The 288,358-nt window shown below is 44.1% G+C and overlaps 2 protein-coding genes, 2 long non-coding RNA genes and 2 other non-coding genes across 9 annotated transcripts in view; 2 read left to right on the forward strand and 4 right to left on the reverse strand.

Annotated features, from left to right (window-relative positions):
- Window positions 1-445: 445 nt before the first annotated feature.
- On the reverse strand, window positions 446-155,127 carry VAT1L (vesicle amine transport 1 like). 2 transcript variants are annotated; one of them, XM_007182601.3, is made up of 9 exons: window positions 154,779-155,126; window positions 124,930-125,059; window positions 120,340-120,555; window positions 86,619-86,761; window positions 78,758-78,861; window positions 76,549-76,604; window positions 72,714-72,908; window positions 4,935-5,018; window positions 446-3,011 (listed from the first exon to the last, which is right to left on the reverse strand). In XM_007182601.3, exons 1-9 carry the CDS (start codon window positions 155,003-155,005, stop codon window positions 2,913-2,915), a joined length of 1,254 nt encoding a protein of 417 aa, XP_007182663.1. In that variant the 5' UTR covers window positions 155,006-155,126; the 3' UTR covers window positions 446-2,912. The 2 variants fall into 2 exon arrangements, with proteins under 2 accessions (XP_007182663.1, XP_057389891.1); XM_057533908.1 differs by lacking the exons at window positions 446-3,011; window positions 4,935-5,018 and adding an exon at window positions 69,367-69,393 and having other exon boundaries at window positions 154,779-155,127.
- LOC114238000 (U6 spliceosomal RNA) lies at window positions 80,290-80,396 on the reverse strand. The gene has a single exon (XR_003623445.1). It is a non-coding gene; the product is annotated as a U6 spliceosomal RNA (small nuclear RNA).
- On the forward strand, window positions 121,559-121,709 carry LOC114238003 (small nucleolar RNA SNORA15). Its single transcript, XR_003623447.2, has one exon. It is a non-coding gene; the product is annotated as a small nucleolar RNA SNORA15 (small nucleolar RNA).
- Window positions 149,576-154,752, reverse strand: LOC130705707 (uncharacterized). The gene is made up of 3 exons (XR_009006061.1): window positions 153,699-154,752; window positions 150,141-150,285; window positions 149,576-149,844 (listed from the first exon to the last, which is right to left on the reverse strand). It is a non-coding gene; the product is annotated as an uncharacterized LOC130705707 (long non-coding RNA).
- A 39,189-nt stretch (window positions 155,128-194,316) lies between the features above and the next one.
- Window positions 194,317-205,867, reverse strand: NUDT7 (nudix hydrolase 7). The gene is made up of 4 exons (XM_007182602.2): window positions 205,790-205,867; window positions 203,135-203,288; window positions 200,361-200,519; window positions 194,317-195,688 (listed from the first exon to the last, which is right to left on the reverse strand). Exons 1-4 carry the CDS (start codon window positions 205,822-205,824, stop codon window positions 195,320-195,322), a joined length of 717 nt encoding a protein of 238 aa, XP_007182664.1. The 5' UTR covers window positions 205,825-205,867; the 3' UTR covers window positions 194,317-195,319.
- LOC130705753 (uncharacterized) overlaps window positions 205,042-288,358 on the forward strand; it is a 101,724-nt gene continuing 18,407 nt past the window's right edge. Inside the window, exons 1-5 of one of the 3 annotated variants that reach the window (XR_009006141.1) lie at window positions 205,042-205,631; window positions 210,889-210,975; window positions 213,829-213,956; window positions 233,287-233,368; window positions 233,597-233,737. This is a non-coding gene — a long non-coding RNA (uncharacterized LOC130705753). Of the gene's footprint in view, window positions 205,632-210,888; window positions 210,976-213,828; window positions 213,957-230,370; window positions 230,722-233,286; window positions 233,369-233,596; window positions 233,738-288,358 lie in introns of those variants that run through there. The other 2 variants (XR_009006142.1, XR_009006143.1) reach the window with 2 other exon arrangements.

Here is a 288,358-nt window from a genome sequence, read left to right on the forward strand (position 1 = left end):
CCTCTCAGGGCTGTTGGGAGGGTAAGAGAGTATACATATATATATATATATATATATATATATATATATATATATATATATACACACACACACATATATATAATATATATATACTCATATATATCTTTTAATAGCATATAGTAGGTATCATAAATACTATTATAATTGTTATTCTTGTTATCATTACTATTATTACATGATGCCTTTAATAGTTCTTTTATTTAGTGGTGTCTTATTTTCTTGCTTGAGGGAAGCTGAATGTATTTTTAAAGGCTTATTTCATCTTGACTCCTGTTTTCTGTATATAGCCTTTAGTTTCTCATCTGAAGATTCTTCTATGACATGTTTTTTATATTTTCTTCTTCATTCACCCATGCCTTGTGTTTTAATAGTGGGGCCGTTTTTGCAACAACTATGTATGTGGAGTAACACATGCCAGGCGAGGTTATGCTATGCTGAATACTTTATTTATATTTTTTTATGTAAACATAATTTGCTTTGTAGGCACAATATAACAGAAGCTCTAAAGCCACAAATACGTTAGACAATGTTTCAGTTCCCTCCGATCAAACATAAATTACTGAGAAGCCTTCACAGTTCCTTTAAGGCAACCTGAGACGTTCTGTACACTTCCTTCAGAAAAACAGTCAAGTGACAGCAAAGAAGATGCTTCGAACGAGAGTGTGTTAAACAGTTGATTTTGATACTTTAATTTTTTTCCCTATTCTTCATGGCATAAATTGGTCTTATTGGTCAAACACTAGTTTTCTCTTCTCATTCTGTATCCCAAGGAGACAAAAGGGTTTTATTTAACTAACCAGCATAATTTGTGATTATTGTCTAAACCTTATAGTTGAAAACACAGATCTGGGGAAGAATATCTTTTCATGCTAATCCTCTGGACATAACAAAGGCCATTTGGATTCTGAATGGAGAGTTCCGTCTCCCCTGGCAAATAAGAGGCCTGATATGGCCAGTGGGTCTCTGCTCCCCCAGCCCTAAAAAATACCATCTCTGGCCAGCTCACCAGGAATGTCAGTTGGGTAACGGTTCCTCTTAAGACCTCACTGAGGGCTTTGTTATGGGAAAAACATGACCAGTAGTACTGCATTTAGCAGACATGTTGGGGGGATACAACCTCTACGTTGTCTTTCTAAATGACCCGGAGAAGAGAAGTTGATGTCGGTGCATCTTCTGAGATGCTCTCATCCCTTTGCTCATCAGATGGCACCGCCCTTTCTCATCTTCATAGCTTACGTGTACATTCACAGTGAGGAGACACTTCCTTCAGGTAAATATTTGGCATAAATAAGTCATCGTCACAAGCTTAGGATAGGAAAAAAAGGACATGATTAATGAGGTGACATTTGTTACAAATGGACTTAGGGAATGAAACAGGTAGTTGCTGAAATGCATTCATTGCCATCACTCGGGGGAAGTGTGGGGTGTACCCTAAGGCTCGTTGATGGAGAGGTCGGGCAATGCAGGAGCCCTCGGAAGTCTTCCGGAACGCAAGTGAGTTGGGGTGCTAACCCTGTGGGCTCCTTGTGTCTCCGGTTTGGTCTGTGAGCGATGGAGTCCGCCCTCTGGGCCAACAGGACTGGGAGGAGGTGGGGAGGAGCACCCCCTCCCCGCCCCGTGGAGATACTGAGTCTCTTGTCCTCCCTCCAGAGGAACTGTTCACCTCAAGCCGCGTCAAGTGGGGTGGGGCGGGGGGTGGGCTTCTTAGGAGTCTGGGAGCTGGAAAATTAATCAAGGGTGTGCAATCAAGTAATTTGGTACCGGGTTTCCAAAAAGCAGGGCCTTGCAAAGAGTCTGCACCATAATTTTATATTTCAGAGGAGAGGAACACATATTTGGCATCAGGTACTAAACATCGACTTTTGTATCGCTAGAGTTTGTGACACGTTGGAACACGCTTTGGCAAGAAGAAAGATACTCATTGATTCTTTCCCCCCAAATATGGTCTACAAAGGAGATCTTTCTTGGGGGATCCAAGGTAAAGGCTGTTATTCAGTACCAGGAAATGAAAAGAGCAAAATCGGTAATGCCAATGGCAAGTGTGCAAACATAGGTGAGTCTCAGTAATGACTTTGAAATAGTCCCACCTGGTGAGTTTTCTTAAAATTAAATACATATGGCGGGGGGAGGATTTTGCTCGTGAGATGCGGTTTCAGAGGAGGGATCTCTGTGGCTGGTCCTCATACTGTGGCTGTTGACCCATCTTCTATCCTGAAAAATCCACATCTGTTTCCCTATGTGTATGGTTAAGAACCGGTGAAGGAATCAAGCATCAGAGGGTGAGGGGAGGTTGGTTTAACCTTTTGACTGTGAAACACCTGAATGAATGTAAGGAGGTTGCCTCTTCAATGGGAAGTAGGAAAGGGCAACTTGGAGAGATCCTAAACTTACAGGCTTGTGAAAACATCTCCTGGCCTACCCTCTTTCTGCCAGCCAAATTGGCAAGTGGTCTTGTCGGAAGCATGGGCGGCTGGCAGCAAAAAGTGTCATTGGCCTGAAGAATCCTAGGACAGTGCTCTGTGATATAACACCTTTCAATCCAAACTTGTCTTTGCCCATGTCTGGTCTCTTAAGCAATGGACCTGTGGGCTTGTATCAATTTGCAAGGCTGTTCTAGAACTGTCGAGAAGGACCCAAAGATGGATGGTTTTGAAACAGGGCAGTGGGGAGAGTGTAACACACGGATGGGGGAAGGACGTAATACTGCATGGAATGGGATTGGCACTTAATTTCAAAAACAACAGTGATCAACAGCTTTTTAGCTCAGCTGACAGCAGACAAACACAACACACACTGGACTACAGCATTTGTTCACTGGGGCACAGAAGGGTTTTCTCAGCCGGCTCCTCTTCTCCAGAACATCCCTCACGTCCTCCTGCCTGGGTCCCGGGCTACTGGATGAACGGCATCCTCTCCTTGTTCTCACCGTCACCCTCGTGGTCCTCCTCCTCTTCGCCCGCCTCGCTGGTCTCTGTGCTGTCATTGGCCATCTGTAATTCAACAGAGGACTTTTGAGAGGGTTCTGCAGTCTGTCTCCTGCCTTCTTCGAGCATCTGATGAAGGCCCTTGGGAAAGATTTCTCTGAGGGCTAGGGTCACCTGATTCCTCAGGAAGGCAGTGTGGTACCAGGTGACTCGTGTTGGGTGCCCTAAGAGGCAGACTCCGAGAAAGGATGTGACTGCAAGTATTTGGAATTGGGGAGATGATTCCAGGGCTTGGGAGATGATCCCAGGAAGCACAGTGGGTCAGAGTGAGGAAAGGAGACAGAAAAGGCAAGGAAGCTGGCACGGGATATGTTAATACTTAGGTCCTGCCATGGGCAACTGGGCTCGGTCCTGTTGGGGACCACTGGGGGGCAGTGGGGGACACATGAGCAGGGGAGAAGCCAGGGAGTCTGATTTTGTGCATAACCCAAGCCTCTGCCATGGCCAGAGGAGGCTGTCGGGCAGAGAGGGGCAGCGGCCAGCAGGAGGACAGCGCCGGCATGCAGGGCAATCATGAGTGCCAGGGGCATGGGTGGGCATTGACGCCATCCACTGCACCCACCGGCCAGGGTTCAAATCCTGATGCTGTCACTTCCTACGAGCCAGAAGAACACTGTTAACAAATGTGGGTTTATCCACTTTGTTGTCTATATTCCCCCGTGGGAACGTCCTTTCTGTGAAGATGTGGACTCTTTCTGGTCCTGTCCATCCATCCATCCATCCATCCATCCATCCATCTACCATCTATCTACCTACCCACCTACCTTCTTGTCTTCGCTAGTACCTGGCACACTTGTCACACCTCTCTGAGCCTCCATTTCCTCCATCGTTAGGACGAGGATAAACCCACCTGCCTTATAAAGTTGTCATGGGAGCCAAGTGAAACAAAGGAAAATGATGTATTTGAAGCATCTGGCAAATTGCTGAGCACATGACAGATGCTCAGAAACATCCTAGTCCTGTCCATCTACAGCCCCCTTCGTGAACGGTGCCTCAGATTTCTTTTCTTGTTCCTAGACCCTGAGCTAGGTAATTTCCCTTGAATCCCCTGAACCTCTGCCCTCCCCACTTATTCTTACAAGCAGGAATCATCTCCTGAATCTCAGCGCCACCCCCCCCGCCACCCGTACCACATGGCTGGTCTGGAGCTGGACTTCCCTCTCGGCCACAGCACATGCAGTGCCGTCCCTCCACCCTCCTGCCTACTCAATGCCTGCTTTTCCTTTCGTGCTCAGCCCGCTTCCTCAAGGAAGCCTTCCCAGACTTCCCTAACGGGAACAGACCCCTTACTGCAAGCCCTTCTTTGTGGCCCGGATCCATAGCTGCAGTGTCCCATTTCTATGTAGGGCTTGTTGACCGATGTCCACCTGCCCCACCTCTGGATCTGTGCAGTCTGGTGGCAGTCTGTGTGTCGACCGCCACACTGCAGAGCCCCTCAAGGGACCCTTGCAAGAGTGTCTGGGATGTGAGTGTGACATGCTTTACTCCTGGTGGGGTCCCTGCGTGTAAGGGTATTGTCCTGGTAAGAGAAAACAAAAGCCATGGGACCATCAGGAGGCATTTTGGAGGCAGTTGGCATCATTCTGTTGGGTATCTGAATGTGAATTTATTAAATTTTACCAGGAATTCTTCCCACTTGTGCAGCCAAGAGTGAGCAGGTGTAATAGACACGGGTGTGGTCTTGTCCTCTCCTGACTGCCCTCAGATTGCTCTTGAAACGTTTTCACCAAAGCGTTTTCCTTTCTTTATTAGCGTTCATCCCATTTGTGACTAATCCCTCACTTGCACATTCGTTTCATTTCCTCTGGTCTCCCCGCGCCAGCCCCTGCCCAGCAGAGGGCTTCCTGTACTTCCCTCCATCCCACCTGTGCCTGCACCGGATAAACCTTCTGGTGTTGAACTGAACGGATCCCTCTGCTTTTGACTCACCAGTGGAGTCGGGGTCTTTTCTACATCCAGAATTAACTTGCCGATGTTCCCTCGGTCGTGGATCCGCTGCATGGCCTCCTTCACCTGAGAGACAGGGAGAGAAAGCGCCAGTTAGATGAGATGTCGCTCAGGTGACAAGAGGGCCTGGAAAAGCCAAACCACCCGCTGTCCACCAGAGGGCGCTGCGGTTCAAGTTTAGCAGCTAAACTAGCAATGGTTTCCAAAAACGCGTGCAGATAAATTCTGGTTGTCACTCACACTCTCTGCTCTTATTGCAAGCGACTCGGTTTCCTGAGTCTGAAAAGTGAGAGTGATAGCTCCGGAAATAAAAAGATGAACATTTCTTAAAAAAAAAAAAAAAAAAAGGCTGGGGGAGGAGGGTCCTATAGAACTCCAAGAGTTACATGCTGCCGAGGGGCCAGGAACATTAGCGAGAGTAGATTTTGACCAAATAAATTATTTTTCAAGGGTCATTTGTGCCCTGCTTACCTAAATGTTATATAACTCTGATTCGTAGTTTGGCTAAAATGACCCATCACCGAGGCTGAACTACATTCAGGAAAATTCCCATGGTTCCTGGTTATTGAGTGGAAATTTTGTTTCCACCTAAGCAGAGGTTTCCCCAGAACTAGTATTCTCCCCAGTGAAGAGGACCTTCTGTTTCTTTTCAAGTGATGGGAGCTTGTCAGACAAATATCAATACATAGACGCCTCCTGGGACCCTCTGAAAAAAGCAGGTGTGTGATGTAATCCGATGGAGCCTTTGAGCATTTCATTGTGTTGTTGTATGGAAAATGAACTCTAGGGGGTGCTGTGAGGATAAAATAAAATAAGGAAAGGGCAACAGAATGCCAGGGCTTGGCGTGGGTAAGTCCTCCACATCTCTTAGTGAAATCTAAATGGAAATGCAACATCTCTTGATTTTAAAAAAAGCGATAGATCTAGTTGAAATATTTTTCCTTAAGTCTCAGATTTTTAAGTATTTTTGTTCATGCATTCATTCAGTGCACAAATATTCACTACATGTTGCTTATAGGCTAGATGCTATGGTTTATTTTAGGCATATCTTTTATTGATAGCATATGTTTTCATTTAGTTGTTTTTTTTTTATATAAATATATTTATTTACTTATGGCTGCATTGGGTCTTTGTTGCTGTGCGTGGGCTTTCTCTAGTTGCGGCGACCAGGGGCTACTCTTCATTGCGGTGCGCGGGCTTCTCACTGTGGTGGCTTCTCTTGTTGCGGAGCATGGGCTCTAGGTGTGCAGGCTTCAGTAGTTGTGGCACATGGGCTTAGCTGCTCCGCGGCATGTAGGATCTTCCCGGACCAGGGTTCAAACCCGTGTCCCCTGCATTGGCAGGCGGATTCTTAACCACTGCACCACCAGGGAAGTCCATTTAGTTTTTTTAAACTATATCGGAAAGTATTTTCTTTTAGTTGGCAAGTTTCTCCCATTCAATTATTGCTATGCAGATAGATTTAGTTGTGTCATCTTTTACAGAGTCAGATTGCTTTCTTTAAATTTATTTTTTATTGAAGTACAGTCGAATTATAGCTGCTATGGTTTAAAAAAAATTTTTTTTAAAGTAAGCTAGGGTGTCTACCTTTGAGGAACTCAGTCTGGGTCTGATGGAGCAGTGTTTGCTTACATAAAAACCAAAGCCATTTTCCCATTTGAATAAAAACTTGATGGAGCCATTAAAATGTGCATATTCGAATTGCTTTTCTGGGACTTTATCCTAAAGACACAATTCAAATTATGGGGAAAAAACTTACCACACAAAAGATACTCGATTGCTTTCAATGGCAAAACATTGAAGCAACTTATATGTCACAGAATAAGGGAATGGTTAAGTAAACCATGGCTCTGACATTTATCTACTGAATGGAAATGTTTTGTAGCTGTTAAAGTGCTAATTATAAAGAATGTACAGCAGGATTAAATGTCTTTATAATATTGTTAAATGAGAAAATCGAGGTGCATATTTTTCTTTACATCCCCATAAAAACATGGGCATTGTAAAATAACTAGAAAGGAATTTGGATATATGATAAAACATTATGTAGGGGGAATGGGTACTTTTTTTTTTTTTTTAATTTTTATTTATTTATTTATTTTTGGTTGTGTTGGGTCTTCATTTCTGTGCGAGGGCTTTCTCCAGTTGCGGCAAGCGGGGGCCACTCTTCATCGCGGTGCGCGGGCCTCTCACTATCGCGGCCTCTCTTGTTGTGGAGCACAGGCTCCAGACGCGCAGGCTCAGTAGTTGTGGCTCACGGGCCCAGTTGCTCCGCGGCATGTGGGATCTTCCCAGACCAGGGCTCGAACCCGTATCCCCTGCATTGGCAGGCAGATTCTCAACCACTGCACCACCAGGGAAGCCCGGAATGGGTACTTTTTAATTCTAATGTCCAAACATTGTTATCTGGTAACATATTATCAAACTGCTGTTTGATATAAATTAAATGTATCTTTATTTTTTTAATTTTTAAAAATACGTATTTATTATTTATTTGGTTGCGCTGGGTCTTAGTTGCGGCAGGCGGGCTCCTTAGTTGCAGCACGTGGGCTCCTTAGTTGCGGCATGCGAACTCTTAGTTGCTGCAAGCGTGTGGGATCTAGTTCCCCGACCAGGGAATGAACCCAGGCCCCCTGCATTGGGAACGCGGAGTCTTGACCACTGCACCACCAGGGAAGTCCCTAAATGTATCTTTAAATGCAGTCTTTGGATAAGTGAGCATTGGTTAGAATCAACCTCTTTTATAGACTGACAGTGTCATGTGATTGTTGAATTTCCTCACCCTAATACATAATCCAGGAGATTTCTCCTATTTCTGTGATGAACATTGCTTTCCAAGTGCTTTTGTATTCAGTCTTAACAACAGCTACTATTTACTGAGAATCTTTAAAAATCGTGACAGACAGCTTGTAAAACAGCTCCCAACCACCTCGCGGGACTCACAGTCCTGTGTAGCCCCTCCCCTTAAATGTGAGCTGGACCCAGCTACTTGCTTGTAACCAACCGTATACAGCAAAAGTGACAAAATGTCACTTCCAAGATGAAAAGACAACCCTCAGAATGGGAGAAAATATTTGCAAACGAAGTAACTGACAAAGGATTAATCTCCAAAATATACAAGCAGCTCATGCAGCTCAATATCAAAAAAACAAACAACCCAATCCAAAAATGGGCAGAAGACCTAAATAGACATTTCTCCAAAGAAGATAAACAGATTGTCAACAAACACATGAAAGGATGCTCAACATCACTAATCATTAGAGAAATGCAAATCAAAACTACAGTGAGGGGGCTTCCCTGGTGGCGCAGTGGTTAAGAATCCACCTGCCAGTGCAGGGGACACGGGTTCGAGCCCTGGTCCAGGAAGATCCCACATGCCACGGAGCAACTAAGCCCATGCGTGCACCACAACTACTGAGCCTGCGCTCTGGAGCCCACGAGCCACAACTACTGAGCCCACGTGTCACAGCTACTGAAGCCCATGCACCAAGAGCCCATGCTTCGCAACAAGAGAAGCCTCCGCAATGAGAAGCCCGCACACCGCAACAAAGAGCAGCCCACACTCGCCACAACTAGAGAAAGCCCGCATACAGAAACGAAGACCCAACGCAGCCAAAAATAAAAATAAATAAATAATTTAAAAAAAAACCAAACAAAACTAAACTACAATGAGGTATCACCTCACACCGGTCAGAATGGCCATCATCAAAAAATCAGTTTCTTACCAGTTTAAAAAAAAAAAAGACTGTGACTTCTGTCTTCCAGTCTCTCTCTTTCTCTGACTCTTCTTGCCCTTTTTTTTTTTTTAAAGTCTGACGTGTTTTTATTTATTTTATTTTTTTAACATCTTTATTGGAGTATAATTGCTTTACAATGGTGTGTTAGTTTCTGCTTTATATCAAAGTGAATCAGCTGTACATATACATATGTCCCCATATCCCCTCCCTCTTGCGTCTCCCTCACACCCTCCCTATCCCACCCCTCTAGGTGGTCACAAAGCACCAAGCTGATCTCCCTGTGCTATGGTTGCCGCCTTCTTCTGATGACAGAAATTGCCATGTTGTGTGCTGCCCTGTGGAGAAGCCCACATGGCAAGGAATGGGGAGAGAACTCCAGCCAACAGCCAGTGAGGAACTGACACCGTCAGTTCAAAAGCCTGTGAGGCCCTGGATCCTGCCAACAGCCAACGAGAGAGCTTGGAAGCAGATCCTTACCCAATTGAGCCTTGAAATGAGATCACAGCCTGGGCTGACACCTTGATTGCAGCCTTGGGAAAGACCCTGAGCCAAAGGACCCAGCTAAGCCCTACCCAGATTCCTCACACACAGAAACTGAGATCATAAGTTGGTTTCAGCCAATAAGTCTTAGGGACAATTTGTCAGGCAGTGATAGATAATTAATACATTGTTACCTTGAATGTATAATTCTTATCTTGCAAGATACATATTATACCCATTTTACAGATAAGTACCTTGGTTCTCAAAGACATAAGCAATTTGTCCAAAGACTACATGACTATTGACGACAGAAATGTGCTTCAAACTCAGATTTGGCAGACTTCAAAAACCAATGCTTTTTCCCAGTTCTGCCCAGATCATACTGCTTCCTTTGATTCTCACATAATGGTTTCCCAGAATTCAGTTTTTTATTACCCTGGCAAGTCATTAAGCACCTGGAAACTCCTTGGAGATTCAGAACAGTTTTTAAACTGCTTCTCCAACAAGGTAGAGCCCAGGGAAACAGAAAAGCTGTTTTCTTACCAGTTAAAGCTGACTATGATGCTAGAAAAAAGTTCCCAGCTGGGCTGTCTGTAATCTGCATATTTTGGGGACATTTCTTTCTGACAGGGACTGACTCCTTGAAGTTCCTTTTATGGGGGTTGGAGAAAGGATTAGGAGTCTGATCCCCAGTCTCATGCTGTTTGAGTTTACATCCTCTTGGGCTGCTCTTGGGGACATGAAGAGTCTTTTATGACAACTCTCAGAGGGAAAGAAACGACCATTTTTTGATCAATTCTTTATGAAGCACAGCGTGAGGCATTTTACATATCTTGCTTCATTTTATCTGCACCTCAAGCCTCTTAGGTGAGTATAGGCATCAGAGTTTCAACAGAGGAGAAACCCAAGGATGAAAAATCGCAAGGATCTGTCGCAGGTCGCCCTGTGAATAGTGTGGGAACCACGTAGGAATTGAGAGAGGGAAAGTTTGCCCTTTTCAGGACTCTGGAAAAGCCCAAGATTGGGCTCTGCTGCCTGCACCCCAAAACTTCCCTCCAATAACGTCATCAAAGGGTAAAGTCTGCAAAGAGAGATTTTGCTCCCAAGTTATCAGTTTATGAACTGAGGCGCCTGGGTAGGTGACAGGGTACAGAAGATGGTGGTGACAGCCTCCGGAAAGCTACTGGTCTCCCTTATGGCTGCCAGGGAGATTTGTCTAAGGCACTCTTCTGCTTAGAACCTCTCCCCGTTGCATTCAAGAGAAAAGTCTAGTGGACGTGGCATTGCCTAATACAGTCACCACTAGCCGCATGTGGCACTGAGCAGTTGAACTGTGGCTGGTCCAAACTGTGGTGTGCTGGGAGTGTGAAATACACAGCACACTTCAAAGACAATCATAATGAAAAAGAATGCAGACTCTCTCCTTGACATTGATTAAATATCGAAACGATAGCATTTTTAATATCCTGGGTTAAAGAAAACATATAATTAAAATTAATTTCACCTGTTCCTACTTTTCTGCCTGTGGCTACTACAAAATTTAAAACTTTGCGTGTGGCTCACGTTGTAATTCTGCCGGACAGCCCTGGACTCCGTTTCTGGGATCTGATGTCTTTTGCCCTTTCTGGCTTTGCTGCTTCCTCTTCCCCTTGTCTACCCCCCTCACTCCCATCACTGGAGACACATCTGGACTTCTCAGCTTTGTGCCGATATATAAACCCAGTTCCTTCCCACAGTGCCCTGGTCCTGGAATGAACTCAGATTTGTCTGTTGATTTAGATGTGAACTCTTCTAGGAAGCTGCTCTCACCGCCCACCCCCGCCCCTCACAGTCTGGGCTAAGTGTCCTTTGGGCTCCCTCGGCACCTGGACCAGCTAGCTAGTAACGTCACCCTCACCCCCAGCTTAGAACTTGCCCATCAGCCTCTCCTGTACGTTGCTGTCCAATAGAAATATGAAGTGAACCATGGATGAAACTAACATTTCTCTAATTAGTCACAGTAAGAAGTGTAAAAAGAAGCTGCTGAGATTCATTTTAAAAATGTTTTCTTTAACCAGATCTATCCCAAATATCATTTCAGTATATGCTCAATACAATAAAAAGTATGAATGAAATATTTTACATTCTTTTTTTGGTACTAAGGTTTTGGAATCGGTGATGTATTTTACACTTCGGGCGGGTCTCAGTTTAGACCAGCCACACTTCAAGTGCTCAGGTCGACCGTACTGGAGAGTGCAGCCGTAGAGGGCAGGAAAATGGTACCAAGCTCAGGGACCCCAGTGCACAGGCGTGTTTGGCGTATGACAGCCTCCGGAATGAATGCGTGAATGAACGAGAACGTTGATTTGAGGGGAGAGTGAGACTCACGTGGCTGAGCCATGCCCAGAGGTTGCTGCCAGGTCTGTCCCTGGTCCCAGTGCCCCTGGCCCAGGTAGCTGTATCTTGGTGGCCTGCTTGGTGCTGCCTGGATGGCCCGGTGGAGTCTGTTCGTCATCAGGGTCATAGTCCCCCACACCCAGTCTGAGACGCCAGTGCCAGCTGCGTGGCTGGCCAGGGGCTGGGTTTCCCGGGGCTAGGGATTCTGGCCACAGTCAGTCCATCTCTTCCGGAGCTGGTCTCCCATCCAGACAGCGGGAGGAAATTTGAGTCATGTCATTCAAACACTTCAGGAGGCCAAGCTCCTGAGCACAGAGGCCATCTCAGTGTTTTCTGACACTTCTTGTCCCTGGGAGGCACCTTGATAAACCGTCCCAAGCGGGTGGGGGCAAGAGGCAGTGGGAACGCCCCTGATTCCTAGGCTCTGCTTTGGCTCACTAATGCCATTCCAGCAAGCCACTTCACCTCTTTGCCCCTCATCTTCTTACTATCTTAAATGATGATAACTCTTCTATCCATCCATTCATTCTGTCTGTCCCTCATCCAACAGCGCCAAAGCCCTTTTCTAGGAGTTGTGTGCGGAGTAATGATTGAAACAGACATGCTCTCTCTGCCCTGAGGGAATCACAGTTTCGCTTATTAAATAGGCTAATCATCATAAAGAGTTTCACAGTCTAAAAAATGTGTTCCTGATTTGTTTATTTCACCCCAATGGACCGCAACCCATCAGAGTTGATCTTGTACCATTGGTTGGTGCTTCAGCCAAGTCCAGTAGCATTTAAGTTGGTGTTCAAGCATGACCCCTGGGGAAAATGTGACTGGCTCAGACCATGTTCACAGAGGAACACTAGTTGTGGTCATTCTTATTTCTTTCTGCAATGGATCTAGGAGAGGTGGTTTTCTGGAAGTCTGGGAAGATGATGGTGAGCAAACACCTACAAGATCCTCTGCGTTCATGAAACTTATGGTCTTACAGAGACACAGACTTAAACAATCAAAGTGACTCAAATGAATGTAAGATTGCCATTGGATAATTCCAAGATGGTGTTATGAGAACGTGGATAGGGCAATTGACCTGGTTGGGAAGATCAAGAAAAACTCCTCTAAAGAAGTGATAATTGAGCTGGATTTTAAAGGATGAGTAGAACATAACTAGGAAAAGAAGGGAGAGAGGACCATTCGAAGCAGAGGGAGCTGAGTATGAAAGCAGAGACTGCAAAGAGGCTAGAGGGCATGAGGACAGAGAACAAAAGTGAACCTGGGACAAGATGCTGGGAAGGTTGCCTGGGGCCAATGGTACTACATTCCAAAGAGTCTGCAAGGGTGTGGTTGCCCACAGCGGATCCTACAAATCTACGCTATCCAGTCACCTTCTGAGTGGTCAATTCCTTCACACTTGAGCAATGAGGGTTAACATTGCTCCGTCTTTGTTTGGGGTTTCATTTAACGTTTCACGATATTCCATTTCCTTTTCAATGGTGTGAAAGACGTAAATTCATTAGGGTACAAATGATACCACTTAATAACCAAAGCATTTGGCTTGTGCTATGAATAGTAATAAGCCTAGCCATCTAAAAGAGGAAAAAAATTAAGATGGATTATTCCACGGATCACTGTGCCTATTAGATGATAAATTAAAAGCTTTGAAAAAGAAGAAATGAGTAATACTCTAATTAAGAAACACATCTACCAAACTCTTCTCTGGAAGATGACTCATATTAATGACGTCCATCTTTGGGAGGGATTGATGATTGCTTAAAATCTAAAGTGGGTATTGAAAAGTAACACGTTCATTGCAGGTAGACTTGAAATCTGGAATTTGTGTTCTGTCAGGTAGCTGCGAGGGTCTAAGGAGAGTGAGCCCGGAGATTTTGACCTACGTGGAAGAGTGACTGAAAAAGTAAAATGTCAGAGACCATGGATTGATCCACTGGGAAGGCAGAGAGAAGATTCAAACACAACTTTTTGGATTAGTTGCAAGTGGGTCTTTGCAGTAATGCAGGACATGGAGAAGGGCGGGGCATTTAAGGAGACGCTCACTCCCAGGGTCATTCGAGTGGTGGTTCAGCACCTGAGAGTGAGCGCCTCCTTAAATTTTGCACCCTAGTCATCTCTCTTGCCCCATCCCAGTTCTGGCGCCACAGAATGGCCAAATGTGGATGATCCAAGAGGATTTTTTAAGGGGCCAGTGGTAGGAGTACCCGCTTAGAAGAGGTAAAGAATGCTCTGAGAATGAGGAAGAGGGAAGGCAAAAAAGCAAGACAATAGAATTGGGGTGAAGTAACTGGTCCTTTTTCCCTGGGAACTTGGACGGCCCTGACACTGAAGACCAAATATGTATCATGGTCATTAGGAGTTCAAATGAAATAAACATTGAGTTAAAAGCCAGAACTGTTGTGCAGAAATCTACAGTCCATAATCAAGCCAAACTATATATTCTTGTCCAGCTGTATTCCAAACTAAAGCAAAAGATGAAAAAAAATCTAGTGAATTGCCTCCAACGTTTGTTTGATCTTATTTAACAGTGTTCCCCAGTGTCGTATTTGGATGGTGGAGTAGAATTGAAGTGGACACTTGTGGATGCTTATTCCAACACGTAAGTGAGGTCTGGGGAGGAGGATAAAATATGCATGAGACGGCTCCTGTCCCCTGTGGAAAAATATCTGTTGTACAATCTGTAAGAGCGATGTTTGAAGTGTGATGGGCATAGAAGAGGAAGCAATTAGGGTTGGGAGAAGGATGAAAACCTGGGGGAAACTCTTGGCAGAAAGGAACTATTAGACTGAGACTTGAAGGTCAGGGAGAAGTTTGTCACTCAGCCAAAGAGAAAGACATAGAAATAGTCTAAGGAAATATTACTCTATGCAGAGAATGAGTCATTGATGGCCACCAGAGCACTGAGGGTGACGCTGGTGATTATGCTTTGAAAATCCTCTTGAATTACTGAAGATCCTCAAGTCTGCTGGAAACGGGTTACATCCTAACGAGCTCCTGCCACTCCTGAAATCCCACATGACAATGGCAGAACTTACAAGATATAGTTTCACCTGGTTCTTGCTTCAAATCCTTTAGCAAAATCCTCCAACCAGTTAGAGAAACTCTTATTTCTGCTTGGAGGACTCTAGTTCTTCACTAATGATGTAACCCCTTTGCTTCCAGATAGTACTGGTTTTATTCCTTCCCAGATGGATAACGATCCCATTCCACGGCACCTGAAAGTTTTCCCCTGGAACAGTCAAATGTGAGAGTTATGGAAAAGGGTTAGAACTGTAAGGAGGCCAAAGAGCCTTCAAAATCTTGAAAGGTCTCATCTTTTCAAAGCGATGACAGCCAGACCTGCTAACATTTCGGAAAGCACAGTTTAGAAGGCCCTTTCCTTAGGCTTTAAGAGAAAGGGCTTGTTTGCAGATGTTTGGGGGCATTTTAGTACCTAAGGGAATTGAGATAACATTGACGATGTCATCTAGTCATAGCCGTCATTTAGGTGAGTGCTGGGGTACCCAGGGTGCAAAATTAGAGGCGGCCAACAGAGGCAGGTATGCCTGGGACAAGTTGTTTGGGGACTGTGGGTTGCTCTAAAGTAACGAGTGAAATAAAAGAGTGATTGCGAAAGAGGCATCTACAAACAAAGAGCTCTTGTAGAAAGCTGGTTCTCCACCACTTGGAAGGGGGGTTTCTTATGGATCCCCCGACTTAGACAGGAAGGAAGGGGAGGGCTATAGGTTTTGGACTGTAGTGATTTAAGAGTCATCACCTGCCCGTAGGTTATATTAGGAGAAGATAAGAGTCTCAAGAAAAGAGCTGAATCTAAAAATCAGGTAAATGTAAAGGACGAGGCAGAGGTGGTACGTCCATGGGGCGGTGGGGACCATGCTAATCCTCATCACAGCAGCTGACTTATGACGAATGCTTAGCAGGTGCTGTCACCGAGCAAAGAACTTCTGTGCTTGATCTCCTTTCCTTGCACCAACCCTGTGAGGTGAATGGGAATTTGTCAGACTGTCAATCAGGGATACATACAAATATTCTCCCTTTTCTTCTTGAGTCCCTGTTGCTCACGGAGTTTCATCTGCTTATGGTTCGAGGGGAGGATCTCTGTGGAAGTGGGGTCACAGGATGTGTGTGCAGAAGTGCGAATCAACGTGTTACTCAGGCGACCCACGGCCCACAGTGCAATGAGCCTGATCTGATTGTGATGTGAGCAGAAAAAATTAGAAGCAGAGTTACATGCTGGAAATGCAGTGGAAGGCTGGTTTCATTTTGGCAAAGGAAACGTCAGGATGAAGTGTGACCCAGTGGCTGGTGGTGATGCGTATCCTTGAATTAAATTGCAAACCTGTCAGGTGAAGAGAAAGCCCAGAGATTAAACTGTATCTGGCTATCACTACAACCAAGTAAATAACAGTTTGCATATGGACAAGAACCTGGAAATCCTACCTTGAAAAATCACACCCGGTCTACAGCGAAACTAATCACTGTTTTCATTTTTTAAAAAATTATGAACGCATGGTAATGTTTGGGTATTGTATTGGTTTCCTAGGGCTGCAGTAACAAAGGACAACCAGCCAGGTGGCTTCAAATAATAGAAGTTTATTGCACAGTTCTGGAGGCTAAATGTCCAAAGTCAAGGTGTCAGAAGGATGGGTTCCTACCAAAGGCTCTGAGGAACAATCTTTTCCGTGCTTCTCTCCTAGCTTCTGCGGGTTGTTGGCAGTGCTTGGTATCCTTGGCTTGTAGTCACAGCACTCCAATCTCTGCCTCTGTCTTCACCTGCCATTCTTCCGTGTGTTTCTGTGTCTCTTCTTTTCTTATATGGACACCAGTCATTGGACTGAGGGCTTATCCTATTCCAGTATGCCCTCATAAGAATTTAACTCTCTGCAATGTTGTAATGTTGAAATACATCTGCAGTGACGCTATTTCCAAATACACTCACATTCCAAGGTTCGGGGAAGGACATGAATTGGGAGGGGCACTATTTAACCTGAGACAGGTAGTACACCTTTAACTTTTTTTTCTTTTTAAACTATTTTGATTGTGAAATAAAACACACACACAGCCACACAAAACAAATATATAGTTTGTAAGCACTCAGGTCAAGAAATAGAACTTCGTTGGACATCCCCAAAGCCTCCCCCCACCATGTATTCTGTGCCAACCTCAACTCCCTCCCCTCCTCCAACTATTACCACTTCTATCCCGACTTTCAGAGTGATCACTTCCTTGTGTTTCTTTTAGTTTTTCACCTGACTGTACTACCCTAGGCACCATAGTTTTGTGTTGCCCATTTAAAAAATGGACAAGTCCTTTTAAATCTATTTCTTCTGTTTTTTTGTTGCTTTTCCTTGCAAGTTGAAGAGTCCAGGTTGTTTGGTGGTGGTTTCCTTCCCACTGTCTGGATTCTGTGGATTGCAGATAGCTGGTGTTGTCCGTCACAGCCCCTGTGCTCTGTATTTCCTCCAAGTTGGTAGGAGGTTTGATCAGACTGAGACTGTAGGTACTGTTGTGTCCTCTGGGAGACACACAATGGCTGGTTGACCCTCTTTTCCTGATAATCAATGCCTAGACCCATTAATTTATTTGGGGTTGTGAAATGGTGATATTCTGATTCTAACACTCTGTGTTCATTTATTAGCTGCCATAATTTTTTAAAGAGACACGTCCCTTCATCTATTAGTTGATTAGGAGTGATAAACATCTCATATAAGAAAGGGAGAATAAATAATTGATTCTTTCCTTATTTTTATTGGTAGCAGCAGCCTTTTAAAAGGAGCAAAATTAAGGAAAGTGAATAAAGCTTTATGGGTAAACCATTCACTAATTGAATAGTTAATATTTCTTATTTGATATTTAAAAGGAAAAAGTTGGAACAAAACATATCCCTCAGGGTTTCCCTGGTGGCACAGGGGTTAAGAATCCGCCTGCCAATGCAGGGGACACAGGTTTGAGCCCTGGTCTGGGAAGATCCCACATGCCACGGAGCAACTAAGCCTGTGAGCCACAACTACTGAGCCTGCGCTCTAGAGCCCACGATCCACAACTACTGAAGCCCATGCGCCTAGAGCCCGTGCTCCACAACTACTGAGCCTGCGCTCTAGAGCCCATGAGCCACAACTACTGAAGCCCATGCACCTAGAGCCCGTGCTCCACGACAAGAGAAGCCACCGGAGTGAGAAGCCTGCGCACCGCAACAAAGAGTATCCTCCGCTCGCCGCAACTAGAGAGAAAGCCCGCACGCAGCAACAAAGACCCAACTCAGCCAAAAATAAATTAAAAAAGAAAAAAAATCTAAAACAAAAACAAAAACATGTCCATCAGGAGTAGGATGGTTGAGGGAATTGCAGGATATCCCTGAAAGGTCACCTCATCCCATTTCTTACCGATGTGATAAGGAGAAAAAGTAATCGTATATTCAGTGTGATCACACCTCTGCAGTATATATATTAATATAAAGAATAAACAAGAGCTTGTATCAACCCAACTACCCTGGGTATATCTGTGGTAAGGCTAGTTTTCATTTTCTCCATTATACTTTTTCTGTTTTTTCTGTTTATTTATTTTTAAAACCACTTTATTAAGGTGTAATTGGTATGTAAAAAGCTGTATGTAATTAATGGTTACAGCTGAATGAGTTTGGGGATAAGCGTACACCCATGAAACCATCACCACCATCAAGGCCATAAACATATCCATCACCTCCCAAAGTTTTCTCTCACCCTTTTTATTATAGTTACTATTTTGAGGTAAGAACACTTAACATAAGCTCTACCCTCTTAGCAAATGTTAAGTACATTATACAGTATTGTTAGCTATGGGTACTATGCTGTATAGCAGATCTCCAGAACTTACTTATCTTGCATAAAACTTTGTTCCCTTTGACTGTCACATCCCATTCCCCCTCCCCCCAGCCCCTGGTAACCACCCTTCTACTCTCTGCTTCTGTGAGTTTGACAGTTTAGATTCCACATATGTGACATCATATTGTCTGTGTTTTTTAAAATGTCCACAGTGAGCATGTGTTCATGCAGAGTAAGTTTTAAAAGCAATGGTGGGTAAAGCACCAACTCCGCTTTGATCATCACGCTAGTGAAGGGAGGTTACAGAGCAGGAGTAGGAGGAAGCTCCTCATGGCGGACGTCTGGAGCCTTTCACAGGGAGGTGTAAATAACTCCAGGGTAAAACGAACCACCAGCTATACAGGAGAAGCCATGTGCTGTCATAATCAGTGGGCTCCTGTGCCAAGTGTCTTTCCCAGGATGTCGCATCAGAGGAAGCCCCATCAGAGCTTGTCCCATCAGAGGAAGCCCCATCAGATGTTGCCCCATTAAAGGATGCCCCATCAGTACTGCAAGGACAAAGCCTCTTAAGAGGAAACTCATTATCTCACAGCTTCTCCTCTCCCTTAACTTACTCTCTCCAGGCCATCAAAATCTAAACTTGACCTTTAATTGCAGCAGGCACCTCCCCTGCCGCAGCTAGTCAGTCAGAGGTCTTTGTTCTCCTCTCCCTGTGTGTCCTATCTCCACTCTCCATCACTGTCTAGCTCAAGGCCCCATCACCTCCCTCCAGGATGATTTTTCCAGCCTCCTATTTGGTCTCTGAGGCTCCAGTTTCTCCAGTCTGCTCTCCTTCTACTGCCAGAGCTATGATTAGTGATCGATACAGCTGTATGTCTTTCATGTCCCAAATGCTTGGGACTGTGCTATAAATTCAGTAAGGATAATGATAATAATAGTGATTTTAATGGCTAACACCGACCACTTAGCACACAAGCTGGACAAATGCCGAGTGTCAAGTGTTCTTTGTAGAATAGTCCGTTTGCTCCTCGTTATAACCCTATGATGGATGTGCTGTAATTATTCTCATTTTAGCTATATAGAATGCAAGGATCAGGAGGGTTAATTAATCTGCCCAAGATCGCATAGTAGGTAGAAGAGCTAGGATTTTCACCTAGACTGCTTATGAAATATTAGCGGATGAAATGACATCATGTCTGGGATTTGCCTTAAAATACGCCAGAAAAATAGTGGAGGAGGGGAGGCACCAAAGGAAACAAATTGGCCAAATGTTCATCATTGTGGAGGCTGCCTTGATGGGTACATGGCTGGTGGGGGTGGGAGGTGGGTCAGTATTTGCTACTTTTGAATATGTTTGGAATTTCCCAAAAAGGTTATAAAATATGAACTTTGACTTTGTTCCCCCAAACAATAACTATAACAACAGTTTCAGTACCCAGATGCTCAACTGTATATGTTGGATACTGATGTTATAAATGAGGGGTTTGGGCTCCTTAGAAGCTTGGTGCTGGAGAAGGTCAAGGTCTTGCCCCATTTCCCCAGATAGAATAATGTATCCTTTTCAGCAAATCACCCAGCTTTGCAAGGGTAATAAATTCCAATACTGAACCCTCCCGCAGGCCAGGCGGCATTCAGGGAGAGGATCGCGCACGGCCCCTTCCCCAGACGAGCCCGCAGGCTGCCGAGGCGGGGGCGTCATCCGTGCACTCCGTCCAGGAGAGCCTGGGAAGAGCTACGTTCTAGGTGTGCATCAAGAGGCATGCGAGCCCAGGGGCGGGAAATGACTCAGCTTAGAGAAAAAAGGCATTTGCTCGGGGCTTTTAAGGGTGGGAGGCCTTTTCCAGGAAGGGAAAATGCATGTACAGAGTCCTGAAAGGGGAAGGATGGCTCACGCAGGGACCTTGAGAGTTAGTGAGGGGACACTGTGCCGAGCTGCACCGGCTGGGGGCTGGAGGTGGGGCTTGGAGACGTCTTCACTTGGACCTGATCGGAGGTGTGTCTTGAGAAGATGGCCTGAGAGGGATGCCGGCAGGTGGGGCAGGGGACGAGGAGAAATGGGAATTAGGGAGGCTGTGAGGTGGAATTGACAAATTTGATGGTAGGATATCTCAGTAGGCTGTCCATCCCACCTGGCCTTTGAGATCATTTCAGGCTGTTTGAAAGCCATGTAATTCCCCAAAGGGGAGAAAGAGCCTCTAAAAAGACCTATGTTTTGAAAAGATTCTCCATCAAGCAGAGAGGAGATCTGAGGTAATTTGATATATCTTCGTCCATTTTAATTAGCTTTGCAAACAGGTGACTTTGCTAGGTCTGGAACCTTCCTTCTGTCGGCGTCTGTGTGATTCTAAAGTCGAGTTCTTAATTATCTCTGCCCGTTTGCCGAGGCACAGAGGGACATGGGGGCTAACCTTTTCCTTCCTGCATCTTCCTCGCTTGTCTGTCAGCTGAGTTTTTCCCTCTAAGCACCAAGGAGTATCTATTAGCCTTGAGGTTGCGTTGCCACGGCGACGCAGGCTCAATACACAGGGTAAAAAAGTCAACGGCTGAGGGAGGTTTTGTCTTCCAGCCACTTTCCTTTCCTGCTCAGGGGCCCACTGCCTCAGCTGACAGGGCCACACATCCGGGACAGAGTGGACGGGCCACTCGGGTTCACAGGGTGGTCACACTCACTGATCCCCGAGGAACAGCTTTCGGATTACAGTCAGACCCCTCGAGTCATAGGGGAGGGTGGATCTGGGAAGGTCCCCATAGCAGACAGAGTTTGGTAGAAGTTGGGGAGGTGGGTGGCAATTCACCCACACTAACACAAAACTGAAGTCACATCCACACCAAGCAGTGTAGGAAATGCTTGCAGAGTCTTTACACGGTCTTTAAAACACCTTGTAATGTCTTTAAAATTCTCTGACCTAGCAATTCCACTTTTGAGAATATATCCTAAGGAAATAATGCTACATTTGGAATAATAAGAGAAAAAGCTTTATATCCAAAATATTCATGACAGCTATAACAATAAAAATAAAAAATAACCTAGAGTCCAGGAGCAGGGGAACAGTTGAGTAAACCCTGATCTACTCATTTGTTGGAATAATATGTGACCATGAGAGTTAAAAATGCTGAAAGAGTCTATCAGAGGGGAAGAGAAAGCAGTCTGCAAAATTCTTTACTGTGTGATTATAACTTCTAAAAAATGTCAAACCCCCGAACAAAAGAAAATCAAAACAAACCCCCAAATGCACAAAAAGAAAATTTTGGAAGGAAAAAACCCCACAAAATATATACAAAGGTTATTGTTGGGTGATGGGATATAGATGGTTTTTTCTGCCTTTATTCTTTTCTCTTTGAAGGGGGTATATTTTTAAATGTCTCCATTGAATATGACATTTTTCCTGTTGGAATAAAAATTTTTTAATGGTTTTAGTGCTTTTCTTTTTTTAAATTTATTTTTTATTGAAGTATAGTAGATTTACCACATTGTGTTAGTTTCCAGTGTACAGCAAAGTGATTCAGTTATATATATATGTGTGTGTATATATATATATACTTTTTCATATTCTTTTCCATTATGGTTTATTACAGGATATTGAATATAGTTCCCTGTGCTATACTGTAGGTCCTTGCTGTTTATCTATTTTATATATAGTAGGGTGTATCTGTTAATCCCAACCTTCTAATTTATCCCTCCCCTGCCCCACCCTTGGCAACCACAAGTCTGTTCTCAATGTCTGTGATTCTGTTTCTATTTCGTAGATAAGTTCATTTGTGTCATATTTTAGATTCCACATATAAAGGATATCATATGGTATTTATCTTTCTCTTTCTGACTTACTTTACTTAGTATGATAATCTCTAGGTCCGTCCATGTTGCTGTATATATATATATACCACATCTTCTTTATCCATTCATCTGTCAATGGACAACTGGATTGTTTCTGTGACTTGGCTATTGTACATAGTGCTGCAGTGAACATTGGGGTGCATGTATCTTTTCTAATTATAGTTTTGTCCAGATATATTCCTAGGGGTGGGCTTGCTGGATCATATGGTAACCCTATTTTTACTTTTTTAAGGAACCTCCATACTGTTCTCCATAGTGGATGCAGCAATTTACATTCCCACCAACAGTGTAGGAGGGTTCCCTTTTCTCCACACCCTCTCCAGCATTTGTTACTTGTAGACTTTTTAATGATGGCCATTCTGACTGGTGTGAGGTCATTGTAGTTTTGATTTGCACTTCTCTAATAACTAGTGATGTTGAGCATCTTTTCATCTGCCTATTGGCCATCTGTATGTGGAAGAAAATAATTTTTAAAAAAGTTCCACAATCTCGAATCAGCCATGTTTCCAAGTGAATGAGTCAATAGTCTCACCAAATACAGGTCCCAGAAGCCACTTATTACACTACTTTTTGGACTCTTCTATCATCAAAACAATTCTAGGCACTGCAGGAACTGCAAAACCAAATGATACAGCATCTTGGTCCCCATGGATTTGACAGACTAGGTCTGTTCGCCTCTGGATGATCCATAATTGAGCACTCTGAACAGACCTTGACTCAGCCCAGATCATCTGTATGAAACACAGCAGACAGGCCTCTGTACGATGTGGAGTCTGTAATTAGGCTCATCAGTTTTCATTGCTTGGGATTCCGCGCAGGTTTTCAAGAAATTATCACATGGATGAAGAAAGCTTGGGAGAGTGTTCAGTTTATCACTGCATGTGTACAGGTGGGATTATGAGAAACCTGCCCCCATGGAGGACCCATCTGCCTGCGTTGTTTTCCCCTCCTGCAGCTCATCAGTCTGCAGTCTTGGCACAAAGAAGAGGTGGGTATACATGCCTCTCAGCCACCCACAGCTATTTAAGAAACTGAAAGAGATCTAAGTAATAATGTGGATGAAAACAGCTATTTGAGCTCTGATTACTGTAGGCAATATAATAGTAATAGATAGTAATGATTATAATGGTTACGTCTATTGAGTACTTACGACATGCCAGCAGTAACCGGCTAACTGGTTTCCAGGCATCATCTCCCTTAATCTTCACATCGACTTTTACATGGTGGGTCATTATTTCTACTTTACAGAGGATGAAATTGAGAATCCTAGAACTTAATATGCTTAAGGTGACACAGCTAAAAAAAGTAGAAGAGCTAGGATATAAAGATGGAAACCAGGAGACTTAAAATCTGTTCTGTCATGACCATTTAGACATTTAGTGCTTCTAACAAGTCTGAGAATGAGGCATCAGTGCAGTTTTTAAGGATGAGAAAACTGAAGCTAAGAGAGGTTGAGTAGCTTTCCCAGCATCATGCAGCAAGAAGGCAGCGTAGCTGGGATTCGAGCCCAGCTAGCGTCTATGTGTCTCTAGAGCCTGCTTCCTTCCCAACTGTGACAGCACAGTTAAGCATGACAGAGAATGTTAGGCGAATATTTCATTTCTAACACTTAATATTGGACCCCATACCGAGCAGATTCTTAAAAAGATAAAGGGATGAGTACATGACATATAAATGCTGAGAAACTGTAAGCAAGACAAGGTGCCTCCGTCCATCCCAAACAAAACAATCAGCCAACCATCAATCATCCTGGAATCACTACTGAAGGAGTGTGTCCATCAGTGTGTCCGTCCACACCTAGGACTGCAGAGGTAAAGAGAAATACTTCATGCCCTGAGTGATTGGTTTTGCTCTTCCAGAAACTCGGTGCTGCTCCATGGGGCTGCCTTGCTGGGAGGTGTCCTTGAATGTCACATGGGAGGCAGTCACCAGGAGAAAGTGCAGTGGGAGCTATTGTGGGGAGATGAAGGGAGTGCCCTTGTGATCCCAGGAAGATGCTCTCCAACCCTGCCTGGGGAGCGTAAGATTTAGTTCCAATGCCCGGAGGCTAAGCCATTCCTTCTCAGGATGGGAACTGAAGGGATTTCTCTAGGATTCCAGTAGAATAAACAGAGCTTCCAGAGTGACACAGTTCCCTCGTGCCTTATAGAGGGGTTTTCGACCTCGGCACTAGTAGCATTCCGGGCCGGATGATTCTTTGTTGCGTGGGGCTGTCCTGTTTATTGTGGGATGTTTACTACCATTCCAGCCCTCTGCTCACTAGATGCCAGTAGTGCCCTCCCAGCTGTGAGGACCCAGAATGCCTCCAGCACTGCCAACAGTCCCCGGAGGACAAACTCTCTCCCAGCTGAGAACCACTGCCTTAGAGGTAGGCATTAGAAACGGGAGACTGGAGGGGAGCCTGTAAGTGATCCTGGGGCCCCCCTTAACTTGATCCTCCTAAGCTAGGAGGGTCACTAATTGGAGAAGGGGAGAAAGAGGGCTACTAATTGGAGAAGGGGAGAAAGAGGGCTGTGGATGCAAGACTTCTGTTCCCCCAAAGAATTATCCCCCCTTCAAAGATGTCACAGGTCACTGCTGCCATTGCCACTCTGACCTGCAGAGGGCGCTGATGTCCTTCACTGTCTGGCCCAAGCGTGACGATGTAATTTTTACTTAATTATTGAACGAGTTGAGAATTGGTTATAACACGTAAATAAGACTTAACGTAAGGCTCGGACATAATCTGCTCCAGTATTTACTCATCCTTCATGACTTCCTCTCTTAGTTTCATGGTAACGCTGCAGTGGTAGAGAATGAAGTACACCAAGCAGGAAATTAGCAGTGAGAGGTGAAGTGACTTGCCTAAGGTCACACAGCTAATAAGTGACAAAGTTTGGATTAAAATCCCAGTGTTTTTTTTGACTTGAAAAGGAGGCTTGTTCCACTGTTCTTGGAAGATTGAAGTCACGTGGAGGCTTCACATCCAGGCAGGATGACACAGTGACATAGAAGCCACTATGTACACCACCTCCTCCTGGCCTTAGGAGCTCACTGTTGGGGAGCAGAGAGGGCCAAATAGATAAACACACATGCAGAACAGCGGGGGCTATATCGGGTGGGGGGGGTGAAGCATGCACTGCTGGCGCCCCAAGAAGATGATCCATAACCTGCATGCAGAGTGTGAGGTTTGTTTACAACTCCCAGGGGCTATAGCACTCCTCCTCTGGATGGAAATCCAAGGAATCTCTCTAGTACTGCAGTACAATGAATAAATCCTGGGGTAGCTTTGTCAGTGGTCATCGTGGAGCCACTGCCCCAAAAGGCCCAGCCTTTATGAGGTCAGTGGCCTCCTCTGCTGCCCTCCTGCCCTGTGCCTTGACACAGAAGATTAATTCTGAATTCAGTGTGTCTGGGATTGTGCGGGGCCCTGGGGCAGAGCTAGTTTAATGGAGACGTAGTGGGCACTGGAGCTCCAATCCCAGTCTCATCACTTCCAAGCTGGGTGACCTTCCACAGGTCACTCAGCCTCTCAGGGCCTCAGTTTTCTCATCTGTAAAGTGGCATAAGTGCCCACCTCATGGAGTGGTTGTGAGGATAAAATGAGACAATGTGGTAAAGCCACCAGTACAAAGCCAGGCATATAGCAGGAATTCAATAGGGAAGAGGTTCCCCTCCTCCTCTTCACCCTACTGAAGCAGGATGTTCAATGTCATGGCCAACAGGGAGATGACTGGGGCTTTCTGAGGGCTGAATGAGGACCTTATGAAAGACGTGGTGGAGAAAATGTTTTTGTTTCTGTCTTTTTTTTTTTTTCCTTGAGTCCTACATGGATAGGCTTGGGGCAGAAGTTGTGTATCTAGAGAGATAAGATGCAATGGGCTAGACGGACAGAGTTTCAAGAGGCAGAGGAAAGGGGGCCGCACACCTTGTGCTGGGGGATGATGCCCTGGGGGGGTGGGGCCTGCTCCCGTGACGAGGGAGCGTGCCCGTGCGGAGAACCGGGTTCAGATCCCAACTCCATCCCTCACCAGCTGTATGACCTTGGGTGTATCCTGTCACCTTGCTGCCCCAAAGTTGCTTATCTGCAAAATGGTGATAATTGTTAGCAGCAGCTATAGCCTTGGGGGCTTGCATGAGCTGGCATGAGAAACTGCCTGGTCTGGTGCCTTGCACATAATCCAAAAGCAGCTGTAGGAGGGGGCTGAATCCAGTGTGTGCTGGAGCCAGCTTCTACTGGTCCAGGAAACCTGACTGTGTGCATTTCTTCCCCAGTCTCAGTTCACTGATGTCATGTAGGTTGCTTGAAATCAGCCACGGTGGGAATACTGCACATTTTCCCAGTCCCTAAACTTTCAATGACTTAGCATCTTCCTTCAGAAGACTATAGTTCTGTCTCACATCTTTGGGCGCATTTTCTTAGGTAATTGTCAGCTCTCTTTACACCTCCATCTTAACAGCCTCTTTTGAATCCTCACCTGGTAGGGGCTTTGACTTGTCTCTTCAGTTTGTGTAAATCTAGAGACCCAACTCGCCTGGTCCAAGAGGTCTTTCTCCAGGTCTCTGGACCTGGCTCCTTCCCTTTGCTGTTGGCTTTTACCTGAAGGTAGGGGGCAGGTACGATGTGGCAGAAAGAGCTGCTTGCGTGGTGATTTGGGAAGATTCAGGCTCCTCTTACTGGACTTTGCAATCCTGGGCAAATCATGAAGCCCCTCTGAGCCTTGGTTTCTTCATCTCTAACATGGGCTATATGTCGCTCCAGAGGTATAGAGGGAATTTGGCTACAGAAATACAAATGTTCTTTAACCTTAAGTCTCAGTATATTGCGATAACCAGGAAGGTCCAGAGCTTGGAAGCGCCCACTGTACCCAATAGGTCTTTCCCGCAGCAGGCCAGGGAGTTTGTAAGACAAGCCATCGGTGCTCTGATCTCCCTACAACCTTATCTCATCTCCCACTTTCTCCCTGCCTGCTTTCCCCTCACCCAGGCATATGTCACTGACCCTTGGAGGAGGAAGTCAGGAGGTGTCAGAAAGAGAGAGGGAGGCAGGCTGCTCTGGAGAATGAAATGAATATTTTCATTTCATAGTAGAGGCATCTACTATGCTTTAGACAGTGCCAGGCACTCTAGACACATCATCACATCACAAGTCTCAACAGCCCTGCAAACAGGTATTACTTCACTTTAACTTTACAACCAGTATTGATTTTACTGAGCAATTCTGTCTCCAGCAATAATGGCAGGAGACACGATCCAGTAAGTCTAACTCTCTTTCCCATGCTTCCTACTTAACCTTTCTTTTATTTAAAAAAGTTACTTTATTTATTTTAATTTAATTTAATTTATTTTTAACTTGGAGTAGAGTTGATTTACAATGTGTTAGTTTCAGGTGTACAGCACAGTGATTCACTTATTTATACACACACACACACACACACACACACACATTCTTTTTCAGATTCTCTTCCCTTATCAGTTATTACAAAATTTTGTGTGTAGTTCCCTGTGCTATATAGTAGGTCCTTGCTGTTTCTCTATTTTATATATAGTAGAATGTATATGTTAATCCCAAACTCCTAATTTATCCCTCCCTGCGCTCTGTTCCTCTTTGGTAACCATAAATTTGTTTTCTATGTCTGTGGGTCTATTTCTGTTTTGTAAGTAAGTTCATTTGTATCATTTCCCACTTCCCTTTCTGATCCTCATTCTCTCCCTCTCTCTCTGCCTCTCTCTCTCTCTCTCTCTCTGAGATTTGGGGTAAGGGTAGAGTTTTCTCTTAAACATTATTGAATGGACGGTGGAGGAAGGACTGGGTACAAGGTTCCTTCTGATTGGAAAGTGTTAAAAAAAATTCCTGATGCCTCGAAGAGGTGGCCTTCCCTTGATTTCCCAGACAGTTGTAATTCTATAGAATATCAGTTCTGTTACCTGCACTGCCAATTTATTTCATTATCTGTAATAAGCAGTGATGACATTTCTTAATAACATTCCATAAAAATCTCAGTTATCACTTTAGAATTACATCAGGTTAGATGAAGAGACATGTCCCACAACCAAAAAGAAATTTCACTCGTTGAATGAAACTTTGATTATTTTTTCAGAGATGCCCTACACTCTGTGAATCAGTTGGCTGGTTTCAACTGAAAGTAAGAACCAAGTGAAATAAACTACATTCGGTGAGGCGGAAGTAAGAGAGAAAAAAAATTTGCCTGAAGAAATGTTCCGTGGGACCATAAGGGAACAGAGCATCTTGATGCATTTTTCTCTCACTAAGATATGAAAACTAGATCGGAGTCGCTTTTGGAGGTAGCATAAGATGCGGGTCGTTAAGCTGCCATGAAACTGTTCCCCAGCCTGTGAGCTTTTCCATCAGACCTGGAGACCTGCCTCTTACTCATCCTTACACCTCCATCGTCTGATGCACGACCTGCCATAATTGGTACCTCCTGCTTGGCTTTGAAACTCTAAGGTACCACACAATCAAGTACTTTTCATATTACAGTTGAACCATAAACCCATCCTGTCTCCCTCTTTCCGCTCCGCTGTAATCCCTAACTTTTCGTGGTGGTTACTGTTTAGTGTTTTGGTTTTCAAAAGACTGTTCCACATACCACTGCATTCATTTCCTCTTGCTGCTTCTTAGGCAAACTACCACAAACTTAGTGGCTAAAACCAATACAGATGTATCATCTTACAGTTCTGGAGGTCGGAAGTCCAAAATGGCTTTCACTGCGCTAAAGTCAGGTGTCAGCAGGGCTGTCTTCCTTCTGGATGCTCTAGGGGAGAATCTGTTTCTTTGGCTTCCAGCTGCATTCCTTGGTTCGTGGCCCCTTCCTCCATCTTCAAAGCCAGCAGCATCTTCAGATCTCTCTGACTCTGACCCTCCTGCTGCCTCTTACAGGGACCCTTGTGATTACATTGGGCTACCTGGATGAATCGGGAAAATCTCCCCATCTCAAGATCTTTAACTTAGTCACCTCTGTAAAGTCCCTTTTGTCATATAAAATAACATAGTCACAGGTTTCAGGGATTAGGACGTGGACGTGTTTGGGCGCCATTATTTATCTATGACAACCACTATTCATCTGTTTTTCAGGCCAAAAATCTAGGAGTTTTTCTTGATTCTCTTCTCCCGCTCTTTACCTCCAACCTAGCAGAAAGTCTGGTGGATTCTACTCTTACTCCCCTTTTCTCAGAACCATCTCTTCTGCACAAAGGAGCCAGAAGGATTCTTCAGAACAAGGAGATCAGACCATGTCGGTCCATTGCTCAGAGGACCCCCGTGACTCCCTTCCCGTCAGAGGTAGGAAACCCCCAGGCTCCTCACGGCGCCTCCCACCCCGGACTGTGCGCCGCCCGCTGCTCCTCTGACCTCCTGTACTCTTCCCTCCCTGTCTTAGTCCTTCTGGGCTGTGACAACCACAACATCAGAGACTGGCTGGCTTATAAACAGCGGAATTCATTTCTCACAGTTCTGGAGGCTGCAAAGTCCAAGATCATGGTGCTGGCAGATTCGGTGTCTGGTGGGGGCCTGCTTCCTGGTTCAGAGACACTTTTTCATGTGCCCTCACATGGTAGAAGGGACAAGGGAGCTTTTTTTGACCACACCATGCAGCATGTGAGATCTTACTTCCCTAACCAGGGATTGAACTTGTGCCCCCCTGCAGTGGAAGCGTGGAGTCCTAACCACTGGACCACCAGGGAATTCCCACGGGAGCTTTTTTTAAAAAAAAAAATTTAATTTATTTATTTTTGGCTGTGTTGGGTCTTTGATGCTGCACGCAGGCTTTCTCTAGTTGCGGCGAGCGGGGGCTACTCTTTGTGGCAGTGCGCGGGCTTCTCACTGCGGTGGCTTCTCTTGTTGCCGCGCACAGGCTCTAGGGATGCGGGCTCATTAGTTGTGGCGTGTGGGCTCAGTAGTCGTGGCTCACAGACTCAGTAGTTGTGGCACACGGGCTTAGTTGCTCCGCGGAATGTGGGATCTTCCTGGACCAGGGCTTGAACCCGTGTCCCCTGCATTGGCAGGCTGATTCTTAACCACTGAACCACGAGGGAAGTCCCCCAAGGGAGCTTTTTAGGACTCCTTTTATAAGGGCTCAATTATGAGGACCTAATCACCTCCTAAGGCCATCATGACCTAATCACCTCCTAAGGCCATCACCTTGGGAGTTAGGTTTCAACATATGAATTCTAGGGGGACACAGACATTCAGACCACAGTGCTTCCTCTCTTAATCCCCTACACCAGCCATGTTTGCCTTATTGCTGTTTTTTCAAATGTGCCCAGGCTATTCCCACCTCAGGGCCTTTGCACTTGCTGTTTCTTCTTCCTCCAGCTCTGCATAAGACTGCTTTCTCTCTTCCTCAGATAGGTGTTTAATAAATATTTGAATGAATGAGTGGATATCTAATTTAATCAGTCCTCACAACAGCCCTGTAAGATACAGTTTTTAGATATGGGTTTGATTCTGGCTTTGTCATTTATGAGCTGAAGAACCTTGGGCAAGTTACTCCACCATTCTGAGCTACAGTTTCACCAATAAAAGAGGAACTAGGATATACTTCAAATTTACTGTAAGTTCAAATGAGACAGAACAATGAAACCGCAGGATGTGATACTTGAAGTATTCTATCACACGAGTTTCCTTTTCTTCTCTTGGCCACTGAAATTATCAAGAACTTAGGGGCTTGAGGTTGGGACACTTGTGCTACCCACATCTGGTTTTCCTCTCCTTCCTGGGCACTCAGGAAAACTACATTTCCCACTCTCCTTGCAGTTAGGTGGGACCGCGTGACCAGTTTTAGCCAATGAGATTTGTGTGGGAGACTATCCCCCAAGTCCTTGGAATCCCACTGCTTTGTCCCTCTGCGTGGAGTCCTAGCATGCTTCCCTCCTAACATTCATTCTCCTGTGTGCTAGCTCAGCACTCCTGGTTAAGAAAGACTCCCCCTTTGTTTTTCCCCTTTGGATTTCTGTGAATTCATGGAGGCAAACAAGAATGTAGGTTTGTGGGCAGAGCAAGAGAGGAGCCTGGGAGTTCACAAACAGTGTGAGCCGTGACATGTCAGCGATTGCTTCCGTGGTAGGAAGCGGCATTCTTCTCCCCGGACACTCTCTGTTTCTACTGTGGGTTCTAAATGATGAAGCACCATCCTGTTCTTCCCCTGAATTTGAACTATTGCATGGCTAAGATTTGACAATCTGGTGACAGAGACAGAGCTATATGTTTGTAAAGACGTTAGTTTCCCGAGCTGTGTTCCATGGAACAAGTGTGCCTCAGGAAATTGCATTAAGTGAGCTACAAAGAAAAACATTTCCATAGTCAAATAAGTAGGACAGTGCAGTATATTCTCTAAACAAGGAGTCCTGCAGGAAAGAAACCTGTTGAACTTTGTTTAACCTAGCGTTTCTTAAACTTTATTTCAAACTTACAGGATGCATTTCCTGATTTCTCCTCCCCATCTTGCAACAAAAGAATAAGGATCCCAAAATTGCCTTGCACTAAATGCCCAGGTATGGATGAATGAATGAATGAATGAATGAATGAAACCCAAGGCAAAATAATATATGGTAACTCCCTTATTGGTCAAACAAGCAGCCTAAAAACATCACTGTCAAGATACATTTTTTCCCCACATTCGATCAGAAGTTTTCTTATCAGAAGTAGCAAGTTAAAGTCCACATAGCTGCTAAGGTGTAGAACTTGGGTTTTCTCCCTAATTTCTTTCTCTTTTTTTTTTTGGCCGCATGGTGGTGCAGCTTTGGGGATCCCAGTTCCCTGACGCGGGATGGAACCTGGGTGCCCTCAGTGAAAGTGCGGCGTCACAACCGCTGCACTGCCAGGGAATTCCCTCCCTAATATTCTGAATTTAAATGTATTGCTACTAACCCTGCCAGGTGGCAGCATTCACATAGCTGGGTGATTTCCATGTCCCCTCAGCAGTCTGCCAGGTACTACTACATAGCCAGACTTTCCGATTTCCAACCAGGATTCCACTAGACAACATTCTGCATTTGCAGGTATAAAATGTTTCCCGCTATGAAGTCACTTTCCAAAAAGTATGGTGAAAATTACTATTTTGAACAAAATTTATGACATTGCATAGGTCTCATATAACTGGTGAATTTTGCACACCAGCAAGTACAGTATTTGACCCCAGGACCCTTCCCCTTCCTCCCCTTATCTACCTTTTAACATCTCCCAGGTCTGAGTCTTCCATAGAATGCATGTTGGAAAATCTGATGTAAAAGTTAATTCTGCATAGGCTACTGTCATTTGTTTCCCAGACAGAAGATGTGTGACCTTGGCCAAGTTACTTCCTCTCTCTGGGCCTCAGTTTCCTTCTCTTTAAAACAGGGAGCTACTGAAATAGTTAAAGCCCAGAACCTTTCACTTCTGACATCCCGTCATCCTGTGTGCGCGGATGTCATTTTGTACGAAGCTAAGCTGCTGAATGCCCAGTCCCGCCCTCCAACAGAAGAATGTTCTTACGAGACAATCATTCTGATCTGGGAGGCCATCTAATACGAGGATTAAGCCGCTGGCCTCTAGACTACAGTGACGTCAGTCTGAACTGCACTGGCTGTGGGTTCCCGAGCAAGTGACCAGTCTTTTTAGCCTCATCTGTAAAACGGCTAAAACCATTATCCACCCCCTGTGAGGCTGTGAGGTTGAAGTGAGATAGGACTGCAGACCCTTAGCACAGTGCTTGGCACGTCTAAGTACTCAACAAATTATGCTGAATCTTACGTCTTAGGCTGGGTCGTTACGCCAGATAGAACGAAGTGTCAGGAGACTAGCCCTGCTTTCTCCACCTGCTCCTTCTAGAAGGACAAACACGCTGGGGAGGAGAGAGACGAGCCCTCACCTGTAGGCTCCCTTGGACAACTCTGCGACACTGGGGAGGCCAAGACAAGATGTAGTTCTCCTGGGAGCAAGAGTGAAGGGTCGGCTTAACAGTACAGGCTTCTGATGCCCTGGCAATCACACCACTGAAGCACCAGAGTGAGCCAGGCCGTGTACATGGTATTACTGGGTGTTAGGGAACTCACCCTGAGATGCAAGTGAGGCCAGAGCCCTGGAGCCATTTAGAACACTGGGTCAGGATTAGGGGTGCATGGTTGAGTGTGATTCAGCAAAATGTCGTCTGTATGACACCTCCCCCCAACCCCGAACCTGTCTCCTGTGCTATGGCAAAGAGGCATTCGAAGGACAGGGTCAGGCTCAACTCCTGCTGGCCCCTCACTGTGCAGAGACACAGAACCAATGAATGGGGTAGAAGGAGGCGGCCCCCAAGAGCACCAGCAGGGGTTAACAGTGGGGAAAATCTAGTGGCTGCCACCGAGGCTACGCATGGCCCGGAAACAGCACGAATCTAGGCTGGGGGTAGAATTCGGTGGCTCGTTCCAAGAATGATGAGGAGTACGGGACTGGGGTTAGGGGAGTGATTCATTCCAGGAAGTATGAAAAATAGGAGCTCGGGGTATTCGTATTGGTGATCCGTTCCAAGGAAGATAAGGAATTTGGGCTTGGCAGGGAGGGAGGTGTCTCTGGCTCATGCCAAGAAGGATAAGAGATGTCGGTTGGAGGAGGGTCTATGTTGGTGGTTCATTCCAGAAAGGATAAAGAGCATGGGCTATGGGTGTGGGCTGGACGTTCATTGGGAAATATGGTGCTTTTTCTGGAAAGTCATGCAGGAAGCGGAGTGCATTGTGCTGGATAGGACAGTGGCTTGGAGGGAGGTTTTGGACTCATTCTGCTGACTTGAAGTCCCAGTTCTATCACTTACCAGCTGGGTCTTCTCAGATAATTTGCATAAGCTCTAAGGGCTTCCTGAACTATACAATGGGGGTAATTACACCCCTACCTCACGTCATCTTGTGAGTATGAAAGCGCTTGGTAGGGGTGAGGGTGGCCTTTGCTTCATTCTGTAAGGGGTCTCCATCTCCCCCAGAGTTCCCTTCTGATTCCCTATCTGCCGCCCTCCCCGTTCTGAAAATGTCAGTGGTTTGAGATATGCTGACTGCTTGGGAAAATGGGGCTCTTTTCTTCCATCTGAAATTTACTTTTATATTTTAAGTGTTCTCTGGAACACATCCATGATTTGCTAGAGCTGAGAATTGCTAAGGCCTTTATTTATGAAGTATTAAACACTGACAGAAATTCAGCATGTCTTGAAACTCCTTAGGGAATAATACAAATAGATGGCCTTAAAAACACATGCGCAGAGTGATCGTGTAACTCCGGTTTCTACCAAAGTAGAAAAAAAGTTGCTGTTGCTTCCCTCACTCATGATCCCAGTCTGGAAGAGAGTGCCCCATTGTCTAGGTGGCCCTGAGCCAAGCAACTCATTATTGAAGGAGAGGGAAGGGGATTTCTGGAGACAAAGAAGGATGTCATATTCCATCCATCCAGAGAATTTAGAGCTCAAATAAAAAGCATTCAAAGTAAGTCAGTACCATGCAGCTGAAAAGTAACAGAGTATCCTCGTGCAGCAACCTGGAAAGTTCCAAACACTCATTAAAAAAATAATTCTTACTTTTCTGACTCCTCTGCCAATCAGTATAAGACGTTTTGTGCAATTGGTTTTATAATTGATTTTGGTGAGTAATATCCAACGAGTCATTTAAGAGGGACTTGCTTTCAAATCTTATTCCCTTGATCATAACTATTTCTTCACACGTTGCCATGATGGGGAGAGTGAGGTACAAATGCTTTAACGGGAAAAGGTTGGATGTAATACCCAAGATTTTCCAGGTTTCCGAGATGTCAGTTATGGAACATTTGTACGTGACTTTTGCCTCACACATAATGTGGTGTTACGAAAAGTCTCAGCACTCGATGGATGAGCTTTTAGAAGCTGAGAGACAGCCTCTCTCCATCCCTGAGTCCTGTCTCATCCATGTTGGAATAATAATAAGAGAGAAGTACCAGCAGTGACAGCAGTGGGATGAGTGAACAGTGAGTTTTCATAAGTGCCGAGTACTGTGCTAGGCGATTATATAGCTTGTGTCACTGAGAATTATCTGACATTTATTCGTCAGAAGGGAGGCTGGTGACCAGAGACATGATGCTTTCCCTGGCATCCCAAGTGTAACGAATGGTCCAGAGTCAGGCCTCACTGTCCTCAAGCCTTCACAAAGGGAGGCCAGCTCTGGGGTCTCTGACTGGACTCAGCATTAAAATGGCTTTGCCAGTAAGTCCTGCTGTGACAGTGTTCCACTTGAGCCAAACAGACACCAGAGATACGAAATTTTACTCCATTATTCTGACAGTGCAAAGAAGAGGCATCTCACTGTAAAGGGAAGGACTGAACTAGAGGCCAAAGGACTTCTGATTTTCATGAACAAAGGGAGTCAGGACCACGGGTCAGAAATGCTAAGAATTTGAAAAGAATTTTGAAAACTTGATGGCTGGCAATTTTATCTTCTGAACTGCAGATCAGGACAGATGGCCTGATGTGAATTTGTGGGTGTATCTAGGGCAACCGCAGGGAGACAGCACAGATTTCTGGCAAAGAGTGCAGCCTCTGGAGATGGACTCACTGGTTTTGATCCTGGTTCTACCTCTTACTAGCTGTTCGACCTTCATCACGTTATTGAACCTTGCTGAGCCTCAGTTTCTCCATCTGTAAAATGGGAACAATAGCAAAACTCACTATATGCAAAACCCACCAAACCGTGTGATGGGTACTAAGTTCTCAATAAATAAATAAGACATTCCTAAGCAGACAGGTAGAATATGTAAATGTATAAAGGACTTCAAAACACTGGAGAGAGTGGTTGGTTGATCTCTAACTTCAGGGGCAGCCATGTTGGAGTGACCTACAGAGGCAGAGTCCCTTTCCAGGTCACACGTAGAGGTAGAGGTACCCCCACAGAGGAGACTGCAGGAAGAATGAGACAAGGCTGTGTCTCTGGGCTGAAAACAAAGGCTCAGCCTGAGCTATAGGCTGGGAAATTGCACAGTCAGAGAAGCCATTGGGCATGGGGGGAGGAGGGGCTGGGGAGGGCTGTGAAGCCAACTTTAGTTTTTATTCTGAGATACTTAAAAAAAAATCTGGCCACATTTCCATGCGCTTAATCAAACACCACATCTCTGAGTGTTCTATTTTTTTTTTCCATTATTTTTTTATGATGAATCATTGGCAGGAAAGGATCAAATGAACACATACCATTGATCATCAAAGGACCAAATAAAGCATCTAGTCAATTTCATGGTCAAGGACTTTCAAAGAAAGAGGTGGGTGAGGGAATTAAAGAAAGATGATGCTTCCGGCTTTTTATGTTGTTTTAAAGATTTCTCAGAGGGCACTGTCTTGTGATCCAGCAATGACTCCCTAAGTCCACAATCTATTTTATTCTTTCAATTTCCTTTAGTCTCTCCTCTAGACTTTACATCATTCGCAGTGATGGGGAAAAGGCAAAATTGATTTTAGGAAGGGAAATTGTGAAAAATGGTATGGGTTAGTCTCATCTCCTGCTGAGTTCATTTTATTAAATGAAGCAGAGAAAACACCAGAACCTGGGAAGCTGAAATGGTCCCTTTTTCTTAGATTAGTTCTGGGCAGAGAAGAGTAGCATTTACTGAATGAAGCGCTCTGCATATATGGACCCCTTTAATCCCCTCAACAAGCCTTTACATTAAGGGGTCTGAGCCTGACTTTCTCAAGAGCTCAAGCAACTTGGCCAAGTTCAAATAATAACTATTTAATAAAGCTGGGATCAAATTCACACTTGGCAGATTCAAATTAACATGTAAGAGGCAGACAATGCTGTAACCAGGGCTAGGACCAGGGTAAGTCAAGATTTAAAGAGGAACTCATGCTCAAGGCTGTATGTATGTGAACCCAAGACAGAGTGAACATCTCCTTAACTTTTGCACCCTGAGTGCCTCATTGGCCCCACCCTAGTCCATCCACCGAGTTGTCAGCATTGACTGGTGGTGGGGGGGACGCGTGAGGGCAAATGGGCTACTAAACTAAGGACCTCCTATGAACTGGACACTGTGCCAGGAGCTTTATGTGCATAAAGGACCACCCATCCTCTCACATGCCCTGGAATATTTACCTTCAGTGTAAATGATTAGATAGAAACAATTGTATGCACCAGAATTCCTCTTCCAGCAAGAGGCCAATATATTTGCAAAGAAATCCTTTAATAAAAGGAAAGGGACAGAGAACGAGTTGGCCTTCTCCCTGGTCCAGAGCTTAGGTGTTTGCTGATACCAAGTCCGAAGGGGAAAAAAGAAATTACTCTGCCAGCCAGAGGGAGAAGAATGTGACAGTCTCGGGAGGGAGGCTGAGGGGAGATGGAAAGAACGGGGAATCAGGTGGCGGCTTAGAGGCTGAGGGTTCTTGCCCTTTGATGTGATCCCTACTCCCATCCTCAGATGCCCTCGAGTCACAAGCAAATTTGCTAAAGTTCAAAATGCTTCACCTGTGTGTGATGGGGCAGTGCGGGGGATGGCGGGCGTATTATGGGACTCAGTGAAGGTGCTGAGTTGATGCCTGCGTGATCCCAGGTGAAACAGGGACCTGCCCACAGTCACAAGGAAGACCACCAGATCCTAAGCCCCAGGAAATAGCCAATATTGAAGGAAGAGTTTCAGACTTTGGCAGACCACAGGGTTGGCTGGGGGTCTGTGTCAATACAGCTGGTTAAGGGGAAGAGGGGCCCCCCGCGGACATGTGCCTTATGCACAAATGGAGACAGTGAGGTTGAGAGAGGTTGAGTCAGGTGCTCAATATCCCACAGCTGGTCAGAGGGTGGGCTGCAGCCTCTGGTGTGTCAGTTTCATAGCTGCATAGATGGACACCCTCACCCATGCTGAGAAAAGGGAAGGTGGGAGGGGGCCAGCCAGGAGGGAGACGTCAGGGCTGCTGGCGAGAGGGCCAGCTTGACAAACAAGCCCAGCACAGGCCAGCATGTGGCCGCTAAGCTCAGAGTAGCTGTCCTGAACGGTTTTCTCCGCAGTCGTCTTTTTTTTTTTTTTTCTCAGTGAAGGCAGTGTGTTTTCAGAAGCTGCGTCCCCAACTTGGGTAGAATCTTAGAGCAAAAAGGAGCCTTGGTGGGTGTCCTTGCCCATCCACCTCATTTTACACATCGGGACATTGAGGCCCAGAGGAGAAAGCCCTGTGACCAGGCAGGAAGCTGGCTTCTGAAAAATGCCAAAGGAATTCTACAGAACAGAGAGCAGAGAAGGCCTGGCAAGTGAGGAAGTCTGCTTGATTTTGATAAAATTAATCCTCCCAGGCACAAGGATTTGAAGACCTGATTCCGGGCCCCTGAGGTCGCTCCTTTTGGTGGATGCTCTCAGCCCCCCAGCCAGTCCCCGACGCCCTGCTGGCTGTGAAACTTCCAGCTGCCCCTTCACCACAGAACTGCCCTCTGGAAGCTGAGGTCCTGGGGGTCTTCAGGCCGTGCTGCTGGGGGAAGGCGTCGTGAGCTGGGGGAGCTTCCCAAAGCCCACATCTGTGACAAGACGGTGCTGGCTTTGAGAGGCCACCAGGTCTGGTGCGGCGTTCTCAAGATTGAGTGCATGTAGAAATCACTCAAGCTCCGAATTGATAGATCTGGGCTGGGGCCCGGGAATCTGCATTACAAAGCTCCCAGGAGTTCCAACTCAGGTGGTTCACAGACCACACTTTGAAGGGCACTGGTACCGCGCAAACTGGATGGGCTGGGAGGCCGGATAAAGCTACGCTGACATCCTGGCTCTGCCTCATAGTAGCTACATAGCTACGGGGCCGTGAGCAAGGGGCTTGGTCCCTCGGTGCTAAATTAAGCACCTACTGGCGGCTTAGAGGCTGCTGCTTCTTCCTCCTCCTTTTCCTCTTCCCCTCCTCCTCCTCCTTCATCTTTCTGATCCAACTGGAAATCCAAGTTTATTAAAAGAATTTCAACTACAAAAAGATGAAAGGCTGCTGACTGTGCTTAAGCTTCCTCACCCATCGCACGGGAAGTGTTTCTGGAAGTTGAATGAGAATTTCGAAAAAGTACCTAACAGTGCCTGGCGCACAGTAGGCACTTCGTAAACATGGACACCCTTCTCCCTCTTGGCCCCTATTTGAGAGGCTGAATCCCTTCCTGCTTCTCCCACGTAATGACGGTCCCTGCCGGCGGCCACGTCACCACTCTCTTGATGACACTCCCAGCTGTGACAAGCCTCCAGCAGCTGCCTGTCTTTTCATCCTAAGGAATGAATCGCCTCTCATTCTGAGGCCAAGGCGGAAGAATGTTCCCTTGCAGCCATTAAAAAGCAGCGGCATTTCTGACAATGGCCCGGGTTCTCTTTGTTCCGTTGAAACCTGTCTAGCTCTGCTGCCTTCATGGAACTGGCCTTGGTAATTACTATAATTCTGTGGCTCTGAGTAGCTCAGCTTGAAGCCTGTGCCTTTTAATTCCCAGACGTGATAAGAGCCATGTGTATTTCACACACACACACACACACACACACACACACACACACACACACAGTGTTATTCTTTTTAGCAAATAGTGTTCCACATGCTTGAATTTTCCAGATAGTCACGACTTGTATCAGTAGATGCTAATCTAAAAAAAAGGTTTCTCTAAAGTGTCCAAGATTCCCTAATTATTATTTATTCAGTTAGGATTTTAGGGGACTTAGAAAAATGCATATGCCTGAAAGTCTCAAAGTGATCAAATTAGGACAAAGGGAAAATATTAATAGAGAGATAAAATTAAGTCGGGGTAAGGTGAGCAGGTAAAAACAGAGAAAAGGCCCCGTACAGGTTTACAGGACAGCCCACATCCAGCTCCCACAGACACTGTAAGGCGGAAACATAATTCATTACAGGATTCGTGGTCCCCAGAAGATGAGAGCCAACCAGTTTCTTAAGAGAAACACAGGTCTGTCTCCCACTGGATGTATTTCTCCCATGTGTCCTCGTAAAGGGGAATCTGTAGAATGGATCAAGTTCTTCTAACACCCCTGTGAGATATACAGTGGAATTTCTTCTTATTGCGATATCTCTGGGTACAAGATAGGAAAATGTCAGCATAGTTGAGTGAAAGCAATTCCATGAGGACTTGGAGCAATAGGGTTTTGATTTACAGTGTTTTCGGGCTCTGACTTGCTCCAACCAGAAAAGAGTAGAAAGCCTGTCACTGCTTGCTTCCCTCCCAAGTCCCATGACACACATTATCACCTCTAAGTAATAGCCTTTCTTTTTTCTAAGATAAGATTTGGCCTCAGAATCCTTCCTAACACAGATTTTCAGGTAGCTACTGGCAACCCACTGAAATTGACATATGAGATAAAAATTTATTTGCCACTGCTGATCTAGAAGGATGGATATTTGTGTTAACTTCTGATGGATTCACTATGTGTGTGTATGTGTGTCTGTATGTGTGTATACACACTATATATACATATATTCATATATACACATATTATATACATGCAGTGCATACAAAGAAGATACTCAGCCTTCTGAGGGCCAAATACACACATTTGGATACAGTATTCAGTCATCTTAGAAGATACAATACAAGGTCATCATTATGATTATCAGGTAATGTGTTCAACTATAAGTCAGTGGGGATTTTGAAGCACTAACGAGGTATCTGGAGTTACTTTGTTCTTACTATAAATGGCAGCTGTGTTTGGGGGAGAACTTTGGACCGCTTTTTGCAGGTCTACTCTGCTCTTTCCTGCCCCATTGCTGGGCTACTGGCTATCACTCTGGCAGTTAAGAGGACCTGCCTCCATCAGTTTCCTCCAGCTTTTGAAACTTCAGATCCCACAATAGACCAAGATGTGTAGCGGTTAAAACTGTGTGAGAAGTAAAAGTCCCCAGGAGCTGAACTAGGTCTTGCCTGATGAGGCGTATGCTTTTGACACCTCTGTGTGGTCCCAACAGTGACCACTTTGCCCTTTCTTCTGGACTTACGGCTGTATCCAGATACGGTTGCTTTTTAGATAAATGACATATATTGAGCCTGCCTTAATAGTTCCAGGTATTTCTTGCTTTCTGAACTCTCGCTCTGCACACCCAAGAGCCAAGGAGATTTCGCTAGTAAGGGATATTTTATAATACCTTTCTCTTTCCCGGTCACAGTGGTCTTTCCTCTTTTTCACATAGAGGCTCACTTTAGCTCACGCGACCTAAGAGCTATCACTTGAAGAAATGGGATCTGAGAAGGCGGTTCACACCCCCCCAAGAACACTCACGTAGCCCCACATCCTGTTCCCCACATCCCAGCCTGTGAAGCAGGGAACGGGGGTGTTCTAGGGGACACATATCTGCACCTTGAATTAATTTTAAACTGCCTGCCTGGCAATGCCATTGCTGAACAATTCCCACCCCAGCTCCAGACTCTATTTCTGTTAATTAGAGAATGTTTTGTTTCAACTAATCAGCCCAGCATCCTTTCTAATCAAAACAACATTCTGGTCTAGGTACAACACCCATCGCCGAAGGGCCTGGTTAGGTTTGGAAATCGGGAAGCACAGGCAGCTTTCTGTTTCCCTCTGTATACCCCGGTTGCAGGCGAAGCATCCTGACACACAGCCACGGACACAGACACAGACACACACACATTCATTCATCTGGAAGCTCTAAGAGGACTTTTCGCTAGTGGCTGGTTGGTTTCAGTGCTCTTTCCCTTCCCCATTGGCACAGCCTGTCCTGTGAAAGGAGATATGGATGCCTCGGCATCGTTTATCTAGCCAAGTGTCTCTTAAATAAACAAGAAGGTAGATAGGAACTTAAATTTTAACTAATAGCCATGCTAGACACACACACACACATACACATATACACACACACACACACAGAGCAAGAGAGAGAGAGAGAGAGAGAGCACACACTTATTGCATTGAGCAAACATTTACTGGGAGCCTGTCCTGGGCCAGATATTCTGCTATAAATTCGAACCCAGAGATCCCTAAAGGAAGGTTCCTGCTCCAAGAAGCTCAAAGTTGGAGACAAGCAAAGTGGGAATTATGTAGAGTGTGGTGAGAGGTAAGACAGAGGAAACCCAGGGGGTCCTGGGAGCATGGCGGTGGGATGGTTGGCTCTTGTTGGGGAGCAAACAAGGAAGGCTCCCTGGAGGAGGTGATGTTTGGTTTGCGTCTGAAAGAATTCCTGGTAGAACAGGATTTTCTTTCTCTTCTTGTGCCCTTCCTCCTTACCCCTCCTCATCTACGGTGGTGTGTGTGTGTGTGTGTGTGTGTGTGTGTGTGTGTGTGTTGTGGGTGGCGTGGCCTCTGGATAAGAGAGTAGAAAGAAACAGGCACCTTATTAGAATAGTAACATGTTGAAGTTGTATTCTGGGGAGGGTGTCAATGTCAGTAAGAGGAAATGTGGATGACCCTTTTGTAGAGTGTGCAAGGCAACATGCCTCTTTGACAACTCAGCAGGGTGGAGACTGGGGTGATATGCAGGGGTGCTACTCCAGGATGGAGCCAGGGCCCTGTAGGGTATCAGGGGAGGATAATGACCCAGGAGACTGTGGGGTGGACAGAAGACAAGGAAGCACTGGAGGTCATACCAAGTAGACCATTTACGGAATGAAAGTTCAAGGCACCTTGTTCGCCGTCCTGTGGGAGGCACACTCACGGTCAGCTTGGGAGGGTGGACACACGTCCTCCCCATTTTAAGCCTATATTTTCAGGGATGGAGCTGGATGTTGAGAAACAATCGGAAGAGGAGGTTTTCCATCCTCCCCACAGCTCCGGTCGCCCAAGTGCACCATGGGTAGCACCTAAACTCCCAGCAGGCATCTGGCCCTGACATTCTCGTGTTGTCCACGGGAGAGCGGCGGTCAAGGGGACAGAGGCAGGGAGACAGGTGGCCAATGAAGGGGTCTATCTGAGGGAAAATGGCAGGTGGGATGATAGCAGTGGCAGTCGGAGTGAAGAGAAAGTACTAGATTCAAGAGAAGTGTAGCGGGAAGAATGGACCAAATACGTGTTTGCATAGGTGTCTGCAGAGGTGGAAAGACCTCCACCTTTGCATAGGTGTTTGCATAGGTGTCTGCGGAGGTGGAAAGATTTCCCCCATGTTTTGCATAGGTGTCTGCGGAGGTGGAAAGATTTCCCCCATGGCCACTTGTGTGGATGGTAGTACCATTAACTGGGATATAATGAGAAAAACATTTCCAAGTGTCTGAATCAGCAACAAGCTTCTTGGACTCACTGTATCACCTTTTCCTGGCCTCTGAGACAACGTAGAATAAACAGCTTGCTGGGCCAGCTGCTGTGGGGTCAGCGAGAGAACCTTCCAGCTTCTTCAGGCAATTAGCAAATTCCTTAATGCTTCCACTTTGCATCCCCGAAACTCCCCGTTCACATGCTTACTGGGCCATGAAATTCTTCAAAGTGTGTCTTTTTGATCGAAAAGATTCAGGCTTCTGTCTCTGCTCTTTATTTCCCTGCCTTGTTGGGTGGCAAATAATTGATCATCTCCTAGGATGATGGGAAGGGGCTGCCTGTCGATCTAGAACTTCAGGGTCTGGCTTCAGTTGATTTCCATTCCTGCGGCTTCCCCAAGTATGAAAATGGGATGTCTGGGAATTCAGAATCCTTGCAACCCACATGTCTCCCACTCAAAGGCAGAACAAATCACATACCTTCCTCATTACTCCTTTGTGTACTTCTGTAATAATGTCTCCTAAATTCCAAGAAATCCATTGGAACCAAAAAAGCAAGGCAGCAGAGTAGAAAGACCCTCAGATTAGAGAAAAAGGATCCAAATCCCCCTCCACCCTATAGCAATCTTTTTGAGCCTCAGTTTTCTCACATCTAGCCTTATAAACTGCCTATTAATGGAAACTACAAACAAAGCAAAACATAAAACATGGTTAAGTCTCTGAGCTGGATTGAAAAGTGCCTTCTTTGCAATGCAATGATTTCAAGTTGAACAGGGGTCTTTGGGACTGCCTTGGGATGAATTTCATTATCACTGTTAAATCTGCATTGGGACCCACCCGAGTTCCTTTAGCAATTTTTATTATCCAGTATTACAGGTGATACGGTTAAAGGAAATACTTTAATCAAAGGTAATATCTCTGAAATTATAAAGCACAGATATGCCTTTCCCCATAATAGCTGTATCTTAGTGCTCAAGATGGTTTACCCCTCCCTTTTTCATCTTATTCAATTTTTCTCCCCTTCTGATTCCACCTCCCATCTTAACACTTACTAGAAGATGAGCCTAGATTTCCTCTAACCCCTTCCTTTATTTCCCTCTCATCCTCCTTCCAAATTGGCCCTCAGTTAATGAAGTGAGGTTTCCAAGGCGACTCTTTGAGTGTAGGGTTATTTTTCCGAGGCTCCGTTAGGCCGAGGAGACAAATTACTCCAGAATATCTCTTATCTAAATCCTTCAAGTGCTGGTGGATGAATAATAAACTTTGGTTCACTGAAGTAATACACAGAGATGATTTTTTATCAAAACAGCGTCTGTTAGAACTGCTTCTGCCCTGCTGTTAACGGTGATGACTAATGTCACCAGAAATGCCATCACCACGAATCAGAGGGCGCTCTCTGCACAGGACGCCCACAACAAAGTGGAGAAATGGCAGGGGTCACTTTGAAGATACGCCTGCCTTTAAAAAAAGAACAAAATTCAATATGTCATAAGAAGCATCCCTGTAGGCATAGGTTAAAAAAAGGCAAACCTCTGCTTAAGGAGTTTTTCTTATTTCTTTCTTTGAAATTTCTACATGTGAAAACAATATTAAAATACCAATTTACAAACCTCCCTAACATGTATCTTTAATCCTCAGAACAACCTTATGGTGAACATAGGAATATACCCATTTCACAGATGCGGAGGAGACAAGACCCTTCTGAGTTTCATAGTCAGACAGCAACTAAGTGGCACCGAGTAAACTCTGATCCTCTGAACCCAAGCCCCTTGCGTTTTTCTCTGTACCATGTTGTAGGAGTCACAGGGACCCTAACATAAGGAGAGTTCTTGGGGAGGCAGCATTTCCAAAATGCATCTTTGCTCAGAGACCCACAGTGAATCCCTGTTGCTTGGTTCACCAAACCCAAACTGACTTCCGGGGGTAGCAGACGCTGTGGCTGTACTGCTCTCGGCCCCGCATCCTTACTGATCCCACAGTGACGCTGGCCCACTTCTCTGTCCGGAGGCTTTCTCTCGCTGATACTGCCCGCACAGAGGGCCAGAAGTGCCAGAGTATTAATGTCACCCACCCTCGGAACAGCTTCCAACTAACGACCGTTGGGAGTTGATGCTTAAATATTCCGATCCCCTCGTCCCTCGAGGGGAAGACTGAGGTGGGCGTTTCCTGTTACCTCTCAAAGTTCCCCCATGGGGTCAACCTCCGCTCACCCGCCGGTGTTGCTGGCTGGACACAGCACCATGCAGTGACTACCTTTCCTTTCTGATCGTGCTTTCCCACCTCTCCCACTGGCTGTTCTAGATCCCAAATAAATATCTTGCCCTTGATCCCCTGTCTCAGGGTCTGCTTACGGCTTACGAGACCCTCCAATGGCTGCATCTCATCTTTTCCACCCCCGTTGCTATTACTTCTCTGTCTGCTCATCCACTCCCAGGGGCTTGGTCTTGCAATTGACAAAGTGATGAAACACCACCAGCATGTTCTTCCGCCTCCAAGCCTCTGCTCACGCTGTTTTCACCCCTGCTCTGCACTCTCATCTTCTATACGTCCTTCAAGGTCTCGCTCAAGTCCAGCTCCTCTGAGACGTTGTCCCTGAGGACTCCTACACGGGTCCCTCCCATCTTCTTCCCAGGCCTTTTGAGACACTGCCCAACGTTAAACAGTGTACTCCTCTGTCATGTATTTTCTTGTCCCCTAATCCTTCTTTCATCCATGCCATTGTTCTAACCACTAAATAGACTTTAAGTCTCTATATAGGAACTTGCTCGCAGCTAGTGGTGTGCTGGTAAATGTTTAACAACCAACTCTGAAAAAAATGTATGCCTATATCTACATATATACGTTTATTTATAAACTTTACTGACATCAAGAATGCGTAGTCCCCAGTTTTTAAGTGATAATAAAATATGCAGTACTCTTTGTTTATGAAATCCATATAGTGAATTAAGTCCCATAGAACGCTTTCATTGATTTTTGCCCACCTGTGGTGGCCTATCTGTAGCCAACCTGTGGCCACAATTCAGTCATGATTTGACAAATTGAGTTGTACCTTAATCCAATTACTCGCTACCCAATAGATTTGTTATTGATCCTGATATGTGATTGATCTTTGATTAATCTCTAAACTATTTCTCACCCTCATACAAACTTGTACTCAATTGTCTGTAACCTCTTTCCGATTCAGCACTAGACATGACACATTTTAAAAGTTTAATCTGGATTATTCACATTTTCTCCATTCCTTTCTTAAGTTTGGACAATCAACAAAATGATAACTCAAGCTCTGATTTCTGTGGTGTCAGTACTCGAACCAGGGCTGATTTTCAAGCTGCACAAGTGATGTCGCTGCAGGCAGTTAGGAAGCAATGCACGCAGCACATCACTGTGCAGTGCTCTCCCTGTACAGATAAAATAAACGTAAATAACCCCGAGAGCACTGACAATCGAATGTAGTAAAATAATTAAGAAGTGATGAGTTTTAAGTATTTATTACCTTTGTCTACAATAGAATTTTTTAAATTGTAAGTTTATATACTTTAATATTTCATATAATAGTTTCGCTGATTGACCGGCTCACAGAATTCCTGAACATTTAACAATAGGCTCTTGTGAGCTGGTGGGAGCCGGCCCCAGCACACCACTGCAACTGTTTTGTAATTCAGATTGTTGAGTGTGGTCTGGGTGGCAGTCAAAGCTCTCTGAATACTTGCTGTGTGAGTGAGTGGCTTTAGCTTTCTAAAGGACAGATGACCAAAGAGCTTGAGAAAATGAGGCCACCATCAGACATCTCCTCAGTAAATGTTGCTGAACTGCTCAGGGCACCAAGCCAGAGGAGGGGAGGGTCTGGTCCCTGGGCTGATAGTGGGGAGAAGGGTCAAGTAGTGGAAGCTGCCCATCACCTCTTGGTTCCTTCCTTCTTATAACCAAGTATCTTGGCTGATTAGCAGTGGATTCCCCTATTTTCTTCTCAACAGAGACACCAGGCTAACCAGAGGTATTGTATGTCTGAGACTGAGGTTATGTTTCTCACTGTCAGTTAATAAACTGGCATTCTGGTTTGGACATCGGTCTTATTGGGTGGGTCAGGCTGGGTTAGACACTGGCTGGCCATTGCAAACCAGTTCTGGGGTCCTGTCCCATCGGATGATAGTAAACGTGCGCATGTAACAGTTACAAGCAAGGCTTGGAGTCAGACTGTTTGGGTTCAGATGCCAACGATTAGCGATATGCCCCCGAGAAAGTTACTCAATTTCTCTAAGACTCTTTCATCATCTATATCGTGGGGACAGTCATTGCACCTTATAATCTTGTAAGGATTCAATGTGAAATTGCACGTAAAGCTCTTTGCACAATGTCTTGCAGATAGTATGTACTCAAATAATGTAAAATGATGATAATAATAGCAGTAATAGCCTAACAACTTTGGGAAATAGAAGTTCAACTAGTATTAATGAGGTTTCTTTAATGCAGGACTCCTAAAAGTCCTTAGGATCTCAGAATGCTTAGGGTATTCCTAAGAAGTGATACTGCATGCTCAATTTCCAAAACCACGAGTATTTGCGTTTGTGAAACACTCCCTGAGATGCCCATGTTTAACTTTTTCTGGAAATCTTTGAAATGTCCCTTCAGGAGAAAAGAGCAGCTGCTGTCCCCAGCTTTTCATTTTCCCTTTCCTTGAAGCAGAATTCCTATTCATGCCTACATCTCAGGGAGATGCAGGGAGATGAGTGGAGATTTAGGGACCCTCATTTTTCCTATGGGAAGAATTCGTATGTTTGCGAAGAATATTCCAACTCAAACTGAATTTCACCTTAATGGTCCTTCTTGGTTTCCAAAAGACATCAGAAGAGGAATCTCCTAGGTCTGCCCTCTCCAGCAGTTGGATTGTTGACATATTCTTCATGTGGTTTCCAGTTGTATTCTTCCAAGAGCCTGAGGTGTTCCTGTAGGTGCCGCCCTCAGGAGGAGGGAGGGGAGGGTGAGCGGAGGCCTGGGCTGATGGGCAGAAGCAGCATGCAGGCACGGAAAGATGCAGAGTCCCAGTGATGTGGGTTCAAACCCATCTCCTCCACTGCACAAGCAGATGTGTAATCTTAGGCAAGACGCTGACTCTTTCTAAGCCTTTGTCTCCTGAACTGCCAAAGCTGGACTGAGTAGATTGCATGAGAAAATACAGGTAGAGTGCCCAATACTTAGTAGCTCAAGAAGTCTTTACAATTCTTTCTCGAAGAGAAGCGAGAAAAAGAAGCGCAGAAGGAGGTAAGGATTGGAGGTAATAGACAATTTCAGAATGAACTGTCATCACCTAATTTTTAAAAAAGACTCTCTAAAAAGAAGTGATTGTCTTAGTTTTCATGTCTTACTGTGTGACCTTGGGCAAGTTACTTTACTCCTCTGTCCCAGTTTGTAGTATAGGCTCAAAGTGTGTTCATCATCATCATCATCATCATTATTATATATTATTATTATTTTTTTAATGCTTATTTTATTTATTTTTTGGCTGCATTGGGTCTTGTGGCATGCAGGGTCTTCTTTGAGGTGTGCGGGATCTTTCACTGCAGCGTGGGCTCCTTGTTGTGGCACGCAGGCTTCTCTCTAGTTGTGGTGTGTGGATTTTCTCTCTCTAGTTGTGGTGCATGGGGTCCAGAGTGCGTGGCTCTGTAGTTTGTGGCAGGCGGGCTCTCTCATTGAGGTGTGCGAGCTCAGTAGCTGTGGCGCACGGGCTTAGTTGCCCTGCGGCATGTGGGATCTTAGTTCCCCGACCAGGGATCGAACCCACGTCCCCTGCATTGGAAGGCAGATTCTTTACCACTGGACCACCAGGGAAGTCCCTATTATTATTATTATTATTATTATTATTATTATTAGCATCCTTTGCCCAGCTCCTCCTGTTTGCCCTTTATTCTCTCTGAGCTCTACTTTCCTTTCCATCTTTTAAGCCATTAAACGAGCATCACTGTCAGAAGATGAACGCCCTTCCTCCTGCAGGTTCTGCAAGTGCTCTTGGCTTTTTCCGAGCTCCAACAGCTCCTATTATCTGGGCCTTCACTTGGAAATTAATCACGGAGAGACTTATGATGGCTCTTCTATAGTTGTCTGAGCTCTTATCCCAATCTTTCATTGCAGCTTTATGCTTTTATTACCATTCTCTCTACACAGGCACTAAGCAATGATTCAAGGCCCACACTCTAATCATTGATGGTGAGAATCACAGCTTTCCATAGACCTAAACTGCCCAGCTTGGGGCAAATACACTACTCAGCACTACTCAGCACTCTTCCTCAAGGGAGAGAAGAGAAGAGGGGTTAGGATTAATGAAGTTTCAGGCCCTGGGCTGGTAAATCCAATGCTAGGAATATCAGCTAAACACAATGTCTGCCCCTGCCTCTGGGAAGCTTAGGGTTTGGTGGGGAATCTGGACAATAAAAAGACAACGTAGGTTCACGTGGATGAATGGCCCAGGGTGAGGGACAGCGCCCCCACCTCTCCAGGGGACTGCAGGACCAGCAGCCGTGGGGCTGATAGGGTCTTGGTGCTCCGGCCAGGTGTCAGGCCTGAGCCTCTGAGGTGGGAGAGCCGAGTTCAGGACATTGGTCCACCAGAGACCTCCCATCAGCCCCACGTAATATCAAATGGCAAAAGCTCTCCCAGAGATCTCCATCTCAACGCTAAGACCCAGCTCCACTCAACGACCAGCAAGCTACAGTGCTGGACACCCTATGCCAAACAACTAGCAAGACAGGAACACAACCCCACCCATTAGCAGAGACGCTGCCTAAAATCATAATAAGGTCACAGACATCCAAAAACACACCACCAGACGTGGTCCTGCCCACCAGAAAGACACGATCCAGCCTCATCCACTAGAACACAGGCACCAGTCCCCTCCAGCAGGAAGCCTACACAAGCCACTGAACCAACCTTACCCACTGGGGCAGACACCAAAAACAATGGGAACTACGAACCTGCAGCCTGCGAAGAGGAGACTCCAAACACAGTAAGTTAAGGAAAATGAGAAGACAGAGAAATACACAGTAGATGAAGGAGCAAGGTAAAAAAACCCACCAGACCAAACAAATGAAGAGGAAATAGTCTGTCTACCTGAAAAAGAATTTAGAGTAATGATAGTAAAGATGATCCAAAATCTTGGAAATAGAATGGAGAAAATACAAGAAACATTTAACAGGTACCTAGAAGAACTAAAGAGCAAACAAACAATGATGAACAACACGGTAAATGAAATAAAAAATTCTCTAGAAGGAATCAATAGCAGAATAACTGAGGCAGAAGAACGGATAGGTGACCTGGAAGATAAAATAGTGGAAATAACTACTGCAGAGCAGAATAAAGATAAAAGAATGAAAAGAACTGAGGACAGTCTCAGAGACCTCTGGGACAACATTAAACGCACCAACATTCGAATTATAGGGGTCCCAGGAGAAGAAGAGAAAAAAAAAAAGGGACTGAGAAAATATTCGAAGAGATTATGGTTGAAAAATTCCCTAATATGAGAAAGAAAATAGTCAAGTCCAGGAAGCGCAGAGAGTCCCATACAGGATAATTCCAAGGAGAAACACACCAAGACACATATTAATCAGACTATCAAAAATTAGATACAAAGAAAAAATATTAAAAGCAGCAAGAGAAAAGCAACAAATAACATACAAGGGAATCCCCATAAGGTTAACAGCTGATCTTTCAGCAGAAACTCTGCAAGCCAGAAGGGAGTGGCAGGACATATTTAAAGTGATGAAGGAGAAAAACCTACAACCAAGATTACTCTACCCAGCAAGGATCTCATTCAGATTTGACAGAGGAATTAAAACATTTACAGACAAGCAAAAGCTAAGAGAATTCAGCACCACCAAACCAGCTTTACAACAAATGCTAAAGGAACTTCTCTAGGCAGGAAACACAAGAGAAGGAAAAGACCTACAATAACAAACCCGAAACACTTAAGAAAATGGTAATAGGAACATACATATCGATAATTACCTTAAATGTAAATGGATTAAATTCTCCAACCAAAAGACATAGACTGGCTGAATGGATACAAAAACAAGACCCGTATATATGCTGTCTACAAGAGACCCACTTCAGACCCAGGGACACACACAGACTGAAAGTGAGGGGATGGAAAAAGATATTCCATGCAAATGGAAATCAAAAGAAAGCTGGAGTAGCAATTCTCATATCAGACAAAATAGACTTTAAAATAAAGACTATCACAAGAGACAAAGAAGGACACTACATAATGATCAAGGGATCAATCCAAGAAGAAGATATAACAATTGTAAATATTTATGCACCCAACAAAGGAGCACCTCAATACATAAGGCAAATGCTAACAGCCATAAAAGGGGAAATCGACAGTAACACAATCATAGTAGGGGACTTTAGCACCCCACTTTCACCAATGGACAGATCATCCAAAATGAAAATAAATAAGGAAACACAAGCTTTAAATGATACATTAAACAGGATGGACTTAATTGATATTTATAGGACATTCCATCCAAAAACAACAGAATACACTTTCTTCTCAAGCACTCATGGAACATTCTCCAGGATTGATCATATCTTGGGTCACAAATCAAGCCTTGGTAAATTTAAGAAAATTGAAATCCTATCAAGTATCTTTTCCGACCATAACACTATGAGACTAGATATCAATTACAGGAAAAAAAATCTGTAAAAAATACAAACACATGGAGGCTAAACAATACACTACTAAATAACCAAGAGATCTCTGAAGAAATCAAAGAGGAAATAAAAAAATACCTGGAAACAAATGACAATGAAAACACGACGACGCAAAACCTATGGGATGCAGCAAAAGCAGTTCTAAGAGGGAAGTTTATAGCAATACAATCCTACCTCAAGAAACAAGAAACATCTCAAATAAACAATCTAACCTTACACCTAAAGCAATTAGAGAAAGAACAAAAACCCCCAAAGTTAGCAGAAGGAAAGAAATCATAAATATCAGATCAGAAATAAATGAAAAAAAATGAAGGAAACGATAGCAAAGATGAATAAAACTAAAAGCTGGTTCTTTGAGAAGATAAACAAAATTGATAAACCATTAGCCAGACTCATCAAGAAAAAAAGGGAGAAGACTCACATCAATAGAATTGGAAATGAAAACGGAGAAGTAATAACTGACACTGCAGAAATACAAAGGATCATGAGAGATTACTACAAGCAACTATATGCCAATAAAATGGACATGCCTGGAAGAAATGGACAAATTCTTAGAAAAGCACAACCTTCCGAGACTGAACCAGAAAGAAATAGAAAAATATAAACAGACCAATCACAAGAACTGAAATTGAAACTGTGATTAAAAATCTTCCAACAAACAAAAGCCCAGGACCAGACTGCTTCACAGGCGAATTCTGTCAAACATTTAGAGAAGAGCTAACACCTATCCTTCTCAAACTCTTCCAAAATATAGCAGAGGGAGGAACACTCCCAAACTCATTCTACAAGGCCACCATCACCCTGATACCAAACCAGACAAAGATGTCACAAAAAAAGAAAACTACAGGCCAATATCACTGATGAACACAATATCACAATATCACTGATGAACACATCACAGTATCACTGATGACTTTTGCATAGATGCAAATGTCCTCAACAAAATACTAGCAAACAGAATCCAAGAGCATATTAAAAGGATCATACACCATGATCAAGTGGCGTTTATCCCAGGAATGCAAGGATTCTTCAATATATGCAAATCAATCAATGTGATATACCATATTAAAATATTGAAGGATAAAAACCATATGATTATCTCAATAGATGCAGAAAAAACTTTCGACAATATTCAACACCCATTTATGATAAAAACCCTCCAGAAAGTAGGCATAGAGGGAACTTACCTCAACATAATAAAGGCCATATATGACAGTCACACAGCCAACACTGTTCTCAATGGTGAAAAGCTGAAACCATTTCCACTAAGATCAGGAACAAGACAAGGTTGCCCACTCTCTTTACTGTTATTCTACATAGTTTTGAAAGTTTTAGGCACAGCAATCAGAGAAGAAAAAGAAATAAAAGGAATCCAAATCAGAAAAGAAGAAGTAAAGCTGTCACTGTTTGCAGATGACATGATACTATACATAGAGAATCCTACAGGTGCTACCGGAAAACTACTAGAGCTAATCAATGAATTTGGTAAAGTAGCAGGATACAAAATTAATGCACAGAAATCTCTTGCATTTCTATACACTAATGATGAAAAATCTGAAAGAGAAATTAAGGAAACACTCCCATTTCCCACTGCAACAGAAAGAATAAAATACCTAGGAATAAACCTACCTAAGGAGACAAAATACCTGTATGCAGAAAACTATAAGACACTGATGAAAGAAATTGAAGATGATACAGACAGATGGAGAGATATACCACGTTCTTGGATTGGAAGAATCAACATTGTGAAAACGACTATACTACCCAAAGCAGCCTACAGATTCAATGTAATCCCTATCAAACTACCAATGGCATTTTTCACAGAACTAGAACAAAAAAATTTCACAATTTGTATGGAAACACAAAAGACCTGGAATAGCCAAAGCAATGTTGAGAAAGAAAAACGGAACTGGAGGAATCAGGCTCCCAGACTTCAGACTATACTACAAAGCTACAGTAATCAAGACAATATGGTACTGGCACAAAAACAGAGATGTACATCAATGGAACAGGATAGAAGGCCCAGAGATAAACCCACGCACAGATGGTCACCTTATTTTTGAGAAAGAAGGCAAGAATATACAATGGAGAAAAGACAGCCTCTTCAATAAGTGGTGCTGGGAAGACTGGACAGCTACATGTAAAAGAATGAAATTAGAACACTCCCTAACACCATACACAAAAATAAACTCCAAATGGATTAAAGACCTAAATGTAAGGCCAGACACTATCAAACTCTTAGAGGAAAACATAGGCAGAACACTCTATGACATAAATCACAGCAAGATCCTTTTTGAGCCACCTCCTAGAGAAATGGAAATAAAAACAAAAATAAACAAATGGGATCTAATGAAACTTAAAAGCTTTTGCACAGCAAAGGAAACCATAAACAAGATGAAAAGACAACCCTCAGAAAGGGAGAAAATATTTGCAAACGAAGCAACTGACAGAGGATTAATCTCCAATACTTACAAGCAGCTCATTCAGCTCAATATCAAAAAAAAAAAAAACAGGGGCTTCCCTGGTGGCGCAGTGGTTGAGAATCTGCCTGCCAATGCAGGGGACATGGGTTCGAGCCCTGGTCTGGGAAGATCCCACATGCCGCGGAGCAACTAGGCCCGTGAGCCACAACTACTGAGCCTGCGCGTCTAGAGCCTGTGCTCCGCAACAAGAGAGGCCGTGATAGTGAGAGGCCCGCGCACCGCGATGAAGAGTGGCCCCCACTCGCCGCAACTAGAGAAAGCCCTCGCACAGAAACGAAGACCCAACACAGCCAAAATAATAATAATAATAATAATAATAATAATAAATAAATAAAAAAAAAACCCAATCCAAAAATGGGCAGAAGAACTAAATAGACATTTCTCCAGAGAAGATATACAGATTGCCAACAAACACATGAAAGGATGCTCAACATCACTAATCTTTAGTGAAATGCAAATCAAAACTACAATGAGGCATCACCTCACAGCAGTCAGAATGGCCATCATCAAAAAATCTACAAACAGGGCTTCCCTGGTGGCGCAGTGGTTGAGAATCTGCCTGCTAATGCAGGGGACACGGGTTCGAGCCCTGGTCTGGGAAGATCCCACATGCCACGGAGCAGCTGGGCCCGTGAGCCACAATTGCTGAGCCTGCGCGTCTGGAGCCTGTGCCCCGTGACGGGAGGGGCCGCGATAGAGAAAGGCCCGCGCACCGCGATGAAGAGCGGTCCCCGCACCACGATGAAGAGTGGCCCCCGCTTGCCGCAACTGGAGAAAGCCCTCGCACGAACCGAAGACCCAACACAGCCAAAAATAAATAAATAAATAAATAAATAAATAAGAAAATCCTTTAAAAAAAAAAAAAAAAAAAAAAAATCTACAAACAATAAATGCTGGAGAGGATGTGGAGAAAAGGGAATCCTCCTGCACTGTTGGTGGGAATGTAAATTGTTACAGCCACTATGGAGAACAGTATGGAGGTTCCTTAAAAAACTAAAAATATAACTACTATATGACCCAGCAATCCCACTACTTGGCTGTACCCTGAGAAAACCATCATTCGAAAAGAGTTGTGTACCACAATGTTCATTGCAGCTGTATTTACAATAGCCAGGACATGGAAGCAACCTAAGTGTCCATCAACAGATGAACGGATGAAGAAGACGTGGTACATATATACAGTGGAATATTACTCAGCCATAAAAAGAAACAAAATTGAGTTATTTGTAATGAGGTGGATGGACCTAGAGTCTGTCATACAGAGTGAAGTAAGTCAGAAAGAGAAAAACAAATACCGTATGCTAACACATATATATGAAATCAAAAAAAAAAATGGTTCTGCAGAACCTAAGGGCAGGACAGGAATAAAGATGCAGATGTAGAGAATGGACTTGAGGACATGGGGAGGTGGAAGGGTAAGCTGGGATGAAGTGAGAGAGTGGCATGGACATATATACACTACCAAATGTAAAATCGATAGGTAGTGGGAAGCAGCTGCATAGCACAGGGAGATCAGCTCGGTGCTTTGTGACCACCTAGAAGGGTGGGATAGGGAGGATGGGAAGGAGACGCAAGAGGGAGGGGATATGGGGATATATGTATATGTATGGCTGATTCACTTTGTTATACAGCAGAAACTAACACAACATTGTAAAGCAATTATACTCCAAAAAAGATGTTAAAAACAAAAAACAAAACAAAAGACAATGTATCTCAGTGTTGGAAGCACAGGAGGGACGTGAGCTGGGGGTGGATGTCCAAGTAAGGAGAGCTTAACAGAGGCCTAAAGAACAAGGCAGAAATGGATCTAAGGCCTGGCGTTGCTGAGGGAGATTGCTGCTGCCTGGATATTGACTTTTTAAAAATATTTATGTATTTATTTATTTTTATTTTTTTAAATTGAAGCAGAGTTACTTTACAATGTTGTGTTAGTTTCAGGTGTACAGCACAGTGATTCAGTTATACTATACATATATATATATGTCTATATATCTTCTTTTTCAGATTCTTTTCCCTTGTAGGGTATTACAAAATATTGTGCATAGTTCCCTGCGCTATACAGTAGATCCTTGTTGGTTGGATGTTGATTTTTTTATACCGTCTCATAGTAAATATTCTGAAATGTTCTGAGATGGTTTCCCCCAGTTGTACTGCACGAGCTGGGCAAGCTGACACGGAGCCAGGGTTTCTCCACACAGGAGACCAGCAAAAATGAGCGCTCTGCCTGATGGTTCCTGAGGGATTCCACCCTCCAAGCAGTATCCTATTATTGGCCAACCCCGGGAACTTGGCCCCAGGAGACCTGTCCCAGAAAATGTATCTCTGACAGCTGATGGTGTGTGTCTCTTCCCAACTGTGCACTCATGATGGTAACTTGATACTGGTCCTGATGGAGAGTATTTACAACACAGAAATTGGCAAATGCTACCCATCAGGGCGTTCTTTGCCAAGGCCAGTTGTTAAACCTTTCCCAGCCCGCCGCTGTGTGTACCTCCACTTGGGGAGCTTTCTGTGCTACCTGTTGCAGGCCCTACCACTTTCCAGGTCTCTATATCTCATTTCGCTAAAGAAAATTTATACCCGTTGGATTGGCCCCCTCTTGCACAGCACTTGAAATCTTCTGGGTCCCCTTCATTCTCTAGCTACTGCTGCTGGGACCTGTACCATGCAGGCGTTGACTACCCCGCATGTGCCTTGGGCCCTGCCTGTACCTGGGCTTCACCCTGCGGTGTCCTTGATGCGTGAGTGGGGGAGCCCATCCTCGTGCATGCACAGCTTGATGCACTGGGGACTTGGTACCTGTGGGGCCACCTGGACGAATGGGGAGTGACAGTCACTGACAATGCGTCCTTCTTTGGTTTCCCAGGAAGACGGTTCTGAGATGCATTTCCCAAGTCTCCCCAAGAATCGAGCCTTCTACCTGTGTCTTCTCCTGCAGTCCATTGACAGCCAGTCTGACTAAGGCAGGTAAGGCGCTGAAGGCTCCGAGAGAGTCAGTGACTTGCCTAAGATCACGCATCTTGGTGGTGGAGGAGGTGGGATGTGAACGCACATCGCAGGGCCAGTGTGTCTTTCCGTGCCCGTGTGTTGCCTCTGCCTGTCAAGCCAGTCTTGCCAGCTCACCCTCCCTTTCCTCCTCCTAAGAGTGGTTCCCATGGGAACACCTCAGGTTCTTGGAATTAAACAGTTGGAAAGCACTCATCATAGCAATAGCTGCGTCTGATAACAATCCTTTCTTCATGTCCTGAGTGCTCTCCATCTCTTTTACTTTTCCTCCCTGGGATCATTTCTCACATAAATTCTTGCACCCAAGCCTATATCCCAGGCTCTGCTTTGAAGGGATCTCAGCCCAAGACATCCTCAGAGTCTGTTGACGTCTGTCCGTCACTCACATGACTCTCCTCTTCAGATAACAGTAACAAGCAGGAAGTGGCCTCGTGATGGGGAAGCAGGTTAAGTGTGACCGACCTCCTCTTTGAAGGAAGTCTTACCTGGTTCCCCTCAGACCTGGTCATGCTTTGCCCCTATGGGAACTGCACTGCACTGGAATTGATGGGTTTATACATTAGACCTCTCTCCCTCCCGACTCTGGAAAATGAGACAGTGGGACGTTATTTTCTTCATCTTACAACATCCTCTAGCACAGAGTAGGTATCAATAAACTTTTTTTTTTTTTTTTTTAAGAAATTCACGTTATTTATTTATTTATTTATTTATTTATGACTGTGTTGAGTCTTCGTTTCTGTGCGAGGGCTTTCTCTAGTTGCGGCAAGTGGGGACCACTCTTCATCGCGGTGCGCGGGCCTCTCACCATCGCGGCCTCTCTTGTTGCGGAGCACAGGCTCCAGACGCGCAGGCTCAGTAATTGTGGCTCACGGGCTTAGTTGCTCCGTGGCATGTGGGATCTTCCCAGACCAGGGCTCGAACCCGTGTCCCCCGCATTGGCAGGCAGATTCTCAACCACTGCGCCACCAGGGAAGCCCCTCAATAAACTTTTTGAAGAGTGAATGCAGAGAGCATTTTTTTCCAAAAGTTTACTGTTTAGCACAACTGGGAAAAATCATTCATTCAGTGCTCATTGTTGGTAGAAGATGGGGAAGGACCTTCCTGATGTGAGCCAAGGCCATCCAAAAACCACAGAGCAATGGCGAGAAGAAATTCAAACAACAGACAAGGAAAAGTAAAAAATTAAACCTGTAGCAAATAAGTAAATATTAAGCCTTAACCTCCTAAAGCAAATAAAATGCTCGGAATGTCAGTGAGAGAAGCAGAAGCCACTGCTTTTGACCAAATTTTATGACTATTTTTTAAAAGGCATGTTTCTTAACACTGCAGGTCTGTGATAAGTTTATAAACACTTTAGAGGAAGTACAAACATAGGTGATGAAAGTTACAGCGAGTGAGTCACGTTTGCAGCGCGTAGAGGTTGATCCTGTCACACAGCAAACCTAAACTGCAGCTAATGATATAAACAGAGGATAATGATGTGGGGAGGCCTGCCTGCCTGGAAACAAGAAGGAAGTCAACTTGTGGATAAATAATAAAGCAGCAGAGGACACTGAAAAATGGCAGCCAAGTGGAAGCCCGGAGCAGAAAAACAATACAAAAATGGATCCAGGCACAGACGTAGAGAATGGACTTGAGGACACGGGGAGGGGGAAGGGTAAGCTGGGATGAAGTGAGAGAGTGGCATGGACTTATATATACTACCAAATGTAAAACAGATAGCTAGTGGGAAGCAGCCGCATAGCACAGGGAGATCAGCTCGGTGCTTTGTGACCACCTAGAGGGGTAAGATAGGGAGGGTGAGAGGGAGGTGCAAGAGGGAGGGGATATGGGGATATATATATATGTATGGCTGATTCACTTTGTTATACAGCAGAAACTAACACACCATTGTAAAGCAATTGTACTCCAATAAAGATGTTTAAAAAAAAAAAAAAGGATCCAGGGACTTCCCTGGTGGGGCAGTGGTTAAGAATCCGCCTGCCAACGCAGGGGACACAGGTTCAATCCCTGGTCCGGGAAGATCCCACATGTCATAGAGAAACGAAGCCCGTGTGCCACAACTACTGAACCTGTGCTCTAGAGTCCACACACTGCAACTACTGAGCCCACGCACTGCAACTACTGAAGCCCGCATGCCTAGAGCCCATGCTCCACAATAAGAGAAGCCACCGCAATGAGAAGCCCGTGCACCGCAACGAAGAGTAGCCCCCTCTCGCTGCAAGTAGAGAAAGCCTGCGTGCAGCAACGAAGACCCAGAGCAGCCAAAGATAATAAAATTTAAAAAAATATGGATCCAAACAGAAAAATGATCGCAGTGGGTGTGGCAGGGACTATTCCATATTTGCTCTCAGAAGCATCCTCCAAGGGAGAGCTGAAGAAACCATGTCAAATTTTTAAACACAGAAAATGAAGTTAGAATCTTGGCCAAAACGAAGGACAGTGAGCAAAGCTTCAGGCGCCTCCTTTTAGCTCTTACTTCTTCTGTCCTGATCCTGCCTTAGGTTTTTTCTTCTCTAAAGTCAGTGAAGATCTGCCAACACATTGAACGCTCCCTTTCTTTTTTTAACCATCAGGAAATTATTGTACTTCAAAATTTAGAGCACCCAAGCATTCAGCTGTCTTACAAGTTGCTAACAAGAGGCGGACAAGTAAAGCCCACAGCTGTGACGGGGAGGGTGTGGTTTATAAGGGTCTTTCACAACCACAGGACCACTCGAGCAGAGTTGAATTCCCGCCATTTGCCATCAGTATTTCTTATGAACGTGCCGCCCATTACTGAGCTTGCAACACGATATTTTAATTGTCTGTTTACATGTCTACCAGCAGCTGGTGTGCTCCTTGAGAGTACTTTGCTTTTCTATCCCTCCAGGGCCTAGCTCTGGGCTTGGTAAATAGAAGGTGCTCAATAAATGCAAGCTGGTTTTGAAAAACTATTATGTGCAACTACATAGAAATTGAAAAAAAAAAGTTAAATAAAAAACAGGTCAAGGAAAGAATCCATAGGCAGCCCAAACACTATTGGAAGCACACTTCTTTACCCCCCGTTTTTATATTAGTTAGAAAGAAAAGAAAAGAAGGAATGAGCTAAGTCTCTCTAGGGGATTTAGGGAGTGTTATGAACTGAATGTTTGTGTAACTGCAAAATTCCTGTGTTGAAGCCCTAACCCCGCAATGTTCCAAAGCAAACACTTCCTCCATTTTCTTGTGGTTCCACATCCCTCCTTAAACAACCATCATAATATACTCCTAACGCGCTCACACAGGCTCAGGAGCCAATCTGGGCCACTTACAGCTGTCAGGGCTGGAGGGGGAGAAGATGTATAGGAATAAAGCCGGGAATGGGGTACCTTAAGACAATAACAGTAGTTCTGTTTAGGGTGGCACAATTATGGGTGATATTTATTTTTTTTTCTGTTTTCTAAATTTATATTGTGGTCATGTGATATTTATATCATTTAATCTTTTACTTGTAAGAAAAAATTATGCTGGGGAAATAGGCAAAACAAACACATAAGCACAGCAGACACACAAACACACACATGTATACAAACACACACACCTACTCATACATACACGCAAAGACACATATATTCACAAGCACACGTACAAACACACATACTCACAAACACACATGAGCTCCAGAATAAGAAACCTTGCTTGGATTCCTGGTTCTACCTCCTTGTACAAATTACCTTGCTCAGTCCCTCTTTTTAAAAATCTGTATAATGGGCATAACACCTGACCTGCCTGTCTCTGTGGGTTTACTGTGGGGCTCGATTCCTACAAGGCAAGTAAAATGCTGTGCCGATGGGGGGTGGGTGCAGCTCACCTCTACACTTCCCACCACAGCCTTGGATACAGTGACTTGGATGGTAAAGATGATCGTTTGGAACATGTTCACTTGCCAAGAATAAAAGTGCGATGAAAATAGCCCAACTAGCTCATAATTTGTAGCCACTGTGGCCGGCAGAGAGGGAGGAGGTGAGACTCAAGTACTGGCCTGGGAGTCGAGGGAATTTGTGCTGCCCTTTAAGTCCCATGTCTTGGAGAAGGATCAGCTCTCCTCACCTGAGGAAAACCCACCCCAGAGGGCTGAGGTGAGCATCTGACCGCTGAGGCTGTCAGCTGACTCACCACGGCCTCATCCTCACCCAAGTGCTGTTTGACGATGCGTGTGAGTGTGCCAGGGAGTGATGAAAGTGACACGCATTGGGGAAGAGACAGGGAAAGGAAGAAACAAACGAAAATTGTATTAAGTGCCCACTCTGAGACATTTGTACACAGCACACGGTTTATAGCTGACACGTGGTTGCCCCAGACTTTAACATGGAAGGAAGAGCAAGGGTCATCGCCCCATTTTACAGAGGCAGAAAACTAAGGCTTGTGATTCAGAGTCACCTGTCTGCACTCACAAAAGTTAGGGACAGATGCACCGGGGTTTCGAACACCAGTCTTCCGTCCTGACCCAGGATGCCTCCAATCAGGGTGGTGGGGCAAGCAGGGTGTAGGGCCTGGGACAGTCATCCCCGTTCCCGGAGGGGCTGAGACTTGGTTACGAGCTCAGCTTTAGGAGAGAGCCAGCCGGAGAGTCAAGGTTCGGCTCCACCACTTCTTGGCTATGTGACCTCGTCCACAAAGCCACTTGGCCCTCTCTCCAAGCCTCAGTCTCCCCATCTGTAAAATGGGGAAATAATGGCTCCTGACAGGACGGCTATGAATCTAGAGGAGCCAGTGCCCGTGAAGTGCTCAGGACAGCACCTGGCTCAGTGTAAACAGCAACCTTCAGCTGCCACTACTACTTTGTCACTTGTCCAGGACCTGCAGCTGCTCATTTAGAGTTTATTAAATGACTAACCAGAGCACGGCACTTTCCTGGCAGCGCCTCCCCAAACCAGCTGACAGTTTATAGAAATCCGAGATGAGATGGGCGGAGGCTCAGAGGATCCGAACAGCAGCATGTATTTATCATTTGTGCTGCTCTGAGCTTCTGTTCCATGAAGCAGCTCCTACTGACGCCTTCAGGAAGGAAGGAAAGCATAAGACCCCAGTTAGCCTGCCTGCCTGCATCACACAGCAGCAAATCAGGGAGGAAATGCGTCCTGGGGGCATCCACCTGCCAGAGGATAGAAAGACAGGGCCCACCCCTCCCGCCCCTCAGAGTGATGACAGAGGCTGACTTTTACTATGGGCCCGGTCGTGCCCGCCCCCCGCATTGCCCCTGACATTTTCACAACGACCCATAGAGGAGGCACTGCTGTTATCCCATCTCACAGATGGAGAAAGAAGAGAAGAAGCAAAGTACCTTTTCCAAGGACTCACAGCTATAACTGGAGGGCTTGAACAATTCCGGAGGCTGCCCTTTGAAGCCCTATGGGAAATCTTGTCTCTGCAGCCCCTTATAGCTCACAAAATATTTTCCCTTTTGATCTTATCTGACTCACCATTTGTTATGGACTGAATCGTGTCCTGTCCTCTCCCACCCCTTGCGAATTCATATATGGAAGTCCTAACCCCCAGAACCTCAGAATGTGACCTTGTTTGGAAATAGGGTCATTGAAGTTAGTTGAGTTCACACTGGAGCAGGGTGGGCCTTCATCCAATATGACTGATGCCCTTAGAGGAAGGGGAAATTTGGAGACAGACAGACAGACAGACACACACACACACAGAACACCATGTGAAAACGGAGGCAGAGAGAGACAGTGATGCTTCTGTGAGCCAAGGATTGCTGAAGACGGCCAGCAAACCACTGGAAGCTGGGGGAGAGGCCTCGAACAGATTCTCCCTAACAACCCTCAGAAGAAACTAACCCTGTTGACACCTTGATTTCTGACTTCTGGCCTCCGGAGCTGGGAGACAATAAATGTTTGTTGTTTAAAGCCATTCAGTTTGGGATAGTTTGTTATGCCAGCCCTAGGAACAAATATACAACTGTTCCGGGAAATAGGGTCAGTTGCTCCTATTTTATAGGCGAGGAAAAGGAGACTCAGAGAAATGAAGTGTTATAGCCCAAACAGCCAAGAAGTGGGAGGGTTAAGAAACCCAATGTGTTTGCTTCCTGTTCCAAAGCTTATCCCACCTGATTGGAGCTGCTCTAGCCTATTATCATACGCCTCATATTGGCAGAGAGCTTTACAGTTTGCAAGGGTTCAACACATATCGGCTCAAGTGGTGGCACAATAAACATAAAATGCTTTGCAATAACAGGGAACGTGGTAGTAGCTGCATTTTCAATGGATGAAAGGGGTGCTCCGGAAGGAGGATGGATTCCAGAAGGTGAAAGTGAAGGCAACATCCACAGTGTGTTTCCCTGCTGGGATATGACCTTTATTCATGTGTTCTCTGATTTAAATTATGTTCTCCTATTCAAATGATCTTGGCCTGCAGAAGAGTTATTTATCCCTCTTCTCTGGCCTAGCGAATAGGCCAGAATCTGTGATGAACACGTCAGGACAGATACCTCGGAAAATATTTGAAAACAGTCCTTCTGATGCCACCGTGCAAATAAGACATAAAAAGTGATTCCTCCAACACCTAGGAAGGCAAACAGAAGCAAACAGACATGTCCATTTCCAGCCTTTGGAAGCAGCAGAATCTCATCTGGGTCGTGTGAAAACACAGCCAAGAGCAGTCTGCACTGACCCTGTCCCTGGCTCACAAGGAAACCCAGTTCTGTGATGTGTTTTCAGCCAAATGACAGGTGTGAAAGCAAGAGTGATCATTTCCTTCGTAACGGATGTGTATTCAGAGTTGAGCTCCCAGACCTCTTAACAAGGAGCGGAAGTACCTGTCCTGAGGCCCCGGGGACCTTCTGCCCAGAGCATCCTGTGTCCTCCTTGCTTGGTACCTTGCCTAAGGGTCCCTGACCCCAAAGACCTCAACTCCGTGGCGGGCACATTTGCAATGCGCTGTAAGAGCCGCTTGCCAGTTCATACTATCCAGTCAGCTTTGGGTTCAGCACCTTTTAGTCCCTCCGAACTGATGGAAGGTACAATTATCTTCTCCATTTTCACAGGTAACTGTCAGTGAACATGTCAGTGAGGGCGGCAAACCCTTGGGACCTGAAAGCAGGGGTTCCTAACCAGGGGTGGGCGTCACGGCAAGACTGGGGGATGTCGGGGATGTTACGGCAGAAGAGTCAACACGGCAGAAGAGTCAACACCGTCCCTACGTCTCGGCAGGTGGGCAGGAATTTTGCAGGAGGACAAGGACGAGGGAAGGGCATGAGAGGTGGAAATAAGAGCACGGATAAAGGCGAGGAGGCAGCAGACTCAGGTTTGTGAAGAACCACATTGGTCCAGTGCGGCCAGAGGGATGGGGGCAGTGGGCAATGGGTGGGGGCTTCCACCTACCCCACCTCCTCCCAAGGCCGGCCTTCCTGGCCTCCCCATCACTCTGTGTTCAGCCTCATGCGTGTCTTTTGAGGCTTGGGTGCTCCAACCTCCATCTCTCTCCAGCTTCCAGGCCTTCCCCTGGGATGTGGCGCATGCGTGGGTGGGTCACACCCCCATCCAGCTACCCTCCTCCGGGGCTCACTTCCCACTGGTGTGATTGTCTGGTTGCTCCTTGTTGGATGGACGGCCTATTAATTTCCAATCGCTGCTCTGGCAAAGTACCACAGACTTAGTAGCTTAACACATCGCAGATGTGCTCTTACAGTCCTGCAGGTCAGAAGCTTGAAATGGGCCTATCTGGGTTAAAATCAAGGTGTCCACAGGACTGTTTCCTTCTGGAGGCTTCTGCTTCCTTGTCCTTTCTGGCTTCTAGAGACCACCTGCATTCCTTGGCTTGTGGTCCTGCATCACATCACCTTCCCTCTGCTTCCTTTGCCACATCTCCTCTGACCCTAACTCTCCTGACACTCTTGTAAGGACTCTTGTGATTACATCAGCCCCACCCACATAGTCCAGGGTAATCTCCCCCTCGTAAAACCCTTAATTTAATCACATTTGCAAGGTTCCTTTTGCTATATGAGGTAACATATTCGAAGACTTTGGGGATTAGGATGTGGACACCTTGAGGGGGCTGTTATTCAGCCTGCCGCAGATGAATATGCTGACGCAGAGCTGTGACTCAGTGTGCTTGATCTGTTGGATAGTTAGAGCATGGTGAGCGCTGGCGCATGGCAGGGTTGGGGGCATGACTGAATTGTGGAAAACACGTGAGCAGGGCATGCTGGGAGAATGTGCGTGGAAACTGGGAATGTGTGCGCGAGCCAGGGGTGATTATGTTGAAAGGGGGACATGCAGCAAAAAAAAAAAAAAAAAAAAGTGACATACAGCAAACATAGTGGTTACTTCTGCAGCCTCCGTTTCCTTATCTGAAAACTGGGAAGATGGACCAGGCTGAATGTGCGGCTTTATAAGGCCATGCAGCGAGAATATTAGTAAGGACTGAGGCCAGCAATCTGACTTCCCAAGCTGTACCTCTTTCCCATCTCCCATGTCCCCTTATCCCAACCTTAAATAGCCCTTCTCTCTCTCTCCGTCTCTCTGTGTGTGTATAATTTATTGAGATACAATTTGCACACCATACAATCCATTCATATAAAGTGCACAGCACAATGGTTTTTAGTGTATTCACAGAGTTATACAACTGTCATTAATTTTAGAACATTTTTATCTCTCTAAACAGAAATGCCCCCAGCCCTAGGCAACCCCTAACCTACTTTCTAAACAGCCCTTCTTTGGACCCAGCACCCCCTGGCTATTTGCCAGCCCTTTTTTCTGCTCAGTGCCAAATGGGAGGCTTATGCTGGCTGTCAGACTGTCCTACCAACGCATTCTCTTCCTGACCCTCTGCCTTCAGACTTCTGCCCTCATCATTCTACTGAAAGGCTTTCTGAAAGGTCAACAATGACCCCGGGGCCAAATTCAAAGGCTTTGCCGCTCTGTACTTACTGATTTGTCAGCGGTCCCTGACTTTAACGACCCGTCATGGTGGTCCCTTTACCACTGCCCTGCCCGGGACGCCTCACCTTTTGCCTGCTGTGTGAATGGTGGGGGATGCTAGGGCTCTGTCCTCACCCTCTGCCTTCTGCAGTAGAGAAGTTAATGCCCACGGTCTGAATGCCAGCTTCGCCGTGCACCGGCTGTGTGAGCTTGGGCAGCTGACTTCATCTAAGTCCGCTTTCCTTATTTGTATCTCAGGAAGAGTAACAGTACCCACCCCTCGGCGTTATTGTGGGGGCTAAATGAGTTAATTCATAGGAAGAGCTTGCTGGGAGAACTGCTTGGCACATATGAACAGGCCACGCTCAGTGTTTGCTGATATGATTACGTTGCTCCTCCTTTTGTTCAGTTGATTTTATTCATAGCCATGTTTTCTCAATAACGTCTATGCATCACACTTCCCTGGGGTTCAAATTTCCATTAAATTCAATTATAAGCAGGGGCTTTGGGCAAGTATAGCTTCCCCAAAGCCTCACTTTTGTGACCTGTAAGACGGGGGTAATAGTAGCTGGGTCTTAGGGTTGTTGGAGAGTTTAAGTAAGTTAATACATGCAAAACATTTAGAACAATGCCTGCCGTGTAGTAAATCCTCTAGAAATGTCAGTAGCAGCAGTAGTTGTAATTATCCAGCCTTCATCTCTCACCTCCATGTGATGGTGGGTTTGACTTGACCGTGGATATCACTTGCGTGTTCTACCATCATCTTAAACCAAAATCACATCTGAGCTCATCAGTTTTTTCACGGCAGCTTCTATCACAGCTAACTCAAATCACACTGTTGGCACCCCCAGTCCTGGTTTCCCAGGTCGAAAGACCATTGGTCATCTTGCATCTCCTTTGTCCTTTCTATCCAATTTTCATCCTTTCCAATGACTCACATTTGCTCATTCCCTCCCATTCACTTCCCCCACTTTTGTCTGGGGCTTGCCTACCCAGGTCTGAAAGTCTGCAGTGACCTCTTGCCTGCCCCCAGTCCATCCACCAAACCAAAGTACACATGATACAAAATACATCGCCCACTTCTGGGTGATGCTTCTAAGTACTCTCCCTACCCCCAACTCTGCCCCTGAAGGAGCTTCTAAATCTTTAAAAAGGGTCTCCGTGAGCCAGTCGCCAACTGCCATAATTACGTGGGACTTTCCATGGTTTCTCCTCGAGTCTTTGCCTCTTAGTTTTGGTTTGGGTATATGTTTCAGATGCTTGGCTTCATCCTTTCTTTTCAGTCTGGTGTTGGAGGTGAAGCCTGTGGCTTCTTTAAAACTGAAAATCACACCTCCACCCATCCTTCTCTCTTGAGTCATCCCACCCTCCCTGTTTCTATTTCAACATTAATCTGCCTTTTATCCAGTCAACCTCTTGCTCTGTGTCAGATAAGGGTCCCTATCAAGCTCAGTACCACATTATTTTTCCTTAATTTATTCTTTTAGGCAGACCCATTTCTGTATAGGTTTTGTGATGTCATAGAATGAAAGACACATTATAATTAAGCCACAATTATTAACATGAAAGGAAAAATGTGGGGGACACATAATGAGGGATTGGAGCACTTAAATAAGTGACTGCATTTGGTTAGTGAACTTCACTACAGCCAAGGCAAAGAGCAATATACAAGGAAGGGCATAATTAACGTAATTTACTAAAGGTAATCATGCCAGATTGCTGGGGAGACAAATTTACCTTCAAACAGAAGGATGGCATCATCTCATAGACCAGCTCTAGGATAATTTCTGCAGTGATGGGAACATTCTTCCATCTCTGCATGGTCCAATATGGCAGCCACTAGCCACATGCAGCTACTGACCACTTGAAATGTGGCTAGTATACCCAAGGAACTGAATTTTTGATTTGACTTAATCTTAATTAAATCTGAATAGCCACATGTGGCTAATGGTACCATAATTGGAGAGTGTAATCACAGACTTTTATGTAAATTATGTTGTAAAGTATCTTTAATAGAATATTTCAAAATTGCCAAGATCTCTCTGCAACCCTGTATCCATTTGCTAGGGCTGCCATAACGAAATACCACAGACTGGAAGACTTAAATAACAGAAATTTATTTTCTCACAGTCCTGGAGGCTAGACGTCCAAGATCAAGGTGTCAGTGAGGTTGGTTTCATTCTGGGGCTCTCTCCTGGGCTTGCAGATGGCCCTCTTTTCACTCTGTCCTCACATGGTCTTTATGCAAACATCCCCGGTGCCTCTTTTTGTCCTAGTCTCTCTTCTTATAAGGACACCAATCAGATTGGATAAGGGTTACCCAAAGGCGTCATTTTAACTTAATTACTTCTTTAAAGGCCCTATCTCTAAATATAGTCAGATTCTGTGGTATTGGGGGTTAGGGCTTCAACATATGAGTTTGAGAGGGGACACAATTCAGCTCATAACAGAGCCCTCTGTGCACTATTAAACAACAGACAGGTAAAGGCATTTTTGATCAGAGGCCACAACTGGATAGTTCAGGTGTGTATCTTTCTAGCGACATACTTGGGACTAGGATGGGCTTCTGGGAATTGGGAAATCAAAGGGTGTCATATTCCTTAGGCCACAGTCTCTAATAGCAATCCCCTCACCCAGAATGTGAACTCACACTCCTCTGCCTGGCAGTGAAGGCCCCCAAGATTTGACTCCATTGACTGAACCAGCCTTCTTTCCTCTCTTCCTTTATTCCTGTTCCTCTGCTTTGTTCAGACCTCTCTACCCCATGTACCTCATACTCACTCCTGCTTCTCTGATTTTGTTCACACTGTCCCTCCTGCTGATAATACCTTTTTAACTCCAGCATCATCCTAAGAATTTATATCCTGCTAATCTCAACCAAAACCCACCTCATTCTCAAAACCATCTCTGAACATCCAGTCTTCCTTAACATCATTCTCTCTTGTTTTCACATCCAGTCACACTTGAAAAAAACACCCCATGATTGAAAACGAAGTTCTTCTCTAATTTTTCCTAGGTCTTAGTGTTGTCTCTGAAACGAAATCATAAACGCAAGGGTCAGGGAACAAGTGACCAATCCCTTCTGTAGACTTGACATCCTAACATAGTACAAGCACATAGTAGGTGCTCAATAATGTGTCTGCTGCTTGGTTGACAGACGTAAGTATTTTTTGTCCCTTTTCCACCTCTGAACTGTTTTTCCAACTTTATGTACAGCTGCACATTTAGTATCTGGAGCAAACCTGAGGCTGCAGCATATCACTCATCCTGTGTATTACATTTACAATAAAGTCAAAGACAGATGGCTAAAAAGAAACTCTAATCATCTCTGATATTATTAAATCTTCTAGTCTGAGTTCTCAGAGAGCCCAAGAAAATTTTCTTTTAATCCCTATGGGCTTTCTATTCCATAGATGAAGTTATAGAGCTGGCCTGAGAAGCAATTTTGTGAAATCATTTACCAAAGGGGAGGGGGGAAAATCATTATAGTCCTCCTTTGGAGGTTTGCAAGTAATAAGCATGCTCTATTCTCTTCAAGCCCAGAAGAGCTGCATGGGCTTGATAAATAGCTAAGCTTGGCCCACCTGCAGCTCTAAAAAGATGTCTGTAAACATTACAGAAGAGAACCATCAGAAAGTTGGTGGGTGTTACTGATGAGTGGCTGTGGGTGCTTTTGTTGGCCAACATGGCAGCAGCCTTCTTTCTCTCCTCTGTGAATGACTAGTGACCTGTATAATTCCTTTGTTTTCCTGGTGACTGTCTTAACCGATATGGCTTCTTTTAAAGCAGTGGTTTTCAACTAGGGAAGGTTCTGCCTCTCTCCCCATCCCACCTGGGGGACATTTGACAATGTCTAGAAACATTTTATGTTGTCACAGCTGGCAGTAGGAGGTGCTGCAGGCATCTCCTGGGTAGAGACCAGAGATGCTGCTAAACATCTATCTTCCCTTGTCCCTTTGCTTTTGAGGGTCTCTCTGCCTTGCATACTCTTCTTCCAGTTTTTTCCTCTTTCGTGTCCCAGTTCAAACAACACCTAGCCTTCCTTATCGAAAGCCACTCTACAGCATGCATTCTCAGTGGGAGCAAGGCCACCCCCAAAAGGGTAAAAATGGATTCTTGGAGGATTTTTTAAAATCTTACTCTTTTAATGTATGTAAAGCACAAATACACATACAGGACATAAACAGATAGATGATAGGTAGGTAGGTAGATAGCTGGTGTATCTATGGTACTAAAATTTCATAGAGGTGGTTGATTAAGAAAAAAAAAGTCTAAAAAAGCTCCTTAGGGGGCAATAATGAAAAAAAGGTTGAAAAATATTGCTCTGTGGAAACTGTCTCCCCCCTCCACTTACTCGCCAACATATACCCTAATTTACCTCCTTCCAGAACTTACTGCAACTGGAGAATACCCTACTTATTTTTAGTTCACTTGAGTATTTTCTGCCCCTCCCCACCCCTCTGAAAGTGAGCTCCTTGAAACTCAGGGATCTTGGCCATCTATTTGCCACTGTACCCCCAACACCTGCACATTGTTGGGCATGTAACAGATATTCAATCCATATTTGGCGATTCACTTGCATTGTAACCAAGGAATGATTTCCAGTACTAAACCAAGGACCCACTGGGCCAACCAGACCCCTCTTCGATTTCAACCCTCACTTAAATGCTACCAGATTCGTTGGGTCCCTTTTGGGCAGTGAGCTTAAGTCCCCTTCTTTCCTCCATGGTCAAGTTAATCTCTTAGCCCTGGTCTCAAGTAGCTCAAATTTTCTCTCCTCCCTGACCTCTGAGACCCAGCCACTCTGCAGTCCAGCCCTTCTCTATTCCACTGACATACCACAGTGAACACCATATGGATGTTTGACCCATTGAATTAAAACATTTGATCCATTAAATTAAAACATTTTCAAGTATAACAATAGGTTAACCATCTTAGAAATGACACAACAGAAGGAATGTATGATTATCTGATTTGATTTAGTAACAAATTGAATTACAGTGAGCATATGCTGTAGAAAAAAGACTGGAAGGAAGCAAACCAAAATATTACCAATGTTATCTATCTCTGGAATGTGGACTTGCAGTTTATTTCCTCCTTATGTTTTTGGCTAATTTAGGAATTTCCTATAATAAGCATGTATTTCTTTTACCATAAGAAACAAAGGGTTTTGGTGGTCGAGTTTTTAAAGTATCATTCATGATATTGCTGTGTCAGAGAGGCATATATAGGCCTGATCCATGGATCCGGGACCAGGCCTCTCTGATTACATGGTGACTCTCACAAAGCTTTTTTGGGGGGGATTTCTGTGCTTAGGAAAGCCATTAGATTTTGGCCAACCTAGTCCATTAAGCAAATAACACCAGCTTTCTTGCCAGGATGACAGCTACTATCTGTTCCATGGAGTTTTATATTTGTTAAGTTTTTCAAAGGTGTCGGTGACTCCCCAAAGTACAAAAATCTACTTGTACTGTAAGACACTCACCCATGCAAAATGCAAAAACCAGCCAAACGAACAAAAAACACATGCCCACATCTTTCTCAGGGGCTTCATGGCTCCCTGAAGCCAAGGTCATGACATCCTGACCTAGGAAGATTTCTTAGTGGAATGCCTCTTGAAACCTGGACCACATTTCTTCATTTTCTCCTCACGGGCAGCTACCGTGACTGGCTTCCCAAATGTCCAAAACTTCCCTTGTCCTGAAGAATTTTCTAGATGCTGCCTCTTCCTAGCACATCTCCCCTGAACCAATATGGTCAGTTCACACTTCAGTATCCTTAAAGGTGACATGAGGGGCTCTTAATTTCTTTTTGTGATCAAGGAATGCTTTCAAATACTAGAACTTTTGGCAGATCAGTTAATAAAAAGACTCAGTCAAACACTAGATCCAACAATTCATTAATAATTACAGTGCCCAGGGTGACAGCTAACAACGTCTGGAAGGGGCTCCAAGCATCCGGGCTTGGCACACAAATCATTTCAACTCTGAACCATTGTCCGCCCTGACCTTGATCTCACATACCCACATGGTGAGGTTATAACTGACGTTGCACAATGTACACGCTCTCTTGTAACCAAGGTGAATCGTACACACCCATCAAGATTTGGTGACCTACCCGGGAAGGGTTCATGGCATGAATGGCATGTTGACACACGTGGTTTGAGAACCACTACGAAACTTGAAGTACTTCTTACATCCAAAGCACTCTATACTACAGGACAATGACTTTTAGGACCCTCATTTAAAGCAAACAAACCTGGAGAAAAATCACTTAATAAAAGATCGGATCTGGCTGCCCAAAGCTGAGTAAAAAGACAGAGATTATTTGCTGGAGAAACATCATCCTTACCTCCTCCAGGGCCCACAGGGAGTCCACCACGGGCTTGACCTTTTTCTGGTTGTAGAGCCCAATGAGCTTGTCCACCACTCCTCGAATGAGGCCAGCACGGCCCTGTTTGAAGAGCAGGTTTAGAAGGGAAAACCCAGCGATGACTTTGTTCTCTTCGTATAGCTTGATGGGGTTCACCTTCTCAACCTGCCACCACTGGAAAGAGAGAAGGTGTGGGTTACAAGCCATCAGTGCCAGGCCATGTTTGTAGCGTTGCAGGGAGACAATGGGCTGCACTTGGGTGGATTCCAGCTGCCCAGGTGGTGGCTCTTGCTGGTGTGTTTCTGCCAGCACCTCTTCGGCTGGGCACTGCTACAGGTGCACAGTGGTGCTTCCCAGAAGAGCTCGGGATGTAGGTGGGGCACAGCCCTTTACGAAAACAACTCCTAGACCACCTGTGATCGGAATGGTAAGTCACACGGCTGGGCCCATCAGATCTGGAGTTGAATCCTGGCTCTACAATTTGCTCCCTGTTATTCTCTGTGCTTCGTTTTTCTCAGCAACATACAGTGGCAGGATGCTGCCTCCGAGGTTTCCTGGGAGAATTCAGCGTGAAGCGCTTGGCTTAGTGGATGGCGGTGGTGGTGATGGGGCTGGTGAAGGCAGCGGGGCGGGGTGGGGGGACGTGGTGGGAGTGATGTCTCTGCCTGCGCGAGCAGCTTTCCTTGGGGGAGCAACAGCAAGGCTGGAGAGGTGGGTCAGAGGGCATCAGATAAAGAAGAGGAAGGAAGCATAATATGGGAAGAAGGAACGGCATAACGGAGCGATGGGAGCCACAGTGTTGGAACTACATCGATGGGTCTCAACTGGGGGCGGTTTTACCCGCCAGGGACATTTGGTAAATGTCTGGGGATGCTTTTTGTTATAACTCAAGGGGGGAATCAGCTGGCATCTAGTGGGAAGAAGCCAGGGATGCTGCTAACCTACAATACATAGGACAGGTCCTCGAAACAGAATTCTCCAGCCCCAGCTGTCACTAGCACTGAAGTCCTAAGCGGGATACCCACACCTGGCACATATGGCTCCCTTACTTCCTGTCTTTCATCTCCCACTCCAGACATGAAAATCAGTAGATAATCCATTAACAAACTACAGAAATGGTGATCCAAGTGCTTTGTTCTGAGTTAATTGTGTTTCTTCTGGGGCTGGTTAGAATTTAGAAATCCAAAAGGTCCAGCTTCTAGAGGGTGCTAAGAGATCAAAATGTTTAATAGTTTAATACAGAAGGCAAAGAGGAGTGTGATGGACCCTTAGGAACATTTATAATAGTTATGTTATCGGTGTGTTTCTTTTACATCCTGCCTCCTTCCAGGATTGAGGAAGCTCAAAAAAGTAAAATATCTTGTTTTTTTTAAGTGGGGAAATCAGATTGTTGGAAAATAAGTGTAAGAAAGACAGGTTGTAAACAGGGACAAGGTTCATGCACAACATTTTTTACCAAAATACGCTCCCCAAGGGCCTGGGGGCCAGCTCTAGGAGAGAGATGTATTTGGCGGTGGGCTGCTTGCCACAAAAGCAAAGGAAGAGAAATGATTAGTAACTTGATTCTCAGTGTATCTGCAGCGCTTCCACAAAGCATTTGTGAAATGAAATGCTTGCCGAAGCTGCAATTGCTGCCCAGTTGTGTTTGTGTTCTAGAGCTGAATGCCTGGTTTTGAATCGCAGTTCTGTCACTCGCTAGCTGTGCAACTTTAAGCAAATCACTTAACCTCTCTGTGTGCAGTTTCCCTACTGTACCTCATGGGGTCGTCATGGGGAATAAATGTGTTGATACATACAAAGTACTTAGCTCAGTGTCTGGTGCATAGTACGTGCTCTATAAATATGAAATATTTTTATCACCTTAAGTTGGAGAGAGATTTTGGATCGAGCGAGTAAGAGCTCTGGATTTGGAGTCAGACTGCTCTCGAAATGTTGACTTCATTTGCTATTATCGTCATCGTTAGGATCTAAAAGCAAATGGCATGTGAACACAAGCTCCGTAAGAGTTTTAAGGGGGAACATCATTAAGACAGCTGAGTGAGAAATTCCTGTATGATTCCAAATATGCCTTTAATTTCTAAGCCTTTCTCCAATGTATAGAAGAAAATGCCTTTCTACACCCTTCCAGAACAAAGTCATCATCCCACTCCTCAGCATGCCCTACCTTCAGTTTGCTTCCAACTGAACAACTAGTATTGAACCCGGCCTCTGAAAGGGAACAGCCTTCATTCTTGACCTCCAACTATAAAGGCTTCTGGTAGTCGGCACCCTTGCTTTGAGCAGGAGAATCGTACCCTCCATCTTGGCTGCTTTCACGAGTGCCTTCACTGAACGTGGGCACACTGCAATTATTTCATTAACGCTGTGTGTTGTGATTGTGCATGTAGGGGAGAAAGGGAAAACACTTCTTACAATTGTATGTAATTTGGGACCAATTTGGTTCCCTACAGCAGGCCGTCAGCATCGTGTTAATTACAGCCACAGCAACAAAACAGCTGGGAGTGACACAAAGCCTGTCTTCAGGGGACACGCTCCAGACAGCATCCTTCATTAGACTCCATTCTTGCTCCCCTGTTTATCCCGAAGTTGCAATAACCTTGACCTGAACTTCAAAGCTCAAATGCAAACCGAGGCCCTTTAATTCTAATCTCACAGGGCAGGGAGTACTAATCATTCCAGAATCAGGGAGTGTTTGGAGATGAAGCCTTTGGCAGCCAGTGTTGGCACTTTGGGGGCATATGGATATCCCACAGTGCCACAAAGAGTAAATTCTAAACCCCTTTCCCTGGCTTTGTCTGACCGCCCTATTCACAGTGCTTCCACCCCATTCTGCTGTCTTCTACTTCAGCACCCTGTTTTCATCCCTTTCTGAGATTTTATGACTATTCACAATCATCTTATTAACATGTGTTACTTATTTCCTCATCTCCTTCACTAGAACGCAAGAGTCCCGAGGGCCTCAAATGCACCTGTCTCATTCGCTGTGGTATCCTGGTGCCTGGCACACACAGCACCACAAATAGTAGGTGCTCAGAAGGTGCTTGCAAAGCGAGTGACTCCGTCAGTGCCTCACTGGCTGCTGAGGAGGCTGAGAGGAGAGAGGACGAAGGCAAGCTCTGATGAGACACGGCGACCCCCTGTGGCGGGGACAGGCGTCAGAATGGAAGTTCAAGCCCAGGTTAGTTTAATTCTCGTAAGTGTGGCTCCAGGTGGGAACGGAGACCTGAGGAGCTGCGTGGCGGGGTGAGCGCCCAGGGATGCAGCTTCTCAACTGCAGACACGGTAACCGCTGGGTTCAGAGCGTGAGCACGTAAGCTAGTGGTTCACACACTCGCCTGTGTCAAAAAGTCACCCCAGGAGCTTGCGAAAAGTGTCGAGTCCTATTGTCTCTCCCAGCCAGTAGGATGGGGCTACGGAGAAATCTCAAGTAGCCCTAGAGACCTGGTCAGAAAGTGGCCAAACTGAAAGGCTGGTCTCTCCATGGACCAAGTAAAGTGCACTAATGCTAAGTTTATTCTTGACCAGTGATTAAAAATACCAACACTTAAACAATCTCTGTTGAAATCAAAATGCAGTTTTCTGGAGTTTGTCGGGCACTCTCATTTCTCTGCTTCATTTGGACAAAAGTGGCCCAAGTCACAGTCCTGTCCATGTGTGGTGAGCAGGTTGAGAATGCAGGCTTTCTTGCAAATGAATGATGCAGATGAAGGACAAACAAGATTTAGGCTATTCGGTCCATGTCCTTGGATGGAAGAGCTTACAACATGCCAAGCACCACACCACCAGCGTACTTTAGACGTGCATGGATACTTACTGATTTTGCAAAGCTAAAGAAGCTCTTGGTCTCTCCGGTCACCATGTTGGATGAACCTGCAAATGGAAGATTCTCAAATCAAGCTAACGAAAATCAACATCTCTTGGTTTGCATGGAAGAATGGCAGTTGTCTGGCCCAGAACTGTCAAGAACTTGAAAAGAAATTTAGGTCAGCCTTGGAAAAATGAGGGAATTGGAGGGGGTGGGTGGCGTCGAGTTGACTTAATTTTAACTAAGTATCACTGGATCAGAGAGGAAGTAACATTTCTCAAGGTGACTATCATTACTTTGGACAACAGGTCACGTGGCAAAAATGTGATTTAAGCCAACATTCTAATAAAATGATGAGTTGCTGAAATGTCTTGTTGGTTCCATTCTCTGAGACCGAGAAATGAACTCCTTTGTGATATTACTTTATGGCTTGAATTTGATTCCTCGGCAAGTGAGGGGCTTGGGGAGCTGACCTTGGCTGGGCATTTAAGTAGTGGAGAGAGGCGGGGCTGAATTAGAATTTAGATGGATGGAAAGATGGGGTACAGAGGAGCAGATGAGGGTGAAAATAGGTTCACAAGCCAAGGAAATGGTGTGACCCATGTGTGAGTTCCAAAGAGGTCTGGGCAGAAAGGTGAAAACCACTTGAGACCAATGGTGTGGGGAACGGAGCCTTGCTGATGGGAACAAACAATATTCAGAGCTAAGACAGGAAGTCGAGTTAGGAAAGATTCCCTAACATGCTCTTACAGAAAGGAAAAACCCCTTTCTGCCGTTCTGGGTTGGGCGGGGGTTAAGAGATACTACACCTTAGTGGTGCCTTTTCGGCGACTTTCCTGCCTTCCCCCCACAGATTTGGGAGTAAGTTCCTCTCAGAGAACCGTTAAATGAAAAAACAATGTATGTCTTAAACTTAGTTCTTTGGCCTTGGTAAACTAGTAGCCGGTTAATCACTGCTTCTCCTTTTATGGGGTGACTTTTACGGGGTACAAGCTTCACAGCACTAGGCTTTGATTACTTAGTCAGGTAATTGATGTAATAAATTAGATACTCGTGATATGATCAAGTTGTGTACACCAAAATGACGTCATGGAACTGGGGCAAAAATAGAACCAGTAAATGAATAAGGATGGATAAAATGCTCATCTGTATTTGACTCACGTGTTAGTCATAGCCAATATCCCTACACTGACATTTATAGCTTCTCTTATCAATAGTAATAATTTTAAAACTGTGCATCCACCGCTAAAGACTTTCAAATACATGGCCACTACTCATAATGCCAGAATACTCCAGCAATGAAAGTTTCTTCCTTCTCTTTCTGTCACAATGATCTGATGATGAAAAAATGATGCTTGACTACTTATACCTCTCAGATATCTCTTTTATAAGCTTCTCAGCTAATAGTAGGGAAATGAGTATTTTTTTCTGAGTTATGCAGAACTAAGGCTCAATTTTCTACTCTACTTCCATGGGACAGAGTGCCAAAAATCTCAAGCATCGGAGAACTCCAAGATCATTTGGCTTTGGAATGTGACATCTGGCTTCAGATACGCTTTTTTCTTTGCAGAGACTAATGTTTAAATTGGTTTACCTGCCTATGACAAAGAGAAGAAGAAGAGGGGGGAGAGGAGTCTCTGGGGTCTCATTCTGCTGGAGAAAACCTGCTCCCAGATGTCTCTCATGAATCCTCCCAAACCCAAGAGCATATAAGTGAATGTAGAGGCAGACGTGGGCTCTATCCACCCGGGGCTTCTGTCTTGATTGGGACATACAGGAGTAGTTTAGAGGAAGGAGATTCTGTACCTTGTAACTTCATCTCCAATAGTGAAGTTCCTCCCTTTTAAAACCACCACATCCTAGCCACTCTTCTCCATCCTCTTATGGGTGTTTTATTGCTTCATTTTTGGAACTTCCTTTGAAGCTATTAGTATTTTCCACCTGTGCCACCTTCTGTGGGTCAAGTCCCATCTCGTCACTACCTTGGCTTGGCCTTGCTTTATTTCTTTTAGAATGAGAAATGCTCATGGGATAATAGGGCAGTAGGGACTTTATAATTGAAAACAGTAGCGATACTATAGAAAACATTAAAATATTAACACCACCCCCATCTCATTATGCCAACATATCAACACATCTCATTTTTCAGAGCCCTTGTAAGCACACGTGCGGTGCTGCCTGTCGCCGACCGTGTCCCCTGCTTCTGTTTAGTGCTCACCATATAAAATGTAGGTTCCCAGTGGTTTGAGAAGGCCGAGACCTTTTCCAGTGTTGTCCCCACAGAGGCAATCCAAAACAATGTCCACTCCTTCAGCAGAGATTCTAAATGGGGAGAAGACAAAGTAAAATATTGTAACCTGTCAGGGACTAAGCTGTCAATCCCTTTTCCTTCCTGTGTCATACTGTTTACTGCCAGAATCAGGAACAGAGAGAGCTCTGGGAGTAGAAATAAATAGGGCAGAAGCCCAGGAGGTGGATGTATCCTCCTGAGTCCAACTCTCAGAATTGCACAAAGCCGCGGACAGCTAAGAACCTGGCTGGCGGTGCCAGCAGAGCACATCACAGTCGGTCTAGCCGCCTCGCTCGACTTCTCTGAGCCTCAGCTTTCTCCTTTGTAAAGTGGAGCTAGCGGGACTTCCCTGGTGGTCCAGTAGGTAAGACTCCGCACTCCCAATGCAGGGGGCCCGGGTTCGATCCCTGGTCAGGGAACTAGATCCCACATGCCTGCCACAGCTAAGAAGTCCTCACGCTGCAACTAAGAAGTCTGCATGCCGCAACTAAAGATCCCGCATGCTGCAATGAAGATCCAGCATGTGCTTCAACTAAGACCTGGAGCAACCAAAAAATAATAAAAATAAATAAATTAAATAAATATTTTTTAAAAGTTAAAAAAAATAAAATAAAGTGGAGCTAGCATGTTTCTTTGTGCTAAGAATGAAGTGAGGTGGCAGATGTGGTGCTTGGCCCATTGCCAGCCACATAACAGTTGCTCCGTAAGTCAATCAACAGCTCATATTTGTGGAAATTGGGGTGTGTGCCAGGCTCTGTCCAAGGTGCTGAAGAGTGATAAAACCATCAAGCTCCCTGTCTTCATGGGGCTTCTGGTCTACCAGGGACTGGCTTTCTTCCCTCTCCACCTCTCTCCTCAGTGAAGCTATAAAGGCACGTTAATTTAACTTGCAAACTTCTATTTGTCCAATCTCCAGGTTCAACCTATAAACATACTCCTAGAGGAAAAGGGTTAAATAGAGAGGATTTTCCTACAGTGACGGAGGGCTCCAGAGGGAATCCACATTTGTACTCTATTAGGAAGAAGATCCCTTCTTCCATTCATTTATTTATACATTTATTAATTCACTCACTCATGTACTTAACAAACATCTACTGGGCTTCTTGGGTTAAAAGAGCTTATGCAGGAGGGGCGGTAGGACCCGAAGGCTCCGGGGATTGTAGGGGATATGTTCCTACCCGCAGAGTCCCCAACTCTGGCTGGGCCCTGCTCTGCTCAGACAAGAATGGCACTTCCTCAGGCTTGTGCCTTTGCAGGGTTACCTTGTCTTAGCACATCGCTCACTTTTTCTACCCCCACCCTCATCCCCCAACGAAGTTCAGGAACTGCCACTAACTGACGTCAACGGCTTTGTCCAGAGTGTCACCAACTAGGAAATTACACATGCGTCTCCCGGGTTCATACACTAAGTTGACTGCTCCATGCCCCCGAGAGCTGAGTCTTTTTTTTTTTTTTTTTTTTTTAATATGGAACGCTTCACGAATTTGCATATCATTCTTGCGCACGGGCCATGCTAATCTTCTCTGTATCATTCCAATTTTCGTATATGTGCTGCTGAAGGGAGCACCTGAGACTTGATATGAATGTGCCCTTCAAAAGCCCTCAGGTCTTAACCAAAATCCAGCCCATTACAAAGGCTCTTCCAAAGTGATCAGCTTAGCTTCCCACCCAATAGAGTGCTTATCTCATGGGTGTGTCCGTTCAAGTCCCACCTGTAAACTCATAACCAGGGAGTTAGGCCAGTGGCTCTCAAACCTACATGTGTGTCAGAATCTCCTGGAGGGCCCATGAAGATACAATTGCAGTTTGCCCTCCGTCTCCTTCTCCTCCTAGCTCTGCTGTACTTGGTCTGGGGTGGGGCCCAGGGAGCTGCATTTCTGAGAAGTTACCAGATGCTGATGCTGCTGATTCCAGCTGCACACTTGGGAAACCCCTCGTCTAAACCAGTTACTCAGAGGTCCAGGCAGCCTTTTTTTTTTTTTTTTCAGTAGTAGTTAATTTGTTCCTTGAATATTTAGCACTGGCACCACACTAGGCACAGGGGGTATCATGGTGAGCCCACACGGATTTGATTTCTCCCCTTTTAGAGGTTACATTAGGCAGACATCAATCAACAGTTAAACAAATAAAAATTAAATTGAGAGTGAATGGGGTCTAGTGCCACTAAGGTACTATGAAGCTGTTTAAATTGAGGGTTTGCCCAATCAGGGCTGCCAGAGAAGATGTCCCTGGGGAAGTGATGAGTGGCAGTTGGAGGAGGTAGGTAGGGAAGGAGTGGTGGGAACAGTGTTCCAGGCGGAGGGAACAGTATGTGCAAAAGCCCCATTCAGGAGGAGCCTGGTAGGCAGGAAGACTGGAGTAAAGAAGATGCGAGGGAGCTTGCTGCATGGTGAGGCTGGAGAGGCAGGCGGGAGGTCTAAGTACAGACTCTGTGGGGGGCTCTGGGCTGGGCCGCAGACCCACTGATCAGGTCCCCACCTTGCATCATGGACCGGGTAGCTATGCACCTGTTTTTCTCGCTTTGACCAGATCCATTTTTGCCAAGTTTGCTCCCTCATGTGGAAGTGAGATCCTGCTCTGCTTCTCCTAGACAGCGCTCCTGCGCCATCAAGTCCTCCCTGTGAACCTCAGTTCCCTAAGATCTCTCCCCCTGCCTGAAGGGTGCCGCCCGTGCTTAGGAGCAGCCTCCCAAACGCGAGGCTGTGCACACCTTCCAGGGAACCCCCGATGGACCTGCCCGTTCTCTGCTCCTCACTTCTTGCCTGATGCTCCTCATACCCGTATTCTGCTTGTGGGTCCACGTTCTCTCCTCTGCCAATCACATCTCCTTGCATTAGCTGCCCCGCCTCGGCCTCTTGCTCTCTCCTGTGGACTATGGTTCTGCAGAAATGCAGGGCAGGCCCACAGCAATGGGTGACCATAAGCTCTGCCCACTTCCCCATCCTCACCTCCCACTAACCACTCTGACCTTCTAGCTATTCCTAAAGTCCCACATTCAGGAGCACCTACTGTGTGCCAGGCACAGCGCTGAGCCTTCCTAAGTCTCATCTCATGACACGTCATGCCAACCCTGAGACTCAGGACCTTTGTTATACCCATTTGATGGATGAGGAAACTGAGGCTCAGTGGGGTCAGGTGACTGCAGGAAATGGGCGGACCCTGGTTTGATCCATCACATCCAGAAACCAAGTGAGGGCCCCAGAGATGGAGTAGGGTTTTATAGGGTGGGCTGTGGCCAGCCCAGGGGTGACCACCACTGCCACTTCTAGCTCCCAGCGAGGGCTGAGCAAAGCTGGGGGTTGCTCCACTGGGCTTTACACTGGAAGGAGACACTGCAGGTCTCCTGCATATCCAGGCCACCTGCTCCTCCCACATCTCTCGGCATTTCTATAGCTGAATCAGGCAAGACAGGGTTTGGCCATGCACAGGGGTCAAATAAGCCACAAATTCACTCCCCATTGCTGTCACTGCATCCTTTAGAAGGTCAGTGGTGAACTGGGGGCCAAGAGAGGTGGAGGAGATGGATTCTGTGGAAGAGGAGCTGGGTAGAGGCAGGTGTCACTCCCAGGGCCCTGAGGGTGAGGACACTTTGCTGTAGAAGTCAAACCTTTAAGCAGACATTGCTCCTTTAGAGGCTAGCAATGTCCCTTCAGGTGAGAGTTGCAAAATTGAAAAGCGCTCCATCCCCTGTTCAGTCCTTATAAGCTCTATCAGTGGATCAGACGGAACTGGATAGTGGGCCTGCTTAAATTGCTCCAGGCCCCGCAAGTAAGCTTGGGTCAGGTCCTCCCTTGGTCATCCTTACACTGAAAAGCACCTTAGCAGCATCTTTTAATGGAATAATCATGAATATCACAAGCAGAGCAGGTAGCCCATCAGAGGCACAGAGGCCATCCTCATTTCTTAGCTCACCCCCGCCCCCCAATTTCTGGGAGTGTCTGCCTCACCTGCATATATGTAATTGTAATTACATAAAAGCAGAGAGGGTAAGGGCAGAGGGTTAAAGGCAACAGTTCCTATTCTGCTTTCTCCCTCTCTCATAAATCTCTGCAGACTTAAACAGCAAACAGAAATAGCCCCAGCTCAGAGATTCTCTGGGCCAAATTCAGCAGCAAGATATTTTGGGATTGCTGATACGAGACTTTCCTGTCTGTCCTTCCTTGGTCCCCAACCCCTTGCTCCTTTATTGAGAATACCGCCTCTTTGCTTCCCATCCACTCAGATCAGTGGAGAATTTCTCTTGAGTGGTGGTAGTTGCAATAGAGCCGTTACTGGGTAAGCAGCCCTTCAACTTTGTCGAGAAATTAATTCCCCTTTACTGTAACTTTCATCTCCAATTGGGTCCTTGGCTCTCCACACACTTCCTCTCGTTCAGAATTCCTTTTTCTCTGAGAACTCATCTGTGCCTTAGCTTTAACCATCACCTCCAAGCTCGTGACAGAGGGATGAGGCGATGTCAGAGTGCCCAGCACTGTACCTGGCGCACAGTAGGCTGCTTAGTAAAAGTTTACTATTGACGGTTCCCACATGCATGTAGCAGTACCACTTCTAGGAATCCTTTCTTGATCGCTTTCTCTCTGTTCTCTCCTGGTGGCTAGACTCTTGTCAATTTCCACTAGGTCTCAGTTTCTTTATATAAGATAAGGAATTTTCATCTTGCAGGATGCACCTACAATGATCTCACTGAAATGCTCCGCAAAGTGGGAGGAGACAGACAAAGCCTGGTGCCCCCTCGCCTTGCCCGGGACTCACTCCCTACCTCTCTCTACCAACTAAAATAGTTCCCACTCTTCAAGCACGCGTTTGGGGCTGTCCCCCTTGGCGTGCTCTCTGGGCTTTCTTCCCTCTATGTTTAAAGCCCTTACAGTCAGATGCACACATTTCAAGGCCTCTAACTCTTCCACTTGGTTTCAAGCATCCTCTTCTCTCTCTCCCCGAACAGAGAAGGGGGAAGTGACATAAAGGTTATGTCTGTGTTATAAATATTTTTTCCCCCTATTCCCTTTATAATGCCTGGCTCTAGGCTGCAAACATATTCAAAAGAAGCTTACTGAGTGACTGGTGGATAAAAGAATTTTCATCCCAAGAAATTTTATGTTATTATTTTTTCTAGTTGATTACACACAGCACAGTGTAACAAACAATATCCATGATCAGAAAAGGAAGAAAAATCACTCAGCATTCCACTCCTATTGCATCTCAGTGGGTGGATTTTTTTTCCCCTTTCATTTTATGCCCTCACACGCCAAGAATTTATACAAAGCTGTGATCACAGTGTAGCTGGAATTTGGCATTCTGCTTTTTTTCACGCAATATGCTACCACAGGTATTTTTTTCATTTTCTGACAGAGTCTTCATAATTATCATTTTTTAAGGGGCTGCATAATACTCAAGTGTGTGGGTGTAGTGTAATCTACCGAACTGTTTCCCTTCTGTTGATAGTGGGGGCTGGTTCTGAATTTTAGCTTTTACAGACAATGCTGTAATTCACCCTGTCGTCACATCCTGAGCACCTACAATGAAGCAGAAGCAGTGCTTGGGTCTGCAGCAAGCAACGTGGACCTGTGGCTTTTATTTTCTTTCGGATTATATCCTGAGGGTAGGATTCGTGGGACAGAGAGTACAAACATATTTGCAGCTTCCCAGTCATTTTTAGGCTAATCCCAGAATCTACTTAAGAATGTAAGGAAGGAACTGTTGGAGGTCACGTTTGCAGGAAGGTGGTGGGCAGGTGGGTCTCAGATGCTGTTACCTTCTACTCTTCTGACATCAGAAGAAGTCACTGATTCTGGGGCTAAAGGCAGCAGGTCAAGGACACTGAGGGGATGAGGGGATGGTGTAGCTACCTGGGACATGGGGACTGCAGAGGCTCCCTGGTTATGGACTGTCACTTCTTCAGAAGAGCTGCCACCTCCTGATCCTCTTCTCCCGCTACCTCACACATCCTCTGACCACATCCTCCAGCTGCACTAGTCTCCTCTCAGATTCTTGAATTGACCAAGTCTTTCCTGACCCCGGGCCTTAGCACATGCCATTCTCCTTGGTCAGAAATGCTCTTCCTTTGGCCAAATTCTCAGCCCTCAATTCTTAGCCCAAATCTCACTCGTTGGTGGATGACATGTCTGATTTCCCCATCTGCCTATGTTTATTTCACTAGCACCTTGCATTTCTCCACCAAAGCACGTATCAAAAGTATAAATCAATGAATTTTAAAAATATCTCTTGTCCCTTCTTCCCCAACGAGACTCCAGGCTCCATGAAGACAGTGATTCTCAAGGTGGTTTCTGCTGGACCTCCTGCCCTAGCAGAGTACCTGCTAGGTACTCGGTATTTATTAAGCAGGTCAGTGCAGGAACAGAGGAAAGGATGCTTGAAGAAATATCTCTTCAGAGGGTGAAAGGAGAGATGGCTGAAGGGAAAGTGGTAGTTCATTTTCCAGACCACAGCTTGAAAGATGCAAGTTAAAGGAAGGTAGTTTATAAAAGTAGGCAAAGATATATTCTGGAAGTCTTTACAAACTACTATACATAAAATGGATAAGCAACAAGGATTTACTGTATAGCACAGGGAACTCTATTCAATATCTTGTAATAAGTTATAATGGAAAATAATCTGAAATATATATATATATATATATATATATATATATATATATATATATATATATATGTATGTATAACTGAATCACTTTGCTATATACCTGAAACTAACACACTATTGTAAATCAACTATACTTAACTTAAAAAAAAAAAATGCCTGCAATCTCTGGACATCTGAGAAACGGGTGGTAAGTTTCCAATATCTAGCTTTAAAGCTTTCTTTTCACATCACATGGGAAATACTGGGGCAACCTTAAATGACACGCAAATCTTGACACTCAAAATTTTTTTAAAAATTTGAGAATTCAGACTGTCAGAAGACTCTCCTCTCCAAAAAACTTCCCAAGTTTCACCTAATCTGGTCTAAATCTATCACTTCAAACAACCAGATCTCCCATCCTCCAACCCTTCAATTTTTCATCTTAATCAGTGATTTGGAGGAAATTGTTTCTTTGTTATGATGCTATGCTAACCGGACAACTTAATTCCTTTGTACCTTCCCATTTTGTGCTGGAGAATGAAAGTACAGAACCAGTGGCTCTGGGACATTGCTGAATCCCGCCAGGAGCTGTGAGTGGAGCAGAGCCTGGGAATCAGCAGGGGGTGAGACACACAAATCATCTGAAAGCATGGCGGCAGCTGGGTGTTCCATGTGATTTCCTGTGTTGACATGCACGGGGCCGTCAGGATCATACGTGGAATATGGATCATGTTATAAAGCAATGTGTCCCCCGGGGAGACCACAACAGCCAGCAGACGGATGTCCCCTCCCATTCATTCTCTGTGAAGCACCAGTGACTCTTCCAAACCCGAATCTGATCATGTCACCACCTTGGTCCTTTGGTGGCTCTCAGTCACACCCAGGTTGGAGTCCACATTCCCTGGGGCTGTTACATGAATGAATGAGAAGTAAACTTCTCTGTGTTAAGGTAGTGTTATAGCAGCTCTCACAATTTAGCTTTGCCACTTACTTAACTGCTCTGTTCCTCGGGTTTATCGTCTCCAAAATGGGGGTAATAATAAGGTTGTTGAGAGGATTAGGTGAGTGAATACGTGTGAAATAGCACAGAACTAGTAATATATATGTTTACAATTACGATTATTATTAGCCCTCCTCTAAATGAATGCTCCTGTTCTTTAAGAGAGAAGTGCAAGGACCATCCTGGTGCTCTCTATAGCAAACATCTTACCTTTTCACTTCCTGCACGTAGTCTGCATTTCTGTCAAAGAGATGAGTCACGGAGTCTTTGATGGCTTCATGCTTGAAAGTAGAAGCTGTTCCAAAGACAGTCACATTGGGGACAGTGGAGCACAGCTGAGCCACAGCTTGGCCCTGGGAGTGAAATACAACAGACAAGTCACACAAGAGAGCTACCATCCAACAGCTAGTCTTACTGGGTGTAGAGCAGGATTTCTCAGCCTTGCCGCTGTTGACCTTTTTTGGCTGGATTAGCCTTTGTTGCAGGGGGTTGAACTGTGCATTGTGAGATGTTTAGCAGGATCCCTGGCCTCTACCTACTAGGTACCAGCAGCAAACCCCCAGTTGTGACAGCCAACAATGTCTCCAGACATTTCAAAATGTCCCCTGGGGACGAAATTTCCCTGGTTGAGAACCACTGGTGCAGAGGAAGGCGAGCCAGCAAAACCCCAGTACCAAGACATAACAACTGTTATTTAACCACATTGACCCTCAGGCTCTCCATTTATAAATTAGCTCTAATACTACCTACTCCCTAGGATCTTGGAGGATGTCTTAGTTTGGATTTCCCAGAAGCAGATTCTGAGGCAAGGATTTGAGAGTAAGTCCTTTATCTGGAATAGGATCGCAGGAAATACCAGGGTAGAAGGCAGCCAATAAAGGGTGTGTTTATCAAGTCAGTATCCACCACGCTAACTGGAACTCAGTCCCTCTGAGGAACTGCATGAGCAAGTGTAGAATACGCCTCGGAGATATCCAAACCAAGTAGTGAGGAAGCTGGAGTATTTATCCACCAAATTTCTGTCTGATACCGGTTGAGGGTTGCTTCTGCAGCAGTGACTCTTAGGCACGTCTGACTTGTCCTCAGAGGCCAAACGTGCTTCCACAGCCAGCCAGGAGCCCTAAGTAAGCAACCTTCAGCACGCTGAGCGCAGAAAAGGTCTGGTGTGGCTGACAGCATCTGCTACAGGGGGTGTTAAATGAGGCAACAAGTAACACAGGTCCAGCACCTGGCACAAAACACGACACTTAATAGGTAATCAATCTTAATCATCTGTACCCCTTATTGGCTTATTACACCCAGGGCTGAGATGTCCAGGCGTATAAAGAAAATGCCAGTGCATGAGGTTTAAATCTCGAATGGTCCAAGAGAAATCACAGATGTAGTTAGGAATGGTTAATCTTCCCATATCCTTTTTCAATATCGTTGGAAGTTTAAGTCATTGGACAAAATACTGTGATCATGTGCATTCAGAAACCTTCCAGTAAAACCCAATTTGCTGCTAATTAAGATGCATCCTAAAACCAAGTACTGTCTCTTTCCAGTGTTCCATCTACCATCTTAAGAAGGCAGAAATTATTAAGGAGGGAAATTATTCTACCAAAGGCATCTGTGATATGAATTACAGCCTCTCACTTTATTTACATGTCTTCATGTTGGTGGACTCAATCAGGTTAGAAGGTCAATTTGTGGAAATGTGATTTTTTCCCAACATTTGCTATTAGAGGCAACATTGAGAGAATCAGAGAATGTCAGAGTTGGAAGATCATCCAATTACCCCCTCCTTATTGTTTTATAGACCAGGGAGAGGGGACTCTGAAAGGTTAAGGTAACCCAGTTCTTCAGAGGCAGACCTGAGATTCAAAGCAAGGTCTCTTGACTTCCAGCTACTGCCATTTTCTATTATGCCGTGCATGCTGTCTACGTATTTTGGCATTTAAAGCTAAGCAGACTTTTAAGTTGCTACCTAAAATAGACACATTACTGACACGCTCACTTGGAGGTCAATGTTTCAGAACACGGGCGTGAACCTGAGACTCCAGACAGGCTACAGTTCTCTATTCTAAGAAGAGCTTTGGTATCTGGTTAAATTTTTTATCCCCTGATTTTAAAGAACAAAAAAGGGACTCTCCTTCCTAGTGAGTGTAAATATCAGCAACCACCATGACGATACTCAAAAATTCGACAGGGCTTGAGCTAACCTTGTTAGTTCTGGCATGGGAGCTTAGAACTGGTTCTCATAGCCATGTGGCCCCTCCTCTGTCCTTAAGCAAGCCTGACATTTATCCACTCAACTCCTTTTCACATTCCTACTATGTGCTACCTCATCACACTGTGCTATAGATGCTGGAGCAGCAGAGATGCCTGATACACCTTAATCTCTATCTCCAGTCCCACCGAGTCCCAGACTTGTGTACTGAAGTACCATTTTGGCATCTGTCTTCACCTGGCTCTCCAGAAACCACACATAAAATTCAACTCATCCAAAACATAACTCATGGCTATCTCCAAATGAGTTACTCCTCATATTAGCTTGCTAGGGCTGCCAGAACAAAGTAACGCAAACTGGGCAGCTTAAAAAACAGAACTTTATTGTTTCACAGTTCTGGAGGCTAGAGGTCTGAAATCAAGGTATCAGCAGGGTTGGCTCCTTCTCATGGCTGTGAGGGAGGGACCTATCTGATCCAGGCATCCCTCCCTGGCTTGTAGGTGGTGGTCTTCTCCCTGGGTCTCTTCGCATTGGTCTTTCCTCTATGCCAATCTGTGTCCACATTTCCCATTCTTGTAAGGACACCAGTTATATTGGATTAGCGCTCACCCTCATGACCTCATTTAACTTGACCTCTGTGAAGACCCTACCTCCAAATAAGGGCCTATTTTGAGGTGCTGGGGTTTAGGATTTCAACTTATGAATTGGATGAGGGTGGGGGGACACAATTCAACCCATAACACTCCTCTCACGGCATTTGCTGCCTCAGTGGATGGAACTGCACCACTCACTCATCGCTAAAGCCAGGAATCTGGGGGTCATCCTGGACCCCTCTTCCTCCCTCGCCCCACATCCAGTTAGCACCTTTGTTGTTTCCACTCAACATCTCTTGGGACTGTCACTTCCTCCCCTGGATTATGACAACACCTTTCTAACCGGCCTGGCTGTTTCCACGTGCACTTCAGAGTGATTTTTCTCAAACACAACACTGAGCATTTCATTATATGTTTCAAAGCTTCCCAATGCCTGTCATGGCCTTCAGAATGAAATGCACACCCTTTCCTTGACCGCACAAGGCCAGCCCTCTGGGATCTGACCCAGTCTGCCGCACTAACATGATTGCCCTCCACTTTTCCAATATCCACTCCCTAACTACACACAGACGTGAGCCATCACTGACATTGGCCATGACCCTCATCCCATAGCATTCTCAGAATGAGCCTTCAACCTTATTTTACTGAGGAAGGACCTGAGGTTTACGGAGGTTAGGGACCTGGGCCAAGGTCATTAGGGTACGATGTGGTAGACCTTGATGTGCTGTCCTCACCAGCTGAGTGACCTTGAGTAAAGTATCAGCTCCTCTGATCACTTGTCTTAATATGCATTATATACAATACTATATAAACACGAAGATTGTTGTGGGATTATATGACATTATGCATCCACGGGCTTGGAATAGTGAATGTTTAATAAATACTTGCTATCCTTACTACTGGGACTCCTATTACTATTTATCTGCACATTATTATGGTTACATCAGCAGTGGAAGCATATCCACTACCTACTCTCCAGAACATCTCATGCTATTTTGCATCAGTGCTGGTTTTCCCACACACCTTCCCCTTCCTGTCATGGCCTGGCCTTCCAGTGTCTTCTGCAGATCACAGCCACTCCCCCTGAGGCATGTCGTCTTCTAGAAACCTTTCCCAGCATCCCAGGCAGAGTCTCTTGCCTCTTCTTGTGCCACCATTGACCTTCCTCCAGGACAGTGGCCACCACGGCCTGCTGGGGCCACTCCCTGACCCATCTGTGAGCTCCATGGGGTCAGGGGCGGTGCCGCATGTGGCTGCAGACCCCAGTGCCCAGGGCAGAGCCTGGCACAGAGCAGGTGTTTGGTAAAACTTGTTGAATAGATGCATGAGAAATGAGAGGGGTTTGATGTAATGGGGAAGCCCCTCGTCATTTTGCAGATTTCTACGTTCTTTAGCTTTGCAGAGTGGGAATAAAGCATAGGTTTAATGAGCATATCTAGTCTCTGGCCCAAGCAGAATTTTACCATTTCCGTTTTAAAGAGAAAGATACTTGTGGTAGTAAAATGAAATGATATAAGTAACTGGGTTACTTACATATTTAAATTATTATGTAATATATATGAACATTATATGTGATATATAATACATAAATGTATTATATATTATAATTATAGTTGGCCCTCCGTATGCATGGATTCTGCATCCGTGGAGTCAACCAACCATGGTTCGAAAATATTCAGGAAAAAAAAAAATTCCAGAACGTTCCCTAAAGCAAAACTTTAATTTGCCACATGCTGGCAACTATTTATGTAGAATTTACATTGTATTAGGTATTATAAGTAATCTTGAGATGATTTAAAGTATACGGGAGGGTGTGCATAGGTTGTATGTAAATACTACACCAAGGACTTGAGCATCCTTGGATTTTGGTATCTGTGGGGGGAAGGGGGTGGTCTTGGGTACCACCACCCTGTGGGTACCGAGGGACAACTGTATATATAATTAGAACAATTATGTATGTATAATTAGAGTAACCTATGATATGCATTATATGTATGTATGTACAATTAGTATTATATATGCATACCTAATAAGTAATACCTAGCATATAATATTCCATTCGTACTATATAATTAGGATAATAATAAATTAATATGATTATTATATGTGCATATGTAATATACATGCACATGTAATTAGCATAATATACAAGTAGTATATGTAATATTATATCATAACTTGTATTATTATATAAATAATGATGGGTAGTAAACAAGTTCAGCGCATATCTATTTACAGCATCCCTACCCCCTCTTTTAGCTCTTAAATAATTCACTCAGGCAATGAGAGGCCCTTGCAAGATCCTCAATGATTTTCTAAAGTAAATAATGCTCAGCATTCTGTATTTAAGCAGAAAAGTGCTGTCCCTCACATTTATAGAAAATCTGTACCCTCCGTTCTCCAAGTCCCAAGGTGAATGCAAGATCAGCATCTAATATATCCTCATTTCTCCCACGTGCCTAGCAAATAGCATGGACTCAGTAAATACTTGTGGAAGACGGAGTGAATTTTCAATAAAAAGGATTCTGCAATTTACCTGCAGACCCAGAACATAAAATGAACAAGACAATCCAGTCTCCCAGCAACAGCACTAAATGGAGATTTGCACGTACTTGCTTTTAATTGATTTTCCCTTCTCTCTGTAGACTGTAAGAGCTCGGCAGCAAGCCTCTCCTCCCTTCCCTGCGGCTAACAGTGCAGCAGTAACAGCGTCTGTGGTTCCTGCCTCTCACCGTGTGCCAGGTACTGGGCGAAAGTGCTTCCTTACACCCTTTAACCACTTTTAGAATACATTTTTTTGGTTTCCCTTTTATACCTGAAAATGGGGATTCAGAGAGGGAAAGGAACCTGTCCAAGGTTATGTACCTTGTAAGTGATAAACCTGGGGTCAGACCAGCTGTTCCTGACTCCACAGCCACTCTGCTATTAGTCTTTTTGTCCATCCCACTAAGCACTCAGGTTGCTGACATGGAAATCTTAGAGAAAACCATGCGTCCTTGACATCAGTGTGGAAGGCTTCATTGATCCACTCCAGATAGCTTTGTCTCAGGTTTAGATGGGTGAACAAATTTCAACCAGCTCAGTCCTAATTCCAGGGCTGTTGGGGTCCCCTCAAGCAGAGCACAGACAGTAGGAAATCCAGGGCCAATAGTTAGAAGGGAGTTGTTTGGGGGGTCCCTGAAATTTGACTCTTATCAACAGACTGGCAATTCAAAGCAAGATCCTATTCCAGAAAAGCTGGGCACAGTAGACAAACAACTAGAGGAGCAGATACATTTATATAAAAGACTTAATACACTGTCTGCTACATACTCAGTACTCATTAACTGGCAGGTTTTAACACAACTGCTCTGGAATTAGGACTGAGACTGGTCGAAATTCTGGTTACCCACTAAGTGGGAATTTAGGATAGATGCTCCTATCAGAGCACTGAGATTCAGGATTCAGCATCAGAGACTCAAGTAAACAGGAGACAAAGAAAGGATGGCTTAAAAGGGCCTCTGTGGGACTTCCCCGGTGGTCCAGCGGTTGGGACTCCGTGTTCCCAATGCAGGGGCCTGGGTTCCATCCCTGGTCAGGGAACTAGATCCTGCATGCGTGCCACAACTAAGATCCCACGTGCTGCATCTAAGACCCGGAGCAGCCAAATAAATAAATAAATATTAAAAAAAAAAAAAGGACCTCTATGATACAGATATTCTCTACCTCCTCAGCCTTGTTTCTCATCATATATCAGAACTCTAGCTTTAGAAGGACTGAGCATATGGAAAAATGCTTAGTCCTTCCAAAATGCTACCCCCTCTCACCACAGGACATTTGCACACATGCAGGTCTCAATGCCTGCAGCCCTCTCCCTTGTCTTTTCTCTTGGTTGATTCCTAGTCATCCGTGTCATCTCAGCCTCTCTGTCACTTCATTGTCATTCATTCCATCACTATAGGGCTATTTCATGACTGCTGCAAATAGAGTAGACACTGAGAGGTCCTGGAAAGATAAAGGTGAACAAGTTATAGACAGTCCCTGTCATTTTGGAGCTTGCATTCCCCTAGAGACAACAGATATTTAGAAAATAAATATACTCTTAAAAGTACAGTCATACACCTAAACCAAGAGGGCGAGAACGCCAATTCCAACCACTGAACCACTGGGATAAGACCCCATTGGTGCGCTGCAGTCTTGCAAATATGCAGAAAATAAGGGGCATGCACTCAAGTGCATGTGGACGATGCGTTAGGGAGAGAGACTAGATGAAACGGGAACTTGAACTTGATGATCCCCGTGGTGGCTCCAGTTCCATGTTTTCTAGGTCACATGGGCTGGTTCTTAGCTGGTCTAAAGAAAATCTTTTTGAAAAGCCTCCCAAAGAGAATGAGAGTTTACACATTATCCTACATTTAGTGAAAAATGGAATTTTCGATTGCGAACTTGACCATTTCCGAAATCACTTATAAAACAGGATTAGGTTTACCTCTCCCAAGAGCTGTTTTCACATTAAACAGCTCCTGGAAACCACAAACCATTCTAGCAGTCAAAGAATGTAAGAGAATGAGCTTGGGGCTATCTAGAGAAGATGCCTGGAGGAAATGGTGAGGTCAGGTTGTTTTCCTCCAAAGAACTGTCAGTTTACTTTTTCATCTTCATCAAGGCAGAGAGGCCCTTGGACTAGGAGAGAGAAATGAATGTTATCACAAAATCTAGTACATTGGATACCTGAGCCCTCCGTATGCTTTTCGTATGACAATACAAACTCCCACGCTGGGATTCAGACACAGGTTTAGAAATTTTTCCTTTTCCCCAGATCAGTGCTGTCATTTGCCTGCTCAACAATTCAGTTGACTCAGTTGTTGTAAGAGGGGGAAGCTCACATCCTGCTGTGTGGGCCGATCCATGTGACCTGCCCTCAAAGGCAGCAAAGAACATTCTATGTTTTCCCCTAGCACACTCTCAGAATCAGTCAGCTCCTCTTTCTCTTTATCTCGTTTGTCGCTGCACAACTCTTGAACCACGCATGACACTGTGTCACATGCATGTGCTGAGACTCTCCACAGTGAGAAGCTTCGGGGGACGGTGACTGAGGGAGGAGAGAGAGAAGGAGGAAAAAAGTGAAGATTGATTGAGACTGGCATTTTTCAATTGCTCAAGGTGTAAATGTGGAATTTTTTTTTCTTTTTAATCCAAAAAAGCCGTAGACACATTTTTGGGGAAGCCTTGGCAGATAATCTCTTTCATTGATTGATTTTATCTATCATACAGCTCAGCGCTTCTCCGTATGAGCTGCCAGCACCAGCAGCGTCACCTCCTCTGGAGGCTTGCTAGACGTGCAGGTTCTCAGGCCCCAGCCCAGACCTGAAGAACCAGAACCTCTGGGGGTGGAGCCAAACCTTCCAGCAGATCCTGATGCAGCTCAAGCTGAGAAACCACTGACGCCGTGCCTCCTTCATGGCGTCACTCCACTCCCCGTGATGCAGAGGCTGAGGCCCCTGGGCTGCTCAGAATATCGTAATATCACATGTTGTATTTCAAACCAGGGTGGGGGCTGGTTATTCGTTTATACTTTATAAGCTCCCTGGGTAATTCTAACGTGCAGCCTCTTGCTGAGAGCCAGCGCTCTGAAAGTTTCCTTCTTCTCATTTGGTCAGTTATGGCCTTGACCATAATCCACTTCCTCCTTTCTGCGTCGAGGTTGGCATCAGAGCCTGTGGGTTTAGTACGTGGGATCCCGTAGGTGAGGGTATGACTAACAGTCTTCTGCGAGTCAGAGATGCAGGAAGAGAAAATAATCCCCCGCCCTATTAGCAGGGTCTGAAGCTCTGGATGCCTGGAGACGTTCAGCCTCCCTGCTCCCAGGGCCTCGGCGAGGCTGCTGAGCACCCAGGTTTCCCAGCCGCTCACTGCTCTGCCCATCAGTTGTCTGCAAGGTGAATATTTAAACTTTTCCTCTGCTCAGGCTGCACCAAGCTCACTGCACAGGCTCTCAGGTGAGAAGCACTAGGGCTAGGTGGTGAAGAGTATAGATTTATTTATCCAATGTCATCTGCACAGAACTTCCTGTGTGCTGGGCAGGGTCCTCCATGCTCTGCAAACACCAGCTCATTCGATCTGCATCCCGACCTCCATGAAGAGGGTACTATGTCATCCTTGTTTTCCAGAAGAATGAACTGAGGCCCAGAGAAGTTATGTAACCGCCCAAAGTCATACAGCAACAACAGAAACTAGATTTGAAAGAACATCCCCTGGCTCTAGGGTCCCACAATCTTAACCACTGCCCCAAGCTACAGAACAGTAGAGGGTCTGGAGACTAAGAGAAGAGAAGGAAGGGGAACCATCTCTTACTGGCCAGTTGCTCTTTGTCAAGCACTGTGCCAGACACCTTACATATATCTCATTTTATCCTGCCAACATCATACTCCCATCATGAAGACAGGCTCAGAAATGAAGGCTCAGAAAGATCAAGGTTATCCTGCTGGTCATTGGAAACCGAGGCTCAGAAAAGCTAAGTACTAGCAGCGGGAACTGATGGGATTTAAACCCGAGTCTCCTTGTCACTAAGCCCAAGTTCTCTGTTCTGACATCAAAACAATTAAATAGAAATGAGACCCATCCGAGGTTGTAGAGCAAGCTACAGCTCTCAGATCCCAGACCACTTACGTCCTGGAGCTGCCACGTAAGCTGGCTGAGTGGCAGATTCTTCTTCTCTAAGTCAGGGATGATAACGTCTACTCCACAAGGTCAAAGAGGTCAAATGTGGGTCAAAGGAGGTAACACATGTGATGTTTCACCAGAGAAGACTCAGAGCAGGTGCTCAATAAGCAGGCTTCCAAAGCCACCTCTTCCAGGAAGCTTTCCTGGATATCCCCAGAGGAGTTAATATCTCCTGCTTTGCCCTGAAACCCACACATATCATTTCTCAACCATCTTTCACGCCGTGCTGTGGTTCTTCTTCTCTCCTCTCTCCTCTTCCCTCCTCTTCCTCCTTCTCCATCTCTCTCTCCTCCTTTTTAAAAATCTCTTTCTATTGTGTCTCCCACTAGCCTGTCAACTCCTTAAGGGGAGGACCACATCTTATCTGCCTTTATCCACAGCAGTGGGTCCCCCTACGTAGGTCTCAGTAGCTGTGTGTTGAATGGATGAAGTAGCAGAAATGACAGAAGTTTGATGAGCAAAGAGCAAGGTAGTCAAAGAGGACTCACGGTGTCTGAAGGCGACTGAGGGCTGGGACTGGGCACGTGTGCCCTTTCTAGAAGGGGAGGCTTGGAAGGAAGGTCCAGCAGCTTCTTTGCTTTATCCCTTGCTTGGATGCGGACAAGGTCTGCCCCACATTCCTTGGGCAGTTACAACTTTACATCAATGATGGGGAGGGGGCAGGAAATGTATATGCTCACCAAGAGTAAATATTTTCTTGTTTTTCCCTTCCACTATAGACACGGAGCGGGGAGAAGGGTAAGATGTGGGCAATAACCAAGGGAAGAATATAGAAAGAATGTTGGGATGAATCAGGTTTGGGCATAGAAATATATTTCTCAAAGAGCCCCCAGAGACTAATTACAGTTAGATGGTGGTACTGGGTCCTCCTAAGGCAGTTTGCAGGCTCTCCCAAGCTGGGCTGGGGTGGGTGTCTGCCCTGCTTTTGCCCCTCCCACCCGTGCAACCTACTGGCAGAGCCCTGCTTCCAAGAATCTGGTCACCTGGGGGGACAGAGGGACATGTTCATGAAGGGATTTGGCCAGAGTGAGTCCCACGGCCCAACATGAGCCCAGCTCCCCACTTGGTGCCTAAAACGCTTGGTCTCAGCACAGCTGGGTTTCCTAAGGACAGGTCATCACCGAGCACGACAGGCAGCTTTGGGACAGAGGGTAGGAGGGAGGTGACTTTCGCATTCCCAAAGTTTCTCCTAGGACATCGTCCCGTGAGCACTGGGGCCTCCTGGGGTGCCGGACCGGTGGCAGTTCCGCCTTCCGCTCTGGCCCAGAGGGTAGACAGCCTGGTTTCACTGCATGGAATGTGTGAGGGTCAGACAACATGGCGCATTTTTGTTGGAGAGGCAGCTCCAAGACAGGGGCGGGAGAGAAGCTCAGGTGGGGTCTTAGGAAATAGCCTGTAGGGGACCCCTCTTTCAGAAGGCCAGAGCAGCCTGGCCCCAACAGAGCCTTGGACAGACAGGAGTAGAAAAACTGAGTCCTGACCCTCCTTCCACCGTTTCAGCCCCTCATGCCTTGAGTTGCTCACATGAACAGGAAGGGCCCGTTCATATGAACAGAACGCAGCATCTCTGGGGGTCCCACACAAGACAGCTCAACATACAGGGAGAGGAGAATATGGACTTTCTATAAAGATCGAGGTGTGGCTGATACAGAAAAAGGCTGTACGTACTCAGTGAATACATCTTGATGCGTTTTAAACTAAGTATACACCCATGAACGCATCGCCATAAACTCAACCATCACCTCTAAAGTTTCTTCCTTCCCTCTTTTTTTTTTTATTTTTTGGTGATGAAATTTGACATAAATCTTCCCTCTTCGTAAGTTTGTAACTATTGTTAGCTCTGGGCACTATGCTGTACAGTGGATCTGGAGGACTTAATCATCCTGTATAACTAAACTCTGCCCCTTTGACTAGCACCTCCCCCATTCTCCACCCTGCCCCCAGCCCCTTGTAACCACCATCCTACTCTCTGCTTCTATTGAGTTTGACTATTTTAGATTCCTGATAGAAGTGGGATCAGGCAGTGTTTGTTCTTCTGTGTCTGGCTTATTTTACTTAGTGTACTGTCCTCCAAGTTTATCCATGTTGTAGCAAAGGGCAGGATTTCCTTCTCTTTTTTTAAGGCAGAATATTTCATCACCTATATACTACATTCTGTTCAGCCATTCGCTTGTCAATGGACATTTAGGTTGTTTCGATGTCTTGGCTATTGTGAGTAATGCTGCAATGAACATAGGGGTGCAGATATCTCCTCAAGATCTTGATTTCAATTCATTTATGTATACCCAGAAGTGCGATTGCTAGATCATATGGTAGTGAAATTTTTAACTTTTTGAGGAAACTCCATACGTTTTCCACAGCGGCTACACCAATTTACATTCCCACCAACAGTGTACAAGGATTCCCTTTTCTCCACCTTCTTTATTTTTTTAATTTTTATTTCTTTATTTATTTACTTTTTGGCTGCGTTGGGTCTTCGTTGCTACGCATGGGCTTTCTCTAGTTGCGGCGAGCGGGGGCTACTCTTCATTGTGGTGTGTGTGCTTCTCATTGCGGTGGCTTCTCTTGTTGCCGAGCACAGGCTCTAGGCACGCGGGCTTCAGTAGTTGTGGCACACGGGCTCAGTAGCTGTGGCGCACGGGCTTAGCTGCTCCGTGGCATGTGGGATCTTCCCAGACCAGGGATCAAACCTGTGTCGCTTGCACTGGCAGGCGGATTCTTAACCACTGTGCCACCAGGGAAGCCCCTCTCCACCTTCTTGCCAACACTCGTTATCTTTTGTCTTTTTGATAATAACCATCCAACAGGTGTGAGGTCCTATCTCATTGTGGTTTTGATTTGAATTTCCCTGATGGTCAGTGATGTTGAGCATCTTTTGAGTCGGGCAAACCTGAATTGGAAACCTTGCTACCCCACGGATGGGCTGTGTGACTTTGGAAAGATATTTCACCTCTCTGCGTCTCAGTGGTCTCATTTATAAAATGGAGAAAGGGCTAAGGATGCCAAAGTGTTGAAGTTCACATGCTGACAGACTAGAGTACTCAGTCCAGTGCCAGGCAGAGAGCAGAAGCCCAGTAAATTTTAGGGCCCTTCTGCAATTCTTACCCTCAAGAACGCGCATGCTGTGTTATGAACTTCCCGCCTCCTGGTTCCAGGTCAAGCAGCTTTAACCCAGGTGCTCTGGGACTTAACGATTGTCAACTGCGGGGCAGGGAGCCGAGGTGGAAGGGTTCAATTCAGGGTCGCCACTCCCCTCTCCCCTACCTCCCCGCAGGCACAGCTGTGAGCCTTGGCAACCAGAGTGTGGGCATGTGTATTGTAAATACTTTAAGTTTTCTCTCTATTATATGATGTTTTGACATCTTAAGAGCCTTTCTGGCTGGGGAGAGACAGCCCCTCCCTGGGCTCACCAATTCAGTAACAAAGGGCTCCCCCTGGCAGCGACTGGCAATCTTTGACGCACAAACTAACTAATCCAGAGCCCTCCCTCCTGCATCTGGTTCGTTCACTCCTGGAGGCAACACCACTCTGCCTTATCCCTCCCAGGGCCGGGTACCAGGCTTGTAGAGACGGTCCCTGTAGCCCAACCGCCACTGAAATTATTCAGAATAGCCAGTCCTCAGCTGTCCGCCCTGCCCTGCCTTGCCTTTCCCACAGAAACCCCAATAAGGGTCAGAGCCTAAGTAACCCCCCCCAACTGCTGTCTTCTGCCTCCTGAGCACCCTGGTGTCTTTCCCAGGTGGCCCTACCTGGTGTGCCTCCTGCCTCTAGGGCTGGAGAGTGTAACACCCTTTGTTGCCCTGAGCCTTCCTCTGTCCCCTCCTGAGGCCGCATCTGACTGACCGTCTCGTAAAAGAACACAAAACAGCATCCCTCGCTTTTGCCCCAGGGGTTGAGTGCTTTTGTGCAGCGTACAGTCCGCCCAATTGCACATGGTAACTCTGCTAACCAGCCCTCGTGGGAATCATACCCAGTCTGTGTCTTTCATCGGGACTATTTTCCAACAGAGACCACGGGGGGGCCACAGAACAAGCCAGAGCCCAGAGCCTCCCACACTGCCTGAGAACTGGACTCCAGGCACCCCGTGGCCGGAATCCTGGCCAGGGAGCCAGTCCAGGTTACCAGATGGCAAAGTCCCCTTCTCAGGGCTCTCAGTCAAGGTGGGTCAGAGCCACTTCCAGGCTGGCTGCCTTCCATGCCGTGAACCTGGATACATTTCCTGGATGATTACTTTTGCACAGTGGGATGCCGGATTCACGTTTCCAGCCAAATTACAATTTGTACTCACATTTTGGAGCTGTGGTTTTGATAAATGCATCTATTTCAACCAAAAACTTGTTAGGTAGGCTGAGCGTATAATTTATCGTCTAAATTGGGATATTCTTTGAGAGTGGGGGGTGGGATGCTATTATTAACTTTGCGCACTCAACACGCATAAAGTAGAAGCGCCCTCGGCAGATTGAGTGCCCACACCTATTATTGTGTGGCCACCCTAATATCGAGTCAAGGAAAGGAACAAATAGGGTGGCTGGGAGAGGAGGGCAAAGGTACAGGCATCCGTGAGACTTGGATGTTGACCCTTGACCTACCACTCACCACCTGGGGGGCCGTAGCTCAATTATCCTCAACTGACGGCCTGATCTCTAAAGTTGGGATGACAATACCTACCTATATGTGCTAAGCAGAGAGAGAGAGAGAAAGCTGTGCACGGGGTCCAGCACAAAGCAGGGGCTTAGGCAGTGAACGCTCACTTGCTTGCCCATCTCCTGCATTGTCTGCACCACAACCGTGAGGACTTGTGAAACCAGCGTGTAACGGCACCTGGCAGGCAGTAAGTCTCCCTGCTTGGGATGAGGATTCTCACAGCTCAGCGGTCTGGCTTCGTGCCCTTTTCTGAGTGTCCCTGTTTGTTGACGGCGCCTCATTAATCAGGCCTCTTGACAGAACCAAGAGCCTGACCTTGGTTTCAGCACCCTTCGGATATGATCGACAACTTCATAGGAAAGCCCCTGCCTTGGCTTCAAAATACTCAGACTCTCAAATCCCTGCTCCCCCTGCCAGCTCTCAGGGCCAGACATCTGGACTCTTTCTGTGCTTTCAGATCCCTCGGCTGAGGTTCTGAACCAGGCTGTGGTGCAGAGCCCATCGCAGCTGGAGGGTGGCACGGGTTGCTTCATATTCAGTCCTGTAGGGAGCAGAAGTGGGCGTCTCCAGAGGAGAATTCCCACGGGGATGTGTAGCCCTGGCTGCTGGACCTTTTCTACCTCTCCGTCCTCAGACCTGCTCTCTTTAAAGAGCAGCTCACTTCCCAAATCTTTGTCCTGCGTTTCAAAGATCACTGACTTTCTTTGTAAAGGCAACAAGTGCACAGTTATTTCACTCTTAATATTCTTTATCAAGCCATCTCCCTTGGTTAGACACTGACAGCACCAGCTCCAACACCATGCCTTGAATCACCTCTTTATCTGGAGCCCCCAGCACAGCAACAGGCGTGCAGAAAGTGTTCATGAAACGTGGGAATGCATGAATGAATGAATGAATGAATGAAAATCTCTTCGCCTTATTTTTCCTCCTTTGACACATCTCAGTAAGGGAAATACCCTGTTCCTTTCGTGGTATCCTTTTCACTGCCCCATAAATTTTACATGTTTATTTATTGTTCTATGCAGTGAAAGTGTATGTGCCATGGACATAAATCAACGCCACGCACAGAAATCAGTGTGGTTTGTGCACATGTACTTCGTGCCACATGCTGTGCTGGGGTCTAGGAATCCTAAGTGACGGGTTCTGGACACAGGTCACCTGTGGGGTACCCCTGGGCACACTCACTAGCCGTCTGGGATTGGGCAAGCCCCGTGAGCGCTCAGAACCCTGATCTCGCATGCGTGTGTGGTACTGGTGTCCTCCTCAAGGTGGGGGTGAGGAGTGAGGGCTGGGACCCTGTAAGGGGCTGGGCATCCTGCCTGGCAACAGCTAGTATGGTAGTTAAGGCCTCCGTCTCCTATTTCTCCAGCATCTCCGACCAGGCAGCGACACATGGTGGGACAAGAAAGCAGCAACCTGAGGAGCTTTGGAGACTTTAAGAGCTAAAAATCTTCTTGAATCATTCGCTCCATCCTCCTAGCTGGTGTAGGAAGCCTAACCCAGCTCCCTCCTGTATATTTCCAGGATGAAAACTAATGAAATGGAGACAGAGGTTCATTACCTCCCAAGTTAGCCCGTTCTATTTGGGGGCAAGTATGATGGCTCTGAAGGGTTTATTTGTATTGTGCTCTGGGTGGTCCCCCTGCAGATTTTGCTCCTAGGAGGTACGACACGCTAAACAATAGACTTGTGTGTCTCATACTCCTTATTACTACTCTGTTGAGAGTTCCAAGATCGCTCCCGCATCTTGAGTGTTCTTTTTTCCAGCCCGACCATATTCAATCTGTTTAACACTTCTTTTTGGCAGATGAAGCTATGGTCCAGTGGACAATGGCCTGTAGGGTGAAAATCCTCTTCAGTGTGGCAAAGTGGGACCATCTCCCTCCAGCTGAGCACCAGCGGTTCTAGATATTTCTGTGTTTGCAGCCTACTTTCATAAAACAGAATTTCGAGTATCAAAACAGAATTTTGATACTTGAATGGATCAAAAAGATCAAGATAACACTAAAAAGGTAGGAGGATGGCATGGCTATTCACAACCACAGCATAGCAATATCTCATCATCTCCGTAAGGGCGGTGACGGTCATTCCACTGTTCCCTTGGTTTCACCACTTGACTCACGTGGCCTGATCAGGCTCTTTTCACATGTATGCATGAGACAAATTTCTTGCGTGGCCCAGTAAATAGGAGATCTTCCTTAGGCAACAGGTTCAATTTAAGCTTCTCCTCTCACTCACAGCAAGTCGTATCGCATGCTGTGATGAATTTCAGAGCTCTCTCATGTCTGCACTCTGATGGATAGGCAGGATATGTATCCTCAGTTGTAGCAAAAGTCAACTTGTACACATGGGTGGGTCAATGCCAAGGTCTCAGGTGCGTCACTGGTCCAGCATTAGGGCAGCACCATTCAAGGGCTGCAGGTTTACACGTGAGAAGCCTGGGGGACAGAGGGAGCAGGGGACAGTTTGGCTTTTGGCTCCCTGCCTCCTCCCCAACACCCACTGCTTTTGGCCACTAAATATTTATAGGTTGCAGTCAACGCAAGAGCTCATACAGGTACACCACTCACAGGCCCAGAGCTTCCTAACCGCTTCCTCATTCCCAAAAAGCTCTGGAAAAGACCGAAGCTATTCTTTCCTGAAGCACAGCACAAACTGATCACATTAGTAAGCTCTCTCGACAGATGACAGAATGCAATCGCACGTTTTGCAGTGGAAGGGTCTACTCTAATCTTTACTAAGCTCTTTAAAAAATACATTACTATAAAGCAACACATGTTCGTGTCCCTTGTAAAGAATGAAATGGGGAAAATACAGAAAATGATAAACATGTCAACCATCATGCCATATCTCAGAGATAGACACTACATACTTCAGCTCCTTTTGTTCCAGTAGTTTTCTGACACGTATAGATCAATATTTGGTTGTCCACAGAACTGGAATCACACCAAATATACCACTCTGTACCCTGATTATTTTTTTTCTTTCTAAGCTTACATTGTGAGCACGTTCATGGGTTGTGAAACATTCTTTAACATCATTATTTCGAATGGTTGGGGAATATTCTATTGTGTGATATACTATAATTCCTTTTACCCAATCCCTATCTTAGAGGAAATTATAATGCTGTACTATTGTATGCCATATTTCATTGAACATCTTTGAGCGTAGATCTTTGACTGTAAGATTCAGGTGGCAGGGTCTAAATCTGTTTTATCTGCTACTGAGTATTTTGTGTCTAGCACATTGTTAGACAGACTGTAGATGCTCAATGTTTGAATACGGACTGGCCGCCTGTTTGACTATCTCCTTGATTATTTCTTTAGAAGACATTGCCAGTAGGTAGGGTTACATCCTGTATTTTATATGGCAACCCTACCAGTATAAATTATAAGGTCAAACAGCTTAGTATAGTTCTAAAGAGAAGATCTGGGAGGCAAAGCAGGAATTCCAGACTTTGTGGTCCACAGACTGATAAAGTAGAGCCTGCCGATGGTCGTTTTTGCTTTGAAGAATACATTTTGGTATTGGGAAATCAAACGTGGTTCCTGACTTAATAGCTTACAAGGTATCTTAAGTAATGAAATGGTGTCTACGTGTGGTTCAAATTTGATAACATACTCATTTGTTAATTCCACATACTTAATAAATGTATCCTTCTCTGTGTAATTAAGAACCTCATTATCATTGCACAGATGCTGTCTGCCTGGAACAGGTGAAGTTCCTCAATTTAATTTGATCAAACAATTGTCAAGCACCCACTCCACATGGACCCTGTGCTATGTGCTAGAAGCAGAGAGATGCCTAAGACCCACTCTGACCTCAAGAGCTAGACAGGAAGACCCGAGGACAATTGTACCATGCTAGTGTCTGGCATATGGAGGTGGGTGATGGGTGGATGGTTGGATGGATGGATGAATGGATGAATGCAGTCTGGTGAAGGCATTATCAGTAATACAATTGCGAACCATTCTTTAACATCATTATTTTGAATGGTTAGGAAATATTCACAATGTTGAGGGTGTAGAGATGAAAGGGCAAGAAAGGCTTCCAAAGGGAAGTGACATTTAAATGATGAATAGGAATTTTCCAGGAGGAGAAATAAGAGGAGCTAGCAAAGGCTGTGGGGTTGAAACGTGTGTGGTTGCAAGGGGAAGATGGACAGATGGGCATGGCTGGAGATGAAGAGGTGGGTGGGCAGGAAATGATGGGGAGGGATGCTTGAGTTCATCTTTGGCCGATCATGAATAACTTGTTCGGAAGGTTTGGGCTTCCCCCAGAGTACACCCTCGGATAAAGGGTTGTGTGCATATGGTTTATTTGGAAATTGACCCCAGGAAGTAAGATGAAGGAGTATGGTAGTTAAGTCAGGAGAGGAAGGAAACGGCTCACCGCAGTGACCAGCTGGAGCGCATCTCTAGCGGGGACCTTCTGAGAAACCATGTAGAACACACCTGATGATTCCCCCACCTAGGGGGAGGAAGCTCAGGTGTTTATCCCCCCAAGTCCTATCACTCACTTGTTGCGGATGCTTCTGGGGGCGTTAACTCCCAGACACTTCCACCTTGCCCCAAGCAAGGGCTAAGTTGCAAACCAGAAAAAATGACCTGAGGCAGAGAGCTGCAGGAACCCGCTGGCAGGAACTGGGACCATGCACTGACCTCGGGGATGGAGGGGGTGGGCGTGGCTGGGCAGCAGGGGCATCTGCCGCAAAGCCTAGTGGGCAGCAGGTTAGATCTCAGCGAGGCAACTCTGATTAGACAAGAATAATCCTCTTCCAATGAGTTAATACCATCAGCAATTCCTGCCTCGGGTGTTCGCTGTTTCCTAAAGCCTGCAATGGACTTCTTTCTTGCTTTTCACATAATTACCACCTTGTTTCTGCTTAAATGTTACCCACTGGGTGAGGTCATCTTTGATGATTCAATCTGCAGTGTGTCTTCCTCCCTGTTTATTCTCTATGATAGCATCTTGATCCTTTCCACGTATATATCGTGTAATAGATATGCATATACCTATATATGTATATGTATGTCTGTGTGTGTATATATATAATATGTCTATACGTGCATATATTTGCTTGATCTTTGGCTATGTGCCTATCTCCCTTATTTGCCACTATATTCTAGACATCTAGCATGCTGCCTGGCACATAGTACGTGCTCAATAAAGGTCTGTTGGGTGAAGGAATAGGGTCCCCCACCTGCCTCATGTCCTTTCTGGCAGAGGAAGTCTCCTCTCCTGTCTCCTCCCTTGCCCTGGGGCTGCGGGGCTGGGGAAGAGCCCTGAGCAGCATGGTGGGGGGGGGGGGGTGCGGGGGTGTGGTTAGTGGCGGTAAAGCTGCCCTCTGCTTGGCCCTGGGAAGGGGAGTCCCAGTCTTGGCACTGAGCACGTAGCCACTTTCTCATCACGGGCATGGGCTCTAGAGAACAGGGCTCCTTTCAGTCACTTCTCTTGGGGCTTAAAATATTTGCCCTCCTTAATGCATTCCTGCCTAGATGCATCTCTTAATCATCTCAAATCCAGGAGTTCAGCCTCACCAGTGTAATTAGTTCCCTGAAAGGTTTAGAACTTTTTGTGGGAGAGCTCGGGGGCCCCTGGGAAGGAAGGATTGCCAGATAAAATCTGTATTTTGCTAAATCTGGCAACGCTACTGGGATTGACCTTGTGGTACGGCTCCGGAGAAGGGGGAGGAGCGTACCCACCCGTCTAAGCTGGTTGGGTGCATAGCACCACCACCTCCCCTGCCCGCCACCGCCCCACAGGCTTCACTGCTGCCCTTCCACTGCCCAGCTGGCTTCTCAGCGGCCAGTGTGACCCCATACACCGTTGAAAAAGACAGCTTGTAGCAAGGTCGCGTCAGTGTTCCAAAAATAGCTGAGTGGGCAGAAACCCTGAGCAGATGTCTCCCGCTGTCTCCTTCCTCGTTTCCTGACCTGCCTTCGTGCTTTAAAACACGGGCTTTGAGAAAGACCCATCTGGGCGTGAATTCTGTCTCCATCTTTGCCAGCCACGTGGCTTTGGATTATGAGCTTCACTTCCACAAGCGTCCATGTCCTGAATCTCAAAATAGGTTGATGATCATGGTATATACTACACGGAGTTGTTGTAAGCACACGTAAAATAATGAGAGAGCAAGGTACTTGGCACCATGTTTTTAAAAAATTAAGCCACACATACATTCCCATGCTTAAATCCATATATATATATATATATTTCACAAAATTTGAAAAATTGGAATTTTACAATTAAATTTTTAAAAAATTGCTGCTAGGTATTATCTTAGATCTCATTCATCCATCAGTTTTATCTATTCAAAGAGTTATGAATAAAATTCAAATAGTTGTGCCGAGAGGACGGAAAGGGGAAGAGTCTCGTGAAGCCAACATCACACGCAGGCGGATCACGGACCACGTGATGGAGCCCTGTCTTCCTTCCTCACTTGTCATTACCTACCCAGTACTTGCAACTCCATGCTTCCCTTGGGCTTTTGTGCCGTGTTTCCTGGCAACCTGGAAAACTCCGATTTGTCCGTAAGAATTCTGCTGACATATCATCCCTCCCCCATAAAGAATTAACCCCTCTTTCTCCCAAATGCTTCCATTGCTTTTATTAGTGCAGACTCCAAACTCTAGTTCACGTATGCAGTTGCTTATCTGTCTCCTCCAGAGAGTGAGGAGTCTTCCCGAGGCAAGAACTGCCTTATGCATCTTTGTCTCCACAGAATGGGCATCTGTATATCTTGCTCTATGTCAACAGACCCTCAGGTTTATTCAGCCCCAGGAAGAGTTTTCAAAGTCTCCCCTTGGAAAAGAGTGACCAGCCTGATTTTGAAAGCCCTTGATAGCGTCCCCCGATGGACAGTCTTGGGTACCACTACTGCTTTCCAAAAAAGTGGAGTCCAGACTTGTCCTTGAATTACTTGGGACTCTTATTTTGACACCACATCCCAACCCTAGGCTGAGCCCAAGACTGTTACCTCCCAAGGAAGCAGCCTCCAGGCTCTTCCAGTCACCAAGCAAGTCATCTCCTTGTCAGAACAATGAAGCTCCAGCTCTAAAAAGCAGGGTGTTCAGGAGACAGGCTGACGGCCCGATGGAACCTTCTGTCAGCTCTCTGACATTCATGGCATCCCTGTACACCTGACACAGCCTGAGCGTGGCCCAGACATTTATCAGAGAGAACAGGGGGCAGCCGTGTGTCCCTCCACTGCCCCCAAGACCACCACCGTTGGTGGGGGTGACAGTCTGTCACGTGCAGTGGATCCGCAAGGAGGGAATAAAAGGGGCGCCGCCGACTGACGTCAGAGCTACATATGAGCATTTAGAAGTGCTCAGGGAAGTGTGTCATTGTCATGCAGGAGGGCTTTGAGTTAATGGTTAACTTTTAAAGCCATGTAGCTCACTCCAGGTTTGAGACTGAAGTTATCGTAAACCCAGTTTAACCTGAGGATGGATAGGGCAGAAAAAAAATGCAAAACCAAGAGTGCCTATGTAATTCGAATATCTGTCTCCTTAAATCCATGCTGGACGGTCTAACATCATTGCCGGTAGTACAACTAAAAATAGTAGAAGAGTTCAAAAGAATTATGATTCGCCAACCAACCATCTTTCTCACTCTGTGTGCTTTGAGCAGTTTAATTGTCCTGTAGGGAAAAGATATAGTAGGCTACTTACTGGTCATGGATAACCAAGGAACCATTGAGCCAAGACCATTGAGAGTGTTTTTAGCATTCTTTTCAGAGGGTTTATATCTGAACCAATACATAAAAATATTTGATAAGTGTTATATATACCTATAATGTAGCCATAATAAAGTTTACTGTTATAACATGGCAAAAAAAAAAAAAAATAGCGGAGTGGGTGTCATGTGCTGTGTTGACTACTCGTATACATTAAATGAGTTTTCTCATTTTACAAATGAGAAAAATGAGACTTGGAAAAGTTAAGAAGTGTGCCCCAGGTTATACAATCAGCAAATAGCAGGGCCAGGATTTGAACCCACGTCTGCCAAGGCCAGAGTGCTAACCTAACCTAACCACATGAGTAGACATATTCCTTCCTAAGTGGCTGTGTATTTGGTCAGAACCTCCCATCCGTATGTTTTCTGACACACACAAAACTGAATGCCTGCTCCAGGTGGAGGAACAGGATATGAATGCCAGACAGATTTTATGGACACAAAATAAGCAATGAAACCAAGGAGGATAAATAGCATCCTTAGTGTCCAAGTACTCCTTGTGGGTTGTTTTTCTTGTCCTTTTACACTAAAGTGTGTTCCTGACATTCTCGGACCACAAACTTCCTCCTCTATCAAGAAGTCAGCCCTTCCACCAGCTGGGCACACAGCCCGAGAGGCTGGGCATGAGAAAAGCTCAAAAGTGGAAGAGTTCACAGCTGTGAGATTTTGAAAATAACCATTCATTCCCATGTGACACAGATGGGTACCATTTTATGAGGACCTCCCTCCTCCTCATACAGTAAGCTGGGTTGCACATCTGCTTTTATTAGCAAGCACAAAAATGCGTACAGGATAATTATTCCATTACTTCTTCTCTCTGAGGTAGGGCATGATTTGCACAGGATCACCGGCACCATTTACTGCGCTGTCACTTGGAGCTGGCAGTGTGTTAAGGATTCTGTTATCTCGTTATCTACACAGCAAGCTTAGGAGGAGCAATCGCAAACCTGGAGCAATCGCAAACCTGGAGTGCGCTATGTGGATTTAAAAGTTAACCATTAACTCAAACCATTAACAAAGCATTCGCTACGATGTGAATTTTATACACAAGGAAATTGAGACTTAGACGAAGCACCTTGGTTAAGATAATCCAGTAAGTTGCTGAAGCTCGTATTTCAAGGAATCTAAGCCTCTGTGCCCTAATAAACCTAAACTAACGTATACTAACACAGAAGATTGAAATGAATACTAATACATTCTTTAATGCATGACATTTCATGTGCCTTACCCATTACAAAGCACTACCACACAAATGACAATGATATCTAATTCCTAGTGAACTTCTTCTGAGTGTCAGGCTCTGTTGGAAGATCTCTGCCTCACTGCTTCTCAAACTTGACCACGCATTGGAGTCTCCTGGTGGACTTGTTAAAACACAGATTGTTGGCTTCCATCCCAGAGTTTCTGATTCCATAGTAGGTCTGGGGTGGGACCCAAGAAAAACCACAGTTCCATATGAATTAACTCACTGACTATTCATATCAACACTTTCATCCTCATTATGAAGATGAAGAAACCAAGGTCCTGAGGGTTTAGTAGCTTGTCCAAATAAAGAGAAATACACCTTTAATCTTTTATTTGAGCTTCTCTTCTTTAAGGTGAGCCCAGAATAGCTTTATTTCTCTCTTCTTGATACTGAAAGCAAACCCGACCATAGGAGACTAAAGCCCAGGTCCCAGTTTACCCAGCTCAGGGCCATATTGTGAAGTTATTCTGATGTTTTGTCTGGCATATATCCTGGGTTTATTAATATCAAGTGGAGCCCAAATGGTTTAGGAAAAAGCAAGTATTCACCAGCTCCCTTGTCCACACACTTATTCAACCCATTAGCACTAATTAGCTTCTTCTGGGCACTCAGCAGAGTTCTAGACAACAGGAATGATTCTCAGAAAAAAGAAGATAAGCTTCCAGAACTAAGCATAGGGCTGGGAAGCAAGGTCTAAATGACGGTCGTCATTGGAAATTCGACCAATGGACCAGGTAGGCAAGCAGGTTTGCATGGGCTACAGATATGATGACGATAATCATAATGGTCATCACAATAATTGTCATAGGCCAGGTTCTCTGGAAAAGGACTCTGAGTGGAGACCTGCACGCGGAATGTTTATTGGGAAGTACTCTCAGGAACAGCATCTGCAAAGCAGTGAGGGAAGCAGAACTGGGCAGAGAGAGAAGTAGAGCCATGGTGCAGCTGCAAGAGATGCTCTAATAATCAGTCCCATAAGGATCTCCAAAGATGGGCTAGCCCTTCAGAGCTCTCTCTATTGAGGCAAGGGGACTGGGCTTCTGTAGCCGTGCATTCAGCAGTGATTAGATGGGGGCTGCCCCAGCAAGGGGCAGAAAACCCTGAGCAAGGCAGCTCCCTTCCGCTGAGGACTGTTACTGGGGCGGGGTACAGCCATGAGTCATCGGTGGCCAGTGCTCCTGCCATCTCGGGGAAATGAGCACCTCAGTCCCGAAGGGCGCGCTAGATGGTACATCACAGCAGCCGCTAGTTTCATTAGGGAACATTGTTTGAGTACTTACTAGGTTCAGGCACTGTTCAAATGTTTTACACATATTGATTCATTCAAGCCTCCTAATACTATGAGATAAGTATAATAACTATATTATACATGAGGAAACGAAAGCACAGCTGAGTAATAAGCCAGAGAAATCAGGATTCGAACTCAGGAATTCTGTTCCAAAGACTGAATGCTAAACAACGGTTAACTATCTCTCTGACTCTAAAAATTTAAAGAAGGGGATCATGGTGGGGGCGAATGGTGGGGGGAGTTGGTGCTGGGGAGGAGAGTGATAGGTAAGGAGGTTTTCATCTAGGAGATAAAGACTGACAGCATCTCAAGAAAGCACAGGATCACCAAGGAAGGTGGAAACCATTGGGTCTGTCTCATTTTACTGAAGAAATATTGACTCTATCTCATTTTGCAGAAGAAACATCTGGTCTACCTTATTTTACAGAAAAACCTAAGGCACAAGATGGGAAAGGGCTTATCCAGGGTTGCACTGTGATGCTGTCAGACCAAAGGATAGAGTCCTGGATGCCTGAATATCTGGCATTCAGGCATCCAGGACTGTAATTGCTCTAATGAGAGAAGTTGAAGGACACTGGAACACAGCCATCCCTCAATCACCCAGCTTCCAATCTATTGGAACCTGCTCCAATCTATTCACCCTTCAGCAACACAGGATCTTATAAAAATGTCAATCATGAGCTAAATCTCTGCTCAGAACCCTCTTCTGACTCCGCGTGGCTTTTAGGATAAGGATAAGGATAAAATTGTCAACATGACTGCTGTGTGGTTCTCCATCTCCCAGTCCCTCACTGCCCCTTTTTCCTCTATTCTTCTCCTCTCTTGCCACACTCTGGTCAGTTTCTTAAATGTACCCGGAAAACCTTGAGCAAGGCAGCTCCCTAATAATTCCACACTATTGCCCATTCTCATAGCCTCCTTCCCCTCCTCCCTTCACTCTTTCACCCCCTCAGCTCCTCCTCATCCTGAAATACCAGTTCTAAGTTTAGTCCCTAGTACAGTCATCTCTCATTCCCTAGACCAGGTGCTTAGGTCCCATGTGCTACGGTCTCAGCACCATCTCCTCCTCCCTTAGTACCTGTCACCACTGTCATCGATGATTCATGTGTCCCTGGTAAATATGTGTTATATTCACAAGACTGCAGGCTTCAGGATGGTGGGATCAGGCCTATGTTGCTCATTCTTATATACCCAGAGACTAACGCAGTTATCCTCAGGGCTGCTACTAGATAGATGAAGAAAGAGAGAGAGAGAGGGAGGGAAGGAAGGAGGGAGGAAGGAAGAAGGAAAGACAGAAGGAAAGAGAAAAAAGATAAAAGCAAGGGAGGAAGGAGAGAAGGAAGAGAGAGGGAAGAACAGAGACAGAAAGGTACAGAGGAAGAGAAAGAAAGGAGCAAGAGATAGAGATACAGACAGAGAAACAGGCAGAAAGATAGACAAAGAGACAGAAAGAGAGCCAAGCAAAGAGAGATGAGAGAGATGAGAGACAGAGACAGGGCCTGGGGGTGGGGAGGGAGGGGACTCATGACCAAGTTTGGTGGGGGTGGGTGGGAAGAATGGGGGGGCGGGGTGGGAGATGGACTCCAGGTTGTGTGAGGAAAGGTGGGGTTGAATGTTCATCTGTGTATCAGGTCATACCGCTGAGGGGCCCGAGCACATTTAGAGCAGGGGATGAGTGGGGGATTCTGTTGAGTTTCTCGTGCAGTGAGCTGTGAGCTCCAGGATGGACACCATCAGAGGGACCAGTGGCCAGCCGGGGTGGGTAGAGTACCCAGGACCGTGGCTGATAGCCTGGTGGGTGCCCATGAGAACAGACGAGGCTGCTTCTCACTACACATCTCATTCTTTCCCAGCTGAACTGATTTTTTTTCACCCTAATATGGGCAGTAATATTCTGAAAAGCAACTGTGGCCTTTTGGGTGTGTTGCTGGGGAAGCGGGCGGGCCCCTGGGGTTATATAAACTCAGCAAAGTCTAGTCTGTGTATTTGGAGTTCTTGGCGCATGTCCAAGACCTGGAACTACAGAGGTAAATCTTCTTGAAGTCTAATTATGTCTTAGGTGTTTTAGGGAAGTGATGTTTGAAAAGGGGCTTATGTGACAACCCCACTAATTCATGAGATCATTGTGCAGCCTCCTGTCAGGGAAGATAAACAAAGGATGCTGAGATCGGCTTTATCTGCCTCTTGCTCCAAGTTCCAACAACCAGCCGCCAATTGACTGTCCTATTTGCTACTCTCTTGCTTCTGGCTATAAGTGCCAGAGTGGCACTGAGTAATATTTTCTAACCAGATAGATAATAATATGATGATAATAGTAATAGTAATAACAGCAGCTGACACTTGAGTTTCCTCTATGGCAGCTAGCTTGCAAAGCCCATTCCATAATCCTCTTTTTTTAAAAATTAATTAATTTATTTATTTTTGGCTGCGTTGGGTCTTTGTAGCTGTGCGCAGGCTTTCTCTAGTTGCGGTGAGCAGGGGCTACTCTTCATTGTGGTGCGTGGGCTTCTCATTGAGGTGGCTTCTCTTGTTACGGAGCACGGGCTCTAGGCGTGCGTGCTCAGTAGTTGTGGCTCGCGGGCTTTAGAGCCCAGGCTCAGTAGTTTTGTGGCCCACGGGCTTAGTTGCTCTGCGGCATGTGGGATCTTCCCGGACCAGGGCTCGAACCCTTGTCCCCTGCATTGGCAGGTGGATTCTTAACCACTGCACCACCAGGGGAGTCCCCATAATCCTCTTTTAGAACACTATACAAAAACTGAGATAGGTATTATACCCATTTTTAACAGATGAAGAAACAAGATCCAATGAAGTTAAAGTACTTGTTCAAGGTCTCTCACCTGGAAAATAGAGAAGCTAGGATGAAAACCAGCTCTGACTTTGGAATCTGGGTCCTTAAGTTCTATACTGTCTTCAAAATTAACTTGAATGCTGCCTTTTGGCCCCCTTCTTCCTCCATTTCCTCTACAAATATTTATCAGGTAACCCCAGTGTGCTGGGCAGTGGGCTCTGTGCTCAGGATACAGGGATGAAGAGATCGCACCATCCCCGCCTTCATGGACATGGCAACCTAGGGCTTATTTCCAGCTGGATAGTTAACGTCAAGGGCAGCTTCAGCACTAAATCTGCCTGATTCTTTGAAAGGATGGTCTTGTCAACAGAAGATGCTCCCCTCCTCCTGAAGATAGCTCAGCTCTCCTGAGTAACCCCAGGTTGTCCTCAGCTCCTAGGGAAGGAAACTCACCAACAAAACCCATAGCATGGAATCTATTCCACTCCATTCTAAGCAGAAGCATGATTTCTCTGAGCATGGACTCCCAGTACTTAAAAACATGGGCTCTGTATTCAAAGGGACCCAAGTTCACATGCCAGTTCATCCTCTCCATGGTTGTGTGACCTGAAGCAAGTAACTTAACCTCTCTGTGTGTCAGTTTCCTCTGTTAAAAGGGCGATGTAATAGTATCTACCTCACAGACAGTGTATGGAAATTACTGGACTCCATCTATTTTAGTTTTTATTCCCTCATGAGCTGATACATATGTTCAACAAATATTGAGCGAATGAATCCTGTCTCAGAGGCCTAATTTAACCTTTATAATATTTGTAATAAAGATAGTTTCTTTGGCTCAGTCATGACTTACTGTAAAGGAGTTAAAAGCAACTAGAATAAAGATCACGTGGGGCTTTTGCGGACAGAGACCTAGCTTGGAAGAAATGTTTTTAGATATATTTTTTCTTAACCTAAGGCATATTGCTGACTTGTGAGGAGTCAGGCACTGGCTGCCAGCATCAGCGGTTTCTGGAAGCAGGGAGGTGGGGCCTTGGTCCATGACACGTCTCTGCAGCATCTTTGACATTTAGGAGGGTGAGGGCCTGTTTCCTGGGGTAAGCAGTTATGGAATAAGGGTCTTAACCATTCCAGGGAGTCCCCAGGCCACAGCCCTTCCTGCTGATGCCGAGAGGCAGTTAATCCTCGTCTCTTGGATTATTCATGAAGGATATGACAGAGGCACTTTGTCCTCTTTAAATTTTCAGAGGTCCTGTTTCCTAGTGTTGCAGGCCCCTGGGGACCAGGAGGTCTTGCTATAGTGAAGACTCTCTGGTCCAGGGCACAGGGTGGGGCAGGCAGAAGACAGGAGGGGAGGTGCAGACGATTCCAAGGCCACTGCTGTGGGGTGGTCTCAAGAGCACTGGGTTGGGAGTTCCTGGCCCTGGAGTTTAAGTTCACATTTGATCTTTTCTCCTAATGGACGTTGCAGCCTTGGGAACAACACTGAAATTCTGAATCTGGGAAATTACAATAGCTCATTTTCGCTGGGTGTTTATCATGTGCAAGCACTGCTCCAAGTACACAAGTGCCACCTGAGGCTAGCCCTGATGTCACCCCACTTTACAAATGAGGAAGTAGAGCCTTAGAGGGGTTGGGAAGATGGAGCTGGGATTAAGCCCAGGGAGTCTGGCTCTAGAGCTCGTGATCTGAACTCTTCACTGCCACGTACTCTCCCACGGGGAGGGTTGTTATGAGGGCTAGATGAATAACGTTTTCAACAGCTAGTGTGCAACAAAACTTGGTGTCTTTGTCTCCTTCCAGCTCTGAGATCTCATGCATGCACCCTCTATTTGGAGTGCTGAAGGGTACAGACTGAGCATAGCTGTACCATGGGATGATGGGGGGTGGGGAGACAGCCCCAGGGCCATGAAAAGGAGGCCACGTTCAATTAATAATGCACACTGGATGCAGACAGAAAACTCAGAAGAATATTCAGAATGTGGGACGGCATGAGCTAGACTGCCAAAGATGGCTTACTAGACTGAAATTTACAAGATCCCTAGGAATGAGTTTTTTTCTGAGATTAACTCAATGATGGGGCCCTCCTTAGCTCAGCAAATAACTTTTCCAGAACATAAAAAAATGGCTTGCAACAGCTTTTGATTCACAAATGTTTTACTGCATTTATGATGTGGCAGGAATGAATCACAGGATTTCAAACATGAGGCATCTTGAAGAAGACTTAACCATGATTTGGGGGTTGCTGACTTGAGTAGCTGGGTAGATGTTGGTGCTGTTCATGATCAGCAATGGTTCTGTTTTCAACAAACTGTTCTCCTATAGTGATTTTGCAGATGGCCGTGTCTTTTCTGCTGACATGGAATGACTCTCCAATATGTCCCATTCCTCCAGCACACTAAGGATTCCTGCTCACCCCATGCTTTCCCAGTTTCGTTTCAGAATAGTGTATGGTTAATAATGTATGGTTAAGCCATTCAGGGAGGACCCCCAACGCATGAGCCCTTATATAGGGTCGGGCCCTGTAGATTCTGGCCCTCCCTCTGTGGTATCTCCTTGGAAGTGATTTGAATGACACTGGGAAATGCCCCATCCATAATGAATAGAACTTAATAATTGAGTGGTAGCCATTTAACTCTGTCTGAAAGTTCAATTCTGCTTTCCTTTCCAAGATCTGTGGCCCATCTCTGTTCTCTCTGTTCAGATGAGATGATGAAAAAGGTCAAAGGGCTCTGAAAGCCCGGAAAGCATCAAATGTCAGACATGGATGCAAATATCCACACAGTAACAGTAAGGTTATTCTCCAGAAATGGAGCACACCCCCAGTTAAGATGCTCAAAGTCGTGGTAGCTTGTTAATGGGGTTGGCAGCAAAACCCTCTATGGAAGTCCCCGACAAGAGCCCCACTTGCTTATGTATTTTCTTATTTTTCCTTTATGGGATTGTAAGGAATCTTCAACCAGGTTCTAAAAATTTCATTAGTGGCGTTATTGTCTTACACCATCTGGCCGTGCTACTGTCAGAGGAAATCAACAGTGTCTTCAGAGATGTGACAGAGCAGTGTTGACACTTGGGCAATTCCAATGAGAAAGTGACTGGCTCTGGATTGAATTATTTTCCTGTAATATATTAAAGTTTCCTTCCATATTACAGTTTTTTAGGCTGGCATTTCTCACTTCCTATCTGCACATTTCCCATCACAGCCTTTGATAAAAATCAGACAGAAGTCTTGGTGCCATTACCACTGCACACTTTATACGAACTCAGTTTAGGAAACTTTATCCTAATTAGGTTGAACTTTCTTTGTCATCATCATCAAATTAGGAAACATGTACCCAGGCCATAGTCTTTTGGCTCTTTGAAATGTCTGTAGTTGGCACTAAGGTAGAAGATGAACAGATATATGTTGAATGAATGAATAAATGAAGGAATGGATGATTGGGTTGTCAAGTGGAAAGAGAATAGATTTTAGAATCAGCCAGATTAGGGTGTGAATTAGGGTTCTGTTCCTTGTTACTTGTGTTTTCTTCAGGCCTCTGTGGGCTTTCCACACTGGGAAGGGAGGCAGCCCAGAGAAAGTGGCTGTATTCGTTTTCTATTGCTGCTGCAACAAATTACCACCGAGTCCATGGCTAAAAGCAAATAAACAAAGCCAATTTATTCTATTAGAGTTTTATACTGTAATAGGATAAGTAAGAATGTAATCTGTATTACATTATATACAGATGTATTATATTACAATTCTGGAGATCAGAAGTCCAAAATGGTTTTTGTTTGTTTGTTTGTTTTTTTGTTTTCTGGCCACGCTACGTGGCTTGTGGAATCTTAGTTCCCTGACCAGTTCCACCCAGGCCCCCTGCAGTGGAATCGCAGAGTCCTAACCACTGGACCGCCAGGGAATTCCCCAAAATGGGTTTCACTCGGCTAAAATCAAGGTTCTAGCAGGGCTGTGTTTCTTCTGGAAGCTCCAGGGGAGAATCCCTTTCCTTATCTCTTTCAGCATCTAGAGACTGCCCACATGTCTTGGCTTATGGTCTCTTCCTCCATCATTAAAGCCAGCAGGATAACATCTCTGAATCTCTTTCTGACTCTTCTCCCTCCCTCTTCCATATTTTAGGACCCTTGTGGGTACATCGGACCCACCTGGATAATCCAGGATGGTCTCTCCATCTCAAGGTCCTTTCCTTAATCACATCTGCACAATTCCTTTTGCCATGTAAGGGATTAGGACATAGATGTCTGAGGGGTGTGTGTGTGGGGAAGGGAATCATCCTGCCTACCACAACAACTGCACCAGACTTATCCAACAGTGATGGGAAGCAGCTCCACACCTCTCCAGGGTATCACAGATAATGCATCAAAAGTACTCCCCAGGGAGCTCCCCCCATCATGAGAGCCGTGGCTGGTTGTCTTCTTGGGAGGAGTCTAGTTCTGCCCGGGGGCGACTCGCTGGTCTTTCCACCGTGGGGAGGTGAAATGGTCTGGGCTCCCTTTAGAACTTGTTGGGTTTTGTAAGACAGTGTCAATTCCACCTCAGCTTGCTTGAGCATTCACATACATGGTTATGCACTTGGCCAAAAAACTTTCCTCTCACGGAAACCTTGAATTCCGTGCTGGCATACCACCTAGCAAATCTTGGTTGGAAAAACGTTATTTAAGGAGACCCACCCACCCGAGAGCTGGGCAGTCCAACCGCACCCTTCAACTGTCCATGGATTAAGCCAGACCACATCCTTTTTGGCCTAGGGTATTTGCTTTTGCTAAATGTTGCATTACTTCGGTGCTATTAGACTACATTGCAAGCACACCGTAAGAAAAAGCATCACAGAAATTGCATTTATTATAACCGTTTTGTTGGTGGATGTTCATTGCTTGTCAGCATACATTTCTTATGAGAAACCACAGAGAAAGATTCCCCCAGTCTTAAAACCCAGTACTAGTTATGGTTTTCCTAATAACTGGTTTATTTCCATCAAATCAACATTAGTGCACATGACTGATCATTTTTCTCTTTGCACAACTCACTGTTAGGAAGCAAGAGCCTTCAACAAAGCTTTAGCACATCAAAGCCTGCAATACTTGCACCAGCTTAGTTACCTACCCTCATTGTCCCTTTTCCCCAGTTCCTTCATCCGTTTCACATTTTATTTCTTACTGTTGTAGTGTCTGTGAGCTTAGGACAAGGCATGATAAGAACTGTTGTTATTTTCCAAGACTGTTTTTCTCTTTTGTGAGACCCATGTCCCTGATGCATTTCTCTTGGTTCCAAGAACAAACTCAAACAAACAAACAAAAAAATCAAAATATGAAACGAAACATCATCAGTGCCAATGTTTCAACATAGACTCTCAGCAGAACTGAGTCCAGCCCCGTTGTAAAGCCTGGCGCTTATGTCGATAACATGAAAACAGGCCTCTCACGCTTTGTATGCTGAGCACACCGAGCTCCTAAATGCCAGCATTCTAAATGGCTTGCTTGCTGTTAATAGATTCACTGGCACCAAAATCCATTTCTTTTCCGAGGGATATTTTAACTTTTATTGTATCTTTACTCATGGTCAAAAGACATTGGCAAATTTGCTAAAGTGATTGACGAGACTCCTCTTAAAGCATTCCTAAAGTTTCACGTCTTTGCCTTCACATTTTTGTATGTGAGCTTGTCTTCTTGGAAAGGAAAACCAGAAATGTGCTTTACACTATGTAGGGTTTTGGTAGTTGTAGAAAGCCAAGATAAAAAAAATCAATGTTAGTAGAACCTCCAGTGAAAACATCTTCAAGATACACCTAACCTAAGAGTTCATATCTGAGTTCATCAAACCACAGAATCCCCAACACCAAGAACCTATCACACCAGATACTGGATGGTGTATCTGGACCTTCTCTTTTTAATCTCTATCCCCATAAATTCCAAGACATAGTATGTATTCGATACATAATTGTTGAATTAATGAGTAATGTCTCCTACTCTCAAAGAGTTCTCCTCCAACCCCAGTAGACCATGATGGGAACACAGCACTTGCCATGGGGCAGGTGTGCAATACATATGGAGTGACTGGTACTGAGACCCATCCAAACCATGGAAGAAATCTCTGCCATCCCTTAGCTCCAGAGCAGCGATTTTAGTTTCCATTATTTCCCCCCTTGTCAAAAACACACCTTACAGATGACATCACATAGGCAACCACTCTCATGGGTAGACTTGGGTTAAAGTGTAATTCCTATTGTGCTAGGACAATCTCTGTCTACCTCGCTCCCACTCAAGAAAATAGATCAGAACACAAATGAATAAGGATGCCATTACTATGGGAAGTATCATGAATTCGTGGCAACTTATTGAAAAAGTAAATCATCCGCCATTTTGGTGTTTCAGATAATGTTAGTAGTACATGACTTATGAAGCGTCTCACAATGATTGACATAACAGCTCACTGAGATACCGAGAATGAGAGTGCTTCTCTACAGAATCCATCTCTGAGACACACTGAGTCCTAACACGCCATCTTGGAGACCTTTCCAAACTCCAGGGAAACCATTTCTGAGGCTCATCCTACCCCACAACGCAATCATCTGTACGAATTCCACCATCCGTGTGAGCTTCACCAGAACCATACCAATCATCCCTACGAATGGACACAGCTCACACAGGAATCTCATCATCAACTGGGTGTCACTCCACTTCCTCCATTCTGACCTTGGGGAGGAGGACTCACAAGCAGCCCACTTACCACGCCGCCGCCAGCAGAGTGTACGAGCACAGACATCCCTTCTCGGAGGTTGGCAACTTCAAAGAGCATCATGTAGGCTGTGACAAAGTTCACAGGGAATGCAGCAGCCTCGGAGAAGCTCATGTCATCTGGGATCTTGTAGACGAATTCCACTGGTGTGCAGACCACCTCTGCCCAGGCATTGTAATTGACAAATGCCATGACACGGTCCCCGATCTGGGAATAGGGAAGCACAGAGTTAGTGGAGGTTTCTTAATCTTTTCTGAGAGATTTCTCAAATATTCTTAAGAACCTGATGAAAACTATAGAGTCCTTCCCAGAAAAAAAAGAAACCCAAAACCCTCAAATATGCACACCCTCACCTCACCTGCCTTTCAAGGCATTTGTGGACGCTTTTTTTTTTTTTAAACGAGAAACCATTTTTTCCATTTATTTATTTATTTATTGGCTGTGTCGAGTCTTAGTTGCGGCAGGCAGGATCTTTCATTGCAGCACGCGAGCTCGTCACTGTGGCGTGTGGGCTTCTCTCTAGTTGTGGCACGCAGCCTTCTCTCTTCCAGTTGTGGCGAGTGGGCTCCAGAGTGCACAGGCTCAGTAGTTGCCGCACGTGGGCTTAGTTGCCCCGTGGCATGTGGGATCTTAGTTCCTCGACCAGGGATCGAACCGGTGTCCCCTGCCCTGGAAGGTGGATTCTTAACCACTGGACCGCCAGGGAAGTCCCTGTGGATGCTCTTGAAGTCCATCTGTGCAAGCTTCCCAGGGGCCATGGAAGCCAGGGACTCTACCCGTCTTCTGGAGCATAAATATATCGATACAACGTGCATCACGTCACGTGCCGTGGAATGTTAGTGTGGGAAGGTCATATTACTGATTCAGCCTCTCATCTGATCTCCCTGTTTGGGAACTGGGAAGGTCAAAGGGGCTAGGAGTCAAATCTACTCTCGGCTATTCTCTCCCACCCCATATAGATTCCCTGCCAGGTTAGTTCACTGTGGTATTTGCATCAGTGGATTACCGATAACATCAGATGTGAAACGTGGTCCATCAGAGGAGCCACGTAAATCTAAGTGCAGAAGACTGAACAAGAGCAACCAGGCTTCGAGTGAAATAGGAGAATGCCATCGGGTGTGAGGAATAACAACTAACGTTTATTGCACACGTATTGTATGGCAGACATTGTCCTAAGGCTGTCACATGCTTTACCTCATGATTAGATGAGGCAGGGCTGAATACTGTGTTTTTTTAATCAGTGGTTTACATAGCCAGACACCATTCAAAAAAAAGAAAAAAAGCAGTCTTCCCTTTAAAGTGGTTATAATCATATGCTAAGTTTTTTTCACAGCATATCATTATTAAAGGTAAATACAAAGTAAACTATCACTGATAGCTTACATGAGCTGCCAAGTGCTAGTTCAATTGAACCATTCTGCTATTTGATGTTAGTTGCTTATACTATAACTTTTAAATGCAATATTCAAATTGCTGTGGTCGTAGTGATTTCTCAGTAAATTAACGGCTTTCATATATGTGTGTTTTAGTGTATATATATTTTTATGATGGACTCCACTGTTTTATTTTCTTTCTAGTTTAGGATTTCTCTTTCACCCCTGCTCAAAAACAACAACAAAAGCCTCCTATGAGATGGGTTTTGTTACAGCCCCATATTACAGATGAATGATCATAGGTTTTACAGACATTTAAACTGAGGCAAAGAGAGATTAAAGCACATGCCCAAAGTCATGTAGCCAAAGAGTAGCTGTACTGGGATGTGAATCTAGGTAGGCTGACTCCAGGTACAAATAGTTAATTCATTACAACTAAGTGCTACAAAGGAGACATAAAGTTATATAAGGGTGTACAACAGGGGAACCTACCAAGTCTGGGAATATTAGTCTAACTCTTTAAATCTCAGTTTTTTCAGCTTTTAAATGGGTATAATATTAGGAACAGGTCCTTATGAAGATTAAATGATATAATATGCATGCAATCCACTTAGCATGGTGCATGTAAAATGAGGAAAGAACAATTAATGCTAACTCTTAAAAAGAACAGATTGGTTCCTCATCTCATGGAATTCACAGTTGAATGATCAAAAGCTAAATATCGACCCACTGAGTTTCATGAAGCAGAGGAACAGCTGTCTAATGAAGAAACTGATGGATAGGAGAGGCTGTCTCATTGGCAGTGAGTGTCCCAGTCTCTGGAAGCGTTAAAAACCAAATGATGATGTCAGGAATATCATCTCAGATGCCCTGGCTTGGACCAGAGGGTCTCTAGGGTCTAACACTGGCATCCTGTTCTGCACAGAATCATGCAAACCCAAAGATCCATAACACCACAGAGCAGCTGATGGCCTCCAGTGTCAACAGAGTGTATGACAAGAGTATTTCAGCCACCTTGACAGTGATGGTCGTGCCGTCACAGACCACCTTGACAGTGATGGTCATAGCCAGCCCAGCAGGGTTGACTGCTCCAGACTTCTTGTTTCACTATCAAAATGGCAAAAAGAGGATCAACCATCAGATCAGCAGCCCCAGTCTCAGAGTCCAGCGGTGGGGAACCTTTTTTTTTTTTTTTTAAACATCCGATTCACTTCATTACTTGATTCTGTTTGAAAAAAACGATATTAGTCCTGGGCGACTGAGCCCAAATTATTCCTTTACTGCTGAGCCTGTGGCAACAACTTTTCAAGGCTCCCTTGCAATCCATCAAACCAAGAGAGCTATTCAGCGTGTTGCCGTGTGGAATTCCACCTCCAACATGATTGAAAATTTTAAGTCAAAATTATAGAGGACCTATTAGTATTGGTTTTCTCCCAAATCACACCCTGACTGGAAAGCTGTAGGTGGCTACTTTTATTTGTTTGCGCAGCTGAAAGTGCTGGAGGAGGGTGGAGGGGGTGATGGATCGGTTTGACGACAGCAAGTCAGGGCTAACTAGCAGAAGAAAGATCACATATAAGGGAAACAATACGTACAATCAAGCACAGTGATTCCTCCCTCTAAACTAAGGCCAACAACATCCTTATCTGCTGTTACAGTCTAAAATGATGGGTTATTTATCCAGCGCTCAAGATGAATAGCGTGAACGGTAGGATCTTTTCCTTTGGGACCACGTGGAGGAGCGAAGAGCAGACCATAGTGCTTACGTGCAGCACTTTCAGGGAGAGACGGTGCTGCCGGGTGAGGTTAGATTGCTCACCTGGGGACAGAAAATGTAAAGTCATAGGAAAGAAAAGAAAAAGCGCATTTACTTCTCTCTCAGCGTTTTTCTGCCATGTTATCTGGAAACCACCGACGAAAAGGCGGATGAGCGGGATGAGATTTCCAGACGTTCATCGTAATGAATCGGGAGCGTATTGATCTTTTCAAAGTATCTTGAGGCTCCGAGGCACTGAGAGCTGAGCAACAGGCTCAAAATCAATTCCAGGGGCGTCCTGGCTCACCTTCTATAGGATTTTCTTCCTGTCTTAACTATCGCAACAGTTGCAGGCGGGGAGCAGGGGTGAAGAGCGTGGGATTGTAGGAAGAGTAAAAAGGCTCTGGTGATTTGCATCCAGCTTCAGCTGCTACTTATTATCTTTCTGACCTCATGGAAATTACTGAACCCTTCTGAACGTCATCTCTAAGGGGGTAACAACAGTATTTACCTTGCAGGCTGAAAAGCAGTAACTTCCCCATGTTTCTAGTTATGGTAGATTCTCAAATGTGAGGTCCCTTCATCTCTCCATGGGAAGCATTTAAAGTCGAGCGCGACCTCTTATGGCTGATTTCCACTGTTTTTTCTTGCTCCAAACTACCGCAATTTTGTGCAATTGATTTGCCCATAGTTTTTCAGTTTTTATAGACAAGATCCTACTTGATTTGCCTGATAATGGTAGGAAGGGTCATACATCTTTTCAGCGATTAAAAAATTTTTATTATGGGGAATTTTGAACATGTACAAAAGTAGTCAGAATAATATAATAACCCTTTTTATCCCTTGCCCTACTCCCCAAGCCGCCAACCCATAGCCAATTCTGTCTCATTGTCAGTGACCCCTCCCCTTCGGCTTTAAAATCTTCATCCAAAAATGCCACTTTCCCAGTGTCTGAAATAACGATTTATAAATGATCACTTAGATGCATCAGCTAAGTAGATATTTAAAGGAACCCAATTATAAAATACAGAGGCTACTTCTCCCCAACTTCTGCGTTTTGTAATTGACTTTTGAGCCTGAAGTGATGGGGAAATGAGAGCCACGGATAGAGAGAGGAGGGATGTACACTTAGTTAATCCAAGGCCAAATTCATAGCTGTATTAATTTTAATCTTATTAATAACAGTAAAAAATAAAATGAATAAAGGGGATGCTAAGGTTTCCCCTGGCCCCTTCACCAGACTGTTGCCAGGAGCAACAAGACGGTACATGAGAAACGCATGAGACATTTGGAAAGTCCTATCATTTATAACCACTGTTAATAAACCCAAATAATGAGACAATAACAATAAGACACGTTATAGATTATTTCAAACATATTTTGCATACTCTTTTATTATCTTAATGGATTCCAGATAGATATCATCCTTTCAGTCAGAAGTCAAGACATTACCTCGAATCCTTTAACGCTGTCCCCCAGAGCTTCAACAATCCCAGAACATTCAAATCCTGGCACCAGGGGCGTCTTGGGAGGGTTGTCGATATTCCCTTGTCGCACCATCAAGTCAATGAAGTTTAAACCACTGTGAACAGCAAACATGAAAAAAGAAATTCACAATGAGATCCGAAGGAAAGCACTGGCCTGACTTTTCTTTCCTTCCCATTCCCTCCCTCCCCCTGCTCCCCAATACCTCTCTCCTTTCTTCTTAAATTTTCTGACGAAACATGCCTAATAGTAATGTTACTTAGCTAGATGTCACCAATAAAGTAAAGCAATGATCTTTCTAGACAACTAATGCTTTCCCGGCCCTTCAAATGGCAATTGCAGAGTTCATGCTCTAATTCAAAAGAGAGTCCCTTTGCTCCCACTCAGAGCCTCCTTACTCTTATTTTAAAAGTATGTATTAACCAGCCTGGTCATTAGCTGTTCTAGCAGTTAATCAAGGGTAAAAAAATTACTAGGAAGAGGTTATAAGAAGACACATGGAAAGCAGCCAGACACAATGGCCATCCGCCATTCTATGAAAAACAAAGAGAAAAAGACCTAACCTAAAAGGTCTCAAAACAACCATCACACCTCAGCCATTCCATCGACTTACATGAGCGCCGAGCCATAAACGGTACCCATAATGGTGACTATGAGCCATTAAGAGACCACATTGGGTCCAGCTGCAGGAGGGTGACTCGAAGAAGATAGGTCAACGTGATGGACCAATGGGTATGGGAAGACTGGAGGGTTCATTTCAAAAACTTTAGTTATCTCTGCCTGAGAGAAGTCATTAGGTATTTTCTACAAACATATTACTTTTTTTTTTTTTAAACACCTTTATTGAAGTATAGTTGCTTTACAATGGTGTGTTAGTTTCTGCTTTATAACAAAGTGAATCAGTTATACATATACATATGTTCCCATATCTCTTCCCTCTTGCATCTCCCTCCCTCCCACCCTCCCCATCCCACCCCTCCAGGTGGTCACAAAGCACCGAGCTGATCTCCCTGTGCTATGTGGCTGCTTCCCACTAGCTATCTATTTTACATTTGGTAGTGTATATAAAACATATTACTTTTTAAATAAAGTTATCATTAAAATATATCAAAGTCATTGCCTTGGAAAACCACATACTTGATTCTAATGATGCTACCAATGCTCCGAACTGTTGGATTTTTTAAAGAGCTACGATTGGGAATTGCATTTAACACCCATGAACTAATCAAGCGGGAACACATATCTCACTCAACATGTATTTTTTCCCACCAGCTGTGGTTCTAACGTACTGCCTGTTTTCATAAGCTGCCATCTAAGAAAGACACGGGTTATAGAAACCAAACTCCTCGGTCTGGCCCAAGGCCCATTAGCTTTTTCAAGTAAGAGATGAACTCTTTCTTAAACACAGATAGCCCATTTCTTCCTTGGCCTCTTTGGAGCCAAGGAAGCATCTAACTCTACCTACATCCCCTGGTCTCTCCTCATCAGTCTCACCCATAAGGAATGGATGAGGGCAAGGAGGGTGACTTCCTTGAAAGATGGGCTCAAGAGTCATCCCTTTCTCTAGGTTTTTCTGGACACAAATGAGGCAAGATTCACATATTGCCCCATTGAAGTATCTCTAACATGTGCCTCTTCTGAAGGCAGCTGCATGCCTCATATTTCTTTGCTTCCAGAATACCTGGCATACATTATGCCCACAGCAACACAGTAGGGACTCAAGCAACATCCACTGAATGACGGAATATTCATGAATATCCAAAAACATGTGCTGCCAGTTTGAGTACTAACTCCTTTTTTTTTTTTAATTAATTTATTTATTTTTGGCTGCGTTGGGTCTTCCTTGCTGTGTGCAGGCTTTATCTAGTTGCGGGGAGCAAGGGCCGTTCTTCATTGTCTTACACGGGCTTCTCATTGCGGTGGCTTCTCTTGTTGCGGAGCACAGTCTCTAGGCGTGCAGGCTTCAGTAGTTGTGGCTTGTGGGCTTAGTTGCTCCGCGGCATGTGGGATCTTCCCGGACCAGGGCTCGAACCTGTTTCCCCCGCATTGGCAGGCGGATTCCTAACCACTGCGCCACCAGGGAAGTCCCTTAACTCCTTTTAAAAAGCAGCCAAGGGATGCTCAGAGTCATGAACACATTCCTGAAATGTATGTGTAGACTTCCAGAGGTCCTGCTTTGATGGTTAACAGTTCTTAGGGTCATTTATTAACCAAAACGTTCTCCAATAATGTGGCGAGTTTTTTAAGAGCTCGGGGAGATCTGGGCACAAATCTCAATTCCATGACTTCTCCCTGTGTAACCTTGGGTCGGTTACTCAACCTCTCTAAGCCTCAATTTCCTTATCTGTGAAATGGGGGCTATGGTAGCACCCATGCCACAGGGTTGTTAATAAGAGTTAAGCATTAAGAATGGTGCCAAGTACATAGTAAGTATTCAATAATAATATTTGCATCTTCTGTTAAGACGAAGGCTGACGTGTGAGATACATTTTAGGAAGATTCCCATTAAACAAGAGTTAAAAATAGTTTCAGAGCTGAAGTGGGAAAACTTCAGGTATCTGTAAGCTTCACTTCTGTGAAATAGCCCGTTTTCCGACACAATCAAATAAATGAAGCATCGCTGTATAACAATAAAAGGAATTTCTACGTCGCAAGTCAAACACTCCATCTCATTTCACGCATATTTCAGCGCACTGTGTTATATCCTCTGTGTGAAAACTTAGGATTTCCCAAGCCCCTGATGGAAAAATGCCAGAAGAAATGACTTGACAGTGCTGTAAACGTTCCAGCCCCCTGGAGAAGGCTTCGTCCTAGATGCCTGTTAACGCTGCTCAATAAGGCGGCCTTCAATCTCCATCCAGCGTGAAGTGGGCCCAGTGATTGTAAACGGGGAGCCAACTACTTGATTCCAGCGAGAAGGGCTAAGACAGACCTTATAAAATCCTGTAGCATCCCATTTTGTCAGTGAGGCGTGCAGTGATTCTGTCAGGATCATGGAGAATGCCAACCAACTTGAGGACAGAAACATGAAGGAGGTGTATCCCAGGGGACAGGGGATGGGTCAGTGTTGGTCATCTCAACACACAGAGGAGGTGACCAGTTGTTAATGAAGTACCCTTATGTGACGCATCAGACCTGTCTCATGGTGCCCGCCCACACGCCTCCTCCTGGTATGGACCTATCCAGCATTTACTGAGGGTTCAATTCGTGGCAGAAACTGTGCTAAACACTTCCCTTTTGTTATTTAAGACTCAATGACACTCCTACGAGGTGTGAACTATCATACCCATTTTTTAGATGAGGAAACTTAGACTCAACAGGATTAAGTTACTTATGTAAGGTCTCATCTTTAGAAACTGTCAAAGTCAGGATCCGAATCCAAGCCAAGTCTAGAAGCTGAGCCCTCACAGATGACGCCCTACTCCGTCTTTAAGGGAGCGTCACCCACTGCCCTTGACGAAGGGGTACATCCAAGGGGCCATGTTTATGACTTCTTATCTCTTTGCCCGCTGATTGCCCCAGTGGTGGACCCAGTGTTGGAGGAGTGGCCATTCATAATCTAAGCAGGAGCCCATTCAGTATAAAATAAATGAGCTGGCCCAAGAACTGGATGCTCTCTCAAAAACTATGAGTTGGGAAACATGCATCAAGAGAAAAACTTAGTACCAGAAAGGATGTCAAAAAAATAGAACTGAGCTGGGTCACAGAGCCAACCTAACAGGCTATACCAGGGTGAGTTATACAAACCTCACTGCTGAGTTATCAAGGATGCAAGGGTTCAGTCTCTACATGTGGTGAAACCCAGCCCCACATGCCTCCTGCCCTCAAATATCCAAGAGTTCCTTTGATACTTCACGCATGTCTTTATAATAGAGCTCTTGGTTGGGTTATGTGTGTGGTCTCTATCTCATGAAACCAAAATACAAATTAAAACAAATACCGTAATCAATAACCCTAAATCACCCACTGGACAGCCATTACTGACCTCATTTTTTTTCTTTTTTCAAACAAAACCAGTAACATTGTTTTGAGATAATAAGTTCTTTGCCCAAGGCCACACAGACAGTGAATGGTGAACCCATGAACTTAAACTTGGATCTGTCAAACACTTTTTTTCCCCAACACAACAAGAAAACACAGGGGCACATCAAGCCATACATCATCATAATTATAGTGTCCAGTATTCGCTAAGATAATTTGATTTTCACCTGGAAATTTTGAGGGGGTAGCAATGACTAGGCCTGATGACTCAGGCCCACATCAGGGGTAATTGTCAAATGTCTCTCCTACCTAATTTTTCCATGGCTCTTAAACATTTGAGAGCATTGCAAAAAGAAACAGTGCTGCAAAGTGCTTGATGTAATGGTCTTCTAAGTAATCCTATGTTTCTCAAATATTGGTATAATTATAAAAATAAGGCTGTTTTGTTTCCCTCCCACACTAAATTATTAGTCAAATAATAGGCTTAAAGTGTTATTACTGAGACTTAGCACCCTGAAGGAATGAAGGCTGAGGTATGAGAAAGGGACCCTGAAAAACTCAAAACACAGAATGAGGAGGTACAGGGAAATTTGGAGGCAGTCTCTTTAAAAAATAACTTTCATTTGCATAGCATAGTGCAGTTTATAATGTGCTTTTATACACATCTCATTAAACCTTGTAACAATCCTAGAAAGGCAAGAAGTGCAGATATTATTATTCCCATTAGATAGATGTGAATGTTGAGCTTCAAATAAGAAAGCTGACTTGTCAAAGACAACACAGTTAGTCCATGGCAGAGCTGAGACTTGAATCAAGATCTTCAAGCTCCTTGCTTATCGTATATCCCATGACACCATGAAATCTGCAACGCAAGTAAATTCAGTGTTACTAAAATCAATAATTTCAAGATTCAGGGGCAAGAAGACTAAGAGAAAAATGGTGGAAGGAAACAGACGTAGGGTGCATGGGTTCCACTTCCTGCACTGCCATCAGTGAGCTGCGGGACCTTGACTCGGTCTTTGAAGCCCACTTCCCCCCCGGCCCCACCCCAGCTCTCATACTCTGTTTGCTTGATGGTTCTTTATCCTGTGGGCTCTGCTTAAAATATTATCAAAATCAAAGCTGAGGTAGAGAGGAAGAGATACTTGGTGGTCTTGGTAAAAGACACTGACTTGCAATGCTCAGATTCTATCTAGAAGCTGAAGGAAGGCAGGCTAGCCTTGGCGTCTGTACTTTGTTTTCTATTATCTATGAAGTGATGGATGTCAACACTGTAAAGTCTCATGAGAGATGTCTAGCTATTTTCATTTTATGTTCTACTAGACTCAACAAATGTTGCTCACTTGATGATGATGCTACAGGTTAGGTATTAAGGTATGGACCATTTTCATCTCCATTTTGTTCAGGAGGATGGTTAAGCCTAAAGAAGATGTAGTACCTTGTCCAAGGCCCTATTGTAGGTACCAGAACTGGGGTACAAGCCCTTTTTATATGGCTTCACAGTTTGAGTTTCTGACCACTAGGCTGTCATTCTGTTACCTACAAACCATGGCAGGCTGCTGTGTATTCTTGTCCCCAAAGCTCTGGCTTGGGCTCTGTTCATTTCCGTTGGATATGCTAATAATATCAAAGAAGACAAAAGTTATTTCTTTTTTTATTGAAGGATAGTTGATTTACAGTGTTTCAGGTAGGCAGTAAAGTGATTCAGTTATACATATACATATATGTATTCTTTTTCAGATTCGTTTCCATTATAGGTAGGTCCTTGTTGTTTATTTTATATACAGTAGTGTGTCTTTGTTAATCCTAAATCCCTAAATTTATCCCTCCATCACCCTTTCCCCTTTGGTAACCATAAGTTTGTTTTCTGTGTTAGTGAGTCTATTTCTGTTTTATAAATAAGTTCAGTTGTATCATTTTTTTTAGATTCCACATATAAGTGATATCATATGGTATTTGTCTTTCTCTTACTGACTTACTTCACTTAGTATGATAATCTCTAGGTCCATCCATGTTGCTGCAAATGGCATGATTTCATTCTTTTTTATGGCTGAGTAGTATTCCATTGTATGTATGTATATGTGTATACATATATATGTATCTTCTTTATCCATTCATCTGTTGATGGACATTTAAGTAGCTTCCATGTCTTGGCTATTGTAAACAGTGCTGCTATGAACATAGGGGTTCATGTATCTTCTCGAATTATAGCTTTGTCTGGATATAGGCCCAAGAGCGGGGTTGCCGGATCATATGGCAACTCTGTTTTTAGTTTTTTGAGGAACTTCCATACTGTTCTCCATAGTGGCTGCCCCAATTTACATTCTCACCAACAGTGTAGGAGGGTTCCCTTTTCTCTATACCAGCATTTATTGTTTGTAAACTTTTTAACGGTGCCATTCTGACCAGTGTGAGGTGATACTTCATTGTGGGTTTGATTTGCATTTCGTTGCTAATAAGCAATGTTAAGCATCTTTTCATGTGCCTGTTGGTCACCTGTATGTCTTCTTTGGAGAAATGTCTATTTAAGTCTTCTGCCCATGTTTTGATTGGGTTGTTTGTTTTTTTGATATTGGGCTGCATGAGCTGTTGGTATATTTTGGAAATCAATCCCTTGTCGGTTGCATCATTTGCAAATATTTTCTCCCAGTCTGTAGATTGTCTTTTCGTTTTGTTCATGGTTTCCTTTGCTGTGCAAAAGCTTATAAATTATTTCTTAAAGGACACCACTAAGTGGATGACAGAAGAATCAGCCCAGCTATAGTTTATTAATTTTCCAATTTGAGATAAAATTGGCCCAGTGAAGGATTTAGCAAAGAAGAGGCAAGTAGGTATGGAGAGGGTCCCCTTTTATTTTCCAGGTGAAAGGAAGGCAGGGATGGCTCATGGGAAAAGATTTTAGATCTCTTGCCATCTTGTCCCTCCCTCAGATCATCAGTATCCTCAGCATTGACCACAGGAATCCAAACACTCAGACCATTACACAAAGAATTGTATGATGAAAATCTTCCTCTTCCGGAAGACTACTTCTTTACTGATGCAGCTCAATAGAGCCCAATCATATATTTCGATTTCACACTCAATAGAAATCCCTAATCTTGCCCCATCATTGGTTCAGTTGGGAGATACATGGCCAAAGAAACAACCTTCAGAAACCCACTGTTTTACTTACTGAAGGGATATTGTTGAACATAATATTTGTTAAAATATACATTCTCTTCTTTATGAAGACAGGGAATTTTTCCTCAAATTTCAGTACAAAGGTTGTTTGTGTGGCTCATACAGGCCCAGTGCAGTGTAGAAACTGATTATATTTCTTTCTTTGCATTGGCTACTAGGAAGCTCTGAACCAAATTTGTAGCACCCCTCCCTGCACACTGCAGAGCTTTCTGGCATTCATTCTCTATGTTATCCTAACACTCAACTTCATCTTAACTTTCTGAATGCTTTGGAGTTTCCATTAAAAAAAATCTTAAACTCTATTAGATTCGATCTCAAACTTGATTGTGCATCAGAATTCACAGGAGTACTTGTAAACACACAGATTGCTGGGCCCCATCCCTGCGTTCCTAACTAAGTAGGTCTATGGGGGAGGTCCAAGAATTTGCATTTCTTTCTTTCTTTTTTTTAAAATTAATTAATTTATTTATTTGGCTGTGTTGGGTCTTCATTGCTGCACGTGGGCTTTCTCTAGTTGCAGCAAGCAGGGGCTGCTCTTCGTTGCGGTGCACGGGCTTCTCATTGCAGCGTCTTCTCTTGTTGCGGAGCATGGGCTCTAGGTGCGCGGACTTCTGTAGTTGTGGCATGCGGGCTCAGTAGCTGTGGGTCACGGGCTCTAGAGCACAGGCTCAGTAGTTGTGGCTCACGGGCCTAGCTGCTCCGCGGCATGTGGGATCTTCCCGGACCAGGGCTCGAACCCGTGTCCCCTGCATTGGCAGGTGGATTCTTAACCACTGTGCCACCAGGGAAGCCCCGGAATTTGCATTTCTAACAGATTTCCGGGTGATGCTGCTGCCCCTGGTCTGGGAAGCACACATAGAGAATCGCTGCTGTGTATCTATTTCTTTTTAAGCTAGTTCAGGCTGTCTTTGGAATGAGGCAAGGTAAAAATTAATAGATGATGATTAAATAGATAAGAAAATGAAAAGCTCTCTCGTTCTCTAGGGCCATTGAGTTTTTTGATCCCAGTCCAAAGAATTATATTTACTCTTGTTGAATGTGGTCTTATTAGATTAGATTCATCATTCTGATTTGTCTGGCTCTTTCTTGGATCCTAATTCTTTCATCCAAAAAAATTGGCTTTTCCTCCTGGATTTGTGTCCTCTGAAAATGCAGTTATCATGCCATTGATTTTTATGTCTAAATTGCTGATTAAAATATTGGATAGCAAAGTCAGTCCCTCCACTGCGCACCTCATCTCATCTCTTCTCGCTACTCCAAACACCACTCCAGCAATTCTCCCATCTCTTCTACATCATCACTGCTCCAGTCTCCACTACATGAAAGCTAAGCAAAACGTGGTCCATGCACGGATGCCGGTCTTTGAACTAGTCGCTGTCGGTCGGGAGAAGATGTGTACAGAAATTGAGAGTAAGCATTCAGAAACTTTTAGAAGATTTTGACAGAGTAATTTTGTTTATTAAAGTTAATCATTTAAAAAAAAATGTTGGATAGGCTGTCACGTTCCAGGTTACTAAGGGTGTCTGTGAAGATCACAAAAGATGTCATGGAGGGAATTCAAGACATAGGACCAGCTGACATTTTTTTTTTTTTAAATTATTTATTTATTTATTTATTTATTTATGGCTGTGTTGGGTCTTCTTTCTGTGCAAGGGCTTTCTCTAGTTGCGGCAAGCGGGGGCCACTCTTCATCGCGGTGCGCAGGCCTCTCACTGTCACGGCCTCTCTTGTTGCGGAGCACAAGCTCCAGACGCGCAGGCTCAGTAGTTGTGGCTCACGGGCCTAGTTGCTCCGCGGCATGTGGGATCTTCCCAGACCAGGGCTCGAACCCGTGTCCCCTGCATTGGCAGGCAGATTCTCAACCACTGCGCCACCAGGGAAGCCCAGCTGACATTTTTTAAGTTTCTTTAAATCATGACCTCTATGATTCTCTGAAACATCTCCAAGATACTTTGAATTCATGTTAAACAAATACTGTATTAAGATCATGAGCCTCACTCTTTGTGAGCGATGGCAGTCAGTACCCTCCCTCAACGGCAATAATTGCGGACCACCTGGGTGCAGGCTGACCAAGTTTCAAGTATAATCATTCTGGGTGCATGTCAGGATCATCGTGGTGATATATATATTTTAACGTGTACATCCTGGCTCCAGCTCTGAGAGTCTGTTTCACCCAAGCACACATTCTCACGTGCCATCAGCACTGAGAAAAATTGCTCTCAGTAGCCCCAAATCAGCTGTTCCCACAAAGAAGACTGTTCAAGAAGAGATGGACCCTTTCTGAGATGGGCTCTCATATAGGGCTTTGTGATGGTTGGGGGGGTCCCCAAGAAGCTAGTAGATCTCTAGAAATCCCCATTCTAATTCCTCAAGTGATGGGGCATGGGGAGAAAAGGACTTACTGGTGGCGGGTCATTGTAGTAGATAACATTTATGTGGTGCATGCTGTGTATCAGGCATGGTGTTAAGTGTTTTATAAGTGTGATATTTAATTTTTCCAACAACCATAACAAGGCAAAGAGATACACGACATTACCTACATTTCACAGAGAACAAAACGGAGGCGCATCAAGGTTTACAAAGCCAAGGGATGGAGGCAAGTGATGTCTCCAGAGGCTACTGCCCTTTGCTTTTCTTCTGAGAGAGCATCACTCAATTTTCCCAGTTACAAAGAGGGGACTTCTCGACTCATCTGTCACATTGAGCACTTACTATATCCTGAGCAGACACTTAGTATTGGATATCCACAGTTAACAGGGGGCTCAACTTCTCATGGGGAAACAGAATCATGAAAACTGCTCACAATGCGGCATGATGAGTGGTTTTACAGAAGTGTAGCTAGAGAGCTCGCCCGGTCACCAGGAGATGGGCTCACAGACAAGGTAAACATGGAGTCAAAACAGTGACCCCCGGAAAGGCTTTCCCAAAGAATTGTTAGCTTTGCTGACACCCTCTGCAGTCACCAAAGCTAAATTTAAATCCTTAGCTTTTGCTTTCTGGCTCCTCCTCAAGTGGGTAGCTTCATCTCCCTGAACCTAAGTTTCCTCATCTCAAAAATGAGTTAGTAATACCCTCACCTTTTCGGGGGTTGGTGTGGATAGCACGTGACGGTACGTGTAAAGCAGAGTGCCTCACATACCGTAAGTGCTCAATAAGTGTGAGCTGCTATCATCGTCATCACCACCATCACCACCACCACCACCACCATCATCATCATCAACACACAAAGAAGGCATCATAGGTCACGCCCCCTGGGAAGCAGACTCTGAGACTGAGGTTTGCATGCCAGAGGGTTTATAGGGAGTTCTCCAGGGAACACCTGTATGGGGGTGAGGGGAACTGGATTGAGTAGATGGAGAGGTTGAAACACTGATGTAGTAGTAAAAAGGACTCAATTTATCCACGGAAAGTTCTGGAGCTAGGATGGTCCCTCTAGTTATGATGAATCAAGGCAAGGTGACTGAACTGTTTACCCTTGCATCCACTGGTCATAGGATGAGAGCCGCCCCCAGGGAGGGGATCTGATCTTGGGGAAGGATGCTTCCCTCTGCTGAGGGCAATTCCTCAGGAGGGACGCAGCTGCGAACCCTCAGCAGCCATCACTCCCTGTAGCTGGGGGAATGAGCACCTCAGTCCTAAAAGAGGGTTCTGGGTAGTGTGCCCCAGTATCCACTACAAGAGGGGTGTTGTGATCTTCCTTTATTGGGTTTTATTCCCCTACAGGCACAGAGCAGTGGTCACTGAGGGTGAGTATTTATGGAGGTGTCCTTTGTACAGTGGTCCCTGAAGAGGAAAGGTCTAGGGGTTCTTATAACCAATGCTGGGAAGGCAGAAAGGAGGATGAGATCTTTAAATTGGGACCCGAAAGAATGAGAGGAAAGGGAAAGGGAAGATTTGTAGAGATCAAAGCGTTAAGGAGGAGACAAACTAAGAAAAAAGAGAAAGGTAAAGGTGGATGAACCATCAAAACACATGCAGGAGTTGATCTTAAATATTCTCATTACAAAAAAGAAATGGTAGCAAAGTGATGGGAAGGAGGCAGCTAACAGGACAGTGGTAATCATTCTGCAATTTACAAAAGTTGTACACTTGTGCACTTTAAACTTACACCATGTTAAGTGTCAAGTGTATCTCAATGATGCTGGGGGAAAGAAAAAAAGAGCCTTTTACAGGGTTTAATAGACAGTTTTCACTATGAAAAAATATACATGCAAGGTTGGTAAATTGCTTGGGGAAATCCATGAAAAATCGTAGCTTGGGGCTTTCTAGGTGTCTGCAAGAAGGCGGGAATCACAGGATGCTGGAGAAGACCCGGACACCAGGGGGAACATGGTCAAATCCCACGTGGGAAGTCTGGGATTCCCTCTGCTTGGTGAACATCCACAACCCAGCATCCATGGCGGCCTCTCCCAGAGGCTCCTCATGTGAGGCTTTGCTCTGAACAAAAGCAGCCCCGGAAGCTGTGCTCTTCCGCATTCTGCTCTTGTCTCGCTGCTGCAATGTTTATCAAAGCATTGAATTCCCAATCCAAGTCGGGCCAAAGAAGTACACGGGCCAAAGAAGTACACGTTTGAGTCATTCCCTTATGTTCCCAGAATGGAAGTTTTCGTTTTTGTTTCTTCACTGCAGCTGATAACTTGAAAACATCTAGGACCATAGGCATTGATCTCAGAAAATCTTGCTCCCAATTCTTTTTTTTTCTTTTTCCTTTCTTTTTGGCTCTAAGTACCTATTTTATGATCTCAAGACTGTGAAAATAGGCTGATACAAATCTGCTATGGAAGAATAAACACTCTTTGTCAGAACAAGGAGAACTTTCATGCACATCTCAAATGGCACCTTTCATTGGGGAACAGCCAGAATTGTCCTGGATGGACCTTAGGAGACAGAAGCCACCTGAGCTCTATCAGGAGTTGGAAAGAGTGTGTTATGACAGATGCCGAGAACAATCTAGTGGTTACCAGTGGGGAGAGGCAAGGGGGAGGGGCAAAAAAAGGGTGGGGAATTAAGAGGTAAAAACTACCATGTATAAAATAAATAAGCTACAACCCAGGGAATATAGCCAATAGTTTACAATAACTAGAAATGGAGCATAACTTTAAAAACTTGTGAATGACTATGTTACACACCTGAAACTTGCACAGTACTGTACATCAACTATGCTGTAATAAAAAAGGAATGCAAAAATAACAAAAAACTATAGAAAAGAGGGAGTAACCTCTGAACAAAGAGTTTTGCTTCTGCTGAGATCTTCGTCAGCTAGTGTGTAGACTACTCTTCAAATCCTCAACCAAGAATAAATAACTGAAAACTGACATTCACATTGACTAAATAATTTGAAATGACATGTAAGCAGAAGAGACAGGAGAGAAATTTTCAACTCAAAAATGTTCGACTCCACCACATTTTCCAAACAGACTGACATGTTTGATGCTAAAACATAGCATGGGATAGAGTTAAGAGCCCGAATTCTAAAATGAACCTCCTGGTTTAAAAATCTGATCCCTCTACTTAAAAACCAACCAACCAACAACAGCAACAAAAACCTCCACAAAAAAACCAGAAAACTTTCTGGTTACAAGTACACCGTTTTCCTTCAGTCCCCAGAGAGAATAAAATATAAAGAAGATAAGAAAAAAAAAAAAGCGTGTGTTCTGGTTGCTCAGACTCCCTTCTCCCCCGTCGCTGGCCATGGCTCCTGACAGTGGTCCCCTTCGTGTCTGGCTCCACACGATCCTGCTTACCTTGTTTAACCATTATTTTTAGATGTGAAACATGAAGTTCTCTGACACATCTGATGTTTTTCATGATCTACCGCTTTACTTACTAAGTAAATAATGCTGTTGTTGCCCAGCCCAGATCCCTTTATCTACAACATAGGACCTGAATTGTGAGGGCAATACAGACTGAGCTATAGTGGTACAGGTCTGTTGTTCCTCAGAGACAGGAAAGATAATTCCGATCATACGTCCACATTAGTATTCAAAACACATCGGTAGTATTTCAAACATGGAACAAAATGACCAAGGAGATACACTGAGAATCTAAATTTCAAGAGCCGTTTTCAACAGAAACAGAAAAGCATGGCATGAGTGGGTCCAAAACAAGCTCTCCTTGATGCCAAGACTGACCCCTTGATTTCCGGACCTGGAGTTATTTATTTACTCTCAGCATCTCCTGGGGACACAGCAGGTATTTATTCCTAAGAACGTTCTTGAAAAGGTTAAAACCTCTGTGGTCCAGGTTAGATGTTGACGGAGTCATTGACTTCAAACGGGTGCCTGGCAGTGACTGGTTGTGTAGAACATTCAAACTAATTTAATTTAAATTCAACAGACCTTCCATGATTTGGGACTTGGCTCAGGACTAATGTTACAACAGTGACAATGACACCTCTGGTTCCCAAGAGTTCAGAGATCAACAAAATAAATGACGTCACAGTATGACAATTCCCCAACAGGCAGTGGGAGACGGGTCACAACTAGCACAGGGAGGGCTGTTACTAACTCACTTTGCAGGGGTCATGGAGATTCCACAGCTAAGTGTCACTTAGGCATGGCTGCGCCCTTTGCTTCCATTCTCCCAAGCTCTCCAGCCTCATCCCACCTCTCCATGAGGGGAGAAAGCCTTATGAGACAGTGCACAGCGCGTACGGCTTGACTTCTCACTGGAGCCCCAGAGGGGCAGGGTTCCCACAGAGAAACAGTCCATTTTTGCTGTAACATGACAGCTGTCTCCTAAGTCATTGCTGCTGATAAAAACTATGCTGCCTAAAACAGTTGTTTCAAGGGGAAAACGAATAAGGTAGACTAGAGCAACATTGTCCAAAGAATATTCTGCAGTGACGGAAATGTTCTGTGTCTGCTCTGTCCAATATGGCAGCCACTAGCCACGTGTGGTTACTGAACACTTGAAGTGTGGCTAGTGTGGGTGAGGAACTGAACTTTTAATTTTACTTAATTAGTATTTAAATTTGATTAGCCTTTATTAGAGAAATGTGAATCAAACCTACCATGAGGTACCACCTCACACCAGTCAGAATGGCCATCATTAAAGTCTACAAATAGCAAATGCTGGAGAGGGTGTGGAGAAAAGGGAACCCTCCTACACTGTTGGTGGGAATGTAAATTGGTGCAGCCACTATGGAAAAACAGTATGGAGGTTCCTTAAAAAACTAAAAATAGAACTACCATATGATCCAGCAATCCCACTCCTGGGCATGTATCCAGAAAAGATGAAAACTCAAATTCAAAAAGATACACGCACCCCAATGTTCATAGCAGCACTATTTACAATAACCAAGGCATGGAAGCAACCTAAATGTCCATCAACAGAGGAATGGATAAAGAAGATACGGTATATACATACAATGGAATATCACTCAGCCATGAAAAAGAATGAAATAATGCCATTTGCAGCAACACGGATGGACCTAGAGATTATCATACTAAGTGAAGTCAGAAAGAGAAAGACAAATACCATATGATAAATCGCTTATATGTGGAATCTAAAATATGACACAAATGAACTTATTAACGAAACAGAAACAGACTCACAGACATAGAGAACAGACTTGTGGTTACCAAAGGGGAAAGGGGGTGGGGGAGGGATAAATTAGGAGTTTGGAATTAGCAGATACAAACTACTATATATGAAATAGATAAATAACAAGGTCCTACCGTATAGCTCAGGGAACAATATTCAATATCCTGTAATAAACCATAAAGGAAAAGAATGAAAAATAATATGTATATGTAAAACTGAATCACTTTGCTGTACATCAGAAACTAACACAACGTTGTAAGTCAACTCTACTTCAATAAAAAAAAATGAATTAGCCTCAGAAGGAGGCAGTAGCACAGTCACTACCCTGCTGTCTTCCTCATGGACTCTGCGCAATTCCAAGGCAGAGAGTTTGCCTTAAAATCCATTTTTTCCACGTTCTCTGCTTAGCCCAGGGTATATTCTAGCCTTGCCAACGATGATTCCTCCACTGAAGGTGTAAGTAGGAAAATACCGAGGAGTGATTCAGGCTCTTTCCTTCCTTCTGCTAGAGGGAATTATTGGTTGGCAGCCTTGTCCTGTAGCAAGGGGAAAGCTGAGAAGAACAAAGACCTGCTTGATTGATGTGCTTTGGGAAGAGCAAATATTTATCCTAGAAGATAAAAGAATAGATGTGAAAGGTGAGCAAAGACAGATGCAAAAGGCCAGAGAGAGCAAGGGCAGGGGCTGAGAATCTGGGAGAGTTTAAAGAGCACAGGGAGAGTCTGGAGGGAGCAGGAGGCATTGAGGGGATCTAAATGGGAAGGGAAATTTTTTGAGAAGTTTTTCTCCATTGCACGGATGAATCCAGCTTTGGTGTTTTCTAAAGGACTCAACAGAATTTGACAGTGCTTCTCAGTTATATTGGAAACTGGGTTTCTATTCAAGGGTGAATCATGCCAGCTAAATCTAGGATACAAAAGGAAAAAAGAATAGGAAAAGGAACAAAAAATGTTAAAAGAGCAAAAAGAAGAAGTCAAGTGTCCCATAAACGCTGTTGGCTGAGGTCAGAGATGTGGACTCAGTGGGTAAGGGGGTGCAAATTGCCTTTGCTATTTATTTCCTATGAAGGAGCAGTCCCAGGGGCATGGGACGTCTCCTCTGCGGTCAGACAGAAATGTTCTCCAGGATCTGAAAGCAGAAAGGGCCGTCTTTGGGAAGGTGGGCACGTTTTTAGCTGTATTACGCATCCTGGGTTCTGGCTGAAGAAACGTTGAGTCAGAGTTTATTACAAGGTCCCCAGTTGAAACAATTTTATTCAGTTTAGCTGGAGGATACAGAGAATCCAATTACGAAATCATTCAGACCAATCATAGGAACAATGGGTTTAATAGCTCCCCATTAGCTGATTGAACTATGTGTAGCATAGATAAGTGAAAAGCAATTCTTTCTGATCTTAGACAGGGATCTTTTTATTTTTTATTTTTTCAAGTCTGTTACTTGATGGATTGTCTATTTTAAGAAGCAGGTATGTCTGCATTGGGAGGAAGGGGAGGAGGCTTTGTAGAGTGCAGTTTGAAAGTTTCATCAGAGTTTACTGTAGAATTTAGAGTGTCTGAGCCCCACTATGTATCTATTTGGATGAAGAGTAGATAAGCCTTCTGGGGGAAAGAGAAAAACTCATCCTAAGGGTAATCTGAGTTGGAGAACAGAAGCCTAGATGAGGAAGCCTGTGGCAACGCAAGAGGAAGGTTTGACTCTGAATGTGGTGTTTGGTCCAACTCAGATTGCCCTTCAACTTCAGGGGCTTGTGTCTAGGACTGCGCAGTGAAGATTGCCCTTCAACTTCAGGGGCTTGTGTCTAGGACTGCGCAGTGAAGAGTGGGAGTGAAGTTTGATTTCAGCAAACCCTGGCTGAAATCCCAGCTCTCTTTGTCTTATGAGATGTGTGATCTTTAGCAAGTTCCCTTATTTCTCTGATCCTTTCCCTTCATCTGGAAAATGTTTGGTATCATAGAAATTTCTAAAGAACCTTTAATATGGTGCCCATGGCACACAGAAATCACTCAGTAAAGGTCATTATGATAATAATGATGATAAATAATTAATGACAAGAGTGTCATTAGCTCCAAACAGGAGGAGGATTAATACAGAAGGTAGCATATGCTGCTTTATAACCTGTATTGGGTGGAAAGGGGACCACAGCCTAAGCAGAGGGCCAGGCTCCACCTGGGATGGAGAAGAAATGGGGAAACATGCTGGGTGGCTTTGGACTTTGGCGGGGAGCAGCACAGAGCAGCAGGAGAGGGTCACAATCAATGGGGAGCCAGAACTGTGTTTCTGAGCATCCAAGCTACACCCCCTAAGAAACCCTTGCAACTATCTGGGAAGTGTTGAAGGTGGGGGGCCTGATACCTAAAAAGGAAGGTAGGAACAGAGTCATGGACATACTGGGTTTTTTTTGTTTTTTTGTTTTTAATTTAATTTATTTATTTATTTTTGGCTGCATTGGGTCTTTGTTGCTGCTCACAGGTTTTCTCTACTTGCGGCAAGTAGGGTCTACTCTTCGTTGCGCTGCGCAGGTTTCTCATTGCAGTGGCTTCTCTTGTTGCGGAGCACGGGCTCTAGGCGTGCAGGCTTCTGTAGTTGTGGCTCGTGGGCTCCAGAGCGCAGGCTCAGTAGTTGTGGCTCACGGGCTTAGTTGCTCCGCGGCATGTGGGGTCTTCCCAGACCAGGGCTCGAACCCGTTTCCCCTGCATTGGCGGGCGGATTCTTAACCACTGTGCCACCAGGGAAGCCCAACATACTGTTTTAAAAGGGGCTTTTTTTTTTCCCAATAGCTTGAAATATTTATTCATTTACTTTCCAGTTTTATTGAGCTGTAATTGACACACTGTATTAATTTAAGGTGTACAACATGATTTGATGTGTGTGTATCTTACACAAGGATTACCACCATATGTTTAGTTTAGTGAAATATTGTTTGAACACCCAGGCTGGCAGGGCCTGGCGTCCCCAGGTGTACAAGCATCGCAGGAACACTTGAGTTCAAGTGCTCTTGGAATAACCATCATCAGAAGCAGCACACCGGGTTCTCTCCGAGAGCCCTAGCCTCCGGTCCCCCATGGAGCTGCCTGGCAATACGGAGGAAATTACAGAGCATCTTGAGAAGTCAGAGGCCCACATTTCCCAGCCTCGGGAAGGTAGTTATTAGAGGGTTCAAAAAGTGATTTCTAGGGGCTTCCCTGGTGGTGCAGTGGTTGAGAATCCGCCTGCCAATGCAGGGGACACGGGTTCGAGCTCTGATCTGGGAAGATCCCACATGCCGTGGAGCAACTAAGCCCGTGCGCCACAACTTCTGAGCCCATGTGCCACAACTACTGAAGCCCGCACACCTAGAGCCCATGCTCCACCACAAGAGAAGCCACCGCAATGAGAAGCCCGCGCACCGCAACGAAGAGTAGCCCCCGCTCGCTGCAACTAGAGAGAGCCCGTGTGCAGCAGTGAAGACCCAACGCAGCCAAAAATAAATAAATAAATAAATTTATTTTTTTTAAAAAGTGATCTCTAGTTTCAAGAGAACAGACTGTGTCAAGGAGAAGTAAAACTCTCCAAAAACATAGCTCCTTTGGTATTCTTTCAAGTCCCCACTCAAAGACCTGCGTGCTGGAGAGATGTAGACTTTTGTCAGAGAAAGCTGAGATGGCAGAGGGGAGGCTGAAGGCACACTAGCATGGACGGGCCACTGTTTGTGTTAGGAACATCACATTTACAAGTGACACTGCTGCTTCTGCCAAAATGTACACTAACAATTTGGGGAAAGTCGGTAACATTGGGCTGGCCAAAAGGTTTGTTTGGGCTTTGCCATAAGATGGTACGGAAAAACCCGAACGAACTTTTTGGCCAACCCAGTATATTCACTCATTCCCCCAAACACTGATTGAGCACCTACTGTTACCCAAGCCCCAGGCTTGGTGTTCATCACTTAAATGAGAACAGAGAGAGTTTCTGGAATGTCCAAGACGACCAGAGATTTAAAAGATGATGGGCCTCAAAGTTGAAAATATTATATATGTTATTTAATATGATTCAGTAACTTGGTGCTGAGAGATGTAAAGTCCCAAGACAGGGAATGGAGCTGCCTTCTCCAGCACCCTGCCTGATTCTTCACTTTTCCTGGGTGAAGAAGCCTCTCCTGTCCCCCATGATGACTGCCGTTTTGATCAGTCCAGTGTGTGTCTTACCTGCGCCATCTGATAACTGCCCTCCGTTCCATTTAGAGTATCTACCCCACCCCCACCCCGAACACACACACACGCGCGCACACACACACACACACACACGCTTCATCAGCTCCTGGTGGGGCTGTCAATCACGAGGCTCCATTCTTCTAGGTCAGAATAGGACAGAATGGGGCACAAATGTGGCCAATCACAGCACCTCACTCCCTTGGGCCAAACAGAGAGAGGGACATCCAGGGGCTGGGATGTGTGATTCATGAAGGGCCAATCAGATTCCTTCCTTGATATATGAAAATTGGGAGAACAAAGTTCTCTTTGCATTGGGGCTTGCTAAACTTGCAGAAGGCAGCTGGGGCGAAAGGCCGCCATCTTTCCAAGTCTCAAGAAGGCAGCTCATTGCAGTAGGAGCACATGAAGCTAACAGATGAGGAGAGAGAAGATAAAAGATGGAAGGGTCAGGAAAGGGGAGAGCCTAGAAGTCCAGGGACAAGTTCATCATGACAGTCACCAAGGCTGAAATGAAGGAAAGAGAGGTCAGAGCAAAAGTGACTGGTCTTCTTTTTGAAGATCCCTAAGCTTGGCCCAGCTTCTGGAACACAGTAGGAGCATGATACATTTTGGTTCCATCTCCTCTCTTGTTCCTTCAGGAATTCATCTGGATCTTCTTGTTTACGTCATGCCACGGTGGCACATTCTGTCCAGGCTACTTTTGATGTTAGGGTCTTGTACCCTTTGGGGAAGACATGTGGAATCTGAATAGGGACTCCATTCAGAAAACTTTATGACACATGGAGGGACTTTCTAATGTCCTATTTTTTTGCATCTCCTCCTTACCACACCATTAATATATATTAAACATACACTGTACGACAAGGACTTCATTCATTCAACAAATATTAAATATACCAACATCATTGCTAAATACTTTAGACATGATCTCTCTTTTGATCCTGACACACACAAAATTATCCCATAAGGACTATAATTATACCCATATTACAGATAAGCAAACCGAGGTTTCAAATGAGTAAGTCATTTTCCCAAGTTTATAGAGATTGCTAAAATGATCAGATTCAGAACTTGAATCCACATCTGTTTCACTTCAAACATTAACTCTTTTATAACCAAAAGCATCCTGCCTCCCATCCAGTTTGGGTATTTAGTCAGTGCCAGCCCAAGAAATGAATCATTATCATTCTTTTCACAGAAGATAATTACCCTGCAATGGGCTCTGGGGACTACAGGTGTTTGGAGAAGTCAGGAGTAAGAGGACCCAGTGCTTTAACTTGCCAAGGGGGTTCTGTTTGGGGAACCACTGACTCGCATGTTCCTGCCCCCAGGACAGTGCTGGGGAAGAGGCTTAGCCTGAGGGATCAAGGGTCACTGACGGAAGGAGATTGAGGACAGAAGCTCACTGCAGGCTGTCATCAAGAAAATATCACATTTAAAGATGAAACAGCCCCTTTCACTGGAGCATCTATTTTGTGTCTTGGGCCTTCAAACATTACATTTACTCATTTTAATACCATGGCTCCAACCGATGTTCTGTGTGAGATCACACACGGAGGAATCAAACTAATTTGAGATTATACGCCCACTGCCCTTTCCTAGGAAGAGCGTCTTCTTGTTTCTAATTAAACGTTTTCTTCTATGACAAATGCCAAGATGCCAAAAAAGATCCCTATGAAGAATAAGAAGTGGCAGGAACTTGGGGTCACGGGGGCGCTATGCCCCAAGTCTGGGTGAGCTTTGTTGTTGGTGCTGAATGTCAGTGATTTGCCCAAAGGTCATGGGATTTTGGGTTCTTCTGGATGAGTGTGAACCAAACTCCAGAGGCTGGGCTGTTTTGCACACCCACTTATCAGAGAAATCCGTGCTGCTACCCCCAAATGAGTGTGCGCAGAGCTGGTGTTAGGGTAGCAGTACATCAGTCCAAATCCATTCCCAACCCTGGGCATAAGACGCAAAAGCCAGCACCCTACTCCCTGCTGCCCACGTAGTTCGGTGGGAGATTATCAGGACAGGGAATGGGAGGATGGGGTCATGTCCCAGTTCTGTCTTTTGCAGCCCCGGTAACAGAGGAAGGAAAATAACTTTTACTGAGTGCCCACTATGTGCAAGGAGCAGTGAGGACTTTCACAGCCTCTCAGCCAGTCTTCATAACAATACCAAAAAGAGGGTGTTACCACTATTATTCAACATAGTTTTGGAAGTGTTAGCCACAGCAATCAGAGAAGACAAAGAAATAAAAGGAATCCAAATCGGAAAAGAAGAAGTAAAGCTGTCACTATTTGCAGATGACATGATACTATACATAGAGAATCCTAAAGATGCTACCAGAAAACTCCTAGAGCTAATCAATGAATTTGGTAAAGTAGCAGGATACAAAATTAATGCACAGAAATCTCTTGCATTTCTATACACTAATGACGAAAAATCTGAAAGTGAAATTAAGAAAACACTCCCATTTACCATTGCAACAAAAAGAATAAAATATCTAGGAATAAACCTACCTAAGGAGACAAAAGACCTGTATGCAGAAAATTATAAGACACTGATGAAAGAAATTAAAGATGATACAAATAGATGGAGAGATATACCATGTTCCTGGATTGGAAGAATCAACATTGTGAAAATGACTCTACTACCCAAAGCAATCTACAGATTCAATGCAATCCCTATCAAACTACCACTGGCATTTTTCACAGAACTAGAACCAAAAATTTCACAATTTGTATGGAAACACAAAAGACCCCGAATAGCCAAAGCCATCTTGAGAACGAAAAATGGAGCTGGGGGAATCAGGCTCCCTGACTTCAGACTATATTACAAAGCTTCAGTAATCAAGACAGTTTGGTACTGGCACAAAAACAGAAATATAGATCAATGGAACAGGATAGAAAGCCCAGAGATAAACCCACACACATATGGTCACCTTATCTTTGATAAAGGAGGCAAGCATATACAGTGGAGAAAAGACAGCCTCTTCAATAAGTGGTGCTGGGAAAATTGGACAGGAACATGTAAAAGTATGAAATTAGAACACTCCCTGACACCATGCACAAAAATAAACTCAAAATGGATTAAAGACCTAAGTGTAAGGGCAGACACTATCAAACTCTTAGAGGAAAACATAGGCAGAACACTCTATGACATACATCACAGCAAGATTCTTTTTGACCCAGCTCCCAGAGAAATGGAAATAAGAACACAAATAAACAAATGGGACCTAATGAAACTTAGAAGCTTTTGCACAGCAAAGGAAACCATAAACAAGACCAAAAGACAACCCTCAGAATGGGAGAAAATATTTGCAAATGAAGCAACTGACAAAGGATTAATCTCCAAGATTTACAAGCAGCTCATGCAGCTCAATAACAAAAAAACGAACAACCCAATCCAAAAATGGGCAGAAGACCTAGATAGACATTTCTCCAAAGAAGATATGCAGATGGCCTACAGACACATGAAAAAATGCTCAACATCATTAATCATTAGAGAAATGCAAATCAAAACTACAATGAGATATCATCTCACACCGGTCAGAATGGCCATCATCAAAAAATCTAGAAACAATAAATGCTGGAGAGGGTGTGGAGGAAAGGGAACACTCTTGCACTGTTGGTGGGAATGTAAATTGATACAGCCACTATGGAGAACAGTATGGAGGTTCCTTAAAAAACTACAAATAGAACTACCATACGACCCAGCAATCCCACTACTGGGCATATACCCTGAGAAAACCATAGGTCAAAAAGAGTCATGTACCAAAATGTTCATTGCAGCTCTATTTACAATAGCCAGGACATGGAAGCAACCTAAGTGTCCATCGACAGATGAATGGATAAAGAAGATGTGGCACATATATACAATGGAATATTACTCAGCCATAAAAAGAAATGAAATGGAGGTATTTGTAATGAGGTGGATGGAGTTAGAGTCTGTCATACAGAGTGAAGTAAGTTAGAAAGAAAAAAACAAATACAGTATGCTAACACATATATACGGAATCTAAGGAAAAAAAAAAAAAAAAGGCCATGAAGAACCTAGTGGCAAGACGGGAATAAAGACACAGACCTACTAGAGAATGGACTTGAGGATATGGGGAGGGGGTGGGGTGAGATGTGACAGGGTAAGAGAGTGTCATGGACATATATACACTACCAAATGTAAAATGGATAGCTAGTGGGAAGCAGCCGTATAGCACAGGGAGATCAGCTCGGTGCTTTGTGACCACCTAGAGGGGTGGGATGGGGAGGGTGGGAGGGAGGGAGATGCAAGAGGGAAGAGAAATGGGAACATATTGTATATGTATAACTGATTCACTTTGTTATAAAGCAGAAGCTAACACACCATTGTAAGGCAATTATACTTCAATAAAGATGTTTAAAAAAAAAAAAAAAGAGGGTGTTATTACCAACGTGAGGATACGGACAAGGTGAAAGTGCTGTCTGCCTGCCATCACACAGCCATGATGAGGAAGGGTTAGGGTAAGAACTCAGATCTGTTGTAGCTTCTCACTCTTTCCACTTCATCTCTGAGTCCCTTTTTCTTAGCAAGTAAAGGTGATAAACTCATGGGTGAGCGGCAGATAAAAAATGGCAAGGATGATAGGCTTTATTGCAGCAAAGATGCTGCCGGTGGAGGGTAGAGTGAGCTGGAGTATCAGTCATCACTCCCTTTGCCCATCATGAGCCACTGCCATTGGCTTCTGTCTAATTAAGATCAGGCAGCTGTTTATGGGAACCTGCTCTATGTCAGATGTCCTATAAGATGTTCTACATTTCCTTTTTGAGTGAAATAGAAGAAACACTGATTCTGGGCTTCCTTTCTTCCTCGAATTGCTGGGGAGACAGGAAGTCCATTCCATTATTGGATCAAGAGCACACATTGTCACCATCACCAGCCCTCGCCAGGGAGGACCCAGATAATGGGAAAACGCAAACTTCGTTGAATAAGAAAGACCCCAGAAGCAGCATCTCTGCCTTCTCATCACCAAACGGGGCTCAGTGTGACTCAGCAGAGCCATCCTTTCCTATCAAATCCTCATGGCCCCATCCAACACAGAGCGACTCAGAACACTGTATTCCATCTCTGTGCCAGAGTGGCTCCTGGCTCGGGTCTTGAGACCCTCTAAGCAATTTCTCAGTTTTACAAACATCTGTGTCACTTAACCTCGTACACTCCATTTGTTTATTTGAATAAACTCAGGGAAGATCATATTGGCCGTATTTCACTGGATTGGCCTTGTCAGGGACACTTTAATGCTGTGTTGTTTGGGGACATCCTGCACTCAAGTTGCCAATGTAGCCATAGCCCAATGGAGGCCACAGGGGCAGAGGAAGGAACTCAGTGTCTTGAGTGATGATTATATCGAATCAGCACGGGTATTCTGGGTCAACAGCCATAGCAACGTGATCCCAGGTGGATCCCAAAAGCACCCCAGACCACAGAAACGGACAGAAAGTGAGTGTGGTTCGGAAGCACAATGGCCACTTTGGGAGGCAAGATGGCAGCATGCAACTTTGAGTCTTATCAGCTATACTTCAAATCAGTCAAATGCATCCATGGTTCTTTCTCTGTATTTCCGATTCCGGTCTTTGTGTCTGTCTGCCTCTCTCTGTCTCTTGGTCTTTCATTGTCTCTCTGTCCATTGTGCCTTTGTCACTGTGTCTCTCTGATAATCAGACTCCCACATGTAAAGAGTCCAGGAACAAGACAGACTTGGATTTTTTTTTTAAATTTTTTTTTAAATTTATTATTTATTTATTATTTTTATTTTTGGCCGTGTTGGGTCTTCGCCTCTGTGCGAGGGCTTTCTCCAGTTGCGGCAAGCGGGGGCCACTCTTCATCGCGGTGCGCGGGCCTCTCACCATCGCGGCCTCTCTTGTCGCGGAGCACAGGCTCCAGACGCTCAGGCTCAGCAGTTGTGGCTCACGGGCCCAGTCGCTCCGCGGCATGTGGGATCCTCCCAGACCAGGGCTTGAACCCGTGTCCCCTGCATTGGCAGGCAGACTCTCAACCACTGCGCCACCAGGGAAGCCCCCAGACTTGGATTTTTATACTGCTCATCCACTTAACAGTTTGTGATCTTAACTTGTCTCCGAATGTCAGTTTCCCCATTATTAAAATGGAGATCGTAACATTGACCTTGTTGAGTTGCCATTAGGATAAAATGAAACAAAGAGTGTATAGCAGGCAATTCAGTTGCTGGCTCCTAACAAGTGCCCAATAGATATGAGTTCCCTCCCCATCTCCAGTGCACTTTACCCTCATGATATATTAGGATCCTACCAATCTGCTGGCTTTCCTCTAGCGTGGCCTGCCCTCGGCCCATTTTCAGATCAGCCAATGGAGTCATTGGCTGATGGCTGCAACTATTTTTCATCCAGTTGGTCTCACTCCAGCAGTTTCATGTGGCCTCTTGCTGTAAATCAGTCTGGGAAAATAAATGTCCCCAGTCCATTAGTGCCTTTCCACCACAAGCCAATTTGAGCCACAAAACAGACCAGCTTCTTAATGGCCACTTAAATACATTCCTGCAGCCCAGTCTGGAGACCCTCAGCCTCAAATCCCACCAGCTCCTGTGCAAAAGAACCTCCACTGTTACAAGACTGCTGGCAGCAAAGGCATAGATTGGACCCTTAACACCTGCGGGGGGCAGGGCGGGGGAGACCACAAACCCTGGTTTGTCTAGAACAGTTCCAGTTTGTCCCTGCTATCCCAGAGTAATTGTTAGCAGTGTCCCTTTCACTCTCCAAAGAGTGCTGGTCTGAATGATAGACTATAAAAGGTATCTATGGAAACCAAGAATAATAGTTTATAGTAATAATAATAATGTCTAGCATTCATTGATCACTTGCTCTGCGCCACGCATCACCATAAAGGTCCTGATGCACCGTGGGCTCAGTGTGACTCAGCAGAAACCCCCTTACAGCACTCTGAAGGGAGGTGCTGTTATTATCTCCATTTTATAGAGCAGGAAGCTGAAGTTTAGAGCAACGGTCAAGGTCAGCCAGTGTAGAGGGCGCTGGCTGTGCCTCACTCAGATCCCTTTTACTGGGCGGTGCACCCATCCTCCGGCTGCTGGGAGAGCTGGCTGCTCAGGGGTCAGGGCAGTCCCCGTCCCCTCTTCCACGGGGAACAGGGGCTCCACGTCCCCACGTGGAAAGCAGCCCAGAGCCCAGAACTGACTGATGACAGGGGCTGGGGGGTGTGGGGGCCAGAAGGCTTCCCCCATTGCTACAAGGTCAGATTGACTCTATGGTACAACTCATGCTCCAGAACCCCTGGTGGGATCCAGCTGAGACCCAGCTCTTGCTTGGCCACTTCCCCAGCCCCATCCTGCTTCCCTTGCTCCCAGTCTCCCGAGAGCACCTCTTACATCAACCACTTCAAAAAGCATCCCTGTCCCAGGCTCTGCCTCCAGGGGACCAGTCCTAGGATAGCCAGTTAGCAGGTGGCTGAGCTGGGACTCATGTCTAGGAAGGTCTCACTCTTCATCCCTGAGCAGATGTGATATAACACTGCCTATATTATACACCTCCAAGTCATCAAGTCTCCAGGAAATATGTCATACAGGCATAGATATGACAACAGTCACAACAACTACCGTTTACTTAGTGCCAACTTTGGGCCCCTTTCCTGCATCTGATCCTCTCAACACCATGATGTTCATCTTAGTAACCCCATTTTGCAGTTGAGGCACAAAAATCTTGGAGAAGTTAAGAGAGATGCTCACCGAGGTTACACGGATACATCTTTCTCCAAAGGCCAGGTGCTTTTTCCCTTCGGCCAGTTAAATCACTTGCTGTGTAAATTGTTCACTGAATGGTAGATGAAGCAGATTCCCCATTAAAGTTGATGCTCTGGCAACAATTTAGATGGAAGACTGGGCTATCCCTCCCACCCTGCACACCCTGCAGTGGTTCTTTCTGAGCCGCGTTTGACCATCAAGCCTCCACTTTGGGGGGAAAGCCGTATTACTCTGGGAATGGCCAGAGAATGTTTCCTTAAGCCAGACATAAACAGATCAAAGGAGCCATAGTCACTGAAGAAAGGAAAGAAAGCCAGCGTATGTGCCAAAGGTCCGGAGAAGTAAATTACGTATCTTGTGGCTTTTCCACAGAGGGAGACAAAATAGAATAAAAGGAAAACAGCAGAGCTTTAAGGAGAATCAAACCAGGATTCAAATCCTATCTCTACCACCTGTGTGATGTTTTAGCAAATTACTGAACATCTCCAAGCCTCAGTTTGCTCTAACCGTAATACCTACTGCGTTAGACCACAGACAAGAGGGGTAAATGAGATAAAATATGTATTTCCCCCTGCCTCTTCTCTTCCATTTCCATAAAATTTATACAGTAACCAACTTGGACCCTCATTCCAGGTCTGAATACTACTAGTTCAGATAAACTATGCTTTATTCTCTAGCAAAAAGCATATTCTATTTGATGATAAAAGGTTTACATTAAAAATAGAGAATGAGAGAGAGAGAGAGGGAGAACAGATAAGAGGGAAACCTTCATCCAGGAGGCGATCAGCTGATTCATAAAACTACAGAATGAGTCATCCTGGCTCCCAAGGCTGAACTTACAATCAATGAGAATCTTTGGCCAGCCAATCCTATCCCAGTGGAGAAAGAAGGGCCCAGCGGGCAGTGCTCACAAACCCATTCCAGTCCCCCCTTGCAAAACCGATTACCTCTGCTTCCAGCTTCGGGGAATGAAAATCAATCTGGGCCCTTGCAATACTGTATTCCAAATCCGCCCCCTCACCCCCCATGGCTGGCTAGCTTTCTGAACAACTGGGGTGGGGGATCTGCAGTGATTCCATTGTGTGTGTGTGTGTGTGTGTGTGTGTGTGTGTGTGTGTGTGTGTGTACGGCTCCAGTGAAGAACAGGCTTCAGTGTCTGGCTTTGAAAATCAATCTCCCGGCCTTCATCTTGACATTTATTATTTCCAAACGCTTCAGATACTCTCAGCATTTATGCAGTAAGCAAAAGGCTGGAGAATCCAGACCTATTTGCCCTGCAGGTGACAATCTTTTCTCTTAAAAAGTAGCTTCAACATTTTCACTCTCTGAAAATACACTCTGACGAAGAGTCCTAGAACCTGGTCCTCAATTTGAATGGAGGGTCATAAATTACACACACACACACACACACACACACACACACAGTATTTTTGATGGGTGGTTTAGGAAGGAGAATTATCAATACACAGTTTTAATGTTACTAGATAGACATTCTTCCACCAGCAAGTGAAGAAAAATAATGACTCAACAATCCCCCTCCAGGCGTCTTTCCTCCATCCATTCATCCAGCAGTAACTTAGTCATTCAGCAAGAGCTTATTCAGGATATACTGGGTGCCAAGCTCTGTGCTGGGCACTGGGAATTTATTGGTGAGCAGGGCAGAGGTAAGCTCTGCCTTCTGGGATCAGCCAGCTTGTTTCAGCAAGAGTTAACAGAATAGAACCATATAGGATCCCCCAGCTGGCCGATGCCTTGTCCCCTGCCCTGAACTTCCCAGGGAGAGGCCCCCGTGTTTATAGAGTCAAGCATGACCAGCCCCGTACGTGATGCGTGAGCCAGAGAGCAGCGACCACCTCTCTCCAGCCTCCTCCCAGTCTGGCGAAGGAAACCCGCGTCTGCTCTCAAAGCGGCAGAGGGGAGGGGAAGCTCCTTTGCCTTTTTCTTGCCTCCAGATTGTTCCCAGATTCTGAGTTTGGGGGTCTAACCTGGGAACCGGTGAGCTGGCTGCTGCTTTTAGGGAGCAGTGTCTGTTGGGGGCTTTAAAAAACCGCGATGGGAAGGGGTGGGCCCATCTCACTGTGCTAACAGCAACTTACCCTGAAAAGCCTCCCATGCCGCTGCATGGACAAGTCAAGAGTGGTGGCCCAGTGAGCCCTCTGGGTGAGCCCTCCCTCCCCAGAATTCCAAGGAAATGACCATATAGTAACAGCACAAGAGAGGCTTAGACACTCCAGGAGGAAGCCCAGCCGGTTCGGGGGGCGGGGGGAGGGGGAAGGGAGGAGGGAGGCGGCAGTCTGAAGTTCCCCGGGGAGGAGTGGGGAATAGAAGGGCACTCAGATTGCTGAGCTCCTCCTGAGATGGCAGCAGGAGTTAGGAGAAGATTCAGTTGTTTTGTTTGTGTTTTTCCTCTTCAGAGAAACACAGAAGATGCTTGTGGGGAAAGAGGGGGGATGAAATAGTAGTCTTGGCCTCACCCCTCACGGGGCTTAGATGCTGGGTACCTAGGATGCTTCCCAGTCCCTTTCCCCATATCAGACCACAAGGACGGGAGTGCAGCGGTGAGGAGGAAGGACGCATTTCCCCAGCCCCGCACTTCGTCCCCAGCCCCACCAGGACAATAGCATAGAGGCTGAAAAGATCCAATATCAAATCCTGGCCATGCCACTTAGTGGCGGCTGAATTATCTTGGGCAAATCACTCTCCGAGCCCTGGTTGCCGCACCTGTAATGGGGGGGACAATGATGGTACCTAACTCACTGGGTCCCAGGAAGTATTAAATAAGATCGCACACATAAAACTCTAAAAAACGATGGCTCGTACACAGTAAGCCGACGGTTATTTTTTAAGCATGTTATCGTCAAACCCCCTCTCGTGGCAGCTGAGCTGTAACCCCACGGAGAGCTCCCGCCGCGCAGTCTTCCAGACCCTGAGCGCGGGGCGCCACATCGACCCTTCCCCTCTCACAGGCTCCTCCGGTCACCCCGAGATCCGGCCTGGGGAGGCCGAGGGCCGCCTCTCAGCACCCTCCCCAGCATCCGCTGGCCCAGGGCCTCGGGGAGGCTCAGAGACCCGGGTGAGGGCGCGGAGGGGGGTGTCCACGGAGGCGCTCCCCCCACCTGCTCCCCGGAGCGCTGAGCGCGCAAAGAGAGAAAAAGAGAAAGGCGCGGATACTGGACCAGGCTTTGACGCGGATCTTGAGCTCGCCGTCCTGCGGCTCGGGCATGGCCTTCCTGGTGACCCGCAGCTTGTTGAGCCCCCCGAAGCCGGCCAGCACCACGGCGCGCATCTCCTGGGCGTCCCCGAGGCGGTGAGAGCCGCCGCCGCCCTCCGCCGGCTCCTTGACTGCCTCCTTCTCGATCATTTGCTCCGTCTCCTCCGCCTTCTCCACGCCTTCCTTGGCCATGGCGCGCGCGGGCGCGGGGCGCACGGGCTGCAGCGGCTGAGGCGCGGGGGGCTCGGGGCTCCTCTCCCGCGGGTTCCTCCTGTTGAATGTGGGATGCTCAGCGGTGCAATGGCTGCAGCCTCTGCGAGCAGCGCCGCGGTCCACAGCCTCCGCCGTAATCCTCCCAAGAGCCGCGCCCCTGTCCACCCCATCTCGCTCCCCACCGCTCTACCCTGCCCGATCAAAGCCTCAACTCCAGTTTCTCAACCAGTGTCAAATCAAGCTCTTGATCGTAGACCCAGAGTCCAGATTTGCCCCAAACTCGTGAATTAAACATGAAGAGAGGACGCCTTGTTCTCCTCTGTGGGCGCAATACTTCATTATATACGGCGCAGGCTGGGCGCCTTGAAATGGACAGAGATGAATGTCTGGGTCTGGAGGATGCCTCCCCGCCCCAAGGTTGCCTCCTCTCCCACCGACATGCGGGGGCGGGCGAGATAGACTGGAAATGGTGCTTTTTCCCAAACCATCAGTCCCATCTAGAAGAGAGGAGAGGTTCTGGAAGCTGGAAACTAGAAATCTCTCTCGCTGCCCCGAGGAGTCCAAATCCAGGGTCTTCACACTCAGGACCTCCAGGGTTATCGCGGATGCTCCTTACAGCATCGCCAGGAGCACCTTCTGATGGCTAATTCTCACTACCCACACCATTTGGGGCTGTTAAAGAGGCTCCAAAAAGAATTCAGTACCAGAAAGCGGTCCTGTTCTTGATTTGACCTCCCCCCACCCCCGAGAAGATCAGATCAGTGTGCACCCCTCTGCAACACAGTCGTGTACACACACACACACACACACACACACACACAAGTGCACGCGCGCACAGCAATAACTGGCTTTTTGTCTTTTGTTATCGAGGCCTTTGAAAAAGAGCTCACGGGAAAATCTTAGATTTTTTTTTTTTTTTTTTTAAGGAAAAAAGATGGGGGATTGCCTTACGGCAGTTTAAGGAAAGGTGCAGTTGAGGAATGATAGGTGTATATTCTAGTTACAGTGCAACCACAGCCAGCCTTGGGATCTTGGATGACTCATTCAGTCTTTCAGGCCTCAGCTTCCTCATCCATAAAATGGGTACATTAATTTTGTTTATTTGCATTGTGCTAAATGCTGGGCTGAACATGACTTTCCATAACTCATGGTCCTTACCTTTGAGGAGCTCATTCTCAGAGTGTGAGGCAGGGAGGACACAGTCAACAAATCGACAGGACACAATGAATAGTGTCAGTGCCTCTTCTCCCTCGGCCTCTCTGCTTTAATGCCCTGGCCTTCTATTCCTCAAAAAGAGTATTAGGTTCCCTCCTACCCGCTGTTGTCCCCAAGCCTGGAATGTATATCCCACCTCCTTGTGTTAATTCTTACTTCACTCTCAACTGAAACACCCATTCCTAGTGAGAAGCTCCCCAACCCCAGGGTATGTTGGCTGTCCTGTATGGTAAACTCTCATGACAGTTTGTAACACACTTTAATATGATTACCTGTTAATGTCTTTCCCTTTTCCAGCTGTGGTCTTCATGTGAGCAGGAGCTATTTCTGCATTTATCCAGCATGGTTTTCCTGGGAGGTTAACACATGATTGGTACATAGTAGAATATACTCAGAAAAGTGCTTGTTGAATGAATGAATGAGTTTGTGAATGCAGATGCTACCGTGGGAACCCAGAGGAGGGTACAGTTGAAGAAGACCTCAGAGAGCGGGGGACTTGAGCCAGACCTTGAAGATGAGCCAGATTCCTCAGGCGGATGACCTCAAACACCTTCAAACACATAGAAAGGTGGCAGGTGATAGGACTTTTGGGAAGACACTGCCTTATTCTACGTGAGCTGAGCATTGGCTCTGTTTGGCAGTCACTGGAGACGAGGCTGAAAGGTTGGCAGGCACCAGCTTTTGAGGATTTTTACATACTGTGTTATAAAATTTAAGACATAATCATGGAGGCAATGGGCATCACTGAAGGCTTAAAAAACAAAAACAAGGGAATGGCATCACCAGACTGCATTTCAGGATAACAACTTTGGCAGTAAGGGGGTGATGGTTTAGAGGATGGAGTTACTGGAAGCGTGGAGATCAGTTAGAGACTAGACAGACAAAAATCAATAAATCAATCAGTAAATAAGAGGCTCAACTGAGGCAATGGCTGTGGGGTGGAAGAGAGGAGATTAGAAGGAAGCTGAATAGACAAGGCTTGGCTAGTGAATTAAACATTTTATTGTAAACCCAATTGTCCAAATTATTAAGCCTGTTGACATTGTGAGATATAACGTTGAGGCTGGATTCTACCCTGAAACAAAAATTGTTTTTTCATAAATTTATTTATTTATTTAGTTTTGGCTGCATTGGGTCTTCGCTGCTATGTGCGGGCTTTCTCTAGTTGCAGCGAGCGGGGGCTTACTCTTCATTGTGGTGTGTGTGCTTCTCATTGCGGTGGCTTCTCTTGTTGCCGAGCACAGGCTCTAGGTGCGCGGGCTTCAGTAGTTGCAGCGTGCGAGCTCAGTAGCTGTGGCTCGCGGGCTCTAGAGCGCAGGCTCAGTAGCTGTGGTGCACGGGCTTAGTTGCTCCGTGGCATGTGGGATCTTCCCGGACCAGGGCTCGAACCCATGTCCCCTGCATTGGCAGGCAGATTCTTAACCACTGCACCACCAGGGAAGTCCCTGAAACAAGAATTTGAGTGCCAGTGGTTTATTTTGGAGGTAATCCCAGGAAGCTCCCATCAGGAAGTCAGAAAATGAGCAGGGAAGCAATAGAAACCAACATAGGGTGTGTTACCATGGGGACAAATGGGTCTCAAACCCAAAGACAGTGTGGAACAAGCCTTAGAGTTATCCCTCCCAGGGAGTAAGGAAATGGGTATTTTTAAACTAAGTTTTCTGCTAATTGAACAGCTAAAGGCTGTTTCTGGAAGTGTTAACTCCCTGGCACTTCCAGCCTGCTCCAGGTACCTGGGCTGAGATGCCCCAGTCAGGACGCTCTCAGTAGGAAGCCATCACCTTAGACAGGGAATGGTGAGTTCAAAGGGGATATGGACTTGGCGCTGACAACATCTGCAAGGTGTGGTATTGTTTTGGGGGTGACTACTCTTCTACACACTTTAGGTATGTTTTGTAATTTGATTCTCAGAATAACCTTATTAGGTAAGCATCATTATTACTGCTTTACAGAAGAGGAAACCGAGTCTTAACATGGTGAATTATCCTGCTCAAAGGAACACAGTGACTGTGGTGTGATACACAACTGACACCAAATGGGTGCTCTTGACATGTCGCCATGCATGTTTATTTGGATGGGTCAAGTGAGTCCTTCCCCTGATTGGTAATACTCCATGGCATTTTTGGTGTTCTTTTCCCCTTTATTGGCCTCCTAATATTTCTGTCCCACTAAGATCCCTTGGCTTGATTCTGAGGGTTTTCCTTTAGCAACAGAAAGTTAATCTACTTTGCACTCAGCACACAGCATGTTTAAGAGAAAGTGTTTGCCTTATAGTATGTTAAAAGAAATATAATTACTTCCTCCAAGGGAATCTTCTGGCTGTTTACAAACCCCAGATTATAATTGGTTTGCAGCCGATTGTGACAACAACTAAGAGGAAACACACCACAATCTGTGCTGCTCGGGGAGGAATACCTTCCTCTGAGTCTTATATACCACCATTTGGATCATTAAGTATTCCCAAATCTTCTCTGTGGTGGAATATGACAAGTGCCATGTGGCAAGGCATCTCTCCAAATAAGCACAATAAATCTATTTTCAATTTATAAAATTGATCCCCTGGGCATTAGCTCATTTAGAGTTTCAGTGGTGAAATATCTTACATTGTAGGGCAATGTCACACAGCGGCCACTGTTGGTGAAATACAGTATTACAACTCAGCTCTATTAGCTCCTATATGCCGTGGGAACAGGTGTGTGTCCCCGTGGGAGGAGTATAGACAGTCAAAATAGGAACTGCTCAAGGTATTAGCCATCTTAGGGGAGTGTCACACAAAAGAGGTGAGATCTTTGAGCAAGAATATATGGGAAACAATCTTAGCATGATTTCAGAATGGTTTTCTAAATAACTTGGAATGGTTCAGTAACTTTCCAGAGAAATAGGTTACCTGGAGCAAACAGTCAATGTCTGAAACTATATCCTTCAGTAAGATTTCTTCTATTGTATTTTCCTCAAAACAGTTAGAGTCATTTATTATAATACATTGTTTAATCTAAAAAATAATCCTGTGCCATAGGTACTATTACCCTTATTTTACACAGGAGAAAATTTAATAGAAACTGAGTAACTTTCCCAAGGTCACCTACTTAGTCTGTGGCAGAGCTGGGATTTGAAGTGGGAGGCATTTGACTCTAAAATGTGGATTCTTAACCACTATGCCTAATGCCTATGTTTTATAAGCTGTTACATGTTTCAAAAATTCCATAGAATAGGTTGAGAGTAAGGAGAAAAATTTAGAAGGTCAGTAATGAAGAACGGTTAGTAGTTGATGGCCACTGAAAGATCTCAGTAAAATCCAAGAACTCATATTCAAGGATGTATGCTATAATTTCTTATAGTTTGGGTTGATGTAATTTAAAAGGTAATGAAGCATGATTGACACAAATACAGCATTATCTTCAGAGAAGTACTGGATAGGTGTGCAGCCCATCCTGAAGGTGGTGGAATAAACTTCCTATTTATATATCGTAGGACCAGTCATAGATGGTTAACTCTAGATGTGTCAGAGGAAAAAAAAATGAACTGATATCTGTTCATCACCTTTTGAGTGCTGACCTTGTACTACTGCTAAGTACTGGAGATAGAATGGTGACTAAGACAAACATTCTCAGTCCCAATGGAGCTAGCATTCTAACTAAGGAGAAATATATTGGTTTAGGTTGGGTTCCCCAGAAGCAAATCTTTCTTAATTCAAATATTTGAGTACAAATGGCTTATTTGAGTGGTGATTCTAGGAAGTAGGTGTCTGTGGAATTGATATAGGGAAGGGAAAGAAGTCAGTACAAGGTACATTATCTAGCAGGTTATCACTGTCATTAACTCAGGTTAAATCCTGCTGGAGAACCCTAGATGACAGTGTAGAACACACCTCAAAGGTCTCCTAATCAAGAAGCAAGGTAAATGGAGTATCCATCAACTCCTATCCGTCCTCCAGTCCTGTTGGTCGAGGGCTCTTTCTGGGGGTTGCTAACCACCTACCCTTTCTGATCTGCCCTGTACATGGATTGTTTTGGAATTGGCAGTTAGACCAAGCTATCCTGAAAGAGTTGCAGGTGTCTTGATTTAAAGCCATTGGGTCATTGTGCACGGCAATGGTGAGTTCCAAGAAGGTGTACGTGGAACAAAAACAATCGCTGCTATACATATGAAACCAAAAGAATCATAGTATGGTAAGCACTGTAAAGAAGGAATAGAAGGTGCTGTCTGGAAGGTCAGAGAAGGCTTCACTATGAAACTGATGACAAAGTATTAGATTCAGCTATGAATAACAGAAACCCCCAAATAAGAAGTAGCTTAAAGAAAGTAGAATATACTCAAGGATGGTATGATGTCTCCACAAAGTCATCAAGATCAATGTTCCTTCCAGCTCTGTACTTCAACTAGATGAAGGATTGGCCCGCATTCTGGTGGTTCAAGATACAGCCCTCACACCCATGTTCCAGGTAGCAGGAGCGAGACATGTGGGATGGGAGAGAAAGGCCCACATCTTTCTTTTTAAGGAAACTTGAGGAGACCACCAAAATATTTACATCTACTTACCTCTTATTGGCCAGAGCCTAGTCACATGGCCATATCCTGCTTCAAAGGAAACTGGGAAATGTCTTTTTTTCTTAGTTAAGTGACAGTGCTGGAGGTGAGAGTCAGGGTTCGATAATTGATGGGGAATAGGAAAGATAATATTGGGATGTGGTATATAGAGATGTCACTGAAGGGCTTTTAATAAATGAATGATATTATGGAGAATGGAGGTTAATCCTCATAACATCTGAAAGTGCATCTGAAAGTGAGATCCAAGGATCTCAATCATGTGACTCAATCCTGCTCTCTCAACAACTCCTTTAAGAGAGCTTTTCACCCTTTTGGATTTTTCTCTTCAAAGGACTTTGACTGTCATTTTATAATGAAAGTTAACAAGAAAACTTATAATTCTCTTTCCATAACCGAAAAATGCTAGTCATGAGACACTGAAGACCATTTTAGCTCTTTATGAGCCCAATCACGTATGAATACAATTAGAAACATTTCACCTGCTCTTATTCTTTTATCCATAAGTAGCTGTTATCCCTGGAGACATGGTCTTATCAGTTAGTATTATTTGGTATACACCATCAGCCAAGTGAGGAGAAGAGTATACTGCACAAGAGTGAGTAAAAAATTTCAATCAAGTAGCTTATGTTTTTGAAGCCTTGTTCATGCTAAAAGATCATTTCTGAGTGATTTATTTTACCCCTCCCTCTGAATTTTATCAAGGGTTTTCCACCTAGTGTGAGGCTACATGATTTCTCGTATGCATCATCACTGCAATGATGCCGTCTGCTTCTTTCAAATGCTGCAGAGAGCTGTGTTTTCCCCAGAGTACTTTGCTATAGATCATTGTGAATAATGGTAATGTGATAGGGATGAAAAATTTAGGTTCAGAAGTAAACAAAGCATTTACTCCTCAGATGGAGTCCAAGAGAAACCCGAAAGGGGGAGAATTCCTTCCCCGACCCCATCCCAACCATTCGTTTTCTTACAAGCTGAGAACATCATCCTACAAATCAGGATGAATTAACCCTCCAGCTAACTCAGTCTCTTATTTCCCTGATGTCTCTGGTTTGGGCTAAGAGCTGATTCCCCTGAGGGTTTTGTTTCCATCGTTATTTGATTGGCCCATATCCAGATGGTTGGGGCTTTCTCAGAGTGATGACTGTGTGAAGCTACAAGATCTCGATGTAAACTGAAAATACTCAATATGAGAAGGGCACATTTTTCCTTTCCTGTTCTGAGATTAGAAGGATCAAACCCCAGGAAATAGGGAAAATCTCTTCAGGAGCAAGCATCCTACCCTTTTCCTTTTAGTATGCCTCTCCTCTTCACAAAGTTTAGTGGGGTGCTTTACACAAAGTAAGTGGGCAAGAAATAATATCCATCTATCATCCATCCATCCGTCCATCCATCCAGCCAGCCATCAATCTATCCATCCACCATCCATTCATCCATCCATCCATCCATCCATCCATCCATCCATCAATCTATCCATTCACCCATCCATCCAGTTCCTGTATTCTTACTAGGCAATAAGCAAAGTGGAAGGAACACATACCTTTTTTCCACAAGTTGTTCATATCCCAGTTTTCTGTTTACTAGCTATGTGGCCTCTAGGCTCCAAGAGATTGAGAGAGTTGCCCACATTAAATAAGGATCAGAAGACCTAATTTTCAGGATGTGAAAACTATATGAGATACCATGCCAAACCCTTCCAAGTATTATTTCCCACACAAAGCCGTTGATGAATGGACAGTAATTTCCTCTCTGCTTCCTTCATGGGTAAGGCTTGGTACATGTCCTGAGAGGGAGACAGACACATAAACAACATGACACAATGTCCTAGGGAGGCAGTACAGTGCAGACAGAGAATAGGTGCATAGGCTCTGGGATTGGATGGGCTGTGTTCCAGTCCTGGCTTGAACTCTTCCTAGCTGTGAAATCTGGGCTAATTCCTTTTCTGTTGCTTTATTTTCTAATCTGTAAGATATGGATATTGATCACACCAATTTTACAGATTTGTGGGGGAAATTTTAAAGAAGTAATCCAAATAAATGTCTATGCTTAGAAGAAATACTCTTTATAAGAAATAATCCAAATAAATGTCTATGCTTAGAAGAAATTTTAAAGAAGTAATCCAAATAAATGTCTATGCTTAGAGAAATACTCTCCAGCTACACATTTGTAGCTGCCTTTGTCATCGCACTTAATATTTCAATAACTGTGTTTAATTCATAAAGTAGAGAGTTCCAATCCAGCCTTTTACAAAGTCTATTCAATAACACAGTAGTTTCCTGGGATATTGGTTGATGCTAGGGTAAAAGGGAGTTCTGTGATTAAATTTTCTTGTGTCTCTGTAGTGCAGTTAAGCCTCTTTCTTTAATGTAGTTCATTTTAGAGACATGCAAATCTTTTGATTCTCTAAATGGAGGTACTGAATGCAGCTTCACCCAAAATTGCTTGACTTCCAGCCGTTTTCTCTTGAAGACTAGCATTCTGCAGGATGTCTTTTGGGAAAAGATGCTCTAGACAAATCAATGGGTAACTGTTTCTGAGTGGCTGCTCAGGGATAGCCACTGTAGAGGAAAGAGAAAGAGAAAATAGCATGATCTGCCCTCAATGAGCTGAGAGGCGTACCTGAGAGAACAGAAAAGTACAAACAGTTTGGAGAAGCCTTAAACACTAAACTGGGACCCAGAAAGATTATGAAACAGATAAAGTGGGTCTGATGGGGGGTACGATAGGGAGCAGTGGAGACTGTGGCAAACAGGGGTGCAGATGGCCATTCTAAACTCAACTTAAGTCTATCATTGCCATGTGAGGACGTGTGCTTAGTGTTGCCAGGTCTTCCAAATGCTCAAGAGAAGCCCGAAGTCTGGATTTTTATGTGAAATCTCCCCAATTTAAAAAATCCTGACAAATATTACATAGGATGAACAAAACCTATCTGTGAGCTATATTTAGCCCATGTGGCACCAATTTGCAATTTTTGCTCTAAGCTAGGAGTTCTCAGCCAGGGATGATTTTGGCCCCCTGGGAACATTTGGCAACGTCTAGAGACATTTTTGGTTGTCACAAGTGGTGCTACAGACATCTAACGGGTGGAGGGTAGGGATGCTGCTGAAAATCCTACAAGGCACAGAACTGCCACCACAACAAAGAATTATTCAGCCCCTCATGTCAATATTGCTGAAGTCGAGAAATCCTGCTCTAAGCCATGAATCCTTAGATCCTGCAAGCGAGGAAGGTCCATGGTTTTGACTTGCCGCCTGTGTGACCTTGGAAATGTCCTTGTTCCAGGTGGTAAAAGAAGATATTTGGGGCTTCCCTGGTGGCACAGTGGTTGAGAGTCTGCCTGCCAATGCAGGGGACACGGGTTCGAGCCCTGGTCTGGGAAGATCCCACATGCCGTGGAGGAACTAAGCCCGTGAGCCACAACTACTGAGCCTGTGCGTCTGGAGCCTGTGCTCCGCAACAAGAGAGGCCGCGATGGTGAGAGGCCCGCGCACCGTGATGAAGAGTGGCCCCCACTTGCCACAACTAGAGAAAGCCCTCGCACAGAAACGAAGACCCAACACAGCCATAAATAAATAAAAATAAATTTTAAAAAAAAGAAGATATTTGGACTAATTGATGCTCAAGGGACTTTCCAGCCCAGGGGCTGAGGTCACATCAGTCCTCAAGGTTGGCGGTGGCCTGGCACACGGGCTGTCTCTGCAGAGACGACATTGATGGGAAATGATAGCTACTGAAATGACAACACACACTGGGGGAATGTTTCCAACCTGGAAAACTGTTTGTCCTTTTGATGAGTTCAGAAGCCTGTTTCCTGCAGGTCTCACTCCATACACTTGAATAAATTGGAAGCTGATTTTAGAAGCTACTGAATCATCCTGGGCAATTTTGTTGTAGAGACCGTACATATTTTATTAAGGCAAAAATCAAAGCACATGCTTTAATCTAATATACCAATGCCTTTCCAAATAGAGAGAGTCTCTCGGATATTGACTTTGAGTTTTGGCATCGCACAAGCCTGCTTATCCAGTTGGTTATCAAGAGCAAAGTGTTTTGGTTCTTTGTTTTAAGATTAAGGATTTAATTCAATCATGCCCTCAGTGGAATTGGGGCAGGCTGCAGGATGAGGTGCGTGGAGCAGGGTAGATGCTTTGACCAGGATAAGCAATGATGGCTGGGGGTTGGGACAGAGAGTAAATGAAGGTAAAGAAGCCTGGAGTCTCCAGTGATACACCCAGCACATTATTGCTAATGTCAACTCTGACCCCATCTCCAGGTACTGACTCACCCACTACACAGGCTGCCGTCCTGTGACATCATTCCTCCTTCCCCCAATGCGCTGCAGGGTTTCTCAAAGAGATAAATTACTAGGGAGAAAGGGTTTTCTGCGATCCTGCAGAGGTAGAAGCAGGGATATTGTTGCGGGACTCCTGGGCCCTGACCCTTTTCCCCATGATCCCGAGAGAGGAGGTTGTGCCTTTGGTGATGCTGAGTTTCAGGAACCAGGAGAGCCAAGTGTTTGCAACGTTTGCTTTAACAACAATGTGTGTGGATTGTTAGGGCTGGTTCTTCTGGAATGACGGTGTGAACCTGAGGACACACGAGCAGTGGCAAAGCGAAACTTCCACGCAGTGCGGATGATGGCATCAGCAGCTGTGCCCCTGTTAAGGGTTCTGGGGGCCAGAGGAACTGCACCAAACCTGCTACATCTGCCCCTTCTCTGGGTGGCGATCACTCTTCCAATAACTTCCTGTCTCCTTAGCCTACTGAGCTGGGAAATCAATCTAATTGTATGGCAGGTGTATGAGTGAATGCATACAACCCCTGCCGGTCCCTAACACACTTGAAATGCAGGTCAAGGCACAATGCTGGCTGCTGTGCAGGTGTCTTGGTTATGGTTTCCCCTAAAGCAGACCCTGAGACTAGGATTTGATCCAAGCAGTTTATTTGGGAGGAGATCCCAGGAAACACTGGTAATGGAGTGGGAGACTTAGGGATTGAGAGCAAAAAGGAGATGTGTACATTTTCAATCAAGTGGCACCTGGGGCTCATCCCCACCGGGGAATCATAGAAGGCAGTGTAGAACGTGCTTTTGAGTTATTCCAAATGGTCATTGATGAAGCTAGGGTATTTATCCACCAGGAATTCCCCTTCTGTAATTTGTTGAGAGCTGCTTTCAGAAGCATTAACTTTTCAGAACTGCTGACCTGCCCTGCCTTCAGGCCAAGCAGGCTCCCACAGCAAAAGCCCTCAGGCAGAGAGTAGCAGGTGTTCACTGCTAGCAGCTTTAGGAGTGCAGAGCTAAGTGTTAAGGGCAGAGGGGCGTGCAGTGCTGGCAGCTGCTGTAGCATATTGATTTAAATTATTATTGTCATCCTACCACTTACATGAATGCAAGCCAACTCTAATATCCTTATGCTTATAGCTCTTATAAACAACTACATAAAAGCCAAACATGCTTACATATTATATCTTTAAGCAGTAAAAAGCCATATAAATCAAAATTACAATAATAACTCTGTGTGATGGGTGGTGTGGTTTGGTCAGATAAAGTCAAGCTTTGTAATGCAAGTGTGATCCTGACTTCCAAGGAGCATGTTGTTTTGTTTTGTTTTGTTTTTGACACATACTTTTTAATTTTATTTATTTATTTATTTATTTATTTATGGCTGTGTTGGGTCTTCGTTTCTGTGCGAGGGCTTTCTCTAGTTGCGGCGAGCGGGGGCCATTCTTCATCGCGGTGTGCAGGCCTCTCACTATCGCGGCCTCTCTTCTTGCGGAGCACAGGCTCCAGACGCGCAGGCTCAGTAATTGTGGCTCACGGGCCTAGTTGCTCCGCGGCATGTGGGATCTTCCCAGACCAGGGCTCGAACCTGTGTCCCCTGCATTGGCAGGCAGACTCTCAACCACTGCGCCACCAGGGAGGCCCGAGCATGTTGTTTTGAATCCAGAATTGCAGTTAGATCTTGTGATAACTAGATTTTCTCCCAACTTTTCTAAATTCCCGCTGCTACAAAAAGTCAGCCCTGCAGCTATGAGGTCATCTGGTCTTCATAGGACATAAGTGCATTATTTTGTATTGTCCTTTTATCAGTCAAGGTTCTGACTTGAAACTGAGTTAACATGTAAAGGAAAGGAATTAATTGGAGGGTGTTGGGCAGCTCACAGGGTCCCTGGGGAGGCTGTAGAATCATGGAAGTTGGGAAGCAGCCGGGAGCCCCGCTGAAATCAGGCCACAGAACCTGTCTCGTGAGGACACTGCTCTTGCCATTTCTGGTAAATACGGGACCGCTTTGCTTGTGCCGCCACCACCAGCAGCAGACATCGGGTGCCACTGCTGCTTCGTCACCCTGTTGCTGCTAAAATCTTGACTTTGCTGCCACTGCTCCAGCCAGCCATCCTCAGAATCAGTTCTCTGCTACCTTGCTTCAAAGCCCAGTTCGGGTGTGAATCTGATTAGTGGAGCTTGGACCATGAGCCTGCACCCTCATTGGGAAGGAAGCTGGCAAAGCAGATATCTGGTGTCATCAGGTTCTAGAGTGGGATTCGGGGTTTGCCTACCTCCAAGGTTCAAGGCTGGGGTATTCCCCAGACACAGGAAGAAAGTTCAGATGCTGTGTAGCCAAAAAAAGGTGACTAGTGTCCACTACAGTTTTTTTTCTTTTCTTATTAGTATGTCACATTTAAAGAGGCTAAAGAAAAACTAGGTGAGCTGGTCACCGTCCACTAAAAGTTATCCCAAAAGATTATCAAAGTGGTCGAATTTTAAAAAAATGTTTTAAAGTTCCCAAAATCGAGAAATGGGAAGTGCTCAGTACATGAGGGCAAGGTAGTCTTAATTCTGCACCTGTTACTACCTCTCATCCTAGAAAGCAAGGGTTATGTCTTATTTCTTTCTTTGTGGGTAATTATAGGCATTGACTAAAGGAGGGGAAACAGGTGTCAAGTGGCGTCAGGGCGGGGGGAGGAAACAGTTTATATTAGGTTTTAAGCTCTTAAACATGAATAGGTCGGGGCACTGAGTTAGCAGGAGCCACTTAGCTCTTGCTCTTTTGAGAAGTGCAATTTCTAGGGTAGAGCAGAGAAGAATGCCACTTGGTGTGGGAAGAGGGTCTAAGAAAAGGTGTTTTGAAGCCCAGGGAAGCTCAGCTATGGTTTGAAGAAAGAACCATGGTATAAAACCAAGACAGACCAAAGTATTTATAAGAATACTGAATGTTCTAGAGGAAAAAGTGCTTAAGGGAAACATTCAAGAGTAACTTGGCTTTCCACAGTCTTTGCCCTGGAAATAAAACTCAAAGGAAACCAAGACCCCTTGAGCAGCAGCTTTGGATGACTTCAGTTAACACACCAGAATATCTATGGGGGGAAAATGAAGGTTTTATTATTTTTGGTAAAACATTCTAGGGTCCCAGGTAAATTTACTTTACCAACTTTCTCTAATTATGTAAAAATAAAATTATTCCCCTAAGAAGAGTACTGGAAACAGATGGGCTGCATAATCTATCCAAGATTTTTCCATCTGTGTTTTTGGGCATCTGGGTATTAACTTGGGATTTCACGGAAAAGCATATGCCCAGAAATGAAAGTCATTTTTCAGATAAACACAGCTTAAGTGAGAAGGCCATCCCTATTCATGGAAAAGGCCCAAGACAGACAATCTAGACAGGGCAGTGCTTTATTTAAGATTGTTCTAATTAGTAAGCTGGAAGCGTTTAATTTAAATACAAATTTAAATGCTGACTTCCTTTCTTTTGCCAGTAAACATGAAAAGTGTGTGAGAAGTGTGTGTGTGTGTGTGTGTGTGTGTGTCTTTGAATGCCGCAAGCCGGTGTGACTTTAGGTATAAGGCAAAGGATCCACATGGAGTGTTTTTGGGGGTGTAAAGTGGTACAAACACTTGAGAGGGGAATTAGTGCACGTGAAACAAAAGCCTTTAGAAGATGTAAACTTTTGATTCAGCAAGTCCCTTTTTAGAAAGATATTTTAAGAAAATTATTAAAGACATATGCAAATATTTCCGCTCTAAGCATTTTCACTGCAGCATTAATTATAATACCACAAACCTGGAAATCTCAACTTCTACAAGAGTCACGATAAGAGATTCTCTCCCATAGCCATACAATCGAAAACCATGGGACTTTTGAAAATACCATCAATGGAAGGATATTTTAAGCAGGTTGAAGAAGCATCCAGATGAGTGATGTCTATGCATGTACATATGTCCTTGATATTAAGAAGGTGTGGAAACGTCAAGGATGTTCTTAATGATGATTATCTCCGGTTGATAATTTTATGAATATGCTGAAATTTTTATTCTTTATGCATAGCTGTACTTTCTAACTTTTCTACAATTAACATATATTGCTTTTATACTTAAACATTTTCAAATGACTTGTTTTAAGAAAAAAAATATAGCATACATCTTCCCTTCCAGCTCTTTTGACGGGAGAAGGAATTTTTAATAAGTAAATGAATAGCTACGTGGTGTTCGATGTTTTTATATATATCATTTCATTAATTGCCACAATATCTTGTGAGGTAGAAAGTGCTTTTATTTTAATTTTACTCCCATTTACGAGAAACTGAGGTGTACACCACTAGAAAATGGAAACCCTGGGTTCAACCCAGGGTGGCTGGTTCCCAAATCCACATACGTTCATCACACCCACTGTCACCCAGATCCCAAAGGGTCTTCCCAAGGACTCTTACACCTGCTTTTCATTTCCCAGAATTCTGTCCTCAAATTGGCTTTGAGAGACCAACGTTCCTTTTCAGAGGGAAAAAAAAAAAGGGGGCAAGATTTTAGTCTATCAGATTTTGAACACCCAACAACTATTTACCCTCAAGGTAGGATTATTTCTCCTGTTGCCCCACTTCCTGGGGCAGAGAGTACACCAAGTCTAAGAAAGTAGATAGTATTTGGTGACAGGACACCAGGTGCAGAAAGAGGCAGCCTCCTCTGGGACAGCACAGAGGAAAGGCTGCACGTGGCAGTGTAGAGCCCAGATGCCTTGGAGATACTTCACCAGCCAGGTCCAAGAAGATCCTGCATGCTCCTCCCCGGAGAGCCGGCCCAGGAGAAACGCAATGAATGAATGAGTGAATGAATGGGAAGTGGGTGGGGAGACCTAAAGCATTAGAGATACCAAGGGCAGTGGAGGGAAGGAACAGAGAGAATTAACAAAGGCGAAGAGTATTTTTTAATCTTTTAACTGCAAAATAGGTGATGCTAAAGCATAGCCGCAAGTGCTTGGATGAGAAGTCCCATCTCTACTCAGTTGCTGGGCCAAATTGAAGATCTGGGGGAGCCATTGGCCCTAGGGCTGGTATGGGTTGGATGGTATAACTCAAACCCCAGAGAAAGGACTGCTGGGCACATGTCACACCTTACCTCACGTTGACCCGAAGTGTGTGAGTGACCGACTGATGTTAGGGGTTTAACCTTGGGTCGTACTGCTCACTTTTCCTTTCTCATCCGTGTTGATTTAACTGTATTTTTTTTGAATGTGTGGAGCATTAACATGCTTCCAAAAGTCAGAACAATACAAAATGGTATACTCAGACAAGTGTTTCTCCTTTCGGCACCCCCTCCACCCTGTTTCTCCTGCCTACTCCTTAAAGGTAACCAAGTTCATCGTTTTCTGGGTTTTCCTTTGTGTTTCTTTTTGAGGTAGATTAGCACATATTTATGTACATTTTCTTTTTTTCCTCTTCTAACACAGAAGGTAGCATTCTATATATGCCTTTTTGCACTTTTCTCTTTGCCCTTAATCTCTCCTGGAAATCACTCTGTAAGCAGTTCATAGGGATCTTCCTTATTTCTTTTTACAGCTTCCTAGTAATCCGTTGTGTGTAAATACCAAGGTTTATTCTTTCCTGATTTTTTGCTTTTTGGTTTTTTTTGTTGCTGTTAATTAAGACTTCATTTAGAAAACATTTAAATAAAAGCCCTGAAATTAGCAGCAGTCTGACATCTTGGAAAAACACCATTGCCAATACTAATTTGGAAGATATATAGAGATGTATTTAACATAAAGATATATTTAATAGTCTGAAAGATATTTAAAAGCTTATTCACTCACAGACCCTTAGAATAATATATATCAAGCTTTATCCTTTTTTTTGAAGATTACTATTCTTCTCTAGTTTTAAAATATTGACCACTAAACTCAAATTTTAAAATAGAATAAAACACATCCGTGAGCTGTGAATTTATCATCTCTGGCCTGTGCATAGAGTTGAAAAGTCCCCAAAGGAAGGAGAGGGCGCTGGGGTTAGAAGACTGGGGGACGTGGAAGCCGCCAGCTCATGGATGGGTGCGGAGAACCTTTCCCAAGGCTGAGGAAGGGCCTCAGGTTCCAGGAATGATGGGGACCCACACCTCACTCCCTCACAGTGCACCAGGGAGGTGACACACATCAGAGGAAAGTGGCTGTGGGGAGGAAGCTCATAGGGCCCAAGCCCCAGGTACCAGGACCCTCAGCCTCGGCAAAGCCCCTGTACTCACACCGTGCCTGGAAGCAATAAGAAAATCCTCCTTTAGGAGCGTATCAGTAAGGACCCGGAGGCTCCTGAATGACTACTCTGCTCTTTGGAAGAGCTCTAGGGCCTTCACAAGTTGGAGGGAGTCCCTTTAGTTTATTCTCTGCCATCCTCGTGGAGTGGGGGATCAGCATAGATTTTTTTTCCTCTATCTATTTACTTACTTCTTTATAGCTGAGATGCAGAAAGCTGTTAGTAGGTCACATTTCATTCAGAGAAACAAACGTGACATTTCTTACATCCTGTATATGGAAGCTAAATTCATTCCCCCTTCATATATACTATCTTATTTGATTCTTACAGAACTCCTGGCAGGAAGATGTTATTCCCACTTTATAAATTTCAAATGTGTAAGATCCAAAGAGACTAAGTTTCTTGCCCAGGACCGCACAAGAAATAAGAGGCAAAACTGGAATTTGTAGCCTATGTCTGACTTGCAAATCCCCAGACCATCTTCTCTAAAGAGTAACACTTCTCAGTAACTGAACCCACAATTAGTTCATGATCACAGAAACCACAGTCTTTCAGAGAGTGAAAAAATACACTTTGGTGTGTTTTGTTGCACTCTTCGAAGCTCAAGAAGTACAGAGCAGTTCAAGTAGTATATGCTTTAGAGTTTGTACAAGTAAATCTGTACATCTCCAGGAGTGATTCTGAATAAGCAGATGAAGCAGTAATGGATACTTATTTGGCATATTTTCTGAATTACATAATTCAATTTCACCTGTTGGTCGGGAGCAGAGAAAATTCACCCCAGAACGGAGAAGCACTGAAAACTCCAAGAAGAGCTATAAGTGAATTAACTAGATTCACTATGAAAGCAGTTTCATAGTAAAAGAAAACCTTTAACAGTGACCTTGAAAAAGTGAGGTGGTGTTTGGAAGGACACCAAGGGCAGATGGGGAAGCTGAACAAGGAGGGCGTTTGGAACTCAGACTGCTGTTTGCTCAGTCTTTGGGGCTGTTTTCTCTTTGCTTCTGTCTGAAATTTTGCTTTTTCCCCTCCCCCCTTTTTTTCCCTTCTCTGAGCATATGGTGGAAAATGATTGTTTTGACCCTCAGTACCTTCCCTCAACTTTTTTCATGAATAAGAAAGGAAATAAGTCAACCAGTAGGAACCTTTTCTGGTGAATGACAGTGAATGAGTTTAAAACTCATGAGTTTAGGAATTGAAGAGTCAAAAACAGAGACTTTCTCTTTCTAAGTTCTTGAAGTGCCTTTCAGTGGGTGTAGGGTAGGCTCTACAATGGGGGGACAGTGCAGAAGGCAGTGGGGCAGATGAAGGCCTGGAGGCTCCAGGAAGGTGGATTTGCAGATTGTACTACACTACATCCTTCTAAACAGCAGATGCAGGCCTCGAACCCAGGTGTCTCAGACTAAAACCACCACTCTACGACTGTAAAACAAGAATGACTTTCCTTTTTCTGGATCCCTCGTGGATTGGTTGGGAACTTCAAATAAGATGCTGATAATGCAGATAAGATGCTAATAATGTCTTGGGAATGAGGGGGCTCTCTAGATGTGAAAAGTACCAGGACTACCCCACTCACCTACAAATCCCGGATTGGGGTGGGGCAAGCGAGGCTGAGTTTTGCAAAGGCAGGGGTGGATCTGGTCTTTATTAAAATATTGACATTTTGGTTATCATGCATTTTTGTGTTCATTGTGATTTCTAGAGATCATGCATTAGAATATTATTTACCTTGATTACTTTTTTGTCATCCCCCGAAATTGTGCATCTGAGGTGGGTGCCTCCCTCACTTGACCCTAGTGGTGGTTTACCTACAGCAAGGTTTCCAGAGGTGTAGGACACACACAAGGTAATTTTAGGTGGTCCGTTGCCATGACACTAAATAACACTAGCCACTTCATGAGAAAGGGATTTTTTCCATTTTCCCATTTTTTTTCCAGACCTTTTGAGCAAGTTAAGTAGAAAGTAGCAGGTTGGGTGGCAGAAGTATTTGATACTTTTCTAACACTTGCTAATCTTTTAACAATAAAGAGATTAGACTCTGGGTTCAAATAGCTGGAGGTGTGCTAGTATCTTCTATTTGCCCTCCACACCCGCTCTCCTTTTTTTTTTCTCTACCAAGTTCTATGCCCTGGGAGGCTGATCTTCATGGAAACCATTGGAACGGGCTTACTTGACTATTAGCTTCTAATACTGGGAAATACCAGCAGGCGATGGGAAGCCTGGAGGAGGAGAGACAGTTCCCATCCTTACTCTCCCCCAGCCCCTTCCCTGCCGCATTCGGTTATGCTCCTCTGACAAAGGCCACAGCTCTCTCCAGGCGGCCCTTCTTTTACAGATCTCGCTCTCCCTGTGTGTTCCAATAACCACTTCTCCCCCTGCTCTTTCCCTCCTAGAGGAGTGTTGCCAGAAAAATACAGGATGTCCACTTACATTTGAATTTCAGAGAACAACAAATAATCTCAGTGCAAGTAGGTACAAAATATGGCTGAGACAGAATTATATTAAAAACTTGTTTGTTGTTTTCTGAAATTCAAATTTAACTGGACATCTTGTCTTTTTATTGGCTAAATCTATGAAGCCCACCCTAGGGGGTAATTGCTGTCAACTCTTTCTAGCCCCTTGTTAGTTTTCCTTAACCTGCACACATCTTTTTTAACAGTTTCCCCATTAAACTCTCCCCAGTTTCCCCATTTGAGGCTGTCCTCTGTTTTCTGACGAGCCCTGGACTCAGACGAGTAAACACTGCTTTCTGGCTGGAATTTTGTACCATTGTTTTGTTTCTCACTTTGAGTTTATCTTCTCTCAGCGGCAAGTGATATTGGTTTTCCTTCCACAGCAGTGAAATATATTTTCCCTTTAAGATAAGTGTATTTCAATTTGAAAATAATAGTAGAAGTGGGACACGGTGGTGGCAAAAGCCACAGAGATGGTACACAAGCCGACTGGCTTTTAAGAAACACTCGGGGCTGAAAAGCCTAGTGTCTGGAGTCAGACCAACTCTAGTTGGAATTCCAACCACACAGGGTGGGTGTGAAGATGAAATGAGATCAGGAATGCAAAGGACTGGACTGAGAGTGGGGCTCTGTTCATAGTAGCGCCATATTTACATATAAAGAAGCACGCATATCGTTCTCCACCCGGAGAGGTCAAGCGACTCACCCACGGACACACAGCGAGTGGGTGAAAATCTGGGACCAGAGGGCAGGCACCTGGCCCTGTGCCCTGTGTTTTTCCACAGGACCATGGGCCTGGCTGCGTCGTGTGCAGAGGAAATGCCACGTCAGCTCTGGCCCTGCTCGTCACTCTGCAGTCTGCCTGGCGAGAGCAGTCCGTCCTCGTGACTCTGGTTTTTTGGATTGCTGCAGTGAAGGCCTTTAAGTCTGGCCAAGTTGATGTTTCAGAGGGAGATGTTGAAGACGCATTTTCTCCTTGGGTTTAGTAAACTCAGAGAAGGAAAGACTAGCCTCATTCGCTAGTGAGTGAATGAATGAATGAATGAATGAATTCAGGGAGATGGGAAGGGAACGTCTGCTAAACTCTGGTTGCAGTGCCCCTTCCTCACATCTCTGAACATTCCTCAGCGAGCTACTAGTTGACGCTTTGTGGTACCTTCTCCCCTCTTGGAACCCACATTGGGAGACTAGATCTGGCCTGATCTTGGTTTACCTGCTCTTCACAAATGCTAGCCAGGAGGCTGCCATGCACAAAGCACACTGTAAGGCACAGAGGGGGCCCTCAAGAATGGACAAGAAAGCATGAGCGTTTCCCTTTTCCCCAGCCCAGGACAGGGAGCGCAGATACAAGCCACTCCTAGTGCGCGGGCAGCCCTAGGGGCCTCCCACACCGCCTCTCCTTCCACCCTCACAACAGTCCGATGCTGAAACAGCCTCGGATGGCGCTTTTTTTGTTATTGCTGTTCTTAAATGTCACTCATCTTATACCTTTTATTTTATTTTATTTTTAAAATTAATTAATTAATTTTATTTTTGGCTGTGTTGGGTCTTCGTTGCTGTGCGCGGGCTTTCTCTAGTTGCGGCGAGCAGGGGCTGCTCTTCCTTGCAGTGTGTGGGCTTCTCATTGCGGTGGCTTCTCTTGTTGCGGAGCACGGGCTCTAGGTGTGCGGGCTTCAGTAGTTGTGGCACACGGGCTCAGTAGTTGTGGCACGTGGGCTCAGTAGTTGTGGCACACGGGCTTCAGTAGTTGTGGCAAGTGGGCTCAGTAGTTGTGGCACACGGGCTTCAGTAGTTGTGGCACGTGGGCTCAGTAGTTGTGGCACACGGGCTCAGTAGTTGTGGCACGTGGGCTCAGCAGCCGTGGTGCACGGGCTTAGTTGCTCCATGGCCTGTGGGATCTTCCCAGGCCAGGGCTTGAACCCGTGTCCCCTGCATTAGCAGGCAGACTCCCAACCACTGTGCCACCAGGGAAGCCCTGGGATGGCGACTGTGTTATCACGCATGTCCTACGAACGCGCCCATCCTCAAAGCTACACCCGGAAGCAGGTGCTAGCACTTCCTCCACTTCCAGATGTGGACGCTGAGACTTAGTTGGTGTCTCGCCCACATGCACCACATACTATGTGCTGTTACTCCGAAAAGCAGGGTTAAAACCCAGTACCGTGGCCCCAGATCCCAGGTTTTATCCCATCAGGGCCTATGTGGAATGGTAGTGAAGGGATATGCTTGTAAAGCTGGTAAGAGGCGGAGTGAGATTTGCATCCACACTCTTTTTCTTATACAATTATGTTTATTAAGGAATTTAGTGTGTTGCAGTCTTGGAACCTATGTTTCTGTTGAATTGAGTTAAAGTACCAGAAAAGTACTGTGGGAGCAAAAGAGAGAGAAGTGGGTACAGAGAGAGAGAGAGAAAGGAAAAAGGGGAAGAAGAGAAAGATCAAATGTTAGTGTCATCAGAGGTGAGGCAGCACTGAAGGATGGCCAGGACCTGGGTGATCTGGTCGCGTGGAGCCGACATTACGGGGGAGGGACGTTACAGGGTACGAGGCTGGCGGGGAGAGGACAGCACGGGGCACAATCGAAGCATTGTCTCGTTCGGTGCTTCCTGTGCACGCCCATCTCGTCTGGCTCTATTGGCAGATTTTCTGGTGTATGTCCATCTGCGGCCCATTCTTCAAGATTCTGTAGAGATCTCCCATCTCATATTGGACTTTGATATTTCTCAATTCACAGCAACCTGCCACACACATCTTCTGCCACTTTGTCCTCTAGTGTTCAAGACTCAGGGATCATTTGGAGAGCTGAGAGCAGACAGAAGTCGCGTGAATAGAGGGACAAACTTTCCCAGCCCAGGAGCACTTTGTATCTAATATGCTGCCTTTCCTGGGTGAGTGGTGGTGGGAGTGGGCATCCAGGGACCAGCACTGACATCCCCAGTGGCCCTGGAAGAGACTAGCCCTCCTTGCAGGGCACATGTCAACGAGGGGACCAGACAGCTTCATTTCCTTTATTGGAAAGAAACAGATTTTTTTTTGGCAAAATGCCCTGTTATGTCAGACCCTTTTTTTATTTTGAAACAAGGAACACCATGACTTTCCTATTTGCTTTCTTTGTGAAAGGACAAAGCTAAGGGCTTTGAATTTTTCCATCTTGTTTGCAAAGTGAGCTTTTCAAGAATGGGAAATAAGAACTGATGTTTACAAAGGGACTTAGCACTTTTGATCCTTTTTTTTTTAAATTTATTTATTTATTTTTGGCTGTGTTGGGTCTTCGTTTCCGTGCGAGGGCTTTCTCTAGTGGCGGCGAGCGGGGGCCACTCTTCATCGCATTGCGCAGACCTCTCACTATCGCGGCCTCTCGTGTTGCGGAGCACAGGCTCCAGACGCGCAGGCTCAGTAGTTGTGGCTCACGGGCCCAGTTGCTCCGCGGCATGTGGGATCTTCCCAGACCAGGGCTCGAACCCGTGTCCCCTGCATTGGCAGGCAGATTCTCAACCACTGCACCACCAGTGAAGCCCCAGCACTTTTGATCCTTAATGTAACTAGTAGGAGGGACAGATGTTTGCTGGTGTCAAGCGAGTCATTGAGCCCCGGGTACAGTTGAGTGGTGTGAGGCTGGAATAGGTTAGTAGGAGTCAGGGATGAGGGTTGAGCACGTGAGAAACTTCCAGTGGTCGAGTCAGCACACGTTCCATTATATTATGTTGTCTCTGTGGTGCTATTTCTCCCTCACTTAAATTGTGTGTTGACAAGCGTGATGGTGCATAGCAGGGACGTTGAGCAGAAATGTATTCAAACACCTACCATGAACTGAAAAGTTAATTTAATTGCGCCGAGCTTTTGCAAAATAGCCTCTACACTGTCACCAGAATGATCTTTCTTCAATGATGCTCTGATCTTCTCAGTCTCCTGATTTTAACCCTTTAATAATTGCCTGTTCTCTACAGGACAGACACTGATTTCCTTGGTGAGATATTTGAAACCCTTCCTGATGTGATCCTTACCAACTGCCTTTGCTTCATCTTCTGATTCTGGCTTTATACTTACACTCTAGTTCCCCTAATACTTACAGCTCCTTTAACAGGCTTTGTTGTTTTGTCTCCATGCTTTTTTCCTCTGCTTGGAATGTCTCTCCCTGTCTCGATCACCCGCTGAATTTCTATTCATTTTTCAGGACTCATTCACCTCTTTTGTGAACGCTTCAAGGTTAATTACCTCTTCCAGTGAAAACATAGGAACCTGAGGGATATGTTCCCAAATACTCAGTTATGATAAATTATAGTCGATTTATTTAGTTGCCTGTCTCCCTGAAGGCATCTCCAGGCAGGCATCTACTAATTATGACATCCACTAAATGAACAAAAATGTCAACCAACTTTTATTAAAGACCTACTAAGTGCCAAAAAAAGAGAGACCCAGGTATGATAGAATGTATTATGGGCCTCCAAAATATCCATGTCCTAACCCCCTGCAACCTGTGAATACCACCTTATATGGCAAAAGGAACTTTGCATATGTGAGTAAGTGAAGAATCTTCAAATTATAATCCAGGGAATCCTGGATTGCCTGGCTGGGTCTTAAATGTAATCACATATGTCCTTATAAAGAGGCAGCAGAGGGAGAGAGACAAGGCAATATGAAGGCTGAAGCAAGTTGCTGCTGAAGGTTTTGAAGATGGAGAAGGAAGCCACAAGCCAAGGAATCAGTTCTAGAAGCTGGAAAAAGCAACAGAGCAGATTCTACCTGAGAGCCTCTGGAGAGAGCACGGCCCTGCCAATACTTTGGTTTCAGCCCAGGAAGCTGCTTGTGGACTTCCAGCCTGCGGAAGCTCAAGAGAATAAATTGGTGTTGTTTTAAGCCACTGAATTTGTGATAATTTGTTACAGCAGCAATAGGAATCTAATCCATCAGATAATATGTATTATGGAAGAAAATTTACAGATGATAGTTACAGGGGAAGAGCAAAACAGAACAGTGCTGCTCAAATTTTCACATGTACCAGAATCACCGGGAACAGTTACAATGCAGGTTCTGATTCACTAGGTCTGGGGAAGGGCCTGAAATTCTACATTTCTCACAGGCTCCTGAGTGAGGACCATGTTGCTTGTCCAGGGACCACACTTTGAGTAGAAATGGACTAGAGAGCCGTGGGGTGAACACAAACTAGACTGATCGGAATGAAGAGTTTTAGAGAGGTAGCTGTGGGCACAGAACTCTGGAGACAGAAATCTGATGGGCAGGAGTCTGTGCCGCGATGACCCCGGCGGGCGTGTGATGCTACCATTTATCACTCAGTGCCCCTGTCGGTGGGCAGTCTGGAAGCTGCTCACTTTTATTGCCTCTATTACTTCCAGCAAAGTTGCAGACTAGACACCTTAGTGCACTCATTTGGTGAATGAGTGCATGAAGGCCTACAGGATTAAAGGACTTTGGCCACACCTACATGGGGTCAGAGGTGATAGGTCCAGAAGTATCTAACTCCAAAACGAGTAGGGTTTTTCCCTACTTTCGTCCACCACCTTTTCTCAATAATGGGTAATGTATATGTACAGTGGAGGTCCTCAAATCCCCCAGTGAAATATATTCATATTACAGGGATTAAAATTGTATTTGCCAAGACCCAGGCTGTGAAGGGACCAGAGCCTTTGCCAGGGCATCCTCTTAGGTAAAGCGACGGTCCCAATGCTGAGTGGGCAGAGTCCGGTGCAAAGCATGGGCCTCAGGGGTAGAGAAATACAAGGCATCCTCTTCCATTTGGTGGGTAGAGGAGACAGTGGAGGACTGAGCGTGGGCCAGCCGTTACAGAGGGCTGTCTCCAGGGGTCAAATCCGAGAAGCCAAGGGCATTTGGCAAACTCAAGGGATGGGAACAGGGCTAAAATGGGAAAAGAAAGCACAGATGCAGAACTAGAATGGAACAGTAATGGTATCGGGAGCCAAACAGGGGCCACAGAGGGAGACCATGTCCTTTACCCCTCATCAGGTCTGTGGCCTGGGCGGGTCTCCTCACCTGTATGTAGGAAGGGTTATAGCCATGCTGTACGTGTGGTGATGATCAGAACTAATCTACATAAATCTCCATCATTCTCCAGCCATTATGAAAATGCCTGATTCCTTCAAACAGCCAAGATGTCTGTGGCTGGTCTTGATGTGCTCTTCGTTTTATAGTCCCAGATGGAAGAGAATGACCTAACATGTGACTTTCCCACAGAGTTCCTCCAACTTCTGAATGGCCAAGTCCTGTATTAACAAGCTTTTTTTCTTTTTTTCTTTTTTTTTTTGCATTGTTTTTGTATTGTTCTATGGCATAGAACATAAGGGAAATCCTTGAATTTTTCCTAAATTACTCCAGATCATCAGAGGTTTGGAGGAGAAAGGAGAGAGTACATTTGAGCAGAGAAATTTTAATTTTGTGGTGACATCATTGACTGCTGACTGATATTTATGTAATGCATGATACAAAAGGGCCTTCTCCTTCTCTCTAATTCCTCCTGCACCCACCCCCTCAATCTACTATTTAGAGCCTTGTGCCAAAGGCTACTTTTTCTTGCCTGGGCAGCAGATTTTATACATTCTAGAGGGCGCTAGTGGAGGACAATGGTATTATTTGCATTAGGGAGACAGCACTGTGGATTCATTAAGAATGTAAGTTTTACAAAAAGAAGTGGATAGAGCTCTGCTTTACTTGAAGAAGTTACTTAATCCTCTCTGGGCCTTTTTCTTCATCTGTAAAGTGGGACTGGAAATAGCATTAACCTACCTCATGGTTTTATGAGGGTTGTGTAAGAAAATGCTAGAAGAGCATTTAGACCAGGTTCAGCAAACTTTTTTCTATAAAGGGTCAGAGAGTAAATATTTGGGGGCTTTGTAGATTATAGGTCTCTGTGGCAATACTCAACTCTATCAATGTAGAGCCAAAGTGGCCACAGGCAATATGTAAATGAATGGGTGTGGCTGTGTTCTAATAAAACTTTATTGACAGAAACAGGCCTTGGGCCATAGTTTGTAATTCTCTGCTTTAGAACATTACATATACACACTAATATATATAAAATATATATATATGAATCACTTTGCTGTACACCTGAAACTAACACAACATTGTAAATCAACTAATTTCAATTTAAAAAATAAATAAATAAAATAAAATTTTGATCACCACAAAAAAAACCCAGTAGCAATAAGCCTTCAAAAGTGGTAATAGCGGTTATGATTCTTTGCTATCATTGTTAGAAGCATCATTATATGGACCTAATCCTTATTCTTTCAGCTACCAGGTTCTCCAAAATTGGGGCTGGTCCCATTCATTTTTATCCTCTTTGCAGTAGTTGTTTTTATAGAAGTGCTAGTAGGGAGAGGGGGGATTCTTTCCTTTGGGCTTTAAATCTGACTACAGAATCCTATAATCCAACTGTTTTGGATATTGCTTTTTTAATATGTTGGCCCCTTAATGATTTCATTTTTATTGATCAATCTTAGAGTAACTGAGGATAATTTGAGAAATAAATAATAGACAGCATGGTTCATTTCTCTTAATAGCACAGCCAAGATTCAAGTGGAGAGCTGGAGAAGGGAAATTTTATACAGAACAATTCACTGTAAAGTGTGAGTAGATCAAGATAATCTCATTGTTTACTTTTGTCTGTCCCTGAGGCCAAGAGAATTTATTTGATGAGATTAGTCCAAGAAGCACAACTTTCTGGTTCTACCAGCAGAGCACAAGGGTTAACAGTGTCTCATGCCCTCTGAACATCGATGGCCTTCTGTTCCAAATGAAAAAGTTCATCAGTGAGTTTATCTCCTGATATGTTATTAGCTGGAAGTCAAAATTAATAAATTTTCTCAGATTGCCTCCAGTAGAGATAGAAAAGGATAGAATTTTTGGCAGTCAGTTTCCACTCTGTCATCTGCTTAGTGTTTTTTCTTAATGTTACTCCTAGGGATCTTCTGAACGTAACACTGCCTGGAATTCTCAGGGCACAAGATTGAATAATATTGTATTTCCCCCTACTTCCATAATATCCTTTAAAATATCTGAAACTTTGCTGCCCAAACAGGAGCAAAGCAACACTGGGCTCTATGACAGGAACCTCAAAAGGAGTGACTGGGGCAAGACAAAGCTGTTGGTCGTTAATGCATTTGGTGTTAGGCTTCCTTTGGTTATGAGAGACAGAGACCCGATTCAGACCAGCTTAAGCAAAAAATAGTTGTATGGACAGATGCAACTGGCACATTCACTAATGACCGATGGCCAAGGGCAAAAGGAAAACATGCGGGGCAGATCACAAGCGTAGCTACCACAGAGCCCGCTGGTGAGAGGCACAACTTCTCTTCCCTTTGTCTTTCATGAGAGATCTGATGGAGGTGGAACTGGGGAATTGGCTCTGCTGTGGAGACCCTCACGTAAATAGCCTCGGGTTCTTAGGCAAGCACTGAACATCACCAAATACCCTTATACTCCTGGGGTACCACAGGGGTAACCTGTCCAGTCTCACACATAGGATTGTAAGGACTGCTAAACAAGAAGCAGCGTGAAAGCGCTGTAAAGACACACAACTATTCATTCCATCTGTTGTCTGAGTCCTTTTAGACTCAACTCCTTCCAGGAGGGGTGGGTGGAAGAGGAGGCCACAGGAGAAGAGTTGCCTGATCATTGTGGGCAGAGGAGTGAAGGTTTTCAAAATCTATGATCCCACGAAAGGACCTGCTCTTAGTTTTATATTAAGAATCTGTAGGAGACCTCCCTGGTGGTGCAGTGGATAAGACTCCGCACTCCCAATGCAGCGGGCCTGGGTTCAATCCCTGGTCAGGGAACTAGATCCCACATGCATGCCACAAGTAAGAGTTCACATGCCACAACTAAGGAGCCCAGGAGCTGCAACTAAGGAGCCTGCCTGCGACAACTAAGACCTGGTGCAACCAAATAAATAAATAAATATTTTTTTAAAAAGTATCTGTGGAATAAGAAGCAAGTATCTTCTGCACGTGAAGGCTCAGACACTTTTTTTTTTTTTCCTCAAATAATTACCCACATCTGACCATAATGTAAACCCATATCTTCAATTCAGGAAGCTTGTGATTGTCACGTGGCCTTGAAATTTTGCATGATTACAAACTTTTTCCCCCATCTTGGTGGACCAGTCTAGGGGATGGTTTTGTAATAGCGATACATCAACATTGTTTAAGGCAAGTAAGTGTCAAGAACCTCAGACCCCTTCCATGAAGGCATGCTCACGGGCACGGCTGAAGTGGCCTGGGGATTCGCAGGCACCCCTGCCCATCTTGTGTGATGTTTCCCTTTCAAAAAATTCCAAAGAAACCTCTGGTTCTTTGCCCAGTCTCAGTCTGTTATTCTAGACTCTTTTTCTTGCAGGTTGATTTTCTCCTAGGGGCCCTGAGCTTCTCCTGACAACTTGGTCTGTTCCACCAAGCCCTGACATGCCTGTGCATTGCTGGTTCCCACTGCTGGCATGTTCCAGTTTACTTTCCCAGGACAGAGCTCAGACCCCATGTGACTTAGTAGATGAGAACAGATGCCCAAGAGAAGGAGCCGTCACAGCCCACATGTAGAAAACCTTCTCCACCTTCTCTGAGTGTTTTACACGTAGCCAATTTGCAGTGCAGGCACATGAATATAGCACACTGCTGGGGTGTAGACGGATGACGCTGTGGGGCGTGAGAGGGACGGAGTAGGAGAGAGAACAAAAGGGAAGTGGTCTCAAAGCCATCAGCGTTCTGTCCTGCTGTTGCCCGGTCAGCTAAGCCAATGCCTGCAAAGACGTCCTGAGGATTACCGTTATCTGAGCACCCCAGCTGAATTTGCGAATAGAAAATCTTGGTTTCAGAATTTGACTTTTTACTTCCTGTCTTTTTTCTTTTTCACTTAGGGATTGGTTTTTTTTTTTAAGTGAAAAACTCTCTCCTCCAACTCAAACATTCCAAGCCCTTATATTTTATAGCCTTTCAAAGTTTTTCTTTTAAAGGATAGTCATAATCCCAACCCCCCTTTCTGAGAAGAGAATTTTAAACAGCTCGGTGAACGTCCTTCTAAATAGAGAGGTATGGACAAAATTATTTGACAAAATGGAGTTACATATGTTTTTCTATAATTTATCATAATTTATTTAAACAGTTCACAAGTTGTTGGGTGTCTAGAGTGTCCTTATTTTTTCCTAATGTATACAAATGTAGAGCTGGGCTACTTAGCTGGAATAAATTAGATATTTTTTTAAAAAGAAAAAAAAAATTAACAATTATGAAACATAATTAAAGACACATAAATGGTTATAAAGTTGTCATATAGTGAAACAAATTATCAATTTTAAAAAGTACTAAAAATAAAAACTGAAGTGCTCAGGCAGACTTTTTACCTAATCACTGATATTATTTCATTATTGTGCTGACCTACTTCTTTGTGGCAACATGACTTGACCATTAATTTTAGACAAAATTAATTCACTCATCTATTCAAGATATAGTTATTGAGTTCCTGGCAGAAAGTAAAATGTAATAAAAGGTCCCCACACTCCCAGAGCTTATGTTCTGGAGAGAGGGAGAGAGAGGGGAAAAAAACAAGTAAATAAATATACAAAAATATCAGATACAGAAATGGTGTGCAGAAAATTAAAATATGGGTGTGTAACAGAGAGTGGAATAGGGTGGGACTCTCCCAGGAAAGGACAAGTATACTGAGAATTGATGATAAACTCATGCCAGCCATGCAAAGACCAGGGGTGAAGACCATTCCAGGGAGAGGGGACAGCTAGTGCAAAAGCCCTGTGGTGGGAGTGAGCTTGGCATGTTTCAGGAAGACAAGGAAGGCCATATACATTTTAGCTCACTAAGGAAGCCAGAAAAGTGGCCCAGGATGAGGAGGGTCAGAGGTAAGGAGGGTCCAGGATGTGCCAGTTTTGTCAACCAGGAAAGAAGTTTGCAATTTTTTAAAAAATTTTATTTATTTATTTATTTATTTATTTATTTATTTATTTATGGCTGTGTTGGGTCTTCGTTTCTGTGCGAGGGCTTTCTCCAGTTGCGGCGAGTGGGGACCACTCTTCATCACGGTGCGCGGGCCTCTCACCATCGCGGCCTCTCCTGTTGTGGAGCACAGGCTCCAGACGCGCAGGCTCAGTAGTTGTGGCTCACGGGCCCAGTTGCTCCGTGGCATGTGGGATCCTCCCAGACCAGGGCTCGAACCCGTGTCCCCTGCATCGGCAGGCAGACTCCCAACCACTGCGCCACCAGGGAAGCCCTGCAATTTATTATAGACACAATTGGAAGGTACCAGAAGGTCTTAAGCCGAGAAGTGACATGATGTTACTCATGTTTTCAAATGATCACTCTAGATGTTCCATGAAGGATGGAGTGCAGGGGGCAAAAATAGACAAATTAGGAGACTGTTGTAGGTCCGGGTGAGAAGTGATAATGGCTGGACCACCTGCCACAGTGCCGGGGAGACCTGGATGAACTCGGGATATGAATTGGACACAGAATGAACAAGACTTGCTGATGGAATGCATGTGAGGGATGTAGGAAGAAAAGAGCCAGTGAAACTATGGAGAATAGTTATTGTGTCTGCCAAGCATTTTTTGGAAAAAGAGCATGTTTGGGCATCTATTATAATATGATGCATAAGGTGAATTTTTGTCTCATAATAATGAGTGCATCCCATTTGTTAAGTACCTACCATGTGCTGGTCACTCTTTTCCTTACTGTGTGTGTAGAGGGAATACAAAGATGTCCATCAAATGAAATTCTCTTCCTTTCACCTCACTTACTAAATTACAAAATGACCCCTGTTTTCCATATGGCCTCTGCCCCTCTGAGGATTGCATTGCCAAGGAAACAGATTGCTGAGCAGAGGCACTGTAGCTAAATCCTATTAAACGTGCAATAATTCAAGCAAAATGCATAAAGCCTACCAGCACTTGGGTTTGGAATGTTGGCTTCCACATGTCCCCCTCCTAACTCCTGACTATATACCTAATAAGGTGCAATGTTTAGATGCCTAATTCTACCCAGAGTTCTGGACTTGTACATTCCTGCCCCAAATCCCTGCTCTGAATGTCAGAATTTTTAATTAATCTCCCCAAATGGTATTTTCACATAATGAACTCTCTGCATGCTGCTAGCTTCAAACAGTAGACAAAAAGCAGTTCTTTTCTTTTCCTCAGTCAGATTTTTCCTTTGTAAAACATTCAGCAAAACTGCTTAATTAACTGTGTGTGTTCAAATAGAGTTGGAGAGAGTCCAGAACTCGAGATTCCAGAAGTAGACATTGTTTTGAGACCATCTAGTTCAAGTCTGCTTTACACATAAGGAAACTGAGGTTCAGAAAGATTGATTTATGTGTCCAAGGTCACATGGTATTTTTTTAAAATTAATTTTTATTGGAGTATAATTGCTTTACAATGTTGTATTATTTTCTGCTGTACAGTAAAGTGAATCAGTTATATGTATACATATATCCACTCTTGAGTAGAGTTCCCTGTGCTATACAGCAGGTTCTCATGAGTTATTTGTTTTATATAGTAGTATATATATGTCAAACCCAATCTCCCAATTTGTCCCACCACCACACAGTGTACTAATGGGCAGTGCCAGGGCCAATGCTCACTTCCCCTGGCTGGTGACCCAATGGTGTCTCTGTTTCAAGGTTGTTCCTCTCACCACCTCTCTCCTAAAAGTCATCCCTACTACTCCTTCAGTATAAATTCTTCACATCGAACTCTCTTTCACCTACACCCTTTGCAACCAAGTCTCAGTCTCTGATCCTTATTGTTCATCCCTATCCTCCGCTTGCCCACGCCTCAAATGCAGCTTCTTACTCCAAGTCCTTCTCACCTTATCATTCACTCCCATCACCATTGCCCAGGCTCATTTGTCTCCTTACAAGATCAATGCATTTACACATCAAATGTGTTTTGCACAAATGGATTTTTTTAATCCAGTGCCCATGGGTTTGGCTATAAGGCTGTCCTCACTTCACCCAGTCATTTCAAGAAAGAAAGAAAAGAAAAGAAAAGAAAGAGAGGAAGGAAGGAAGGAAGGAAGGAAGAAAAAGATCCAGTGGAGTGAGAAAAAGGTGTTATTGGAATTAATATACCACGTATAGATAAAGTCTTCTTATTTAGGAAAATTCATTGCTAGGCTTATTGGATATGGAAGACAAGTCCTAGTGGGCATGAGATGCAAGGAATCAAATAGGTAGATTCAACTCTCCTGCAGAAAAAATGAGTGCCTCATTGGTGGTGCGAGCAGCTAGAGAAGACAAAGGCCAGAGTGAGAGCACTAAGAAACACAGCGTCAGCCTGAAACCTGATTTGGCAGAAGTGGACAAGACTTTTTAAGAACAAGAAAACACGATATTCAAATATAAGCTCTGCAGTTTATGTTTACCTGGCTGATACCCCTATGTCTCCAACTAAAGTCACTCAGAGATTTATGTAAAAGGCAATCTTGGGAAAAACAAGAAGAAGTGGTCTCCATCCTGAATTTGGGTTGACACTACAGTAAAGGAGGTGGGCAAAACCTCAAGGTATAGGATGCAGAACTAAGATTCATTGAAGCTAGAAATTGAACCAGAGGTGATTAGAAGAAATGTAAGCCCTCAAGGGTTTGAATAAATCTTGAGAGACAATTGAGTTTGCATTGGAATTACCATGGGGATTCCAGTCAAGTTTATCTAGATCTGAAGGGGCATGGGCCCCAAATATATCCAGGCACTGGGGATAGAAGGAGGAAGAGGCTCTAATTCTTGTCCTCTGGTAGCTCTTAGGAAAGTACATCAGACAGCTAGGTATGGAAATAACTAAGGTACAAGGCAAAAATTGGTTAAAGGTAGGAGCTACTCATGTCGACTCATGGTAGGGCACTTAATATACTTCACACAGTAAATGGGAAATGACTCACAATGATATCGGGCCACCTTAGGTTAACCTTTGTCAGGTAGACAGTTGGGAAGAGACTGAATTTTTTCCTTGGCCTACTGAATTGGCTATTTGATTAGAAATAGCTGCATTTTTACTTATTTACTTTCATTCTTTCATTGAATAAATATCTATGGAGCATCTCCTTTTTGCCAAGCATTGCAGCAAGTGCTCTGAGTGCAATGATGGACCACTGTTGAGACATGATTCGTTGTCATGGAGCTCAGAGTCTAGAGGAGAAGAGAGGCATCAATCAAAGAATCAGACAAAGGGATATGATATTGTAACTGTGATGGGAGTTATAGGAGAGGTATATGGTACCAAGAGAACATAGAACCAGGGAGACATACCTAGTTAAGGTGCCAGAGGGGGCTTCCCTGAGAAGCTAAGATCTGAATGATGAGTAAGAGTTAACAATAGGCAAAGGCAAATGGGAAATCATTCCAGACTGAGCAGTTAGCGTGTGCAAGAATCCTGTGGCATCCATGAACTGAAGCAAGTGTTGTAGGAGCAGGGTGAGCAGGGAAGAGGCACATGGTACAACACACAGGAGCCAGAACACAGGGCTTACAAGCTCCATTCCTCTTTCTCACAAAAACAATGAGGGCACTTCTCCGCTGGTCCAGTGGTAAAGAATCTGCCTTCCAATGCAGGGGACGCAGGTTCGATCCCTGGTCGGGGAACTAAGATCCCACATGCCGTGGGGCAACTAAGCCCACGCGCCACAACTACTGAGCTTGCGTGCCTCAGTGAGAGAGCCCACGTGCCACAACAAAGATCCTGCATGCCACAACTAAGACCCGATGCAGCCAAAAATAATTTTAAAAAATTATAATAAATAAATACAATAAAAATAAATGTTAAAATAAAACCAATGAGGAACCATCAAGTTGTCTCAAGGAAAATATGATCATATTGAAAGGTTGAAAAAATAACGCTGGCTGTACAGGAAAATGGTGCAGAGTGATGGTAATTCCTAAGTAGATATTTTGCACAAGTCTGTGATGGCTTAAACTAAGCTAATGTCAGTAGAGATAGGAGGAACTAGATTTGACAGATATTCTGAAGGTAAATTCAATAGAGTTTGGTGAAAGTTTGGATATAGGAGGATCTTAGTTTGGGTTCACCCAGAAATGAACTCTGAGCCAAAGACTCAACACATTGGAATATACAGGGCACATTGGTATGGGGGTGGGGAAAAGAGACAAAGGAGGGAAGGCAGCCACTAACGAAGGAGGTATTAAGCCAGTTACTGTAGTGAGCGACGGGACTAAGGCTTAGTTCATTCTGGGAGCCAGGGAAGAATCATGTCTCAGAATTATCCCACTCAAGGGGTAAAGAAGCTGGGCTATTGATACACCAAATTCCACCCGTCATTGGTTGAAGGCTGATGTGGGAACACTCATTTTCTGGCACTCCTAACCTGCCTGATACGGATTTAGAAAAAGTCTTCAGGAACAGAGATGTACAAATTGGCTGTTAGAAGTGGTCTGGAGCTGATGGCAATGGTAGGGCCCAAGGGATATGGTTGGGGCACAGACTGAGTCTGCTGTAGCGGGTAAGGGTGAGCGTCAAAGGCAACTTAGATTTCTGGGTTGAGCTGCCGAGATAAGAAACATTGGAAAATGTTGCATGCCAGACACTACCAGACCCTGGGAATGCCCCTGCCTTCAGGGAATGTATAGTCTAGCAACGGAGCTAGTTTGTGAGAACACCCAGGGTTGCTCTCCAGGGAACAGGCACATAGACTCTGCCTGCTTTGTCCTGATCTCAAGGGAATTACGGAGGGAATAAATCTGATTAACTGAGTTTAGGCTGTGTGTCAATCCAGGGCAGTGAACAGTTGGCTCTTTCTCTGTTACTCCTGAGACAGAGGGGAGAGCTAGCCCTCAGACTGGGGGGTGGTTTCAGAAGCAGCAGGTTTTAGTTTTCCAGGGCTGATATAACAATTGACCATGAACTTGGTGGTTTTAGACCACAGAAGTGCATTCTGTCACAATTCTGGAGGCCAGAAGTCCAAAATCAAGGTACGGTCAGGGCCACATTTCCCCTGAAGGCTTTAGGGAAGGAGGCTTCCTGGTCTCTTCCAGCTTCTGGTGGCTGCCGGTGTTCCTTGGCTTGTGGTAGCATCACTCCAATCTCTTCTCCATCTTCACCTGACACTTCTTCCCTGTGTCTCTGTGTCTGTGTGTCTTAAATCTCTCTCTCCTGCCACTTATAAGGACACTAGTCACTGGATTTGCAGTCCCCCCTAAATCCAGGATGATCTCATTTCAAGATCCTTAATTACATCTGCAAACACCCTATTTCCAAATAAAGTCACCTTCACAGGTACTGGGGGGTAGGACTTGAATATGTCTTTTGGGGGCCCCTATTCAATTCACTACAGAGGGCTAGGATCGGTATATGTTTACACAGGTTAGGAGTTCTAGCAAAACTATGTTCAGTTTATCATCTGGTCTGATGTTAAGCCATATGGATTTATAGTCAGAAAAAAAAAAAATGTAGGCAACTTCTCAGAATGCTTTATGGGATCCATGGGATGTAGCAGATTTAGAAGAAAAACTCCAGGTTAGTGGAGGGACATGAAATGAGCCCAGAGCAGAATCTGTTCGCAAATTAATAAAGAAACAGAATTGAACTAAGAAGGTAGAACAAAATCACCAGAAGAAAAACTTCAAGTTTTACGTGGGAAATAAGTGAAAAAGAAAAAGTGGAAACAGAGGTACCATTGACAATCATGATGAAGTAAGGAACAAAAGCTCAAACATATAAAATGAAAAATGAGGGAAGTTATAGTCAAGGAAATATCAAACCAAGGCTACATCTAGAAAATAAAAATTTATGGACTTGAATACGAGACCTTTAAAAAGGATCTTTAAGTTGCTTCGGGAAATATTTCTTCTTCTTCCAGTTGTTTCTAGTGGAATCTCTGACATGACAACTACTACCTACATCAAAGACATTTCCACCAATTATTGTCCAACTAAGCTTTAAACTCTAACTTCTCGGGCTTACTCCTCAGCATGCATGTGGGTCAAAATAGTTCCTGAGCATCTATCATCTTCTGGCATGGTTCAAATTCTTTGGAAAATCTAATGGACTTAGCTCAGCTATTTAAGTAGACCACACAAGTCATAGATTACTGGCCGTCAAATTACATGCTACCTTTGGGTTGACCATGGATCCTTGGTCCATTCACCAGAGGCCAGGGGAAGTCAGACAGAGGGGGTCTCATGGTTTGTGGATCTGTTCCTTCCAGGGTCATGGCTGGAATAAGCAGAAAGATATACATATATTAAACAGGTACGCAAAGGGGTGAGAGGAAGCAGTGTCCGAGCTATGAAATAGGGGTGGTTGGAGGAGTTGGCATAGAGGACTTGACTCTTAAGTCTGAGTGGTGTGCAACCGTGGGAAGGCAGAGGGAGGTGCCTGAGTGATGCTGGGAGGGCACTCAGGAGGCTGAGTGATGCTGGGAGGGCACTCAGGATTTCTGAATGGAGTCTATACACAGCGCCTAGGAGGGACCCCAATAAGCCACATCAAAGACAGCTGGACCAGGGGCTGATTACCGCAGCAATTTTATCAAAACTTTGTGCTAGTCTCAGGTAAGAAAGCAACTGGAAACAAGAAAAGGACGTGAATTGTATTTATTCATCTTGTCTAAAGGGTGGAGGAGCATTGCCCCATCTCATTTCTTTAACCGGAAAGCCGGCACCATGAAGGGAGTTGTTAAAAGAGCAAGGATGCCAGCACTCTCATTTATTTATTGGTATGTTCCATTTTAATTAAAATCATCGTAGCTAATCACTCGTTTCACTGTGTGCAACACCAGCTGAATAAGCTGGAGGACATGACAAAGGCAAAAATAAACTCTGCTCTCTCCCAATTTATTTAGTCTTGCTTTCCCTTTCCCACGTGGTAATTCAAGGGCAACATAAAGTTAACCTTCTATTCTTGCCTCTGTCCCTAGGAAATGAGTCTTATGTTGAGTCAGTGGGTGTAGTAGAAAGAATATGGGCTTTGAAATTCATACCTGTGCATTTGGATGTTGGCTCTGTGACCGTGGGCAAATATTGAACTTCTCTGATCCTCAAATTTTCCTACCTAAAAATGGGAATTATCATAGTACTCAATGCAGAGAATTGGTGGAGGGTTAAATCAAATAATCAAAGTGAAGGGCCAGGTATGTAACAGGTGCTTAATAAGAATAGTCCCCATCATCACCACCACCATCCCGTTCACCTGGGTAGCATCTCCTTCTCCGTCAAAGCTCAGCTCAACCACCACTTCTTCTGGGATGGCTTCCCTGAGTCCCAAATCTTGTCCCTCCTCTCTGTGACTGTGTGTTTATTCCCATTATGTGACTGTGTTTGAGTTTTCCATTTACTTGGGTGACCAGTTGGTGCACACGTCCCATCATTAAGCAATTGTGTTTTTTTAAGATTGAAATGAAAATAGTATTTTTCTAGTATATAGTGTATTTTCAAACGGCTACCAAGTTAGGAGGACATAAACACTTGTTAACTTGTTTGCCTATAATAACATAACAAACCAAATTATTAGGTGTTTCCTTTGGCCTGGATGTACTGTGAAAAAATTACTGAGATGCCAAGGGTACTCATTGTGAACCAAGAAAATTCAGGAACTTCTGGTATAGGAAAATGATAACATTCAGAACTAGAGAAATAGCAATGCTTATTATTATTGTTATAATATAATGTGACAGTTATAATAATGCTATAATTACTAGCTAACAGTAATGCTGCTACTGTTTCCCAGGCATTATTCTGAGCATTTGGGTGTGCTTTAAGTAAAGGGGTCACATGTACTAACTCTTTTAATCCCATCAGTAGCCCTAAAATAAAAAGTTTCTCTATCCCATGTTACAGAAGAGGAAACTAAGGCCTATAGAGAATGAGTAACTTGCTAAAGGTCGCCGAATGGACCTTAGATGCTGGAGCTGGGATTCAAATCTAGGCATCCTGACTCTAGACTCAGACTTAACCACCTGCTTACCAAGGCCGCCGGGATGCAAAGAAGGAGACAGAACTGAGATGCCTGGCTGGCAGAATCCACAGACCTTACAAATTTTAGGGACCGGAGACAGTAGCTGTTTGGGCATGTTTGTCCAGCCCCCCCCCCCATCTTCAGCAATGCTCCCACCCAGAGCCTGCTGACTCAGGGGACTTAGGGAGACACATGCAATTGTGGCCCCAACTCTGACCCCTGCCCTTGAACATGTCTGTAGGTTCCTGGAAACCTGCCAGGTTACCCAAGCGAGGCCAAATGGAGTTTCCTCTGAGGAATGAGGGACTGAAGCACTGTTTCTGTTGTTTTCCTCTGTATCAGTAAACTCAGTAGGATGGTTATTGTCATAATAACGACAGGATGCAGAAGTAAAGGTTCACATCCTCTTGCTTTTGAGGTAGGGGTTGATCCCCATCGCTGTATTCCTTGAGACTGATTTTTTCAGTGGTTTTGCATATTCCATGAGGTCAGTACTCTGCCAATAACTTCTTTTATTTGAGCCAGACTTCCTAGATGTCTGTCCCTGTAACAGGATATTTAACACCACTGAAAGGGGGGTGGGGGCAACACCTCCATCACTAAGCCCCTTAAAGTGGGTGGCCATGGGTGTCATTCAGAGTGTAGACTTCAGCTGGGCCACTTCCTCTTAGAAACCGGGCAGGTCTGTGGCGTTCGCATAAACCAACAGTTCAGAAAGGTGGCTTTCCACACTGCCAGAGAGGTCAACCATCTACCCGGCAATTACACCGCTATCAGATTGTAAATACACATTTGCAAATGCCTCCAAAATAGTTCGGAAACAGTTTAGGCCTGTTCATGCAGGGCTAGTTACAGAATATTAATGGGGAAACTCACCCACCATCTGCTTTCGTGGTTGGAGCCAGATTTGCGCCATTTCAACGTTTATGGGTATAAAGCAGCAGATCAAATGTTTTCCTCTGCCAGCTCTCGGAAAATCAAAACTCAGCAGCAATGGACAGTTGCATGGCTGATTGATGAGTTTACTGTGGGCACCACATTTTCAGCTACAACACAGTCTTGTTAAAAAAGGTCTGGCTTTCTAAAAATCTAGTAATACTCAGGAAGATGGGAAAGTACCATCATACAATTGAGGTTACGTGGCTTTATTCAAGACCCGCCCCCCTCGCCCCTGCTCTGGCGCAGGACGGCTGATACCATAATTAAATGAAGAAATCCCTGCTAACTCTAAAGCGTGATATATGGTGATGCCCGTGTAAGATGTGGTAGATTTCAAGGCATGCGATTCAGAATGTTTGTCTCTTTGGCTTTTGATTTGGGGATTGTGCTTGAAATCAGTGTTTTTCTGCTATCATATTAAGACAGATAATGTTATCTCTCCTGATTGTAGGCCTCTCATATTCTTTCACTTATTTTGGATGATGACTGCCAAACCCCACCAACACCCAGAGTTGTCCTGTGCATGTCCCAGAGCTCATATGTTAAATGCAGATCATCCTGAATTCTAATTGCTGGCAACACCTCAAGTTTCGGTGAATATCCATCCAACCATTTTCAAGTGTTACGGTGTATTATTAGAGCTATAGCTCTACTGTAACAAAGTGACCCCAAATTACAGTGGCAGAAATGACAGAATTTTATTTTTCTCCCATGTAACATTCCCAAGTGAACAGTCCAGGATGGTGGGTTGCTTTGTTCCACAGAGTCATTCAGAGATCCAAGCTCTTACCATCTTTTGGCTCTAACTTTCCTGCAGGAATTGTCTTCATCTGTGTAGTCGAGGCTGGGTTGCAGATAAATCATGGAAAAGGGAAAGAGAATCCAGGGAATCTGGCTTGTCCCTTAAATTGGAGATGACTGGCAAGAACGATTTTCACTCACATCCCATTGGCTTAAATTAAATTTCAGAGCTACATTTAACTGCACCAGAACTTAGGTAATGCTGTTTCTACCTGGGCAGCTATGGGCTCCGATTCAACTCTATTGCCAAATAAGAAAAGGAGGATGGATTTTGATGGCTGGTCAGAAGTTTCTGTCACATGTAATGACAGATAGAGGTATTACCTCCTACAAACAAGATAAATGCCACAAGATCATACATTTAACAAATATTTATTAAGTGCCTACTATGTGCCTGATCCTTTTTCTTACATGTGTAAGGAAAGCATTGTTAAATATACTGTGGGTGAAATTATGCAACAGTATAAACACATTTTCTACTTAAAAAAAATTTTTTTTTTAATTTTAATTTTTATTTACTTATTTATTTGGTTGCACCAGGTCTTACTTGTGGCAGGTGGGCTTCTTAGTTGTGGCACGTGAGCTCTTAAGTTGCGTCATGCATGTGGGATCTAGTTCCCTGACCAGGGATCGAACCTGGGCCCCCTGCATTGGGAGTGTAGAGTCTTATCCACTGCACCACCAGGGAAGTCCCCATTTTTCTACTTTTGAAAGACTTTTGCTTTTTCAGATAATAGAGGGGAACTGGAAAAAAGGCAAGGTTTTTACCTTCATATTGCAGGAAACATATTCACACCTGTCAAATTCCAACAGCTGGCATTATTGTTGTTCTGTGGATAAGCCCACACAAACACCGCTTAGAGAGTTATCTGGGTGTTGGTCTCATAAATCATAACTTGCTTGTAGCATGTTTATGAAGCTTCAGTAAAGACTCTTCAGAGGATGACATCAGATCGTTGAGATTAAATTCAACCTCAAAGGAGGGTTTTTTTCCCAAAATAATTAAGGCAACAAACAAGGCACATTTTGCAGTCATTCCACGGATATGATAAGTCACACCGTCTTCAGGGTTTGTGTACTCAAAGCAGTGAATAATAATATGATGACCAGAGCGTGTCAGGTGACTCTGCTGGTAGACGCTGGGATGCAGGAAATATTCCAGAGGCACCAGGAACACATTCTTAACTTCATCGGGGTTAGGCTTGGCCTGGAAGTTGGAGTCTATAAATCCTACAACAGGGGTTATCAATGTATCTCTCTGAAAGCAAAACACAAAAGATACAAACTGAGAAGTGAAGACATACCGTTTCAAAAAAAGCATGGTTAAAAGCATGCCACTTCTACATAAACTAAGCTCACAGGCCAAAGCAGTCAGTTACATAAAACTTGCTCCATAAGTAAACGTCATGTCCCCCTAAATGGGAGTGGTCTCTGCCCTACCTGAGGCAGCATCTCAGATGAGTCTGAAAATGATATTTTTGGGGAACATAAATTAGTACAATCTTTTGGAACAGAGATTTAGTAATATTATAAAAATGTGCTCCCTTTGGCCCTGAAATTGCATTTGTGTGAGTACATCTGTATGATAACTTCCTACCAGTGAGAAAAGATAAACGTACAAGTCTGAAGCATTATTTGCAATAGTCCCAAACTAAAGTTATCACTGCTCAATGGATGGATATTTAGGGTAGATCAATTACGACTATAGCCATATAATGGGGTACTATGCAGCCCTTAAAAAAGAATGTGATAGACACCTTTCCTTATCAGTATAGACAAGTATATGCCATCTTATCAATAGAAAAGTGACATCATATTAATTGTGGCATATTCCCATTTATGGAAAATTTTATACATATATGTGTGTGTGTATATATATATATACACTATTTTACATAACATATATGTTTATAAGTGGGGGGGGATTTCTATTTACAACCACTACTGTGCTGAAATGAATGTAGGGTGCTATTAACTGAAAGAGTCTACTGAAAATCTTGAGGGGGAGGCCTGGAGTTTAGTGTAGGAGCTGATAAGGGCTGCATGACCTTGAATTAGAAAGTGAGAAGAATCAGGAATTCCTGGGAGAACTCCTAAGAGGAAGTGGGTGGGAAAATCCAGGGATACATTGTGAGGCTGGGGTTCTATAGGAGGATAAACAGGCCTCTGGAAAATTCTGAGGAAGGACAGCTAAAGCATGTTTAAGAACAGTGATGACTGGGACTTCCCTGGCGGTCCAGTGGTTAAGACTCCACGCTCTCAATGCAGGGGGCACGGGTTCGATCCCTGGTCGGGGAATTAAGATCCCACATGCCGCACGGCACAGCCAAAAAAAAAAAGAACAGTGATGACTCAGACCATTAACTAAATTCACGATGAAAGTCGACATTTGGACCAGGAGCGGAGGATGGGAGCACAGACTTCAGACATCCTTAGGGTGGGAAATCTGGGGTCATGAGTTGCCAGAGGGCAGAGGCTTTGTTCCAGCAGCAGCCCTCACTGTGCCTGGCCCTGTGTGAAGGCTCAGCCTCTTCTGTCCCAGGGTTCCCCAAAGGCGGCCTCTGCCATGAAGACTCAGATGCAAGTGATTTCTTAAGGAAGTGCTCCCAGGAGAAAGTGGTGAGGAAGGGAGCGGGGAAGAAAGACGGCGGGTGGGGGGGAAGCCGGGCAAGGATGCTGCGGGGACCTGTGGGGTGTAAAGTACACCTTCGAGCCTGTCCCACGAGATGAGGGGGCTGGGCTTTCATGCCGCTCAGTCATTGGCTGAGGACTGCCCGGCCGGAAGTAAGTCAAGGCAGTGCTGGCTCTCTGTGCATCAGGGGAGGCGGTTCCAGTGGTCCAAGGGCACGGGTCTTGGAAGAAAGCTGCTGGTGCGTGTATCAGAAACACGGTCTAAAAGGACTAAGAAGGCATCTGGACAGAGCCTGGAGTATCGCTCAGCACGCATCCGTGGCTGCTATTTCCATTCAAAGACCATAACCTTCTCTAGAATCCAACACCCTCCCCCTGATTCTTCACAACAACCTGCCCACGAGGAAGCTTGAACAATGGCAACTGGACAAGAAAAAACTTGCCCAAGGTCACATCCAGCTAACACTTGGCAGAAACCAGGATTCGACCACGGGCCTGCTGCCCACACACTCAAATTCTATCAAACACGTGTCACCATATCTCCGAGATGGCACAGAGCAGGTGGCTTAAGTACGACGGTGGAGAGTTCCCAGCTGCAGCTCAGACGTCATCCCCGCCTGAGGACTGCGGGCCACGCTTGTTAGGCAGGTGCATGGACACTGAATTGGCATGGCAGTGCCGGCCCTTAAACTGGCGTGTCAGAGTCTGAGGAGATTGGCGGGGAAAAAAAAATCAGAGCCTCAGAAGGAGATCATGGTTTAAGACTGAACATTTCAGATGCAGAGTCAGGCACGTTCCACATGGTTCAAGCTTAGAAGAGTAAGAGAGACTGTGGGAATCTGTGGATGAAGCAGCATCTCTGGACATCCGGTCTCTAAAAACACAGGTGTCTGAATTGGCAGGGAAAAAAAGGTGTGCATGGCAGACATCCTAGGACCCATAAAACTCTGCATTTGGCCACTGGCTGAGTTGAAATGCCATGGAGACAGGCTTCTGCTGTGGACATAGGGTGAGGCAGGCTTTAGGGCCCCTGGAAGAAGCTGCAGGCTATTAGAAACATCCCCGGAAGTCAGGATACACCACTGAAATGTTACAGGAATTGGGCTTTTGGGAGGCAAAGAAAAGGATCGAGACTGGCAGGTTTGGGCCACGTACAGAGAAAAAGGAGAACTGTCCCCCTAGGCCTTTGCAGAGAGAAGCTCATACGTGTATGACAAAAGGACAAGCAGGTTGGGGGCTGGAAGGCGTGGGAGGGTTAACGCCGGGTGTGGGTAAAAGCCAATGACACCCCAGAACATCTCCGGGCATTGCCCTGTGTTCCCTGGGGGACAAAATTACCCCCAGTTAAGAACCATTGGATTAGATTAGGCTTCTAAGCATTAAATAAATGGCATTTTGGTAGCACATTTAAAAGATCTGCAAGGTCCAAAAAGCAAAATGACCTTCACTAGCACTTCTAAACACAGTACACCTTTCTTGAAAGCCTTTGTTCATTCTAATTTCTCGTTGATGTGATTAGCATTACATCAAGAGCAGGTCATCTTAGAAGCCTCCTGCTCCGGGAGCGTCTGGTCCATGGAAATCTCCTGAAGACCCATAAACTCCTGTGAAGACTGTTGTATCCTATCCCTTCAAGGGCAGAACTCAGTAGCTCCTGGGGACCTTGGAAATGGAGTTACTCTTACTTTGGGAACTTACAACCATTATGCGTTTTGTCAAGAGTTCTAAAATCAATCCCTAAGATGTGGTGGGGGATTTGCAGACATCCTCTGAAAAGGGCTGCCAGTAGAAAACATAGCTGAAGACGAAGTAATTGACACGTATCTTGTCCTAATCCCATGTTCTTTTTCTCTGTCTCATTTCTTTTTCATTGAGGATGCATTTATTGCCATTAGCTTCTTCCAAACTAAATCTCCCTTGAGTGGTGACCTTTCTATTTTTAAAATGGACCCAACTAAGACATATCTCAGCACCACCGATCTTCACAAAGGGCGATCTGGTTTTCTAATTTTTAGGTATCAGTGGGATTCTTCCTTTGACATAAAAATTCACCTGGAAGCCCGATACTATTTAAAACATAAACAAATTTACACCTACCTCTGATACGTGATGAGTGCAGTTCACCTCTGTGATACTCTTCCCTCAAGCCCATAACCCTAGCTTAACCAGGAGAAAAATCTCAGATAAACCCCAATTGAGGAGCATTCTAGAACATACCTGACCAGTACACCTCAAAAGTGTCAAGGTCATGAAAATAATGGAAAGCTAAGGAACTGTCACAGATCAGAGAATAAGGAGACATGACAGCCAAGCACAACATGGTGTCCTGGATGAGATCCAGGACAGAAAGGAGGACATTAGTAGAAAAACTAGTAAAAGATAAGAGTGGAGTTTAGGTAATGGTAATGTACTAACATTGGTTTCTTAGTTGTCACCAGTGTACCACAGTGATGTCCGATGTCAATAATGGGGGGACACGTGTACGGGTATGCGAGAACTCTCTGTGATATCTTTGTGACTTTTCCGTAAATCTGTAACTATACTAAAATTAAAAGTTTATATGAATAATGTTATACCGATAAAACAACGCTGTTATCCAACTTCAAATTTACTCCTTCTAAAGTCAATTAGTACAACAATGAAATTGTTGTGTTCAGTTCATATGAAATAAGGTCTGGCTATCTCAGCCCCAGGATTCATTTTGTTGTTATGTTTGTTTGTTTGTTTGGTATATACTATCAAAGAAATCCTGCTTCACACAGAAATGCAGTTACAAGTAGTAACTGTTTTTAAACAGCTTCCCTAGTGATCTCAGGATACTGCTCAATTAATGTGACATGGAGAAACTTGGTTCCACGGTATGTGCAAAAATGAGTATCCTTTGGGCAAAAGTGATACCCTGGTGGCCTCCGAGGGGCTGAAATTTGGTATGCTCAAGTGTGTATTATTGTTTCAAGAGAATTCTCAAAATAAATGCATACTGGAGAAAAATAAATGTGAACTGAATGTTAATGAAACAATTCTGAGGCATCTGCAGGGTTCCGCAGCACCTGGTTTGAAAACCACTGACGGAGTTCAGCCCTTTCATTTCTGGATGGGGAAGAAGGGGCCCATACAGGAAGGGGGGCTTGCCCAAGGCCTCTTAGCTCACAAGGGGCAAAGTCCACACATGAACCAGTCTCTTGACTCGGTATAGCACTCTTGAGGGTCATGTATGGCCAAACATGGAATCCTGAAGATAGTGTATCCACTGTGAGCGCATGAGAGTCTCAGAAACCCAGTTCCATCCCAAGCCTTACGTCAAACAGCACTGGCATCAGGCGGCAGACGGCCTCCACTTGATGAGGACGCAGCCCCACTTCCTCCTGGGCTTCCCGGAGAGCCGTGGCCACGTCATCCGCATCTGTAGGTTCGTACTTGCCTCCAGGAAAGCAGACCTCTCCGGGTGACCTTCTCAGCTGGATATGGAAAGAAAAGAGCTGCAATGTGTGATTCCAAGTTTGGTACTGTTCACTCATTCAACAAGTATGCGCTGAATTTCTATCTTGTGCCAGAGACCATTCCCACACTCGTGGTAATAAGTGGGAATAAGACCAAAGAGAAAAGTTTTTTTTTTTTTCTTGAATCCTTTTAAAAAATGAACTTGGAGAACTACCCTCACTTCTGATTTTTCTCTCCTTGCCCTCCAAAGATACCATACACACACAAACAAATTTACATGGATGAGGAAAAAAAGTGGAACAAAAGGAGAATGAAACAGCAATGTCATCAATAATCTTTACTGAGTGCTTACCATGTTCTGGGCATGCTGCTTCACGTGGATTTCTTTTCACTGAGCCCTCAGAACAGTTCTATAAGTGACTATTTTTTAAAGTGTTTGTTTAATTGAGGTGAAATTCACATAATATAAAATTAACCCTTAAGAAAAAACTTTTTAATACGTTTTTTTCATTGAAGTATAGTTGATTTACAATGTTGTGTTAGTTTCTGGTATACAGCAAAGTGATTCAGATATATATATAGATACATATATTCTGAGATACAGATATATATTCTGATGTCTATATCTATATATATCAGATATCTATATATATCAGATATATATCTCTATCATCTATCTGCCTATCTACCTATCTGTCTTTCTATCATCTATTATCTATCGTCTATCTGTCTATCATCTATCTGTCTATCTATCATCTATCTGCCTATCTATCATCTATCTATCTATCTGTCCTTCTATCTATCATCTATCATCTATCTATCTATCATCTATCTAACATCTATCTATCATCTATCTATCTGTCTATCATCTATCTGTCTATCATCTATCTATCTATAATCTATCTGTCTATTATCTATCATCTATCTATCATCTATCTATCTATAATCTGTCTATTATCTATCTATCTATCTATCATCTATCTGTCTGCCTGTCTATCTATCTATCATCTATCTATCATCTATCTGTCTATCTATCATCTATCTATCTATCTATCTATCATCTGTCTGTCTATCTATCAGTCTGCCTGTCTGTCTATCTATCATCTATCTATCACCTATCATCTGTCTGTCTCCTGGGGCCCTGCTTATATGACTCCAGGGAGGGACACAGCCCCAGTAATGCCTCAGGGAATTTCTTATTCCCACAGCCAAATAGGGCCTAAAGTCAGATGTAATTAGATTGAAATACTTCTTTGAAAAAAAATGGACCTTTGCACATCAGAATTTATGGTCTAAGATGATTCTTACATAACAATCAACAGGCAAAGCAACTCTGAGTGAAACCGAGACCCATTTTGGGATTCTCTAGATTTTCTACATTACTGTCTGTCTGTCTGATAATATTAAAAATATATTTAAGTGCTTCTCTGGTGATTTTAGCAGAGCTGGGAACAGACCCTGGTCCCTGCTTCCCACTGAGTACCTCCCCTTGGAACTTGGATTTTCATCATCTCATGTGTTTATGTCATTGTTGCCAGACCCAGACCACAGAGAATCCACACATGTCTAATCCCAAACCCAAAAAACTTCAGCTGATTCCTCAGCTTCCCCCTGACCCCAGCCAAGGGATACTTCTTATTCTGCTTACAAAGCCTATTTTCTCATTATTGTGGCCTGTTTTCTTTTTTGTACTAGGATAACTTTGAAATGACTGCTTCCCCAACTTTTCCTCAGAAGTACCCCTAATAGCAAGGGAGAGTGACAGTACCCAGGGGTGTACCCAGGGGAATGCCATTCCCAAGCCCAACATTTCTTTAAAGTGGAACGATTTATCGTAAAAACTCAGGCCACATGTGCTAATGACACTAATGGTGACAGCTGAGACTTACTGAATCCTTGCCAAGTGCCAGCACTGTTTTAGGTGCTTTACATTTGTTACACTGTAAAGCCCTCACAGCAGCCCTATGATGCAGGTACTAATAGCTTGTCCTCATTTTGCAAGTGAAGACATTACAGCACAGAGAGGGTAAGTAATTAGGACAAAGTCACACAGCTTCAACAAGACTCTGCATTCGAACATAGGCAGCCAGCTTAGGGCCCAGGCTGTCAACTTCAGTGCTCTAGAATTTTCACATTATACCTGGGGTGGGAGTAGTCTAAAACAGTGGCTCTCAGTGGGGGCAATTTTATCCCCTCCCCATCCCTGCTGAAACAGTAGGCAATGTCTGGAGACATTTGTGGTTGTCACAAAAGTGTGTGTGTGTGTGTCTGTGTGTGTGTGTGTGTGTTACTGGCATGTAGTGGGTAGAGGCCAGGGATGTTGTTAAACATCCTATAATGCACAGGGCAACTCCACCAACAAAGAATTATCCAGCCCAAATGCCAATGGCTGGATAAGCAACCCTGGCCTAAAAGTATTTTAAATTACTTGCTAGCTAAATTACTTATTTTACTTTCCAAAACGTCTCCAAAACAGCCCTGTTAATCCTGTGGCTTCATGTACTTCTCGAACATCACGATTTTGAGAGTACAGTTGAGAATCTAGAACCTCAAAATATGTGCCAGTGACAGCATTTCATGGGGTTTTCACATGTCCTGAGACTTTAATGGAAGGAGTCTTTTTGTCACCTACCTTCTCTGACCGGAGGGTGAACAACAGGTAGAGTTTTCCTTCTTTAGCCAACAACGGTAAAAGGATGGAACATTTGTTAGACAACAAGTGAGAATATTTGGTCCCAACGTCATGTTTTCTTAAGCGGGCCTTAGCGTCATCTACCAAACTGTTTCTAAAATGGAAACAAACCAAACAGTTGAGTAACCAGAGTTATGATGTCATACAGAGTGAAGTAAGTCATAAAAAAAAAATATCGTATATTAACGCATATATGTGGAATCTAGAAAAATGGTATAGATGAATCTATTTGCAGGGCAGGAATAGAGAGGCAGACATAGAAAACGGATGTATGGACACAGCACGGGAAGGGGGGTGTGGGACAAACTGGGAGATTAGGACTGACATATATACACCACCATGTGTAAAAGTGATAGCTAGTGGGAACCTGCTGTGTAGCACAGGGAGCTCAGCTCGGTGCTCTGTGATGACCTAGAGGGGTGGGATGGGGGGTGGTGGGAGGCTCAAGAGGGAGGGGATGTGGGGATGTACGTATACATATAGCTGATTCACTTCATTGTACAGCAGAAACTAACACAACATTGTAAAGCAACTATAGTCCTAAAAAAAAAAAAAAGTTGCTAATCTCGACGGTGTTTCTGCTTCGTTGTGTGTCCTGGCATTTACCATTTTTGAGTCTCAGTGTACTTTTTAATAATATGGCAGCAGTAATAATACCCAAATCACGTGACTGTTGGCAAGCTAAAATGAGGCAAAAAACTACTAAGAACACAGTTCCGTACCTGAGTTCACTTTAAAAGCTAAATGAATTTTAAATGATGGTAAATGTTCTTTCAACAGTGCAATAGCTCAATGTTGAAATCCATAATAATATTCAGGAAGACAGGTTTGCAGAGCAAGTCACTGTAAGGTTAGATCATCGTAAGGTTAAGGACTTTCTCTTAACCTGGCCCTTATGTCACATTATCAAACCCTTGTCTTCAAATGCCTTGTAACAGTGGTTCCTAAACTTAAGCAGCAACAGAATCACCCAGAGGTCTTGTTACAACATAGATTGCTGGGTCCACCTGTGACTTAGTAAAAGCCAAGTATTTAGATTTATAACCACAAATGATGCCCTGAATCCGTAACTATGGGTCTGTTTTGGTCTTTTTGACAGGTGTATTTTATTGCTGGTTTGTGAAGTGGGTTAAATAGTGTCCCCTCCCCAAAAAAACCATTATTTGAAAACAGGATGGTATTTGGAAACAGGATCTTTGCAGATGCAATTAGTGAAGGATTTCGAGACGAAATCATCCTGGATTAGGGTGGGCCCTAAATCCAATAACTGGTGTCCTTATAAGAAGAGGAGACGACACAGAGAGACACATATATGGGGAAGAAGGTCATTTGAAGATGAGGCAGAAATTGGAGTGATGCTGCCACAAGCCAAGGAATGCCTGGGGCCACCAGAAGCTGAAACGGGCAGGGAGGGTCCTTCCCTGGAGCCTTCAGAGGGAGCATGGCCTTGCTGACTCCTTGATTTTAAGCTTCCAGCCTCAGAACTGTGGAAGAATACACTTCTGTTGTTTTAAGCCATCCAGTTTGGGATACTTTGTTATGGCAGCCCTAGAAACTAACAGTTTGATTTTAACTTTTCTGTGGTTAAGGCAGTTTTGCATAAGGGGCAAAATCGGGTATTTAAGTGAGGCAGAACTGGTTTCAAAGTGTTAGGAACGACCTCTCTAAGCCCCCCTTTCCTCATCTGTGACATGCTGAAGATATTTGTGATGATTAAATGACATGGTTCTGTGGCTGACACTCAGGGCGCAAGGAATGGTAACATGTCATCATAAATGTCTCAGTCCTCAGGCAGTTGTTGCCAGAGATGTGTGCTATTTTTTGCTTCCTTCTCCGAGGCAGGATGCTCAGTAATGTGGTTGTGTAACAGCAGTGGATGTCAAAAGCGACCAAATGGCCTGAAAAGAGAAACGGAATGCTGGCACTGGAGGGGACTCCAGAGCGCATCCCGTGCACACAGGCCCGCGTCCAGAAAAGGAAACTGTCCCTACGGGGAATGCGAGGGACTACTTAAAAGTGTGGCTTTTAAGAGGCGCCCAGAACTGACCAGAGGGACCAGCAGAAGCAAAAGTCTGCAGAAACGTCCCCATTAGGGGGCTGGTCCTTGGGGTAATCGCCATAAAAACACCAACAGGAGCAGACACCCCATTCTGGGCATGGGCTCATCTCACCTTCTTCCCATGCTTTTCTCATTAAGGTGGAAACACGATCACGTCCTGGCTCAGAGAGGTTACGTAACTGAGACCCAAGATCGCGACCTTGAACCCAGAGCTGCCTGGCGCGGCCTCGCAGTCCCTGAGGTCGGACTCCGGAGACCGGGTGAGCGGAAGAGGGAAGCCCTCGGGGAAGGGGTGTGCACCCACGATGGCCACAAACGGCTCTGTCTTTGGCAGGGGAAGCTGCGAAGGCCCAGGGACCCTGCGAGCGGCCAAGAGAGGTGAGCGCCCGGAGAGCGGGCTCGGAGGGTGGGCAAGCGGGCTCAGCAAAAAGTAGCCAAAAGACGCCGGTCATACGTGGCCAGCGATCTGTTCGGCCTCGCCGCGATCAAGGCCGGGCCAGGCAGGGCTCGGGGTGCCAGGGCCGGGGAGGCTTTACCTGACTGGCTCTTGGGGAGGACAGGCTCGCCACATCGTCCCCGGGAAAGTTTGTTTCCGGTAACTCCTCCCGGGGCGGGCCGGGGGGGGAAAAAAATCGCCCGGACTGGCATGCGCAGAGCAGCTCTGGGCCTGGGGCGGGGAGAGAGGCGGGGCCTGGGGACGGATATGGGGCGGGGCCTGGGGGACGGAGGCGGGGATAGGGCGGGGTCTAGGGTCGGAAGCAGGACTGAGCCGAGAGCCGTAGGCGGAGGATCGGGGCGGGGCGAGACGTGAGGGCGGGGCTAGTGGGACTTAAAAGCCGCGCCCTCCCGGTCGCGCAAAGTAGCTTTCAGCTCTCGCTCAAACGCCGGAGGTAAATGAGGCACTCTGAAATTGACAACTGTGAAAAAAGAAAAAAGTGAAAATGCAGTGCTGGTGAGTTGAGAGGATTCTTACACTCGCACTCACTGTTGCTAGGAGGTCAAGTTGGTTCAACTTTTCTGAACAGCAGTCAACACATGACTACCCAGCACGTACTTTGTGCTGGATGCAGCTCCCACAGTGAGCGAAAAGACACCCAGAGCTTACAGTCAAATGGGAGAGAGAGACAAGAATCAAAAAATTACATAGATAAAGCAGAAGTTCTTAGTCCTTGGAGAGCATGTGAGGGAGAAACAGATCAGAGAAGGCTAACCAGAGAGATTGACAGCGGAGCTGACGTCGAAAGCAGCTCTTCTCCAAGTGTGGTCCTGGGACCAGCCACGACCATCCACGTCAGCACCACCTGTGTGCTGTTAAAAATAGGTAGATTCTTGGGTCCCACCCCGGGGCTGCTGGATCAAAAACTGAGGGTAGAACACAGTGATCTGTACTGGAAGGGGATTCTGATGCGCCGAGAGGGTTAGGGTTCCAGGAAGAAGGACAAGTTTGTGCAAAGACCCCAGAAGTAGCTGGAGAAGACCAGTGAGAGGGAGCCTGGTTTGAGCTGACACTTAAGAGGTCACTTCAGAGGCTGAAGGCTAGGCTGACTTCTCCATCCTGCACAGGAGGTGCAATGCCCGGGGTCCTCAATAATTTCAAAACCCCATGAAAATGCTTTAATTTTAATTTCTTCTAAACGAAGAAAATGAATACAATAATATGCAAAATGTAATAATGAATACAGCCTGGCTTATATTCATCTTTATACCAATGCAGTCCTAAAATAGAATTCATTTTATTATTTTATGGAGGAAGGGGGGTCCATAAACTCAAAATTACCTAGGGCCCATGAAAATCACAATGTGGCCCTGGGTCATGGGACAGTTGGGCCACAGTTCCCAAGACCTTTAAAACCACTGAACTCAGATGTTCACCCGGCCGGTCTGCCATGGCTGGGAGACCCCAAACCAAAAGCTTGATGACATCCTAATAATAGTGATGATAGTACTTCACTCTTAATCCTCTGAGCAACCCCACGAAGTAGGGTTATTTCCATAGAGGTATTACCATCCTCACTTTCCAGATTAAGAAATTTTAAAATGTCTTGCTGAAGGTCGCACAGCTAGGGTGCAAGGTTAGATCATTCTGACCTCTAAGTTCATTTATTTTGACACAACCTCTCAGAAGCAACTGGCCCGTGAATTTTGTGGATGTGATTAGGAACGAGAAGGAGATGAATGAACCCCTCATCCAATATCCATTGCAGAGCTACTCTGTGCTAGGCATGTCTAAGTTGCGGCCCCTTGACCTCCTCTTAGTCTGTTGGGGATGATCATGAACATGACTCTAGGCTCTAGTAATGCACAGTGTGCTGTCATCTCTGTATAAGAAGGGAGGGGAGACTGCTTAGAAGATTGAGTTGGGGGGCTGAAAATTATTGTCTGAGCATTTTATTTTTTTAATTTTCTCTTCTTTCACACATCTTTTGATTGAATCCTCCTTTTGAAGATGAGCAAAACTTGCCCATAGTCACACAGCTGGCACTCAGGTAGATTTTGAGGGATAGGTGGGATTTCAAGAGGCCAAAGTGGAGGCAATGGCCTTCTGGGCAGAGGGAACAGCAGACTCCAAGCTTGAGTGAAGGGTCTTATTCAGAGGGTCAGGTAGTACAGCATGGCTGGAACAAAGAGGGCATTTTGTAGAGTAGAGCCCTGGGAATAGAGGAAAAGGCTTTGGAAGGCACAGTAGATGGAGGTTGACCTTCTTTCTAAAGGAATAGGAATAACAGGTCTGGGTTTTCAGGAAGGTCTCTGTGGAATCAGGGTGGGAGATGGATTGGAAGTGAGGAGAGATTGGAGGCAATTGGGCAGGGGCAGCTCTTCCAAAAGTCTGGGCTGAAGGAACCAGAAAAAAAAATGCTTTAAACCTTCTGAAAAATCCCCATCCATACTCCTGACATCAGAAAATCAGAATGTAGCAGGAGTTTGGATTGCCTTCATGTAAAAAGCAGAGTCCTGAGGTGCTTTGCTGTATACCAAGGCTATATGCAGGGCATCTACTTTCAAGATCAGAAATACTGCTGGAAAAACACTTAGCTTTTATGGCTTTTGTAATGCTGGAAGCCATAGCACAGGGAACATCACAAGGTAAAATGCATCATAATAAGATATATGTATATATATATATCTGCAAAACAATACAGGATTCAAGATTAATGGGCAATGTCTTTTAGAGGAAATGACTTGTCTCTGTAGCTTTTGCACACAGATTTGTTGGCAGTGACATAATTCTGGAAAACGTGTTGAAGAAAAGCAAAGCTATAAAAAGCTTCAGGCCAGCCTGCAAAGCCAACACCTCCATGTGCATTTCTCTCAAAAAAGCACATCCCAGGGGCCAGGGTGAAGCTTATCTGCAGTGCACCCACCTGGAAACATTGTTGAGCAGCACCTTAAGGCCAGGCCTGGGTGGTACAGAGATAAAGAAAACACCAACCAGCCTTTGGAGCAAAGGATGTCTGGGGAAAAGACCTGCAACAATTAGCTTTAATGCCAGAGAAGTGCTCTACTCGAGGAGGGGAGCCAAAGTGCTCTGGGAGTGAGGAGCAGCGGGGAAGCAATTAATTCTGCCTGGGAGTAGGCAGTGGGGTTTAGGTAGGCTGTGGAGAGAAGGTAAGATAGAAGGAAACACTTAGCACTTAGCATTACTTTCCTAAGAAGATAAAGCTCAAGAAACGTGAGTTTCCTCCACTCCTTCCTCAATTTGCAGAGGGTCTCTAAACTCTTGCAGGGAAGTCTCAGGGGACGGCTTTCAGATTCGTGCTCACATATCCATCAGGGTATGACGGTTACAATTGCTGGGCTGGGTATTGGCGGAGTAGACACTTCTCCCATCACCTCCGTCCACTCCCCACCCCTCCCCTGGGCAAATCAGAGAGAGCTAAGGAGGCACAGCCTTCTCCCCTTTTAGCAGAGGAAGATGACAGCGTTCTTTGAGGACTAGGTTGAGGTAGAAATTCCTTTATGAATGGGTCGGGTCCTCAGCATCAGTATCATCTGGGGGCGAGGAGGCTGCGTGGACATCTAAGCGCCCCGAGTCCCACGCTACAGGTATTTATCTCAGGGTGGAAGTTCATCCAGGAACAGGCATTTGTGAGCAAGCTTCTAGGTGATTCTGTTGTAACAGTGAAGACACTAGTTGAAGTGCTCCCAAGGGAGACGTTTGATGTTGAGAGGATAAGGCCACCTGCTTTGAACACTGGGTGATGTAGCATCCCCAGAGGGAAGGCAGTTGGTGACCACCAGTGCCAGGACGTACCCTTCCTGGTAGCACTGGAACAATCTTCTTTTCTGGGCTTGGGAGTTGGCAACTGGGGCAGGTCCAGCTCAGGAGAGACTCCAGGGAAGTTTGAGTGGATTGTTTTGTACAAAGTGGGCTGAAGTGTACAGATCCCTACTTAATGTGGTCCTTGCTTTTTGGTAAAAGACCCATTAAAAAGGAAAGAGCTTGTGAATTTGGTTCAGCATGTTTTCAAGGCTGAGTGCTCATTCTTGGGCTTGGCATCAAGCTGGATGTTGGAGGTATAGGGACACCTGACAGTTGATCCTTGTTGTTGAGGACTTTGGTGTCAAATATGGCGGCAGGTAACCTTAGTCTGCACAAGAATCTTCTGGGGGCTAATTAAACATGTAGCCTCTTGGGCTGTGGCCTCATTCGCAACACAAACGCATCTGCATTTGCAACCAGACCCTTGCGTGATTCTGATATAAGTCTACACTTTGAAAGGGGGAGAAATGGAACTCGAATCTGAAAAAATAAAATAAAAGAGTGGAAATCAGCCAGGCCCAGGAAGTCTGGATAAGCACTTCAGCCAAGAAGTCGGTGACCTGAGGCAGTCCTTTATTTTTCTGGCAGCGGGTGTGGACTGAAAACAAAAGGTTAGATAGGGAATATTGGAAAAATGCTTCTAGAACGGCCCTGGATTACAAAAATATAAATTGCTGGGAATTTATTTCCTGGTCCTGCCAATGTGATTTTTCAAAGTAATTCATGACGTTTTTTCATTCTTGTTTAATTTTCATTGTGTAACAATAAAACAGATACACACTTGCATATTAAAATGCCTTAAATCTCTGAGTTTCCATGATCCAGGCTTGCCAAAAACTGATGGGCGCCCATCTTTCACAGATTTTTCTACCCTTGTTGGGTCTCATTTCCGTGCACATTTAGAAATGAGATAAAGATTAGTTATGTTTGATTCCTTTACCGTCATGTAATCTTTGTGTAATGGAGCAACCGAGTAGGTTTAATCACCAGTAACAACTGTGCTGGGAAATTTGTAATCTGGATGAAAGCTCAGCCTAGGATGCATGGAATGGCATGACTGCAGCGCGATGAGAAGCAGTCTGGTCTCAATTAGCTTGTGAATTAGTTGGGAAATTGGCTTAAGATTTTCCAGTGCATGTGGGAAGCTCAGCCTCTATGGAAGAAACAGATTCTGCTCCACAGGGAATTCGTCCTCTGCGTCCTCATCTTGGTGTTGGGTCCGCCCACCAGGAACTCACCACTCAACCCTGGTTAAACTCTTTTGCTTGTACACGTTGGTGAGAGGAGATGGAAACTCACATCCCTCCCCACATCCAGACCCCACCACTTACCTAGCTTGGTGCCTTACCCAAGCCATTCTTTCTTCCTCAACAGAAACGATGCTATCTGTGCTCCGCTCACAGGGGTGACACTGTGGCCTGCAGCCTCTCCTGGTGTATCTGGGACAGTGGACACTACCAGGTGGGCAAAAAGGCAGATGGGGAAACTCTCTGAGATGCCTTCCGTTTGCTGCTGGCCTCTGGTTCCATGTCGGTCCTTTGGCTGGGCCGTCTTAAAATGACCACACAGTAATCTTGTCTGGGATGGAGGGCATTGCTCATGGTTTAAGGTCTTCAGTGGAAGCCAGAAAAGAACATGGGCTGTCGTGGAGTAATTTCAAGGGTCTGATGGTGGGCGATTGTACTTCTAGCAGCCACTGGCCAGTAGAATTTTGTACAATGATGGAAATGCTCTCTATTGGTACTTTCTAATACAGTGGCCACTGACCAAATGTGGGTATTGAGCCCTTGAAATGTGGCCAATGTGACAGAACTCAATTTTAAATTTTATTTACTTTTAGATAATTTAAATAGCCACACGTGGCTTGTGGTTACCATATTAGTACAGTTAAAGGGTTTCTAAGTTTCCTTCTGTCCTGCCACCTTCTTGGAAACATCAGCTCAAGTCCTCTACAGAGGGATGTTACCATATCATCCAGGTTAAAAACTTGCTTTGAGAAAAATTCTTAGAGTTTTTTCCCCAGGGTATTTTGGGGAGATGGAGCTGAAAGCAAGCATCATTACTTCTTTTCTTTTATAAAAAAAAAAAAAGTAAGCTCACATAACCCCCAGTGGGCACCCATTCCTATCCCACCACCTGTCACATTAGTGAGGGCTTTGAAACCAGGTCTTTAGTTTTACCCAAGACAATAAGCTGTTACCAACAAAAATGCTTATTTGTTTATACCTACTACATGATATGAGTTGTGTTGAGTTATATGTTGGACACAACGGTTGGCTATCATACCTCTCTTTAAATAATTAATATTGTGGAAGTGGAAATAAAGTATTTTCCGAAGTATGTTCCAAGCAACTTTAGACCCACGGGGGCACTGCGGTCAAATATATTTTGGGAAGACTGCATTTGGTACCTCCTCTTGCAGGTATGGAACCTGTTTTAACAGGTATCAACTTTAATAATATAATAGCCAGTTATTTTAGCAACAAAAGCGAGTTTACTTGAGAATAGCCTGAGGAGTTGCAATTTGGGACCTGTAAATATGGCAGATCATAGGCAAATCCAGAGAACAACGAAGGGGAATTTGCTTTTATAGGGAAAAAGGTTGGGGGTGGGTAGTTGGGAAGGGCTCTACAAACCAAAGAGTCTGTTGGAGGATATTGGGAGCCCAATGTATGGAGGTTTCTCATTGGTGGGGCTGCTCCAGTCTCTGATTGGCTGGGCTGTTGGGCAAAGAGAAGTTTTCTTCTTTCTGCTGGACAGTAAAGCAGACAACACCTTCCCGTGGGAGATATAGGTGCTATCTCATCCTGTCTGGAGTAATTGACTATGCATGGCAGGGGCATGAGACCTCCCCCTACAAGCCTGTCCTGACTCTCATTTTATCTGAAGTTCCTTTAATTCCACACATGGTAAAGTTTTCGAAATATTCAGCTGTAAAGAAATCTACTTTACTTTGTTTAGCCCAACTTTTCTCTGATGTACTTGGCCACAGACTTCTTTTTGCCCCCATGATATCCACTAATATTGATTTGAACTGGTGTTTTGTTGTGTTTTGTTGGTGAATGTAGCTCTTTGGGTGGTGCTACATTAGAGTGGTGGGTAAGGATATAGGGAAGGATGAATTATTTCCTCCTGAGGATAAAGGACAATTTCATGGAGAAGCCTGAAGTTGCCACCATTCCTTATTCCCTCAACCTACTTTCTTTTCTTCATGGCATTCATCACTAGGTGATACGGTACATATTTAGTTTTCCTTAATTCTCTGCTTCACTGCCACTAAAATCTGCTCTCCAGGAGAGAGGGTACAGTGCACTTTTTTCCACTTCTGTGGCCCCAGCACCCAGTTCATCAATGCATATCTTTTGACTGAATATGGAAAGGAAGAAAACATTTCAGCTGGGCTTTGAAGGAGTGGAAGGATTTTAATAGGCTAGACATTCATTCTAGAAGGAAGGAGAAACACAGAAGAATAAAAGCACTCAGCAAGTTATTGAGAAGCTGGCTTTGTTTGAAGACACAGTGGATCTCCCAGTGGCAGGAGATAATACTGCAAAGATTCACGGAGGCCAGTACATGAATTGAGAGAGAGAGAAAGAGGGAGAGGGAGAGAGAGAGAGAGAGAGAGAGGGAGAGAGAGAGAGAGGGAGGGAGAGAATCACCTTATAGGAGCATCTTCTAAGAGGGTCAGGATGTTGGAGTTACCTCGCTATCTCCAGGAGGTGCTGGCTCCTCTACTGGGGAAGAGAAAGTGCTAGAGGAGTAAGCCACTCTCTGTTTTCTGGAATTCTGGCCAGGTTACCAGCCCACAAACAAATCCACTGATGTATCTGTGCCGATGATACACACGCATGATATATGCCTGGTACCTGCTTTTATACATTTTTATAAGATTGTGCATTTAAAATGAACTTGCTCCATTGTATCTACAGGGAAGCAAAAGACATAGCCTAAAACATGCAAACCAGTGGCTCTCAAAAGTTGCCATCCTTATAAACACGTCTTGTCCGGATGTTAAGGAGATGAGTCATCCTTCTGGGAAAAAGGGCACCGCAGTCAGGCTGTATTTCCTCTCTGCTTTGTCATTCAGAATACAGATGTGCTTTAGAGGCAGGGACAAAAAACAGAACATGTTTCTTTTAATGTTGTTTGTCTTTCTTCCTAATTAAAGCAACGTTTTGTTCCCCGAATAGATACTGTGCAGTGAACTAGGCTAATTTGTACAGCCTCATGGGAAATGAGATGTTCATCGTTTCTACAATGTGGGTCCTGTCCGACCTTGTGTAGAGGTTAAAATGTACATCCTGTTCTCTCTAGGTAAGAAGGTACTCCCCACAGAATCTTCCTCAACCTTGGCAGCCCCGGAGTTGCTCGTTTTCCCTCCTGGACCCTCCGCCACAGTCACGTGAGCTTTACGCTCCTTACCCCAGCTGAAGGATGATGAGGTCAGTAGCAACACATCAGCATCAACAACGACTGCTTATGTTTCAAGCCCTGTGTGAGGCGTTGTGGGAAAGTGCGTTCATTGCTTTACATGGAAGGGCTTAGTTAACCTTTGTGACGACCCCCCCCAGGTAGAGATGCTTTTCTTTTCTGTGTGTGTGATGAGTGCACCGAGGCAGCGAGCGGATAGACAACTGAGCATCACAGAGCAGGTATATCTGGGCTAGGATTTGGATATAAACCATTTCACTCCAGTGTCCATATCCACCCTATGACATTTTGCTCCTTATTGAACATGGTTTTTAGACTTTTTAGGTCTATTTTTCTGTGTCTATTTGATTGCTACTTAATATATACATACATACATGTGTATATATATGAATACATATATGCCCTCTGATGTCCTTTATTTGTGATGTATACTCTGCCTATTAAAAAATGGTCTAAGACGATTTGCTTGATATAAAACTAAAGACAACTGGAGAATATGAATCATACAAATGGGAAAGAGGAGGAGATTGTACCAGAAGCTGAGGGCAAGGTGACAAGATGTTCATGGCATTGAAGTTTATCTTTGAACCTCCAGGGAGCTGAGGGAAGGAAGCAAGAAGCCTCCTCTCTTGCTCATTCCATGTCTATGTCCTGCTAAATGTTTCCAGATGACATTTTCCTTGTAGCGTGTCCACAGATGATAGGCTCCTCTAGCTCTGGGGAGGACCAGGGCCCCCATCTCTCTCATAGAACAGAAGACAAAGTGAGAATAGATCAGCCTCTAAGTCTTAAGGCTGTGCTGACCCCTGAGGGGTGGGGGCATTGCGTGTGTGTATACACAAGTGTGTGTGTTTAACTAATGGTGTTTTCAGAGACCTGACCTTACGAAGTTCTAACTGGCTGCAGTCCTGGACTCAGTACACTAGACAATGCCCTGCAGAGATTAAAGACCATCCTTAGTAGGATCTGATTTAAGCAACTTTGTAGTCCACAGAAAGGCAATATAGAACCAGCAGGAGCTTTGAAACAATGGGAGGAGATTGGCATTGTTACCCATGGGGACTGCACATGGGTTGGGTTTGAGTGCTCTGGAGTCAGATGAAAGTGAGTTCAAATCTTGCCTCAGATCTTGGCTAGAGGTTTACCCTGGCTAAGTAAAAAAATGGGACCACCTCAGAGGGCTGCTTTCACACCTGTTGAGATGATGTATGCAAAATAGGATAGTCAGTGCCTGGCACATAATAAATGCTTCGTCAATGGCAGTCTCATACATGCTGATTTGTAGAGATCTTATTCAGTTGATTGTCACCCATTTTGATACCTTATTACGCTTATGGAGTTGCAAATGCAACTTATTTCAGCTGTATGTGGAGGCATTACTATTGTTCATCAATTTCTAGTTCTCTCTTTCTTCCTGGATGTATAGGGGACTACCCTTCCCAGCTTCCCTTGCAGCTAAGCAGAGCCATGAGACTCGTTCTGGCCAATGAAACGTGAGTGGAAGTGATGTGCACCACTTCTGGTTGAGAGAGTGAAAAAGCCACAGCTAGGTCTCCAGTTTCTACCCTGCACCAGGATCGGGGCCACAGGCTGCGGGAGCTATGTCCCAAGATGGCAGAGCTCTTGTAGCCTGGGGTCCTGAGTGATTGGGGGGAGCACAGCACTCCTCCCTGCTACCACCACACACACACGCACACACACGCGCATACGCACACACGCATGCATGCACACACGCACGTATGCACACACACACGCACACGCACACACACACACGTGCACACACACATGCAAGGCTGGACATGCCATGTGATCATGAAGGAGACAAACCACTGAAAATCTCTTTTATTTAGTACTCAGCCCATTCTGTCTTAAAATTTTTATTTTATTTATTTATGGCTGTGTTCGGTCTTCATTTCTGCGCGAGGGCTTTCTCTAGTTGTGGCAAGCGGGGGCCACTCTTCATCGCGGTGCGTGGGCCTCTCACCATCGCGGCCTCTCTTCTTGTGGAGCACAGGCTCCAGATGCACAGGCTCAGTAATTGTGGCTCAGGGGTCCAGTTGCTCCGCGGCATGTGGGATCTTCCCAGACCAGGGCTCGAACCCGTGTCCCCTGCATTGGCAGGCAGATTCTCAACCACTGCGCCACCAGGGAAGCCCCCATTCTATCTTGACTAGTACAGATTGCCAGAATCCGGAGGCAAATTTGATACAGTGGAAACAAATGTCTCCAATTTCTATTGAAATTAAAGTCAGGGCTCATAAAATTATGATTGTACCCTTGCTTGTACCCTTATTAAGAGATTATAATCTTCTATCTAACAAAGACTGATATCCTGTTAATCAGAGTGAGGTGTTTTTCTGTAATACTACACGTTCAGCAGTTTCCATTTCTATTGTGTTGTTGTTAATGCATTTAGATCTTGGAAACATTCCTTATAGCCCAGTGTGTACCTTACCACAAATCTATCAAATCAAAAACATATATATATATATATACACACACACACACACAGGTATATAAACTATATATATGTGTGTATATATATATACATGGTTTTTGAGAATTACATAACTCAGGCTAAAGGGGCTAATGGTGAATCTAGAAAAAGCTGAGTCGGGGGTCTGGTCTAGGGTTTTAGGAATGCTCCGCACAATTCACCATCTTTGAGAAGCTGAGAGGATTTGCCAGGGAGGACTGTGCATTGGCCCCACCGTGCGTGCAGTAAGGACATCAAGGCTTCTTCCCTCATCTGGAAATGAGACAGAGTGTCCAGCAGGGAAAAAAAACACACACCCATAAATGAAGGAGACTAGAGAATACACTGCTGTCTAGGGCAGTGGTTCTCAAATTTCAGTGTGTATCGTCCCCTGGAGGTCTTGTTCACACAGGCGGCTGGGCTCCACCCGGGAGCTTCTGATTCAGCAGGTCTGGGGTGGAGCTGAGAATCTGCATTTCTAGCAGGCACTCAGGTGATACTGCAGCTGGTGCTCCAGGAACCACGCACTGAGAACTGCCGCTCCAGAGCCCTGTTTGTCCAGAGGTGGTCTCTGCATTAATAGCATCTGCATCACCCGGGAGCTTGTTAGGTGTGCAGAGTCTCAGGCCCTGCCCCAGACCTCCTTCCCCTCTTCCTTCCTTTATCCTCTTGTGACTTTGGACCAGATCATCTCCCTAAGCCTCCTTTTCAAAGGAGCCTAATAACTGGATCTACCTCTTAGGATTGTTTTGTATTGTTAATGTGCATAAAATTCTTAGAACAACTGTGGGCATATATTCTCCTATGAAGCTTTTCAAGTCTTGGCTTCTATCATGATTTCTTATATGGATGTCTAAACACAACCTGTGGGCTGTGCTGATGGCTGAACTTGCGAATCAATGTCTCATTTATCTCTGCATCTTGATAGCACTTGGCACAAGTCCTTTGGTACCTTAGATGCTCAGTAAGTGTTGGGTGAATGAATGAACATGCAGGTGTCTGTGTGTTCGCTCTACCTTTCAGCAGAAGGAGGGATGTACACACTCAGGTCCTGGGGTGGAAGGAGCTCAGAGCATTGGAGGACCCAAAAGAAGACCAGGGCACTGCAGGAAGGGAGGGGGATGGACGGAGGGTTGAAGAGCTCAGAGAGATGGGCGGGGCCAGATCATACAGTGCTTTTCCTACCATATTAAGGAATTGGAAATGCAAACCTCTGTTTCAAATTAAACATTATGAGCACTCTAACAGTCCTCTGAAGATTCTCTCCTGAAACTGCCTCTGAGCTGCCATGTTTTTGAAAACTGTGTTTATGTGGCAGCTGCTGCCATGAAGCTTTGTGTTTTGTGATTACTCCTCTCGCTAACAGCTGTTGGTTGCTTCTAGAACTCTGTTTACCTAATTTGGTTAGGCTGGTACGCAGACAAATGGGTTTTGATATGATAAATGGTCCATGAAAGTGAGAGGAGAAGACATACAACACTCATTTCCATTCTATCCAGGAATAAATAAAAAGGTTACCAGCTGTGAAAAACCACCAGATTAGAAGCAGATTTCTGATTGTCAGCCTGCTGGGAGATAATCTTGTCAGCGTGACCTGCAAAAGTGGTCATAATTTGCAATTATGTACCAGCCTTTCTCTTAGGACACACAAATGCTTTCTAAATATTTCCCTAATGTCAGTGAGGCAGAGATGCTGGGATATTTTCATTTTGCAATTAAAAAGTCATCTTAAAAAGAAGCACTTTAATAATCCTTCTCAGGCTGCGCATTTGGAAAGCTTCTCAAGCCGGTGGTTTGGGGAGGGGAATGACTACCTGATTGTGTCCCTGGACACCTAAAAGCTTGGTGCTTGCGTGTGTGTTTCTATGCTGGCCTCTTCGTTGAATTCTGGAGCAGGCAGCTTTGGTTTCCTTTACAAGGCTGCCCTGTGAGATAGATTGGATGGAGCAAAAGCACTTTAACCCATGCGTCCTTCAGAACCAGCCATACCTTACTGAGTCCTGAAGGTCAAGAGGAATCATGGCGGCCAACTCCTTGTTGATGTCACTCCAAGAACTTTCCACAAGCTTGCTCGAAGAGGGTGTCTTATTCATGGGCTGCTGAGCGAAGTGTTTTCTTTTTTGGTTGTTGGTTCAAAAACTTTTCTAGAACAGAGACCAGGAGGTTTTCCAGTCACCAATGAGAGCCAGGCCTCTGTGCCAGGGCTATGGCAAGGGCTCCTGCTAGCAGCCGCGAGAAATGTAGGCTCTAACCTTGGTTTTGACAACCACTCACACTGCATGCCTTCAGGAAAATCATCTAACTCCCCTGAAACATTTTCTTCCTTTACCTAAAATGCGTATCTTCTAAGAGTGTTGAGAATACCAAACGAGGTAACAGAAGTACAAGCAGTTTGAAAATCACAAAGGGATGCACATATCTGGGGAAGGATTTTTATCATGTTATATGGAAAAGAGGCCTAAGCTCAGGCATTCTGACCCCTTTTCTATGCTGACCCAGATATAAGCGCTGCCCCATCATCCAAGTCTGTTCCCCCTCGAACTGGAGGGGCAAGTCCATGGTACACACACTCTCTTTCTCTTCCATTGTTCCCCCATCATAATTGCTGTCAGTTGTCATCACAGAACCCATGCAGAGCTGAGTCTGTCTTGGTACAACACTCTTGACAGCCGATTAAAGTTACAACAGTTCCATTACCATGGTCATCCGAAATGAAATGAAACTGTCCATGCACCTCTAGTACTTCCTGATAGCTCTTCCAACGCCCCTGCAACTTGCAAAGGGGGTAGACTGGAATGACTACGTAGTTACCACCCAGCAGAGCATTGTTTGGCAGAAATATTTAGTCTCTGGGGAGGGTCCCTGGTGGAAGGTGCCAGAGAGTGATGGTCACCCAACGTTGTGTCTGTTTCTCAGCCCTGCTGTCAAGACCTGTAGGACTAGTCCTGACCAACAGCCTTTGAACAGAAGTGGCCTGTGTCGCTTCTGGGCCAAAGCATGGAAGGGCCTCCTGGCAGCTCTTCCCTGGGTCTTACTACTGAGGAGGCCATGAGTTCCACAGGGCACAGCTACCAGATGGTAAAGTATTCATTATCTCAGGCTGCTGGGGGACAATTTGCTTGGGCTGCTGTAAACAAGGTATCACAAACTGAGTGGGTTAAATAACAGAATTGTGTGGTCTCACAGTTCTGGAAGTTAGAAGTATCAACACATGGTCAAGGTGTCATCAGGGTTGGTTCCTTCTGATGGCTGTGAGGGAGAACCTATTCCATGCCTCTCACCCAGCTTCTAGTGGTTTGCTTCCAATCTTTGGCATTCCTTGGCTTGTAGAAACATCACCCCATCTCTGCTTTCATCTTTACATGGCTCTCTCCCTGTGTGCATCTGTCTCCCAACTTCCCCCTTTTATAAGGACGCCAGTCATATTGGATTAAAGGCCCACCTTACTCCAGGAGACCTCATCTTAACAAGTTACATGATGACCTTACTACCAAATAAGGTCACATTCTGAGGTTAGGGCATCAATATATGCATTTTGGGGGAACACAATTCAAACCCAAAACAGCGTTGGCCTACATTGGATATGTTGTATGAGTTAAAAATACACTTCTGTTTTAAGCAACTGAGATTTGAAGGTTGTTTGTTGTATGAGCATTGTCTCACTTGTCCTAATTAACACCAGAAGTTTAAATTATATGCACGGTAAGTAATCAGCTTGCTCATAGGGGGCATGAAGTTGAGAGCAGCGTTTCTTCTGAGAGGTGGGCTCTCCCAGATGTGAGTGCCTTACAGGTTGGTGATGGCTCACCTCCTCACAGCCTCACAGAAATGGAGCTTCCTGGTTGGCTACCTAAACCAGGTCATGCCTTGGACCATGCCTTTAGACCATGTCTATACCAGGTCCTTCATCCCTCACTTTTAACTTCCTGAGAAGCATCACAAAACAAAGACAGAAAGAAAAGAAAAATACTCTTTTCTTGGGACCAAAGGACAGATAATCCATGTATTAGCACTATGCCGTCAAAGAAGAGTCTCCAGAGATCTCCTAGTTCAAGTGACTCAGCTGTAGATGAGGAAATTGTCATCTTGACAGGTGAAGGGGCCCCTTGTCCAAAGTCATGGGGTTAATATGAGGCAGAGCTGGAGAGAGGTATTGGAGCAAGTGAGAGCCAAATACATTTTTTGGCTTTGAGCACTGCTATGTTTAAATGTTTGTATTCCTTCAAAGTTCACGTGTTGAAACTTATTGCCCAAAGTGTTGGTATCAGGAGGTGGAGCCTTTGGGAGGTGATGGGGTCATGAGGGTGCTGCCTGCATGAGTGGGATTAATGTTCTTATATAAGAGACCCTGCTGAGCTCCCTAGTCCTTCCACTTTGTGGGGATATAATGAGAAGTCTGTGACCTGGAAGAGGTTCCCCCGCCCGACTGTGCTGGCACCGTGATCTTGGACATCCAGCCTTCAGAACTTTGAAAAGTAAATTTCTGTTGTTTATAAGCCACCCAGTCTGCAGTATTTTGTTATAGGGGCCTCAGCAGACTAAGACAAGCAGCTTATACTTCAGCAATGGGAATCAGTATAAGTATGACTTTCATAAAGATGAACCAGAAAGATAAGTGTCTTGCAATAACAACTGAGCACTTGAAATGTGGCTACAATGAATTGAGGTATGCTGCAGTGTAAAATACGCACCAAATTTTGAAGACTTAGTAGGAAAACTTAATCATTTTGTTAATTAGGATCACATGCTCAAATGATAGATGAGATGAAATATGTTATTAACATTAATTTCTTCTGTTTCTTTTTACTTTTTAGACATATGGCTACTACATTATGTAAAGTTACAATGTGGCTTGCAATTGTAGCACACATTATATTTTTATTGGTTAGTGCTGACTCAGGGTGATTGTTAAAATGCAGATTCCAGAACCTTGGTCTAAACAAAGTGAATAGAATCTTTGGTTTTGTGGCTCAGGATTAATTTTTAAAAGATTCCCCAGTAACTCTGTTGCAGGCTACATTTTGAGCTTAGAATATGCCACGAATTAGCTAGAGATCGCTGACAGCTGCCCCTTAAGTTCACCATAGTCTGTACCATTCCCTATTGTCTGTCCTCTAGTCATTGAAGCTGAGCATCCCTTTCCATCATTGTGAGACAAACATTAACACAAGTGAGAGAAAGATGAGAGGGAAATTTTTTATTTACCTACATCTCAAACTTTGGGAAAAAATAAGAATCATCTTCATTTCCACAAATACTCCCTCCCATTTTTCTTGAAACACAGAATATGCTAAATGTTTGTTTGGCAGTGCCTGGGGATAGTGGGGATTTTTTCCAGCCTCCTTCATTAGGCTGAAGGAGAGCTGGTCTGCCTGACCTCTCTGGCCACGGAAGTTAGATTCCATCTAACCAATGGTCCAATGGTCCCCTCCCCCTCTGGTACATGTGATTCTATCTGGGTTGGTGAGAAATTATAACTCTTATTTTCCTTTTTTGCTAAGATTCTTCTCTTCTCTTTTACACTGGATTTCTGGGAAAATGAGAGGAAGCCTTAAATCATGTTTGTGATTTTTTTCCCGTCGTGTATGAGTCTTTGGCTCCAGGTAATGGTTATTCATTTAGACGAGAAAAACCTATTTCACACCCTCCTGGAACTAGGAAAATAGCCTTTCATCATATTAATAAAGTAGAGTTAAGGAATCAAGAAGAAATATTATCCTGGATTCTTGATTCTTCTTCAGTATACCAACTGACTTCTATAAATTTAGAAATAGTCTGTGAATAACAGTATAATTTCTATTTGATTTTTAATACTGTAAGTAGATGTGTGTGTGTGTAGATTTTGAGATTAATATTTTTCAGATAAAGGAATACTATAAATCTGCCTAGAAAACTTGGTAAAAAGAAGATAATTAAGGGAGAAAATAGAAATAACCTGAAATACCACCATGCAGAAATACTTATAGTATTTACATTTGTCTGTAACTTTTTTTACATATTTTAACTCATATATTCGTTTTTATGAATGGTATTTTATTTCATTTCTTTCCAATTTCATTTTAATTTTTTTTTACACTAATTATGATTTCTAACATTGATATGATACTACTACCATCCATAGTCAAATTTTCTCAATTGTCCTAAAGCTGTCCTTTTTTTTTTTTTGGCTGCGCTGAGCAGCTTGCGGGATCTTAGTTCCTGACCAGGGATTGAACCCGGGTGGCTGCAGTGAAAGCTCAGAGTCCTAACCACTGGACCACCAGGGAATTCCCTCATATATTCTTAGAAAGGTGTTTTCCGACATACAAATAGGAGTATGCTACACTATATACAGTTTTATATCCTTCTTTTTATCACTAAACATTGTATAGCATGGACTTTTCTCCAGATCATGTTTTTTCAAAAATATAGTTTTAATATTTGAATAAAACTTGCATTTTTGATGGAATGAAGTTTGAGTCAGTTTGTGTTATATCAGTGTAGGCTAAGAATATGATGTCATTAAAGTTATTCTCTCTCAAAGGATGATGATGTTGAGGATGACACTGATGCTAATTACAACCTCTAAAAAAAGTGCCTTTTCATCTCTCTTTCTGCCAGAGAGTAGGAGTCTTTCTGTTCCATTTGGTAGAGTGAATAGCTGCTGACTTTTCCTGTATTTAACATGGAATATGAGGCTGCAGTTTACAGTCCCAGATGTTTTTCTCTGTAGATCAAGTGACCCCTCATTACATATCAGTGGGAGCAGCATAAAACAGGATTTTTGAGGGCAGGCTACAGGGGTTTAAATCCCAGCTCCACTATTTGTAGGCTGTGTGACCTGGGGCTAGTTTCTTACCCTCTCTGATCCTTACTTTTCTCATCTGTAAAACATGGATAAAACCCTTTCTGCCAAAGTGGGAGTCTTTCTATTCCATTTTGTAGGGTGAACAGTTACTGACTTTTCCTGTATTTATTATGGAATATGAGGCTGCAATTTATACTCCCAGATATTTTCTCTTTCAATCAAGTGTCCCCCTCATTACCCAATCAGCAGGAGTGACATAAAACAGGATTTTTGAGCATGGGACACAGGGGTTTAAACCCCAGCTCCATTCTTTGTAGGCTGCCTGACTTGGGGCTAGTTTCTTACCCTCTCTGATCCTTACTTTTCTCATCTGTAAAATGTGGATAATCCAGTGACTTCCTCATCGGGCTGTTGTGTGGATTAAATGTGATGATAAATATAACATTTTAGTGAATTCTAAACAAATAGTAAGACTTCAATCAATGGTGGAAATTCTCCTCCTCCTTCTTACCATCATCCTCATCATCTTCACATTTTACTTGGATATTTTCTCTCTCTCTCTCTCTCTCTCTCTCTCGAGCATGAAAACCTCTCAAAAAGCAGAAGTTCTCCTGTGACATATCTTGTCTGACCTTCACTGGGCATCGTGTCCCATACTTAGATGCAGTTGCTTAACAAATGTTTATCGATCATTTCATACGTCTTTTGCCTTCTCTATAAATAGACATTTTTACTTCAAAGACTACGTCCCAGGCATTGCTGCAAGAAACAGAGCCATTTTGTACATGGTAGTGGTACAGTCACACTTGATTATGTTACTAATTTATTCCTCAAATATACCAACGAATCTGTCTTCTCACATCGTCATATGCACCCACTGTGCACTAGGCCGGAACCGAACGCTGGCAAGTTGGCCCCTGCCATCAAGAAGCCCAAAGTCTAATATCTCTTTTGTGTTGGTGATGTGCTCAGCATTTGGCTAGTTTTCTATTTTTAGCACAGAGCAATTTCCAAAGACTTTACCTGCCGGACTGCTTTTGCTGGTGGTGGCTGGTAAACCTCCAGTTTGAGCAGCAGTGTCTTTCTGGTCTTAGCAATTTCAGTAATACCTGAATGAAAAGGAAGTTTAACTTTGTAGGGGAATTCTGTATTTAAATATACGACACAAATCATACAGTTCAGGTATGTTAGTTAAAGATAAATCTGTTAGCGTGATTGGAATTCCTCATTACTTCTTCCTTCCTCTCGTTGATACTTTCGCGTCTCTAAGAAAGCGTGCAGTGGTCCAGTTGTCAGTGATGAGATTGACAAAGTCTGGTGCTGAGACCTGGCCGTGTCATTGTTGTTGAAGACAAGTTCGTGTGCCCAGTGCCCAGTGAGGCCAAACACACTGAAATGTTGGAGTTTGGAGTGGAGAAAGGATTATGTATTGCAGGGCCATGCAAGGAGAACAGGGCGGCCGCTGCTCAAAAGACCGGATGGGTTTCAGGGAAGAAGCTGTTATAGAAGCAGCATTTGCGGGGGAGGGCTGCAGGTGTGTGACCCTCCTCTGATTCTCTAGCGGTGAGATAACAGGATGACTTTCTGGGAATCTCAGCCATCCACCTTCTGGTTCCAACCAGTCTGGGCTTGTGCTCAGCCTGAGGTCACCATCCTCTGCAGGGGTGGAGGCCTTAGTTCTGAAGGAAGAACTCAGAGATCTGTATCAGATTTCTCTACGCAGCTCCCGCCCCGCCCCCAGGAAGAATGGGCGCCAGGTCCCATGCTGCACTATTGTTTCTTTCTGCATTTCCTCACTCCCCTAATTAGTAGCTGTTTGAATCTGCCCTTTGGAACTCAGGGAAGGTCTAGGAGGCTGAAACCTTTTTCCTACAAACAAGCAATGGGGGACACAAAAAGGCCTTGGTACTTGGGAGGGCCTTACAGGGTCCTGCTTGGTTTCAGCCTGCCCATTTCTTTTCCTCCCCCTCCACCTCTACCCTTTTATTTATACTATTCTTTCTACTCCTTTCCTTGTATCAAAAATAAAGGCATTCTCCATGGCCCAATTCAAGATTCACCAAGGAACACTTTTTGACAGAAAACGAGGTAGCTGCCTCAGGGCTCATGACAACCCCTGTTTGCAGTTATTACTAATTATCTTAACTGTGCAATTAACATCTCTATTTTCTATTGCCTAATTAGGCTAAATAATAAACTTGTGATTTCCGTGAGTTAGCCAGGATTTCCGTCCTATCTGAAGTAGCGATCCCCTGCTTTTCTTTTCATTGCCTATAACTGTGAAACTGAAATTTCACTGTACATTTTTACATTTATTTATTTGTTGTCTGTCTAACCCACTAGAAGATAAACACTATGGGAAAAGGGCTTATGTTGAGTTTACTGCTGTATCTCCAGTACCTAAACAGCACCTGGCTCATGGTCGGTACTCAATAAACACTTGTTGAATGAATGAATATATTTTCAAGAATTGACTAGTGTACAAGATAAAGGTGGCACCCAACCTCTTGTGTGTCTCTTGCTGAAGAAAACTGTGGTGGCAGCAATAAAAACGAACCCAAAGGTGCTATACTTTCCTCATCCTTTGCTTCTTGAACCTGACCCTCTCCAGCTCCATTGCTACTGCCCAAATCTAAGCCACAGACATTTCCCCATGTGGGGAATGGCCTAGTGTCTCTGCATCCTTCCATTTCAACCTGTTCCTCTGCACAGCAGCAAAAGAGATCTTCTTAAATTTGAATTGCATCTTGGCAGTCTACTTAAAATCCTTCAAACACAAAACTCTCAGAAGATAATCCAAACTGGAACCAAGGTCTTCGAGGCCCAGCACAACTGTCCCTTTCTTTGTTGGTCAGTGTCACCTCATGCCTCTCTTTTTTTTGGCCTGCTGTGCTCCAACCACATTGTTTTTCCGTCAGTGCCTGGAATGTGCCAAGCTCTTTTCCACCCCAGGACCTTTGCATATGTCCCCTGCACCGGGAATGCTCTCCCCCTCAACTCCTTCCCTTTAGGGGAAGATGTCACCTCTTCAGAGATACCTCCCATCATGCCCATTCTATTAGTCTTTCCGCCAACTGCTCTTTGTTTTTTCTCCTTTGCCCGTTTTATCGCCTTTAATTATTTATTTTCCCCTCTTGTCTGCACCACGAGAGTATAAACTGCAGGAGGGGAAAGGTGGTAGCTGTAGCTGCACTGTTGTCTGCCTAGTACTGACCACTGTGCTGATAATTAAATACCAAGTAAGTGCTTGTATTCATTTCCTGTCTATCACCACTGTAACAAATTGCCACAACTTTGTGACAGAGCAATGCAAATATATTGTCTTATAGTTCAGGAGGTCAGAAGTACAAAAGGGGTTTCACTGGGGTAGAACCAAGGTGTTGGCAGGCTCTGGATGTTCTAGGGGAGAACTGTCTCCTTGCTCTTTCCATCTTGTAGAGGCTGCCTTCATTCAGTGGCTCATGGACCCCCTTTTTCCATCTTCAAAGCCAGCAGTGTTGCATCTCTGTGTGCCTTTCTTTTCTAATCATATATTCCTTTGACTCTCTACTTCTGCTGCCCTCTTGCACTTTTAAGAACCTTGTGACTTTGGGACTAGTGTCCCAAAGAACTGTCTTCTCTGAGTTAGGATTCAAGCTTCTCTTGTGATTACATTGGGCATACCTGGATAATCCAGGCTGACCTCACTATTTTATTTATTTTTTGAGTTAAATACTCCTTTTTTTAAAAAATTGAAGTATAGTTGATTTACAATGTGGTGTAAGTTTCAGGCGTACAGCAAAGTGATTCAGTTATACATATATATAATACATTTCTATTCTTTTTCATATTCTTCTCCCTTATAGGTTATTACAAAATATTAAGTATAGTTCCCTGTGCTATACAGTAGGTTCTTGTTGGTTTTCTGTTTTATATATAGTAATGTGTATATGTTAATCCCAATAATCTCACTATTTTAAAGTTAGCAGATGAGCACTTTTAATTCCATCTGTAACCTTAATTCCCTTTGCCATGTAATTTAACAAATTCACAGGTTCTGGGGATTAGAAGATGGACACCTTGGGGGACCATTATTCTGCCTTGAATAAATAAATGGCCAACTGTTCTTTGTGGGCAAGTGGCTGCATTTAAATTTCTTTTGTTGCTTCTGTGCCTACCCAAGCCAGGCCAATATTCAGGCTCAGTAGTTACTGTGATAGGCACTTTCTGATTCCCAGAGAAATACAGCAGGCTCAGACAGGAGTTCTTTTAATTATCAGCCTTAGAAGAGGACCCGGAGACCGTCAAGGTACTAGGTGAAGAGGTTTTTTAAGATCTAATTAAATATCTACTATTCCTTGTAAGGTATGAGATTTATAGTTGGTGCCCCTGGAATTGGCACGGTTTCTTCTAGAGTGACAAATGTAGGCATTATAAACGTTTGTACCTAAGGTGATTCCAACCAAGGTGATTAATTTCTGGGAGATTAATACAGGGAAGCCGAAGGCCATGTTTTGCAATCAGGCAGACTGCTCTTGCCCCGACCTGGATTGAATTACAGCTTTGGAGTGGGAAAAAAATATGGAGATAGCAATTTCATGAGTCGCGTACACATGGCTGCACCCTCCCCTCTGAGGTGAAGGAGTGGAATGAAGTAGTGTGTTTTCTGGGAAAAGCTGCTGATACCCAGCCTCCCATAATTTCACATGCTTTTCTCAAGGACAACACAGCAAAGACATTCCGTTGCGAGATGGGTTTTTCTTGGAGGAGACCTTGTGTTAAGCTGTCATAGCTCAGGCTATTTTTAGTGATGGTGTTTTAAAAACTTAAGGAGCCTATCTCCCCTCACCAGGCTCAAGCTCAGGGTTGCTATGCAACAGGCCCATCGTGGCTCTCACACTCTTTTCTCCCAGATATTCAGTGAACTGGACCTTGGCAGAAGCCAAGCAATAGGGTGAGGCTGTCTCCTGGGAAGGAAGAGCAGTGGCTCTGGAATCTCTCAGACCAGAGTCCTGGCTTCACCTGCTCCCAGTTGTGTGGACTTGGGCAAATCTCTGTGTCTCCCTGGGCCTCAGTTTCACCATGCGTAAAATGGGGATGCTATTAGTACCTAACTCATAAGGTTATTGTGAGGACCGAATGTGATTCTACATGTAAAGTACTTAAAACATGATGGTTTTGTTACGGAGTCCAAGCTCATACTGATCGCCATATGACAGGCCAATAAAAAAATAGAGAGACGAAGCGCTGGGGCAAGGAATAGCGACTTTATTCGGACAGGCAGCAGACGGAGAAGATGGTGGACTACTGTCTCAAAGAACTGTCTTCTCTGAGTTAGGATTCAAGCTTCTCTTAAGCTAAAAGGGGAGGGGGTGTGGCTGGTTGTTATAAACTTCCTGGTGCCAGAATCCTCTGTTCTTGCAGCTGTTCGTGTAGGTCAGGTCACAGTGTTCCTGGAAACCTCCAACAGGACAAATATTATTCTCTGTTCTGCAGCTTTTTATCTCTATATGAGTGAAAAGTGTGATAATTTAAAGGTCAAACCTGGGAGGCAGAGCCTTGAGAATGGGCTATCATGTATATTTCAGGTTTGTTCACAAAACAGCGGTCTAAGTTGCACAAAATGAGTGTGATAAAATCACGTGGGTAAAATTGAGGAAATCCTATTGATTAACCCTTTGGTGCCCCCCTACCTCTTCGGTTTATTAGAATCTTTCACAAGATAATTTTCTACAAAACTAAAAATAAAACAACAGCAGTGCTAGCAGTTAGCGTTGGTGGGCACACAGTGAGTACAAATGCTCATAATTAGACACTGTTTCATTGATTTTTACAAAGAGTCCTGTGACTTCACGGCTTTGCTGCTTGAGCATTGTGGAGAAGCCTGAGTTACTCTGCAAATAAGGTCCAGGTGTCTCTCTACATGTGTTTTAGGGCCACTGGGACAGAGGTCTGGGAAATTCCTTAGTGAGCCATGGGTGACATCTTTAATTCTCATCTAGAGCTGATAGCCTTGCATGTCTGCCCACCAGTAAAAATAAGCTCCCTCATCTGTAGAGCTCTTCACAATTTGTAGAATGCTTTCACATAGATAACACTTACTGACTGCTTAATTATGTGCCTACAGAGTGCTGTTTGCTTTTTGAATGTTGTAATGGTTAATCTTCACAACAATCTGATGGGATAGGTACTATTATTATAGAGAGGGCAAACTACGTAGCTAAGGTTACTCAGCTAAGCAATGCTAGATAGAGACTTTATAATTGGAGCTGTTTCAACCCAGGGTCCACATTCTTAACCATGACCCTACACTCCCTTCCATTTAACATTCACAGAAAGGCTGCCCCATGGACAGGAAAGGTGATTTCTCTCTGTCTTGTATCAGATAGAGAAATAAAGTGAAATAAAAGTAAGTGCAGGATTGCAATTAGAAGTCAGGTTTTGGACATTTAGAATAATAGTGCTTTGGCTCTTCCATCAGGCTCCATTAAATAGACTAGAGGGGGACCATTTTATAGTCTTTTTAAAGGAAAAGGGACACTGCATGATCTATAAGGCTACTTCACAATGCACGTTTGAGCCTTTTCTGGTTTCTCTAATTAAATTTAAATGGATGTAATAACAACCCTTGGCCAGTGGGGGCGCTCTCACTGTCAGCTGGGCTGTAACTTTAACATAGTTTTTCAAACTCTAATGTGCATCCACATCTCTTTGGGACCCTGTTAAATGCAAATTCTGATTCTCTAAGACCGAGGAAGGGCCTGGGACTTTGCATTTTCTGGCGAGTTCCCAGGTGATGCCAATGCTGCTGGTTCTGGGACCACACTCTGAGGAGCAACTTTTAGTCTAGTGCAGGAGTGAGGGGCTGAAGAACATTTTGGGGGTTGACTGACAAACAAGCACGTACAGTATGAGAAGTTTTTGTTTCCTTTCCATTTTTTCTGTCTTGTTACTTTGATACAGACTCATTAATTGACCAAAATTTGGGTTTTGAGCTTTGAAACAAGGTCTGACATCAGAAAAAGGCCTTTGAATACTTTCTCACACCATGTTAAAAAATAAACTCAAAATGGGCTAAAGACTTAAATGTGAAACCTGAAACCATAAAACTTCTAGAAGAAAACAAGCAGTACGCTCTTTGACATCGGTCTTGGCAATATTTTTTTTTGATCTGTCTCCTCAGGCAAGGGCAACAATAGGAAAAATAAACAAATGGGACTGCATCAAAAAGCTTTTGATGAGAGAAGATAACTTGCAAATGATGAGAAGATAATTTGCAAACGATGTATCTGATAAGGGGCTAATATCCAAAGCATACAAGGAAGTCATACAACTCAACATCAGAGAAACAAACAACCCAGTTAAAAAATGGGCAGAGGACCTGAATAGGCATTTTTCTAAAGAAGACCCAGAGATGGCCAACAGGCACGTGAAGAGATGCTCAGCATCGCTAGTCATCAGGGGAATGCAAATTGAAACCATAATGAGATATCACCTCACACCTGTCAGAACGGCTATTATCAAAAAGGCAACAAATAAGTTTTGGTGAGGATATGGAAAAAAGGGAACCCTTGTGCACTGCTGGTGGGAATATAAATTGGTGCAGCCACTATGGAGAACAGTATGGAGGTTTCTCAAAAAATTAAAAATAGGACTGCCATACGATCCAGCAATTCCACTCTGGGCATTTTTCCAAAGAAAACAAAAACACTAATTTGAAAAGATATATGCACCCCTGTGTTCATTGTAGCATTATTTACAATAGCCAACATATAAAAGCATCCAAGTGTCCACTGAAAAATGAATGGGTAAAGAAGATGTGGTATATAAACACACTGGAATATTACTCAGCCATAAAAAAGAATGGAATAATGCCATTTGCAACAACATGGGTGAACCTAGAGAGTATTATACTGTGTGAAATTAGAGAAAGACAAATACAGTTTGATTTCACTTGTATGTGGAATCTAAAAAGCAAAACAAATGAACAAAACAAAATGAAAACTCACTCATGAGTACGGAGAACAAACAAGTGTTTGCCAGAGGGGACAGGCATGGCGGTGGGGGGTGGGGGGAATGACTGAAACAGGTGAGGAAAATTTAACGTACAAGCTTCCAATTATAAAATAAGTCATGGGAAGATAATGTACAGCATAGGGAATACAGTCAATAATATTGTAGTAACTCTGTATGGTGACAGATGGTAAGTAGAGTTATCGTGATGATCATTTTGTAATATATTAAAATAACAAATTACTGTGTTGTATACTTGAAACTAATATAATATTGTAAGTCAATTATACGTCAATTTTAAAAAAAGAAAAGAAAAAGAAAAAGGTCTTTGAAATCACGGGTGCTCCAAAAAAAGAGAAAAAAAAAAGAGCGAGAAAAGAAAAAATAAATCCATGATATATAATCACTATATCATGTGGCCCTGGCCTAGGGGAAGAGCCAGAGATAGGAGGCCACAAGTGGAGATGTTTTGCTAGGGTTTCTCCGGTTAAGGATTAAACAGGAAGTATGTGTGTGGGGGGGGGGGGGCGGTGGGAGCAGGGAAGAGGGACTGTTCTAGAATAAACACAAGGGAGTGGGGTTATGGAAATGCCACTGCAAAAGATGACAAAAGGTCCCAATGCTAGTACCGACTTTGCCAATAACACTATGGTCTTCAGGACAACAACTTGTTCTACCTAGTTTGGCATGGCCCCTGGTAAACCACATTTACCCGGCTCCCATCACATCCTGAGGACCCTATTTCTAAAGTGACCTTATGTCCTGAGTTTTCTGGAACAATCCTCATTTCAATATCCTATCTTGGTTTCCAGCTTTGTAGCCAAATCTGCACCTCAACTTTTGGTTTTGAAAATAAGGTCATTGTAACTCTTCCCCAGCAAGAACATATAAACAGTTGGTTGCTAAATTGGTACCCTGTGTATCTCAGTGGTTCTTAAGTTTTGGGAGTGGGGAGTCATGGGACTTTTGGGAATTTGGTGAAAGCTATGGATCATTATCTTAGAAAAATGCACGGAGGCATAGACATGGAAAAATTTGCATTTTTCCAGGACGTTTCAGATACCCTCTCAAGCCCATTCCAGTGCAGGACCTAATTGGATCCATGGACTCCAGATTAAGAATTCCTGCTGTAGATGGTGGATGATGATATACACCTAGAGCGATGAACTGTCTTTCTATATACAATTTATCAATATGCCACCCACTACCTTAGCAATTTTATTTCTGCCCCAGCTGCAGAGCATAGGTGATTTTTCACCTATGGAGGCAGAGTATATATGGATGGGCTTGTGTGTGTTCTAAACACAAGCAGAGGTTCATTTTGTCAAGTCATACTTTTCCAGTTGATATGGTAAGATTCTCTTCTCCACAGACATCAGTTTGCTTGTATGTGAGTTACTCTTAAATAGAATGAAAGAGAGAGAGAGAGAGAGTCCTAAAAGAAGAATAAATGGCTTTTCTAATAACAGATCATACATGTTCATAAACAGATCATACATGTTCATAGACTAAGTTTCTAGAACTACAAGGAGCCCTTGAGATCATCTCATCTGAGAGGTGAAAACTCTAATGTCTATGTTATTCAATGAGTGAAATCAGCCTGTTGCATCATTTCAGCAAGGACACATCCTGTTTGTATATGACACACTTAGAAATAGTCTTTGGTCCCACAAAACATGTTCTCTTTGCCACTTTTATTAAACCAGGTGGCTTTTATAGTCTGCCTGCCCTTGTACATATTTTTTTTCTATCACTACTTAGAAAATGAAATGGTTCTCTACTATAAGAGAACAGCAGAGTCACGTGAGTATAAATAAAAAATAACTTCTACCTCAATCTCAAGGACCAATATGGGGAGTGTGGCAATGGTGACAAACTGGATTGCTAGGGCCCCATCTAAAGTGGGTAGAAGCTACACAGCTCTAACAGCTGTGTCCATGAGGAATGCAGATGTATGTGACCCAATCTTCTGACTTTTTAGTAGAAGCTGGAAATGTGAAATTTGCTTGGACATCTCTTGCCTTTAAAAATCTTACTATGTTGTTTTTAGGGTTTGTTTGCTTATTTGTTTTTGTTTTTTTTAAAGTGCTGTGCAGCCCAAAGAAAACATGTCTGCAAGCCAGACCCTGCCAGTTGGCTGCCAGTTTGTGATTTCTGATGTGATCCAGGTACGTCATTTCACAGGTCATGGTGCTAAGGAGAAAAGTGACATCTGTGTAAACTCAGTGAATGGAAGTGTTAGGAATTGAAACCAGGTCTCCTAACTTTCCATTTATTTCGATTCCTTTTCCATTATGCTGTTCCATGAATTTCATTCTCTCTAGCCATTTTGATTTTGTTGAGTGGGTGAGTGAAAAAGTGTTGCCTGCCGTATCAGTAAACAAGCGATGTTGCAGCCATCAAGCCGTCACATGACAGCTGCCCTGACAGTGAGCCCTGAGGGAACTCAGGATAGAAACAGGATGCCTGCCGTCAAGTCATCAGCCCCTGCAGCCACCCCCAACGGTGCACCCTGAGGGCACTCAGGATGCAAAAACACAGGATACTGGCCCCAGAGAGCTGAGGTGCATAGCAAAGGAATGATTTCAATGAGCCCAGACTCTTGCATCTTCCCATACATAGAAAAGCGCTAAATTCATTAACTTGAGATGTCTGGTTCTCTTTAGTTAACAGTCATCTTTTGAAGTTCTGACTCCCTGGTCTTTGATGCAAAAACTCCTGTATATCCTGCTTCCTCCTCCATCTCTTCAGAGCTGTGCCTCAGAGTCACATGAGAGGCTGAGTCCTGGGCTTAAGTCCTCAGCTTTGTCCCCCAAATAAAACATAATTCTCAGCTTTTAGGTTGTGCAATTTTTTTTTCAGTTGACAAGGGCAGGCAACATCCTTAAATTTAAACTATATGCATGGAAATCTGAATCCTGAAGACATTCTTCAATCAAGTGCCAAAGGTTCAAGGATATCTTAGGTGATATTTAAGTACAGAGCAAACACGCTATTTCTGGCAACAAGAACAGGCTCTAAGAATCCTTAACACAGCTTTCTTCTACGCTTCACCACAGCATGCTGTTCCCTGCAGATAAGTTGCCTTAGAACATACTGTATTTGGAAAGTCATTAAGCAATAAATCAATTACTCGCCAGAGCACCTGATACTGGATTTATTCTAATCAAATAGTTTTGGTGGTCTGAAAGCAGAGGCTCTTGTAGGCTGCAGAATTTTATTATAGCAGAAAACTTACAAAGTAGCTCTTTAGCCTGGTAAAATAATTGAAAATGGGTAAGGATTTGTCAGTATTTTGATTTAGGGCTTTAATGTGGCCTGGGGAATCGATAGAGCATGACCTCCTTTGAGGACATTCAGAGCAGCAATGCATTGATTTTTCATATCCTGCATGATGACTCTGGCCAGACATTCAGCCCTGGAGGGGATAAACAAAAAAAAAAAAAAAAAAAAAAGAAAAGAAAATTGTAAAGAATATTCCTTTCAAAGGTCAGAATGTGCAAGACTTCGTGCAAGAATTAAGGTAAAGGAAAAAGGACCCCTAGCCACTGTTTTCAGGAGATGGTTAGGATAGGTCTATAGGAACAGGTGGGACAGTCTTGCCTATTGAAACAGTTTAATTGTGAAGATGTTTGGTTCATGATGAGAAAAGGCCTTGATTGTAAGATCTTTGGGTTCAGGCCAATCTTTTTCACCAGTGTAATCCAGTCACTCAACATAGGACCTGGTGCTAAGTAAGTGCTCAATATGTATTCAAGGCCCTTTATTTTTAATTTATTAAGTGCTTACTATGTTTTTTGTGGGGGAGGGTTTCTTCAAACTGCCAGAAAAAAATGAGAGTGGAAAGTAACTTGAACACCACTGATGCAAGCAAGCACTGAGCAAAAACATAATGTACTCTTTTTATTTTTTATTTTTGGCTGCGTTGGGTCTTCGCTGCTGCGCGCGGGCTTTCTCTAGTTGCAGCGAGCGGGGGCTACGCTTCATTGCGGTGCGCGGTCTTCTCACTGCGGTGGCTTCTCTTGTTGTGGAGCACGGGCTCTAGGCGCGCGGGCTTCAGTAGTTGCAGCACGCAGGCTCAGTAGTTGTGGCTCGCAGGCTCTAGAGCGCAGGCTCAGTAGTTGTGGCACACGGGCTTAGCTGCTCCACGGCATGTGGGATCTTCCCGGACCAGGGCTTGAACCCATGTCTCCTGCATTGGCAGGCGGATTCTTAACCACTGCGCCACCAGGGAAGCCCTGGACATTTCTGATTGCAGCACATCAAGAGGCACATAAAATCTGGTGGTTTCAACTTTCTGAAATGCTAAGATTGATCAATGGGTTCTGGTGGTGTCAGCCTGGTCCCTCTATTAAAAAGACTCCCACCAACCTTCCAACCTAATGGTTTCAAGAGTCACTGATGATCTTTAACTAGATACGTCATTTTATTAGGAGTCACAGAATGGTAATTTTTTCCCCCTATCATTTATGCTACAATTATTAGCTGGAATTTACCAGTACGGTTTACTTATAGTGCTTTTTTCTTTTTAAACAAACTTTATTGGAGTAGAGTTGATTGACAACGCGTGCCAGCTTCAGGTGTGCAGCAGAGTGGCTCAGCCACACACGTACACATATTCTTTCTTGTTCAGATTCTTTCCTCATGTAGCTTGTCACAGAATACTGAGTACGGTTCCCTGTGCTCTACAGTAGGTCCCTGTTGGTTATCTATTCCACGTACAGTAGTGTGTGTACGTTCATCCCAATCTGCTGATTTATCCCTCCCCACCACCCACGTTCCCCTCTTCGTAACCACACGTCTGTCCTCAGTATCCGTAAGTCTGTCTCTGTTCCACAAACAAGTTCACCTGCATCATTTTTAAAAATAAGATTCCACATATGAGTGCTTTTTCTTTAAATTTATACTGTTTACTTATATGTATTAAGAACATAATATTTTAAAGAAACTTTACATTTCAACTGAAATTATGAGTTTGATGTGCTGATGTGTTTTTACATAATACATATTAAATTGCATACATGATTTTTTAAAAATAAATAAATTTATTTATTTATTTATTTTTGGCTGCGTTGGGTCTTCGTTGCTTGCGCGCGGGTTTTCTCTAGATGCGGCGAGCGGGGGCTACTCTTCGTCGCGGTGCGTGGGCTTCTCATTGCGGTGGCTTCTCTTGCTGTGGAGCATGGGCTCTAGGCGCTCAGGCTTCAGTAGTTGTGGTGCGCGGGCTCAGCAGTTGTGGCTCACGGGCTCTAGAGCGCCGGCTTAGTAGTTGTAGCTCATGGGTTTAGTTGCTCCGCGGTATGTGGGATCTTCCTGGACCAGGGCTCGAACACATGTCCCCTGCATTGGCAGGCGTATTCTTAACCACCGCGCCACAAGGGAAGTCCCCATACATGATTTTTGACACATAAAAGGCTCATCTGTGCACTGGCTGCATCACCTCACACATGCGATGTCTCTCTTTGTTAATAAGGCTGCAGGTAAAGAGCGGGGATGGAGGATTACAAGTGAGTACATGATACGATCACATCTGTGTTTTCGGTGCACCACTCAAGGGGCAGTGTGGAGAGAAGAGTGGAAAGGGAATTAGGTTTTCAAAATGCTTCCCGTTCATTATCTGCAAAGTTCAGATAACTACACAAGCAAGTTTGCTCTGCTCTGCCTGCAGAGATGTGGTAGCATGGAGGTTGGACTGGAGGGCATCACAGTGTTGAAAACGTCTGACTTCATGACGGAGGCATCGCCAGCCCCTCCCCTCCAGACCCAGGAGCCTGTGATTCTCATCTCATGAGTGTTTTGGATGAATTCAAGACTTAAGAGGCTTTACGATGGGAAGTAACATCTTTTCATGGGAGGAGAATGGTATTGTGAAAATGCAGATTGAAAGAGACACCATAGTTTCTGTTGGGAAAGAAGATTTCCCCTCTACCCTTCTGAGTTCTTCTGGCTGGCCTAGTAGTTAAATTGACATGAGACAGATGAACAGGAGAAAAACCCAATTTAAAGACATACGTATGGGGGCTCCATAAGAATGTGATTCCCAAAAACAAGTCAGGCAATTGAGGCTAATCTGGCATCTGAGAGAAGGAAAAGGGGGTAGGAGTTTGGGACTTCAGACAGTTTACAGGAAGATGGGAAAAAGTAAATGTTTGGTAAACGCGTTTGCCGTTCTACGTAGAGACCACGGGACACAGGGACCCTGATGACACAGGCCTTGCTGGGTTTCCCGCCGTCAGCCACACCTAGCTCATACTCCTTGTAAGCTGGCTCTGGGGACGGCGCTCTTCCTGGGGCAGCACCCGCACCCCCATCTAAGTTCCTTTAGGCAGTTAGGAGGGAGGAGGCAAAAGCTCTTCCTGAGCCTTCTATTTCTTGAAAACAACCAGCCTAAAAGAATCCTCATGCCAAAGAGGCACATTTTCCAGTGGCAAACTTTGCTCCCCTCCTTTCCTGAAAGACCCCGGTGACAAATCAACTCAGATCTGTCCCCTGCCCTTCTTCAGGAAGCGCAGTGAGCCTGGGTGGCCTATTTTGGCTGAAGACTATGCAAGTCCCTTTTCTCAAGTCCAGAGCGGTCAAGCATGATTGCTTACCATCAAATATAGGGAAAAACTTTACATAGCATCAAGGCCCAGGGTCAAATATGCAGATGCCTTCAGGGACCCAGCAGGTGCTTGAAATCAATGACGGAGAGCTGGCAGACTAGTGCACCTGACCCTAAGGGATAAACAGTTACTCAGCAGAACCTGCTAGTTATCAAGTGTGTCCAAATGGAATGGGCCCAGTGTCTTTAGAGCTCTACTTTTTAAGAAAATCTGGAGTCTTTTGGTGTTATCTCACCAATTTTGGGGGTTGATTTTCTCCTTCCCCCCCATGCACCCCTTTAAAAAAGCAGATTCTGTGGGGCATACGTTATAACCTCTGAATTAGTTTACCTTTCCATCTGATTTTGCAGCATTTCTGACAGAGAGTGCTGTACCCTGCTTGATCACCCCCAGAGCCAGAGGACTCACTACCTCACAAATCAGCCCACTGCACTGTTAGGAAATGTCTATTTTTTTTTATTATGAGTGTATTAAGTGTGTTTGAGAATTGTGAGAAGTCTTTTCCTTGTTTTACCTATTATGATCCTATTGTAGATACTTTTTTTTAATAACATTTTTATTGGCGTATAATTGCTTTACTTACAATGGTGTGTTAGCTTCTGCTTTATAACAAAGTGAATCAGTTATTTATATACATATATCCCCATATCTCTTCCCTCTTGCATCTCCCTCCCTCCCACCCTCCCTATCCCACCCTTCTAGCTGGTCACAAAGCACCGAGCTGATCTCCCTGTGCTATGCGACTGCTTCCCACTAGCTATCTATTTTACATTTGGTAGTGTATATATGTCCATATATACACTACCACTCTCTCACTTTGTCCCAGCTTCCCCTTTCCCCTCCCCGTGTCCTCAAGTCCATTCTCTAGTAGGTCTTTATTCCCGTCTTGCCCTAGGTTCTTCATGATCATTTTTTTTTTTTTTTTAGATTCCATATATATGTGTTAGCATACGGTATTTGTTTTTCTCTTTCTGATTTACTTCACTCTGTATGACAGACTCTAGGTCCATCCACCTCACTACAAATAACTCAATTTCGTTTCTTTTTATGGCTCAGTAATAAGGAAATGTCTATGTTTAACAGAAAGTCCTTGTGGAAGAAACAACCACCACCACCAAATGCCTTAGCCTGTAGTTCAGGCTTCTTCCCTGCACCCTTGCACCCAGCATGGCATACACCTCAGGAGTCATCCTCTGCTCCCCAGAATGGCCTATCAGTGTCTCCTGAATGTACCGTCTATCTTCATAGCATCAAGGTTTTGCTTACCCACCCCCACTGTCTAGAATCCCCAGGGCTCCGCTCTCTGATATTCTAAATTTAATAGCCCATTTTTAAAAGCTAGCAAAATCATGTCTGCAAAAGCAATGCGCTTCATAAAAAAAGGCAAACTGTGGATTTTGAATATGGTTTGAATAGCTCCTCAAGCCAAGCCTGCCTATTTGAACACTTCAAGTCAAAGGCCTGATCGGTTTAAGGAAGGAATACAAAAATGACAAAATGAAATTTGCAGGTGGTTTCAATCCTAAGTTATGTATGCATGTTTTTCTCAGTAAGCTGGCCAAACTTTAGATTTATTGGAGGGAGAGGAAAAGTGAGAAACCCCATAATTTGGCTTGGGTATTGGAAAACATTTCCATGAATTAGGTATTGATTCTTCTAGAGAGTTTTTCTCTGGTGGTGGTTAGTGAGCAGTGTGCAATAGTGTGCCGAGCTGGCAGGAATGTAGCACACCCTTATCGCCATTTCCTGCCGAGTCCATTACAGATATCGCCCATGGAGCACAGCGTGTTTACCATCAGAATGTAAGCTCCATGGGGGCAGGACCCATGTCTCTCTTGTTAAGCGGAGTCTCGTTTTTCAGGTACAGTAGTTCCCAGTGCATCCATCTCACCAGTTCCTAGGAGGACAAAGGGACGCTTGGCAAAGGTGAGGTTCAGGCATTGCCAGCTCCCTTGTCCTAATTCCATTTTAATACCATCTAACCTCCAAGATCACCACTTTCTCAATTGGTGTTTTGCTTGAGAAGACCATCCCGTGAAAAATTTAGGAGAAGGATAGGCAACGGGACCAGGCTGAAGTGATGAAGCCTCATGAGGAGACAGAGTAATCTAAGGAAGAAATGGCAGCTTGAGATAGGAAACAGCATAAGGTCTTTGGAGACTAGAGACCTGGATTCAAACCTTTCCATTAAAATGGTGGATAAACTTTACATGGACTGTTGTTTAATTCTGCCAGGCATCAATTTTCTCTCGTAAGTATTGCTAGGTCCATGATTAGAATATCTATCACAAACGTTTGATTAACCCTGGAGGCTAAGCAGGCAAAATAAAATTCTGTTTTGATATTAGGGGGCTGTGTACCATTAACTACAAGCGAAGACATCAGAAAGCAGGGATGAGGGATATTCTGGGCAGCCAGAATTGTGAGGAGTCGCTTGCAGATAGACTCAGTGAGGTGTAGGATACCTCCAGCCAGACGGATACGCTATGCCTTTATTTGTTTTACAGACATATCATTAAGTACTTTAAGGATTAGTGGGGGTAGTTGACCAGTGTTGGTCAGGGGGGAGGAAATTTTCCTCTCCCCTTTTAGGTGCTTCTCGCTGGTCTAAGAATTAAATTGACACGAGACAGATTAATAGGAGAAAATTAAACAAAAGTTTAAAAACATGTATACATGGGGGAGACCCAGGAAAACTGAGTAACTTGCCAAAATGACTGACGCCCTCACTTGAAATATCGTCTTCAGCCAAAGACAAAAGAGGATGTTGGGGGTAGTGGTTTGGGATTTAAAAGGAGAGGAAGGCAATTCACGTGGAGGTGGAAAAGCAAATATTTGGTAAACAAATGTTGGCTGGGCCTTCAGAGACCATGGGACCGAGACTGGACTCTGACCTCTAGGCCAGCCTAGAATTTCCCCACCACACTCAGCCCACATTCTTTGCAGAGATCTGTGGTGATAGCTCTGTTCTGGGAACAGGCTCTCAATCGAAATTCTTTTAGGTGGTTAGGGGGAAGGTCAAAGTTTCTTCCCAAGTCTTTTGGGCCCTGATTGTTTTCATCTCAAAATAATCCACACGCCAAAGAGACATTTTGGGGTGGCGAGTTCTCCCCCACCCAACATATTTGGTTTTGAGCAAAACAGTTGGATGCTTGAGAAATATTTAAGGATCTACACTTCTCTGGTTTTTTTTGTTTGTTTGGTTCTCATTTCCCTTATCTATGTAACCTCATGGGCCACATGATGGATAATTCTGTTTAACAGCCAGTAGCTGCCATTATATCTGTAGCTGGACCTACTGCTAAGCATAATCTTAGCCAAGTTTTTTATTTTTATTTTTTCCCCCTAGTTCTTTCACGAGCACAAGCACCGAGGGCTGTGTGACCTGGAGTTTCCTTCAGCGCATTTCTGAAAGGAAGCAAAGCAGCACTGTGGATGTGATAGGCATTTTCACATTTTCAGAGCATTCTTTTGGGTAATTCCAACTCCCACCACTTTGCTTTTGGCAGGCACTGTAGCTTCCAAGCAAGTGGCAAACCATCTTTTATTTTCATAAAGCCAGAAGAACGTTTCGTAGCGCTACAACGATCAGCAATTTGCGGTCAGTAAATTCAGGGGTCTTGGACTTGTCATTGGTGGATGGCCACTTCCTCTTGAGGGCAGATTTACCTCTGGAAGCTTCTACCATGGCTGGTGATTTGGGGAGATTGGGAGTGACAAGCCCTTTAAGAAGGAGGAAAAGTGAATTGTCGGGAATAGAGGAAAAGGTATTGGTTGGTGAGCCTCCCGGAGTAGAAGCAGACTTAATTTACCCATTAGAAGCATTTCCTGTAATTAGCTGAAAATGGATTTAGGCTCTATTAGATTAGAACTAGATGAAAAAATTGCCAGAAATCTCAAAGCAAGTGAAAGAAATGCACTTCAAGTACTCTCGTTAGAGAGCAAATTATCTTCCCTTAGACAAGGTTCAGCCCTAGACAAGACAGAGAAGAAAGGAATATCACCAGTAATCACTGGTTTCACCACACAATTTTTTTTTCAGAGGCTCATATGTATAGAAGGGGTTCAGAACCAGCCTCCCCCTAATGTACCATGGCATGTGGATTATTTTGAGCTGAAGTCAGTCAAAGTCCAAAAGGAACAGGAAGAACTTTTTATCTCCCTCTTAACTACCTAAAACTGCATCAATTTGCTGTATACCTGAAACTAACACAACATTGTAAATCAGCTATACTCCAATATAAAATAAAAATTAAATAAAAAAATGATTATACATAGAATAGATAAAAAAACAAGGTCCTATTGTACAGCACAGGGAACTATATTCAGTATCCCATGATAAATCATAATAGAAAAGAATATGAAAAAGAATATATACATGCATAACTGAGTTCCTTTGCTGTATGGAAGAAATTAGCACAGCATTGTAAATCAACTGTACTTCAATCAAATTCTTAAAAAAAAAGAATTTTGGGGTTTCCCTGGTGGCGCAGTGGTGGAGAATCTGCCTGCCAATGCAGGGGACACGGGTTCGAGCCCTGGTCTGGGGAGATCCCATGTGCCGCGGAGCAACTAGGCCCGTGAGCCACAACTACTGAGCCTGCGCGTCTGGAGCCTGTGCTCTGCAACAAGAGAGGCCGCAACAGTGAGAGGCCCGCACACCGCGATGAAGAGTGGCCCCCACTCGCCGCAACTAGAGAAAGCCCTCGCACAGAAACGAAGACCCAACACACCCAAAAATAAATAAATAAATAAATTTTAAAAAAATTAAAAAAAAAAAAGAATTTTGATAGAGGGCCAGGTCCAGGAAGAGAGCTATCACCCAAGATAACTACAAATGTATAGGCTCAGTGTAGGGCGCTGGAGGACCTCAACTGGGCCTGTTTGTTCAAATTCCTCTCTGTGTCCCACTGTCTCTGCGCATGCCGTGACAAAGATTTGTTTACCAATCTCCCTGTGAATTGTCTTTCTTCCCTTTGAAGCCCTCGACCCCTACCTCTTTCTCCTTAGCTCAGGATGGCATATAAGCTTCAATGTCAATGTGAGGCTCCCATATGTACAAAATTCAATTTGTTTTCCCCCTGCTAATCTGTCTTATGTCAATTTAATTAGTAGACCAGCCAAAAGAACCTAGAAGGGTAGAGGAAAATTTCTTCCTCCCCTATGGTGCCAAAAACTGTAGACAAGAAGACAGAGCCAGGAGCAGGACCAAAAGCTGCTCCCCTCCTGTGAGCCCAGTTCTCTTGCCGCCAGTCATCTGTGCAATCCCAGCCAAGATGCTGGCCCTGTGTACCCTTCTGTTTTCCCATCTCAGAACCCAAAGCTCTCCCGTTTTGCGATTCTGTGATCTCTTTGGGGAGACGCCTATATACCAAAAAAGATGATGTGTAATTATGCCATCTTTCATGTAAGATCCAAGTAGCAAGTGTGAAGGAAGGGAGAAGAAATCAGCGGAGGCTGCAGTGATTGTAACTTGAGTGAAGTGTTGGTAGAACCAGGAGGCATCGTAGTTGATGGTACAGAATTTGAGGACCGTCCTGGGTTGAATCCCTACTCTGCCTCAGTGTTCATATCTGTAACATGGGGTGACAGGGCTGCTTTGTAGAGGTAATTGACATCATGTGTATGTACAGAAGTTAGGACAGTTACTTAAAAATGTTACCTAATAGATCTGCCCTGCCTTTTGAGCTGCTGAACATAGCTACGCAGTCTTTGCTACTCCTGCCGTTGAGAGGTAGAGCTAAATCCCCCTCTCCTTCAGTCTGGACTGGCCTGAGCATCTTCTTTTATTTGGCTGCGCCAGGTCTTAGTTGCAGCATGCGGGCTCTTAGTTGTGGCATGCGGGATCTTGTTCCCTAACCAGGATCGAACCCGGGCCCCCTGCATTGGGAGCGTGGAGTCTTAACCACTGGACCACCAGGGAAGTCGCTGGCTTGAGCATCTTCTTTTTAAAAAAAAAAAAAATTTATTTATTTATTTATTTTTGGCTGCATTGGGTCTTCATTGTTGGGTCTTAGTTGTTGCGCGCGGGCTTTCTCTAGTTGTGGCGAGCGGGGGCTACTCTTTGTTGCGGTGCGCGGGCTTCTCGTCGCGGTGGCTTCTCTTGTTGCAGAGCTTGGGCTCTAGGCTTGCAGGCTTCAGTAGTTGTGGTGCGCAGGCTCAGTAATTGTGGCTCACGGGCCCTAGAGCACAGACTCAGTAGTTGTGGCATACGGGCTTAGTTGCTCCACGGCATGTGGGATCTTCCCGGACCAGGGCTCGAACCCGTGTCCCCTGCATTGGCAGGCGGATTCTCAACCACTGTGCCACCAGGGAAGTCCCATTGAGCATCTTCTTGATGAATAGAATAATGTTCTGGGACTGATGAAGCCAGGCCTAAGGAGCCTTGCAGCTTCTGCCCTGGCTTTTGGAAAACTTGGACTTGAATGGTGAGCCCTCATGCAAGAAGTTTGACTGCCTTGAAATTCTGATGCTAAGGCGACTCTGTGCGCGAGCACACGGAGAGACCCTGAGGCTGCATAAAGAAGGGTGCTAGGCAGTCCCAGTGGTCCAGTCCTCAGCCATTGGGTCAAACCAGGGCAAGCCCCAGACACTGTGGAGAAGGGACAAGCTCTCCCCTCTGAACCCCCATAGAACCATGAGTGATCATAAGAGACAGCTGTGCTTTTAAGGTGGTGTTACACATGCCAAGTGGCTGCACGAATACTCACATTCACGTTGTTGACATTTAGTAAAGGTGAAGTGTGAGCCCTTCCTTTCTGGCTGTTCCCAGCATGTCTCTTTCATACCCAAATTTGTATCAGTAGTTCTGTCTGATTTATGCTTGGCTCCAAACCCTTGTCTCCTTTTCTAGTTTCAGTGCAAATAACTCCATTGAAATCACAAGGGGGATATAGAATAGAGTGTGTATGAGGAAGTGCCTGGTACACAGTAAATACCCAGTAAAAAGCAAATCAAATAGAAATCTGATTCCTACGAGAATCTGTCAAATAAATGTTTCATTCATTAAATTGAAGCATTTTCGTAAAACTAAGGGGTCCACTGGGACACAACTTTTGTTGTAACTTAGAATGCTGGGCACAGATCAGCTTACTTCATCTAGCCCAGTATTTGTTCCTTCAAATGAGGGAGAATTCCAGGCATGTCTCTATCAAAATCCAGATTTGGATAAAGAACAAACTCAGGGTGGGGTCCCTGCCACAGAAACGCATCCTGCATTTTGGTAATCGCACAGGATGGGAAAGAGTTCACACTTTCTCAGGAGGAGATGGAGTATTTTTCACGAGAATACAATCGATCATTGGTTCTTTATCTTGTTTTGTCGGACAATTTTCTGGGTTTCTGATAAAAGTTATGGAGCTTCTTTCTGGAAAGATGCACATATACACACAGAAACAATATGCTGCTTACACCTATGGAAAGAGGGGGAAGATCACAGTCTCCAAAAGCCCAGAAGTCTATTTTTATGTTGAGAATCCCTGGCCAAAGAAGAAGGATCTTATATTTTGATAATACCTTCTTCCTAGACAGAATAGCCCCCATATGTGTCTGTATATATATATATGTGTGTGTGTGTGTGTATATATATATATATATATATATATATATATATATATATGTTGTTGATTTGTTTGTTTGTTTGTTTGATTTGTCTGCTTAGGTTATGTGGTTTAGAATAATCCATCCTCCTCCCCAAACTATCAAGGGTTTCAGTATGGAGTTAAAGTTGTTGATAAGACTTTGATAAGCTTTTATACAGGTAGGTAATCAGAAGTAATTAGAATGACTCCTTGCCTTCTCATTTGTTTGCCTTTCTCTTGGAGGTTTATTGCTTTTGCTCCACTTATTAGAATCACACTCAATACTTAAGAAAGCATCTGCTTCTGAGGGAAACTCATCTTTATCCTGAAATCAGCTAAGCGAACTTTCCTGCAACCACACTGATTGCAGAATGCAATGCATAATTAAGTGTTTACGGAAAAAGCCAGCAAACAGGGCCGGTGGGAATATGTCAGAGCAGCTCTTGTCTCCATAGCAACACCCGATGAGCCTTGCAGAGAAATGAACGCATTTGCAGGATCACTGATGCAAAGTGATAAAGCCGCAACTAACAAGCACACAAAATCAACTGCATCATTATGTTTGGGGCATTAAATATTTAACATCTCAGCTTTCCACATCGCCATTCAATAATCCTAATTCATTTTTGGTTGTTTCTAAGTTGCTTAAGTGGAGAACAACTGACATCTGTTGATTACATACACTTAATGACTGCGAGGCTTGCCGTTATTTACACAGGATAGTAGAATACATTTTATAAGCAATTAGGAAAATGCAGTGTAATAAATTACATTGGGGTTTTACTAGCCACGATGCCAAACAACACTCTCTCCTTGACAAACAAGTATTTACCCTTCTCTGAAGTGGAAAAGCATTCCAAACCAATTTGGGCAATGGCCTTTCCTCTTTTGACAAGTGTGTTCTGGGGTTTTAGTGGTCTTGGGGGAAGGGGAAGGTGGGTGCGGTTTGAAGAGCTACCAGTTTTCTGAGAGTGTGTGTTCATTGTGGGTTCTCCTCCCCGGAGTCTGGGGGCCATGCCCTTAACTCAGATGCTTGAGTGTAGCTGGGACCCCTGTCCGCCACCTTTCTCCTCATTGCTTGATCTCACGGGGTAGCCAGGAACCAGCAGGTCAGGGGTGCCCCCCTGTCCTCCACAACCTCATTTATTTTGCTGTCTCAGTGACAACAGTATCCATTACAGGTAATCAGAATATACACGTACAAAAAAAGTTAGCTTAGTGGCAATCAGTGAGTGCAAACGGGAGGCCCAATGTAAAAGAAACTCTGCAAAGTAAATGGAGAAGAGAGTCTGGGAAAGCACTTATCTTGATCTTCTCATCTCTATGTTTGGGAGCTTTATGTCACCAGATATGTATTCATAAATATATTTCTGAATAATTGATTTAGCATAATGGCATATTTGTGTGTGTAAGTATATTCATATAGACATTGTAGAATAGTAACTCCTATTACCTTTGAGTGACTATGATTTGCCATATACTTTGATGGACAATTTTACATTTATTGTATGTAATTATCATAATGACCCAGTCAAATATTAAAAAAACATTTTTTTTTTAATTGAAGTATGGTTGATTTACAATGTTGTATTAGTTTCTGGTGTACAGCAAAGTGATTCAGTTTTACATACATATGTATATATATATTATTTTTCCTATTTTTTCCCATTATAGTTTATTACAAGATATTGAATATAATTCCCTGTGCTATATAGTAGGACCTTGTTGTTTATCTATTTTATATATAGTAGTTTGTATCTGCCGATCCCAAACTCCTAATTTATCCCTCTCCCACCTTTCCTCTTTGGTAATGATAAGCTTGTCTTCTTTGTCTGTGAGTCTGTTTCTGTTTTGTAAATAAGCTCATTTGTAGCATATTTGAAATTCCACATATAATTGATATTACATGGTATTTGTCTTTCTCTGTCTTACTTCACTTAGTATGATAATCTCTGGGTCCATTCATGTTGCTTCATATGGTAATATTTCATTCTTTTTTATGTCAGCCAAGTATTGTTTTTTAATTAATTAATTAATTTATTTATTTATTTATTTTTGGCTGCGTTGGGTCTTCATTACTGCGCACAGGCTTTCTCTAGCTGCAGGGAGCAGGGGCTACTCTTCATTGTGGTGCGCAGGCTTCTCATTGCAGTGGCTTCTCTAGTTGTGGAGCACGGGCTCTAGGCGCGTGGGCTTCAGCAGTTGTGGCACGTGGGCTCAGTAGTTGCGGCGCACGGGCTTAGTTGCTCCACGGCACGTGGGATCTTCCCGGACCAGGGCTCGAACCCGTGTCCCCTGCATTGGCAGGCGGATTCTTAACCACTGCGCCACCACGGAGGTCCCTGTCAGCCAAGTATTTGATTCCCACTTCCACATGAGGAAAACTGAGGTTCAGAAAAGCTAAATGATTTATCCAAGACTAACAAGGGGTAGGTGAGGACTCCAATCAAATTTTGCCTCCAAAGATGGCATTTTCCCATAAATGTGCACATGCTCACACACACACCTGTCGCCACCTCACGGTTCCGTAGCCTCACAGGGCTGCACGACGCATGTCGCTGGGCCATGCAGCACCAAGGATGTACCGCAGCCTAGCAACCCCGACGTTCTCAAATTGGATGACGTGTGGTGAAAGCATTTCCACAGCTATGGCTTGCTCTCTCTGTCTGAGGATTCCACAGAGCTTTCTGGTGGTGTTTGTTCTTTCCTCTGAGAGACTGAAGAGGTGGGTGGCGTTGAGTGAAACCACTGGAGACCAGCGTGTCTCTTGATGTTGGGTGTTGTGCTAAAACCAACCTCCGTTCAAGAAGAATCTCCTTGTCTTGTCCAATGCAAGTTCGTGTGCCTGACAACACAGTGAGGCCAAACAAATCAAAATGGCGGAGTTTGCAGGAGAGGAAGGTTTATTGCAGGGCTGAGCAAGGAGAAAGGGTGGCTCATGCTCAGAAAACCCCAATCTCCCCAAAGGGTTTCAGCAAAGCATTTGTAAAGGCCAGGTGAGGGAGCGGCATCCCAGGGCATGTGATCAGCTCGTGCACAATTCTCTGATTGGTTGATGATGATCGATCTTTAGGCGCCAGAAGGTCTGGGGTCTACGTGCTCATGATCACCAAGTAGTTAATTTCTTCAATTTGTTGGTGGTTTTTAGCATCTGAAAAACTCAGGAAATATGCATCAGATCCTATTACCTGGGTACTTCAGAGAGGAGCTTCAGCAGAGGATATGGGGGAGGGGTCTGTCCAGGGACTTGCTTGGTTACACTTAGATGTGAGTCCTGAAATTAAAGGAATCCACTGAGGTCTGAATAAAGTGGAGATGTGTGTGTGTGTGCGTGCACGTGCACGCACACACACACGTGCAAATATTCGTTGTCTTTCACTATCTCTGCCTTAGGATCTTGTATTTTACAATCTCTCAGTCGATGACTATAATTTGGATGTTGGTTGATGAGATTGTTACGTGATGTAAATTAAGCTCTCTGGGGGTGTGACCTGCACCATCACTTTCTAGGATGGCCTATAGCAGGGAATATTGCATTTACAAGCAAGACACATCTACCTCCTTACTCATATTCATAATGATTTTAGTAAATACTCAATAAATGTTAAAATGGTGACACCATAAAATAATAACTAAGGGATTTATGTGGATTATCTCCTTTAATCCTCACAGCAATGCTTTTAGATAAAGAAACTGATGCTTAGTGAAATTAACTAACTCGACTGAGGCCAGAAAGCTGATGAGAGATGGAACAGACAGCCTTTTTCTAGAGCTCACAGATTCCTTTAGAGCCTTGGGACTAAGTTGATGCTAAGTTTAGTTCCTAGTTCTTTTGGAAGAAAATCAGAAATTACCTACACAGAGATTCAAGTTTTTCATTACCTGCGTTTGTAACATGTTTCCGTTAAATGAGATTTAGACCATGATGATACACTTAACAGATAGGCTTGTTCTGTGTTCATTAATTCATTCATTGATCCATAGATATTGTTGAGTACTTACAATGAGGCAGTGTCTGTGCTGAGTACTGAGCAAACAAAGGTGAGCAAAATATAGCTCCTTGAGAGCAGCTGGAAAATTATATAGTAACAAAAGGCATGCCTGGGATATTGTGAGAACCATGAAAAAAGGCACTTCTCGCAAATTTGGAGGTGGGAGTGGAGTTCACCATTGTAGCCTGCAGCCAGTAAGAGAAGCCAGAAAGCTGTTGCAAACAATCAGGAACTGTGCAAGGGTGGAGGTGATCATTTAAATATACAATTACTGGATTCTTTAGTAAGAGGCCTAATATTCTTTCAACTTCTCCCCACCCACCGAGCAAAAACAAAGTCTGAAGCAGCTTAAAACCAGAAAGCCTTCAATGGATTAAAGAGAATTGAAATTCCCAACATTGTGGAGTTAATGCCACTGCTCAGAAAACTCATGCTCCCATTAATGTGTTTTATAAAAAATGACCAGCGTGGGAAAGGGAAATGATACAGCTATTTTGCAAAACAGTTTAGCGTATAAACTTTCAAAAGTTACACCTAAAAGGAAAGTGAATCAAATAAAGTGAAAAAAGAAGTTTAACATACATTTACTATATGACCCAGCCATTCCATTCCTAGGTGTCTCCCAAGAAAAATGAAAACATACGTTGACACGAAGACTCATGCATGAATGTTCATAGCAGCCTTATTCATAAGGTCAGAAAGTTGTAACAACCCAAATGTCCATCAGATGGGGAATGTATAAACAACACGCGTTCTTATATACAATGGAACACTATTCGGCAAGAAAAAGGAACAAAATTCTGTTACCTGCTACAACATGGATGAACCTCAGAAACACAGGCTAACATGTATATGAAATGTCCAGGAAAGGGAGACCTTTGGAGACAGAAAGGTGATTAGTGATTTCCTGGGGCTGGGGGTGGAAATGAAGAATAACTGCTAACTGCGACAAGGGACCTCTTGGGGGGGATGGAAATGTTCTAAAACCGAATTGTGATGATAGTTGAGAAATTGTGAAAATTCACTAAAAATCCTTGAACTGTCCACTTAAAACAAATTTATTTTACAGTATATAATTATACCTTTAAAAAACTTTGAAAAAATGACCAATAGCCTACTAAAATTTCTGTTTGAGTTAGTTGGAGCGTCTGAAATGTCATTTTAAATATTAACGACTGTAACAGCCATCTCGGCTGTATACTCTTTTAAACATAACCTTCAAATCTGTTTCATTCTTTGGCTTAGAAAAGAACACAAGACTTTAAAGGTGGCTCAGGGAATTAGTAAGTCATGGAAGCTAAACATTTTCATCAGGTTAGTTAAAATGACAAGATGTATGATTTATAGATGTTTTCTAGCCGATCTGAACTTCTTGTCAGCATTTCAGATTCTGTAGGACTTTTTGGGCCTATGATGGATCGATTAGCACTGATAGTTCTTTTCCATAATTGTGTAGTACCCAAGGATGGCCCTGGAAATAAATGACATTCCTCAACCTAGAGCTATGAATTAGCCAAAACAAGACAGTGTTATTTTGGGGGGTATGTATCAGAGTAACATTTCACATCTTTTCACATCTCTTTTGAAGGGCTCTGGACTGAAAGTCATGGGAAACATTTGAAGAAATCGAGTTTTCTCAAATTTCAGTTCTGCTTATTAAACCAATTTTCTTGAATCAGGACTGAAAATTCTGCAGAGCAATTTAACTCTAGGAGAGGAACTGATAAGATTAGCACAATTCATTCTCAAGAATCGGGCAGGCGTCACCTGAAATTCACTTGAAATTTCACCTCCTAGGAGAGCTGGGTCCCTTGTTCTGTGCTTCCATAGGGGTTAGGAACAAACAGTCGCTGGTTTCTGACAGGCTTGGTTTTAGTTCTTACTGTTGTCAACTGACAAACAAAAAAAGCACAACCTAAAAGTTAAGAATTATGTTTTATTTGGCAGACTTTTCTGAGGACTTAAGCCCGGGAGATAGCCTCTCCGATGGCTCTGAGGGACTGTTCCAAAGAGGTCAGCGAGGAGCCAGGATATATGGGAGTTTTTGCAACAAAAACCAGGGAGGCAGAGCCTCACAACATGACTGTTAATTAAAGAAAACCAGACTTCTCAAGTTACTGGATCTAGTGCTTTCCTGTGTATGGGAAGATGCAAGAGTCTGGGCTCACTGAAATCATTCCTCTGATATGCACCTCATCCATCTGGGACCAGTATCCTGTTCTTTTCCATCCTGAATCCCCTCAGTGCACCATCGTGGGGTGGCTGTCATGTGACGGCTCGATGGCTGAAACATCCTTTGTTTACTGATACGGCAGGTGACACGATCAGTGTGACTTCTGGTAAGTAACTGAATCTTTTCAATCCTCAGTTTTTCCATCAGTAAAATGGAAACAATAATTGTATCTATTCCAGAGGGTCGGGGTAAAGGATTACAAAAATAATTCATGTATAGAGTTTGGCCCAAATTAGGTGCCTCAAATCGTGGTCTATTCGTCATAGTAGTTGTGGTATTCTGTAGAACCTTCCATCAGAGGTAGGACCACTGTTCTATTATCATCAATTGAAAATATCTAGCATGTGTTCAAATGTGACTACTTTGAGCAGGGAAATTGTTGTTCTGTGTCCTCAGCATGAAGCATAGTGCCAGGCACATTTTACTTGGTTCAAAATATTTCTCTAGTAATTTAACTGAATGGTGCCTCATTTATTTTTTTTTTACTTTTATTTTTTTAATTAAAAAATTCTATTGAAGTATAGTTGATTTACAGTGTTGTGTTATTTTCAGGTGTACAGCAAAGTGATTCAGTTATACATACATATATCCACTCTTTTTTAGATTCTTTTCCCATATAAGTCATTACAGACTATTGAATTGAGTTCCCTGTGCTATACAGTAGATCCTTATTAGTTATCTATTTTATATATAGTAGTGTGTATGTGTCAATCCCAGTTTCCCAATTTATCCCTCCCTCCCTTTCCCCCCTGTTACCCATAAGATTGTTTTCTACATCTGTGACTCTATTTCTGTTTTGTAAATAAGTTCATTTGTACCATTTTTTTAGATTCCACATATAAATGATATCATATGACATTCGTCTTTTTCTGTCTGACTTACTTCACTCAGTATGACAATCTCTAGGTCCATCCATGTTGCTGCAAATGGCATTATTTCATTCTTTTTTAATGGCTGAGTAATATTCCATTGTATATATGTACCACATGTTCTTTATCCATTCCTCTGTCAATGGACATTTGGGTTGCTTTCAGGTCTTGGCTATTGTAAATAGTGCTGCGGTGAACTTTGGGGTGCATGTATCTTTTCAAATTATGGTTTTCTCCAGGTATATGCCCAGGAATGGGATTGCTGGATCATATGGTAACTCTATTTTTAGTTTTTGAAGGAGCCTCCATACTGTTTTCCATGGTGGCTGTATCAATTTACATTCCCATCTACAGTGTAGGAGCGTTCCCTTTTCTCCACACCCTCTCCAGCCTTTATTGTTTGTAGATTTTTTTGATGATGGCCATTCTGATGACTGGTGTGAGTGGTGCCTCATTTTATAGATGAGGGAAGAAAGCTCAGAGACAGCGAATGGTTTTTCCACGTTGCATAGACGGTCAGGGCAGAGCTACGATGGAACTTAGTACCCCTGGTCATTCGTCTGGTGCAACTGGCCCATTTAGCAACAGAGAGTGAGGATTGTGCTAGGAAAAAGGGAGGGGAGGACATTCATAAAACCTTGAACAGCCGCAGCTTCGGGGGTGGTTAGGGGGGGATTCTTGTCTTTAGCTGGACCTCATGCTTGATTGTCTGACTCACTGTCTCCGTGACACTTTTTACCCACTCCCCCCAAATCCACTTTTCACTGTGCCTACCCAGCAAAACCTCAGCTCAAGGTCAGGGTTGAAATTGTCTTAACCCCAGGCTTCTGAGTTTGCGTAGAAAATCATGTGACTGGACAGGATGCCATCATTGCAAAATTATGGATTCCAGCGCTTAATAAAGTTCCAGTGACATAGTAGGCACTTGGTATATCTTGAGAGAGGATGTGAGTGAGTGAATGAATGAACCAATCTTGTTCCACGTAAGAACTGAGAAATGGAATATATCCTGCCATATCAGTAAACAAAGGATGTCACAGCCACCAGCGATTGCAGCAGAGCTGGTGAGCCCTGAGGGAGCTCAGGAAGGAAAGAATACCTGCCATCTAGCAGCCATCAGACTGCAGCCACTCCCCGTGGTGCACCCTGAGGAAACCCAGGATGTGAAAATGCAGGACACCGGCCCCAGACAGCTGAGGTGCATATCAAAGGAATGATTTCAGTGAGCCCAGACTCTTGCATCTTCCCATACATTGAAAAGCACTAAATTCCTTAATTTGAGATATCTGGTTTTCCTTTAATTAACAATAATCTTTCGACGTTCCCGACTACCTGCCGTTTGTTGCAAGACTTTTATTATACAACCTGGCTCCCCCACTCCTTGGAGCACTTCTCTCAGGGTTACTTGAGATGCTGCCTCCCGGGCTTGAAGTCCTAAAAATTCCTGCCGAATAAAACAAAGCTCTCAGCTTGTAGGTTGTGAATATTTTGTAAGTTGACAGGACCCATAGTTGTCTCTGGTCAGCTTCTCTCCCATCCCCAAATTCCTGGAAGGCACCAAGGAGAACAGCTGTGAGCTCATTCTCTGGAGTTCAAATCCCAGCTCCATCATTTCCCATCAGCCCATTCTTGAACAATTAATCTCTCTGTGGCTTTGTGACCTTAGCTGGAAAATGGGGTGGGTGGGAGAGTACATGAACTAATTCATGTGAAGTGCTTTGCACATTGCCTGGTACATCGGTGAATATTAGCCGATTATTATTACCACTGCTACCATCACCCCAGCCTCTAACTCAGGCTTGGGAAGACGGTCTTGCCCTCTGCTGGAAGGAGAAGCTTGGAGCCATCAGCGGTGAATGAGCTCGCATTCCAACTCCTGCTCCCAGATTATAAACCGAGGACACACATGCTGCAATTTGCATTTTAGGAAGACTGCAACTTCAAGAGAGTTTTTTCAGGATAGGCCAGCATGTAGTATTTGGAAGTTTCCAGGAGAAATAGAATCTGGGGGTCATCTAAGACAATGCCGTCGCCACACAGCTGGGGAAATTGAGACCCTACGGTGTAAACGGTGACAGTTGGCTTTTCTTTTTGTAAGGCGAGTGGCTGATTTAATCTTTCATGGCTGAGACATCCACTTCAGAGATGGCGCTCTCACATAAACACCAGTCACAGGCTAGATAAAAAACCAGCCCTCCACCCCCATCATCCTCAGGCTTCTTTGCTTTGGAAATCTTGGTTGATTTCAATAACTGACCATTTGGCCTCTTTGCCTGCTTTGAATTACCTATTATGTTTTAAATTCACCAATAAAGGGTGAGCCTGCAAAACCCCAGCCCCACCGTGGACCCAGTACTAGCAGAACTGTGTAGGGCTGGTGCATTCTCGGTCTGTCTGTCAGTGCCTGTCTGTCTCTGTCTCTCTCTCCTTTTCTCCCCCTCCGTCCCGCCTTCCCTCCCCACGTGACTTCGCTGTGTGCCATGTAATTTCCAGGACCTGTAAGTAATAAATCTTTTCCATTTCAAAGTCTCCTGATGGTTATTGCCGAGGGCGTCCGGCCATGACATTGGTTACGATAGCCTGAGACCAGGTGAAGTGACTCCCAGACGGACACTGGGGCCCAGGCATATTGACTCCCGGTGCAGAGTATTTCTCATGCTGTGATCTCTAAGCACACAGGCTGGAGTTTGCTCTGGGGTTTAATCTGCCTTGATGCTGGTAAATCGACCATCTCTTCCGGTTTATTCCTAACGGGAGAGGAACCAGGGTGCGTTGTGCAAGCCTGCCCTCTGCTGGATAACACATGTATTGACGCAAAGGGAAGCTCAGGTGAAGTCCACCCGCAAAGCAAGCCAGACATCACACTGAGAGACGCTCTCTCTAAGGAGAAGAGGCAATCCTTGGGTACCTTGGGGTGTGTGTAGGGGCGGTTCCTGGAAATCTAGTGCCAGGATGGAAAGTGTTGTGCTTTTATTAAAGGATCAGGGGCAAAAAATAAATAAAGAAAGAAAAATAAATAAAGGAGCAGAGGGGCTGAGCATGGGAGGATTGGTGTTTCTTTTAAGAGGAATACAGCAAATGCCATTACTTCAGCCACCTCATCACTGCTCTCTTACTAGGTCTCAGACTCCCAGAATATTGCTAAGAGGTGTTTTGCAGGAGTCCTGCCCTTTTCTAGTTTGTAAATCTTGGAAATTATTTCACAAAAACCTGGAAGAGGGGATGCAAAGAATAAAGAACGGATAAAAAAAAAATTGCTAAGCGTAGTCAGCTTTATAAAAATGATGGTAAGGTTAGGCTGTGACCGAACGTAGCTACGAGTGTTCCCGTTGGGATGTCAAAGGAGAGGGTGGCAGCATCACAGTGAACCCTGTGCTTTTCCAGCAGAGCATCGTGCATTTTGCTTACTGAGCGCCTTACTCTTTCTCGGAAAACTGCCGGCTCCATGTTTACCTTGTTTGCTGCTGTATCCCCAGAATCTAGTCACAATGCCTTGTATACACGAGGTGCTTAATAACTAGTTATTGCCTGACCGATTAAAAACTCTGTGGACTGCCTCTAAGTCGTGCTGGTAGTTTACAGGTAAAGAGTTTCTTTATGTTTTAGAATGAGTACCTGCAACGTGGGTCATTGATTTGGAATTTTTTTAGTCTTCTAGAATATGTTTGTCAGCTCAGCCCAAGGACTCCACGGAACTGAAAATGTGAATTGACCTTCATATTGTCAGTGTTGAGCCTACCATTTCCTTAAAGGTGAGACTACGTGAGTCCCAAAGCTTAATTGGATTATTTGTTATCAGCAAAAAATGAGTGCTTTTGTTAACTAGGGTTTGACGTTGGGTCTGGCACTGAATGGCTATGAGGATGTGGGCAAGTTATTCACAACTCTGAGCTTCTGTTTTTCCATCTGTTAAATGGAAATATAAATAGTAACTATTTCATAGTTTTTTTCTGAAGAATAAACAAGTATTTCATTTACTTGGTGCCGTGGTTGATACATGGAAAATACTTAGAAAATATTATTATTATCAGAAGAAGAGAAAGGAGAAGAAGAAGAGGAAGATGGCAGAAGGAGGCTGAGAAAGAAATAGTTGTTTCAGGTACAATCTATGATTTCATAATCCTTGCTATGTTGACTACTTGGCATAAGGGTTATTAAGTTTCGCTAATTAAATTAGTGTTACTTTTATATAGATAAACCAAATTTTAGGACTTAACTTCTCAGATTATCTAGTTGGAGAAGTGACTTTAGAAAATAGTATTTCTTTTTTTTCTTATTTCGAAAAGTAGTGCATTCTCACCACAGAAAAATTAGAAAATGCAGAAAAGCATCAAAGAAAAAAAAGTGGACCACTCTTAGTTAACTACTCTATAACCTTCAAGGCTTTTGCATTTTATAAAACTCTGATCATTAAATCACTCTGTTTTGCAACTTACTTTTCTCACTTTTTATCATCACTCTTCTCCCATAACAGTAAAAATGAAGTTTGAGAAGTGTATTTAAAGACTGCATAGTATCCATAGTATCCACCTTAATAAAGTTAAGCCAGATTCCCTGTTGCCGGACATTAGGTGATTCCAAAATATACTGAATAATAATGAATGTTGTGTGGAACCTCCTGGTGACTAAATCTTTCTGCATATTCTTAATACTTTTATTGGGGATGACTGTTTTGGCAGTGGAGTTGCTAGGTTAAAAAAGTACAATCAGTGTCTGTGAGGATAATTTTCTCAGTACCACCCATGGTTTAATTCTCAGAGCCAGGTCACAAATAATCCACTGAATCTCAAAAATGGTGAAAGTTAAAGCAAGGTCTGGCATCCAAACTCCAAAATCTGGGCCCCCTTAACTTCCTTGAATCTTTCCTGTGGTCCATGCATCCCAGATCCCTGCCATCTATTCTTAGAGATTTCCGAACCCCTGGGAAGCAGTAGCAAGCGTGGGCCATGGACCCAGCGTGTGCTGGTAAATGTTTAACCACTGGCTCTGCAGAGGGTGAGGGAAGCCCTGCTTTATAGCACTTTCTAGTTTTTTGTGGGGAAACACTCCCACCATGACCAATTTCAAGCTACTAACATGGTATCACTGAATGTGAAGTTAGGAAGAGAAGTCTACCATGGGCTCTCGAGAGCTGGAAGGAGCCTCCTCCAGCACACCCCTGGGTGTCAACGCATAGACAACATGGCCACCTATTCCCCCTTCCTTCCCCAAGGGAGCTGAGAAGTCCAAGGACACTTTTCATTCCTCTTTACCAATTATGATTTCAGGTGCCCAAGAAAGCACCTCACTGTCTGCCCCCCATCCCAGTCATTTCCAACTTATTGTAGAGACATCATGCTTCAAGGCAGTACACGTTTCCTTTTCATAATTACTGATAAATTACATGCAAACATCTCACTGTGATAATGGCTGACTGAAATCTGCTTATACTACAATGAAAATGACTACTCAAAGATTCTTTCCTGTTTAGATTGTGGGAAGCAGAATAGATGGGTGTCAGATGTCAGAAACATCCCTGTGCATCAATTACTTCGTTTTGCAAATTAAAAAATTAAAATACAGAGAGGTCCCTTAGCATGTCCAATTACATTTCAGTTACTTTTTATGAATATTTCCTGAGCATCCCTGTATGTGTAAGGTTCATAGGGATGGACACAAAGCTCGCCAATAGGAAGTGTCATATATTGAGCGTTGCCAGGTGCCAAGAACTGTGCTAAACAATTTACACATATTACCCTTGTAGTTTAGTCTTCATCATGAGCCTTCCTGGAAGGTTGTTTGCATCTTTATCCCACAAAAAAGAAACAGATGTTAGGACTAAATTCATCTCACTGATTACCAACTCCAGGTTTTTCTTCTGAGTCACTCTGTACTATTCTGCTGGGGCTGCCATATTTAAATATCACAGACTGGGTAGCTTAAACAACAGAAATTTGTTTTCTCACAGTTACGTAGGCTAGAAGTCCCAAATCAAGGTCCAGCAGGGTCGGTTTCTGGAGAGGACTTTCTTTCTAGTTTCCATCTTCTCACTGTGTCCTCACATGAGATCTTGGGTCTCTCTTCCTCTTTTTATAAGGACACCAACAGTATCAGATTAGGATGCCACTCTTATAACCTCTTGTAATCTTAATTACCTCCTAAAGACCGTATCTCCAAATACAGTCACACTGGCAGTTAGGGCTTCAACACATGAATTTTGGTGGGGAGAGGACACAATTCAGTCCATGACATACTCTAACATGCTTCTTTCCCTTCAACAGTTGCAAGTACATATTAACATTAGGGACATACAATGGAATATTACTCAGCCGTAAAAAAGAATGAAATAATGCCATTTGCAGCAACATGTATGGACCTAGAGATTATCATACTAAGTGAAGTTAGACAAATATCACATGATATTGCTTATATGTGGAATCTAAAAAAATGATACAAATGAATTTATTTACAAAACAGAAATAGACTCACAGACATAGAAACCAAACTTATGGGGAATTTCCTGGCAGTCCAGTGGTTAGGACTCTGAGCTTTCATTGCTGAGGGTGCAGGTTCAATCCCTGGTCAGGGAACTAACATCCCGCAAGCCACACGGTGCGGCCATAAAAAAAAGAGAGAACAAACTCATGGTTACCAGAAGGGATAGCAGTGGGGTGGGGTGGGGGGCAGTGGTGGAGATAAATGAGGAGTTTGGGATAAATAGATACACACTACTATATATAAAAAGATAAACAACAAGGGCCTACTGTATAGCACAGAGAACTATATCCAGTATCTTGTAATAACCTATAACGGAAAAGAATCTGAAAAAGAAGATATAGATATAGATATATCTAAGTCACTTTGCTGTACACCTGAAACTAACACAACATTGTAAATTAACTATACTTCAGTAAATAAAGAGTTTAAAAAATTAGGGGCATGAAAATGATCATTGGAAGCCAGCTCTCTGTGCCCACAGTCTGTCATCTCATGTGGCATATGTGGTTAAGAAGAAAGGTAGGCTTTAATCACATGTTCAGGATAGCAGTAAAAACAAAGGGCCAATTTAAATTGGCCCAACATAGATGAATCTCCAACGCACCCTACTAAGTGAAAGAAGTCAGACTCACAAGACGACATAACGCGTGATTCCTTTTATCTGACATCCTGGAAAAGGTTAAACTGTAGGAGTAGAAAACAGATCAGTGGTTTGTTGTGATCTCTTGGGAGTGGGAGCTGGGCATGCAAGAAGGAGTTCATTTCAGAGGAGCATGAGGGAATTTGGGGAGATGATGGAACGGTTGCATACCTTGACTGTGATGTATGGTTACACAACTGCGAGCATTTGTCAAAACTGACGGAACTATGCCATAAAAGTTTGTTTTTTTTTTTTTAAACTATATGTAAACTTTACTTGAGGAATGTCTGGGCTCTCTGTCAACCATGTGATGTCTTGTGAAGTTTGGGGTCCACCTTTGTCCATCCAGGCTCTGTCCATGTTCCTCTTTGGGTGTATGTTAGAGAGACTCTTCATACACAGTTTATTTTTCAGTAAACCAAAGTCATAGTTTTCCATTTATCTGTGACTTTATTATATCTTTATTGATTTCTCTGTCTAGGAAACAGGCTTGGTCCCGGGCAATTTCATTTAGGTTGTATGGATTATACACACAACAATCCGTGAGATTAATAGTTATTCCCAATTTCCTGATTAAGAAATGGAGTCTCGCTGTATAGCACAGGGAACTCTACTCAGTGCTCTCTGATGGCCTATATGGGAAAAGAATCTAAAAAAAAAGGGAGTGGATATATTTATATGTATAGCTGATTCACTTTGCTGTGCACCTGAAACTGGCGCAGCTTTGTAAATCGACCATACTCCAATAAGAATTAAAAAAAAAGAAAAGAAAGAAAAAAAAAAGTCATGGCAGAAAACACAGAGTCTCACGTTTTCTTCACATAACTTGCCTGTGCTCACACAGTGCTGAAATGATAGACCAGCATTCCAATTTCGGTATGGCTGATATGGCAGATGTCCGGTTATAGCTTCCTGATTAATTCGTCTTGTGTTAAATATTCACAGGTTTTCATTTAATGACTCAGCGTCCATTAGAATACTACTTAACAGAAACCCCAACTCAGGAGGCTTAAACTATAAAGAGAATTTAATGGTTTGTGAATTTCAAAGTCCATTAGTATGGTGGACTTTAGGTAAGTTTCAAGCCACTGACCCAACCAACATCATTACAGACCAGCTTTCGTCTTGCCATTTTAGTTTCTATGGAATATAGGCTGTTAATCTGATGTCTTAATTCTAAGGCTGTATATTCTTTGTGAACCCAAGACAATGGCCAACATCAACTGATGCTTCTTTCTCCAAGCCACACCCCCAGCCCCTGCCATCTTCCTGCACATCTCGTTCAGTCACAAGCCCAACACTGCAATAATTATTGTGGACACAGCCTTGCATACACTTGGTTGGTTTAAGCCAATCCCAAACCTAACCTCAAGGCTGGGAAACACATTTCTGTTCAGAAGGAGAGAGTGGAGTAGGATAATGGGGAAGCTTCCAGAGTATCTGCTACAGTATTCAAGCCCGACCTAAAAGCTAACTCACCAGCCACAAACATGTTTCCTATTATCTGTGTAGATGTTGTCAACAACTTTTATTTGTGAAGGCTCAGACAGAGTGGGAAGATGCCTTGTCTACCATGGGCATCTGCGGTCAGTTTCTGGAGGGGCACCCTGAGCCTGCTGGGGTGTCCTCACCTTCTCAGTTTTGATGGAGGGCAAAGGGCTAGAGGTTGGCTTTGGAGTGTGACTGCTGGTGGGTGTTTGAGGAGCCTTCCTTTTAAACTGAAGCAGTGTTAGAAGTCACCAGATCTTTTCTTTCTGTATCCACAAGCATCTGAAGCCTCCCATGGATATAATTCTGGTGAGAGTAGAAAGAAGAGATTTGTGGTCACTTTTGTACGATGATTAGAGTACACATTTATTTGGTGTTTTATGCAGCTTTCATTTATGGGATCTAGAAGCAAACAGAATGTGGAGATGGCTGAGTACTGGGATATGGATGCAGATTTCTCAAACTACATTCCAGTACCCAAAGGTCTCCTCCATCTGGTATGCATTCTAGATCCAGATGGTTTATTTTTTCTCTAATCGAAGACTAGTTGATTTACACTGTTGTGTTAGTTTCTGGTGTACAACAAAATGATTCAGTTATATATACACACACACGTATATGTATATATATATATTCTTTTTTGAATTCTTTTCCATTATGGTTTATTACCGAATATTGAATATAATTCCCTGTGTAGTACAGTAGGACCTTGTTGTTTATTTTATATGTAGCAGTGTATCTGCTGATCCCAAACTCCTAATTTATCCCTCCCCCAACCCTCTCTCCCCTTTGGTAACTGTAAGTTTGTTTTCTATGTGTATGAATCTGTTTCTGTTTTGTAAATAGGTTCATTTGTGTCATATTTTAGATTTCACATATAAATGATCACATATGGTATTTGTCTGAGTTACTTCATTCAGATGATTATCTCTAGGTCCATCCATGTAGCTGTGAATGGCATTATTTCATTCTTTTTTATGGCTGAGTAATATTCTATTGTATATATATACCACATCTTCCTTATTCCTTCATCTGTCAGTGGACATTTAGGTTGCTTCCATGTCTTGGCCATCGTAAATAATGCTGCAATGAACATTGGGGTGCATGTCAGATGGTGTTTCTGATCTTCCTCTCTGACTCTGTCACAGAGACAGCTAGCTGTCCCCAATATCCATCCTTCATTTTTTTCTACAACAATAACAGAATAACAGAATAAAGAGCTACATTTCCCAGTCTCCTTTAAGATGACACATGACCACGAAACTAAGTTCTATTCAATGGGATGTTGCAGAAGTGGTGTGTACAACTTCAAGAAACCATTCTTAAAGAAAGGGTCTCTGATTTTTCTCCTCTTTCATCCTTCCTTCTGGCTGGAGTGTCGATGCATTGACTGGAACTGGGGTCACCATCTTGGATCAGAAGGTGAGAATTGTGTGCTGAGGTTGCTGGGGCAACACAATAGAAAACGTGGGGTTCTTGGTGAGGTGGGGTCATCCTTCCAGCCCTGGACTGCCTGTGTTAACTATCATGTATAAGCCATTCCAATGTTGGCTTTCTGTCACTTGCCCCTAAGTGTAATAGAAATAATAGCTAATGGTTAGAAACGTGCCTGGCACCCAGTGAGGCTTCTGTAATTGAACCTAGGCTGTCGGGCTTCAAGGGTCCCAGTTCTTAATCTCCATGCTGTCTTGAGTGAATACAAATGCCACCCAGCAGACTCTGCTGGAGGGACTGTGGAGGAGGAGTTCAGGTCTAGCAGACAGCACTGAGGGAGTTACTAGATTGTAGCTTCTTTCCAAAATTGCTTCTGATGAGTCTAATGCAAATGATCGGAAATAGATGGCTTAAACTGCCATTAAAATAGACATACGGGTTTAAAAGTTGAGAGCAAAGCATGTGGTCAAATGCATAGTGTGTTTCCTTGAGCTTGGAAGGTTGGCTCATCGGCCTGTGATGTTGTATGGCCCAAGAACATGGAGGTTCATCCATTTCTAATTAGTTGGGTTTTGTGGTGCTTTTGGAGGGTCTTTGGCCAAATGACAGACGAGGAGGGGACCACAGCCAGGACCTTCTCTCTCTGAAGCTCCCGAAGGCAGATGTGTCTTCAGCGTTTCCAAATCTAATTATCGTTGTAACCTGAGCAAGTTACTTTCCTGCCAGTAGGGTATTTTTCTTGTTTCTATTCCAGGATTTCATATTTGAAAATCTCTTATGAGCCTTTCTAAGCTGGGGCAAGCAATCTTGAATCAGATAAAACTGAAAGGATTCATATTCACATTCAAGGCAACAGAGGCCTGGAAAAATTTTATCCTCACTCTTCTTGGGCTTCATAAGTTTGTTTTTTCATTCATTCAATTATTCATAAGAAAGCATTTGCTAAATTCTGACCATTAATAATGTGACTTTGGACAAGTTACTTCCCATACATTCTCTCTAATTTTTATAACAAATTTCCAATAGATTAAAAGTGTACATAGTAGGTGAATGGAAATGATAGTTGTAGTTATTATTATCACTATTTTCAAAGCCCTATGCTAGTCAAAGGAAAAAATTAGCATACAGCTAGAAAATATAGGACAAATATGCCATCTTCTCTCTCAGCCTTGACAGATATGGATAATCATTCATTTATTCAAATGTCAAACAGATATTTCTTCAACACCTATTGTTGACCATATACGGTGTTGGGAAATGAACATAAAATAGTTAAATAGATACTTGGTTCCAGTTTCAAGGACTTTCCTTTTAGTCTAGAGCAGTACATACCAATAGATATATAATGTGCGTCACATATATAATTTTGCTTTTCTAGGAATCACACTAGAAAGTAAAAAGAAACATGAAATTAACCTGTTAATTTCATAAACTAATTAATTTTAGAAACCTATTGTTAATGTATATTTGTTCCATTATCTCTGAACTATCATCATTTCAGCATATACTCACTATAAAATGATTCATAAGATATTGTACGTTATTTTTTCATACTGAGTCTTCCAAATCTAGTGTATATTTTGCATATATAGTACATCTCAAATAAGATGCTACATTTCTGGAAATCCTTGATCTGTATTTAGAGTTCATAAAATTTTTAACTTAAAAAGTAGTTCAGGGCTTCCCTGGTGGCGCAGTGGTTGGGAGTCCGCCTGCCAATGCAGGGGACACGCGTTTGAGCCCTGGTCTGGGAAGATCCCACATGCCGCGGAGCAACTGGGTCCGTGAGCTACGGCTGCTGAGCCTGCACGTCTGGAGCCTGTGCTCCGCAACAAAGAGAGGCCGCGATAGTGAGAGGCCCGCTCACCGCGATGAAGAGTGGCCCCCGCTTGCCGCAACTAGAGAAAGCCCTCGCACAGAAACGAAGACCCAACACAGCCATAAATAAATAAATAAATAAAAATTAAAAAGTAGTTCACATACTCAAGTTGTTCCACACTTTTAAAATTTCCATTAAGTAAATCAGCTTTTAAATGTAAATTTATTAAAATTAAGTAAAATTTAAAATCCAGTTCCTCAGTCACACCAGCCACATTTCAAGTGCTCGATAGCCACATGTGACCAGAGGCTGCCATACTGGACAATGTAGGTCTAGAGAGGGCAGTGGCCATTAAATAATCATAGAAATCATAGTTCAGTTGCAAATGTGGTATTTCAAAAGAGTAGTATGTAGTGCAATGAGAATGAATAACAGAGGGATGAACACCTGCCCTGGGAGGTCAGGACGCTTTCCTTGAGTAGGAAATATTTCAGCTGAGGTCTGGAGGATAAACAGGAGTTTTACAGAGGAAGGAGGTTAGGAAGAAAGATCTGTGCAAAGGCCCTGTGGCAGGAGAGGTCGTGGAATTAAGAGCCAACAGAAGAAAGCAGATTTCATTTACAATAGAACCCAGCTGTAAACTGGTGCTTCCCTGCTCCTTAGCAACTAAATGTGATCAGTCCAATCCGTTCCCCGCCCATCTCACAGAAAATGAGATTCCCTCTTCAATAATTCTTCAAATTCCTGGGGGCTTATGGCCTAAAGGGCCATCACAGCTGTAAGACACAGCATTATATAATAGAAATGCAGCAGCCAGGAGGTGACCGGTGTGTGGCCCAACAAGCCAGTGGTAATTGGCTGCCTTCAGCTGTGAGATCTTAGGCCGATTGTTGAATCACTTAGTGACTCAGTTTATCAGGTAAATGAGGAAAATAATTCTCATCTTGTGAAATTGTTGTGAGACGTAAATGACGTAAATAGCGCCTGGCACCTGGTAGATACTAGAAGGTAGTTCATGACCTTCTCATAGTGCCCTTCAAGAAGAGTCCCTGTGCGTGCTCCCATTATCGTATTTAATCTAATAGGGGAGATAGTCAAAACCTTAATTTCCTATTAACTTTTCCGTTTGCTTCTTCAGAGAAGGGTCTATGCCTTGTGTCTATTACTGTGCCTGGCACATGGCACGTTCCCTGTGATACTTACTGAAGAGTGTTTAGCAAGGGCTATACCCATGGAGAAGAGGGAATGACAGGTGGGAAAAGCTTGTGGGTGGAGGAACTGAGAAATGAAATCAAAAGCGTGAAGTTTATTACTGTGGACCACATTGCTGCTTTTCTTTGCATCTCAAACTCCATCAAAGACAGTTTTTTTCCCCCAAATGTTTTAATAGGCTGAAAGCACCTCGAAGGCAGGGACCAGACATTCTGCATCAGTGCATCTTACACTTTGCTATAAATCACTCAAGGGTCTTGTTAGAATGCAGATTCTCAGTCAGTGAGTCAGCCGTGGGGCCTGAGACTCTGAATTTCTAGAAGCTCCCAGGTACTGCTGATGCTGGTCGTCCCAGACCACACTTGGAGTAGGAAGGATCTACATCTTTCCAATAAGTAATCAGTGTGTCCAAAACAAGATTCGCTCAGTACTTAGTATTTATTTATTTAACTATGGATGTATGCATTTTTTATTTTTTATTTTTTTATTTTTTAGAGCAGTATTAAGTTCACAGCAGAGTTGACCAGAAAGTACAGAGAATCCTTGAATACCCCCTGCCCCGACCCCTTGCAGTCTTCTCCGTATCAACGTCCCCCACCAGAGTGGTACCTATGTTACAATCAATGAACCTACACTGACGCATCATTATCACCCAAAGTCCATAGTTTACCTTAGGGTTCATTCTTGGTGTTGTATATTCTTTGGGTTTGGATAAATATATAATGACACGTATCCGTCATTATAGTATCACACAGAATAGTTCCACAGCAATAAAGATCTACTATGCTCTGCCTATTCATTCCTCCCTTCCTGCAACCCCTGGCAACCACTGATCTTGTACCATCTCCATAGTTTTGCCTTTTCCATAATGTCATATAGTTGGAATCACACAGTGTGTAACCTTTCCTGACTGACTCCTTTCACTTAGTAATGTGCATTGACGTGTCCTCTGTGTCTTTCCATGGCTTGATCGCACATTTCTTTTTAGCACTGAATAATATTCCATTGTCTGGATGTACTACAGTTTATTTATCCACTCACGCACCGAAGGACATCTTGGCTGCTTCCGAGTTTTGGCAATTATGAAAAAATCTGCAATAAACATCAGTGTGCAGGTTTTCATGTGGATATAGGTTTTCAACTCTTTAGGGTAAATACCAAAGAGCGTCACTGCTGTATCATATGGTAAGAGTATGTTTAGTTTTATAAGAAACTACCAAACTGTCTTCCAAAGTATCTGTACTATTTTGCATTCCCACCAGCAATGCATGAGAATTCCTGTTGCTCCACATCCTTGCCAATGTGTGGTGCTGTCAGTGTTCTGGATTTTGACATTCTAATAGATGTGTTGTGGTATATCCTTGTTTTAAATATTTTTTTAACATCTTTATTGGAGTATAATTGCTTTACAATGGTGTGTTAGTTTCTGTTGTATAACAAAGTGAATCAGCTATAGATATACATATATCCCCATATCCCCTCCCTCTTGCGTCTCCCTCCCACCCTCCTTACCCCACCCCTCTAGGTGGACACAAAGCACCGAGCTGATCTCCCTGTGCGATGCGGGCACTTCCCACTAGCTATCTGTTTTACATTTGCTAGTGTATACATGTCCATGCCACTCTCTCACTTCGTCCCACCTTACCCTTCCCCCTCCCCGTGTCCTCAAGTACCTTCTCTACGTCTGCATCTTTATTCCTGTCCTGCCCCTAGGTTCTTCAGAACCAATTTTTTTTTTAGATTCTATATATATGTGTTAGCATACAGTATTTATTTTTCTCTTTCTGACTTACTTCAGTCTGTATGACAGTCTCTAGGTCCATCCACCTCACTACAAATAACTCAACTTCATTTCTTTTTATGGCTGAGTAATATTCCATTGTATATATGTGCCACATCTTCTTTATCCATTCATCTGGTGATGTACACTTAGGTTGCTTCCATGTCCTGACTATTGTAAATAGAGCTGCAGTGAACATTGTGGTACATGACTCTTTTTGAATTATGGCTTTCTCAGGGTATATGCCCAGTAGTGGAATTGCTGTGTCATATGGTAGTTCTATTTTTAGTTTTTTAAGGAAGCTCCATACTGTTCTCCAAAGTGTCTGTATCAATTTACATTCCCACCAACAGTGCAAGAGGGTTCCCTTTTCTCCACACCCTCTCCAGCATTTATTGTTTGTAGGTTTTTTGATGATGGCCATTCTGACTGGTGTGAGGTGATACCTCATTGTAGTTTTGATTTGCATTTCTCTAATTAGTGATGTTGAGCAGGCTTTCATGTGTTTGTTGGCAATCTGTATATCTTCTTTGGAGAAATGTCTATTTAAGTCTTCTGCCCATTTTTGGATTGGGTTGTTTGTTTTTTTTGATATTGAGCTGCATGAGCTGCTTGTAAATTTTGGAGATTAATTCTCTGTTAGTTGCTTCATTTGCAAATATTTTCTCCCATTCTGAGGGTTGTCTTTTCGTCTTGTTTATGGTTTCCTTTGCGGTGCAAAAGCTTTTAAGTTTCATTAGGTCCCATTTGTTTATTTGTGTTCTTATTTCCATTTCTCTAGGAGGTGGGTCAAAAAGGATCTTGCTGTGATTTATATCATAGAGTGTTCTGCCTATGTTTTCCTCTAAGAGTTTTATAGTGTCTGGCCTTACATTTAGGTCTTTAATCCATTTTGAGTTTATTTTTGTGTATGATGTTAGGGAGGGTTCTAATTTCATTCTTTTACATGTAGCTGTCCAGTTTTCCTAGCACCACTTATTGAAGAGGCTGTCTTTTCTCCATTGTATATTCTTGCCTCCTTTATCAAAAATAAGGTGACCATATGTGCATGGGTTTCTCTCTGGGATTTCTGTCCTGTTCCATTGATCTATATTTCTATTTTTGTGCCAGTACCATACTGTCTTGATTACTGTAGCTTTGTAGTATTGTCTGAAGTCAGGGAGCCTGATTCCTCCAGCTCCATTTTTCGTTCTCAAGATTGCTTTGGCTATTTGGGGTCTTTTGTGTTTCCATACAAATTGTGAAATTTTTTGTTCCAGTTCTGTGAAAAATGCCAGTGGTAGTTTGATAGGGATTGCATTGAATCTGTAGATTGCTTTGGGTAGTAGAGTCATTTTCACAATGTTGATGCTTCCAATCAAGAACATGGTATATCTCTCCATCTGTTTGTATCATCTTCAATTTCTTGCATTAGTGTCCTGTAGTTTTCTGCATACAGGTCTTTTGTCTCCTTAGGTAGGTTTATTCCTAGGTATTTTATTCTTTTTGTTGCAATGGTAAATGGGAGTGTTTCCTTAATTTCTCTTTCAGATTTTTCATCATTACTGAGTGAACAGGAATGCAAGAGATTTCTGTGCATTAATTTTGTATCCTGCTACTTTACCACATTCATTGATTAGCTCTAGTAGTTTTCTGGTAGCATCTTTAGGATTCTCTATGTATAGTATCATGTCATCTGCAAACAGTGACAGTTTTACTTCTTCTTTTCCGATTTGGATTCCTTTTATTTCTTTTTCTTCTCTGATTGATGTGGCTAAAACTTCCAAAACTATGTTGAATAACAGTGATGAGAGTGGGCAACCTTGTCTTGTTCCTGATCTTAGTGGAAATGGTTTCAGTTTTTCACCATTGAGGATGATGTTGGCTATGGGACTGTCATATATGGCCTTTATTATGTTGAGGTAAGTTCCCTCTATGCCTGCTTTCTGGAGGGTTTTTATCACAAATGACTGTTGAATTTTGTCAAAAGCTTTTTCTGCATCTATTGAGATGACCATATGGTTTTTATCTTTCAGTTTGTTAATATGATATATCACATTGATTGATTTGCATATATTGAAGAATCCTTGCATTCCTGAGATAAACCCCACTTGATCATGGAGTGTGATCCTTTTAATGTGCTGTTGGATTCTGTTTGCTAGTATTTTGTTGAGGATTTTTGCACCTATGTTCCTCAGTGATATTGGCCTGTAGTTTTCTTTTTTGTGTGACATCTTTGTCTCGTTTTGGTATCAGGGTGATGGTGGCCTCGCAGAATGTGTTTGGGAGTGTTCCTCCCTCTGCTATATTTTGGAAGAGTTTCAGAAGGATAGGTGTTAGCTCTTCTCTAAATGTTTGATAGAATTCGCCTGTGAAGCCATCTGGTCCTGGGCTTTTGTTTGTTGGAAGATTTTTTTATCACAGTTTCAATTTCAGTGCTTGTGATTGGTTTGTTTATATTTTCTATTTCTTCCTGGTTCAGTCTCGGAAGGTTGTGCTTTTCTAAGAATTTGTCCATTTCTTCCAGGTTGTCCATTTTATTGGCATATAGTTGCTTGTAGTAATCTCTCATGATCCTTTGTATTTCTGCAGTGTCAGTTGTTACTTCGTTTTCTTTTCTAATTCTATTGATTTGAGTCTTCTCCCTTTTTTTCTTGATGCATCTAGCTAATGGTTTATCAATTTTGTTTATCTTCTCAAAGAACCAGCTTTTAGTTTTATTGATCTTTGCTATCATTTCCTTCATTTCTTTTTCATTTATTTCTGATCTGATCTTTATGATTTCTTTCCTTCTGCTAACTTTGGGGTTATTTTTGTTCTTCTTTCTCTAATGGCTTTGGGTGTAATATTAGGTTGTTTATTTGAGATGTTTCTTGTTTCTTGAGGTAGGATTGTATTGCTATAAACGTCCCTGTTAGAACTGCTTTTGCTGCATGCCGTAGGTTTTGGGTCATTGTGTTTTCATTGTCATTTGTTTCTAGGTATTTTTTGATTTCCTCTTTGATTTCTTCAGTGATCTCTTGGTTATTTAGTAGTGTATTGTTTAGCCTCCATGTGTTTGTATTTTTTACAGATTTTTTTTCTGTAATTCTTATCTAGTCTCATAGCGTTGTAGTTGGAAAAGATACTTGATAGGATTTCAATTTTCTTAAATTTACCAAGGCTTGATTTGTGACTCAAGATATGATCTATCCTGGAGAATGTTCCATGAGCACTTGAGAAGAAAGTGTATTCTGTTGGGTTTGGATGGAATGTGCTATAAATATCAATTAAGTCCATCTTGTTTAATGTATCATTTAAAGCTTGTGTTTCCTTATTTATTTTCAGTTTGGATGATCTGCCCATTGGTGAAAGTGGGGTGTTAAAGTCCCCTACTATGATTGTGTTACTGTCGATTTCCCCTTGTATGGCTGTTAGCATTTGCCTTATGTATTGAGGTGCTCCTATCTGGGTGCATAAATATTTACAATTGTTATATCTTCTTGGATTGATCCCTTGATCATTATGTAGTGTCCTTCCTTGTCTCTTGTAATAGTCTTTATTTTAAAGTCTATTTTGTCTGATATGAGAATTGCTACTCCAGCTTTCTTTTGATTTCCATTTGCATGGAATATCTTTTTCCATCCCCTCACTTTCAGTCTGTGTGTGTCCCTACGTCTGAAGTGGGTCTCTTGTAGACAGCATATATACGGGTCTTGTTTTGGTATCCATTCAGCCAGTCTCTGTCTTTTGGTTGGAGCATTTAATCCATTTACATTTAAGGTAATTATCGATATGTATGTTCCTATTACCATTTTCTTAATTGTTCTGGGTTTGTTATTGCAGGTCTTTTCCTTCTCTTGTGTTTCCTGCCTAGAGAAGTTTCTTTAGCATTTGTTGTAAAGCTGCTTTGGTGGTGCTGAATTCTCTTAGCTTTTGCTTGTCTGTAAAGGTTTTAATTTCTCTGTCAAATGTGAATGAGATCTTTGGTGGGTAGAGTAATCTTGGTTGTAGGTTTTTCCCTTTCATCACTTTAAATATGTCCTGCCACTCCCTTCCGGCTTGCAGAGTTTCTGCTGAAAGATCAGCTGTTAACCTTATGGGGATTCCCTTGTATGTTAATTGTTGCTTTTCCCTTGTCGCTTTTAATATTTTTTCTTTGTATTTAATTTTTGATAGTTTGATTAATATGTGTCTTGGTGTGTTTCTCCTTGGATTTATCCTGTATGGGACTCTCTGTGCCTCCTGGACTTGATTAACTATTTCCTTTCCCATATTAGGGAAGTTTTCAACTATAACCTCTTCAAATATTTTCTTAATCCCTTTCTTTTTCTCTTCTTCTTCTGGGACCCCTGTAATTCAAATGTTGGTGCGTTTAATGTTGTCCCAGAGGTCTCTGAGACTGTCCTCAATTCTTTTCATTCTTTTATCTTTATTCTGCTCTGTGGTAGTTATTTCCACTATTTTATCTTCCAGGTCACTTATCCGTTCTTCTGCCTCAGTTATTCTGCTATTGATTCCTTCTAGAGAATTTTTTATTTCATTTATTGTGTTGTTCATCATTTGTTTGCTCTTTAGTTCTTCTAGGTACCTGTTAAATGTTTCTTGTATTTTCTCCCTTCTATTTCCAAGATTTTGGATCATTTTTACTATCATTACTCTAAATTCTTTTTCAGGTAGACTGACTATTTCCTCTTCATTTGTTTGGTCTGGTGGGCTTTTACCTTTCTCCTTCATCTGCTGTGTATTCTCTGTCTTCTCATTTTCCTTAACTTACTGTGTTTGGGTTCTCCTCTTCACAGGCTGCAGGCTCGTAGTTCCCGTTGTTTTTGGTGTCTGTCCCCAGTGGGTAAGGTTGTTTCAGTGGCTTGTGTAGGCTTCCTGGTGGAGGGGACTGGTGCCTGTGTTCTGGTGGATGAGGCTGGATCATGTCTTTCTGGTGGGCAGGACCATGTCCGGTGGTGTGTTTTTGGGTGTCTGTGACCTTATTATGATTTTAGGCAGCATCTCTGCTAATGGGTGGGTTTATGTTCCTGTTTTGCTAGTTGTTTGGCATAGGGTGTCCAGCACTGTAGCTTGCTGGTCGTTGAGTGGAGCTGGGTCTTGGCGTTGAGATGGAGATCTCTGGGAGAGCTTTCGCCATTTGATATTACATGGAGCCGGGAGGTCTCTGGTGGACCAATGTCCTGAACTCAGCTCTCCCACCTCAGAGGCTCAGGCCTGACACCCAGCCGGAGCACCAAGACCCTGTCAGCCACATGGCTCAGAAGAAAAGGGAGAAAAAAAAAGAAGTCTACAGTTGCTCCCAAAGTCCACTTCCTTAATTTTGGGATGGTTCGTTGTCTATTCAGGTATTCCACAGATGCAGGTACATCAAGTTGATTGTGGAGATTTAATCCTCTGCTCCTGAGGCTGCTGGGAGAAATTTCCCTTTCTCTTCTTTGTTCGCACATCTCCTGGGGTTCAGCTTTGGATTGGCCCTGCCTCTGCGTTTAGGTTGCCTGAGGGCGTCTGTTCCCGCTCAGACAGGACGTGGTTAAAGGAGCAGCTGATTAGGGGGCTCTGGCTCACTCAGGCCGGGGGAGGGAGGGGTACGGAGGCTGGGCGAGCCTGCGGCGGCAGAGGCCGGCGTGACGTTGCACCAGCCAGAGGCGCGCAGTGCGTTCTCCTGGGGAAGTTGTCCCTGGATCACGGGACCCTGGCCGTGGCGGGCTGCACAGGCTCCCGGGAGGGGCGGTGTGGAGAGTGACCTGTGCTCGCACACAGGCTTCTTGGTGGCGGCAGCAGCAGCCTTAGCATCTCATGCCCGTCTCTGGGGTCCACGCTGATCGCCACGGCTCGCGCCCGTCTCTGGAGCTCGTTTAGGCGGCGCTCTGAATCCCTTCTTCTCGCGCACCAGGAAACAAAGAGGCAAGAAAAAGCCTGTTGTCTCTTCGGCAGCTCCAGACTTTTTCCCGGACTCCCTCCCAGCTAGCCATGGCGCACTAGCCCCTTTCAGGCTGTGTTCACGCCGCCAACCCCAGTTCTCTCCCTGGGATCCGACCAAAGCCCGAGCCTCAGCTCCCAGCTCCCGCCCGCCCCGGTGGGTGAGCAGACAAGCCTCTCGGGCTGGTGAGTGCTGGTTGGCACCGATCCTCTGTGAGGGAGTCTCTCCGCTTTGCCCTCCACACCCCTGTTGCTGCGCTGTCCTCCGTGGCTCCGAAGGTCCCCCCTCCGCCACCCGCAGTCTCCGCCTGCGAAGGGGCTCCTAGTGTGTGGAAACCTTTCCTCCTTCACAGCTCCCTCCCACTGGTGTGGGTCCCATCCCTATTCTTTTGTCTCTGTTTTTTCTTTTGCCCTACCCAGGTACGTGGGGAGTTTCTTGCCTTTTTGGAAGTCTGAGGTCTTCTGCCAGCGTTCAGTAGGTGTTCTGTAGGAGTTGTTCCACATGTAGATGTACGTTTGATATATTTGTGGGGAAGAAGGTGATCTCTACATCTTACTCCTCCGCCATCTTGAAGGTCCCCCCCCTTGTTTTAATTTGCAATTCCTTAATGATTTATTATCTGGAGCATCTTTTTAAAAATTCTTTTCCATTATGTTTTATTACAGGATATTGAATATAGTTCCCTGTGCTATACAGTAGGACTTTGTTGTTTATCCATTCTATATATAATAGTTTACATCTGCTAACCCCAAACTCCCAATCTAATGCTCCCCCCCTGCCCTTGGCAACCACGAGTCTGTTCTCTATGTCTGTGAGTCTGTTTCTGTTTTGTAGATAAGTTCATTTGTGTCATATTTTAGATTCCACATGTAAGTGCTATCACGAGGTATTTGTCTTTCTCTTTCTGACTTAATTCACTTAGTATGATAATCTCTAGGTCCATCCATGTAGCTGGAAATGGCATTATTTCATTCTTTTTATATGGCTGAGTAGTATTCCATTATATTTATTTATTTATTTATTTATTTATCTCACATCTTCTTTATCTATTTTGAATTATGGTTTTCTCCAGATATATGCCCACGAGTGGGATTGCTGAATCATATGGTAACTCTATTTTTAGTTTTTTGAGGAACCATGGAGCATCTTTTCATATAGTTATTTGCCATCTGTATATCTTTCGTGAGGCATCCATTAACTTCTTTTGCCCATTTTTTAATTAGGTTGTTCATTCTCTTACTGTTGAGTTTTAGGAGTTCTTTGTATATTTTGGATAACAGTCGTTTTTCAACGGTGTATTTTGCAAATATTTTCTCCCATCCTGCGGCTTGTGTTCTAATTCTCTCGAGTGTCTTTCACAGAGCAGAGTTTTAAATTTTAATCAAGTCCAGCTTATCAATTGTTTCTTCCATGGATCATGCCTTTGGTGTTGTATCTGACAAGTCATCACCATACCCAAGGTCATCTAGATTTTCTTCTATGTTATCTTCCAGGAATTTTATAATTTCATGTTTTACATTTAGGTCTATGATCCATTTTGAATTGATTTTTTTTGAAAGATCTGTATCTAGATTCTCTCTCTCTCTCTTTTTTTTTTTTGCCTTACGATACCCAGGTTTCCAGTACCATTTGTTGAAAAGCCTGCTTTTGCTCTGTTATATCGCCTTTGTTCCTTTTGAAGATCATCTGACTCTATTTATGTGCATTTATATTTAATGCACTATATGAGATCACTGGAGGAGAAAGACCGCTTAACTCAGCCTGGGAAGCCGTCCGCCCCGTCCATGGAGAAAACCCTGGTGCTGGCCTTTACTCAGAGATTCTGGCCTTCCTGCTTTTATGAGTTTCAAGTGATGTCAGATGATATATATTTTCTAATGATCTTAGTTGACAAAATTAAGTAATATACAAGGCAAGGACTGCACAGAGTTAGCAATTTACCTTTTTTTTTTTTTTTTTTTGGTTTTTAATGCCGTTTTTGACTGTGAAATTTAAAAGCTACCAGCTCCAGGGTCCTTGTGCTTCCAGCTCTGAATGATTTACGTCTTAATGAAAGGTCCACTAGGGGGCGAAGTTTAGTAGCGTTGGAACTCCCCCGCTCAGCCAGAAGTGGTTTTTTTCCCCCTTGAAAAGTCGACTCTTCAGTAAACAAAAGATTGCTCGCGAAATCACACACCCCTACGCCAGACTGTTTGGTGTGCGTGTCCTGAGTTTTCTGGCGGCACCTTTACAGAAGCGTGGCGGCGCTTCCGGGAAGGGCTGATGTATCCATCGGACGCGCAGCTGAGCAGAGCGGCGTCTGGGAGCAGAAGCCCCAGTGTTTCCAAACATCGGGGCTAAGGGTGTTTATTCATAACGGGTGAACCAAACTCCTGCATTGTTTAGAATCAGGAGTTGTTCAGGAGATCGTGCTGGCCTCCCAAGGGCTTGCAGGGATTTTGCACACAGAGCGGGGCTGTTCTCAGCACTGGTACCTGTCCAAAAAGTAGGCACATTTATTTACTCACTGTAGGCTTTTAGCTGCAAGGTGTACTTTCAGTGGTGCTCCAAGTATATACCTCCTAAGAAGACATTTGTCAGAGTGCCAGAAGTTCCACCACCGATGAATGATGTTTTAGAACCCCTGGCTCAGGACAGCCATCTTTTGTAGATCCCTTCCCCAATTCCTGCCATGGCTGTGTGCTGCATTTCTTTAGTTGCCTTTAAATGGAGTCACCTTTTTTAATAAAATAAATTTATCTAAAAAAAGACGTATAGCTATTATAAGTGGAAAATAAGTTCCACTTCCCATTGATAGAAAGCACGTGTAAAGATAACTTCAGCAAAGACACAATGATATTACTTAGATGGATACTGTGGCCTCCTCAAGATTTTAAGCCTGAGACCTGCTCCCTATTAAGCAAGAAGATAGCAAGTGCTAGAAAGACGTGTTAAAGATGGTTTAGGCCCCATATGAGGTTTTTCTTTTCTTTGACAAAATAATCAAAAGGTCTGAAAGGGAACAGTTTTTCCCCGATGTGATTCAGAGTTATTTCATGTCTTGTCTGTGTGCAGCTAGTCATCCTGTAATCCACCTAGAACCACCTACTCTACCACCAGCAGACCCCTCTAATACTTTGGAAAACACAACTTTAAATCAAAGCCATGAAAGCATCACCTGCTAGAAAGATCTCCCTCTGTTGCCTAGAAGTGAGAAGCCACTCAATTTCTTCAAGAAGAAGGAAGCTACAGATCTACCTCCAAAGCTGTGTTATTAAAGATAACTCAACAGGTAGACTAGAATTGAAGAACATCCCTACCACCTGGCTAGCAGGCTGCATTTCTTTCTTTATCTTAATGTCTCATACTAAAAATAATTGAACTAGTTTTCAGGAACTTTGACTCCTTTGTTTTTCCCACATCCCACATTCAATTTGCTACTATGTTGTAGGTTTTGCAATCTGTTCTCTGGTCTGTGTCTCAAGTGATGCTGCCTTAGTCTAAAGTCTCATCTCTATCGCCTGAACTTGATAATAGTTTCCTGCGTCTGTCTCTCCATCCTTCATTCCATCATCTACATAAAAATGATCCACCAATAACAATGCACAGTTTTTGCTGTGATCTTCCCCTGCTTAAAGATTTCGAAGTAAAATGCCCAAGGCTACACAATTTGTTAAGTGGCAGAGCTGGGATCCAAGTTCATTTGTCCAGTTCCAAAGGCCATAACTTTATGACCATATCAGTGTTCATTGCCAAAGACGTAAGTTAAGCAACTGAACCTTCTTCTGCAAAAAAGTACTTTGTAGGCTTTAAGAACCCAAATAAATCCAACATTTCCCAAGACGAAAATGGCTATTAATTCAACCAGTCAATATTTATTAAATAAATCTGCATTCTTTTTGTCGAAGTGATAGAAACACACTCAAATTGGTTCAAATACTATGTGATATTTATTAGTTGTACACTGTGTATCATTGAACAGTTTGGGAGGTAGGGCTAGCTTCTGGCCTGGCTGAATCCAGGAGCCAGGTCCCTAGGACTCGGTCACGGGCTCTGTATCTCTCAGCCCTGCTTGTATCTGTGTTGCTCCTTCTTGAGCAGCTCCTCCTCTAGTGATGACGAGATGCCTGGTGAAGCTCACTGGCCCCAGGAACCTGCACAGAAAGAGACTACTCACTTCCTTGGGTATACTTGCCAAGTTTTCAGCACCGAATCTCATTGGCCTAGCTTGGGTCATGTGACATTTGTGAACCAATCATTTGTGCCAGGGGAATGGTTTATGCTGATTGGCCCAACCTAGATCATGTGCCCATATCTGGAATCAGGGAGTGGAGTTAGGCTCTCTGAAACAAATGGATTTAGGCTGGAGGAGGGTAGTTTTCTAAACGGAAATTGAGATATGGTTACCAGGAAAGAATGGGGAAAAGCGGGGAATAGATACGGGCAGGCCAAAGCAACAGGTGCTGCTACACCGGCTCCGTGCTTATGACTGGCTGTATATTGTGTGGGATGGAGAGGCATTTAAAACATTGTCATGTTGTCAAAGAACTAGTACTCAGGTGGCAGATAACAAGAAACAATAAGAACAAAAAGGGGCATTATCTCTATTTTATAGTTCGCAATAAGCAGTTAAACCAGGTGAAATAGGAACTCAAAAAGGGGAGGGCTCATCTGTGGGAATTAGGGGTAAAATCATTATTGAGGCATTCTGGAGAAGAAGGGTCTTGAAGGATGGGCAGGAAAGGTAGGCAATTGCCTTAGGGAAGATATTGGCCCCCTGACCTCCCCTGGTGTCACACCTATGAATATGTTTCATTACATGGCAAGAGGAACTTTGCAGATGAAATAAGGCTAGCAGTCAATTGATAATCAGAAGTTGGGCAATCCTCAGGCACTGGGCCATCTAGAAACAGCTCACTCCATCTCTTCCCTGAAAGTTCCCCCTTAAAAAGGGTGTAGGTGAGAAGGAAAGAGTGGCATCTCTGGTACTCAGGATTAGACAAAGGGTGTTTGTGTCACTTCTGGATATAAGAGGAAGGAGTATATATTTTGGATCCTGAAATATTGGGATTTCTTAGATGCTGAGAAACAGGATTGGAAGTAATTGAAACTGTGGTTTAAGTGGCCTCCAGCTTCAGAAGCATCTGGGTGTTTAATAAAAACTACAGAATCCCTTTGAATCAGAAACCAGGTGAGCTTAGAAATCTGCATTTTAAGGTAACCTTCTCAGGTTGACTTTGAGGCACACGACTTTGACAGTGACTGACTTGTGAGGTCAATGGAACAGAATCCTAGGAATGGAGGACTGGACAGAATATTAAGAATTAAAAAATTTGGCTTTCGGCTTAATTGCCCTTCTGTGCTTTCCCTCAAACTTTCCCTTCTACTTATTTACTTGCCATGATATTGATCACATGTTTCAAGGTCTGCAGATGGGTTAGAGGTGGTGTGTGGCAGAGTTATTTAGAGTAGATACACGATGGTGGTTGGTGAAAAAAACATTTGAATTCTTGGCTTTCCCCATCTCAAGCCCTGCTTCTGCATTTTAGAACAAGAGTTCTGAGTCTGTGGTCCACGGATAATTTTAGGGTGTTTACAGAGCTTCTGGAGACTAGGCTTCAAACTTTGTATTAGTACATACAAGAATGTTCTGTGGAAGTCTCTATGGCTTTCTTATTATGTCAAGGTGGTTTCTGATCCCGAGAAATATCAAAAACCACCACCTCAGAGACTCGTTTTTTTCAGGGACCAAGGTCTATTCACACGGATTCTTTGGGAAGAACTTGAACACAGTTTGCTTCTAGTTTCTTCTTTTAGTGAATTGGAACTCTAAAAGCCCCAGCAGCCAGCCCAACACCTTTCCTGTGTCTTGGGATTATGGAAATATGAAAGGAATTTGTTTTGCTGAGTAATTTTGAGTAACTTGAGCTGTGTATTTGGGGGAAAAGAGAAAAATCTATCAAGCAGTCCTGTGCCCTGCCCCTGTGGCACAGACAACGTTTCTCCAACCCACATGCCCCCCAAATTGAAATCACTGTTACCCTAAGGACAACGTGTGGTCCAGGAAGGGGTATGCCTGATTTTAGAAAGCCAGACTCATCACTGGGGTGATCTTTAATGGAAGTCTTTGTTGAACAATGGTTTTTACCCCAGAGTGTGATCACAGCTGTTTTATTTGAGCTAATGCAGCAATTCAAGCAATTAAATCCACATTCCACTGTGGCTACTTAATTTCACGAAGTAGTTCTCCACGCATTGTCGTGAAAGTATTCTTTGAGACTTGCAAAGTCAAAACAGAATGTAGACGGTTTTTTCTTCTAAAATAGCCACGCTTGCTTCTTCAAGTTGTCTTTTCTTGGTTGATGTCTCGTAAGGATGTCCACTTTTAGTCTCTAGGAGTTGAGTTCCATTGGGAGAAATGAGATTTATTATTCGGAGTCTATAGAATATAGTCCAGGATAAAGAGGAGGACCTGTTTCTTTTAGCAACAAAATAACTTAAATCAGGGAGTTCATGTTGAAATCTGATATCGTTATAAAATTAAATAAGATGATTATTTCCTGGTTGTAACATTATATATGAATAAAAGATTTGATGTTTTTATTGTGTGACTCCCCTTTCCTTATGATTATATATTGTGTAATTATTTTATTCAATCATTCAACAAATATTCATTGAACTGCTACTATGTGTCAGGAACGGTGAACAAGATGGACACAGTTCTTGGCCTTGTTCCATTTATATCCTTTCTGCAAAGACCGACAAGGAGCCAGCAAATTTAAAAACTGAATAGAAGATTGGAGATTGTGGTACATGTCAGGAAGGAAATAAAAAGGGGGTGAAATAGGAATGAACTGGGAAAGGAGATTACTTTAATTAAAAAAAAAATACAACCATAGAAGCTCCCTCTGCAGACTGTATATTTAAGCCGATGCTTAAAGGAAAGATGATTTAAAGGAAAGGTTTGTACATTTATAGGAGTAGGGGAAGGGCGTCACAGGCAGAGGGAATTGGCAAAGGCTTGAGATGGGAAAGAGCTTGGAGCTTGGTGTGTTTGAAGAACTGCAGGGTGAGCGAAGTGGCTGGAACACAGTGAGCGAGATGAGTGTGGAGGGAAAGTGATTATTCCTGCTCTTGCCTTATTGAAATGTGATTACACTGTTGGGTCTGAACTTACAGTGGCATAGTCACTGCCATCTTGCTTGCCACTGCCTGGGGGTAAGGTGTGCCCTTTCCAGCAAAACTCAGAATGGGCTCTACTGAGATCACGGTGCTTGGGGTGTCATGAACTAAATGTTTGTGTCCCTCCGCACCACCCCCCGCCATACTCATATACTGAAACCCACATCTGCAACGTGATGGTATTTGGAGGCGGGACCTTTGGAAGGTAATTAGGTCATGAGAGTGGAGCCCCCGTGAATGGGATTAATGCTCTTAAAAGAAGCAACAGGAGAGACATGCTGTCTCTTTCCCTCTCTCCCTCCCTCTCTCTCTCTCAGTCATGTGAAGATACAGTGAGATGCGGGGTGGTCTAGAAACTAGGAAGAGGATCCTCACCAAGCTCCCGACCATGCTGGCGCCCTGATCTCAGACTTCCAGCCTTCAGAACTGTGGGAAATAAGCGTCTATTGTTTAAACCACCCAGCCTATGGTGTTCTGCTGAGCAGCCTGAGCTGCCTAAGACGTAGGAGTGAAAAGTACTGGGGTGCTTTAACAAGGGAGCAACTTGAGTGAGTGATTGTTTCTGCTTTTAGCTGTACTGAGAACAGCAAACAACCTGCAGCGTTCACAAAGTCAGAATCTAACCAAGATGCTGGGGAAATTTCTCCAGCCCTTTGAGCTAAACAGGAGCCTATACCAGGGAAATCTGACATTACATGGTTTATTATTGTTATATTGATTTCCTATTTTGCCTACTCTTAAATAGAAAGAGAAATGACCTAACTTTGGCAGCCAGCCTCAAGTGTGCTAAAGGGAAGACATGAAGGGTTCCCACTCCAAGACTTGGGCTAAGGAATAAAGGGGCAGCAGGAATCAGGGAGAAGAAGGGGAGGAGAGAAAGATAATAAAGTCTGCTCAGGACTTCCCTGGTGGTGCAGTGGTTAAGAATCTGCCTGCCAATGCAGGGGACATGGGTTCGAGCCCTGGGCCGGGAAGATCCCACATGCCGCAGAGCAGCTAAGCCCGTGCACCACAACTGCTGTGCCTACACTCTAGAGACCGCGAGCCACAACTACTGAAATTCCCGTGCCGCAACTACTGAAGCCCGTGCGACTAGAGTCTGTGCTCCACAACAGGAGAAGCCACTGCAATGAGAAGCCTGTACACTGCAAAGAAGAGTAGCCCCTGCTCGCCGCGACTAGAGAAAAGCCCACGTGCAGCAACGAAGACCCAACGCAGCCAAAAATAAATAAATAAATAAAGTCTGTTCGGTCAGCTTCTCTTCTTCAAGTGAGTCGGTTATTACTTAATTTATCAAGATGATCTAAAAATATTGGGATTGGGCTTTATCCTGCCCATTCAGTTATTTTCACGGAGCACCTACTCTATGCGAAGTCCTGTGAGAGATAACTTTGGAGATGCTAGTGTGATTTACATACTGACTGTCACCTCTAGGAGCTTGAAAATATTGGGGACAGTCGTCATGTGCATGAATAAGTGCCATGATAATTCAGAGCAGGGACAGATTGTTTCCGGAGGGAGGAATCTCGAATGGTTTTATGAAGGAGGAGAAATTTAAGTCAGGATTTGAATTATCGGTGGGATTTGGGTGATGGATATGAGAGCAGGAAGGAGTCTCAGGCACAGAGAATCTTGTCGCAGACAAGGCAAGTGGGACTATATCGTAGGGGTTCGTAAGTGTTGCCTGGAGAGCCTGTTAAAAATGAAGGTAGTCAGGATCCGTCCTGAGAGATTCTGATTAACAAGGCCGGGGTGGGGCTTAAGGATCTGAATTTTAAGGACATGTCATGTGAATCTGATGCAGAGGGTCCAAGGACCACCCCTGGAGGAATGCTGGTCTAGAGGAGAGCAGGTGAACCCCAGAGGTAGCAGTATTTGTTGAAGGGCATTCATGTAGGATAAACTTGCGAATGTTGGTAGGAGCCATGCACACAGAAAGTCTTAAATGCTAAGTGCTTTATTTTGCCACATAGCTACCTTTTTTTTTTTTTTTTGAGCAGTCACTGTGAACTAGATCCTCAAAAGAACATTGTAAGAAACTTATTTTAGTCCGATTTAAGATGAAGACCCCTAACCTTAGATGAGGGTGAGTGACGTGTGCAAGTTTCCCCACACAGTAAGTGGCAACCCTGGGAATCAAACCCAGGTGGTTCAGTAGGTAATGGGCAATGGGGTCGATGTGATTAGAAATGAGACTGAGAGCAATCGTTGGCAACGTGATGAAACAGAAGAAATTGATGGTGGAGAGTCTACTGAAACGGCACAGACAAGGGTTAGGTACAAAAGACCTGCCCAGTGGAAGAGAGGGGAGACGTTGCAAGAATTCCTGGAACTTTTCGGGCGATTGTATCGCACGGGGTGGAGTGGACCCGTCGCACTTCTCAGTCTCTCACGATTTCATCAAGTTGGCAGAGGCCTTGCACGGCCACTTCTGCAAACCCTGTCCCTCTGGGACTCAGAGTATGTGGGTCTTGTCAGCACTGTTTGTGATGTGCTGACCCCCAAGCCTCTCTGGCACACGGAGGAGCAGTAAATTGTTAAGACGAAGGTGTTGAAGTCAGATTTCTTGGGTTCAAATTCTGACAGTCCACTTTACTGCCTGAATGACCCTGGGCTAGTTTATTTCATCTCTTTGTGCCTCCGTTTTCTCATCTGTAAAATGGAGAGGTAATATCGGCATCTTCAAGCAACAGATATGGGACTGAAATGAAATAACATATGAAAGGCTTAGAATCACTTCTGGCACAGAATAAACACTTACTATATGCTAGGATTTACTCATATTGCTACTATTTTTATTATTTTATTTTTGACTTTTTTTGTGTGTTTTCAACTTCTAGGCCTTGTGAATCTTGGACACGCCTGTTGCTAACTTGACAAGCCACAGGCTTATTTGTTCAGCACTGAGAGAAGTTTCTGTATCAAGAGTCTGCCTTTGAGGGAACGGACAGTAGACAGTGGTCAAGGAGAAATTCCTCTTCTGATTAGTTTTATTGCCCTTGCGACATCTGAGGAGTATGAAGTAGGCTGGTAATTCAATCCCAGAAAGAAATTGGAATATTAAAGAAACAACTTATTGTTGCAATCCCATCAAACTTACCTCTTCCAGTGGCAATGAGAAGCTCCATTGTGGGTAAGGTTTCCTTCTTGCAAAGTGAGCAAGACGCTGCTAAAGGGAAGGGAGTGTTTTCTCTTCTTAATCCCTTTCCCTGGCGCTCTGTGGCTGTTATGTTGGTAACTTTTATATATGATTCACATTCGTTTAATGACTATAGGATTGATATATTTTCCCCACACTGGGCAATGCAGCCAGTTATATTTGTTGACTCTCATTAGACTTCTTATTTATGTATATAGAATTGGGGCCATTGACTACATAAATCATGGCGATCCCAAGAAGTCTGATGTAAAGAAAATAAGCTGAATTATTTAAAGAGTACCTTTGCAGCTGGAGGAAGGGGGTTCTATTTTACAGTTCTCAGAGAAAGCTAAATGTAAGATGGGAGCAGAAATATGCGACTGAGACATATATTTAGAACTTGGGGAAGAAGAATCCAGGTGGAGGGAAGAGGAAGTACAAAAACTGTGGGCCCGTAGCCAGGACAGAGTTGATACATTTGAGGAACTGGGAGGGATTTGTGTGTAGTAGGCAAGGGGCAGCAGGCTGTGAGGGAGCAGAGAAACTTCGGGAACCAAGTGTATAAAGCTTGGACAGCCATGGTTTCATCTGGAATATAGTTGAAGCTGTGGAACATTTCTAAGCAAGGCTGTAAGATATTATGACTTATATCTTTTAAAAAATCACTCTGGGGTCTGGTAGAGAATAGATTATAGAGGACAAAAGTAGAGGCAGAAGTCAGTTAGGAGGCTATGCTGTCAGGCTGTGAGTTAGAGTAGATACTCAGTGAATTGTGTAAAAATACTACATAATTCATTCTCCTAACATGCTTGAGTTGAAGAAAACTATGGATTATTCTGAAGTTAGTTGAAAAGGAGTCATTGCTACCTCTGGAGAGTTACAGACTCTTCTTGAGCTTCAAGATTTCTGAAAATCAGCTTGCAGTGTCATCAGCTCTCATACCTGTGTGTGGGTGTGACAGCTTCTGCACAGCTTGGTTTGTGCAGACTTAACAGCACTGCAGAACAGAGCACATTGACGAAAGGGAGAAGCCTGGTGTCTTAAAGAAAGGAGGCTTCTGTCAGTTGAAGGCCATTTATTAAAAAAAATAATTAACCCAGAGGTACGAAGTCCAGTGGAAGAGGGGGTGGGAAACTGGAGAAATGAAAACAAGTCCTGAGGTGTCATGGTTCCCAGCAGGAGTGGAACCAGGTGCTGGGGGGAAGTGAGGACAGCAGGGCACACACTTCTTCAGGGCAGCTGGGTCCATCTTGTGCGAGACTCAAGTCATGGACACGACCCACCCCAAGGAGACTACTCAGCATCAGGCGGCCTAAGCTAATTTGGAAACTCCTGACATTCTTAGAGTAATTGTAAGCCAATTTGGCCAAGGGCAAATGACTGCCAATGGTGAAGTCATTTTGCAGAATTTTCCTTGCCTACCCAAATCCTACAGCTGAAGGAAATAAGAGAAATTTAAGCAGTATATTGGACTCCCAGAGCAAAAGTCCTAAGGTAGAAAATGAACACCAACTTACAGAACCTTAGCCCTTTTCAGAAACCCATGGAATTAATGAATTCCAGCTTCTCTCCCCAGCTGACCCCAGTTTTCCTCTCTTCATTCCAGGCCTGGGGCTGCGAATTAGATTTTTAAAAGTGTATCTGAGCCTGCTTGTTGCCCACAGGCAAAGAAGCTCTGGTCGATGAAGAGGAGTTATAAGGAGGTCTGTTTTAACTCAGAATTGGGGAAAAAAATGTTTTAGTAGTCATAGCTGCCCCACAGTGGAACAGACTGCCTTGTGAAATAATAATAATAAGAGGTTAACATTTATTGAGCATATACTATGCGTCAGACACTTTGAGCTAAGTGCTTCACATGCATTATTTTATTTGGTCCACAGCATAGCTCATTTTGCAGATGAAGAAACTATAGAGGGATGAAAATTACATGTCTGAGGTCACACAATTATTCTACATCTTATCCCTGGGGTGGGGTTGGTAAACAGAGACTGCACATTTGAAGGAATGAATGAAGGAATGAATTTAATTAAGTTCCAGAAATAGTTTTTGAAAAGCTACTCTGTGCCAGGCATAGTGTTAGGCATTTGGGAGTAAACAAAGACCAGTATGATCTAGATTATGGCTGGAAGATCTTTCCAGACTAATAGGAACGATCTAGGAGATGCTTTAGAATTTACAAAACTGAACATTTACAAAATTCCCAAAAATGTGGTGGCAGCATTTGGTTGCATTTTCAGGTGGAGATGGATTTAGGAAAGACTTCCTGCATGAAAATGGCATTTCAACCAGACATAGAAGGATCGACTGGAGGGAAGTTGGAGATAGCTTGGGGACCGAGGAGTATTCCAAAGTATGGCATTTACATTTTATTCATGTAATTCATAAAATTCACACATTTTATTCCTGAGTGTGAGGAATTCATGAGTGCTTTTTCTAGGAGGGGTTGATCTGAAAGTACCAAGAATTATCTGCTAGCTAGAAATGAAGAGATTTGGTTAAAAGAAAGTGAAGGTCAGAGGCCAGTTCGATGTCCAGGAGAGTGGGAACCAGATCCTGGGTAGGAGTGATATGAGTTGAAGGAGAGGGGCAGGCAGCTGGAAGAAAGCTTTTAGAGGTAGCATCAATGAGTCAGAAGTAGGCAGACTGACAAGAAAGACGGAACCAATGATGCTTCTTGAAACCAATGATGTTTCTTTGAAACCGGTTAACTTGGAGGATGGTGGTGCTATAAATTAGGGACAGGAGACACTTTGGGGCCCTGAAGTCTGGGAGAACGAAAAAGGAAGGAAAATTTGATCATGGGTTCACCATGAGCATGAAAAACACTTCTCTTGCTTTCCTGCTTTCCAGCCATGGTGGGGGGTGGGTGTTGCTGATTGCTGGGCCCTAGTAGTCTGTGTAGCCAACTAGCATGTGTTAACTATACCAAGTATTTCCCAGGTACCACTGATGCCATGAACAAGACAGCTTCAATCCTTGCCCTCCTGGATTGCCCAAGTAACTATCAGCAAATGACAGTTGCGGTAAAATCTTTGAAGGAAGTGTTAGCTTGAACAAGCCTTCGGCTAGGCTTCCGTGAGAAATGCAATTCCAGTTGATACCTGAATGGTAATGATACCTGGAATACATGTTTTAACTCAAATGCTCTGTTTTCTTGTGATTGGAATAAAAAGCAAAAGATGTGGGCACTTGAAGCTGCTTGGACCTATACACTCCAACTTTCAATGAAATTCTCGATGCAGGCATAAAAGGTCTCATTGGTGGGAGGTGCTGACCACGTCTATCTTCAATATCTGCCCTTCCTTCTGTTGACTGGACCCACTACCTTGTCAGTTGGCCTTAGGTTGCCTGGGTTATTCTTAAATTAAATTCTGAAAACACGCTTCATTTTCTCCGAAGCAATGACTTGGGGGAGACCAGAAATGATGCTGTGGTCAGAGAATGACACTGGAATGTAGGACTGAGGGCTGAGACTCTGGCTGGAGATCACTCAGCCTGCCCACAAATCTAAAAATGCACAGTTTGACTGTAATGCTGGAAAATATCTCCTCATGTTTTGGCTTCTGCCAACAGAAAAGAGAAAGCTCAAATCATGGATGGCAGCAATATTATTAATTCAGGAATCTTAGCGCTCCAGCATCGCTCATTTTGCCCTAATGATTAAAAAAAAAAAATCATTTCACAGTGAATTTGTCCTGTGCAGGTTAGTGAGAAAAGGGGAGGAAAAAGGGAAGGAAGGAGGCAGAAGGATAGACTGAGGACAGTCTCTGGGGACCCTTCAGAAATACTGTGGCCCCTCCCGGGGGACAAGGCCGAAGTGGATTTGAAGGCTTATTCGTCTATGCCACTTCCGTCATCTTTCCTGGGATGTAACCTTGTCGGTTTTGTTGTCGGATGCCTTTTCCTCGTGGTGGAAATGTGTGCCAAGGTTGATCCAAGGGGCTTGGAATTGGGCTAAGCTTTTCATCCCCACGATCCAAACATCTCAGCGCCCTTCAGTTTTCTTATTGTAGAAAGCAAAAGCACATTTTTGCCTGTAGAGATCATTGGACCCCCAAAGGGGTATTCAGTCTAGTATCAATCCGATAAAATACCAGCCACTGGGGGGAAAGGGCAATGTCATATTGAATTCTTCTTTATTCTCCTTTGTTCATGTATGATCTAGAATTGCTGAGATCTTCAAGGTATCTTTCATTGCAAGTTCTTTTTACAGGTGACATATGTCTTCATTCATTACCTGAGCACCTGCTGGATTCATGGTAATGGGTTGGGTCTGGTGAGCAATACAAAGATTAGCCAGACATATGTTTCTTCCAAGACTATGAGTTTCTTGAGGGCAGGAAGTAAGGTGAACATAAATCCTTCATTAGGAGGTTAAGATGTGGAGGTTATTATAACAACAGAAGACCTTTGTTGTTATCCTGTCATTTGGCAAGCACTGTGCTATGCTAGGCTCTGGGGGCCTCTGCTTTGTCATCAGAGAAATCGCTGTTAAAGCTCTCTGGGGCTTGGGGAGCAAGAATTCACTTCTGGCTAGAGAATGGGAGAAAGTTCCTTGGAGGCGGTGCGACAGAGCTGAGTCTGAAAGAACAAAAAATGGTTTTTATAGGCAGAGAGGGTGGGGTGGGTGATTTGAAGCTAGGGAGATGGCCAGGGTGAAAATGGGGAGGCAACTGGATGGGATGAACCTTTATAGAGAGCAGTGGTCATGTATCTTATAGGTATGACTGCCTCTGTTTTAAAAAATCTTTTATTAAAATAGAAATATAAAAACACATATAAATCACATCCACAGCTCAAGGAATGTTCCTTAACCGGATACACTCACATAACCAACATCCAGAT

This window comes from Balaenoptera acutorostrata, chromosome 19 (genome assembly GCF_949987535.1).
Source record: "Balaenoptera acutorostrata chromosome 19, mBalAcu1.1, whole genome shotgun sequence".
In the NCBI taxonomy this organism is placed as follows: domain Eukaryota; kingdom Metazoa; phylum Chordata; class Mammalia; order Artiodactyla; family Balaenopteridae; genus Balaenoptera; species Balaenoptera acutorostrata.

Excerpts from the sequence above, each read along its gene's own strand:
- VAT1L (XM_007182601.3), bottom strand. The coding sequence starts at position 155,005 with ATGGCCAAGGAAGGCGTGGAGAAGGCGGAGGAGACGGAGCAAATGATC. Across the intron at positions 72,909-76,548 it reads TCTTTAGCTTTGCAAAATCA|TGGTGGCAGGTTGAGAAGGT; the intron begins GTAAGTATCCAT and ends CTCTCTTTCCAG. Across the intron at positions 5,019-72,713 it reads CCCTGTGGGCCCTGGAGGAG|GTGAAGGAGGCCATGCAGCG; the intron begins GTAAGGATGATG and ends CCTGTCTCTCAG.
- NUDT7 (XM_007182602.2), bottom strand. The coding sequence starts at position 205,824 with ATGTGGCGAGCCTGTCCTCCCCAAGAGCCAGTCAG. Across the intron at positions 200,520-203,134 it reads TCACCCTCCGGTCAGAGAAG|CTGAGAAGGTCACCCGGAGA; the intron begins GTAGGTGACAAA and ends TTCCATATCCAG. Across the intron at positions 195,689-200,360 it reads TGATGCCAGTGCTGTTTGAC|AGAGATACATTGATAACCCC; the intron begins GTAAGGCTTGGG and ends TTTTGCTTTCAG.